This window comes from Canis lupus, chromosome 11 (assembly GCF_003254725.2).
Source record: "Canis lupus dingo isolate Sandy chromosome 11, ASM325472v2, whole genome shotgun sequence".
In the NCBI taxonomy this organism is placed as follows: domain Eukaryota; kingdom Metazoa; phylum Chordata; class Mammalia; order Carnivora; family Canidae; genus Canis; species Canis lupus.
In genome coordinates, this window is record NC_064253.1 from 62,870,670 (window position 1) to 63,123,628 (window position 252,959).

Sequence of the window (252,959 nt, forward strand, 5' to 3'; positions counted from 1 at the left end):
ACACCCGATGGATGTCCTGTAGTTCAACTCAATTCTGACACCGTCTACCAGGAGATAGCATCACCCCAGGTGAGGGGCTCGGTCCTACAAGAATGCTCCTCGCCACTCAAACACCAACTGGAAGTCCAGATTGTTACTTGTACTTCTGACTGATGGTTCCAAGATCCCCCTCCTTGAATTCAAATTATTTGCTAAAGCGGCTGGACGAACTCAGAGAAACATCTTACTTACTAGATTACGTTTTATTACAAAAGGAAATAACTCAGGAACAGTCAGATGAAGAGATGTGTAGGATAAGGTGTGTGGGAAGGGGCACGGAACTTCCACGGCCTCTCAGAGCACACCAGTCTCTCCCCACCTTCATGTGTTCACCAACCAGGATGCTCTCCGAACCCTCTCCTTTGGGGTTCTTCTGAAAGCTCGTGTGTAGGCATGATTCATTAAATCACCATCAACAGGTGACAGGTGATTGGACCCAATCTCCAGTCCCTCACTCCCCAGAGGTCCAGGGAAAGTGGGACTCAAAGTTCCAACCCTCTAATCACACAGTGGGTTCCTCTGGTGATCAGCTCCCATCCTTAGGGCAGGTCCAGAAGTCACTTCATTAGCATAATAAAAGACACCTTGATTGCTTTCAACAATTAGGAAATTGCCACGGTTTTAGGAGTTCTATGCCAGAGGGGGCAAATGAAGACTAAGTATATATTTATTATAAATCACAATGTTATAGATGCACTCAGGAGTTTGTCCTTCACGGCGTCACTGTCCCTGGACAGTGCTCCTATCCTATTGGAGGAGAAAAAGCAAAACCACTACCTCTTTTCCATTGACTCACAAATGCCACATTGGTCCTGAGAGCTCGATTCCCAGGCTAATGTGCCCTTAACGCGTACAACACTTTACAGTTTACAGACACCTTCACTGTCTTAATTTTCTTTAATCTTCCCTCAACTGCTATTGGGATAACAGGAAAAAAATTGTTAGCACATCCCCATTTCACCATGGAAAACTGAGGTTCAGAATTGGACTTCAAAGCTATCTCCTCTCACCAAACCAAGCACAAAATCAGACAAAGATGCTTTATATGCTTCAAGCCAGGAGTTGTGCGTTTCATTTACATACAGGCCTGCTGGTAGACTTGAACTCTCAAATAACACAGTTGAGACAGGAACCGTAGCTCAGTGGGCGTGTGTCATTATTCCTCTTGAAAGATGAAAAGCACCAAAATCTGGATTGACACAACCAGGAGGCCAGTGAGGAATGACTGTCCGTTTCTATTCTACCCAAATCCATAGTTAGCAACCAAGCTGTTCCAGATCTATTTGTTGACAAAAGTTCCAGAAAACTGATAGACCCTGCCACTCTTTATTTGCATGACAGGAAGAGTTTCTCCTGTGCAGTAACTCCTGCCCTGGCTGGAATCTGGGACTAAAATCCCCTCCCATTTGGAGCTACCCAGTGGCTTTCCTGGGATATATCTCTGGCGTGGTGGAGTGGATGGGGGCTCCTTCGCTAAGCCCCAGCTTTTCATGCCTGAAACCACAGACTTCTTTGCAGTAAGACCAATGAGCAGGAATTCCTGGGGCCCTGGAAAATACGTCTTTTTCCAGTTCTAACTACTGGAGGATTTGGGCTGCCTCTCTGGGTGATGCATAAGCCAAAAGAGAGAGAGACAGAGACAGAGAAAATCCATCCCTGTGGGGAGTCCCGAATAGCTGCCTGATGAGTTGTTTGCTGACAGTCAGCAGATCCTTCAGAGGCACCATTTGGATCTGAGAGACCCTCAGCTGTCCTGTGTCCTGATGTCACGGCCCACCTAGAAAGCCAGGTCTGGGGGCGGGGTGGTGGTGGTGGTAATCAACAACACTCCAGTGCCTCCGAGGAGATCCTCAAGGAGAGATTTGCTGGGTGGACACCGATAAGGAAGACAGATGTCCTAGCGCCCCGACTCCACAGTCACCAATAAACGGTGACAGCTAGTGCAGAAGAGCTAGGCGTGGGAGAAGGAGTAGCTCTGGCGGGGGGCGGAGGGCGCGTCTGGCTCTCACTGGGCAGGTGCAGGTGGCTTCTCAGGCCTTGGCCTGGCCTCAGCGACGTCACCGTGCTCTCCGAAGGCTGCACAAGATCCCCACTTCTCAAATACCACCAACAGGGAAGTCAAAACTAAGCAGAACAAAACTCGCCTCATACTTCGAGCTCCAAAGCCCACTGAAGGCTGGAACTTGGAATTGCCTCCAGCTTAGCCACCTTGGTGAAAAGTGTGCTAGCACATTTAGAAATCTCTTCTCGCTTGTCGGAATTGTGAAAGAAGGCCCAGCTTATGGCTATATCTAAGTGGGCCCCGACGCCGCAGCTAGAGGCATCCTCCAGAGACACCTGGAAGCTGCCCCTTGCCAATTAGGAACGGACCCGAAACATGTTTTTTCATTTCAGGAAGAAGCCAGAGCAGATACAAAAGTTCCAATCGAACCCTCGATGGTTTTACCATCAGTCGGTGAAGCATCCACCATGCGAAGCAAGTTCTTGTTTTCTCTTCTCTCACTCCAGGTTGTGGGGTGCCCGGCCTCCAGCCTGTGGGGACAAGGACGGCAGAGGGACAGTGAGAGAGTCCTCCCTGCATGTGCTTCCCCGGGCTGCTGTGTGCATCCAGGAGGTGACCGACTGGCTCCCTCCGGGGTAAAGGGCTCCACCACGCTCTACGCATGCTGTTCATTCGCAGTAGGGGTGCTCTTCCTTCCCTGCCCAAACTGGAATGTCTTCAGTGATCTCCCCAGCAGGGTGAATCTATTCTGGAGTGCTGTGTTCCCCCGACTTGAGGGAAAGCATGGTAACCTACAGGCTCCTCTAGCCACAATGCCAGCGAAGGGTGGGTGCTCAACGTGCTTGGTAAAGACAGATGGAAGCAATGAGCCAAGGACACGTGCAAACATGGAGTGATCCTCCTGCTTCCTGGTCCAGGGGGTCAAGTGGGTCAGCTTGAGCTTGGGCCTGGGAGCCTTGTTCTCATGGGCCTTGGTCCCTGGAGACCCAGCAGTCCTTCACCCAGGAAGGCCCTTGGGTGTCAACACCACTGTGGGAAAGGGGCTTGTTCCTGCCTCCCTCACACCCCAGGAGGGAGGAGGATTACTCCCCGGGGGTATCCTGTTGTGCTTTAGTCAATCTGGGGGCCCTGTTGGAAATGCAGCAGGTGAGCAGGGCTAGAGATAGGAAAGGCTGCTGGGTTGGCCGACAACGTTGGTATTGACTTAAGATAGTGGTATGCTGGAGCCAGCCCAAAGTAGGGGTGGGGGTGGGGGGGAGAGACAAAGACAAAAAGAGACAGAGACAGAGAGAATTGCCAAATTCCCATGTTGGTATCTTGACTTTGGCTGTGGCCAGTGGTACTGACCCCGTGAAAATTGGTCACTGCTCCAACCGAGACCTTTCCTTTGCTTCCAGAGAGAGCTGGTCGTTCAATATTTACCAACACGCCCCTCACCTGAGGTTGCATTCAAGTGTGGAACTCACACTTTGTGGAACTCACAGGTGCTTTCGGAATTATATTCTTTTCTCCTCCTCCCAAGGTGGCTTTTGAATTCCACCCCCCCCACCCCCCACTCTTTGTGTGTACTTCTGGAGAAATCCTAGTGTTAGGTTTACAGAAGTCAAAGCCATCGGTTGTTGATTTGTACAAAGCGTTTACCTTGTTTGAAGTGATTGCACACACCGTTGTTCATTTTGATCTCTCCCACAACCCCGAGAAAGGCAGGGTTCATTCTCTTATTTCCAGTCTGCGGGTGGGAAACCGATGGTTCCCAGTAGATCCACGGGAAGGATGGGGCAAGGTAAGGGAGAGGACCCAGGGATTTTCCCACCACTTTGCTGCCTCCTGAAGCCACCAGACAAAGCAGCCACTATTCCTAGGACAGACTGTGGCCAGGGACAGCCAAACGGCAGTGAGAGCAGAAACAGCTTTTATGTGGTTTGGGGCTGCATTCTGTGATTCTTTATGTAGAAGCAAATCGTCCTTTTAATTATCGTGTGGGCTGTACTAAAATAGACGCGCATTCCTTGAGCCACTGGCAGCAGCCAGAATGGCCCAGGTGTGCTGCCTAAAGATCGGCCAAGTTTCAAACTGGATGCTTATAACTGGGAGTGGTATCTGGGTCTCTATGCAGAAAGTTTTGCTTTCTTCAACTAAGTCTTTGGAATATTGTAAATGGGAAGCACAATGGAATCGCCAGGCCATTCACCGCATATTCCATTATGAGAAAGAGCTGGGGACAAGTTAGTAGGGAGCCGGGAGCAGAGGGTGTTCACTGAGACTTTAAGGGACTCAATCCTGCCCATCCTGATCCATCTCAGCCCTGGGAACATTGTCACTGTTACCAAAGGGTAAGCTCACTTGGTTGAATGGCTGGGACCCACTTTTTAAAAAATACCCTCCTGTAGTTTATTTTTTAATTTTTTAAATTTTTATTGGAGTTCAATTTGCCAACAATTAGCATAAACACTCAGTGCTCATCCCACCAAGTGCCCCCCTCAGTGCCCATCACCCAGTCATGTAAGTTTGATGCAGGGAAGCATGTTGGTCTATATGGAATGAGGGTTTCCAGACAATCAAAGCAAAGAAAAAACCAGCCCCCCTATCACGTATTCTTCTTTGTCCTTCTGCCTTGAGGCCTGGGTGATCCTTGCCCACTTGCTGCTGCATAGGAATGACCTCCCAACGAGGTTTGATCTCACCCCCCAGGGGGATGGGGCAGGGTCACAGAACTCCCAGAGCAGGTGTCGCTGTCTCCCCAGGACCCCTTCCCTCCTTTTTCTCAACGTCATTCAAATTGCTCCTTAGGAAACTTCTGCTCCTTCTTGTCATGTTGTATTTGTGGGACTGAGAGTCAGCCTTGGTAGAAACTTTAATCAAGCGCTCCTCCCCTCTCTTGGCCAAGGAGAGACCCCCGGCCCATCTCCATCACTCAGACTCTCTGGCAGGATTTCTGAACACAGTTCCACAGTTCTGAACAAAATTCCACAGGATTTCTGAACACAGTTCCACAAGGGGAACCGATGAGTGCTAGCTCACCCTGGGGTCTGAGCTGTGAGGCGCCCATCCACAGGTTCCTGAAGCCTTGATCCACAGGGCTGCCCTGGATCCGGGTTTATCTGTACTGTCAATCCTTCCTGCGAACTTACACTTTTCCAATAAATTCTTTTTTGGTTTGGTTTTCTCAAGTCAGCCTGTTGATCTATTGTTCTAGTCTAATTGGTAAAGTCCCAGATAAATGAATATCTTATCTGCCGAGGTGGTGGTGGTGGTGGGGCTCTAGGCACAGACCTCTGGCATCTCTGGCAGGTCTGAATGCACCGAGCAATGACATATCCCCACTGAGCTACAACAAACCAGAGATATCTTGCCCCAATTTGTTTCTAAGCTCATTCAGCTGTGATCCAATGGAACTGGGCCAGATGCACAGATCCTGAAAATAATCTATGATGTCACCACTGATGTTTTCTTTTATTTATTAACTACAAACTGAGGACCTTCTCTGCGCTAGGAACTGGGCCGGAGGGATGGATAGCACGCACTCTTGCCCTCAGGTGACGTGGTCAGAATGGTGTCTGAGGAAAACAGCCCAGGCTGGAGCCACAGAGATTCCGGGGGAGTGATGTCCTGGCACAGTATAGTCAGGGCTGCAGCATGCCATGGAGGCAGGAGGGGCTCCAGTGACCTACTGAGTAACCTGGGGGGAGAAGCCTGCATGACCCCATTTCCTGACTTAGGTGACAACGTGGCCCTGAGATATGGACGGGCCACCTTTCCCCCTCTCTGGTGGGTGATTGGAAGAGAATTAGGCTATGAAGGCTCAGAAGTCAATCCTTTTTTATTGTTTTTCAGGACACTTGCATTTCTCCTGGCCCCCCAAGAAGAAAGGCCCCTCCGCTCCAGAGTACTCGGAGACCACACAGCAGAACCTCCCTGACACCTGCTTTTCTCATAGTCCCTGTGCTTCCTAAGGCCGCAAGCAGCACACACAGCAGGAAACCACTAAGCAACTGCAATAGGAAATCAGAATTCCCAAATATTCCTGGGGGTTTCTTCCTCCCTACTTTTTCGCCTGTGTTGTTTTCAGTTTTTCAGCACTCAGTCATCATTCCATCCCGCAGCACACGAACCTGTTCTGCGGGCACCCCCACCCCGACTGCCCCACAGAGCACAGAGCGGGCCAGGGGGCTGCAGGGGCTCCAATTCCGGGGCTCCTGGGGTTCTCTGGGGCTGAGCTGACCCTGTTGGAGTTCCCTTTACTTTCACCCCCTCACCTCTGTGCTCTGGCCACCTCCCAGAGCTTCCATGCTCTCTCTCTCTCAGTCTCTGCACAGGCCGAGCCCCCGTCCCTCACCGTCTCTGTCCCTGTGACTGTGTGTCCCCATCTGGCATCTCTCTTGTTCTGTGATCCTGGGAGTGTGAGCTACTGCCCACCCTATTTGCTCCCCACGCTCTGTGTCTCTACTTGGGTCTCCCTTGGCTCCTTTCTATTTCTGACTCTGTGTGTCTCTAACATTCTCTTTCCGTCTCTAAGTTTCTGTCTCCATCTCTCACCATCTCCCCGTACCTCTTGGTGTTTACTTTCTCTTTCTCTCTTCCTTTTCTTGTTCTTCCTCCCAGTCCCCCTCTGCCTCTGTCCTCTTTGTCTCTCTACCCGCCCCCCACCCCGTCCCCTGTCCTGCTGCTGACCCCCTCTCTTCCTGGAGCTCAGCAACTTGGCCTACGTCCTGCATGAAATGGGCTCAGTTTCTGGGAGAGCTAATAATGCACGTTGAGGGTTAATTTTTCTCCCTCCTCATCCACTCTCCTTCCACTTGGGGATCCCTGAGGCCAGCCAGGAGGGCTTCCTCGGAGAGTGCCCACGTGCCATGGAAGAAGCCACGCAGCCACCCGCGGCCCGGAGAGCGCCAGAGAGGGTGAGGTTGACAACTGTGGCCTGCGACGCGCCCGGATTTCTCTGGCGATGCTCCAGCCAGTCAGAGCCAATTAATATGAAATCAATAGGCCAAATCGACGTTTTCAGAAGTTAGCTCAAAAAAAAAAAAAAAATCCCTGAAGATTAACCAGCCTGTGGCCTTTGCTATGAAATTGTTACCACACCACTTTCTTTTCTTTTGAAAGTCCAGATGGGCAGATAAATCCAAAGTGGATCAACCACATCTGTCATTCCTCCACACAAATTACACCCCCCACCACTTCCCTCTTTCCTCCCCAACATGCAACAGCACTCAGAGTCTGGGCTGGATTGATATTTCATGCCGCACTGTATGTTTTGAATTCCCCATTGTATTAAGAGGAACCGCATCGTGACCCCTCTGAGGCAAAGAGCTGGCACATTCTGAAATCTGCTTTTTCCACAGGCCAGGACGGCAGGGTGGAGGGGGACTGCTTTCTTCCAGGTTCCCAATGGCCCAATGGTAGAATCCAGCCCCGCCGGCAACCTTCTGCACCGTGCTGAGCCAGTGCTCAAACCCAGAAAGCTTAGGTGGCTATTCTTCATTCACGAAGCCCCCTTGTGTACGTTTGCCAGGTAATGTAGTATCATGCCCGACTGACACCAGGTTACTACCAAAGTCCTTCCCCGAGAGGGAAGCAGGGAGGTGGGAAGGGGAGAGGGCGGGAGGGTTCCTTGGGTGAGTAGGTCTTCCGCAGAATGGCCGGTGCTGCTGGAATTAGGGTAGTTGGGGGGTGTGGTGGGGGCTGGGGGTTAAGCCAAGTCTGAAAAGTTAAGACTGGTACCCCAGGAGGCCTGTCCAAGAGGATCCTTGGAACAACGAGGACTTGAAGCAGGTGTCAGAAACCAGAAAGCTTGGGAAGACCCAAGTCAAGATTGCATTGGGAGCACGGTGTTAGGAAATGCTTAAGAGACTGATGTCCACACTGGCTCTTAAATGTTTCATGGCGGGGACACAAAGGGGTGTGAAAAGTTTGAAGACAGACGGAATCTTGAGCAGGGTCAGGAGACTTCCCAAGGCCAAGCCTCCAATTCCGGAACACATGTTCCTCAGGTAAAACAAGTGTTTGCCACTTCCCTTATGAACTAAGCGGCCAAGTGAATGTACAGGGTTTCAGGTCAAGGGCACCTCCCGAAAGCTTACTTTCCCTTTAGAATTATAGAGAAAACTATAGGAAAATGTTTTATTTTGTGTGAGCTGGGGCTCTTGGCATGAAAACTGAGGTTTCACGTGAAAAACTAAAATTGTAGAGTCCCAGAGCTGGAAGATGCTTAGCAATTGATTGATTCATCCTCCTGGTTTGACACGTGAGGACACAGAAAGCAGGAGTTGAAATGACCCACACTCTTCAACTCCAATGTTGCAAGTTGGTCGTGTGGTTGTGACACTTCTTCATGCCATGTTTGGGGGACCCAGGGAATGAAACGAGCAGTACCTGCATAGATTGGCCCTCATGGGGTTTGAGGCTATAAATGATGGTTGTTTGAAAGGTTGAGAGAGCCTAGACCTACAGAAAAGTGTTGGGTTTGTATGGCTGTCACAACAAGCAGCAGGCCTGGTATGGTTCTGAGCTTCTGACACTGGTGACCTTCATGGTTTGCCCTGAGTCCTCCTTTGCTCTTGACAAGAGCATGGCTTGGGTAGTGTCCCCACTCCCTGTCTCTTGCTGCCTTCCACAATGGATCCTGAGAAGCCCTGGCTGTGTCCATGGCTTTCTTGACTCTGCAGACCTGAGCGGATCTGCCCCTGCCTTACCTGGCTTGACTCCAGAGCCTGCGGCTTGGTCCTTGACTTAATGTTGCCTCGAAATGGACAGTCTCTGTTGTTGTCTCTGACACAGGTTCAAGGCTACGTATGGAGATGACACACTGGCAGCAGGAATCATCAGCTGAGTGGTCCAACCTCAGTATCTCCCCACCTCTCCTGTCACCCACCAGTTCACGCACGCACATCACATACCTGGGTGCGCATTTTACGGATTAGTAATCAGAATCTCACAAAAAAGAAGTGACTGGCCCAAAAGCACACAGCCTGCTGTGTCAGAGTTTTGGCTCAAGGTAAAGACTTCACTATACCAAGCCACCTGTCTGGTTTCCATTCTCACTTCTCATGCAGAGACTCCCCTCGGCTTCTTGTTTCCAACCTACAGTTTATAGAATCCCGTCCTTAGTTCCAGTCTAAATGTGAAGTGATATAAGCCGAAGAACAGAATGGCGAGGTCCGGGTCATTTCCTATAACCGCAAAGTAGTTGGAATACAAGAATATTTTTTTTTTGAAAAATGTTAAGTGTTAAAGAGCCAATATCCATTAAGTGTTCCCTAGTACCAGGTCCTGTAACAAGCACTTTATTTGTATTAACTCATTCATTCCTCACGATAGCCCCATGAAGTGTGTATAGATTGTTCCCGACTTAGGACGGTTTGATATATGGGTTTTTGACTATACAATGATGCAAAAATGATACACATTCGGTAGAAACCATACTTTGAATTTTTGATTTCCCCCACGCTAATGACATATAGTGTGATCCTCTCTCCTGAGGCTTGGCAGTGGTGGCCACAGCTCCCTGCCAGCCATGAGATCACAGGGGCAAACAACCGATAAACTCAACCACCATTCTGTGCCCACACAACCACTCTGTTTATTACTTTCAAGACAGTATTCAATAAATTACGTGAGATAGTCAATACTGTATTATAAAATAGGCTGAGTGTGAAATGATTTTGCCCAACTGCAGGCTGACATGTATTGAGCACATTTAAAGTAGGCTGGGATAAGCTCTGACGTTCAGCAGATTAGGTGTATTAAATGCATTTTTGACCTACAGTATTTTCAACTCGCAATGGGTCTATCGGGATGTAACCCCATCGTAAGTCAAGGAAGATCCACACTAGCACTTTCCAGCTTTATGGATGAGGAAACTAAGGAACGCGGAGATTAGGTTACTCGCCCAAGACCACACTGCTAGTAAATAGCAGAGCTGGAATTCACCCCAGGTGGTCTGGCTCCGGAGCCACACTTTTAAGTGCTATGCTGGGCTGTCAAAAATATTGTGGCAGCTGAAGAAATAGTCCAAATCAAATACAACTCGAATTGTTGAGAATAGCCACTAACCTCTGCACAGCTCCCTGCGTGTGGCTTTCATCTGCTCTGTCAATGAATGGTCTCTCCCTGGTGCTCGGACCCCATGCAGAGTGTGGGAGACTCGGAGATGGAAAGTGACTTATGTGGTAAGTGGCAGAAACAAAATTTGAGCCCGGTCCAAATCAAGGACTGTTATTTCTTCCCCATTTGACACAAGGGGAAATTGAGGCTCGGAGGGGCTAAGTGAGATCTAGGCCTGGCTCTGCAGGAAGCCTGGCTCGGCCATTTCCTTGCATGGGGCCGAACATGTGTGAAGCCCTAAGTCAAACCCCGTCTCTGGACTGAACGGTGCCAGGTTACTGGACTCCTCAGACTCTTGGGGGGAGCCTGGGGTCTCCACCGCACTCATGCTGCGGAGGGGAGGTTTGCCCATGACCCAGGCAACCACTATAGGAGAACGGGAAGAGATTCAGGGAGAGGAGTGAGGGGCAGCATGAGCAAGGCTGAGGCCCTCTGAGAAGCCGGGGTCTAGGCTTCTGTGTGCAGGGGTGGCTGTGGACCCTTGGCCCGGACACCCTTGGAGCCGAGTCAAAGTGCATCAACTCAGTCCCACAGGACATAGCGTTTGCTTTCGGCCCACGTGATTCCAGTCCTAGATCAGCTGCTCTGGAGTCTTGCTTGATTCATTTATAACACGGGGTTGAAATGCTACGGATCCTGCTCAACTGTTCAGTGGTTAAGCGCGATGACGTGGCGCTTTCTCCCGATGGCACCTGGGCCACCCGAACGTTCTTCACCCACCTTCTCTGTTAGACCTGTAGCCTCCTTGATGGTGGTCTGGAAAGGACACCCAGGGGATTTGATTTCCTTGCAAGAATGACATGGAATGAAAAGCAATTTTTAATAGCTTGCGGGTGTTAGGGGCTTTCGACGGCCACGCACGACTGGCAGCAGGGTCTAGTGCGCTAGTTTCGTAGGGCTGTCGGACGAAATCGCCACGAACTAGGTGTCCTAAAGCAGCGGACTCGTTCACAGTTCAGGAGGCCAGAAATCCAAAATCAAGATATTTCAGGGTTTGGTTCTTTCTGGAAGCTCTGAGAATGCTTTTTTGTGTCTGTCCTAATTTCTGGCGCCTACTTGGCACTCTTCAGTGTTTTTCCTTGGCTTGTCCACACTCCACTTCCAGGCTCTGCTTCCATCTTCACTGTGTGTCTTTGCCTTTTTTGTATCTTATAAAGACACTTGTCACTGGGTTGAAGGCCCACCCGCATCCAGGATCATCTCATTTTGAGATCCTTACCTTAATTGCATCTGTAAGATCCTTATGCCAAAAAAACCCAAAAAGTTACAATCCAGCATTCAGGGTGGAAGGAATTTCGGGAGGTGATCACTATTGCACCCATTTCAAACCAAGTCAACAAGAGGCCGTAGATACATACTGGTCTGGCCATGGATCCTATCTGTGCCTCTCACCGCTGATTTGCTGAGTAACTGGCCACACCGCTCCCCACATCTCCTTTTAACGGGCCCTCGTGTGGAAGAGAGTGTTGTAAAGTGTTGCCTGAAACCGAGTGGGTTTTATGGCCACACAGTGGAGGCACACGAACCCGAGGGAAAAAGGAACCCCTGCTGCTGAGATTATTTCCCCAGTGTCCTACCTGGTTGGACGGCCCTTTGCTAAGTTGGCCACCTCGACCTCTTCCTAAGTCAGCAGCTCCAGCTTTCTGGAACTCGCATGTCTGGGGCTCATGCCAAGAGAAGGTGACACACGAGCTCGCTGCCGGCTTGTCCACACTCCCGTGGACGGGTGTGCAGATCTCGTACAGCTGCAGTGACGGACAGCCCTGTGACCTGAAGCCCGTCCCCCGCGACTGTCGGTGGGCTCCCGGTATAGACGAGAACGGCTGCAATGCATGGGCTCCAGATGTTTATCTCCTAATTACAAGTCTCTGATGTGCCACTTACAGTAATATGCTTGTCCACGCTAAGATTTTCTCTGCTCCCGGAGGACCTGCCAGGGCAGATGCGATGAGAGAGACAGAGTGTCTCTAGCGTGTTTTCATTAGGCAGTGGCACCCCAGTCACAGCCAGCACCAGGTGGCTGGTGACGGATTGCAAAGCAGTTCAGATCAACCACCCTCCACTGATGCCTGAGATGAACGAGGCAGGCCTTCGCTTTGAGGGGGACGCTCCGCCTCCAGGGAGGGGACATGACAGGCGCAGACCACTAATGAGCACGGAAGGTGATCAGGGCTCCAAACCAATCCTGGGGAGCCGGCTGTGAGGACTCCATTTGAAGTGTGGGTGCGGATGGGACACGTTAGCTGGGCTTTTCAAATGGGACAAGAAGGACGTGGTTCGGTAGACGTGGAGCAGGACTGGCATTCCCGGCAGAGGACACAGCTTGGATGAAGACATGGAGGCATAAAAGGCAGGGATATTTGACATGTGGCTGACGCTATTTGGGGAGACCGGGAAAGGGAGGAGGCCCAAGAGGGAGGCCGGGGACAGATCACAGGGGGCCTTGGAAGTCAGGCCAAGGAGTCGTTGCTGTAAACACCAAAGGAGGCATGGCCAGCTTTCGCTGAGAAGGAGCACGGTCAGGACAGTCTGTAGGTGAGTCACTTGCTATAGGCCAGGAGGCTGATGAGGGGAGGCCAGGCGAAGGACAGAGGGGAGGGAGGCTGCGGCAATACTCCAAGTTCAAGATGATGGCAGCCTGAACGGAGCAGTGCCAGGGAACGGGCAAGGAGAGCCAAGAAGAGAGACCTGTCCATGGGAGGGTGAGGCAGGCCGGAGGGAAGAACGAGCCTGACCTTTCTGGCTCGGATGACGTAGAGGTGGTCCCTAAGTTGAGATGAGGGCTCCCGGAGCAGGTGCAAGTCTGGGGAAGCAGTGGAAAGGGTGCCGTGGAGATGAGGAGGGTCAAGTTTGGAGCCACAAGGTCATAAGTGTGTAAGCTCCCTCCAGGCCCGGTGGGCCATTTCTGGTGGCTACTGAGAATCTCAGTTTGCATGTTCCAGAAAGCCTGGACCACTGCCAGGACTACAGCAGGTGTTCCAACCAACCCACCACTCTGGCCTCACCTTCCCCAATCTTCTCCATGTTTTCATAAGTGTCCAGGGGGAGTTGCTCTCCAGCCCAGGACTCCAACCTCAGACCTCAGCTTCAACTCCTCCCCTTCAACCACAGGTCATTTGCCCAAACCCCTTAAGAGCCCACGCCCACCTCTGTTCCTTCAGAGTTCTCCCCTCACTCTGCCTCTCCCTCTTGTCCTACTGCCTTGTCCAGGGACACCCTGAGCCTCCCACTCTACTGGGCCCAGGGTTGGGGTTTGGTGGATGGTGGGGAAGCACTGGGCAGGAAGAGGGTAGCATCTCCACGGTCCTCCCTTTCACTTTCTCCCCCGACCTTGTTCTTCATGTTCTTCTTTTCCACCTTTCCAAGGAAGGAAGACTTTGTGGTCAGTTGGGGCTATGGGTTGAGGCTGTGGGGAGGGAGACAGTGAGGATGCTAGATGGGCCTGAGTGATTTGAGGTGTTAAAAGCTGACCTCACCGTAAGAGGCAACGCACAGTGAACCCCTGGCCTGCTAGACTCAGCGTGTAGCAGGTCTTCCCCAAATGCAATCACCAATCTCATTTTCTCTCCTTCTCCCATCTCCTTCGGTCCTTCTTTCATTAAGTGTGAACAGGGCACTTCCCCTATTGCAGCATGGGGCTAGTCCCTGGGGACACAGAGGTGGGGATGGCACGGAGGGTGTCCACCAGGAGCACTGGGTCTAGAGGCAGAAAAGGAAGCAGGTGCTCACCACTCCCCACACTGAGATCCCCGACAGAGGGAAGCCCAGAGGAAGGGGACAAGTGGTTTCAGAAGAGAGCTACTTCCCCCCAAGGAAATGGCACTGGAGCTGAGACCTGGAGGGCGAGCCTCCCCAGGGAGAAGGGGAGAAGAGTGTTCTGGCCTCTGCTGCATTCCCTTCCTGCCTTCCTCACCTTCCTCACACCCCTCTCCCATGGTGGCTTCCCAACGAAGCACTGATGACTCTACTCTGCTGGGGTGCTAAACCCTTCCTGGGCCTTGTGTTTATCCAATGCTGCCTAGGATGGCGAAGACACCCCCACTCTCTTATTCCCGCTCTAGGGATGAGGACAACGGGGCTCTGAGATATCCGGTGACCTCTTAGGAGGTGGCTCATGAGTAGTGGGCCCGGGCCGGATGACAGATGTCCTCCTTCCCCAACCGTGTCTGTCACCTCCCTTCAGACACTGGGAAAGGAATGTGTGTTTTCATCTAACCTGTGTCAGCAAATGCCTTCTTGCCTTTAAATGAGAAAGTGATGTAAATGGAGTAAGAAAGGCACTAAGGGGAAAGCCAGGAGACCCCATCCCATTAGCGATCCCCCGGGGGCATGAGGATAGGTCTATCTCTGCACCCCCTGCCCTGCACAGCTTGGGGTTCCCTGAGCAGAACAGACCAGACGGAACGGCCACACAGGCCAGGGGTTCGGTGTGGCTCTTGGGGTGGCCCAAGGCCCGCATGTGGTATAACGCCCTGCTGGCGCCATCCTAAAATTCTTAATAATTTTAACAAGCGGCTCACATTTTCCTTTTGCACCGGGCCCTGCAAATTATGTAGCCAGTCGTTCTTGGGAAACCCGCTTTCCTGCCCATTCCCTGTCACTCTCTGGCTGCCGCCCTTCAAGCGATTCCCCACCAGCTCCCCTGCGGCCCGGATCGCTCCTTTGATCTGAGACACGGGCTGGTTCCTGGGTCCACACAGAATAGCAGAATGATGGTGTCCAGCACCAGACGTGATTATCCAAATCATTTCCTCCTGTGACCAGGACCTGGTTTAATACTTCCCAGGTACCAGGTGTTCCCCAAATATCTGCATGTGGAAGGGTTTGGGTGGCTCCATTCTTTTCTCTTTCGATAAAACAATTAGGTCATTTAGAATATGAAAAGCTTTGAAATCATGAAAGTACTTTATTTGAAGTTAGGGAAAAAAGGACTTTGATGGTGAAAGGAAAGACAGCTATTTCCATTTTAAACAAGGAAACAGCAGGAGAGATTTCTCTAAGAAGGTAATAGCTCAGACTCCATTGTCCAGGATACTAGACTCACTCTTTTACTAACTGGGGAGGAGGCCTAATAGGTAGAAAGCATGGAAAGAAATCTCTGGATTCAGAGTGATGAAGGGCTTCTTTAGCATTCGGAAATTTCTGGAAGGGGATTTGACCAACAACACCTAAGGGCATGTCTCTGGAGGCATCAAGGACATTGCCTGTTCAAGGACATTCCGCACAGGGGTAGAGGAGCTTCAAGCATCCAATGGACACTTGGACCAGATGGGGCTTAAGGGTCCTAACAACCCAGGCAGTATGTGTTTAGTGGATTATAATGACTCTGGGACACTGAGTTTTTCTGACCCATGGTTCGAGGGTTCTTCACGTTTATACTTAAGCTAAGGTCACTAACCTTTTTTGTTTTCATTTCTACACAAGACAAAGGTAGAGTCCACATTCTCGTATCTACCATCTAATTCATAAACAGGAGAATATTGATTGCTTCAAATTCTGTCCAGATTCCCTGAAGCTGGGGACCTTCTCTGAAATGAATGAATGAATGAATGAATGAATGAATGGAGGGAATGGACAGGCAATGTGGATCATTTTAAGAAGAACAAAGTCAGAAAGACTATGACTCCAGATGGTAGTTCTCCCTGAATATGGCATCCCACAGTCTCAGCCAATCCTCCTGTCCCAGCTATTGCAGAGCCAACCGGATTCTGGGGGCGTCTAGCTCCCCCTCGAGTGAAGCTAAAAACATTAGCACACACACACACCAGGCCAAGGGCCTGGGGAGAAGATGCTCCTGAAACCTTAACAGAAATGTCATGGTGTTCCCAGCATTTCCTCAGGCACCAGCAACGTCCTGGAAACAGGCCGTGTACGGCGTGTACGGGTACATGAAGATGCAGCTGGAACATGCCTGTGTTTATTCAGTTGGAAGCATGGAAAACACAGGTGGTGAGTCAGGAGGCCTGGGTGCTCATCCTGGCTTGACTTTTGAAGGCCTAGGTGGCTTTGGCCAAATCCCTTCCCTTCCCTCCTTGGGGCCTTACTGTCCCAATTTGAAACCCTAGATAGTTAATAGTCCTACCCTACACTTGGGCTTATAAGGGTTGAATTAGTTAACATTTGTAAAATGGTTAGAAAAGGGTCTGCAGTTTTATAAACACATGTAAATAATGAAAACAAAAGAATCACTAGTCTTCACAGCAACCTGTTAAAACAGGCCCATTCCCATCGCCACTTTACCTGAGGAATTTGCCCCTCAGGTAGCAAGTGAGGTACTCAAGATCCTATACCTGGACCCGCCTTCCCATTGCCACCACCAGGGCTAGAAGAGTCTATGAGATGACTTCTGATTCTGATATCCAGTGATCCTGTCTGTCTAAACTGACAATGTTGCCTGGATTTCATTTCTCCCTTGGTTCTGATGGACACCAGTTAGACTCAGAAAAAGTTCCCCTTCAAGCTCGTCTCAAATCTCATGGATGGAGAAAGCCATTTTCAGCATCAACGTTTTGCTCAGTGTTAAATCTGGCCTTGGGAGCTCTGACGGGCCCTTGGCTCTGAAACCCAGAGCTGCTGGGCCCCCTCACTTCAGTGATACGGAGCCCAGTTCTTCAGCTCGGTGGTAGATCAGAATATCTTTTGGGGTTGCCAAAATAAATGTTGCATCTTGTTTCTCCCCATGGAGTCCCCATGTGGGTCAGTGGCATCAACACCCCAAGCCTTCCAAGCCACTAGATTGCCAGTGCCATTCTCTTCCCTCAGCTCTCATGGGCAATCAGTTGCCAATTCAGTCTGAAAGAGAAGTCCCAACATGCTTCTTGAAATCCCTGGAAGGATCTCCGTGACACATAAGGCATGGCCCAAACACGTCATTCCAGGCCCTTCAAGTGCGAGCCTCTCCCCAACTTCCCTCCTCTTTCATTCTCTTCCCTCATTTCTTCCCGTGAGCCTACGGGCCAGCCAGTCCACCAGCCGTGAGAACCTCTCACTATTACCTGAATATAACTCATCCTGCCCGGCCTTCTTGTGTTCTACACCAGATACTTCTGGAAGAAATGCCCATCCTTTCCTCCTCTGTTGTTACTATGGTAGAAGAGCTCCTCCTTCTCTCTGGCATTGGATCCCATCCCCCGTTGGCTTTCTTAGACACCCCTTCTGTCTCTGGTTTCTTCCTTTATCACTTGTTCCTTTCTGTAAGTCAAAAAACGCTCACACTCTCTCATTTTATTTTTTTAAAGATTTTATTTATTTATTCATGAGAGACACACACACAAAGAGAGGCAGAGACACAGGCAGAGGGAGAAGCAGGCTCCATGCAGGGAGCCCGACATGGGACTCCATCCCGGGACTCCAGGATCACACCCTGGGCTAAAGGCAGCTCTAAACCGCTGAGCCACCTGGGCTGCCCACACTTTCTCTCATTTTAACAGCACCTCCCAATACCCGTGCATCCCTCCAGCTGCCACTCTTCACAGCCATTACTTCCTGCCTATAATTCTCTACCTCCTATGTAGGCCTCCATCCCTTATATTCTGCTTCTGACCTTTCCAGTCTACTGAAATGACTCCTCATGATTTCCCCATACCGTCTTTCTCCTAAACCTAAAAACCCAATCACTACCATAATATGACCTCTCAAAGGTATTTTTCACTATGGATTACTCCTTACTTCTTGGAAGACTCTCTTCCTTAATCCTGAAGTTTGTTAGTCTTCCTTCTATCTTCCTGGCTACTTGGTTTCCATTGTAGGCTTCTCTGCCTTCCCTTTAAATGCCTTTCCCCTGCCTGATACCTTTATGAGTCAGGAAGGGCTAGGTTACACTGCACCAAAAAGCAACCCTTAAAATCCAGTGGCATACACTTATTTTTTGTTTTGGTTACATGCTCAATGTAAAGCAGTAGGGCAGATCCAAGAACCGTGGAAGAACCATTCCTTGGCATGAATAAGACTAATACTAATACTAACAAAGGAAATTCCAACATTTAACTGGTTAGAATTCGGAATTGCTCTGGTGACCTTTTTGAACAAGAATGTGTATAGCGGGTACCCTAAGCCCGTGCCACCACTGTGTGTGGGGGCAGATAATTTGTCTCTTTAGTTCACAGGGGTTCAGATCAAGAGGACCTGCACTCGCGGAACTATCCTTTAAGGAAATACACTGCAAAGTTTTTTCTGCATCTAAAACAGATTTGAATGATTAAATTCTGGACTTCAATCTGATGTTGTAATAGAATGAGATTTGGGGGAGCCTTAGAGAGGGGTATTTTTCATGTGTAAAGAATGTGAACTATTGGGGGCTGAGGTCAGTCTGTCATTGCCAGCCTCTAAGGTAGCCTTCAAGGCTCCTAGCCTTCTGGTATTTATTTTGTTGTAGAGTCTAATCTCCTCTCACATTGGATAGGACTATGTATATGACCAATAGGATATTTCAGAAAAGATGGAGTGTGGCTTTTGAGGCTAAGTTATAAAATATATAGCATCTTGTGTCTTGTTCTCTCCCCCCCCCCCTTTGGATCACTCACTCTGGAGGAAGCCAGACGCCATATTATGAGGGCATCAATAGCCTATGGAGAGCTCCACATGGCAGGAAACTGAGACCTCTGGCCAACAGCCTTGTGAGTGAGCCATGCTGGCAGAAGAACCTCCAGCCCCATTCAAGCTTTCAGATGACACCAGTCCTTGTCAACTTTCTATGACAGCCTCATGAGAAACCTTGAGCCAGAACCTTCAGATAGGCTGTTCCTGAATTCTTGACTCAGAAGAACTATGTGAGATGTGGATGTTCATTATCAAGCCTTCATTCTCTCTACTTTCACCCTGCCCATGTTAATTCTTACCCAAACTATATTAGCTGCTTCTCTAGGGTGCCTCTTTGCTTTCAAGTATATGTGTTTCCCCAATTTCACTTTCCTTACAGGGACATGAGTGAAATGTCAAAATGTGAATCTTGTGAAGTTCCTTTAAAGATTTCCCATTGCCCTCAGGGTAGGGTCCAAACTCCTCCTCAATACGGCCTAAGACTTACATAGTCTGACCCTTCTAGACTTACTTCTCAGTGCTCTTTGCATTCAACTCAAAACTCAAACAACCAGATTCCTTCCTTCTTCCTTCCTTCCTTCCTTCCTTCCTTCTTTCTTTCTTTCTTTCTTTCTTTCTTTCTTTCTTTCTTTCTTTCTTCTTTCTTTCTTTTTTCTTCTTTCTTTCTTCTTTCTTTTTTCTTTTTCTTTCTTCTTTTTCTTTCCTTCTTTCTCTTTCTTTCTTTCTTTCCTTCTTTCTCTTTCTTTCTTTCTTTTTTTATTCTTTCTTTCTTCTTTCTTTTTTCTTTTTCTTTCTTTCTTTTTCTTTCCTTCTTTCTTTTCCTTCCTTCCTTCCTTCCTTCCTTCCTTCCTTCCTTCCTTCCTTCCTTCCTTCCTTCTTTCCCTCCTTTTTTTCCTCTTTTTAAAATAGAATAACCCTTCCTTTTTCTTGACCTTTGGTTGTAACTCTCACACAAACTTCTTTCTGCCTGGATTACTTATCTGTTTTTTCCTCCCAAATCTTTATTCATCTCCCACTGATCCCACATTTCTGATAAGCCTGTCCCAACTTTTTTGTCCAAATGTGTCATAAGACAAACTATACCAAATCCTGGTTATAGTATTAATCATTCTGTAATATCATTAACTCATTATAAATAGTAATATTAATAATACCTACTTACAACAGCTGTCTAGGCCTACCTCTGAGTCATTTGCAGACATTTCCTTTATTTAAGAGCTCCTTTTGCCTCTATTTGAAAATGTTCTTTGGTTATAGAGCATGTCTGACCCATGCCTAGGGCAGGCTGAAAGTTCTGCAAGGCTGACCTCAATCAATGAGGCATAAGAGTTGGCAGATAAATCCTCATAGCTCTATTAGAAAAATCCTGAGGTGTGCTCTACACTGTGCTTCAGAGAGTCCCTGGTGCAAATGAACACCGGTATCACACAGAAAGTAACCTGCTCATTCATTAGCCTTATTAGTTTCTTCTTTTCACTATGTCACTTCCCTCCTCATAGCTTCTTGCATCCTTTCCCAAATAAACTACTTGTAATCTTGTCTCAGGGTCCGATTTTGGAGTAACTCACGCTAAGTCACAACCATTTAGTCAGCACTTACCATGAGCTGGATGCTGGGTCAAGCTCTTTATGTGGATTATATGTTTTAATTCTTTTAGCAACTCAAGAGTTAGGTGCTAATCTATAAAATTGGGGTAATACTACTTACTTAAAGGATTGTTCTGAGGATTAAACAAGATGATGCATATAAAGAGCTTAGCGCTGGAAGAGAAGATGAATTTTGAAGAGTTTTTAGCACAGTTTATTGCATAGGAAGCAATTGGTCATTTGCCTGAGATCACGCACATGCTAAGTAGATTTTTACCAAATTCAGTCAGATTCCAGAATCCTCCATTTTTATTCTAGACTGTCTAATGAGTTGTAATTTCTTTATTAAAAAATATTACATTTATTTATTTATTTGAGAGAGAGAGCACTAGAGAGAGAAAGAACAAGCACGATGTGAGGGGCAGAGGGAGAAGGAGAAGCAGGCTCCCCACTGGGTAGGAAGCCCAATGTGGAGCTTGATCCCAGGACCCTAGGATTATGACCTGAGCCAAAGGCATACACCTAACCAGCTGAGCCACCCAGGCACCCTTACTTGCAATCTCTTATTCAACTAGCTTCCACAGAAGATTGTGAACTCCATTGGCCCAAGAACCAGTTTTATCCAGGGAAACTTGTGTTCAGTAGATTACAAGATATTTGTGAACAAATTCCTCCCTTCTCCTCAACTAAATCTGTTTTATATTCAGTTTAGGGTACTCATTACTCAAAATAATTCTTTGAGGCATCAGTTAGAATAATCCTACAAATTATATACGAAAAAAAATGTGTCTTCCTTGGAAAGTCTGATTTTTATGTTTATCACTTCCTCTTGAAAAAAAAAATAGTACATTTCCATCATGGGAAGGTGATATATTTAGTGGGAGATCATGCTAGGTTTGAAGTCAAAAAGGCCTGGTTTGAATCCAGTATTTTCAACTGTCTGACCTTGGGTGGCAGGGGGTAGGGAGGGGTGGGAAATGTAGCTTCTCTGATTTGTAATTTCCTTCTATACTTGTTATCTACTGTTGCATAACAAATTATCTCAAGACTTAGTAGCTAAAGACAACCAACGTGTTATCTCACATAGTTTATGAGGGTCAGGACTCTAGTAGCTTAGCTGGGTAGTTCTAGTTCAAGGTCTCTCATGAGGTTGCAGTCAGGTTGTCTCCCGAGACTGTAGTCATCTCAAGGCTTAACTGGGGCTGGAAGATCCTTTCCAAGTTCACTCACATGTTTGTTGGAAGGAGTCTCAGTTCCTCTATGTGAGCCGCTCATAGCATGGCAGCTGGTTCCTCCCAAAGCACAAGATCTGAGAGGGAGAAAGAGAGAACACCCAAGAAGGGAACCACAGGGTCTTTTATAATCTAATTTGGAAGCAATGTACCATCACTTCTGCTGTATTCTGTTGGTCGCACAGATCAATGCTGGCACAATTTGGGGTGGGCTATGAAAGGATGGGAATAGCAAGAGACAGGATCCTTGCAGGCCATCTTGGAGGCTGAGTACAATACTTCTCATATATAGTTGTTGTGGAGGGTTTCATGTGCTGGTTGTCTCTCAAAAAGCATTAGTTCTATTAGTTCTATTTTGTGTATTCAAAGGAAGAGTGTATAAATTCTGGAACCTGAAGAATACATTCATCCACCCAGAGTTTAGCACCTTAACAACTACCCCAGAACAGTTAGCATCAAACAAACCTATTTACTAAAGCTCCTATTCTACTGAGGACTAAGCTCTGTGATACTGGGGACAGTCAACATCTACCTGCAAATCTCCTTATAGCCTCTAACATTTATTTACATTTATCATCCATTTTTCATTTTATGTCATCCTATATTTCATTTATCTCAATAACTCTATGGCATATTAGTTCTTATTGTCATGTGTTCCAAGTAAGGACATGATTTGTCTAAGAGAACGCAGCTACTCAGTGATAAAGTCAATATTCAAACCCAGGACTTCTGACCACAAAGTCTATTCTTTTTTAATTATCTTATGCTGCACCAGTAGCAAGTAACTCATACTATTAAAAAAAAAAGAAAAGAAAGAAGAATGAGACAATGTTGTTATTTTTACTCTTCAGAGTAACTTCTATATAAGCACAGAGCAGTTTCCTTAGGATTCTCTTGCATGTGATGGTTGTTGTTAAGTGGCCACGCATCTCCCAGAGCACGACCAGGTTAGCATATAGATCCCTGAGGTGTGTTGATGTGATTGCCTTAGGGAGTTGTTTTCATTTCACAATACCACAGGTGGAGGCTGGTGCATTTTGCTTGAACCAGCTCTCCACATTTCCCCTCACTGTCTATCACACATACAAACCCGGGGAGAAGAGGGCACATGGATAAAATCTCTCAGCCCGCAGATTCCCAGTAATTAATAATAGGGAAATGCTTTCTGTCAAGGGCCTGCTGAGACGTGGTGTGGTGGATGAGGTCTGTGTGTGTAAGCGGCACGGGCCTCCAGCCAGCAAAGAACCCAGACGGAGCCTCGGAGTCCTGAGAGCAGGTAAGGACAAGATGCAGATCTGTGGGTGTGGTACCTATTCCAGGGACTTGGACTTGCTGCATTCATAGGTCATGATGACAGCTTTGGTGCTGCTATAGGGGCAGACCCACCATTCAACCTGCCAAGTGAAGCATCAAGGAAGCAAGGGCAGGAAGACACAGGATCATACCAGGCCAAGGGACTGGAAGTGCTTCCTGTTTTGTGCTGGCCACTTCTGAACACCTTCTCACCCAGGTTCACTGCAGCCTCACCTGTTAACCTGTGTGGTAGCCTGGAAAGGGCTGTTCTTATCCCCGTCTGACAGATGAGGAGAATGTAGTTCAGAGACACAAACGACTTGGCCGAAGCCTAACAGCTAATAGTAACCACAGAGTAATGAATTCTAAGCTATTAATGAATTTTCTAACCATTTGCACATAAGAACCTGATCTCTTGGTTGGAACTCATTCCTGAGTCTCTGTACTTCCTTTGTCAAGGATTATTATGCAAAGCCCTTTCTCTGCACCCTGGGTTAGATGTTCTTAGCCTTTCCTTTCTTTCATAAGTTAGAGCATCATCTGAGGCTTATAACTCACTCACAGCAGCTGGAAGAGGCCTGCCATTTCTTAAAGGAATATGGCAAAGCCACTGTGATGACGTGGAGGAGGAGTCTTGGGGAGGTAGGAGGTTGAAATAGTCCCTTGCTAAGAAGCTGTCCTTGGGCAATCTTTCCTCCCCATCTCTTCTGTCCTCAGGGCCCATGTACTACAACTTAAAGAAGTAGTCTCCTCCTACTGCTCCTTTTTTTCAAAGAAGAGTCCTTGATTGAAGGAGGTGCTTTGAGCAAACAGGGACCATCTGCCCTGGAGATCAACCACTCCCTTCTTAAACTCACCAGGAGGTACACCCATTTGGATGTACGTTTCAACCATCCCCTCAAATCACCATGTCAGACTGAGTAATGATTATCTAGGGGAACATGAACTCATGGCCAACATAACTAGATGGGTATTGGCAGTACGAAAGAAAGACAACATTCATTATATATAAAGTAGAATTGCAGAAAGGACAAGAATTTAAATATGCATTAAAATATCCTAAAAGAAAAAAAAATATTGACAACACAAAATGTGAATAAGTTATAAAATTCCAAGTAATAATTTTAGGAATAAAAAGGACAATAGTTAAAATAAATGAAATAAGATATGGGACAAATCTTTTGGGGAAAAATACCAGAATGAATATAGGAGAAGAATGATTTAGAGGGTGTGAGGATTAGATTCCTTATAAAATAAGTCATTGCATATGTACAATGGAATATTACTCAGCCATCAGAAAGAATGAAATCTTGCCATTTGCAGTGATGTGGATGGACTGGATTGTATTATGCTCAGCAAAATAAGCCAGTCAGAGAAAGACAAATACCATATGATTTTACTCATGTGGAATTTAGGAAACAAAACAGATGAACATGTGGTGGTGGGGGGGGGGTGAGAAGAGAGACAGAGATAAGGGGAAGCAAACCATAAGAGACTCAACAGTAAAAAACAAACTGAAGGTTGATGGAGGGATGTGGGTGGGGGATCGGCTAGATGGGGGATCGGCATTACGGAGGGCACTTGTGATGATGAGCACTGGGAGTTATACATAAGTGATGAATCACTAAATTCTACTTTTTTTTTTTTAATTCTACTTTTGGAGCCAGTATCACACTGTATGTCGACCAACTGGAATTTAAATAAAAATTTGGAAAAAAATAAATACTATAAAATAAAAGAAGTCACCAAGGGAAGGTGGAGAACCATAAAAGAAAAGCTAAGGGGTCTAGAAATTGGAAATGGACTTGCTGGTGTTTGAATAATAGCAGTTTGAGAAATAGGGAAGTAGAAAAAAAACATGAAGGAAAAAAAAGAAAAACACTTTCTGAAAATCAGCAGACCATGTCCAAGAAGGCCCCACCTCTGTTCTGAAGTTCTGTTCCATCTGAAACAGCTACAGCGAAGAATAAACATTCTGGATTTTTAGTTCACTTTTGAGATAATGTATCTAAAATTTCTCCATCGAATGTGACATTTGCAGTAGTTTTTTAAGATTCCTTTTCCAGATTCCACTTGGTTTATATTCGCCTGATGTAGCTTTCTCCATCATGAGGTTTTTAAACTTTCTTGCATCTTGTTATCTAAGTGTATATGTTGAAAACACTGCTCGTATTCTTGAAAATCTAAAAATCTAAACCGGGACTCTTCCAGTTGGTGAGTTAAACCATTTATACCTACTATACGTTTATGTTAGTACTTCCTAGACATTTTATTGTGCTTTCTATTATGAAAATTGCTTTTAGGGTACTGTATAACTAAAACTCATAAATCAGTCTATAAAGTTTGATTTATCCAATAGACAAATAACTTGGTTCCTCTTTTCTTTTCTGTTTTCCAGTTTATACTAAGTTATTATCAGTGCTTTATTACACTGTATTTTCAATGAATTAATATTTATGTCTTTCATGAATGGGAAAGATTGTCTAGCATATTCTTACATTAATTTAGTCTCTGCCCCTTACTCTCACCCTCATCTCAGTTGTAATTGTCTAAAATTGTCATTCTAAATTCTTTTTCTTTTTCAACAACAACTTTATTAGGTAACTTGATTATTCTTCCATTCCATACCTCTTGATTTTTCCTCCTGATTTTATTTTCTGTCCATATGTGAGAACTTATACCGGAAGTGTTTCCAAAATGAGGTTTTGTGTCATAGAACTCCTGAGGCTGCTGCAGAATTGTGCTCCTTCATTTTTGCTCCCTACCCTAGACTTAAGAGGTAATGCTGGGATGATCATCATCTGCCCCAGCATGAAAAGCCCAGCAGGTCCTCAACGTTCACTTCCTTATAGGTCAGAGTGCAGTGAGTGCTTATTTTGAAATCACACTCTCAATTTCAAAATCCTAATGGGTCCATTTTCAGAAATGGGTCTCAGTGCTCAATTTCAGTGTCAAACCTTCTCCCTGCCCCATGTTGAGCTGTTTTGGGTCTGAAGCCTGCAGTAGAAAGAAGAGCATGTCAGCTTCTGGGTTTCTCTGCCTTATACTTCTCCAGCTGTCCCCCATCCCTACTCTTGCCATCCACTGCTCCCCTTACTGGTTTCTCCTAGGTTTCCACTAAGGTCCCAGGTTGAGGAGGGAGAGGAAGGAGAGATAAAGGGACAGGTAAGTTGTTATTTACAGATACCATTCTAAGCTGTCTCTGGGCTCTCTGAACCAGGCAAATGTCTAAATTTTCATAGACTTTTTGGGGGGTCCTTCTTGCACCCTTCTTTTTTGCCATTTCTAGATAAGAATGAATATTGTAACTCTTCTAACTGGTCCCTTTCAGTTCTTTCCTCAGCCATAGGATTCTAGTGATCCCTGTCTCCCAACCACCATCACCTGTTCTGTCTCCAACTCAAAATGACACCAATGAATAAATGGAAAGATAGATGCCACCCCCCTTCCCCTGCTCCTATACATATACACTCACAGAATTTTCTCTCCTATGTGGCTCACAACAATCCATGGAAAATACCCACAGATCCCTTGCTCCAACTGATGTCAAAGCAAACATGCTCTCCTGACTTTGGTCTGAAAGTTCTTAGTTGCTCTTCTCCCGAGATTTCCCAGGCAGCAGGGACATGGATTTCTGCACCAACCAATCACAGGTAACACATTTCAAGGCTCTCCTAGTGGTCCTACGGCAGTCCTATCACTTATCTTGAGTGAAAAGTCCCTTCTTTTGTCTAGCTCCAGGGTATCTGGCTTCTGCCTGGCTACGTGGTCTCCTTGGATTGAACCCTTTGCCCATATCTTAGCATTGGACAGTGCTCACCAAAGAATTCTCTTAACAAAATCCATCTACTCATTTTCAGAAGTGGTTGGGGAGATGGAGACAAACCACAGCTTGGGCTCTTAGTGTCAACTTGCCCAATTTCAAATGCTTATGTCAGATGACCTGGGATGAATTATGTATTTTCTCCATGCCTCAGTTTCATTATCTGTAAAATATGGGTAATAGTTGGATTTAGCTATAGACTTTCTAGGAGGATTTAATAAGGTAATGTAAGGGGAACACTTACCAAATATACTGAAAGTGCCAGCTCTTATTCTCATAACAAACTAAATCTCTGTATAAATAGTAGATGCTATCATTGTAACAGAATGATCCAGTAGGTTCCTCATGATTTTGGAATCAGAGTTTATAAATTTCCCTGAATCTGTGAGCTTAAGTATGCATGAGTATGAATCAGCTTGAAGAAAAGCCCTAGATAATATTATCATTATTTCCATATAATTTGCTGACAAATTGCAAAGTGCAGTGATAACATTTCTACAGAAAATGAACGAGGTGGCTCCTCCTTCACTCTCTGGTGTGATCATTTATCTCCCTGGCTGCTGGACAATGATGACAGGGGCTTGGGGATACCCTGCTTTCCTTTAGAGACTGACAAGTGCACATTCGTCAAAATTCAGTTCAAGTTTCATAACTTCAGTGAAAGTTGACCTTGACCAACTCCCACAAATAGAATTGTTTCCTTCTCACCTAGATTCCCATCTGGTTCCAGAGTATCTGGGGTTTCTACCTGTCTATGTGGCCCCCTTGGATTGAGCCTTTCACCCTTACCTGAAATAGGACTTTGAGTCTGGATACTGTCCTTCACATCTCCGATTCATCCATCTCAGGGGCTGGTGCAACCACACACTTGGGTGTGTCTCCTCTTCCTATCTTGATAATTTCAGCTTTTGGACCCCCTACTTGTATCTGATACTCCAGGGTCTCCTTGTCACTAATGGGAATTTAGAAACTAAATAGAGATGGAAACAGAAGCTAAGAGAGCATAGAAAAGTAATTTTTACATCTGGGAATGAAGAGGGTGGGGAAGAGAGGAAGGCAGAAGTATTTTCTGGGTGGAGATGTGTAAGTGTGGGTTTCCCTAGGGCAGATGGAACAGCATTGGCAAAACATGGAGGGGTGTAGAAAAGACAACTGATGTGTGGGAGTATAGGCTGGGAAGAGTGCTGGGGAGAATGACAGAAGGTGACACCGGGAACAAAGCACGAAGGTCAGTGGATGTTGGCTCCAAGAGTTTAGGTTTTGTTATGTATACGTTGTGGTGACATCTAAAGTTGTTAAAACAGGAGGGATGGGGGGCCAAAGTAGGAGCCGTATTTCAGAAAGATCACTCTGACTATCCTGAGGTTGGCTTAGAGGGAACATTCTATAGCATCAGCCTGGAAGGACCAGTCCCTTCAATCTGTTATAGCACCACGGATGTCTCCCATCCCTTGGCCAGCCACCTGTTATGGCTGAGGAGTGTGTCTAGAAATCGAACATAATGAGGAGGATTCTTTGCCTGGAGTGTGCACGCGGGGATTGGGGGAGACAATGGGGGTGCGGGAAGGAATGCCCAGGATGTTTGATCCTAGTGAATATTGGAGAATGTATACAGACAAGTCTGTGGGCCTTAATCAGGAAGAAGACAAGATGTCCAGGAGGAAACTGCTGGGAGGCAAAGGACAGGAGGGGCCCCAGGGCAGCAGATGGTCAGGAGAGATACGGGTGTTCTCCTGGGTCTTTGTGCCATGAAGAGGAGGTGCGCTTCATCGGTCCACTTATCTGTTCTGTTGGGCATTTCCCTGAGGCCTCTTCCTGCTGCTCTGCAGACAGCAGGGGAGTCACTGAGTAATGTGCCATCCTTCTGGCCAGAATCCTCCGTTCTTGGTGGAAGGCCACAGCTCCAGTCCAGCCTCTTCTGCTCCTTGCAGAACGGGGATGGTCAGTAAGAGTTTGCTCAGCAGCCTTTGTGAGAACTGGACCCTGGCTCCCTAAATTTTTCGCTTCTTCCTCTGGCTCAGGAACTTCAAGGGATTGTACAGGGAGGTGGACCCTCGGTGTAGAGTGTAAGGGCTGCTCGTTTTTTGGCTAATATTGCAGTTTGCTTTCAAGTTTGGAAGTATGTACAACTAAGACCCATCCTTAATAATTGTAAATTCATCCTCTGGCCTCCAGAGAAAAGGAGTTACCAGAAAGCATTTCATCAGTATGGAATCCTAATTGTGGCCCCAGGTCATTAGATTTTAATAAATCAGTGTGGCTGAATGATGGCTTAAGAGACTTTCTATTTCCAGGAGAACTGACAGGATTATGAGAAAAGCTACTAATGACTAATATCTCATGGAAGAATCTTAATTACTACAAAATTCATGGGAAGCACCTGATAGCTCCACAGATGATTTGATTAGAAACCACATTTTTAAGTCTGTCCTGGATGAGTCAGTGATAGCATCCTTTGGGAGCCAAGTCTGTGTGCAAGGTCCCATGAAGGCAATAAATCTCAACATTGAAGAAAAACAAGATTCCTTCAAAACCTCCATTTTTAATTTCTAGCCTAAAAAAAATATATTGTTACTTCTTTTTTTTTTTTTACCAGAACTTTCTAGGCTAAGGATAGGTTGGAGCTAAAATGCTGGTGTACTCAATATTTTGTCATTCATCAATCACTGTAGCTAGAGATCAGGTAAGTGGCGTGGCCTGATATGTGGGGCAGCACACCGCATGAAGCCACCCTACTCATTCATGCCTATATTTAGCAATCAATAGCCACTAGGCCCCTGGCACAGCTGCATGCTGGATATAGGAGCAGAGACAATGCAAAACCAAACACAGATTCTTGCTTTCTCGAGCTTACCATTTATTGGAGCAGTTACACCTAACAGAAAGGCATCCCTCCCAAAAAAACTAAATGGCAAGGAGCAGATACTGGTGTAATGAAACCAACGATGCACAGAATTGACCCATACAAATCAGAGAAGCCTGGCTTTCTGAGAAAATGATCATTGAGCTCAAATCTAGAAGAATAGTAGGGGGTGATTTAGTGAAGGGACATCAGGGGAAGGGTTGGGTGGCGGGGGTGGGGGTGAAGCTAGGAGTCACATTCTGAAAACAGGGAAAAGAAGGCACAAAGGCCCTGGGGCAGTACAGAACTAGAAGAGGGTCAGTATCCCACACTCCTATGTTTTCCCCTGTCGCCCCAGTCAAGGTGGGTCACCTGTCACCTCACTTCCATGTCTGGGTCACCCGTCATCTCACTTCCTCCACCTGGGATGTTTTACCGTAGGTCATGATCACCAATCCCTGGCTACCCCTATTCCTCCAAATATCACCTGAAACATTATTTCCAGGAAACTTCCAGATCCCCACGAGGAAGGATTCCCTTTCCCCTCTGTGCTCACAGGGTCCCTGCACTCCACTTTGTCTTGTATGCATGGAGAGGCAGAGGCTCCGATGTAGGGTAAGCAGGGTAAACATGCTCTCAAGGGAATGGACGGTAACAGTAGAGTTCATCTTTTCTCTGTACTTGGAATAAGATCTCAGCAAGTGGCCTACTCCTGTCTGTCGCCTTGATAGCATGTGGCAATTATAGGAGCACAGTAGGATTTAGGTGCTTTGTTTTTGTAAGGTTTACATGAATGAATCAATAATTGAGACTCAGTGAAAACTGAACTGGTTACATCCAATGGCTCTCAACTGGGGATGAAAATACTCCCCTGGAGGTGGGTGTTTTGAAAAGTGTCTGGCGTTCCTGGTCATTCTTAATGCCTGGTGGGGGCTCTACTCACCAGAGCGGCAGGGACCAAGATGGATAAATACGTTAAATCAAGGCAGAGTCCATTAGGACAAGAAAGTGGCTCCACCCCAGTGCCACCTGCGCCACTTAGGGAGGACGGCCGGCTCTAAATGTTGAGAGGCTAGAAAATGTTTTGAAGAAAGTTGTAGATCCTTTGGCTCTGAGGTAATTAAAAGAAAACAAGAGAATGTTGTCCCCATGGCCTTTCTCAACCCTGCCCAGTCCTGTGATACTCAACTCCCGGGGAATGTAAAATCCAAGCCAAATGGTCGGACACAGAAGACCCACCCCTCTGGCTCATGCAGGGGCAGCCTCAGAGATTCCTGCTCCTGTCGGAGAGGCTTGGGCCTGGGCTGCACTCCCTCCGGCCAGGGGAGAGGCTGCCCGCTGCATGTACTTTACTCCTGGAGAAGCGACTCAGGGGGGTGCACACGTTTATATCTGGCACCCAGATAATATCACAACACGGGCTTCCCAGCTCAGCCTCGCATTTTTGCTTCTTCCTTTCTCCTAACTAAGCAAAGAGCAGGAGTTAGCTGTTGGAAGCAAGGCACAGAATGTGGGGAGGAATTTGAGCTGATGGCAGGAATAAGGGTGGCACAATGTCTGAAAGGAGAAATGACGGGCTTTGCAGGACTTTGTGAAGCCCCCTTTCCCATTCACCATGATGGAACTGATCACTCCCTCCCTTACATCGTCTATATACATAAATACATATATATATTTTATACGAGTATTTTATAGAGATAAAAATATACTTATATAATAAATATATCAATATGAATAATATATAGTATAGTAATATTCTCAATCAATAATTGTATTGATTGATTCTCATCAATAATTGTATTATAAAATTTTATTTTGATGTTATAACATTTTATTTAATAATATATTATTAATATTATCATGATGAATATAGTAATAATAATATCATTATTATTTTATTGTGATGAATAATAATTTTATGTTCCCTTCGAGTCCTGGAGGTCCCCGAGAACAGTGATATTTTATTTATTCCTGTGTTTCCAGGACCTAGAATAACACCTGACCACGTCCTTTCTTATACTTCATATGCATTCCGTTTTTATTCGAGAGCACATATAATTCTTAAGAAATGACACCCTTGGGGATCCCTGGGTGGCGCAGCGGTTTGGCGCCTGCCTTTGGCCCAGGGCGCGATCCTGGAGACCCGGGATCGAATCCCACGTCGGGCTCCCGGTGCATGGAGCCTGCTTCTCCCTCTGCCTGTGTCTCTGCGCCTCTCTCTCTCTCTGTGACTATCATAAATAAATAAAAAATTAAAAAAAAAAAAAAAAAGAAATGACACCCTTGCCACAACCTATGACACAAAATCTCGAGAGCCTTGACTATATACTATACTCACTTCTGTGTCCCCAGAAGCCAGCTGCGTTCCACGTACTCAGGAGTTGCTCAGCAAATTTTGGTTGAATCAAATCAAACCAAATCAGAATGAAAGGCCTAGTCTGAATGATCTGAATGATGCATGAGAATACTACTGAAAAAAAGTGTATCTTTTTTTTTTTTGAGATTTTATTTATTTATTCATGAGAGACACAGAGAGAGAGGCAGAGACATAGGCAGAGGGAGAAGCAGGCTCCCTGTGGGGATCCTGATGAGGGACTCCATCCCCGAATCCTGGAATCACGACTGGAGCTGAAGGCAGACGCTCAACTGCTGAGCCATCCAGGTGTTCCAGAAAAGTGTATCTGTTGAGGACAGGGGACTGATTGGGCTAGGGAATGAAGGGGATCTGACAAATAGGAAATAAATTTAGCTGCCTTGTAAGGGCATGGGGTTTTCTGACAAAGCAAGTGTTCAGGCACAGGGGTGGGAACCTCGGGTGAAGAGACTGAGAGACTCAACCAGCAGTCAGGGCAGGTGGACTCGTTGTCTAGAGATGTGTGATTGAAAACATCCCAGGAGCTGATGGAAACATAAACCAACTTTATCTGCTTGCTCTACAAATACAGACTCATTCACAGAGTTTCAAGAATATCCTGCTCTATGAGCCCAGTTCAGCTCAACACACTATGGAAGACACTAGGGATGAATAGAAAAATAAAATCTATTCCATACTTTCAAGTCATTCTGAGCCATCTCTTCCTCACAATTATATAAGCCAAGATGTTCTTTCTTTTTTTAAAAAAAATATTTTATTTAAATTCAATTTGCCAACATATAGTATAATACCCAGGGCTCATACCATCAAGTGCCCTCTTTAGTGCCTGTCACCCAGTCACCTCATCTCCCCACCTACCTCCCCTTCTGCAACCCTTTGTTTGTTTCCTGAGTTAGGAATCTCTCAAGCTTTGTCTTCCTAATTTTTCTCCACTCAGTTTCTCTCTTTTCCCTTATGGTCCCTTTCACTATTTCTTATATTTCACTTAGGAGTGAAACCATATGATAATTGTCTTTCTCCAATTGATTTATTTCACTAAGCATAATACCCTCCAGTTTCATCCATGACAAGACCTCCTTTGACTTAAACTCTCTTGAGTTAGATCTCTGTGACTTTGAGTCAAGAGAATGTGGGCGAACAAGAGTACCAACCTTTGCTTCTCCCAACATACCATTTTTAAACAGCTTTTGATTTCTTGAATGAAATATAAAGATAATTCATTGTTTTGGAGAGGTCTGTTAAATATTGTTTCCCTTCCCCTTCCTTCTAGATTTATTTATTTATTTGAGAGAGAGAGAAAGTGAGCACACACTAGTCAGGGGAGGGGCAGAGGCAGACTCCCCACTGAGCATGGAGCCCAACGTGGGGCTTGACCCCAGGATCCTGAGATCATGACCTGAGCTAAATCAAGAGTCCAAAACTCAACCGACTGAGCCCCTCAGGAGCCCCCCTTCCCTTTAAGCAGCTACTTGGAGGGCTAACAACTCCTGAGTGTGTTTGAGAAAGGTCGATTGCTCTAGGTCAATGGGTTAGAAATCAGACTTTCTTGACAGAGACATTACTGATCGTCCTGGATGTTTGTTCTCAATCAACAAGAAGCAGGAAGAGCTACAGGCAGAAGGGGAGCCAGTGAGGAACTTCCGCTGTGTCCTGCCACCAGCTAGCCCGTCCTGCCTTTTTGACACATGTATCAACACCTGATTGGCCTCTCCTTGGGTTTTTATTCTGAGTGAAGGGAGCAATGAGTGAGTATATAAACCCACCAGTCCTTTCTTGACTCCACAGCAGAAAAGAGAACAGTATTGCTTAACTGGTCAGTATCTCTGCATTTTGTTGTCTGTCTCTCTGAAAATGCAGGTTCATTGTGGCAGCAGCATCTCTTCCCTGTTTTGACCAACACTCTATAAACATCAGTAACCACCTTCTTTAGTCAGGACAATACTAACTCCCTCCCGGCTTAGTGATGACACCAGTAATCATAACCGTGATCTGGGGAGACATGTGTTTTCCGTGGAGAGTATCAACATGCTATTTTCAAGACATTTCTTTGGCCCCTTTAGAATTGTGTGTCTCAGGGAACATGTTTACAATGAAAGCTTGTGAAAAATGACTCACTAGTTCCAGCCCCAAACAGTTACAGTTCTCTGACGACTCATGTATTTTTGTCTTACAGGAAAGGGAGAGACAGACTCATCTTGTTTGATCTCCCGGAAGCCAAATCTAGGAGACTGGCCTCTGGTCAATGGCTGCATCATCTAAAATATGTTATCAGAGACATTTGTGCACCTGCTGTGGCTGAGCCTTTTTGACATAGTTACATTCAGCCCTGACAAAGACGAGTCGGAGGCGGTCCTGATCATTCAGGCTGACAAATGAGAAGGCCTGAAAAATGCCATCCATGGAGCACTTACTCGATTCCAGACGTGACACCAACACTTTTCTAAATATTATCACTTTCTGCCCATCCTCCACCCCCACCCCTACCCCACCCCCCCAAAAAAACCCTCTGTCATCTTTAGGGATGAAGACATTGAGGCTCAGAGAGACAAATTGCTCAGGGCCCACCAGCTAGTGATTATGGAGCCCGGGGAACTCTGGAGACCATGCTCCTCCTGCACCAGAGCAAGTAAGTGTTCTCCCTAATGTCCCTCACCTGCTCTTGGCGCAGCCCTCCAGCAGAGTGGTTCCCACAATGGACTGTCATTTTCTACTTAAAGCCCTGACTGCCCCACCAGTTTCTAAACTCTCAATTTTGCTAATCTCTCTACATCTTCAACCTTGCTCGGCCATTGGTAGGGACTCAGTAAATGTGCAGTGATGGAATGAATGTGTGAGTAAATGCACACATAAAGAAATGAAAAGACAAAAACACCTAAAATAAATGGATACTTTCTTCCGTAGATTCTTACTTGAAGTCTCTCCCAGGCCTTTTAAGATCTGCTTTACCCCAGATACACTGGAGACTATGAATCACGATTCGTACAATTTATGAACCTTTACAGAATGGAACCCTGGGCAGGTCCTTCAGGTGCAAACCTAGACCGAGGCCAAATCCTGGTCAGAAATGTTCCTTATGTAGGGAGGTGGGTAGGAGCATAACCATCCAACTATCATTGGTGGGTGCCGAACAGGTTTGTGTGAAGAATCCATGTTAGCAGGATTAGGTATCTGAAGGTTTCACATAGTAGTTAGTGCTTGAGGTGGGCCTTGAAGAATGCAGAGGATCAGAAAATTGGCCTTTTACTGTCAGAGGGAATTTCTTTCTTTCTCTAAGAATTGCATTTTTCTTAATTGCTCTTCAGCATTTCTCATCGGAAAGGGAAAGGATCGACAGACATGGTCACCGCTAGAACTGTTTATGATGTTAGGAACAAATCCACGGCGACGTGGCTGGGAAGAGTCCATATTGAAGCCCTGAATTCTGGGCTGTGAGCAAACTTCCCATTGCACTACGACTCTCTTTGAGAGTAAGAATGCAAAGAAATAGTCTACATTCCTCACCGCAGTGTACTCAGCAACTCCCCCTGCAGAGTACAGCTCTTCCTCCTGTCAACTGTGAATGGAAGTAATTTGTTTATGGTTAGCAGAGATGCTATCAGGCAGGGAGGAGACAAGGAACCACATCTTATCATCCAATCTGCCACTGCCTTTCTGCGGTATCTATAACTGTGTTACAACCATGGAACCCAGACACTGGAGCAAAACAGATGCATGGGCTGGCCATATAATCCTCCTGTTCTATACTCCAGCCACCATGTGTGGGAAGGGGCCAAATGAGATACACATCTGGTTAAGACCTAATGGAACAACAGCACAGAGGCAAGTAGGGGCAGCGAGACTGCCCAGAGCTCACATGTACTTGAGGGTTTGCCCACACCCTCAGAGCCAGGAGAGAAGCTTGAGGGTTGAGGTTTTAAGCCAAATGGGACTCATAACTGGAGGTGAGATTGATTTCTCCCCCGATTCCCATCAGATCCCAACTGACAAACTGCATTGACGACCATGATCTTCGGTCTTTCAACACTCCATGAACTGCCAAGTATGACTTGGTTCCCTCTCGCATAGTGACTGTCCATGCTCCGATTCTGGTTCTCATCATCCCTTTCTAGAATATCATAGTCACCTCCTCACAGGTTTCCCTGCCTCTGTATTACCCACCTGAAATCTATTCTGCACACTACAGGCAAATCTACTCATGACCATCTCTTTGAAATCCATCACTCACTCTCTGTAGTACTATCCATAGTATATAATAGCACTATCCACAGAATTTCTATGATAATGGAATTGCTTTGTATCTAGCTGTCCAATGTGGCAGCCACCAGCCACATGAACTGATTAAACATAGAAATATAGTTAGTTGGATGGAATATTATGCATTCAGAAAAAGGATGAGATCATGCCATTTGAGACAACATGAATGGACCTAGAAGGTATGACACTAAGTGAAATAAGACTGTGAAAGACAACTGCCATATGATTTCACTCATAAGTGAAATCTAAAAAGAAAAAGAAGAAGAAGAAGAAAGAATAAAAAAAAAAGCAGAATCAGACCTACAAACACAGAACAAACTAATGGGTGCCAGAGGGGAGGGAAATGGGGAGTTGTACAAAATGGGTGAAGGGGAATGAGAGATACTGGCCTTCAGTTATGGAATGAGTAAGCCACAGGAATAAAAGGCACAGTATAAGGAATATAGTCAATGATATTCTAGTAGTGATGTAATGGGACAGGTGGCAGCTACACTCTGGTGAATGTAGCAGAATGTATAAATTTGTCGAATCACTATCTTGTGCACCTAAAACTAATATAACATTGTGCATCAATGATACTCAAATTTAATATATATATATATATATATATATAATTAGTATGCTTGAGAAACTGACTTTTTTATTTTGTTTAATTTTCACTAACTTTTTTTACAGAGACACGTATGTCTAGTGACTGCCATAATAGACATTGTCAATCTTCAGGATGGTGTTCAAGCTCCTTAGCCTGGCATCGAAAGTCTTCAGGGATCTAGCCCCGATCAACATTACCTGTCCCATTTCTTACCACAATTCCTATCTGATTTCCCCCCACGAATAAGCAAGATTCTTTATTTTATGCCTAGCTATTCCCTCTATTCCAGTATCCTTTCCCTCAACACCTACTTAATTCAGATTTCAAGACCTAAATTAAATGCCACATCCTCTGGGAAGCCTGTCTCCACTTCTCTTCCCAGACATAATGAGGCCCTCCCTCCCCGGTGCTCCCAAAGCTCACCACATCTGCTTCTATTACAGCACTTAGCACACTCTATTGTAATTATTTGTTTACTGGGGCCTCTCATCCACTAGTCTGGGAACTCCAGAGAGCAGAGACTAACTCTTCTTCATCTCAGTAAACCTATTGCCCAGGGAAGTCTATGGTGGTAAATGTGTGGTGAACAGATGCAAACCTACAGAATGAATTCATCATTTAATCAATCAGTGTTTAGCTCAAAGAGCTCCCTGAACTGACAGAGACATTAGTAAACCCTTGGTACATCAAAGCTACTGAGGCCAACCTGTGAGGTCAGGGACAGATTTGTATCCGTGAAATGGTGCCTCCACTTTAAATCTGAAAACACTTGAGCTTGGATGGATGGTGCTCAGGGCTAGGAGATTAAGCTCAGGGCTAGAAGATGCTGGAAACTGCAGATGCCTAGGATAAGAAACCAGAATCCTGAGGCCTCTTGGTATTCAGGATCTTTGAACAGTTACTTAGACTGCCTTTATTTAATAAGCCAGACACAGAAAGATAAATGTTACATGATCTCACTTTATATGTGGAATGTCACAAATAAACAAACAGAAAAAAGAACTCATTATCCTTTACTAAAGAATGAGAAGAGGACCTGCTGTATAGCACAGTACATATAGTTAACAAGATGGTATTGTGTACTTTAAAATATGTTAGAAGGATCGATCTTGTTAAATTCTCTAATTACAGACATAAGAAGAACACAAAGAAATTTGGGAGGTGATGGATGGATATATTTAGTACCTGGACTATGGTGGTGATGATGTCATGGGTATATCTACATTCAAACTCATTAAGATGTATACATGGAATATGTGCCATTTTTTGGTATTTCAATTATATCTCAAAAACTATAGCTATATGGATATGTATATATGTATATGTATATGATCATGTACTAAAAAAATAGGTAAGAAGAAGGGAAGCCATTACATTTTCCTCTATAAAGAGAACTACTGCTTATTGAGCTCCTACTTTGTGCCATGTTTAATAGACATTACCTCATTTGACCTTTTAAAAAAACCCTGTAACGTCAATATCTACCTTCCACAGAGGAGGAAACCGGAGCTCAGAAAGGAGAAATGATTTTGCATGATCTCCTGTACCGTAAATGGTAAAGATAGGATCAACACCCAAGTTAATCTTTAAAACATAATTTCCCATCTGCCTTTTATATACACCTGGAGTAACCACGTGGAAGCTTATCCAATTTAGATTCTGGGCCACCTATTGCCTGAAGAGGTTCCAAACTCTCCCAAAGTGTCAGGGAAAACTAGAGTTGGAAAAGCCTACACGATCATCTGTGCAGCCCCGACATTTCACACTTGAGAAATCTGAGACCCAGAAAGAGCCAAGCATTGCCCCAATGTCACATGGTGCCATTGGCCGAGCAGGGACCAGGTTTCTAATCTCAGTCCAGGGTCTTTCCGGCTTGTTTTCAGGTTCATTGAAAAGATGAGCTTCTGGTACTCTGCTTGCTGTGCATCACTGTATTAGCAAGGCTTTGAGGCAGCAGCAGGCACATGCCCTACAGTCCTGAAGGTACACTGGTGTCAACCTTCTAGAAAGCACTTTTGCCATCCATAGCAGGGACCTTAAAACTGCTCAAAAGAATTGACTAACTAGTCTGATTGCCTCAAGTCACCCTAAGGTCATTATCTGCAATGCGGGCAAAATTGATTATGTCAGCTTTACCTATGATGGCAACACCCAAACAGAACACTAAAAATTAAAAAAAAAAAAAAAAAAAGGCAGCAAACTTAAATGTTCTCAAATTAGAATAATAAGAGTTCCTGCCATATGGGAGAGCTAGGAGAAATACCAAATATAAAATACACGTAACCCAGTGCTTGGCCTACAGTTAGGGCTGGTTAAATTAGATTCTGCAGGCCTTCAAATTTGTCACTTCTCAGAGAATAATGAACCTGAGGACAAAGTATGTGAACTGAGCCAGCCTAAAGAGAGAAATTTCAGGTCTGAAGGGGGCCAAAAATGAAAATTCAGATTTGGCCAAGTGTACTTTTACCACAACCAGGTAACAAGGAACGCTCAGATCTCAAGTACACCAGGGAGTAAGTGTGCTTCTGGGAACCTCTTACAATATCTTTGTAAAGGTATTTCCAAGTTCTCAGTTCCCCTCAGATGGTGCAGAGTGAAAAACAGGCCAAGTCTGAGGAGCCCAGACCAAGGCCTTACTGCTTTTTATGCCATTTTCAAAGGAACAAGCATTCGAAGTTTCACCTGATTGCCATAAAAAGGAATTTCTTGCCATGCCCCTGTTGCTCTCTGTGTTTTCTTCCAGGATTGCTTTCTCCCACTGTCTTTAGGTCTATTTGAGGTTTGCTGGTAATGGGCCTATCCATGGCTTAACTCTTCATGGTACATTAGAGTAGCACTGGCTTTGAAGGGTTAAAAAGCATCCCTCTTCTCTAAGAACTGTGTTTAATCTCATTGACCCTCTTTCTCTTTTCTGCAAAAACAGGGATAATACTATCTGGAGGTTGTGTACGGATCGAATAGTATATGTATGAACGTGTTTGCACAGAGCCTGGCACCCAGTAGGGACTCTACCAAAGGGAATTCCAGCCACCTTGATCTTTAACAGCTTATGCAAAAGAAAGGAAAGATAGGAAATGTAGGGCTGGGGCACCTGGGTGGCTCAGTGGTTGAGTGCCTGCCTTTGGCTTAGGTTGTGGTCCTGAGGTCCTGGGATTGAGTCCTGCATCAGGCTCCTCCCAGGGAGCCTGCTTCTCCCTCTGCCTGTGTCTCTGCCTCTCTCTGTGTGTCTCTCATGAATAAATAAAATCTTAAAAAAAAAAAAAAAAAGAACTGTAGGGCTTGTGCATATGATGGGGAAGCAGAGACTAAGCATGAGTGGCCACAGATCCACCAGGTGCCTTAGGCATCCAGGTAAATGTGGTGGAAGAGTCAGACCAACTGGTTAATATTCACCTAGCTCATGAACCATTTGCACTTCTGTATTATTATTATTATTGAACCATTTGCACTTCTGCCCCTTCTTAGTCTGCCCTGCATGGTTCATCTTTTGCAAATAAGGAGCCTCAAGCTTTAAGAGACTATCAAGGTCACTGTGAGTACAAAGCAAAGCCAGGACTCATGCTGAATCTCCAGCTGTTCTCTTTCTTCCACACTGAGCTGCTTCTGCATTAAACATGTCCAGGAGGATGGTGCCTCAGGAGTAAGGTACATGTGAGGTTAATAATTAAAAAACAAAAGTCTATTTGAGGTGGCTTTGTATTTTCTCTGGCAGTATCTGCATAGGAAGCAGCCCAGCTAAACCCAGGGAGAAAAAAACCCCAAGCAATTGCATATTATATATTCACATGTAGACATATGTGTTCATCTATCCACAGACATGCACCAGAATATAAAAATGCCTGTCATGGTTGATCTGTCTTCATTTTTCAACTATGTGCTTTGCAACATGTAGTCACCGTGTATTATCCAGCAAGAGCCAGAACTGAAGATGAAATATGACTGTCAGAGTAGGAGCTGAGTTACCTGATTATTCATTTGTGCAATTATTCAGCCTCATTTTACTAAGTGCTTACTCAGCATCCTGAAATGAATAAAAGAAAGTAAAAACCTCCTCATTATTCTGAAGGCCCTCCCAGTTCTTATTTATTTCTGAAATGAAATAAACATTTGTCTCTTTGTATGGAAGGTCTAATAAACCATGACCATAAGCCCTATTTTTTTTATTTTTTGGTCCTAAAAACAGGCCAGGTGACCCTTCAAACAAATTAATAGTCTCCAGTCATCAAACTCATTGGCTCACAAAGCAATGTGGAAAGGGAAAAAGGAGGAGGTCAGAGAAGAAGGCAGAAATGAATCAGGAAAGATCCAGTTCTCAAAGATGTGAAAACTAGAATTTCTTTTTCTGGGGCCAAACGAAAGCCATGACAATAAACCATATATTATTATTTAAAAAGAATAAAGGTCATAGGGGGTAAGGGTGGAGAGATGAAGAGATGGAGTACAGAGGATTTTTAGGGCAGTGAAAATACTCTCCATGATCCCTTAATGCTGGATATGTGTCATTATACATTTTCTAAACTCACAGAATGTACAGCACCGAGGGTGAGCCCTAATGCAAACAATGGACTTTGGGTGCTTATGATATCAGTATAGGTTCATCGACTGGGACAAATGTACCACTCGGGCGGGGGAGGCTGACGATGGGGCGGCTAGCTTGTGTAGAGGCAGGGCACACACGGCACATCTCTGCATCTTCCTCTCAGTTTTGCTGTGAACCTAAAACTGCTCTAAAAAAAAAAATTAAGTCTTAAAAAATGCATCTATATAATTTAGGGCTCTAGACAATAAGGATTTAAGTCCGTTTACAATAAGGGCCAGACATACGGAAACTCTCTAAAAAGTAAACAGTAAAGCCGAACCGAAGACCTGAGGGAAAAGGAAAGTTTGGGAACGTTAAGGGATGACATAATTCACTGTGACCTGGTGAAGCATCGCAGTGGGGGTGCTCCGGGGTTCCCAGCAGTGGGGGATACAGAGATAGCAAAGCCTATAGCTCTTTTAATCTGGGCAGCAAAAAGTGTGAACGTTGCTTAAAGAATATAAAAGTTTGTTTTGGGGGTTGTGGCAGTTCTGTTTTTTGGGGGGGTCTTTCTTTTCCTTTTTCCCCCTGAAGTTGCATTTTCAAAGAAACATCTTGTTTAGGACCTCAGGTAAGGAACCACTGATGAGCAGAAAGACCGGCTTCTCGCCCTTGCAGTGTGAGCTTTTGGGAAAGGGGCCACATTCCCTCTCATCTTTAGATTCCTGGAGCCCAGAGGGGTTGGTGGCTCCGAGGAGAAGCTCAACAGGTGATTGCTAGGCCACACACTCCCCACTGTAGTGTTCCCGTTAATACAAAAGCAAATCTCAGGGGTACCTGGGGGGCTCAGTGGTTGAGCGCCTGCCTTTGGCTCAGGGCCTGATCCTGGGATGGAGTCCCGCATCTGGCTCCCTGCATGGAGCCTGCTTCTCCCTCTGCCTGTGCCTCTGCCTCTCTCTCTGTGTCTCTATGAAGAAATAAATAAAATCTTTAAAAAAATAAAGCTTTTTTAAAAAAAGCAAACCACAGACAAAGAAGGCTGGTACTAATATTTGCAAAATCTCAGTAGCAGATCTTAAAGAGCAAATTGAGGAAGGGAAGGGATGTGACCCAAGTCTACAGACTTCCATTCATCTAATTTTGAAGGAATAACATATAGAATATACAAGAGGCAGTACCAATATTCAGACCGAACCTGCCAGAACAGCAGAGCTTCTTGCTTTCAGCCAGAGGCCACTGGGAGCGATGGACGGTTGTTAAATATTCTGATTATTCTGCTGCAGAGGGGAAGGGGCACACTACTCCGGGCTTGAACAATGCTTCTCCAATTCATTTCCTACATTAAAAAAAAAAAATGCACGATAGAACCTTGAATGCCACACTATGAAGCCACTGTACTACTTTATAGTGTGAAATACAGTGTCGCGTGGGATGGATGCTTAGGTTTGTTCAAGAGCCCAATCTCTTTACAGATGGTTCTCCTACCTGGGTAGGTAGTCAAAATATCAGAAAATCACTTAATGACCCTGGAACCAAAGTAGGTGGAGTTTGCTGAATTTTCTACATTCTTGGCACAGCCCTTTGGGTTTGACTGCTGAGGTTCCTCTCCAACACTAGAAAACTTCCGGCCACAAGGCGCGGCTGGGGTGAGTGGGTCACAATACCCTCTCCCTTGGAGCCTCACTTCTTCGGCCAACATTTTTGGACAAAGTGCACGGAGATTACCCCGCATCACCAAATAAGCCAGACTGCCTGTCGTGTCGGACTTCCATACAAGTAAGAGAAAACCTGTCGGGCCCCAATCTTCTGGAGTTGGTAACAGCCATCCAGGACATCCGTGCTCCGCAAGAGCTCCTGTTCACTGTCATTTTGTTTCTAAGTTTCCATCTGAGCATTATCCAGGAGAACAGAAGGAGTAGAAGATTTGGCCCAAGAGCTCACCAATAAACTATTTCACAAGAAAGAGGAGAAACCATAAAATCTTTAAAAAGCTTTTACAGACAAAGGGTTTCTGAGCACGACCACAGTCCTGAAACACTCGATGGTCTTGAGATGCAGGGTGCTATTGGAGCGCTTCCAAGACTTTAGATTCTCTGAAGATTGGCCATTATCCTTGCCAGACAGGCTTGTCCATCTTCCCATCAGTGGCAAGATATTTAATAAAAACAGGCTGCATTCATTCATGCTTGTTTTATGGACTGCTCCACGGGGCCTCAACTGGGTAAGCCTGCAAGACCCAGCCGTGCATGGCAAATGGCTAAGCAGATGGTTTCAGTTTAGATAGTGGCTGTCAATGGTTTGGTGTGAACAGCTCTTGCAAACCAGCATGAAGTGAACAGATTGCATGGTGGCTGGGAGAAGCATATGTAATTGGAAACAGTAGCCACTTACAATGGGGGCACATTTTCAATCTTGATCAGAGTGGCTCCAGCTTCGGGAAAAAGGGGTGATTAACCAAACGTGTTTCTGGCTGTGATGAACCCAGTATTCAGAAAGTTTGGGTAGCATCTCAGGAGTGTGTTGGGCATGGCTGGTCTGCCGCACGAATCAAGGCTGTCAGGGTCCCAGAGCTAATCCTGTTCCCTGGAGTCCGGGAGGCACGGAGAGAATCAGGAAAGCAGGCTCAGATAAGCCCCAAGTGGCAAGCTTAAGGTCGCAAGCGCTGAACGGGTGGTGGCGGAGAAGGTGGCCTGGCTCAGGGAAACTGTCTGCACGGGCAGGAAAGACCAGGAGAGGTAGAGATCCACAAGGGTTTTCTGGGGACGGAGAGCAACGGGGGGGGCCGTGATTTTTTGGAGACCCCACAGGGAGAGGCCATGTGAAAGGCTGCAGCAGATGGTCTGGGTCTGGCCACAGGCTCCAGGCCAGGGTTAGATCAAAGACTGCGGATGGCGAGGGGAAGTAGTATGGGCAAGGCAGGGGTACTTCCCAGAATGACAGAGAAATAAAAATATTTGCTGAAACAGTTACTGGATGAATGGACCAAGGCGGGGGCTACCTCATGGCCTCCGAGTCGACTTTGCAGAAAATGCAGCCTCAGTATTTACAAACGTTTACTGAGTAACAGGGTGTAGGCCCTGAGATATCTCAGGGACACAAGGAACAACGAGACACGGGTGATCCTCCTCGACCCCTTCCCTGCACTGGCGGCTCCTCAGCAATGCCAGCACTCCTCCAGGGCGGCTTCCCCTGCCCTCCCGGACTGTATCAAATTCTCCCTCCATCCAGTGTGCCCAGAAATTGTGCAGTTGTCATTCCTAGCACCTGGAAGTCCTAGTTTCTCAAGGATCAGACCATGCATTTCTGGTACTGGACCCGTAACACGGGGGACCATGTCTGAGGTTGTTTTCTTCAATATTTTGCATCTCTTGGGGAATAAGCCCAAAGAATGTTTGCTTAATTGTCACATGGATGGGCGAAAGGGGCGAAGAAAAAGAATTTCTGTTCTCGAGGTTCTCAGAACCCAGGAGATAAACGGTGATAATGTCTAGGCAGAAGGAAGCACCAGGTCCGATGTCCAAGCCAGACCATGGGAAGTCAGGGAAGGCTTCCTGGAGGAGGTGATCCCTGAGCTAAAGTTTGAAGCTTAAGATGAAGCTGGGCCAGAAAGACCTGGGCAAATTTGATATAGCACCTGATGATGGGCTAAAGGTGCTTCCACGCCTTCTGTCCAATGCTCCCTGATTCTGGGAAATGGAAGATGGAATGGAATGCCCATTGGGTGTCCCCTGGCTCAGCAGTGGAGCATCCGGGAGCAAGAACTGGGGTCCAGGTAAGGTCTGCACAGGAGAGAGAACCAGACCAGACAACCAGACACGGGAGGTATAGCTGAGTTTTTCTTGGGGCGGGGGGGATATCGCCCTTCTCTGGCAGGGTAACTGAAAGCAGTAGCAGAGCTGGGGGCCTGGGTCACTGGCCATGGTGGGGGCCCACAGGAAGCCACCCACGCCTCTCTGAGCTCTCAGCATCACCAGGGCCTGAGCCAGTCTATACTCACCCACAGTGGCCTGGCCCTGCCTCTGCTGAAGGTCTGCTCAGCGGGTGGCACCCTTGGCAAGAGGCGCTGGGATCGTGGGGCTGCCCACCAACAGCCTGGCTTTCTCTGATACTGAGGCACTGTCTCCTTGAGCCAATTTCCTCCAGCAGTAACCTCAGCCCCGCACAAACACCCATGTGAAGGAGCCACTCTGCTCTCAGCCATATCCATAGTCTGGCTCTGCCCATTTGGCAAAGCTTGGCTTGTTGATGTGACAAGGCCACCCAGGCCTTGTGAGCCACCTCTACGCGCTGGACCGAATCAAAGAGAGCTGGATGCCACCTGGCCTAACACCTTCACTGACAGATGAGAAAACCGAGGTCCAGAGAGGAGAGAAGGGGACGGTCTCATGGACAGTCATTAGGAGCGTGGCAAGGACCTGGGCCTTTTGAAACTCTCCCCTCAAGTGCTGAGCCACCCGAGGAAACAGTTGGTGGAAGAAATAAGTCACCATCTGCAACCCCAGTTTCAGAAAAGCAAACAGTTAGGTTGGGTCTTGAGATAGTAATTGTGCCTCTGGACCCTTACCACACCTGGAGACGCAGCTGTGTGCCTTTGGGCAAATTGCTTCAGTCTCTGAATCTGTGAGAGTGGCGTAAAAATCAGCCTGCTTCTCGCGTGGCTCTGCCCTTTAGAGGTTCACAGTTTGTTGGAAGGACAGGTGCCCCAAATCAATCGCAATATGAGTAGGATTCCAGAAATGTGCACAAAGTACACAACGAGTCTAAGGGATGAGAGTTTCTAAGAGTCCCAGGGAGGGCTCCCCAGAGGAGGTGACACTTGAGCAGAGTGTTTCTGCAGTTCTTCGAGTGCACATGATGGATGGGCACTAAAGGCATAAGCAACAATTTATACCCAAAGGCACGTTGTGGGAACTGGCCACATGTGCGGTGATCGGAGTACCAAGTGCAAAGAAGTGGGCAGGGGCCCGGGCATAGGGCTGAAGCAGGAAGAGCATGGGCTGAAGCGGGAGTCCAGAGTCCAGATAAGGAGGAGGGTGGCCCCATCTGAGATGAAAGCAATCACTCTAGTTTGTCAGGTTCGACATCAAAATAGCCAACCCAACAGAGAGAGAAATCTACTTCTCTGAAATTTTCTGGGAAAAGTCAATTTAATTATTCAACACACTCCTTATATCTCCTTACCTTGTTGGTTTGAATTGTATTGTTTCCATAGTTTAAGCTTGGTAGTTTTATTTATTCATCTATATATATATATTTTTTTTTTTTTTTAAGCTTGGTAGTTTTAAACAAGCTACAAATGGAGGGAGTTTATAACTACTTTTATGCTTGCACATATTTAAAGAGCACGGAGTTAAGTTTTGTAAAAGCTCATCCGGAGATTGCTACGGAGGATGGAATATTTGGAACTGGACCCGAGTCAAGAAGGCCAGCCAGAAGGATGTTGCAATTGTCCGGGTGAGAAATAGTCCCTGAGACAGACTATAGTACATGGTTTTAAGATGTGGGGCCCTGTGTCACACTCTCTGGGGATGATTTTAGCTTCTAACTCATTTAAAATCACTTCTGTAAACGTCAGTTTCCTCTTCTCTGAAATGGAGATAATACAGTGGACCTACCTCACTGGGTGACTATGAAGGTTAGTGACCATCCAGACGAGGTCCTTAGCACAGAATCTGGCTAAAGAATGTGTTCAAGGGATCCCTGGGTGGCTCAGCAGTTTGGCACCTGCCTTGGGCCCAGGGTGTGATCCTGGAGTCCCGGGATCGAGTCCCACATCGGGCTCCCTGCATGGAGCCTGCTTCTCCCTCTGCCTGTGTCTCTCCCTCTCTCTTTCTCATGAATAAATAAATAAAATATTTAAAAAAAATAGAATGCATTCAATAGCAATTAAAAAGGAAAGTTCACAGCAAATAATGCCAATGAAAGGCCGAGGACAAGACCATCGCCCTGCTTGTTGACATAGAGTTTTGGTGCAGAGGGAGAGAAGGAGAAATGGGGGAGAGAAATCCTCTGGGAGCCCTGCCGCCGCGCAACCAGCCCACGGAGCCCTGTGGTCGTTTCCTTTCTGGGCGTTTCTCTGGTGCAAGGAGGGATCTTAGCACTTAAAACCACAGTGAGGTGAAAAATGGTGCCTTCACATCTGCAACTGCACCTCACTCCAGACCATCATTGGCTGTCTGCTGGGGGAGGGGGGGTTCAATGAGAACTCTCAGGGTGAAGGCTCCTTTGCCTTCCGTTGAAATATAAGGTTCTTTTAGAAGAGCTCCCTGCACATGGCACTGCCTTTGTCAAAGTAAGACATTTCTTTTTCTTTTTCAAGATTTTATTTATTTATTCATGAGAGACACAGAGAGAGAGAGAGGCAGAGACACAGGCAGAGGGGAAAGCAGGCTCCTCATGGGGAGCCCGATGCGGGACTCGATCCTGGGACCCCAGGATTGCAACCTGAGCCAAAGGCAGACTCTCAACCACCGAGCCACCCAAGTGCCCCCAAAGTAAGATGTTTCTAAATATTCCCACAAATCTTCGGGGCTCCTAGGCTGGGACTTGTCCATCCAGTATCCATCTTCAGTTCCTCTCTCTCTGCTCTGTAGCAGAAGTAAAGACTATTAAAACTGTAAATGATAAATGTGGACGTTCCTTTCAGATTCACATTTTAACATTTAGGGGAAAATAGTCAAGGGTTGCCTTGACTCTTTTATTAGACCCTCCACTTTTGTCACAAATTCTATGTCCTATAACTTCAGTGGGGGAAATGTTCCAATTTCTTAGCTTCAGTGATGCGGGAAGGTAAATTGCTTGAACATGAATATTCCTTTGCATCGGAGCAACACTGTGCCCCTGGTCAGCTTAAACCCAGTTTCCGAGGAATTAAAGAAGTCCAGTCTAGCGGAATTAGGAAACCACTCTGATCTAATTCAGAAATTAGAGAGAGAACTGGCGCTCATTCATTCACTCATTCGTTCATCTACTGAGCAAATGCTTATTGATCTTTAACTTTTTGTCACACCCCGTGACCTGTGCTGGGGATACAACAATCCGCTCAAATCAGTTTTGGACCTCAGGGAACTGTTCTTCCAGTAGGGAAGGCAGAGATTAGTCAAACTGAATTCATGACAGTGAGATGGCACTTAGCATCCCAAGTGGGGTAAGTGGAACTATGCACAGCTATAAGAGTATTCATTTATTAGGGAAATTTGATCTCTTCTGGCGGGGGGTGAGGTGGGGGTGGGAGGGGGTGGCGTGAATCACAGTCCCACCACTTTCTAATTACATGACCTTGTCAAGGATTTGAACTTCTGGGGCCTCTCTTTCGCCATCTGTGACCCAGGGCTCTGCCTTTCAGGGTGCTGTGAGGATTCCAGGAGGCCAAGTGTGGATGTGCTAGCACAAGATGGCTCAGTAAGTAATCTCCTCCATTGTCCCTGTGTCTTTGAGGTCATTAATATACCAAGTAAGAAAACAAGTTCTTCATGAGAGACTCCTAACTCTGGGAAACAAACAAGGGGAAGTGGAAGGGGAGGTGGGTGGGGGGACAGGGTGACTGGGTGACAGGCAATGAAGGGGACACTTGATAGGATAAGCACTGGGTGTTATGTTATATGTTATATGTTGGCAAATTGAACTCCAATAAAAAAAATACAAAAAAAAAAAAAAAAGAAAGAAAGAAAAGAAAACAAGTTCTTTCCAAAATGGTTTTGAAATTACAGAGGGAGGAATTAGTATATGTTTTCAGGTTGGTCACATCACTATCAAAATACTCTTTCTTTTCCTTCTTTCTCTCCCTCTTAAATCACTCTAGGCCTGAGCTCCAAGGCCAACAGAGGTGGGAGGCAGGGTAGTGGGTGGGCCCCTACTGCTGGAAGCAAACCCTTGACACTAGGGGGAAATGAAAGCACTTGCCAGCACTCGGGGTCTGGTTCATCTCTACGCACTGTCCATCGGTGTGCCATAAGCGTTCTCTGTCTGGCTAAGAGCATCTTGGGCAAAAAGTAGGAGTGGGGCACTGTTAATATTTCACCAAAACACCTCTTCCCAGTCACTGGTAACTCGGACACTGCACGAGGGGAGAAGTCGTTCTCTGATCACCAGCCCTGATCTGAAGTGGTGGCTAATGAAGCAGAACCTCCATAAAGTATGGACTCAACCAAACCCGAAAACAGCACGTGCGGGGGAAAGAATGGAAAAGAAATGCACTAAAAGCATAAGAATCAGAAACGTGATTTTGTTTTTCTCCCCCTTTTACTTCCAGATCTTTGCCTGAACATTAATATCACGTATTCCCTTTTAAATGTTGAGATAAAGAATTACTAAAGAAGTGCAAATACGAGTGTGAGCTCACAGAGAAACTAGATTAAGCACATCTCTAAACCATGATAGCAACAGCAGCACAGATGCCCTACTCATTTTAGCAAAGCAAGAATGCCAGCTCTGGGATATTATCTAGGTGGGGGCTCCTTTGAAGCTCCCCCCAACCCCCGTTTCCTCCCTCTTTTCCTGTAAGTCTGCTTTTCTGGAAATGTATCTCTTGTGCTTGTTATCCTCCTTGAAACTCTTCACAACTGGAGTGTGAGTTCTCCAAGGTCAATAATCTTGTCTTGTTCAGTTTTGTTTTGTTTTGTTTTTAACCCTTGTACCTAGGACAAGACATCTACAAAACAATATGATGATGATGATGATGATGACGATAACAGTAGGGAGAGGAAAAAGAGGGAAAAGAAATGAATACTTAACCACTGACGTGCTAGGTCCTTCCATGGATCATCTCATTCTGTGTTCAGAACTAACAAATTAGGTGCACACTGTTCATATTTCTAACTTTGATGACAAAGGCGAGCTCAGAGCTACTGTGTCCTAAAACCTCAGCAGGAATGTGTGAAGCTAAGCTCAAACCCAGAGCCCATGATGCTCTGCTATGCAGTGCGTGCTAGGCTGGGTTACATGTGGTGGACCAATTGACTCACTTTGACGTTAAACACATTTACTTTTAAAAGTTGTGCCATTATTGGATATCTTGAGGATCGCATGGAGATAAAAGGCAAATTACACACTGATAAGGGATAAGAAAGTGAAATGCTTTTGGGGGCTGAGTAGCAATGGGGGAGCAGTGGGATGAAGTTGAAACTGCATGTCTCATCCTTGGTGGGGGGGGGGGTCCTATGAGCCCTATTCAGTCTTTTGATGTTTTTCAAAGAGGCTCATCAGAGCCTGATGGTACAAAACAGAGAAATCCTGACAAAGCTTGAATAGACCTATTTTTCTTAAGCACACTTAATAGAGAACTTCAAAAATTCTTAGGAGGAATTGGAAGTTGGCATCAGAACCACACTGACTGATAATGATCACTTGTTCTAAACATTTATATTTAAATTAATAAGATGGTGGCATACATCAATTCTGAGTCCCACTTGTAATCAGTAATCTTCAATTGATCCTTCTGTTGTCGTCATAAAATATGGGGTACAAATATGGATACAAATGAGCCTCATTGCAAATCAACAATTCCTTTTATTTTAATTTTTTTAATTTTAAGGTTGAATTTATTTATTCATGAGAGACACAGAGAGAGATGCAGAGACACAGGCAGAGGGAGAAGCAGGCTCTCTGTGAGGAACCTGATGTGGGACTCGATCCCAGGACCCGGGATCACACCCTGAGCCAAAGGCAGATGCTCAACCACTGAGCCACTCAGGTGCCCCTCAACAATTCCCTTTACACATGAGTAACCTCAGCAGGCTACTTCTGCCTCTATGTCTCATGTTAACTGAGAAACAAGGGTTTCTGACTCAGGCTCTTTCTTAGTCACTCAAAAGAAACTCAGAGAATGGGGACTTCTAGAGTTATTTTTGTGCCTTCTCACCAAGGTCAATTCTGAGTCTTGGGTTCAAGTGCTACATTGTTCTTTGTGCCACTATAATTGAATTATTGTGGAGGAGGAGAAGTAGCTGAATATCTTACAAGGTTTTATCAAATACAGTATCTTCCAATCAAGTTAGTGAACACGTGCCAGGTAGTTTTGGAAAGTAAATACGGTTTTAAAATACATGTTGTTTCCTTAGAAAAGAATAAAGCAGTAAATAGCAAAAGCTAGTTAACTGAAATTGTTGTAGGAAAGTCAGGTTAGAGGTCGTATTTACTTATCTGTTTAGTTCAGGAGAATTTCTGAGAGCAATATAGATGTAGCTTAAATTTCTGCTCCCTCTATGTCTTTGCATCCTTCAGCATTCATGGAAATTCTACTATGTGCCCGGCACTGCTCTCAAGACTGGTCCTGCATTAATATGCTTACAACATAATGAGGAAGCAACTTACAACCAGATTACGTATTATAGAAAGCACCCAGGGGCGCCTGGGTGGCTCAGTTGATTAATCATTTGCCTTCAGGTCAGGTCATGGTTCCAGGATCATGGGATCCCAGGCCTGGGATTGAGCCCTGCATTGGGCTATCTGCTATCTGCTCTATAGCGAGTCTGCTTCTCGCTTTCTCTCTCTTTCCCTCTGTGATCTCTCTGGCTCTCACTCTCTCTCAAATAAATAAATAAAATCTTTGGGGAAAAAAAAAAAGAAAGCACCTGGTCAACCCCTAATCATCCTTCAAAATATCTCAGCTGCCATTATCTCCATAGAATTTTCCTTCTTTGGAAGAATGAGTAATTATTTCTAATTGCATTTGTTAGTGTACATGCTGGGCTATCTTGAAATTTTTGGTTATATATCCATCTCTCTACTAAAGCAAGTACTTCCATCATGTAAGGACTATCTCTTTTCAAAATCTCTGTTTACGTCAAAGGGACTACAGATAGAAAGATGAAAAGAATAGACTTCTCCTAAATGTATGCATTTCTTAAATGTTGTAAATAGATTTTTCTTAAAACACATGGTAGGTGTGTGTCATGTGCAAAAAAAGCAGCAAGAAGTTGCATTAAGTGTAGTGCATGGTAGGGATAAAGGAAAGACACATAAAACATGGCAGAGAGGCTGATAAATATTGGAAGTAAAATACAAAAATATATAGAATATAAAAGTAAAGGGACTTATCTTCATGTTGTTGACACTGAAAGACAGAGTAAAATTATAAACACTTTGGCAGTTTTAGATTAACCAAAAGGGAGATAGGGAAATTGGCAAGAAGCAGGATACATTTAAGTTCAGCAGAATGTATGCTTAAAAGTAACTTTATGACTTTCTTTTTTTTTTTAATTTTTATTTATTCATGAGAGACATAGAGAGAAAGGCAGAGACACAGGCAGAGGGAGAAGCAGGTTCTATGTGGGAGCCCGACATGGGACTCGATCCTGGGTCTCCAGGGTCATGTCCTGGGCCGAAGGCAGAGCTAAACCTCTGAGCCACCCCGGGCTGCCCACTTTATGACTTTCTTATTATTATCACCAAGATTCCTCAAGGGGAATTTTATTCTTGTATTTGTTCAGTATGGCACCTGACTCCTAGTAGCTCTTTCATATATCATATTGAATCAGATTTTAAGGCAAGATATAGTGGACAGAGATGATTAAAATAAGACAGTAAGAAATTCAGTGAATAAACCTGAAAAAAATTACTTTGAAAAGCAAGCACAGACTTTTAGTAAAGATTGTTAATTATACACATGCATTTCCCTCTACTTCGGTCTCAAAACTCCATTGGAACAATAGTTTGGGACTAAAAAATAAAGAAGAAAACCCAGAAGGATAAAGAATACAAAAGAAAACAAAAACAGTTTTTTTGAGGATGGAAAGCAGATGGAAACTGAATTAACAGACCCTGTAAAGCTGAATTATAAGCCAGCAATGGAGAAAGCTGCAAAATCCCCAGACTTGGTACCATAAAGTATCTCTATAAAGGGGGTTTGAAATAAGAAGACTAGTTGAAAGTATATCTAAAAATTAGTGAGACCCCTTGCCTTTCTTTCACCATGTAGCTAAATAACTGCTACTATCACCTCCTGGCAAGAATATTGGAGGCTTTTTTTCTTTTAAGAGGGTCAAACAGCACATCTCAAGATTGGAGAACATTGAACAGAGTCGAAAAGTGGGTGTCATACTGAAAATAAGTTATTGAATAAAAGTACATATTACATGTTATTCAGACTCTCCCCTCACACAGCTTCCAGGATCCAGTGATTTATACTTACACCTGCCAGACAGGATGCAGGAGGGGACTTTTTGGGGGGAATATGATCACTATGAAAGACAAGAACCTATAAACACTAACAATGGGGTGTGAAACGACCTGAGCAGATAACCCTATATTGAAGCCCACAGCACATCTCTCCAAGTACACAGAGCTTCTTAGTGTCCTACACTTAAATGTGGAACATTTGAAGAAAGCACTTAACATGAAACACAGAGACCAAAATAAATAAGCAAAAAAGAGATATGGCCTAAAAGACATGAAAATTTTAGAAAACTCTCATTAATATTCTCTAAGAGATGAAAGAAGAATTTGTATCAGTGGAACAAGAACAATATGTAAGAAATGAGAACATAAAACACACAGGGAACAAATTTTAAATGAGAGCATAAACAAAAATATTAAATGAAAGTGTTTCAAGGTAACCCAAGGAAATCATCCAGAAAAAAATATAAAGAAAAGAGATGGAAAATAGAAGAAAATAAATCATTCTAGAAGGGGTAACGTCTGAAAAAAAAGGACTCAGAAAAAAAAAGAAGATACAAAACAGAAGATTAGATATCATTACAGAAATAACTGAAGAAAAACATTGCAGAATTGAAGGGTGAAATTGTCAAGTTGAGTGGGTCCAGCACGATGGATGAAAATAAACCCACGGCAGAAAAATATCATCACAAAATTTTAGGTCATTGAGAACAAAGAGAATAAATTCTTCAGGAAGAGAAAGAAAATGTTTTCACACAAAAAGTGAAGAATCAGAAAGATAACAGACTTTTCCACACATATCCAAAACCTAGAAGAAAACTGAGGAATGTATTCAGAACTGATTTTTGATTCAGAATGTTATAGCTGGCCAAACTATCCATTAAGTGAGATAATAAAATAAAGATATTTCCAAACTTGGGGCACCTGGGTGGCTCAGCGGTTGAACGTCTGCCTTTGGCTCAGGTCATGATCCCAGAGTCCTGGGATCAAGTCCCGCATCAGGCTCCCCATAGGGAGCCTGCTTCTCTCTCTGCCTATGTCTCTGCCTCTCTGTGTTATTCTCTCATAAATAAATAAATAAATAAATAAATAAATAAATAAATATCTAAAAAAATCTATTTCCAAACTTGAAAGTCCTCAAAAAGCGACTGATGATATACCCTCACCGACGGAGCCATTTAAGAATGGACAGCAGCAAGAGACAAACAAGAAAGAAGCAGAATCAGTAAACAGCTGCTCCAACAGAAGAGACAGGCAAGGAAAAATGCCCGAGAGCCCAAGGCGTCAATCATGTAGGAGGGCGATGTGTCTACATAAGAGAAGTTCAGAGGACTCTGAAGAATTTCTTCAATATGAAATCAGTATTACCTACTATATTTGAATGTCCTAAGAGATATGTCATAACCTGGAAAGGATTTGGGAATACATTAGTGATGTGTATGTGAGAAACTAAGCAAAAAGAAAAATCTGTAGGAAACTAAAAGATTGTGCAGGAAAAGAAATGTACAACATGGATCGACTGTGAATGGCATTTCTGTAAATCATGTGACATAAATACTGAAGATTGATCAAACCACAATTAAAGTGTGGTTGTGTTGGGCTAAATGGGGAATCAAAATGTGCCTGGATTAAGTGGAACAAAAGGTGAAAGAGAGCTAAATCCTCATTTCCCAAAATGAGCAGTTAATTTACAATTCCTAAACTAAAATAGAAATTAAGAAGTATCACTATAAGCACGTTACCCGGAGAATATGGGGGCAGATATATGACAAAAATTAGCTAAAAGAATGAGTGAGCGTAATTGCAAGTGGAATTGTTTGATACTCTATGTGTGAATCACATTGATGAAAATACCAACTCCCTTTCTTTTGAATGAATATATCAAATTATGGAAAAAGGTAAGACTTTAACCTCTACCCTTGGTTCTCAGGGACATTTTAATTTCTAAATATTTGCATTCTCCAACACTCTTGCTCTTTCTTTAAGGATTTAAGATAACCTTTGGGACAATTTAACGTTTTAATTGCATCTTAGAGACTTATAAATCATTGCTTTTGTGATTAAAGTTGCTGTGGAAGGCGAAGCCTGGTGGCCACATTGTCTGTTTGCCTTAGTGAATTAGGTTACAAATGCTGAGCAAAGGCTTTGCCTCTCCTTTCTGTATTCGTGTTTACTCAGGCAGGTACCATTTTGTGGCAAAGCAGATAAGATCTGTTCCCAGGCCTGTAAGGGGTGACAAGTATATTATTTGAACATGTGGGAAAATTATTTAAATAGAAAACGCACGGGATTATCAACACCCCTATCACTCAGTTCAAACAGGAACCAAATAAATGTCACTCTGCCATCATGTACTTTGCAGCATATTCCCCAAATGTCTACAGAGGACGGGAGGAAAGGTGTGATAGCATTGAGAATTCACTGAGGTGTGTAGAGGGAAAATAAAAGCTGCAACACTATTTATTGGTTGTTCACAAGTTTTAAACCACGAGTATCTTATTTAATCCTTCGACCAACCCTATCAGGTACGGGATAGTATTCCTGATTTACAAATAAGGAAACCAACACTTCAGAGTCTAGGCATTCCCTAGGTCTCAGGGAAAGGGTCGGGAATCAAATTTATGTCTCTTTCACTACAAAGCCCAATCTTTTAACATTTACACTCTTTAGATGGGGACTTACAAATGCTGTTCATACAGCGGGGAGTTTTTATATTTTTATATGCGTGTGCATACGCATGTGTGTTCTTTGAGAGAGAGAGAGAGAGAGAGAGAGAGAAATAGAAGAGTACTAGAGGCTTCTGACATCCTAGTTTGATCTATCACTCCTGGGTCCCCTAGTAGTTTCTAAGGGGGAAAAAAGGTACCAAGGATAAAGCCCAGTCCACGTGCTGTCTTTGTAACTGTGTGGCTTTGTTCTACATATCTACAGGGTCCCTTGGTGAGCTAGGCTGAGGGGTGTGGAACATACCTACTGCCCATTGCTCTACTAGAGACAAAGCTCATCGTCTGTTCTCCTCTGGCCATTTTTCTAACCAGTTTTGTTGTGCTGGAGAAGCTTATACGGGCTTGTGAGAGCTGATAGCTAAATTTTCAGGAATTGTGCAAGCCAGTTGATGTCAAGTTGGTTGCTTAACACGGGCCAGGGTGGGATTATGTACACCACAGAATATGGCAAATGCTACAACTAAGGACTTCTTTTTCTTTTCTTTTCTCTCTCTTTTTTTTTTTTTCCTTTTGTGGTTAAACTTTCACCAGCAGATCACTGCCTAAACCAGCACCCTAGTTCCCTGCACCTTACCACCCTTATGCAGAGGAAAAGCCAGTCTGGGAAAGGAAATCTGCCAGGTGTGAATGCAGAGAGCTTTTCTGGAAAGGCTAAAGCCGAGCTGATCTTGGTCTAGTGGCCCAGATCTTCTTAAAGGGGGACAATGACAACGAGAACTTCCAAGTTTTTGTTGAAGATTGGAGCGGGCAGTAAGAGAAAGAATGAGAAAGTCAAAGTGAGCCAAGACAGATGGCAGGATCCCTTCCAGAACAGCAACCACTCTCTGCCTGCCTCCCCACCTCTGGCCTCAAACTTAAATCTCTTTACTCCTTCCCAGAGACAGTCCTCTCAAGAGCTGTGACCAAATACTACCTTGGAACTTTACCTATCATAAAGGATCCCCTTTTAAGTGGAGGGGATTTCAGCTTTCCCAGGGCTACAGCAACTTACTAGCTCTACAACTGAAAACAAATCATACCACCTGTTTGACCCACAGTTTCATTCGCTGTAAAACAGAGCTCTGAACACCCACCCTGCCAGGGATGCTGTGAGGAGCAGTGTCAAGGTCCCTCATACACTGCCCAGCAAGACAAATGTGAATGATTGCTATTGTCATTGTTATTATCCGTATTAGGATCATGAATTTTGGTATTTCCATCAGGGAAGATATTCGGAGATCAGAGGGACTCTAACTGATATCAGGCCATCCATTTCAGAGACTACAAGTTATTTAATGAGCCTTGTAATGAACAGGAGGCTCAAGAGCTGTCAAAGCTCCAGAGCCATCACACCGAAGATCAGATTAGCGCTTCCTTCCATCCCCAGCAGAATGAAAAGACTGCATTATACTCAACAGTGGGTTTTATGATGATGCGCCACCACGTAAGATGTCTCTGAGAGGCACGTGTGAGCCACGAAGACCTTCTTTGCCAGTCTATCCATTTCTTTTGCCTAATCAATCTTTAAGAGCTGGTTTAAGACCTGGGGCCCTTGAATCCTTGAGCGATTTTTCTTGGGATACAATATGAATTTACAGGGGTGTTGTCCTCACAGAGGGCATCAGGCAGAGGTGTCTTTCTAGGTATTCCCTTCAGGTGGCTGAGTGATGGGGAGTTGAGACTAGAGTTATCCTAATTTGGTTGCTTACAGACCAATGGGCCTATAGACCAGTGGGCACGGCCTGTATATTTCTAAGCCCTCTTGATAAACAGTGATAGCATCACAGAATGGCTGGGGTTGGGAATGGCTGAGGATCAGTTACACAATCTCTCTAACACCTCTTCCTCTGAATCAACACAAATAAATGCCAAAAAGATGTCAGGACAGCATGCTCGATACAGAGAGGTAGCATTAAAACCAGCCCTCCAGCCCCTGAAGCAGCCAGAATGCTACCTCTCAGCTCCTACACAGGAAGTCTGGAGCTGCTTCTTACAACAGCCCTCATCAAACAGCCGAAGGGCTATGGTTTGAAGGAAGAAATGGAATCAACTGATTGACAATGAGTGGGATCTGCAAGGAAGCAGCTATGGCTCTGCAAAAACAGACCTTCTCCATCACGAAGAGTTCAGCAAATCAGGATGCTAGTGGCTGGGGAGGCGTGATATACACAGCCAGAGTGTTGAATAATACGGTTGGAAGGACACTTTGCATTTGATCGGCCATACCCAGATAGACTTGGAAACTTGCTCATAAGGAGGCCATCTTCACAGAGGGAAATTCATTTAGGAAGTTTGATCTCTTTTAATCTGGAGATTTCTCCATTGACAAGGCCCAGGAATGAACTACAAATGACCTCCATTTCCCGATAGCCAGTCCCTACCCTTGAAAGCTCTGTGAATAGCACATGAAAGGAACTTCATTGCTCTTCTCATTTGTATCACAGGTGGTTTTGATGGTTCTGTTAACAACAATGACTGTTATATAAGTGTCATGAATGTGTGTGCGTATGTGTGTGTGTGTGTGTGTGTGTGTACACAGAAAACAGTGGATGAATTTCTCTTTTAGTTTACTGCTTGGGAAAATTTTGTCTCTACCTATGAAACTCATACACTTCCTCTTAGTCTGATCATGACAATAAAGCTACATTCTGTTTCCTTTTTTTTTTTTTTTTTAATGCCTTGGCTAATGAAAGATTCAGTTCAATTTGATCCTTGCCTGTAGAAATTGCCTATGAATATAATTTTGTTAAAAGTATTCATTCCCCACCTCTTTTCCAAAGGCTACAAAAGGCAGCAAACTCCTATTGTAAATCTGGTAGAAACTGAATGAATAAATAAATCAAATAAATATTGAAAGGGTAAATTTACATATAAAAGGTACGAGTGAGCTGGTCTCTCAGAACTCTACTATTGGATGGCTTTTACCCGAGTGTTGTCTATTACAGTTGCCTAAAGGAATAGAAAAGTTTGATAATTGCTTCAGATGTATCATGTCTTAGTTTTTCCTCTTAGTAAAATAAGACAACAATATCTGTACTTTTCTTAGTGTATAAAAATACTGTCAGATTCAACAGGTGCATATTTGAGCACCCAGGTTATACATAAAATTTGTGTTACCTGTTTTGCTTCTGGGGGGGTTAAAAATAAACATCCCTGTTCCCTGAGAAAAGAAACACCTTTTGAAAAAAATGAATAATAAGCGTGTCAAATGTTCAATAAATTTGTACCCCGTACTCTTTGCTGTCAACATAACATTTTGCAAGGCCGGATATGAATTTTGCAGTAGCTTTGTGAAAGAATATGGGTGTCACTTTTGTCAAACAAACCAACCTGTAATAAAACATTCTATGTTTGATAAGCCTTCTGTCACCAACATATCATGATTGAATTATCGTCATGCAAAACATGGACTTGGCAGTGCAAATGCCAATATTGATATTGACCTCACCTTGGCCACCTAGCACAAAAGAATTTTTTCCTTTTATTTGACTTGCTACTTTTTTTTCATAAACATGGTCTTGTACATATTTACCCTCTCGCTCTCCAGCACCTCATACCCACAGATACTGGGAATAATCAGGCTATCCCATTTCCTCAATATTCATCCAGCTTTGCCTAGATTTATTATTTATAAGATAGGGCATTCATGTGAACAAATCCACCCAATGATAAACAATAACCAAGCAAAAAATTAATTCTCAAAATCACTTCCTGTGGTATACATGATGGCTTCCAAGACTAAGAGTTCAATTTGTTGGATGATATTGATCAAACTGTACACACGTATACACACACACACACACAATGTAAATTTGTACATGATTTTTTCATTAGGTGGATCAGTGAAGTAATAATTGGTCAAAATTGCATGTATTGTAAGTCATAAAGGGAATAATTGAAAACTTCAATTCAAACAATTTAACTTAATTTCAAATAATTAAGACCAATAGACATGGATAATACTTCCATATATTTAAATCTAGAGGAATTATATATTAAGAGTACTATCTACCCAAGAAGAGATTGAGTTGCATTTTTCCCAATGTAAATTCAGGGCTCTATCAGCCAGAGGACTAAATACCCACTGCTATGACTGACCCCCCTGCACAATCTGTACACCATGGAGAGACAAAGGTTACTTCATGAGATGCCATGAAGAAATGTCAGTGAGATGTGGATTGTCCCATTATCCCCTATTTACTGCTCAAGGAACAACTAGGAGACACTGAGTCAAGGGAAAAACCTGGAATGAGTAGATCCTAAGTGACCCTGAAGATAGAGGGCCTTACTGTCCACAAGTCTCAAGTACCTCATTTGTAAACTGGGTAAAAATTCTGTTTACTATGACGCCGTGATGACCAGTGAGGATACGTGCCCAATGTTTTGTACGGTGCTGGCCTATTTCTCTTCCCTAATTAAAGATGAAATTAGCCTCAACACATCTTCTCAGCTTTGAATCAGACAAAACACCTCTTTTCACACATGCTCTGAGTACAAAAGGCCCTGAGCAAGGAGTCTGAGAGTCTGGGCCCAGGTCCCAGACATTAACCTCTGTGAGAATTTAGTCACCTCATTTCCTCAGTTTGAGTTTGTTTCCCCACCCATAAAATGTGGCCTTGACAATTTCACGTATCTATCTGGTTTGGTCATTCTGGTCTATTCTGGGTTCCTGAGAGTGTTTCCTAGTAAAGGGTGTTATTAAAGTGGATATTCTAGTATTGTCCTGACCCTGGTAGAGTGCTTTAATTATTTACTATAAGGAAGGACTAATATCCAAACCTCTTTATCCTTGCAGAATATTTTTCAGGAGATCTGTGATGGGAATCCGTAAGGTCTAGGAGCAGGATAGCAGAAGCAAGAGAAGCCCATGTCTGTTATCTAGTTAAATTTGTTGCCCATCACTCATCATTCCTCTTCTTGGCACATTCTTGCCACAGTCTGCCTGTCTGGTAAATTCCTTTGGGATTAAACTGCAAATTGCATCATAAGAAAAGGAAATGTCTTGTCTTATTTCTCTTAGGTTGTGTTTGATATCCTTTCTTCTCTCCACCCTCAGTGCTTGACCCTTAATAACTTAATACCGAGTAGCAATGGGCAAGTCGGATGTTCAGGTTTACACATCAAAATGATCATTTGAGCGGCATTAGAGAGCGGGACCTGAGTAGCAACTATCTGCCTCGTATTCCATGAAGTGTTCAGGGTAAAATGATGACTGGCCTACGCTCCCACTCTCAAGAAGCCCATGGTCTCTTGGGAGAACACGCATCTTCACATAATGTGGAGGAAGGCATAAAAGAAGGATATTTTAGATCACAATATACTTTGTCTTCAGCAGTGAAACTCATTTTCCAAGAGATTTCTTCCCATGCAATACAATAAATACATAATATACTGCAAAGTCTTTCTCCTGGAACCCTTCTCTCAACCTAAAGGTTAGATGGAAGCAGTAACAAAATAGCTGAGGAGAATCAGAAGTAGGAGGTACTTCTGACAGAAGGAGAAGAAGGAAGCAGAAGTCTATCCTTCTATGTTCCAGTCCAATCCTGGCTTCCAGGGAATCCCTGACTGATGGGGCCTATCTGGTTCTTGGCTCCTATTAACTGCAGTTGTGTTGAGTAGGACCGAGTTGAATTCAGACTATCACAAGCTGCCTTCTTTCACAAGACTTAACATTGTCCACTCTTGTTCCATGGACTGCTGGACCATTCACCTCTCAGGGCAAACCACTCTGGTCATATTTCAAAGGGTCACTATCTCTAAGTTCTGGGAACATTTTATGCCTTCTATACTCTGATATCACCCCTTAGATAAATGCTCCTTCTTCTGGAGGAACTTTTGTAGTTTCATAAACTGGTGTAGTAAGTATCCTACATGGTTGTACCCCTCACTTCCTGAACCTTCCACCCACTACCTTAAGAACCTGCACATTTTGTCATTTAATGTTTTTAATCTCTGAGACAGACGAGGGATGTCATCAAGTCTTGAACACGTATTTCTTCGTTCCTAGCACCTGGTATATTACCTCAAATATTAGAGTCACTAAAATGTTTTGGGGTGTTTAAAAAATTTTTTTTATTATTATTAAATGCAGACTGAATGAATGATGAATCAATGAAGAAGATAAAAAGAGTCTTTTGTGATTGTCCAGACTGCTTTAAGATTTCCAGACTAGATTTGGAATTTGGAAGAAAGAAGCTGAACATTCTGCATGTTCTCACTGATTCTCCATCACACATTTGGGGGTGAGTCTTCTCATTGCCATTTTGCAGGTGAGAAGACCGAGGTCAGGATCCCACTGTGAGACCATACGAGAGCTGATGCTCCCACCTGGAGCCCGTGGGCCTGAGCCTGTGTTCTTTCCACTCCTAACATCACCCTGCCTTCCTCCTGGTGAGTGAAGTGGCAACAATAGCCCAATTGCCCGTGGAGTTCTCCGGAGTGGCCAGGCGCTTTCACAGCCAGGGCCTCTTTTGTGCCCGCGTGGCAGCTGTCACTTGGGAGACACACACCGAGCCCTCTGCTCTGTGAAAGAGCCAGCTGCAGAAGGCACAGCCAACAGCTCCCAATCAAAGGAAATCCTGAAAAAACAGCTTCGGGGATCCTCTGTGCATTCTCCCCGTCATAGTCCTTGGCAATAAATAATACATGAAAAGACATCAGCTCATGCCAAGGTAGACTTCAAAGAGGGTGGGGTAACAACGTTGGAACCCTCCATTTGGCGTGTGGGTCGCCTGCCCATTCCAGAAGTTAATTCATAGAGAGTGGGATGAAGGGAAGGCCTGCCTCCCCTGCAGCTGATTCGTGGGAACTCTGTGTCTGCGTTAACAGGAGGCAAGAGCAGCTTGCTAGGCTTTAAAGAAAGTTCTCGCAGCTCCAAGCCTTAGAGCTAGGCCTTGAACTGCTGCTGTGACATGTGTTCTGAACGAGTCCCAAACAAGCGCAAACACAACAGCCTCCCCTGATCAATGCGGCAGGACGGAAGGATGGAATCCAAACCATGAGCCCAGAGAACAGAAAGTCCCAGCGCTCGCTCTGTGCAAGTTGCCATGAGCTCCAAGCCGTGCATCCTGCGGCCAAGGATGGGTGGCCCCCGAGCAGGAAACTCTTTGGCAGCCTCTGCTGCGTGCTTTGCCTGCTGACAAGAGCACACCCTGGCCTCGGTTCCTGCCCTTATAAAACAGCTCGAGAAGGATGGGAGCCAAATGTTTTAAATGTGCCTGGAAGAAAAATGTTAACTATGAATCCATGCGGTAGAACAGTACAGTACAACTGCAACAACACGCAGCAGCCAGGGGCCCGGAGGAAGGCGCAGCTGGGCGCCCAGGCTCCCAGGGCCTGCTCCTCTTCCCTGCGCAGCCTGGCCTGCGGGGCCCACGGCTGCCTGGACACCCACTCTGCAACAGAGTCTGAGAAATGGGTGCTCGTGCGGCTGTGGATTAGAGACATTGAATTTTCAGGATGCTCCCGATTAGGAGAGATGGCACTAACCATTTAGTAAATGCATCTAAACAGAGGAAGAGATTGAAGCCCACAGGGGTTAGCAGTAAGGTCTAGCATTTTTTATTAAAATTAATTTGCAGTGTTTTCTTTCTTTTAAAATTTTATTTATTTATTCATGAGAGATACAGAGAGAGAGGCAGAGAGATAAGGCAGAGGGAGAGGCAGGCTCCATGGGGGAGCCCAATGTAGGACTTGATCCCAGGACCCCGGGATCACCCCCTGAGCCGAAGGCAGACGCTCAACCACTGAGCCACCCAGGTGTCCCTCTGCAGGGTTTTCAATCCATACTTCGCAGAACAAAACTAGTGGGGATAGCATGCCTTTCACGACTGGTGTCTACGAACCCCCTAGGTATTTTCCCCCATATCTTATTGAATCTATAATACAGTTCTATAAAGGAATATTAATGCCTACATGTTAGAGAGAAAGAAATGAAAACTGGAGGTTTATGTGCAAATTGTTTACCCAGGAAGTGCTGGAATAAGCATTCAAACCTGAGCACCCCTGACTCCAGAAAGTAAGTGTTCTTTTCGTTGTGCCACGTGAATGGCATTGGAGGTGTCTGTTCTATTTCTGAGTTATTTGGTATGCATTTTTTCTAATAATTCTAATGAAGATATTCAGAGGAGGTGATGAGAACAATTTACCCATGAGGAGAAAATCTACTTTGCCCTACTTTTTGGTGAGAAACCAGAAGCATCACAATTAATAGAAAGAAAAAGATACTGGGAGCCACTGGTGACATTAATACTTATTGTCTTTCTGGACAGCTTACCAATATGATAAAGCAAGAATCAGAAAAATGAAGCAAAAAATTCCAGTGAAAGAATGTAAAATTGTTAATTTTTTTTTAGAATTGATTATATGTGCAAAACTAAACAAAAAAAACTGACAAGACTATCAACACTAATAATAGAACTTGGTAACTTAGCCAAATAGGATTGAGAGTAAGATCAATAACTTTTCTTTATAGAAACAACCTCCATTTAAAAAACAGAGTAGATAAAGATTGATTATAGTCACATTAAAATATACTCATAGAGAGATTTACTAAAATTATGTGCTTTGTTGAAATAAAACCTCAAAATTTTATAGGAACTCAGAAGAAATTTTACAAAATCAAGAGAGATTTCAAGTCCCCAGATGAAATAAATGAATGAGGATGCCAGATGTTCCAAAATTAATAAACAAGCTAATCATGGCAATAATGGGGTTCTTACATTAAGAAAATGGTTGCAGGGATCCCTGGGTGGCGCAGTGGTTTGGCGCCTGCCTTTGGCCCACGGTGCGATCCTGGAGACCCAGGATCGAATCCCATGTCAGGCTCCCGGTGCATGGAGCCTGCTTCTCCCTCTGCCTATGTCTCCGCCTCTCTCTCTCTCTCTCTGTATGACTATCATAAATAAAATTTAAAAAAAATTAAAAAAAAAAAAGAAAATGGTTGCAAAGTTACTCAGAAGAGGATGAAGGGATGAGAGCACCTGCTAAGAACAAGCTTGAAATAAGAAAAATGAGAGGGAGTTTGTCCACCAAAACATTATAAATACTACTATTATTAAAACAGAATTATGTTGTCAAGAGACTAGACAGCTATATCAGTAGAACACAACAGAAAGTTCTAGAACAATTTAAAACACTATGGAACTTAATATATGATAGCAGTGGAAGCAACAAAACTCAGTGAAGAAAAGGTATAATATTCACCAAATGATATTGGGGAGTGTGGCTAAAAAATGGGGGGGAAATAAACTTTTACCTTAACCTCACCTCACATAGCCAACAATTCAAATTCCATCTGTTTTATAGATCTAAATGAAAACGAAGAAAACCATTGTTAAAAAATGAAAATAACAGTAAATATTTCAGTTGTCTTGAAAATGGGTCGTAACTTCTAAATATAAATGAAAGAAATCACAAATGACAATGTACTGATCACAGGATAGTAGACATTTTTCCTACAATATAAATACAAAAATAGATGAGAAATAAGAAAGTGGGAGAGCAATTTCAACAATTATGAACAAGAGTTTTGTCTCCTTTATGCCCTCTTTAAAAAGTGGAAGTATAGTTGACACAGTGTTGCATTAGTGTAATTTCAGGTGTACAACACAGTGATTTGACAAGTCTGTACCAAATGCTGTGCTCACAAGTGTAGCTACCATCTCTCACCACACAGTGCTACTACATTGACTATATTCCCTGTGCTGTGCCTTTATTTTTATTTTTTTAAAGATTTATGGATTTATTTTTAGTTATAGAGTATGTGAACACACAGTGGGAGGGGCAGAGGGAGAAAGAGAGAGAGAGAGAAGCAGAGTGCAGAGCCCCGACCCAGGCTCCATCTCACCACCCATGAGATCATGACCTGATCTGAAACCAAGAGTCAGAGACACTCAGCTATCTGAGCCACCCAGGTGTCCCAAGGTCCATTGTCACCAAATACAAACATTCATCTAGGTGCTCTCTATCCATCATCCAAACCTCACATAAAACATAGTAGATAAAGATTGATTATACTCACATTAAAATATACTCATAGAGAGATTTACTAAAATTGTGTGCTTTGTGGAAATAAAACCTCAACATTTTTTTTTCCTAAAAAAAACCCCAGGGTTTTTATTTGGGTGTACAAAGTGAGAGTATTGAGACAAAGGGTGGTTACGTTATGTGCACAAAGTCACACAGCTAAGTTGGGGGGAAAAATCAAAACCAGATCCATTTGTCTGTAAAGATCTCAATTCTCTACTGGACTGCATAAAAGTGGCCAAAGTCAATGAACACCTATTTCAGAGAGGAAGAAATACATTTGACCAATAAATGTACGATAAATATTCAGTCTGCTAGTAATCAAAAACATGTAGGGGATACCATTTTTTAGCTATTAAATTGACCCCCAAATGAGAAATAATATGCAGAATTACTCATTGTTGGTAAAGATAGACTCCTTAGTGCTTGTGGAGTCAAAATTTTATGAAACCTTTCTGGAATGGAATTTGGCAAGATAAATAAAAAATCCTCAACATGTTCTTACCCAATAACTCCACTTCTAGGAATTCATACTGAGAAACCCATCACAGAAACTCATAAAAATGTTTTCATTTGTAAGGAAACTCATTACACCACTGTTTACAATATTTAAAATAAAGAATTGAAAGTAAAATTAAATTGTGAAACATCCAAAAAAATGGGTGCAGTAGGCTACATAATGCCCTTGCTACCCACCCACCCCCACCCAAAAATAACCCCTCATCCAGGTCCTAATCCTCTGAACTGGTGAATAGGTACCTAACCTGGCAAATGGAATTTGTGGAAGTGGTTAAATTGAGGATGTCGAGATGGAGAGATTATCCTGGATTACGAAGTTGGGTACAATGTAATCACAAGGGTCCTTATAAGAGGGAGGCCAAAGGGTCAGAATCGGAGCAGGCACTGTGAGGATGGAAGCAGAGGGAGGGGAAACAATATTATGATGCAAATAGAGGTCAGAGTCATGTAGGGCCATAAGCCAAAGAATGCAGGCAGCTGGAAAAGGCAAAGAAACAGATTGTCCCCAAAGCTCTCAGGAGAACCACAGCCCTGCCAATGCTTTGATTTCAGCCCACTAAGACTGATGTAGCACCTCTGACATCCAGAACTACAAGACAATAAATGTGTGTTGTTTTAAGCCACGAAGTTTGTGGTCACTTGTAATAGTGGCAATAGGAAACTACTTTTAGTACTGAAATATCATTAAAATCAAATTTTCAAAAGTCAGTGATGATATAGGGATAATTATCAGGATGAATATTATTTGAAAACAAAGATTAGAAAAGATTGTATAAATGTTAACTCAAAAGTTTCAACTATCACCAAGATTCAACAAATACAACATTTCAGAGGGAGGTGCAAGATGCAACTTTCTAAAGGAAATGGATATAAAAAGGCTACATGACTCTTTAATTTCTCATCCACATCCAGGGTATGAAAAAGATCCCATTTTGGAACTAAAGAAAGAGGAATCAGGGGGAAAGTTTTGAAGAGATCTGTCATGGTGGGGTAAGTACCCACCACGTGTCTACACAAAGTGTGTAAGCATGTGTATATGGGGGTGCCTGGGTAGCTCAGTCAGTTAAGTGTCTGCCTTCAGCTCAGGTCATGACCTCAGGGTCTTGGGCACTCTCTCTCTCTATGAAATAAATAAAATCAAAAGAAGAAGAAGAAGAAGAAGAAGAAGAAGAAGAAGAAGAAGAAGAAGAAGAAGAAGAAGAAGAAGAAGAGGAAGATGAGGAAGAAGAAGAGGAGGAGGAGGAGAAGAGAAGGAGGAGGAGAAGGAAGAAGAAAAAGAAGAAAATGTGTGTGTATATATTTTGGGGGTGGAGGAGAGTCCCTGAAATTCATCTAGAACCAACTGAGAAGAGATTCAACAAGACTGCCCAGAAACTTAATCAATGCTTCTGTATTTGGGAGTCGTAGAGTGGAACATCTCAATGAAGAGAGCCAGCTTGGCTAGCCCTATGGTGGGGGCGGTGAGGGGGAGTGGTTGGGGTGGATGGCAGGCACTCCCACGGGAGCAAACATCAAGAGGGAATGAGAGAGGACCCCCACGGGGCTTTGTCCTGAGGAGGAAAACCTAACTCTTTCTTTCTTCTGTGTCTTTCCTGCACTCTCACACCACTGCCACACTCACAACACTTCTCACACCGGGTGTGTGTGAGTTTTGCCCACACCAAGCAATCCTGCAATGCCAGCTGGGTGTCCTGCAACTTAACTCAATTCTGACGTCATCTACCTGGAGATAATGTCACATCCCACAGTGTAAGGGCTCAGTCCCATCAGACAGCCTCTCCACCCACCCCAGATGCCAGTCCAAAGGCCAGGTTGCCCCCTGTGCTTCTGAGCAATCTGTTATAAATCAGAGGTTCCCACGACTCCTCCCCAGGTTTGATTAATTTGCTAGAGCAACTCAGAGAAATGCTTACTTCCATTTACCAGTTTATTAAAGGACATGATAAAAGACATAGATGAACAGTTAAAGTGGGTCTCGAACGAAGTAGCTTCTGTCCCTGTGGATTTGGGGTATATTACCCTCCCCATAGGTGAGTAGCATGTGCTGCTGACCAGACAGGTCTCTGAACCCCACCCGATTAGGATTTTATGGAGGTTTCCTCATGTAGACGTGATCAATTATTGATTTCTTTCCCAGCTCTTCTCCCCTCTCTAGACGATGAGGGGTAAGCTGAAAATTCCAAGCTTCTAATCACGGCTTGGTCTCTCTAGCGACCAGCTGCCATCCAGGAGCCATCTGGTAGCTCACCCAGAGTTGCCTCCTTATAACAAAAGATGCTTCTAGTTCTCTTATCACTTAGGAATTTACAAGCATTTCAGGAGCCCTATGTCGGGGTTGGACTCGAAGACCAATTATTAGAATAAGGGACGTTCCTGGTGCTCTTCTCACTTAGAAATTACAAAGGTTTGCGGATCCCTGGGTGTTGCAGTGGTTTGGCACCTGCCTTTGGCCCAGGGCGCGATCCTGGAGACCCGGGATCGAATCCCACATCGGGCTCCCGGTGCATGGAGCCTGCTTCTCCTTCTGCCTATGTCTCTGCCTCTCTCTCTCTCTCTCTGTGACAATAAATAAATAAATAAATAAATAAATAAATAAATAGAAATTACAAAGGTTTTAGGAGCTCTAAGCCAGGAACTGGGGTAGAGAGCGATACATGTCTTATCCTCACAAGTCTATCCACCAGGACCCCTGGAGGGTAGAGAGGCCCCACTGCAGAAGAGCTGAAGTCGTGCTGAATTAAGTCAGGGCTGAGAAAGGAGTGGACGTGAGCTGTACATGAAGAGTGTATCACCAACATCAAGAGAACCGCAGGTAAAAGCTCTCGGGAGGGGTGCTGTGGAGGCAAGAGTGTCCTGAAGAATACATTACAGGCCAACGGGAGCTCTGACTTTAGACACCTGCCTGCTCCAGGGAGTGGGAAGCCTGCTATGGACCGTGCCAGTCACATAAGAAACTTCTAGCTCCTCCCCTGACTCCAGACCTGGAGGGGTCAGAAATGGACCAAAGTTAGGGTGGAGGGCAAAAACTGAGCGTGGAAACTGACCGCACCCTTTGGGCCTTCTTCCGGTTTTGGCAGCCAGCCTGGCTGGGGAAGGGCAGAGGACCATCTCAAACCAAAGTTTCGATTTCTGTCAAGGCCAAGGAATCGCAATTTCTGAATTGTGACCGTGGTGAAAAAAAGGCCATCCGTTCTCCGTTCTCTTGCCACTTGGCCATGATCAGAAGAGTCATGAGGCTGCCCAGGGTTTTCACTGTAGGGCAAGGGAAGAAGGATTGTTTCTAATTAATTTTAAAGAGATAGAGGAAGAGGAGAGGAAACAAAATAATTTTGTTTCGTGATTGTTGTCTCAAGATGTATTCTGTCCAAGATATTGGTTACAGTCCATTTTTTTTTAAAACACACAGAAAGAAAAGAGAAGGAAGGAAAGGAAAGGAAAGGAAAGGAAAGGAAAGGAAAGGAAAGGAAAGGAAAGGAAGAAAGGAAGGAAAGGAAAGGAAAGGAAAGGAAAAAGACTCCTACCAAAATATTAGCAGTGTCCTTTTGCCTTGATTAGGTGATGCTTGAGTTTTATTTTTTCATTGTCCCCTCCTCCTAATATCTTGCCACCTTTATAATTAGACAAAAAATTCTTACGCGCATCCACCCTCCCGGGCCAAACATCCGACTCTCGGTGCCTGCATAGCACCAGACTTTATTAAAGGAGACTTCCAAAAATGAAAAGGTCTTGGCCATCGAGGGACTGGGCAAGCTTCTTCATTCCCAAGTATCACAGGTTTAGGTCCGTGTGTCTACAGGAACTTTCGGTACCTGACTCTGTAGCACCCTTGCAACTGGACTGGCTCTTCCTTCCAGAAAGAACCCACACACGGTGGGCAGGAAGCAATTGAACAATACAACTCTGGCAGCCAAAAACATGAGCCGGCAGTTTTTAGCTTCAGTTCCTAAAAACCAGGGTGGCATTTTGTTAATGGGATGCAGAAAACACCAAGAGACACGAGGCCTTCTGGGTAACTGAGAGGGACAAAGAGGGAGATTCTCCTAAGTTAAGGCAGCATGTTCCAGTAACATGTTCTATTCCCACCGCCCCCCTACCCCTGTCACACAGCATCCACCTTACAGCACAAACGTCTAGGCAGGCAAGCAGGAGCTGAAAGAGAATTTGGGACATCCCTGCCTCCCAAAGGATTCTTGGGATGGCCAAGGGCAGAAGGTGTCTCAGGCCCAGTGCTTATCCCATTGTAGGTGCTCCAGGAAAGTGAGTGCTCTTTTCTCCCAGAGGCCTCTCCTCCTCCCCCTGCCCCCTTCATAAACACATGGGCACCTCACTGGGGTGGTTTGGCACCAGATGTCTCCTCCTCTTTGCTTTCTTTATTCCATTTCAGACTCTTGGGTGAATTGTCCATGCCTGATATGGTTGATTTCAAAGCCAAGTTTAGACGATGTGAATAATTAAAATCATGAAACTTAAACTCTCAAGTGAAACATTTCTGAGTCCTGCACACAGAGGAAACTTGAACGTTGAATTGGAAAGGAGATGCCAAACCGCAGCCAAACGAAAAAGGCTACAAATCCAGCATTTTAGGGACCACAGAAAATTAAGCACAGCAGGCAGAGAGGCAGCAAAGTTTATCTTGAGTCCGGGCCAAGAGTGAGCCAGGAGGAAAACAAACAGACAAACAAAAACTCTCGAGCAAAATGTATTATTCAACTAAGGTTCAGGAGATACCGGTTCAACCTTTGAGCTGATCCCCACTGGGCGATGGTCTGTCTTCCAAGGCCACTGAGCCACTGAGCATTTGCAGATCCAGCTCTGCAAGGCCATGCGTCGTCTTTAAATACAATAGTAAATTAAAGGTCTTTGGGGAGACCCAGAATAGTTCACAGAGGGTTCTGTGGTTATCCTGGTGCCTCCGCTCTTTAATTCTGCAAATGCATGTGCTGAAAAACGCAACAAAGATCCCTCCTGATAGACATGTGGCTCTTGTGGGATCTAAGAGCTCCTTCCGTCAGACCAGCGCACTCACAAGGAAAATACACCCACACTCGTCCGCACACATACGCACCCGCACACGGGCCCACAAGATTATCCCAGCTGGGTGAGGGTGCACAGACACACACACACATTCTGACAGACGAGCATGCATGTACGTGTGGGCACATGCTAGCAAGACATTCAAAAGGGAGTGTGGAAATTCAATGTTAAAAATAAAATCCAGCAATTTCCTCCTGAAGTAAAAATAATAAATAAATAAATAAATAAATAAATAAATAAATAAATAAATAAGATCTGAGGAAAAATCTGATCATAGTTTTAAGTGGCTACCCCCATCTTTGGTTCCACCCATTTTTCAATGTACTTCGCGGTATTTAGCATAATAGCCTCTGATGAAACTAGAAAAATTCAAACACTTAGGCTCTGACACTACATTTCGAGAAATACAACTCAGAATGTGTATTGGAGTAGGTTCGGGGGTACTAGCAGGGTTTCCCACCTAACAGGTAAATTCATCAAAAAATTTTTAAAAATCAAATTCTTATTTTTTCTCCTTTCCCCTTTATTCCCTTTCACTATTTTTTATATTCCCCAAATGAATGAGTGGGAACTATCAGAAAGGGCGACAGAACATGAAAGACTCCTAACTCTGGGAAACAAACTAGGGGTGGTGGAAGGGGAGGTGGGCAGGGGGTGAGGGTGACTGGGTGGCGGGCACTGAGGGGGGCCCTTGATGGGATGAGCACTGGGTGTTATTCTGTATGGTGGCAAATTGAACACCAATAAAAAATAAATTTATTAAAAAAAATCAAATTCATCCATGGAGTTCATTCTCTTCAGTGGCTGATGAGATAGGTAAAAGTGGGAAGATCTTGGCACAGTTGCCAATAATCTTGCTTAAGACAGCCGGTGTCTATTGTACGGGTTACTACTTTAGAAACTCTATACAACTACATTTGGAGTAAATTGACTTTTGAGGACCTACTTATTTGATACCCTGGGTGTCTACTCTTTGTTGGCCTCTACTATGGAGGCTACAGTTCTTCCCTCCAGGAGCTCACTACCCATAGGGTTGCACACTCCCCATCTCATTCAAAATACTTGTCCTTACCACATTTACCAAAGATGAGAAAGAGGAGTTGCTATTTCCCTACTTGGCAAAAGAGGAAATGGAAGTGAATCACTCTGGAAGTAAGTCGATTCAAAGGCATGCTGGAACTGGCCTAGAAACTCTGTTGGAACAGACCGTTCTTGCACTGGGCTGAGCTCTCTGTACCACGTGCAGGACAGAAATATTCACTTACCAGCTGGAAAATGGCCTGGAAAGTACATGAGTTGCCTTGTTAGGTTTAACCCTGATGGCCGCAGCAGAACTTCACAACTCCAGGACTGGCATCACTTTAGAACTATAACCAACATTTAGCTTTTCCTCCCCTACATCAACCAATATGAGATGTTCTGTGGTTGCACTGGCCAAACTGCCTAGTAAAGCTGAAAGGGGTGCTTTTGATTTCAGCTTGGGGCCTACTGTGAGGACTTGAGCAGCAGCATCAGTCACTCTGAAGCAAAGGGGAGACTGTGGCTGGAGGACCCTGGGCCTTTGTGCTCAGTGAGACCCCTGCCCCACATACTAGAAGATGAAGTTAATGCACCCTACAGACCCCTGTCCTTCTTCTTATGTTTCTATAAGATGAAATCAAACACTACTGACTTCCAAACACTATACATCCTGAGCTAGATCTCAGAGAGTACTGTACATCACAAATGGTATCTTCATTTTAGATTTTTAGCCACCATGTTGCTTAAACATGGCCGCCAAAGCCACAGCTTAACCACAACCTACTCAATCTATATGTTTAGTCATAATTTTGTGCCTGAGTTCCAGGCTTATAACTACAACTTCCTGTTGAATGTCTTCACTGGAATGTTCTACAATCACCACAAACTCAGTATATTAACAGACGGAAGCTATTTGCCCCAATATCCTCCCCCCAACAATAACAAATATGTATTTTCTATAGAGCAAGATTCAGCCAACATTTTTCTGTAAAGTGCCAGGTAGTTAACTTTTGTAGGCCATATAGTCTTTGCCACAACTCCCTGACTCAACCATTGTAGTGTGAAAGCATCCATGGACAATGTGTAAAGGAATGTGTTTGGCTGAATTCCAGTAAAACTTTATTGAAAAAAAAAACCAACAAGGAGTAGTCTGTTTTCAAACAGTCTATGAGCCACCCACTCGTAGTCATTCAAACTGGAAATTCCTAAGTTATTCTAGACTCCTCCTTTTCCCCTAATGTTTTGCACCTTCTAATCATTCACTAAATCTTGCTGGTCTGTACTTTTTAAGAAAAAAAAAAAATCAAATCTCTTTTCTTCCACTCTACCACTAATACCTTTAGATCAATTATGGTAATTTGTGCTATTTTGAGCATGACCAACTGCTTTGGGCAAAAGCAAAGCATCATATGTATGTCCATTGACCTATTTCCCCATTGTTTTTACTTTTTAACTCAATAGCAGCCACTTAGGGGTGCGTGAAGAATGAGACATGGTCCTTCCCCCCGCACAGAGCTTCCATAAAGTAAAAGGAATATAATTTTAAAGAGTATAAAATATCCCAGTCTCTGAAAGTGGTTTTTGTCTACATATCAAAAAAAAAAAAAGTTTCCCCAATTTAAAAGCCAATTTAAAAGATAATTTGTCAAACATTTACTAAAGAGAAATAAACTACAGTTGACCCTTGAACAATGTGGGGGATTAGGGGCACTGAACCCCACCCACAGGCAGTCAAAAATTTGCATACAACTTTTGACTCCTCCCAAAGAACTACTAAAATAGCCTATTGTTTACAGAAATCCTTATTGGTAACGAATAGTCGATTAACACATATTTTATGTTATATGCATTATATACTGTATATTTACAATAAACTAAGCTAGAGAAAATGTTACTAAGAAAATCATAAGGAAGAGAAAATATATTTGCAGTACTCTACTGTATTGATCAAAAAAAAATCCATGTATAAGTGGGCCCGTGCAGCTCAAACCTGTGTTGTTCAAGGATCAATTGTGTATATTTGTGTATATTTGATATATATATACACGCACATTTGTGTATATGTATATAGCATATATATATACAAATTGTATATATATAATTGTATATATATACATTTCATATATATATATTTACATTTCAATATAAACCAATTGTTTAAAGTAAATAAGTATGGAAGCAGAACTATCTTAGGTATTGAAAGAATAAGGTATTCCTTATCCTATAAAAATTTTTAAAGTATGTATTAAAGGATTTGGGGATATTCTTACCTCACCTCTCCACATTTCTGAGTATTCTAAATACCAAAGTTGGTGTGTATTGATAGAAATTGCTAAATAAATTAATTTACCATAGAAAAGATCATGCTGTTATGTTAAATCTAAAATATATTCCCATTTGGAGAGTTATAAGTTAAGTAGTATAAAACAAGGAGAGGGGTGAATAATATTATACAAACTCTATTTTTTATTGCAGATAGACTAGAGCACCTTCACAAATGGCAACTGAGATGTTTTGAGATGCAAAGAGCAAACATATTAAGAGTAAATTGAGTCATTTGAAGCTACAAAATATAAGAACTGGGGACCATAATCTCTGCATGAAAATAAAAATCTGGCATAGATGGATGGATAAATAGATATAGAGAGTTTGATATTTTATATGTTTTATATATAGTATTATATATGATATATAATATGTAACATAAAAATATCTAGAAATAGGGGCAGCCCGGGTGGCTCAGGTGGTTTAGCGCTGCCTTCGGCCCAGGGTGTGACCCTGGAGACCCGGATCGAGTCCCACATCGGGCTCCCGGCATGGAGCCTGCTTCTCTCTCTGCCTGTGTCTCTGCTTCTCTCTCTCTCTCTGTGTCTCTCATGAATAATAAGTAAAATATATTAAAAAAAATCTAGAAATATATAGTCATAAATAGTATATAAATGGAATATAACATTATAAAAGATACATTGTTTATATATTTCATATATAAAAATATATTTCATATATATATATAGGATTGTAATCCTAGGGGCACCTGGATGGCTTAGTGGTTGAGTGTCTGCCTTTGGCTCAGGCCATGATCCTGGAGTCTTGGGATTGAGTCCTGTATCTGGATCCCTGCAGGGAGCCTGCTTCTCCCTCTGCCTCTCTCTGTGTGTCTCTCATGAATAAATAAATAAAATCTTTTAAAAAAAGCATTTTAGTCCTATATATACATGTATACATACATTATAGGATTACATATTCATATATATATGATTACCTTTATCTTAAACTATAGCCCCAAGAATGAAAGCTCTGCAAGAGAGACCCAACTCAGTGTAGAGACACTTCCACAGTTTGAGCTGTGCATAAATGGCCTGGCCTTCCTTGGGTGGGAGGTGTTAGACAGAGTTGCATGTGAGAGGCTGCCTGGCTTCCTGGTAGGATTCTGTAACAAGGAGGCCATCCTTGGCTGGGAGCTGGCCTTGTGGCCCTAAGAGTCTATGGGATCTCTAAAGTAATCCTTGTGTGTAGAAGCACAGATCTCCTCCACCCAGAAAGAAATAGCATGCAAACTAGTAATGCGCCAGTGGAGGAAGCATTCAGTGAATATTGTGAAATGTTGTGTTGGCTGGAAAAGTATGAGTACATGCTTAATGCTCACAATGGCATTTTTCGTGGTGGCAAAAGAATAGATCGTAAGTTCCAATCTGGGTTCCAAGGACATTTCCTAGCATCTGATCATTGAGAGAGAGTAAAACAGATACGTTGGTTGCGGTCGCTTTGGAATCACATTGAGTTCAACTCCTGCTTCCAGAATTTACTTGATGTAGGAACTTGAGTAAGATACTATCAATGGTAGACTGTTATTTGTTCAATATATTATGCACTGGGCCTTCCCTGCTGGAGTAGCTTACTATCTGCCTCCTCAGTGGCAGGCTTGGCCATGTCATCCGTTTCATGAATAGAGTCGAGAAGACCTTCTCAGTCTGTAGCTTTAAGAGCCATTGTGTGTTGTACCTTTGCGATATTCCATCTGCTAGGACACAGCTAGGTTGCAGATAAGGGCTACTCTTTTCAACGTGGTTCCCTCTAAAAAAAAACTAACATTAAGTTACAGCACATGCACAACATGAGAGGGAAATAAAGCTTTCCTGTTGTGAGTCAGTGAGACTTGCGGTTGTTTGTCACTGCAGTACAATTTAGGTTATGCTGTTTAATATTTTTAAAAACCATTCTCAGTTTATCTCTCTGTAAAATAAGGATGATGAAAAATATATTTTAGGAAAAGTGTTGGAGTGAGTGAGTTCATGCATGAAAGTTACTTGGTCATTGTCATTGCAATTTAACTACATAAAAATTCCGAGACTAATGCCTACAACTTCTTAGTGCATGCTTTGCCATCAATGCCTGATACACAGGGAACAATCAGTAACAAGGAAGATCCCACCGAAAGTTAAATTTAGCAAGACCAGTCCTGAACGAGCTTTTATAAAAGATATTTTATGGAGGAGAAATAATATGTGGAGGCAGTGGGTGCCACCACCATGCTGGGAATGAAGAAACCAGGCTTTAGAACCTTCCACTCACTGGGCCTCAGCTTCCTCCACTTTGAATGAGGGGGTTGGACTAGATGGTTTCCAATGCCCTGGCAACTTGCACGTCCAATGACATTCTAGCAGAATACATTTCCACATCACAAACGACACATTCAGAGGATGAAATCGTAGAAGGCGGCCCTGGGGTACATTTGTTTATTCCGGTTCAGCAGTGGTGGAAATTTGAATTCCAGGTGTCCAAGCAAAGTTCTGGAACCCAGAAAGGCTCTGTAGCATACCCAGGAGATGCCCTGCCTTTCATGGGCTCCCAAGCCTTGCAGGGGATGGCAGGCAAAGAGCCAGGCCTTTGTATTCCAGCTTTGCCGACATTTTGTGGCCGAGTCTTATGGGAACTCTAGCTGACATGTTTGACAAACATATTCTACTCATTTGTGTCCCCAAAGCACTGGCATGTGGGTAACAATCCAACACCTGCCACAGAGGGACAGATCAAACTAAAAAGGCCTCTGACATCTCCAATGTTTATTGCCATGATTTCATAGTCAGTCTCTAAGAATTCACACAATAGCTGAGTGGCAAGTTTTTAGCCACACTTCAACTGGGAGAAACCTTCCCTTAACAAATTCAATTTAAAAGACATAAGACAACCTACAGTGCTAAGTTTGTAGTGGGAAATGGCTTATGAAAACACTGCTGGTGGTAGTGTAAATTGATAAAAACTTTTCTGGAAAGCAATTTTACAATATCTACCAAGAACAGCAAAGTAGTTCATTTCGTTAGACCACGTGACTCAACTCCAGGAAATTTATTTTAAGGAACTAGTTTCCTAAAAGGGTAGGGGTGGAAGAAACTAAATACAAAACGAAATGTATTGCGGTGACTTCCATAACAGTGAAAAATTAGAAACAACTTTAAAGCCCCCAAAGAAGACACTGGTTAAATAAATTGTGCTACATCCCCTCAACTGAATTTGATGTGGCAAGTAACATTATCCTTTAAAATAAGACATGTTCACAGGAAGTGTCTATGACATAGGGTTAGGGGAAGAAAGCCAGATATAACATGACTCCATATGAAAAAGGAACAATTAATGTGCTTGATTCACTAAAATGTTGAAATAATCTTTTTTTTTTTCATTTATCCATCTGTTGATTGCTGACATGGTTATAGGACTGAATATTCCAGAACTACATCTTCATAAGTTAGAAAACATCCAAGAAGAGTCATACCATTCTACTTTTACGTATCCCATTTGTTCTTTTTTCTACCTTATTCAAGACTTACGTTTTTTTTTTTCTTTCTCTAGGGAAGAAGAAAATTTTAGTACCATATGGAAAGTAGTACAGACCTATGATTTTTCTATGCATTTGGTGTTTTTGGAAAAGAATGCATGTTGACTTTCGTGAATTTATTTGTAAATACATTGCAGTCTAGCTGCAATGCAGTTTGAATACTTTAAAAATCCACAGCCAAGGTGAAAGGGTCATGGTTTACAAAATGTCTAACAACTTCTTTCTTTTTCACTGCTAAAGCCAATGCTTGTATAAAAAAGGCAGCCTGGGAAACATCACACAGGCAGAAGGAACCATCAAATGAAAGCAAATTGTGTCGCATTATCCCGGGCTGACCATTACTTTCCATCTGCTATGAAGAAGGCAACTCTGGCCAAAAGCGATTTCACTGGCCAAGCCATCCTCACAGGGCACTGCTTTTCCAGGCAGCCTTGTTCAGCCCTTGCAATTAAAGACCCTCTTTTTCCCTATCCTGCCAATCCCCACTTCCTGAAACAAATCTACGGTTTCATTTCAGAGCTGAGATTCCCATTCCCTCTGCCAAGAAACCTGTGGGAGCGATGCTTTTATCTTTGAAGGAATGTACCTGTGCAGGAAGCCAACACCCGTCCGAGTAACATTGACTCAGGTCTATTCCAACGTGCTAATACTCAGAGGTGTGGCACTGGTGGCAGAACTTTCTAGGTTACACAGACAGGGAGTGAAGATCTCGGTTCTGTCCGCTGCTTGGTTGTACAGCCTTCCCCAAAGTCGTTCTCCGGGCCTTAGTCTCTTCTTTTGTGAAATGGGGATCATTTCGACCACGTTGCCATGATGATTAAACAAGATAACGCATGCAAAGCATCTGACACACAGTAAACACTCAGTAAGTGCTATCTCTTATCATTATCTTAGGTATTTCATTTAGCAAGAATAACTGGTGCAATCTACCAGTTAGTATGTGAGCCAATCCATGTGATTAAAAAAAAAATGGACACTGTGTCATTGCTTCATTTTTTTTTGCTTCATTTTTTTTAAAGATTTTATTTATTTATTCATGATAGACATAGAAAGAGAGAGAGGGGGGCAGAGACAGACACAGGCAGAAGGAGAAGTAGGCTCCATGCGGGAAGCCCGACGTGGGACTCGATCCCGGGACTCCAGGATCACGCCTTGGGCCAAAGGCAGGCACCAAACCGCTGAGCTACCCAGGGATCCCCCATTGCTTCATTTTGATATTTCTTTTTTTTTCTTTTCTTTTTTTTTTTTTGTCCCCCTAGTGACTCTCACTTGGCAGTGCCTTGTGCTTCATACAACAGTACAAATGTTGGAAGTCACAAGGGCAAATAGGTAGAGGAGGAGGATAAGAAATAATAAGAGGGGGAGGTGTGGTCTAGGCAATTTGCAATTTATCAGCAAGAAGGCATGCAACTTGATCTTAATGTTTTTTTAAATGATCATAGGACCAAGTAAATACCCACTTTGTGATGACAAAACGTTTTTGTTGGTTTTGTGACACTTAATACTTTCAAAGGCCCATTTAATTTGGGCATTTGAATGTTACATCTCAAGAGGCATCCTGGATGCATCCATCACTTGTATGTGAATACATTTAGGCGGCCCATTATTCAGCTCTCCTTCCCCTGGAGGATAAGAGGAGGAGTTCCCATCACATGTTTCCTGGATGGTAAAATGAAAGACTATCTTCCCTCTCCCATTGGCAGCCAGGGCGCAGGCACATCCTACGCTGAGGCAGAGATACATTCCCACTAGGAGAATAGAATCAGAACTGAGAAATGCCAAAAAGCAGCAAAGTTGGAAGCGATGGCGGTGTCATGCAGCAGCCATGGTGCCCAAGGTCAGTGTCAGCAGTGGCAGTGATGACCTGTCGTGCAAAGCATTGTCTAACGGCAGTGCTGTGTGGCCCCGATCAGACTGCTATTGCTCCCCGGTCCCCAGACACTCTCTGAATCTCATCTGTTTGCCAAACCTACCTCATCAAGCTTCCGTGAATGACACAAATTCTCTTTTATCCCAAGGGAGTTGGGTGCTATTGTCTGTTACCAAGAAGTCTGACTGGTACACCATTTCTCCCCCTGGCCCCAAACCACCTCTAACATCTGTGTCTTCATTCTCTGCGGATCCTGTCCAACCCAGATTCTTTATATAACATCTCCAGCCATGGCTCAGATTTCAGTCTCCATTGACCCTTCCTCTTGAAAACTATGGGTGACAAGGACCTTGCCTGGGAGGTAGGGTGTGGGTGTTGAACAGGATCATTGATTTTAATGTTGATCTTTGATTGTGTTTGTGTTTTTCGTAGACCTAGTGGGCTGCTTGGCCCTATGTCTCTTCACTTGCGCTGTTGTGTCCTGTTTCGACTCATCTGCTTGTAGTCCTTAATTTCTACTATGCACATCATGTTTGGTGTATACGAGGGTTTAACTGTGTATACCAAGGCTAGAGTTGAATTCTTTTAGGGTACTTAATGTACAATTTTGTTATACATTTGTAAACACAGTTCTCATAATGTTGGGGTTGGTTTTGTTTCATTTGTGCAGAATACAGCCATGGAGTTTTCAGCCATCCACCAAATATGGTCACCCTGCCAGAAATGAACATAGGGCTTGCCCTAGTCAATAAACATAAAAACCACAGTTCAAAAAGTCTGATTGACATGATGATCCAAGTGGAGTCTTTCATGAATGCAACTGGTTTTAATGCAGTGAAAAATGACTCTTGAGGGCACTATCTAAATTGTCTACCCTGTTCTATAAACTGGGACCTACCATTCATTTGTAAATATTAGGCTCCTAATAATTCTACATTAGCTCCTCTTAATTCCATATCTTCCACTCCTACCCACTACCCTAGGAAATAGGAAAGATTTCTCTGGGTAGTCTCAGCTTTCTTCTCTCCTTTTTTGCTGTGTGTGTGTGTGTGTGTGTGTGTGTGTGTGTGTGTTGTGCTTTATATGTGCTTCAAAGTGGAAGTATATCTGATTCAGAGCCCAGAGGCATGTCTGGAGACTCAAATCTCTGTTCTTATTTTGAGGCCTTTCAGGTGTGCGGTGGTCATGTTCCTCGAGGCTAAGTTGGCTGTTTAAGTAAGCATACTGAATGCATTCCAAGGTCGAGATTTGAGGACAAGGAGGAGGAAGATTGCCCAAACCACATTCTCTCCTTCAGCATTACTAGCAAAAATAGTTATTTTTGTCTCCATCGTTCTGACTTCTCTCTCAGCTGGTTTCAAACACCCTATGTATGCGTGTGTGTGCATGCTTGTGTGTCCGTGCACATGCCCGGTGAAGTTGGAAGAGGTAAGTGAAAGTAGAACTTCATGGGCATCATTCCAAACTAAGAGAGAGAAAATAAATAAACTTTCATTTTTTCTCTCTTTCTCTGTGATGCCAAAAGTGTTATCCTATCTCCTTGCATCATTTGGGCTGCAAGATGACATCCCTCAAAGAACACTTATTACATTGTTTAATTGACATTTGTTTAGTGCTTGTCTATACCAGGCACTGAAGTGGACCATGCCTCAGAATACAAAGATGGATGCAAAGGATGGGACTGGGAAGGAGGACATTATGAAGGACCTTTAATAAAGGGCTAAGGAATGTTGACATGACCTGGAAGTTACTCACTACCTGTTATCTCGGCCACCTACTTATCAAAACAAGTGTGCAACCCGTAGCAAGACTCCAAACTGACCCTCAGAGCTCTAGGACTTTACAGAATCACTTGCGGGTCAGTCAGTGTGAGGAATAGGTCAAGTGTAAGGGCTTTTGGTCTCACCAACTCCAATCAGGACCTTCCAGATTCCCTGAATTGTATACTTAAATGTTACTAAGAGTTCTTCTGAAGAAAGGGCATTTCAGCTAAAACAAAATAAAACTCAACCTTTTATTTTTTAAGGATAAAACTACCAATTTACAACACTTTTTTTGGAGGATCCTGCTGCAAGTACTTAACATTAAAGACCCAACTTATTTTGTGTGGAAGTGTGGATCTCAATTTGCATCTCCAGGTGTACAAGAAATAGCACACTTCTGTTTTCTCTTTAAATCAAACTGAATATGACTCTGAGTGGTCATTTTACCAGGGCAGCAAGAAGTCAATCTCAGTAATGAAGGGTAGCCCCATTCCTCCCCCATGGCCATGTCAAAAATCTAAGAGTTGGGCAGCTCGGGTGGCTCAATGATTTAGTGCTGCCTTCAGCCCAGGGTGTAATCCTGGAGTCCCAAGATCAAGTCCCATGTCAGGCTTCTTCCATGGAGCCTGTTTCTCCCTCTGTCTGTGTCTCTACCTCTCTCTCTCTCTCTGTCTCTGTCTGTCTCTCATGAATAAATAAATAAAATCTTTAAAAAAAAAATCTAAGAGTCTTCTTTGGTGTTTCCAAAAGAGGAAGGCTCTCTAATTCCCAGTCTATCATGGTCATCATGAACATCTTCACTAAGCCTGAAGCAGCTCCTTGAAGTCTAGCTGCTTCTATGTCAGGTGTGTGGGACTCAGCCATTCCAGTGCCAGAATCCTGCCCTCTAGATACACCAAGAAGCCAAACATGGTCAGGTTTGATCAACTTCCTAGAGAACAAAACAGGGCAGGGCATGAGCCTGAGCTTATCATTGTACTCAGAGCCTTTCTTCATCTCTGAGATGCCCCCATTTTCCATCTCTTTCCTCAAGGACACTGAGCATAATGCTCTCAGTTAAGGCTTCAACGAAAGGCTACTTGCTATATTGCAAAATTCTATGAAATGTGAAATTGATTAAAACTTGCTACCTGCTTAAAGTAGAGGTCAGAGAAAACATAAGGAATATCTTCATAGGTTAGCACTTCAACAATATAAAATGCAGGGGTTTGTTTTTAAATCACTGCATAAATTGCCAATTTTGTCTTTCTAATTGCTGACTCCTCTTCCTGGAAAATAACGATTTTGAATAACTGAAGAAATTACTTTGCACAGCTTTTAGTCACCCTAGGGACTTATGACCTTTTATCTTCCTTTTCAAACAGAGACAGAAGTCATCTATCCAAGGGCAGTCTTCAGAGAAGCTCCCTGGAAGAGGACAGAACATAGCATTGACTTTGCAGTTTGGGAAGGGGTTTCTCTTTCCCTCTGAGCCAGGTCATTACACAGGCGCTGCATGAGGCCAGAGGACTCTGAAAGTCTCTATTGTTATTCCAGTTCTTCATAGTCTCAGTGAGAATTCAACCAGCGTCACCAGTCACTGATCTCTTCTTCACTGGCATGTGGGGCTGGAGTTCTTGACTCAGAAAAGGGGTGGACTGGGAATGGCTCATCTGCAAAAGTGTAAACCCAAGGATGATTCAAAAGCTCCATCAAGAGCCAAACCAAAGCACCAACACAGCTGAGCAGATAGAAGGGAACCAGGTACAAGAGAAAAACAGAAATAACATCAGAACAGAATAAGCAGCTTCAGAGTGCTCATTGCCTTTCTGTGCAAGGGTGTGGGTTGGCTGTGAAGGTTAAAGTAACAGGATCCTGACTGGGGCAGTGGGGGCTGGGGGTGAGGGGAAAGCCAACAATCCCAGGATAGCTACAGTGCTCATGTGCCACAGTTTGTATCATCTTGGATGTGAACCACATTCAAGAGTGGCCACATCCCCTCTTGGTCCTTGCTCCATCTTTCTTTCCCTCCATCTAATGGAAGTGGGGCAAATTACCTTGTTGGTAGGCCACAGCCATTATTTTCTTTTTTTTTTTTTTTTTTTTTTTTTTTTTTTTCACAGCCATTATTTTCAACTAGTGGAGCTGATTCTCTCAACTTATTTTAAAATTTTTAGATTGTCTCTATTTCCATCTCTATGTAGACCAGCGGGAAGGAGGTCTGTGGCCAGACAAATGCCTTCTGCTCCTTAAAGATGTAGGCTCTAAGAACGCCATGACAGAACAGGAGAGAATGAATTACCAGTGGTTTACAGCAAATCCCAGGGACTGATAGAAGTGCCAAGATCATCAATAAATGGTAGCTGCAATATTGTCACTTACATATGACTCTGTTAGTCATTTCCAGGGACAGACTCCAAAGGCAACATTAGAACATGATTTCCAAAGAAACATAAGAAATTCATATATGTTAACTATCTTCTATGTGCCAGGATCTGTACCTACCTTGCCTCATTTAAACCTTAAATATCCCTGCAAAATAAGCGTTATCTCCATTTTTTACAAAGGATGAGATGGGTGATTTGCTCAAAGTCACCATTTGGTAAATAGTATAGCTGAAAATTGATGTCCAGTACTTCTGGCTCTTTCTAGTACACTATGCTCCAGAAGAGACCATCTCAAGGGGGCTGGCTATCATTTTGATATCTACTTTCAGATTTGCAGGTTAGAGAAAAACCAATCCTATTGTCTATACTCTATAGTCACTGCTTTTTTTTTTTTTTTAAGATTTTATATATTTGTTCATGAGAGACACAGAGAGAGAGGCAGAGACACAGGCAGAGGGAGAAGCAGGCTCCATGCAGGGAGCCTGACTCGGGATTCGATCCCAGGTCTCCAGGATCATACCCTGGGCTGCAGGCAGCGCTAAACCGCTGTGCCACCAGGGCTGCCCCTATAGTCACTCTTAATAGAAATGTTCTAATGATAGCTAAGAGCCTAGAAATGCATGGGCCAACCAACTTGTCATCAAATCAAAATGGGAATTTACTGTATTTCTCCAAAAAGAGAGGGAGAGAGAGAGAATGTGGTTATATGGCTGCCTATTTATTCCTCATACCCCATTTTGAAAATTGTCTTTGAAATTGGTGCAGAAGCCTTTTAGAAAAACCCCAAATTGCTCCAGCCTTGGTTCATGGTTGACAACAGAACAGAAATAGGCAGCAAGGCAAGAGTTAGGGGGTCAGCATTCCCCCTGGTGGAGTATATACAGCCCAGCAGCTCATCCATGGTCTGCTAGAAAGATGGTGTCATGATGTCAATGCTTTATTTCAACCTCCAGAACCACAGAGATGTATGGATTCAGAATAGAAAAGACCACCAGAGAGAGTTTTCCAGAGCTTTTAAGAGAACTCTTTGGCCTGTATGAAATTACAGACAGCCAGAGCTGCCTGTGGTACTCAGAGAAGAGTGCCAGCATCTTCCCTGGGTTTTAGAATACTCGAATTTTCATACATATCAAGCAAGGTCTATAATGGAAGCTTGAAGAACCTAGGAGAAATGATTCATTTCATTCATCATTCACTCATTCATTCATTCATTCATTCATTTTTCCAATACTTCTGGAGCACCTCCTTGTGCTAGCTTCTTGAAATACTGAGATTGCAATAAACAATATAGATGAGCAATATATAGTCCCTGTGTCTTGAGTCCCCAGCACATAGTAGGTATTCAATAATTATTTTCTGAATGAAAGAATGTTCTTGAAAGACACATTTAAAAGAGAACATATTAGTATGTATTATTGTGCTGCTACCATAGGATTGTATTCAAAGTATTGTGATGTTTCAGAGAAAACTATTGAAAGGAAAAACCATTTGATCTGGGTTTTGAAGGACAAACAGGAGTTTGAAAAACGTATAGGGAGAAAAGAATTCCAGATAAGAGAAATAATATGCACACAGATGTGGAGATGGGAAAAAAGATGGTGTGTTCTAGTGCCCACCAGGATCCCTGTGACATGGGGTTATGAATGCATGGGGGTGGATGAGCTGTGCAGGGGTTGAAGCTGAAGAAATCACCAGGGCCATACCTTGCTAAGCTAAAGGACCTGGACTTATCTTGTAGGCAATAGGGCAAGGAGGCACCCAAACCGACCAATATTATTTTTAGGAATGTAGCTTCCTAGCAAACAGCGATGACTCAGCACAAGCTATTAGTGTTCCCAGAGCCATGCTCAGCCCTCTTCTCCTGCTAGTGGGTGGGCATGATGTCTCTGGGCAGGAAGACCACCCGCCTGGTGTCATTGCACAGACATCTGACTTCCATGGGGATTTTTCTAAGCCCCATGGCACGAAGAAAGCTTATTTAGAAATCTGGAAGGCAAAATTCTCCCATGCTTTCACTCATACTTTTGTTCTCCCTCCCCCCCATTTGGTTCACATTCTTTTATTATTAGAGTCATAGGATTACTTCTTTCTGCAGCTTCTTTTACTTTTGCAACAGAGAAACTATCACCTTGAACATCTCTTTCTCTGATTGGCAGATAATTCCACCCACACTTCAAAGCCTAGTCAAATACCACCATGCACTTTGTCCAGCAAATGTTTAATCGTCACTTACCTGACACTTCCTGACCCAAGTCCTGCAGCAGAAGTGAGGCATTTTCATCGGAGCTTCATATGGGACCCTTCCATCAGCTACTCTGCACTCTCCTCCCTCCAGACTCATACAGAGATTAGTCTCCTGACCACACCCCCTGGATACCACCCCCATCTGGCATTCACTCTGGCATATGCTGACTCAAACCTTGATTAGGGGTAGCAGAAACATGAGCAGCAAGAAACACAAAGAATAGAATAAATGCAAAAGGTAGCAAACATTTATTCAGTGCTAACTCTGAGCCAGCCACTGCTCTAGGGATTTTCATATGTATTAACTCATTAAGGGATAGACAGTAACAGAGACCCTCCAGCTGGAGGGGCTGACCAGGAAGAGGAGGATAGAAAGAGGAGGAAGGCTGCTGTCAAGAGAAGTGTCAGCTTTCACTGCTTGCCTTCACTACCACATAGCCTACTCATGTCTCTGCTCAGTAATGGTATTCCATTGTTTCCCATCCACCAAGGATTTTGTTTCCAGTGCTTCTGTTCTTAAGCTCATTCCTCTTCCCTAACAGAATCTGCAATGAAGGGGGAATCTCAGCCTTCCCACTCAAGGAGGTTTATTCTGTTGGAAGGGCCTCTTAAAATAAATCTTGAAGGTAAGAGGAAGCCATTGAAGGTGTTGGAATAGGGAACAACGTAATCCAGGTGGTGTTCTAGGATTTGTGGCAGAGGGTTTCCCCCTGAATTTCTGGCTTCACATGATGGTAGAACATTCTAGAAGAGAGCTATAAAGTATAAGAGCACAATCGCAGCTACTCAGGAGAATAGCACTGTCCATATAGAATGACAGTTGGCATCACACCTGTTCGCCAGTGAGCATTTAAAAGATTTTGAACATCTTGAACCAGCACTAGTCTGCTCTCTCCCCTCCCCACCCCACCACCTTTCACCAGGCTGGTAATCAATGAGAGAGAATCAGCAACTCGCCAGCTCACTAAACACTTGACATGGAATCGTAGGATTTCCTTTGAGTCCTCTCCCTCCCACCCTGAACATTCTTGTCTTCATATCCTACAGCCATGCTGCCATCTTCCTGAGTACCCAGTTGTAATGACCCAGTCAGGACCTACCAACTATCCCTTCTTTTGCAACCATTCTGACTGTTTCTCCTGTCCTGATCACTCCCTACTCCTTCTTTTAGGCATTCATTCAACAGAAAATTATTTAGCACTCACTATGGACTAAGTACTCTGCTAAGAAAGGAGGATACACCTCCTGGAGCTAAAGAAGAGGAAAGTAAACAGATAAACAGACCTGGGAAAGGGATCTTGATTAGGAAAAACTAGGAGATATGGAAGCAGAAAGCCTTTCTAATGTTACTGACTGCCGAGAACAGAAGAACCACAGAAATCACAAAATTTAGATGAAAACTCAGCAGACATCACAAATATGGGTGTAAATTTCATAGTAATTTCACTCGAAGAGGGACAAAGTGGTAACTTTGTCTGAATGAAATTTAATTAAAATTATAGCAAAATTAGTAGCTTCTTTATCTAAATGTGGCCAGTTCAAGATAAAAACTTGGTCATACTAAGGTTTTCTCCTCCTCCCCTTCCTTTCCCAGCATAGTCTAAGTTGGGGTAAAGATAGCAAAGTGGTGGGGAGCTGCCTAGCATGGGGGTGGAGCCATACCTGAGCCTCCACCATGCTTCTGCACTTCCCCTGCATCTCCCATCACCCACCAGCCACCATGTTGCCAGGCCCACCCTTATGACACCTGGGTCCCTCTGAGTCTCCTCTTCACTCTGTCCTTTAAAGCCCCAGGCTCTACATCTCTAGATTCTCTACCTCCAGAGGCTACAAAACATAGCTCACACTCAATCTCTCCTCTCAAAGAGATTACTTTACAGGCAGAGAAATTGGTCTTCCCTTTGTCTCTTAGCATCTCCCCTCCATTCTAGGTCCCCAGGCTTTATATTTGAATAACCTGTGGCCTTGTCAAAATATGTTTTATAACAAAACATCAATATTCCTCCAAAGATGATGAACTCTGCTAAAATATATAAATAGATACAGTTCTTTAAAAATGAACTTCTTTCCCTTTTGTTCTGCTTCCTGTAAAAAAGGTGAAGTCCAAATCTACTCTCTTCCCCCTGAACTGTGCAGCCCTCTAAGCATTCAGGCCACTTTTCAGTCTTCTTGAATTTATTGAGGCTTGTTTTGCAGTCTAACATGTGATCTATCCTGAAGAATGTTCTCTGTGCACTTGAAAAGAATGTGTATTCTGTGGTTTTGGATGAAATGCTCTGTATCTATCTATTAAGTCCATCTGGTCTACTGTCATTGAAGGCCAATGTTTTCTTACTGATTTTCTGTCCGGATGATCTATCCTTTGATGTAAGTAGGGTATTAAAGTCCTCTGCTATTACAGTATTACTGTCAATTTCTCTCATTTCTATTAATATTCACTTTATATATTTAGGTGCTTCTATGTTGGGTGTGTAGATATCTACAATTTTTTAAAAAAGATTTTATTTATTTATTTATGAGCCACACAGAGAGAAAGAGAGGCAGAGACACAGGAAGAGGGAGAAGTAGGCTCCATGCAAGGAGCCTGACGTGGGACTCGATCCTGGGTCTCCAGGATCAGGCCCTGGGCTGAAGGCGGTGCTAAAACAGCTGAGCCACCCAGACTGCCCAATATCTACAAATGTTACACCTACTTTTTGGGTCGACCCATTATCATTATGTAATGCCCTTCTTTGTCTTTTGTTACATTCTTTGTTTTAAGGTTTATTTTGTCTAATATGAGTATTGTTACACTGGTTTTCTTTTCACTTCTATTTGCATGGAGTATCTTTTTCCGTCCCTTTGCTTTCAGTCTGTCTTTATTTTTTTTTTTTTCAGTCTGTCTTTAGATCTGAAGCGAGTTTCATATAGGCAGCATATAGATGGGTCTTTTTTCATTATCCACTTGGTAACCCTATATCGTTTGATTGGAGCATATAGTCTATTTACATTTAAGATAATTATTGATAGAGGTGCCTGGGTGGCTTAGTCAGTTAAGCATCCAACTCTTGATTTCAGCTCAGGTCACGATCTCAAGATTGCGAGATGGAGCATTGGGCTCTGCGCTGGGCGTGAAGCCTGCTTAAGGTACTCTCTCTCCTCCCAGCCTTCTCCCTGCTTGTGCTCTCCTCTCTCTCTCTCTCTCTCTCTCTAAAAATAAAAATAAAAATTTAAAAATTCAAAAAATAAAGTAACTATTGATAAGTATCTAATTGTTGCCTTTTGTTCATTGTTTCCTAGTTGTCTTTGTAGCTCTCCCCTATTCCTTTCTTCTTCTCTTGGTCTCTTCCTCTGTGGTTTGATGGTTTTCTTTATTGTCATGTTTGGGTTCCTCTCTCTATTTTTTGTGTATCTATTGTAGGTTTTTGGTTTGTGGTTACCATGAGGTTCATATATATCAACCTACATATATAGCAGTCTATTTTAAGCTGATAGTCATTTAAGTTCAAACATATTCTAAAAGGACTACATCTTTACACCCTCTTACCATGTTTTTGACATCATATTTTATATCTTTTATTTTGTGTATCCCTTAACAACTTATTGTAGCTATATTTGATTTTACTGTTTTAATCTCCAAACTATCTTTTTTTTCTTTTTAAGATTTTTTTAAAGTCATCCCTATACCCAACACAGGACTTGAACTCACAACCCTGAGATCAAGAGTCACACGCTCTACCAGTTGAGCCAGCCAGGCGCCCCATAACCTTCATACTATCTTTTAAGTGGCTGATCCACTGCCTTTACTATATATTTGCATTTAGCAGCCAGATTTCTTCTTTCAGATATTTTCTTATTTCCAGGCATGGCCTTTTCTACTTCTGTCCCTTTACCATTTCTTGTAGGTCCAGTTTAATGGTGATGAACTCCTTTAGTTTTTCCTTGTCTGGCAAACTCCTTACCTCTTTTGATTCTGAACAATAACCTTGCCATATAGAGTATTCTTGATTGTAAGTTTTTCCCTTCCAGTGCTTTAAATATATCTGTCACTTCCTTTCAGCCTGTAGAGTTTCCGCTGAAAAATCAGTTGATAGTGTTATGAAACTTCCTTTACTTGTGACTATTTTCTCTCGGTGCCTTTCAGATTTCTCTTTAACTTTTGCCATTTTACTTTTTTAAAGATTTTGTTTATTCATTCATGAGACACAGAGAGAGAAAGGCAGAGACATAAGCAGAGGGAGAAGCAGGCTCCCTGCGGGGAACCCTACGGGGGACTTGATCCAGGGACTGAAGGATCACGACCTGAGCCACAGGCAGCCACTTAAACTCGGAGCCACCCAGGTGTCCCAACTTTTGCCATTTTAATTATATATATTGGTATGGATTTCTTTGGGTTCATTTTGTTTGGAACTCTCTAGGCTTCCTGGACCTGCATGTCTGTTTCCTTCCCCAGCTTAGGAAAAGTTTTCAGTCATTATTTATTCAAATAGGTTTTCTGCCCCTTTTTCTCTCTTATCCTTTTGGGACCCCTATTTTGTGAATGTTCATATGCTTGATGTGGTAGATCCCTTACACTACCCTCATTTTTTAAAAAATTATTTTTTTCTTTTTGCTCTTCTGATTGGGCAATTTTACTATTCTGTCTTCCAGATTACTCATCTGTTCTTCTGTATCCGCTACCTGCTGTTGATTCCCTCTAGTGTATTTTTCATTTCAGTCACTACATTCTTCAGCTCTGTGTTCTTTCTTGCAGTTTATAACTCCTTGTTGAAGTTCTCATTGAGTTCATCCATTCTTCTCTTGAGTTCAGTGAGCATCTTTATGACCATTACTTTGAACTCTTTCTCGGGTAAACTGCTTATGTCCATTTCACTAGGATTTTTTTTCTTCTGAAGTTTTATCTTGTTCTTTTGGGGAATTTTTGTTTGTTTTTTAAGATTTTATTTATTTATTTGAGAGAGAGAGAGACAGCAGGAGGAGAGTTAGATGGATAGGGAGAGACAGACATCTCCTGCTGAGCAGGGAGCCCAACGTGGGGCTCAATCCCAGGACTCTAGAATCATGACCTGAGCTGAAGGCAGATACTTAACCAACTGAGCCACCCAGGTGCCCCTTGCTCTTCTGTTTGAAACATATTCCTCTGTCCTCATTTTGTTGGATTATTTGTGTTTGTTTCTAGGAGTGAGGTGGAACAGCTACTTCTGCCAGTCTTGAAGGAGTGACCTTATGTAGGACCATCTCCTGCATAGACAGCATGTGCCTGGCAGCTGGCCAGCTGGAGCTGGAGTGGGTGTAGGCCGGGGGGGTGGGTCCCAGGACATACTGAACAGAGTTAACTTTGGCAGGTTGGCTAGAGCTAGAGTAAGTTCCCAACAGAGGGTTCTAGGGAATTCTGTACTGGGGCTGCCCTGGCAGGATGGCTGGAGTTTGATGGGGATCTTGGGGTGCTCTGTGCTGGGGCCACCGTGGTGGCACAGCTGGATCTGAAGTGAAAGCCTACTTTTGTATGGAAGGATTTTAATGTTGGTTGTTTGTTCAGTTTTCCCAGGTTCCAAGGTGATAAAAAATATTGCATGAATTATGGGAGTAAATTTGCCTACAGATCCTTAACAATGGTTATGAAAGCCCTTCATCCCACATAGACTATTTTGCATTTTCCAGAGGTACATGTTCTACTAGTTGTGCCATGAGTATAATAAATTCAAAATATAAATATCAAGGACTTGGGGTCTATATGGCCTCCTGGATTACCCATGTCTGTGTTCCTTCTTTAGCACAGGAAATGAAAGGTAAGCTCTCTCCTTATTATTTTAAGAGAATATATTTTCAGGGGCCCATTTCCTTAAAAAGCTAAAGATCAGTCAATAACACAAATAGAGAATCAAGACATGTCTACGGTTAGTCCTATGGTTAATTTAAAAACAGAAGGGACTGTTCCTTTCCATATATATCCTCTCACAACCACACTCAGGCTTCCAAATATATCCACTGATTGAATTCCAAGAGAAATGTTCTACCTCCAGTTCCATCAATTAAATTTATATTCCATCTGAACAGGTTAGGCTGCACATGGGTAATCTGAGTTGGAGAGCTGCTTATAAGGAAGACTCTAGAGTGGAGAGGATCCTACAGCCAAGGTCAAAGTAAGAAGGGCGTTACACAAGTCAGCCTGGAGCAGCTTGGCCAGGTTATCAGGTTTTTCCCCAGGAAACCAAAAGCTCTTTGGGCATCAGGACAGCAGAGCATGTAGTGAAATCATAGATGGGTGTGAGATAAGAGCTACTGATGAGGAAGGTGCCAGGGTAAATGCATATTGCTGAGCTTCACAGGGCACTGGTATAATGCTGGTACTAGTGAACGCATTCTTCGTGGGTGCCTACCCTCTAGGATCCAGGCTGACACATGGCCTTTCCTGAAGGCCTATGAGAAGGCCAGTCCCACTTTCCACTCAGAAAGTAGGGAAAACACACCTTACATGTGGTAAGCATGAAGTTAGCTGCATGCTTAGGGCCGTGTGGTCCCCATCACTTCTTGTCTCTCTTTTCCAGGCCTGTGCCGAGCTATAAATTTTTTAGAGAAAGATTTCAGATAAACACAGTCTCCTTGTTATTGGTTTAAGTTCAGAGATCCTTTAAAAAATGACGAACAAATTATTTCCTTGTTCAGCCACACAAAACTCAGCAGCTGTGCTCTCATTGCAAACTTATAAGGTGTGCAGGCAGTCAGAAGAGGCTTTGATGTATGCCCTCTAAACAGTAAAAGTTTATATTCCATGGGCCCAGAGGTACCCCTGGTATTCTAGATGGGAAGAAGAACATCCCTGATGGTCTGTTCTCTGGGCTGGGAGCCTCAAAACATTTGGTTGTACCTAATACTCAGTTGCCCTTTACCACTTAGGGAGAGGAAATGGAGAAGGGGAAGGAATTGTGGGTCAGTCTCACATTCACCATCCTACCCATCCCTTTCTAAAACGGAAATTGTAGCCTTTTAATGATCATTATAAACCCATTTTATACATGATTCTTCCAAGATCACACAGCTGGCATCATGGATTTAGAATTTAAACACAGATCCCCAAACCAAATATCTACCATGCCTTTTTTTTTTTTTTTTAAAGGACTGTTCCTGCCAAAAGGAAAGAGGGGTGGAGATGGAGAACATGACTTATTTGCCAAGGTCCCGGGATATCAAAATTCACAGATTTTCAAAGATGCTGCTAGAGTCTTCGATAGAATATGTGGTCCTTTTGAAGTAAAGCCAGGGTAATGGGAAACACTGAATTTGCTTTGTTAGAATCCCCTTGTTTGACTCTTCCAAGGTCCAGCTTTTTCAAATAAAATGGCACGCTAACAGCATTTTTGCTTTCCTGAGTCTGAATGGCCCCAATGTGGCAGCTTCCCAGAGCATGCTGGGAAAAGGCAGAGTTCCAAGGCATGTCCAGTGACCCAGCATCGCCTCTTTCCTGACCAGAACCTGCTGCTGCTGAGGCTACAGATGAGTCAGTCTCCTTCCAAACCAAACGGTAATTAAGAGAGGATGCATTTTTAGACTGCTGTGGTCTGGTACTTTGCTGGCAGCTTTTGAAAGCTGTCAGAGCTCTGCCAAGAAAAAAAGGATGGGACTACCATCTATTGGTTGAGGAGCTATGACAGACTAGGCGCTGTGCTAAGTGATTTACATACGTAGTGACATTTCATCATAAGAGCATTCTTGTAGGATAGGACGCTCCTGCCCCACTTTTTAGGAGGATGATAATAAGATTCAGAGAGGAAAACTGACTTGCTCAAGGTCACCCAGCTGTGGGACACAAAGCTGCTAGGATTTAACCCCAGATGTGCCTGACTCAAGAGTCTATTTTAATCTTACACACCAGTCCTTGGAGCCAACTTTTAATGTCCCTGGAATTTGCCATATGCTCTGGATTCTGGGCCTCAAGAAAAGAGATCAAAACAATGGAGACCCAGGAATTCCACATTCCATTGTTAAAGTTCACGTGTGTTCTTCTAAATTCGACGTGTCCCTTCTCTTGAGGACTGTGCTTCTTCCTCAATATGTCACTTGTGGACCATGCTGTCTGAGCACTCTCACTGATCCATGATGAGACAAACAACAGAAACCTAAAGTAAGTAAATATTTATAGCTACGTAACAGAGTCATTTTTTTGCAGCAAATCCAATTACAAGGTATTTAGGGATGTATTGTGTGTATCTTTCCCTCGTTTTATTTTTCGTAATTCGTTTTTCATATGCTTTCCCAAAATATCAGTATGTAATGGGTTGGAAATTAAAGAAATGAGATGGATTCTTTGTCTCAAGTTTGAAAAGCACTGTCCCAAAGTTTGAGAGATCTTCAAAAGGACCATCATTCAGTGTCTATCAAATGAGTGCTTTGATGTAGGTCTGGGTAACTCAGTAATCTACCACTTAAGGGACAGCTTCTGGCTGAAAACCATTTCTGACCTATACCACTGGCCACTTCAAGCATTTCTGATCTGAAGGGAGGCAAACCAGTGAGGCAATTAAAAGCATGCTAGAACAAAAAAAAAAAAACAAAAAACATGCTAGAGTCAGAGGAAATCGGACTTGGACTTGAATCCTATGTCTACTATTTAGCAGCAGTGTGATCTGGAGAAGTTACTTAGTTTTGCTACGGCTTAGTTTCCTCCTCTCAAGAGACAAACATTAGAAAAATGCAAATCAAAACCATAAGGAGATACCAATTTGCATCCATTAGGTTGCTACAATAAAGAAAAGGAAAATAATGTGTTGATTAGGGTGAGGAGAAATTGGAACCCTTGTGCATGGCTGGCTGGAGTGTAAAATGGTACCGCAGGCATGGAAAACATTTTGACAGTTCCTTAAACAGTTATACATAGAATTTTCATATGATCCAGCAATTCTACTCCTAGGTATATACCCCCAAAGAATTGAAAACAGGATCTCAAACAGGTACTTGCACACCCATATTCAAAGTAGCATTATTCACAATACCCCAAAGATGGAAAAAACCCTAATATCCATCAATGGTTGAATGGATAACCAAAATATGGTGTATACATACAATGGAATGTTGTTAAAAAATAAACTGAGACATTACAAACTTTGAGAGTTTGGGCAAAAAATCTATGTGAATCAGACAGACCAAACAGGAAATGGTTAGGAGTGTTCCACAAACCCAAGGTAGGGCAAAGATTTCTAGAGAAAGTGAGGAAGAAAAGCAAGTGAATCATTTGAATGGCTCTAGCTTAAGGGTTTGCTTTATTTGAGAAAGTCTAGCTGGCACTTTGTGATTGGTTGTGACTAGGTTTTGATTTCTTAACCTTGAGGCATTTACAGGCAGCTAAGGCATTAGGGCCACCTCAGTCTAATGAGTTCCTTATTTAATGAATTTAACACCTTTAGAAAGGAAGAACATTCTGACACACAGCCCAAAATGGCTAAATTTTGAAAACATTATGCTAAGTGAAACCAGCCAGACACAGAAGGACAAAGACTGTATGATTCCATTTCCATGAGGCATCTAGAGTAGGCAAATTCGTAGAGATAGAAAGTGGAATAGAGGTTCTCGGGGGTTGGGGGGAAGAGGGAACAGGTAGTTATTGTCTAATGGGTCCAGCGTTCCAGTTTGGGACGATGATGGAAACTGAAAACCGATATTGTCCATGGCTGACATGACGAATGTACTCAATGCCACTAAATTATATACTTGAAAAGAGTTCAAATGGTAAATTTTGTGTTCTGTATGTTTTGCCACAATAAAAAGAGAGAGATAAATGGTATTTTCCCTCTTATTCTATTTGTAACTGCTGTTGGCATACGAGTCGTGTCGAGCAGAGGCTGGCAGGAAACGTGCCAGAGCATTCCATGAGGGGCTTTGCCATGGTCTGTACTTCCCAAGGGTTCTGTAGTAAGCGGGCATTCTTCTCATGGCTGGCAAACAAAAAATAGGCCCTAAAATTTTGTTTGAAAAACAGGATTTAAAAACTGACGCTCTCCGCGGTCAGAGCTAAGACGGCTTTGCCTTTGCTATAGGATCAAGCCACGGAGTGGCTATTTTTATCCAGAGGCACCACCACAATCAGCTCAACCCAGCCACATTTTGTGTGTGTCCAATGTGTTGGGCTGGTTTTCAGACATCTCCATGATTGGGGAAACCCAGCGGCGCTTGTCTGGAAGATATTGGCTCTTATTTTCTAAGGTAAATTTGAGGCACATGTATTGCCATCTCTCTTCTGTCATCCGCCCTTGAAGTGGGCTTGCCACTGAGCTGAACTTCAAGGTTTACCCCAACGGCACTGCCTTGGTCTCCCCTAAATTACTTCCTGTGGTTGGCAGCAGAAAGGCAGGCAGCATTTGGAGGGTGCAACTCGATGTACTCATTCAGCAAATACTAGGGAAACAGCTCTTGGGGCCCAGGCACGAGAGACAGGGAGCACTGGGTGAGGTTTCTGCTGCTGATGGGCTCACAGTCCACAGGGAGAGACAGAGAAGGAAACAAATGAATATCTGGAGTATGACAGGGGTTAGTTACAAAGCTAGCCAAGGACAATGAGAACACCACCAGGGGTCAGACAACTCAGGAAATCTTCTTGTGGCCCTTCCATCTCAAGTGGAAAAGCCTGGTGGCCCTGCCTGAGCTTCCTCTCCCACCTCCATCTGTCCCTCTGCGTCATATCCCTGGTGTAACTGCCTTCGTAGTAGCTCATGCCACCTTGTGTATTTGCTTGTGATTTACATGGTGACGTGGGCTCTGGCGTTGGGGATGCCATGTCTCTCTCGGTCACCACTGCATGTCCAGCATCTAGAAGAGTGCTTAGCTCTGCACAGTGGCACCTACAGAGTTTCTTCCCAGAAGCAACCTACACGGAACGAGAGTCAGGCTAAAGCTCCACTTTTCAGCAAGCCCTTTTATTACTTGTTTGTGATCACAAGTATACTTGGCATGGCTTTAGTAGGGAGGCTGTTAGGGATTCCGGAAAAGTAACTGAAGACACCTCTCTCCTAGCTGCCCCCTTGTGATAACCACTGTCCCATAGCCTGTTAGAACTCCAAGGGGGTGTGGGGGGGGGGATGCTGCATATTCATTGGTTTTCGACTTCTAATGCAATTCAAACTGAAGCATTCCAGAAAGAAATTACAAAACTTATGCTGCTTTTAAAATGTTTGCATATAATGAAGGAATGTTTTAATAACAGAAAGAAATGTTTTGCTCTTGGTCACAGAATAATTCAAGTATTTTTAAAAATTTAATAATAATGTGCCTTGAATAATGTGTTCCTACAATGGGGCACACATTTTAAATTGCATGGTAAATGGCTTCCCTTCATCCTATAGATCACCTCATTTTGAGAAAATGCCTCAAGCCCCAACCTATTCTGATGAGGCCCATGCGAAGCAGTCCCTAGGTCCCAACCCCCCATTTCACCATGCTCAGTATAGGCCCTTCTGGACACATAAATACTGATCACCAAGTGGCTTATAATTAGATGGTAAATGAATACACAAATGAAGGAATGACGTCAAGAAAAGACAGTATATGGGTTGGAGTTTACAAAGATAAGCAGCATCCCTGGAGGCTTGGTGGTAGGACGATAAAGAGCCTTCTAGGATAAGGGGACAGGCAGGTGAAGGTTTGGAATTGACAAATAGAACCATGTGTTCTGGAAACTGCAAACAAGACAGAGCTACAAACAATGCAGAGGGTTCAATGCAATCTCCAACGTAATAGGTAGCAAGAAGCCAAATCCACTGGGCTTTGGGAAGGGCTTGGAGGCACGGAAGGTCTTTAAGCAAAACAGCAAATATGATTCTGCTTGCCTTTTGGAGTCATCCCACTGACCCTAGTATAGAGCAGGGGCAGCCAACTCTGGCCTGTGGGACAAATCTGGCCATCCACCTGTTTTTGTAAATAATCTTCTGTTGTAACACAGCCATGTTCATTCATTTGTGTATTGTCTAGGGCTGCTTTGCCCTGCAATGGCAGTGTTGACTAATTGCAATAGAGACCACTGAGCTCACAAAGCCAAAAATACGTACCCCCAATCCTCTTAGAGAAAAAAGAATTGCTAACCTCCGGTCTAGAGGAAGAGGGAAGATACAGTGAGATCAGAGGCAAGGAGACTAGTTGGGAGCCTGCCAGGAACCAGCAGAGTAGGGATGGAAAGGAGGGAACAGATCAGGAGATACTGAGGGAGTAGAATCATCAAGAGAAAGAAAGGGTGTTCAGATGACTGAACTCTCTCTTGGGTGACCAGCTAGAGGTTGCATCTTCATTGAGAAAGGAAAAGAGATACTGACTTTGGCTTTCAACTTGTTGAGCTTGAGGCTCCTCTGGAACATCTAGGTGGAGTGGTGCTCTAGGCAACAGGAAAACCAAGCCGGGGGCAGCGTGGAGACACAGATCTAGGGGTCTCAGCATACCCAAGGAGGTGGTGAAAGCAGTAGGGGAGAATGTACACCCAGAGAAGAGTCGTGGACTGAGGAGGGAGCTCTGGGAACATCTCAAAGCTCAGTTGGGGGCAGACAGAGGCGTGAAGAACCCAGAGCCTTGGGGAAGGCTACCTTCTACCCAGAAGCTGGTGCTCGGCTTCCTCTAGCCTTGCCCACCAAGACACAGTGGGGTTTGGGGCTTGAGGGAGCCCTGCCCCCCAACTCTAGGAACACCATCATTTCCACACTGAGAGGCCTGTGGGAGTCTAATCATTTTCTATTTATCACCTCACGCGTTGCTCCCAAGCCATGCCAAAGTGACGCCAAATGCCAGGATGAAAAGAGATCGCTCTGTGAGATGCTTGGAAGCCTGCAGTGATGAACTAGGTTTCTCTCTGTTCATCCAGGCAAAGGAATACCGGTGGCCATTCATTCTCTCAATGTTCACTTAAGGAACTGTCTAGATATTGTCTTCCAGAGCCATTTCAGTCAGGCCTCTCTCCCCAGGATCATTACCTTAGCTCTGGGCTTAGAGGAACCATATAGAAATACAACATATGCACATATAGATGTACGAATGTGTGTACGATATACAGTGTGTGTAAATATGTATATTCACAAGCAGGTATGTACTCGGTTTTGGTCCAACTGACAAACTGATACCCAAAAAGGCGAAGAAACTTGCAAGAAGGTCACCAAGTTAATGGCAAAGCCAAAAATAGCCCATGTCTTTTTATTTTTAAGATTGTATTTATTTATTCATGAGAGACACAGAGAGAGAGAGACAGAGACACAGGCAGAGGGAGGAGCAGGCTCCCTCTGGGAAGCCCGATGCAGGACTCAATTCCAGGACCCAGGGGTCACACCCTGAGCCGAAGGCAGGTGCTCAACCACTGAGCCACCCAGGCGTCCCTATCCCATGTCTTCTGACTCAGATCCCAGTGTTCCCTTCAGCCTGTTTTCTCCAGTGTTCCACAGGCCTTCACTGCCTGGAGTGGATTTGAAGGGTGTTCCGCTCTCCTTCCCACATCTTCCACTCAAGCCCTTCACCCCCAACCCCCAGCCCAGGAAGGTGTCACACAGACACGTGCAGGCATAATATTTAGGTTTCAAGGGGGGTGGAAACCTTATTCTCCACGCCTCTGAATTTTCTTGAGTACTTTGGCCTCCTGCCCCGGCCTGACTTTTTCTTCAGAGATGCAATGAGTCCCTCAGTTGGAGGGACAGGCTTGCTGTGTGGCTCCCTATGGGTACCTTCATCAAAAATCTTGAGCCTAGGGGATGCTCCCCTCCCACCCAGTGGTTCGGAGGCAGTGATTGTGACTTAGTGGGTCTGCTCTGCAGACTCCAACCTTCTCATGGCTTAACTATCCCAAAGTCAGGCATGCTTGGCTCTAACACAGAACCCCGTGCCACCACAAGGTTTTACCATATTGAAAGTCGTCTCCTGGTATCCGTCATGCTGACTCTTGCATCTGTCTTTCAATTTGTTCCAACTGTATTTGAAAATTAGAGACGTAGTCCACTTCTCAGAACTTCGGAAAAGCAGGAATTTTCAAAACAAAACCTACAGGGTATCTGTGTAAGGTGTGGAGAAGGGGGAGGGTGTCTCCAATATTTTGTCTTTGTGGTAATTTATGTGAAGCTCACATGCTTTACCCCTCTGAGAAAGAGGAAGTCCAAAGCTGAAAATATTGTATTTGGCTTGGGAACGAGGCCTGTCGCAATCTGGCCTCGGCCTGCCTATCGAGCCTCATTCACCATGGCTGGTTGCTCTGCAGCCAAATTCTTTTTTTCCCTCAGACATGATCCAAACCTTTCAGCCACTAGGCCTTTGCTCACTTGGGTCTTCCCACAGCTACACTTCCAGCCTGAGTCTGAGCGTCTGTGAACCAGGTCTCTGGGAGACATGAAGAAGAATGAGGTATCTCAAGGCATGAACCCTCTGGTCCTGTATTCGTTTCCTAGGACTGCCAGAACAAAGTACAGCAGTCTGGGTGACTTGGAATTTATCCTCTCACAGCTCTGGAAACCGAAGTTTGAAATCAAGGCATTAGCAGGGCCATGCTTTCTCTAAGAGGTAAATCCTCTCTTGCTTCTTCCTAGCTTGTGGTGGTGGCTGGCAATCCTCGGTGTCCTTGAGCTCACAGCTCTATCACTGAATCTCTGCCTCTGTTGTCACATGGCATCTTCCCTTTATGTCTGTGTGTCTCTGTGCTGTCATAGGGCATCCTTCTCTTTGTGTCATGCTGGATTATGGGCTCGCCCTAAAGACCTCATCTTAACTTGATTACAACTTCAAAGATCCTATTTCCAAATACGGTCACATTCCTAGGTACCTATGGTGAGCGTCTCTTTTTGGAAGACACAATTCAACCCACCACAGGTCCGATGCATTTTCTGAGACTCAGTCTAATATCTTTGGAGAAAATTCCCTGATGCCAGAACCAGATAGGGCCTTTCCTTTCTCTGGCCTCCCAGGAACCAGTCTCCGTCTTCTGGTACTTGTCTTATACTGCCTTATAGATGTGGAGGGAATGTGCCCTGTAATTTGGAGAAAGTGACCAAGAGAAGTGGGCTATGCAGGGAGAATAAAACATTAAGTTGAGCCCAAGATACTACTTCAAGCTTACATAGCCTCTCATTTACTGTAGAGTTTTTGCATTTATTCTTTGGCTTGACCCAAAATTCTGCATGGTGACCTGGCCCAAGGAAGCCTCTCACGGAATCCAGGGTTGAATGGATGCACTGGCCCAAACTCCCCACAGCTGGCCAGGAAATCCCTGGCTGACAGATGCCCCATGGGTCCCTCTGTGGTGTGTGCCTCAGCCTGCCTGCCAACCAGTGAGCATCCCCCTACTGCTTTCTCTGGATATTGCTGAATCCAGAAAGCGGGCTCTTCAAGAGCAGCATGTGGCTTGGCTGACTCAGGCCCACTTCCTATCCCCACCCTGGTATTCACAGCTCCCTGTAGCAGCCCAACTGGCAAGTCCAGGCTGCTTCTCCACCTACATTCCTTAGCCACCCCACGTGGCCAAGATGAATACCTGTAGTCTTGCCTCCAGTACTGGAGAGAGGCTTGCTATTCCTTAAGAGGCCAATTACTGAACTGGGTTGAATCCTAGATACCTACAAATGTCCAAGTTATAGCATTGTCTAGCCCGGGCTACAGGGCAGGAGGACTTTGTAATATAGAAATCATCAGAATGGGATATCTCTGTGTTCTGAATCCCAGTTCTGTCCTTTCGGTAAAGCTCTGGCTTCAGACAAGGTCGTGTAAGTCTGTGATTCATCTCATGTTGAGATGGGTTTAATGATAATTTCTTTGCAGCATTACTGGAAGGCAGCTTAGTGGCTATGAACATGGGTTCTAAAGTAAGCCAGCCTAAATGCCCATATTCAAAAGCAAACCGTCAACATGAAACACATCACTTACCCTATCAAGTTTTAATCTCTTCCACGGGGGCTGTTACTAGGACAACCGTACTAGTTTCCTATGGCTGCTCTAACAAATGATCACAAACTCACTGGCTTCAAGAACGTGTATCTCTTTGCTTATAGTTCTAGAGGCCAGAAATCTGAAGTCGGTCTCACTGCGCCAAAATCAAGGGGTCAGCAGGGCTGCACTCCCTCCAGGGCTCCAGGGAAGAACCCATTCCCTGTTCCTTTTCAGCCTCAAGAGTCCATTCCATGGGTTGTGGCTACTCTGTCCATCTTCAAAATCAGTGGCATGGCATCTCCAGATCTCCCTCAGCTTACATCATTACCTCATCTTCAGGCTTCTGTGTCAAATCCCCCTTTGCCTCCCACTCACAAGGACACTTCTGGTTGCACTCGGGGCCCACCAGGATGATCTCCCCTCTGAGATCCTTAATTTAATCACATCTGCAAAGTCTCCTTTGCTGTCTGTATAAGGTAACATTCATAGATTCTAAGGGTGAGGACTTAGATATCTTTAGGAGACATTACCCAGCCTACCCCACAACATTAAAAATATATATTAAGCAGTGTAATGTGGCACAAGCCTCTCAAAATGGGCCTCTGCTTTCCTGCCTCACGCAAGGGGCAGAGGCATCCAGAAGGGTGGAGAGCCACTCAGGGAGATCAGGGCAGCCGCTGTTTACTAACTGGCTTTGAACTACTTTAATATTTTAACACCCAGCCGTAACAGCTAAATATGAGCCCTGCTATTAGTAGATACCACAGAGAGGATTCATCATGATTAGTTCTTAGTATAATGCCTGGCATGCAGTAAGTGCTCAATAAATGTTAGCTCTGACTATTGCCACCAATAGTGACATGGTGCCTCCTAGAAGCCTGAACTCTAGTCTGAGTAAACTAATTCCACCAAAAGACAAGAGTGTCCCTCCCAACCTCTCAGCCCCTGCCAAGCTGCCTCTCCGCTGTCCCTTCAGGCAGCACAGACATCCCTGTGTCCCTGGGCACTTGCTCCTTGGGATGCCAGTTTTCCCCATCTTTCTCAACTTCTTCCACCCTTCTTGGACTTCCTGGACTCTCACTCTCAGCTCCTCTGGATTCAGGACTCAATCTATCTTCTGCAGTTGGCACTCCGATGAGAAAGTTGGGTCAACATACCCATTCATCAGCCCCTAGTTTGCCCAAAGAATAAATTATGCTTCCCACTTCCTCATCTACATATTATGCTCTGTGGCCAAGAATGCACTGGATGCTTCCAACCGCCTGGGAGCTGGCCAGACATCCTGAGCCTGGAGTTTGTGCATTAGAGCCAGCCTCTGACAGTTGCAAGAAATCGGCTGGAAGATCCATTAGCCTGAGCTAATTTGCCAAGCCTGAAAAAAGGCTCCAGGCTATACCCATCCTTACAAGCTGACTGTGAACTTGCCCTAGGAGCCTAAGAGCTAGGCCCTAAAGCAACTGCCCTCTCATGAAGCTGAGTAGATACAGGTCCCCTGGAATCCTCTGTACAAGGAGGAAGGTTCCAGGTTTCTCTTCCCTTGGTGCTAATGGCCAGCTAATCTTTGAAGTTTAGCTCTCCAAATAGATTATATGTGTGTGTGTGTGTGTGTGTGTATGGAATCTTTATCTATATATCTATATCTATATATGTGGAATCTTTATCTAATAATTATTAATATTAAGAATAATTCTATATATATGGAATCTTTATCTAATAATTAGAGTGCCAATCTTGAGTTATAACTCTTGCCTGGCTCTGGAAATCCAAACTCAGTGATAATAGCTACTTCTTATTAAGTGCTTGTTCTGTGCCAGAGAAGGTTCTAGGAGCTTCCCTCAGTCCTCCAATTGTAGTAAGATGCAGAAACTGAGGCCCACACAGGCTAAGTAACTTGTCAATGGTGTTGTCAAGTCTTCAGCTCAGGATGTCAAAGTCTAGTTACGTTTTGTTTTTTTTCCCTGTAGTACCATACTGCCTGTGAATAAAAAACAATCTTTGACATCAGAAAGTTCTAGAGGGAACATGCTTGGTAATTAAATAACATTCCCTCCTACCATCTGAACAAGGTGGTGGGAGCAGAGAAAATATAGAACTTCTCTCCTATGCCAGAGGATGAGAGCCAGTAACATCCCCAGAGACCACCTGATTTGACTCCCCCATTGTGAACGTGGGGAAACTGAGTCACTGAGCGGGACAAGGCCTCCACAGAGCTTCAATCATGAGTAGGGAGAAGAGCTTGGATTGGAGTGGCCTCCTGTGGCCCAAACCCACACAACCTCTCCTCCCTGCTTCTTCCTACTGCCAGGGCCCCGGGGAAAGGGAAGAGCTGGGATTAGGGCTGCCAGAGTTAGCAAAAACCAAAATAGGGTACCCAGTTCGATTTGGATTTCAAATAAACACAAATATGTCTTCATACATGTAATTTACAAGCAATATTTGGGACACACTTTTACATATATATATATATCATGTTTAGTTGGGTCTCCTGTGTTTTACTTGGCATCTGTGGTTGGGATGGATCCCTGAGCAGTCAGAGTTTTGGGAAGGGGCAGGTTGGGGGTGAGCAGCACCCACCCATTGATTGATTTCCAGTTGATTATGTGAAATTCAGAGAAGTGGTCCAAGGAGCCAGGGCAGGAGGAAAACAAGGGAGAGGTCTGGATGATACACAACTAGAATCCATAGGTTCCAACAAGCTAGAAGGTCCATACTCACAAAAGCCCTCCAGAGGGAGGAAGGGACATGGAAAGATTGGCCAATGTAGCAACAGGAGCATGAAGGAGGCAGCCAGAGGGACTTGGGTGAAGGGCTTCCAGAGAAGGGACAGAGCTCAGAAGAAGCAGAGCTCTTCCAAGAAGGGGTGGTCAACAGGTTAGGGTAGTGGTGGTGGAGGCATCCCAGTCAGAAAAAAAAATCAGTTCAACAACACCTGAACTTTTTGTGCCCTATGCTACCTTTCTCAGTGTCTGGTAGCTCACTCCCATGGAAAAAAAAAAAAAAAATTCAAGATTTGACTTAAGAATTTCCAGCCACAGGGCACCTGGGTGGCTCAGTGGTTGAGCGTCTGCCTTGGGCTCAGGTGGTGATCCTGGGGTCTGGGATTGAGTCCCGCATTGGACTCCCCACAGGGAGTCTGTGCTCCCTCTGCCTGTGTCTCTCTGCCTCGCTCTCTGTGTCTCTCATGAATAAATAAATAAAATCTTAAAAAAAAAAAGAATTTCTAGTCACAATACCACCACTTCCCAACTGTGTGACCTGGACGTGCTAACAGAGTGCTTCTGAGCTGTTTTCTTTATCAAGTGGGTTCCACAGAGCTGTTGTTCAAATCAGATGAGAAAAGGAGGCTACAACTTGATCGAGAGTGCTGGTCTGAATGCTAGCTCTTACTGGAGCGAATGCTCACTCAGTGTCTGCTGAATGAATCTTGGTTTTGTATTTCCTCGCTCTCCCCTTCTTAAACACGTCAGGATCTTAAAGCAAAACCCATATGTGAATTGAGTCCTCTGCTGCTTTATTACTCCTTGCTCTTCCAGTTCGAGAAGAGGATAATTGAATGATTTGCAGCTCTGAAGGGGCCCCTGGGTCCCTGGTTTCTGTCGTCATTTTAGGGAGTTGCTTTGGTTCTCAGCAGCACCCTGGGCACTATTAAATAATTTGCTGGGGCAGCAGTTTGTAGGAAATGGTCCCTTGGTGCATAAAAGTTTTGAGAAGGAGGTCAAATGAGGATTATTGGTGTTAAAAAGCAATTATGTTTCAAAACAGAGGTGGGGGCTGAGACAATGGGAGGGGTGGGGGGAAGGCAGGCAGGAAGGAAAGGTGTACAGTGGAGAAGAGATAGGCCGTGCTAGCATCTGGCTACTGTCTGCCTGGAGGCTGGTGTATGTGGGGACCGAAGCAAATGCTTTAAGCTCCCTGAACCATTTTCCTGACATGAAAAAGAGGAGCCTCTATTTACAGATGGGTTGAGCTGGATAATTACTAAAGAACATCGGCCATTTTACTAATATTTATGTAATGCCTATGGGATGCCTGGTACATTCTGACCTATCATCCTACTTGAATCTCAAATGACTCTAAAGTGGGCAAGATAGTGATTACAGTCCATGTTTCATACTGAGATGCCAGGAGATCCATGATTTTCCCATTATCCACAGGCCAGTAAAAGGCATGGCTGTTATGGGACTAATTCCTCTTCTCTGTGACCCTGGGATCCAGAGAGCACCTGCTGCAGGGTAGGTCTCGTGGTCTGGGCTGAGAGAGTGACATCAGACAAACAAATCTGGTCCCTGTCTTCATGGAACCAACTGTGTACTAGAGAAGAAAGACATTACATAAACAAGCATGCAACTAAGTATGTAATTACACAGCATGCTAAAGGAGACCATGAAATAAAATCATGAAGTCTCCTGGAGAGTAAAACAGAAGGGAGATAACTGAAAGGGAAAGAATGCAGGAGAAGGCCTTTCTGCTGAAGGAAAGTATGAGCTGAGATTTGAAGTATGAGCAGAATTGAGCCAAACCCAGAATGAGGCATTCCAGGCAGAGAGAAGAGCATATTTGAAAGCTCTAAGGCATAAAACTGTAAGGATCTTATTATGGTCCAAATGCTTTCTTTCTTTCTTTCTTTGAACATGTCTTTTTTCAATGAGGGAGGAACATGAAATTACTTGCAGAGTTAAATGAGGGTAGCTCAGTGGTCCTTAACCCAGGCTTCTTCTAAGAGTCACTGGGGGAGGTGTGAACAAGTACCAGTACCCACATCACAAAACAGAGATCATGATGGCTGGTCTGAAGTGAGCTCTGGACAAAAGAATTTTTAAATAGCTCCCCAGGTGATTCTAATGTACAACTAAGGCCAAGAACCCCTGGGCCTCTTAGAATAGGATGAACTTTCTAGAACAGGATGAGGTGTTTCACTTGCCTCCTAATGGATGGGCATTGAACATTGTTAAACAGGAAGCAGGGCAACATCAGAGGTGCATTTTTAGGTGACCACTTGGATGCTGTATGGAGCTCTGAAGTAGGGAGATGACTGAGCAGACTTTCAATAGGTCAGGTAAGATAGGTGGAAGCTGGGTCTGGGGTGTGAGCAGTGGAGGTGGAGAAGAACAGAAGGAGTCAGATATACGGGGGAAACAGAATCAGTGGGCAGCATATTTGTAGGGCTCTGCAAGCTGTGATTTCCAAGACTGGTATTTCCCGGATAATCATCTGGATGAATGGAGGTACCATATACTGAAGTCAAGAAAATGGGAACAGAAGCAGGGCTGGCATGGTTTTGGATCCGTTAGGGATGAGACATCCAAGCTGAGCTGCCAGAGAGGCAATTTAATGTACACTTCCAGAGCTCCAAAGAGGTCTGGGCTGGAGATGAAATTTCAGAGTTGTCAGTGGGTAAATGACCTTCAAAGAGACAAGTACCTGAACAAGATTGTGTAGGGATCCCAAGAAGAATGAGAACAGGGCAGAGGATCCTGAGTCCTGAGTATCTCCAGAAGTTAAGGGGTAGAAAGATTGAGAGATGCTGACTGAAGGACTAAGAAAGGAGGGAGGGGGAAAATCCTATAAGGATGCAGTGCAACTGCAGACAAAGGACAAAGTGTTTGGGGACAGGGCAACGATGAGAGTAGTCATGGAATGCCGCTGGGCTGGCAAATCGGATGGAAGGCTCACACAGTCCACTGGGCACAGCAGCATGGAGGCTTCCCACGACTTATAGAGGAGCAGCTTTGGTTAAGTGATGGGGACAGAAGCCAGCATGCAGTGGTCTAGAGAGTGAATGGGTACCCTGGGACCCAGTGGTGCCACTCGTTGTGTTAGAAGATAAACTGAGTCAAGCTAAAAATATATATTTGAGTGACAATCTGTTTGAGTCAGGCAACACCAAACCTTAAGGGGTGAGGAGCACTCTACAGACAGGAGCTGGATAAAGACTTCGACGGAGAAGATGCAGAGGCAAAGCCAGGCAATCCTCTGATTGGCTGGAGCTTAAGGGTTTGCCATATTTGGAAAAGTGGAGTTGGCTGATGGTGATTGGTTGTCCTTTGGTTTTGATTTCTTAAACTCGAGTCAATTTACAGGCTCGGCTGTGGTTTTCTTACGTAGGCTACCAACGCTTTGAAACAGCCTCAGTCTAACGACCTCCTTATTTAATTAATTCAACAATTGTCTGCGGAAGACACTTGTGTGTGAAAACAAGGAGTTCCATGGAAGCCTGTTTATTGAAGCAGTGTTTGCATTTGCAGAAACAAAACAAAAACAACTTAACTACCTATCTAGGGCCAAATGGAAAATTAAAGCAAGACAAGGAAGGCAGCTATAGGGTTCAGTGGTCGAGGGTAAAGACCCTGGAGCCAGACTGTCCGGTTCACATCTCCCATTTTCTACTTATTTGCAGTGTGATCACAGGCAAGTTACTGAAACTCTTTGTGTTTTAATTTTCTCATCTGGAAAAGAGGACTAATAGTAGACCATCTACCTCGTAGGAGTGTCTGAGGACTAAAGTAAGTTAAAATGTATAAAAATAAGTTCAAATGAACAACTCAAATAAATAAATCAATACCATTTTGTAACTTAAAGGGTCTCAAAATAATTTTCACCACCCCAGTTTACAGAGAAGGAAGAGGTGGCCCAGGGAGGGAAAAGTGGCTCATCTGCCTCAGCCATGAGCCTGACCCCTAGATGTTTCTGGTACCAAGCTCCTTCACCATGCCTCTCTGCCCCACACTGAAGACTCAGGTCTCATGATTCTTTTTTTTTATTATTTATTTATTTTTAATTTTGTAAATTTATTTTTTATTGGTGTTCAATTTGCCTACATATAGAATAACACACAGTGCTCATCCCGTCAAGTGCCCACCTCAGTGCCCATCACCCAGTCACCCCCACCCCCCGCCCACCTCCCCTTCCACCACCCCTAGTTCCTTTCCCAGAGTTAGGAGTCTTTCATGTTCTGTCTCCCTTTCTGAAATTTCCCACTCATTTTTTCTCCTTTCCCCTTTATTCCCTTTCACTATTTTTATATTCCCCAAATGAATGAGACCATATAATGTTTGTCCTTCTCTGATTGACTTATTTCACTCATGATTCTTGTTCAATGCCTTGATAAGGCAAAATGCTTGGGAGGCAACACAAATATCACTTTTTAAAAATATATTTAAAAACACAAGCTCGCATCAAACAACACAAATAAATATAAAATGACATTCATAAGTCCTAGAACTCATTGATGAAATAAAAGAGTTAAATTAGAAAAAAAAAATAATGTCTTGGCCTGGAGATGTGAAGTTGTTGCCCTTTGTGGCTATTTAAGGTTGAGAGCCTTTGCTTTGGTGACCTCTTTGCTTGCTTTTTTTTTTTTTTTTTTTGTTAAAATATAAAGTAATCTGCATTCAGCCTAAATTTAATCCAGCCTTGTTTCCTTCTTCAGCCTCCTTCCATATTCCTGAGGCTTACTCTGCTCCCTGGTTCTCTCTTCAACCCCAGAACCTGGGAGTGCCTGTCCAGGACCCAGAAGCTTCCCACCCATTCTCTCTGCCTCATATGCTGCCCTTCAGCCCACCCTCCACACTTATACCAGTCACACTGTTCCTTGTCCCTCAGAAGGAAGTCCTCAACATAGCGGGCGAGACTGCTCTGTGACTTGGGGGCTCCCACCTCACCTGTGGCTGTGACTCTCTTCACTTCCATCACAATTCCTCCCCTGAGCTCTCTCTCACCTCCCTACCTTTGCCCAGACTTCTCTCCCTTTCCCCTCTCTTCATCTGCATAGCTCCTGCTTATCCTACAGGATTCTAGTCCTGTCTCCCACCCCCAAGAAGCCCACCTTGGAATGCTTACCTACCCCTTCCCCACTCTGCCATGGGTTGGCCACCCTTATGGGCTCCCATAGCAGCATCCTGAGTTTGAGGCTACCTTTTGCACTCATCACAACCAGCTACTGGTGTTTGGTTGGTCTCTCTTTCTTTCCCTCTCTCTCTCCACTAACCTAGGAACTCCCCTAAGGCAGAGACCCATTCTCAATCCTGTCAAAGTCCCTAGCAGGTCTGGAAAGTGCTACATGAAGACATGATAGATGTGCAGGATGGAATTCTTCAGGGTCTTGAATTTGCTTTGTAGCTGGGAATAGACACAGAAGAACTCATGGCTTCCTGTTTTTCCAACATTTCTAATTGTACACAGTGAGGCACTGCGCATATACTTGCTAGATGTTTTTGAGGTACTAAGAAACTTGTTTTGTCTGTAACTTAGAGCTCTGATGAAAAAAAATCTGTGTTTATGTTTCTCAAGTAAGATAATTAGTTAGAAAGGCTTCACATTGTATAATGCCATAGATACTATGCTGCTCACTAGTTACAAAAATAATTGAGTATGCCTCATAAAAATGACTTAATTTCACAAATGAGTTGTGCTCAAGTAAATATTTACTTCTAAATGCAATTTTGTTGAAAAACCTCTCAGAGCACTTTCATTAAGCTCACATGATGCATAGGCTGTGCAGTTATTAAATCATTATTCAGAGGGATGATAATTTTCAAATAAAGAGAAACATGTTTTCAATGCATCAAACATTTATTTAGGGCTGCTTACGTGCCAAGTCTTGAGGTGACCACAATCCCCTTGATTTCTCCCACTGGACATTTTCTCTCTCTCTCTCTCTTTCTCTCTCTCTCTCTCTCTCTCACACACACACACACACACACACACACACACACACTTCATTGGCAAGTCCAAAACAGAACACAATCTCTTACTTTCTCTCCATCCCACCGCTCCAGCTCTGGCCAATGCCCAGTGGACTTCAACATCTCCTATTTCAGCTCATCATCTTTCTTTCTTTCTTCTTTTTTTTTTTCTTCCAAAACAATTGGAAAACATTTATTATACTGAAATGTATACATCTTACTATTAAAAAAAAAAGTAGCAAATCTGCTGGTGCCATAATTTAACCTGTCTTTCTTTCTTCTTTTAAAATATTATTCATTTATTCATGAGAGACACAGAGAGAGAGCCAGAGACATAGGCAGAGGGAGAAGCAGGCTCCCTGTGGGGAGCCTGATGTTGGGGCTCAATCCCAGGACTCTGGGATCACACTCTGAGCCAAAGGCAGACACTCAACCACTGAGCCACCCAGGCGTCCCTCAACTCATCATCTTTCAATCCATTTTCTGCACAGCGGCCGAGCAACCTTTGTAAAATTTAAGCCATACTATCATACTTGTCTAATGCCTTCCAAGGACTCCCCAAATTACTTAGAATAAACTCCAGACTCCTTATGTGGACAACAAAGCCCCATATGACCCAGTCACTGTCCCCTTCTGATATACCACTGTCCCCAAAATCTCTATGCCTCAACTGAGCTGGGCAGTTCTCTTTTCTCCACCTTGATCACCCAAGTGGGTTCAGTTCTCATCTGAGCAATTTTGCAATCACTGTTCCTTGTCCCTAGAATGTTCTCTCCCCAGACCTTTGCATAGCTGACACTTCATCATTCAGCCCTCAGCCAGAACCACTTCCTCTGAGAGAGCTTTCCTTCTTTCCTTCCTTCTACTATGTAACTCTGTTTTATTTTCTTCACGACACCTCCCTCTCACTGAACTTAGCTTGCTTCTTTGTCTATTTTTGATTGTTTGCCTCCTCTCCCCAGCCCCTCTGAATAAATATCTCCATGTGAATATGGATCCAGTTTGACTTGTTCACAGCAGTATCCCAGGGCTTAGGATGGTTTCTAATCCAGTGTACCTGTTCAATGACATTTGTCGAATAAAAAAAACTAAGACATGACCATTTGTAAGCCATTTTCTTTTCTCCCCCAGCTGTCATAGGAAATTCTGTATTATTATTATTATTATTATTATTATTATTATTATTTTAAAATATTTTATTTATTTATTCATAAGAGACAGAGAGAGGCAGAGATACAAGCAGAGGAAGAAGAAGGCTCCCTGTGAGGAGCCCGATGCAGGACTCAATCACGGACCCTGGGATCATGACCTGAGCCAAAGGCAGATGCTTAACCACTGAGCCACCCAGGTGCCCCATGGGTAGTCTGCATAATTATTGATAACCAGTGTATATTCCTGACACTTTTGATAATGATACATAAAAATAGAACATTTCTGGCAAATAAAAAAGAAAATGAAGATTTTCTGAGCTAAAAAAGGACCTCTGAGTGTGGAAAATGTTTCCCCAAGGGTAGGTCCACAAAGGTCTCTTTTTTTCTAAGACATTTCCTATAAGTATACAGCGACTACGTGGTGGTTGCATTTTAATAATGCATTAAAAGATCATTTCCATCATTTTTAGTCTTAATTTTCAGAGCATAAGAATTAATAATTTGATTTAAACATTATTACTTCCTTGCCTTCTGATGAAGGTCTTAGCATTTCCAATAGGCCAAAGGCAAACATAAAGCAGGAAGAAGAAAGGCCTTCCTTCCTAGATTACCAACCACCTGCCACTGGAAGAAGACCTAGAGGAGTCGAGTCCACTCATTACATTCCTAAGTATTCACATAGATTGTGATACAAATAAATTAACTTTGAGCTGACAGAAGAAGAAGAAGGAAAAAAAAAGGCATGACCTCTGCCTGAAAGATCATTGATTTGTAGAATTAAATAGAAAACAGGGCAATCTGAGACAAGTGCTATCATGGGAGTGAAGAGGTTCTAGACCCTTTCCCTCCTCACCCTTTGATTATAATGAGAGTGTCCCAAAGACTTCTGCTTCCCTTCCAGTTCCTTCTCTGCAAGGCAGTGAGTGCTCTGTCCTCTACTCACAGCCTCCAGAATAGTATGAATTCATTAGCATCCATACAAGGCAGCTCAAGTTTTGGTCAAGCTGAGCTCTGTCGCTTTACTTCTGGACCCCTCTCTCTCTCCACGTGTCTTTCAATCCTCTGAAACCAAAACCCTTGTAGATGCCAATCAAGCTAGCTTGGCATTTCCTACGTGTTAGGAATATCCTGTTCCCTCCACCTCCATTCGATTCCACTCTCCATTTCTTAGCCTGGCTGATACCTCCTCATTGCTAAAGGTTCACTCGAGACGATTTCTGATCTAGAAGAGCTATATGCTCCCCTTCACCTTTACTCTCTACCACAGGCTAGGTGGTGCCTCCTCTTTGTTCCTATCGTTTTTCATGCTCGGATCCATCCTGGGACTTAGCTCACCTGACCGACCGGAGATTTATGACCAAATGTCACTCCAGAGAAGGAGCAAGCACATTGTACTCAGATACAGCATGATGGGGAGAGCTCCTGGAGCTACTGTGTAGACTGCATTTAGCCAGCTTCTTCTGGAGAAGCAGTGATGGCTGAACAGGATGGCCAGAGAAAGATGGAGGAGTGGGCAATGAAAGGATGGCTCAGAAATGGAACTTCTGGCTTTAGTTTGCTCTTTGAATGTTTCTCTGTTAGGTGGCACACTTTCTATTTAATTAAAAAAATTATCTTTTTAAATTTTAATTCCAACTAACAAACCATCTTGTTAGTTTCAGGTGCACGATATAGTGATTCAGCAATTCTCTACATGACTCTGCTCATTGTGAAAAGTGTTCTCTTCATCTCCTTCATCTATTTCACCCATCCCTCCACCCGCCTCCCCTCAGGTGACCATCAGTTTGTTCTCTATAGCTAAGAGTCTGTTCTTGGTTTGTCTCTCTCTCTCTCTCTCTCTTTTTTCCTTTGCTCATTTGTTTTGTTTCTTAAATTCCATATATGAGTGAGGTCACATGGCATTTGTCTTTCCCTGACTGACTTATTTCGCTTACCATTATACTCTCCAGATACCTTCCTGTTGTTCCAAATGGTAAGACTTCATTTTTATGGCTGAGTAATATCCCATTGTGTGTGTGTGTGTGTATGATATATATGATATATATCATATATATCATATCATATATATGATATATATGAAATATATGTATACATGAAATCCTGTTTTATATATATAAAATCCTGTTTTTTATATCACTATATCACTCATATATATGATATATATGAAGTATATATATATATACACACACATGAAATCCTGTTTATATATATATATAGATAGATAGATAGATAGATATAATCCTGTTTTTTTTATATCACTTCTTTATCCATTCACCTATCCATGGATGCTTGGGTTGCTTCCATAGTTTGGCTATTGTAGATAAAGCTGCAATAAACATAGGGGTGCATATATCCTTTCAAATCAGTGTTTTTGTATTCTTTGGGTAAATACTCAGTAGTACAATTATGGATCGTGGGATAGTTCTATTTTTTTAAAGATTTATTTATTTGAGAGAGAGAGAGAGAGAGAGAGAGCACATGAGCAGGGGAAGGGGGCAGAGAGAAAGGGAGAGAAAGAATCCTCAAGCAGATTCCCAGCTGAGCACAGAACCCGATGCCTGACTGGATCTCAGGACCCTGAGATCATAACCTAAGCCGAAGTCAAGAGCTGGCTGGCCACTTAACTGACTGAGCCACCCAGATGTCCCAGATAGTCCTATTTTTAATCTTTTGAGGAACCTCCATCCTGTTTGCACAGTGGCTGCACCAGCTTGCATTCCCACCAACAGGATATAAGGGTTCCTCTTTCTCCATCCTCGCCAACATTTGTTGTTTCCTATGAACAGGACACTGTTCTTAATGCAGCAGACCTCACAGAAGAAAAGAAACAGAAACCATCTATGTGTCTCTTTTCTCTCACCCAATCTCCTTTTGAAGCAGTGGTAAAAGAAACTCTTCTGCAGGTGGCTAGGGTGCTTTGAGTATGTCCTCCAGGTTATACTTGGTTTCCAGTGCTGAAACCAAACTGGTATTAGCGCTCTGCCTCCAACAGCTGCACCAATTAGAGCCAGCCCTCTCTGAAGGTAGGTCTGTTTTTTACACAGCTCTACACATGCCACCTGCCTCCCCACACATTCTACATATGTATACATGCACTTTCAGGTTGTATAATAAATCATTCCTTCATTTATTCCCTCAATATGCATTTACTGAGACATACTGGGTTACTGAGGATACAAAGCTGAGTAAGTCATAGAGTAATATTAACTATGCAGTTTTTCCATTTTGAAGAATCTTGGAGGTTTTTCATTATTGTTTGGTTTTGTTTTGTTTCCATCACCTCGAATGGCTAATGGACTTGAGCTCCTAACTATCTACAGCTCTTAATTTCTTAACTAGGGGTGTTCTTTGGGGCATTTCATAATGAGGTCCCTCACTTATTCCCAGAGATGATTTAGTTTTACTTTTTCCAAATTGCTTTGTCAGGGCGATAACGAATCTTCCATCCTTCATGTAAATATCAGACTCTGGAAAAGCTTTCTCTGCCCTTGCCCTTCTCAGTATTAATTATTAGCAATTTCCTCTTCAGTGCCCCCATAAGCATGCTGACATTGCATTTCTCTCACTTGATTGAGATGCATTTGGTTCCATGACAGCTGTGAAATTTAATTTCCCTCTGAGCTCCAGAGCATTGCCCAGGGCCTGGTATGCAGTGGATGCTCAGCTAGTGTGGTCCTGAATAAATCTAACCAGGCACAGATATATCTGCTCTGCTCTATTGAAGTCATTGTCTCATTCAAAAGAGCACTTCTGTTAGTCTGGAGGACAGACGTGTCATGCCAGCCTGTTAATCACCCCAAATAGTGGAATGGCTCTGCCTTGCTGTAATGGCCTTGTGGAGATGTATGACCTAGCAGCTCTTGATGTGTTGAGCTCCACTCTTAGTCACCATGGGAAGGACCCAAAATGAGCCCCAGATCTGAGTGAATGGGAGGACGTTAATGAGTGGCCTGGATGAATTAGACAGGCCTGGTTTGCTTCATATTGTGCCTCATCCAGTTTCCATGCATCTTAGAAAAATAAGGACAAATATTTAGGCAACGTTGCAAGCCAAATAAAACAAAAATGTTTTGTGATGTATGTGTGGGTCACTAAAGGAGCATATAGAATGCATACCAAATGCCCGCCTAGGGAATTGTTGAAGGGAGAAGCTAGATGTCTTGGAGGATTTGGCAGGAAGGCTGCTGAGAACTGTGTGCAGCCCATCAGAGCATCACAATTCCGTTTCGGGGCTTATGTAACACAGTGGAAATGAGGCCCTTGGCTTCCTCGCAGAGGAGAACAGCAAGGCTGACAGGCATGAGTATGGATCACTTTGGCACTACTTATCATTCCTGCCACTACTTACTGCTTCTAATAAAATCCACAGCCTGGCAGTTTGTTCGCTACCTCACAAAGGAGGTCTCACCAGAGAAGAGCAGTACGTGTCCAATCTAATAATATTTCGTTATCTTTAACATGGTAAATGTTAGGGACCTGAAATGCATCAGAGAAGAAACAGCTTAATTAGACACATATTTCTCCATCAATTCATTGTTTATTCAATGTGGGTCACTCACAGACAGGGGGAGGGGAGTCTAAAAGGCAACCAAACAAAGAAGATCCTCATTCTCCTCCTCCTCACCCATTCTGTTGTGCTTTAATGGAAGCCGTAAGTGAAACAGATGGGAAGCTAGAAGTATATCTTCTTGTCTGCAAGGACGTACCCTGAGGTGTGTTCAGTAGTGTCTTTGAGCACTAAGCATGTGACAATTTATTCTCTCTCTTAACCACTATTCTTCCAAGGTATTTTTAACTGTGAAATATGATGTATGTACACAGAGGAGCTTAAACCTATAGACATAGAGTTTACAAAATGTTGTTGAAAACCCATTTACCACCACCCATGTGTGGAGATGGTCACCAGCACCCAAGAAGATGCCCTTCCTAATCCTGATGCCCAACTCCTCCCATCTGCCATGGTCCCCACCCTCCTAATCCTCAGGGTAATAATTTTGTTTATCTTCACTGTTTAACCATTTTTCTATCCCTCCTGAAACAATATACTCTTCATCTGCGTTAAAACTTCATATAAACAGACTTCTTATTGTGTGTATTTTGAGTACGATTTCTTTTATCCTACATTATTTTTCAGATTCATCCATGGTGTTGTATGTATCTGTAGATTCTTTTTTATTGCTATATAATACCCATCATGTAACTACTCTGTGACATTTTGATCCATTCTACTGGTTGACAACTATTTACATTGCTTCCAATTTTTGGCTGTTTGGATCAATGCTAATATAAATATCTGTGTTGGAATTTCCTAGTACATATGTGTACACATTTATGGTATCTGCTTAGGGTAGAGATTTCTGGCAAAATGGTTATTCGTATCTTCAACTTTGATAGAAATGGAAAAATGTTTTAATACAACAAATATCATAGTATCTTTACTAATAAAAAGCATTTGATTTTAATGTGGGTAAATACACTGAGAAGTTCTCATGGACAGATGATTCAAGCTTATTTTGGGGATTTATCAGACACACACACACACACACACACACAAACACGAACACAAAGACATCAGAATGTCACTATGCCTATTTTACCAAGAAAACAGTGGATTTCCTTTACTGTGAATATTCTCTTAGCCCCTTATTCCAGGGGTTCAAATTGGGAATGGGAAATCATAAAATGGTAGATGTACACATATTTCTTACTTAACTGAGAATATATATTTTTTAGAATTAGGATGGTTTTCTTTCATACAATAGAAGATAACATTGGCCTTCTAGTACTCGTTCTATCCAAGGTTCTAGAAGAATAAATGAATTTAAAAACTTAATAAAAGAATTAAAAAACTTAATAGGTAGAAAATGTTTGGGAAAAGTGAGATAAGGACATGCGTTCTGAAGGAGAGGTAACAGAAACATGATCTTAGCACCCTGGTTTCAGAAAGGCCCTGGTGGGGAACAGCAGATAGACCTCATAGCAAGATTTTAAAAGAAATACATGCATTTATTTAACAAACATTGTATTGTGCTAATTACAGGCCAGACACACTCCTAGACCCATGAGTGGACTCTCAGGAGGGAATACGTTAGATGAATTTTCCAACAGGATGCAAAGCCTCATCATAGGGAGACCTCTTGTCTCTGGAAGTATGGGGCCTCAGAGAATGTTCTATGAGCTGTGTGGGGTGATTGATATACAGGGCATGCGAGCTGTTCTGCCCTAACTTTGTGGCCATGGGCAAGTTATTGAACATTTCTGGACCTTAGTTTTATGATCTGTAAAAAGGGAAAGGATAGTTAATAATAATACCTTCCTTATCAGAGCTGTGGGTATGGGAGTGGCTGCATGTTTTGCATGATGCTTGGCACATAATACATACTCAGGATATCAGCTGTTTTGTTTGCTATTGTGGTTATGCCAGATGACCTCGAAGGTAACTTCAGATGCTTATATTCTATATTTCCACACAAGTAATAAGCACAGCATAGACTGATGACTGATTGATTGATTTGACAAAGACCATCATCTACATTTTGGCTGCTGTATTTGTGAAGTGCAAGAACTTTGGCAAGTTATAATTTGTAACTTGTCTCTCATTTGTAAAAGAACAGTAATCATAGTCACCAAGTGATTGTCAGAGTGATCAATGGGTATGTAGTGTAAAAAGTATAGCATGTGCCTGGGGATCCAGTTGACCCTGGTGATGTCCTTGTTTCTAGGCAAGCTACTTATTTCCCCCAGAATTCTATTTGTTTTTGGTAAAATAAGGAGAATAATACCTGCCACAGTTTAATACAGGTAAAGACCCTGGGATGGGCATAATCTGTAGTGAGGCCTGAGCCCTATCTTCCCTCTCTGGGTTTCTGTTCACTTTTCTATAAAATGGAGAAAATGATGCCAGTCTTTTCTAACTCACAGGATTCTTGTATCAAATAAGATAATGGAAGTGAAATCACTTTTTAAAGTAAGAGGAGCATGACAATAATAATTTAAATTAGCAAGAACCTAAAGCAGATGACCAGGATTAATACTGCCTAGCTTTATTTGAAAAAAAAGCAAATATGAAAAAAAAAATGCTTTTAACATTCAAGATCCTTCCAAGTATCGTATTCATTTATTTATTCGATGACTCAATGAACATATGCTAATCAGAGTATTTTCCTAGTAGAATCGTCTTTTTAAATTATTCTGATCTAGTTCAAAAGATAATCTCATAGCAATAATCAGAGAAAGAGGGATACAAAAGTAAATAAAGGAAGAAATTGTGATTAAGGGAATAATAAGAGCATATAACAATAAAATGAAGTCAGAGGCAAGATTAATCCATGAAAACTAAGATATAAATCTATACTCTGATAAAGATAGGCTACATGTTTTACTCATAGGGGACAATGCAAAGAGAAAAGCAATTGGTTATTGAATGTTTTTCAAAGAGTCACCCATTGACTTTGCATCAGAATAACCAGGGATGCTTTATTTCCTTTTTCCGTCACTTGACCACCTGAAATTCCACACATGTTCACGTTGCTGTGAATATTTAACAGAAGCCCTAATGCCTTAATGCAGAGTTATCAAATCACCATGTTGTACTCCTGAAACTACTGTTAGCATTGTGTGTCAACTATAATTCAATAATTTTTTTAATTAAAAAAAAAAAAGCCCTAATGCCTATGTAAAGCTGCTCTGTTATTTGGAATTCAGGATACAAGGAATAATACCCATGGCACCCTTGGTAAAACCTTTGGAAAATAATTTGGCAAAAGTGGTAAAAAATGTTAACAATCAATATTTGAAATTCTTAATTTTTTTCCTAAAAAGTGATTCAATGAAAAGAAAAATAAAGACTAAGAAAATAAAGAGGATATTTGCAACTCTATGACTGGCTAAATTGAAAACAACCTGGTTGCACAAAAATAGAGAAATTCCTAGTTAAAACATAGAATACCTTTTCCATTGATTACTCTGGAGACAAAAAATAATAATCATGACTTTACCAAATTGGCTCAGTTTCTTCACTGAAACTTGGAGAGTGAAATTTAAAATGACTGCATTGATGTAAAATATATAAAGTGAAGACTAGAAAATAAAACTCAAAATAGTATGATATTTTATTATGGATGTATCATAAATGATTTGGTTTCGCATTTTTTAAATTGTCTTTTATTTTGCTTGGGTTTTGGCTGTGTGTGTGCTTTTCATTCAAGCCTAGGCCAATTTGTTATCTCCATTAATGCGCATTATTAGAAAATGAAGAATCAAGCTTTAATTATTTCTACTCTTCCATTTCTGGGCAAGGTTAGGGTGGAAATAAGCAGTGAGGTGAATAGGCAAAGCTTATAACATCACTGAGAGAATCAAGAAAGACCATGGAAATATAAATTCTATGCACAACCCTCAACATCTCTTGGCTTTTTGGTGTGTGTGTGTGTATATGTGTGTGTGTGTTTAAGCATGCTTTTCTTGGCAGCTGCATTTATCAGCATATGTGAAAATATTATCCAGGGTGCATTCTGTATTTTCAGATATGTGACATGATAACATCCCTTAAAGAAAGGGATTTGGTGGTGAACATCCATCAGTTTTCACTCATGGGACTCCCTGAGGCAAGACCTTCTGTCCCATGTCAACATCCCCCCCCCCCCCCCCCGCCGCCTAGCGAAACTGGGAGATATAAGGAGAGATAGCATCTCAGCATCTTGTCATCATTGCCTTCCTCACCCCCGATCCACCAAACCTCCTTCCTCTTGTGCAGGCCAAAATGACAGGAGGAAAAATGTTGCGGCTATTGCCTTTTTTTTTTAAGAAATAATGTCAAAGATAAACAATATTTACAGATTTAACCCAAATGTTAGTCATAAAATGATCTTCCAATGCTTGGATGTGTAATAAGGCATCTAGCGCCAAGTTAATACTGTCAACAAAAAACCCATCCAACTTTCTAAACTGTCTTCATCTGAACTTGGGGCAGCTCTCAAGATACTATGAGGGATAATCCCATAAAACAAGTCAAAGGGTATATTTGCCTCGGTTTTGTACCATTAGATCCTAATTTTTCTCCCATTACAAGAGAGCATAGAGTTCTTTGAGGAATGATGAGGGGGGCAGGAAGGGAGGGGAGTCCCTTGTTCAGCTGTCCTTTCCAGAAAGAATAAAGCACTAGATCACTCTTTTCAGGACCAACCCTCTGCTTTTTAAAAGGCATGTGAAACTCTCTTTCTTTAGCCACTACAACATTGCACTTGATAGTCATGTTCCCTTCAATGACGGTGCAAAGAAAAGATACATAAACTGTGTTGTGAGACATAGTCACGAGAACCCTGGGTCTTATACTTCTGAATTTGGGGTAGACAGTGGGGTTTTTAGAAACTGAAAAGTTTTCTCAATGTTCTTGGGGGCGGTAGCCCAAGCTGAAGTGACAACCCTTTCCCTAAATAACTTACGCTTCTAACTTTCTTCTCCCCAAAGAAAATTGAATTGGCTCAATTTGCTGTCATTCAGCTTGGAATATCTCTATTGGTAAAAGTTTCCGCCTGGACATCTCTGAAGTAGCTGGCTTCCTCCAGCTGATCTGTCCAGTCAGCGGTGCCCAGGAGCAGAGTTGGTTTTTCTCCAAGCACACTGGGACAGTCATAGTGATTTATGTAAAAAAAAAAAAAAAAAAAAAAAAAAAAATTTCAATTTAATACTCTTTCATCCAAAACATATTGTGCATGTGGAATTTGGGGCTCTATAAACTCCTTAAATCCTCTTTATTATAGGGAGATGTTCTATAGGTCCAAAAGGGTGCTTGGAGGATGAGTTATATTGCATACCAATTCCAACCATACATGGGAGGCCTTCCTCTCCCCTTTGTTGCAGAGCTTGTAATACAAGAAGAGGACAAGGCTTGTTTTCCACTGGAATAGTGTGGGACAACTATAAAAGCTTCTTAAAGTAATTATAATAATTATGCTGACTCCTTTTTTTTTCAGTGCCCACTAGAATAAAACAATTTAGCTATGACAGTGCTGATATTTAAATGGGTTCCTCTACTTATTGTTGGTACTAAACTTAGGGATAGAGAGAATCTGAAAAGCCTTCCTGACCTTCCCGAAAGGTCTTCCTGACCTTCCCGAAATGTTTTTCACTGGTAGGTGGAAATGCACACTACTTTGCCTTTATTTCCTTATAGCACTTAGCACCCTCTTCAAAATGCAAATATTAGCCAAAGATATCCATAGAAGATGGTCAGTTGACAAAAGGATAGAACTTCTCTTTTCATACATCCTTACTGAAATTATCACAAGGTCATTTTTTAAAAACTAGGAAAAGGCTGTCTTTGTGCATCCTGGGGAACAATCCCTCTATTATAGGGACCTCTGCTAAACGGAACCAAAAAGTTAAGAGGAAGTCGAGGAGGCAGTTGTCAGTCCCATGTCTGAGAAAGTAAAGAAGCGGAAGAGATCCATGACAGCCCCCTGAAATTTCCAAGTGGAAAAAGGCAAGAAGAAGACACAGGATAAACAGGAAGCTCTGCATTCAGACACTTTTACGGTAATTATCATGGTTCTGACACAGAAACTTTGCCAGAAAGTTAGCAAAGGAACTGAGTTTTCCTCTACTCACCAGGCTCTGGTACTGGGCTACGGCACACTTTGTACCTGGACCAGAAATAAGATCGGATGCGAAACCAGATGCGGGAAGGTGACCCTTGGAACAATGATTTAAGCAAACATAGAGAACAGGCAAACAGGCTTATAGCTTCAGCTCTCCTCCTTCTCCCCTCCGACTACACTTTATCAGTCGACTGGAAATAAATATGGATATCCACTTACCTCCGGCCGATGATGCAGGGGACCAGGTGAACAGAGAAGGGAAGCTTATTTGCACGCCTGGTAATTTTTAATTGGAGGGATGGGGTGGGCAGGGGAGTTGGAGGAGAAGGAGAAAGCTAATTTTGCAAAAATGGTCTCAACCCTGGCAGAAGGCATAAATCAGCATAAAAGAAAGAAAGCTGCACAGAGACAGAAGGGAAGAGAAACTGTCAAGAGTGAATGACGCATGTTGCCTTCCCAACTCCATGTTCAGGTTGGTAGCTAGAAACCAGAGTGCAGAAGTTTTTACACCACAGAAATAGGCAAATTCAACAAATCAGGGCTTCCCCTCCTACCCTTTGGAGAACCTGCTATTAAATATTTCCCATGACTGGATTAAAAGCAAGCATTTAAAGGGAGGTCAGGCCTAAAACTTACTAAGCACCTTTGACACCCATGCAACCTTATGATATAGTTATTACCCAACTTTGCAGGATAAGTAGCTGGGAGTCAGAAGAAGTTAAATTATTTGCACAAGGTCCCACCCAGCTAGAAAGCGGCCGAACTTGGACTCAAACCCAGCTTTGTCTAGCTGACTCCAAAGCCCATGGTCTTTCCACCGTGTTATGCGGTTTTGCTAAAATCCAAAGTCCATGATTCTAGATGGCTCACTGACAGCACTTGCTTATCACATTAATTCTCCTTAGCATTTTTATTTCCCCCAGTGACATTCAGGCATCTGAGAGGCCACTGCAGCACTTCCAGCACATTCATCAGCCTTGCTCCCATGGCTCCAAAGTCAGCCTCCCCATTAAGATCCATCTTCAAAGAAACTGTCCCAGAGTCCAGCAAATTGGAGTTCAGTAACCACTCTGCATTTTCTGACATTGGGAAGATATATTACTACACTCGGGTGACTGTGATGTTTAGAACAGCTTTGGAAGAGTATTGTATCAATTATATTATCCCTTTGGGAGCCCTATTAACATTAAAATGTCTTATGAGACTAGCTAAAGACTTGAACAAAGAAAACCTCTCCTACAAAGGCTTCCTCATATTTTATAGTTGTTAAGGACCGGAAAAAAAAAAATCCACCTTGCCTCTCCCTTTGCATATGACACTAGGATAAATGGCTCTTCTTGGACTATTTTAATCAAATTATCTCAGAAAATGAGGGGTTATCTCAGATTACCTCAGACCAAAAGCAATGCTGTGTAGGAAGTGATGTGAGGCAGTATGGGTAGGAATTACGCATACCTGGGTTTGAATTCTGGCTCTCCTACTTACAATATCAACAAAGCAATAAAAAATGTAGTTATAATTTACGGAGCAACTATCATGGGCCAGGGGCCTTATATCAAAATAGTCTATTTTTTTTGAATTCCCACATCAACAGAGCAACGTAGCTATTCTTCTTCCTTTAAACATGGGGAAATGAAGACAACAAGAGGCTCATAAATGTAGGCATCTCAGACAGGTAGTGTGGCGGGCAGCTTCACATCCTTGTGTGATCGCCTCCTCTTTGGCGTGGGCTAGATCTAGTCACTTGCTACTAGTGGATAGAACACAGCAAGTGAGACGGGCTGCCAAGATTAGACTAGAAAAGACTGACTGCCATCTTGCTTATACTCTCTATTTTGCTTGCTCATTTTGCGGGAGCCAGCTGCCTTTGTTGTCAGCCACCCTCTGGAGAAACCCGTGTGGTGAGGAATAGAGGGCAGCCACTTGCCAACATCCCATAAGGAACTAAGTCCTGCCAACATCTTCTGATTGAACTTGGTCATGGATCTCACCTCAGTTGAACCCTGTGATGACTGGCCCTGGCCGACACCTCGATTGCAGTCTTATAGGACACTCCGAGCCAGGAGATCCAGCTTAGCCCTGCCAGGATTCCTGAGCCACAGAAACTGTGAGCTAATAAGTGTGTGTTATTTGAAGCTGCTAAGTTAGCGAGTAATTTGTTATGCAGCAATAGATAATTAATACAGGTGGTAAGATACCAAGATGAGGTCTGAAGCCAACTTTCCAACTTCAAAGCACAAGCTCCTTTCCCTGAGCTAAATGGTCCCTTTAAAAGCCGTGTGGACTTTGGGAAAATTACTAAAAGTCTCTGAAACTCATCATCTACATGAATAAAATAGGAATGATGCCTATACCACAGTGTTTGGGGGCAGCTTAAACGAGATAACATATGTAATGTCTTTGGCTTCATTGTCAGTTGAAATATAAAAGCAGAGAAAACAGTGAAAGGTTATCAGAAGACAATGTCTTAACAATGCCAGGCAGTAAATGATGGGGAGCCTGAGAAATAGTTCGAGGGCAGACTGCAGGCAGCAAGACCAGAAGTGCAGGCAGCGAGCAGTAGTCATGTGACTTAAGTCCAGCCAATTTACATCCTGGGCCCAGTTTCCCAGGGACATGATAATAACGATGTACACCTTACGGGAGACTCCTGAGGATTAAGTGAGATCATGTTTGTGGACTCACCCAGACAGGACCTGGCATATAATGGATAGCTAGATTGATACTAGCCAGTTTTACATTATTTTCCTAATTAGCATGATTTTTATGAATCATGATGGTGTTTCAGGGACCTGTGTGCAGCTGAGTACAACTTCTGGATCAAGGCCTTTTCAGAAATCCTCATTATTCTGTACTCCCTCTCTACTTCTTACAAACATCAGCTAAGTCTCAACATCCATACGTTGGTTCTCCACCTCAACCTCTTTTCCCGGATCTATTTATCAGATCTTGCAGCGGAGCTATAACCAACAGTTACACCCTACAACAGAGAAAGGCTCCATCTATGTTAACCTGTACAGGGATTCATCTGAGGAATTGGTCTTCAGGTATCTGGCTTCCTGATGACATGGGTGCCACTACTGATGTCTCCACAGAAAATGGCACACAGTAGGCACCCACCATGACCTACTTGATATCTTTGAGAGTAAGAGAAGAAACTATACAGATCCTGCTTCTTTTAAAAAAAATATTAATTTATTCATGAGAGGCACTGAGAGAGGCAGAGACATAGGCAGAGGGAGAAGCAGCCTCCCTGCAGGGAGCCTGATGCGGGACTCTATCCCTCCAGGATTCCTGGGATCACACCCTGAGCCAAAGGCAGATGCTCAACCACTGAGCTACTCAGATGTGCTCAGATCCTGTTTCTTTTCATGTCCCTAGGGTCTGGCAAAGGGCCTTGCTTGGAGTAGGTACTCAAACATATCCCAAATTAATGAAAGAACTGAAAAAACATGCTGGCTTTTTTACTCTTCCTAGACAATCATTGTTTGATTTTCTAGAAGGCAGTGTGTCCATCAAAAATTTTAGTTCATATGATTGGTTACTCTACTGGATATATGCAACACTTACACTTTTGTGTTTTCTTTTTCCCTATTGTCTTCTCTTATATCCTGGCAAATCCGGCTGAAAAATACAAGGGTTTGCCTCCCATACACAGATTCAGGATCTACTCAGTTTCCTATGAAAATGAAATGAAAGAAAACAAAAGAGGTGAACATCAGTGATGGCCATTATATATATTTTGCTTAGTGTGAGTTTACTCAGGTGCTGAAGCCACATAGGACTGCCGTTAGCCAGGATTCATTTCTACTGCCACACAAGACTCTCTCACTGGAGGCACTTGGGCCCAGTCACCTTTTTTTTTTTGTTTTTTTTTTTTTAATTTTTTTTTAATTTTTATTTATTTATGATAGTTACAGAGAGAGAGAGAGAGGCAGAGACACAGGCAGAGGGAGAAGCAGGCTCCATGCACCGGGAGCCCGATGTGGGATTAGATCCCGGGTCTCCAGGATCGTGCCCTGGGCCAAAGGCAGGCGCCAAACTGCTGCGCCACCCAGGGATCCCCCAGTCACCTTGTTTTAAACCTCAAAGATAATGTGGACATATTTAAGGATGTAGAAAGTCATATAGTTAATCCTCCACTAAACAGCCCTATAAGTTTATGTAAATCACCACAGCCCGCTAGCGTCAAGGAAGTCGATGAGGATAATCATTGGCATTGCATTTTGTACGCTACCCATTGATTTATTTCCCCTAGACCAAATCAAAACTACCAAATATGCAGACCCAAAGAATTTGCACAGACGATCTAGGGATGGTTATTTTATAAAGGTCACAACTTCACTTATCCCCCTGTTTTTTAATGCATTTGTTCAATGGGATTGGGATGCTGAGGAGTTAAGGAAAGAAAAGATTTATTCAGTTAGAAAAATCAGCAAGATGTGAACCACATTTTAGAATTAGAACCAGCAGTTGTATTAAAAGGGGGAAAAAAACCACCCCTGGACTTAGAATTTAACACGTGTGTGTGTGTGTGTGTGTGTGTGTGTGTGTGTGTGTGTATGGACATGCTTATCCTTGGCCTCCTTTAACTGGCGGAGTAAATTTAAGTCACTTCATCCCTGAGAGCCTCAGTATCCTTATCTGTAAAATGGACAAAATCATTCTGACTTCCCTCTGGCCCTGTGGTGACGTTTCAGGGAAACATTTAAAAGAAACACCAACGTGCCAGGCATTAGCTCTGGGCAATAGCAGGCGCGCAGTAAAAGTTTGTTAAATCTCAGTATGAATTGGAATGGCTAGCCACAAATGAAGTATAATTAGAAAATAAACCTTTGAATGGTTAGTGGTGAAAATAAAAATGTTTTTTTTCCCTCCCTATTCTATTTTCTATTTAACACTGGGCATACTGGCACAATTAAGGGCCCAGACTTTGTGACAGTTACTGCCACAGAAACAGCCGGATTTATTAATACCAATAATAATAATAAACAATAGTTATTGCATTCACCACGTTCATGTTGTTTAAATTAAAATCCAGATCTCTAGGTTTTGCTAAGAAAAACATGAAAAATGTCTACCTCTGCAGGAACAAGTTACACTTTTCAGAATACTTGAATGTCCTCCATGGTTGGACCACCGAGCCTTAGCACTCCCCAACAGATGATGGGTTCACAGTCTTTTTCTCAGGTCTTTCGGACTCCTGATTTTTATCCCCAGAGGGAAGTTAACCTCACTTTCCAGAAGACAGGGGAGCTGCAGGTGGCTAGATGACTGTGTCTGCTGGGCCCTGGCTCATTCAGAGTTCAAGTTTCTCTTGGGACTTACTCTAGCTCTCGCAGCCCTGGCACCATCACGGTGCCATATGGGTCTAAGGATTCTATTCTCTTCTCACACGCTTACCTTGAAGTGCTGGTTTTTGCAACCTCTCCTGTGCTTGCATATTCCCGATCATCAGCCCAGTTTTGTCACATCTCCAACACGTCCTGTGCAAGGACAAGTTGGACGCATGTGCCACCATGTCCCATCATGTACTAAACCAATGCAGCTTATCCTTCTCTTCACTAAACCTGGTTCCCTCTCTCCAAGAATAGCACCATCATCTGCCCAGGAACCATGAGCCAGAGACCTGGGAGGATACCTAAGCTCCCCTTTCAGCCTCCCCATCTCCCAAATCCAGAGTTTCCTGATCATCTCAATCTTCATCAATCAGACCCATCCTCTCCCTGCCTACCATCACTGTTCTGCTTCAGGCTCATAGCATCTTTTATCTGCCCTATTGCATGTGGTCCTAAAAGGTCTTCCATCCCCTTGGCTTGTGCTGCTCCAATCCATTCCCCACATGACAACTATAGCGGCATGTCTGACCATGGCAATCCGCTGCCTACCGTATCTCTATACTCCTTCCAAGGTTGGAGGCGATATAACTTGGCATCTTAGACCCTCTATGTATTCCTACTGGGTTCTCCGGCCTTGGCTTCCACCACTCTCTTCATAATAATATTCAAGCAATACTAATCTCCTTAGAGTAGCTTCCACTGTGATTCCTGCTATTTCACAATGCTGTGCCATTTTGCCTGACATTCCTTTACACAGAATATATTTTCCTCTTCCAAAATTTTTTCAACTCTTCCAACTCGATTGCTTTTTTTTTTTTTTTTTTTGGAACACTTCAGTGAACTCCCAGGCTCCTTCAAGATCACACGAGCACCTCCATTCTGGAATGAGTTAGCAATAATGAATTTTTTTTTTCTTTTAAGACTAGTCTGAGATCATTTTTAGAGCAGAGAACTAAGCAACACAATGTGATCTTCAAGGATACAAACTCTGAATCTAGAACCTTGGGGTTGGAATCCTATCTCTACGAGTTACTAGCCAGTGACAAACTACCTGGATTCTTTGAGCCCCAGCTTCTTTATCTTTTAAGAGGTGCTAATAACACTGAACTCAATGAATGATTATAGAATTCAAAAAGCTGAGTTTTAAAGGATGAGAAGGACCTGGCCATGCAAAGACTAGGAGAACGCACACTTCAGGGAGAGAGAACAGTAGATACAAAGGTCTGACTGATGAAACACTGGGCACTGAATAATTTACAGCCAATGACCCTGTCCTTCCTCCAGCATGCACTCAGTCTAGGATTATAGTTTCTAAGAGAAAACAGTCAAAATCTTAGAATTAACACATGGTGCTTTGTACAATCTGATTAGCTGTAATTTACTTCATTTCTTCTGTCCCATTGAGATTCTTCCCATATTCTACTATCACACTTAAACCTTGGGTGAAACTCTAAAGCCCTTAGAAGTGGTGAAAGGGCCACACTGGCAGGGCTCCAAGGGATGAACCTGGATGCTGAGTGCAGCCCTCTGGCTCAGTGAGGGCACCATCCAAAATGGCATGCCTCTGAATGAACACTGCAAATACATACATTCAGGGAACGCAGACTTCTTGTCAAACGTTGACAGCAGGTTTATTTCAGCATGAGATGCATTTGCCAAATGAGCAGAGACTCAAAGATCGCACTGGTTTTAAAGATGATTTTTGCTTTGTAGCAGAAAAATCAAATGATTTATGAGTTTGTCAGGGAACGGATGTTGCCTTTTGAAAAAAAAAAACTTCCCTGTTCCAAAGTGTCATGAATTGCAAATGAACCAACGGACGATGTGTATGTGTATGTGTGTACGTGTGTACGCACACATGTATCTTAGAGCTCGTCCTCTCTCTTCTTTGCCTCCGTGGTTTGGAAGCCAGCTCTACCGTGTGCCTTCACTGATGCTGCAAGCAAATTGTAATTATAATGCCGAACAGTCATTTCCAAGACAAACCAAATCTGTGTTCCATTAAAGTCATGGAATAGTTAAACATTATTTTTTTCCCCCAGCCATAATAAAAAACAGGCTCCCCATTCAATCTGATGCTCCAGAAGTCAGAGGATTCCACATGGTCCCCTCCATGATATTTGGAAATAGATTCTGATGGTGTCCCAGGCATATCAGCAGGAGGTCAGTTTAACTTATGGTTTATCTTGCTCACTGTGGTTTGGACAGCGACTGCATGGAAGTCCTGAAATGGTAATCGATTTCCTCTCTGAGATGCTAAGCCTGCCTGCCAACTAGTAAGCCTATTCCCTCAGTGTGTCCTTTCGAGATTTTCGATGGAATCACAGAAATGAGAGCTGTACCTTCTGTGGAACTAGAGATGAGAAAACGCTGCTCTTTGGGAGTTGTCTCAGGAGGGAAAAATTATGCTTGAATCTTTTTATTCACCAGTTTGCAAGAATCATTCCGATGATACACTATTGTAAAACGGTCTTTGAAATGAAAGCTTCCTCTATAACTCACCAGTTATTTTATCCCAATGCCCTAAACGTATGTGTATTCGGGGAGCATTTTAATCATAAAAGTAACTCTTCAAAGAATATTAGGATTAAAAGAAATGTTCCAACACCCACTAACAACCATTTACGTCCCACAGAAAGTCTAGTTTATGTGAGCTTTCTGTCTTCTCTTCTCTTCCCATGCTGAGAATTACCAATGATTTAAACTTTCACTTTCAAATATCATAAACTTTCAGCCAATTCTTCATGTTATGCCTCTCGATAGAGTGGGGGATCCTGCTCTGTTTTGGTTTCTAAAGATCTCCCTAGTTTTCTAGTCTAAGTTCAGCTATGCGCTTGAACAGTGGATTTCAAATTCTGGGAGGGACTCACATAAAGCTGTGCATTTATGTTGCAAACCAGTACACACAAGAACTTAACAATTCATGCAATGATACTTTTCCTTACCATCTACAGTCCACTCTGATATTTTCTTTTCTATTCTATTCCATTTCATTCTACTCCATTTTAAAGATGCTTGGCCACAACCTACTAAATTGATTTTCCTACACATCAGTGGACAAGGTCTGCAGCTTCAAAACTCTAATTCACCAATTTGAAAGAATATCTCTGATCCTCCTTCCCTTCCCTCTGTTCCTTCATCAGTATTCTACCCAGAAGTTTCATGGATTTTGTAATATAAGGATCTTCAGGATATTGAAGGGATCATGTTTACTCTTTACAACTATAAGTCTCTTTATCCTCATCCCTAAAATGAGAATAAAGATAGACAGTATTGATAACACAGGATTATTGTAGGAATTAAATGAGATCATTTATATAAAGCACTTAGCTCTGTCCCTGGCACATAAAATGTTCCCAATTAATGGTAATGAATCCCTATGGCAGAGTCCCACCTCTAATCTCTTCCTTTTTACCCCACAAGAAATATCTTTAGATATGATAAAAAGATGGAAAATTAGTAGAATGAGCCTTCTAGCTCTCTATTTGGTAGTTTCTGCCTATTAATAGTCATTACTTGTTTTGTACTCCATATGGGGTATGGGCTTGTGACTCTCAGAAACTACGGAATTCCCTTCGCCATTATAAATAATGTTGGTCACATCTTAACATGGAACACAGTGCATCCTGAGAGAAGTTTGACCAGTTATTTATTAAAGAGTCCCAACTGATAGCCAGAGGCTGTGCTTTTGAGTTATTTAAATTCACCTCAAATACCACAAAGGAACAAGTCCCTGCCAAGTGGGCCTTGGTGGGATGCTCCACAGAGATTCTCTACTTCTCGCTTTCTTTCTGATTTCCATCCTTCCCTTCATGACCTTCTCTATCAGCTGCTTATTTCTGCTCCCTTTTCTTAGAATGTGAAGAATTGGTCCTAATTCCTATTGTTCCTTTTTATGTCTTTCAAACCCTGCAATTCTTTGACCATTCAGTTCTTGATGGATAGCCAGATGGATAGAAGATGGTGGTTGGGTGTGAGGGATGTTTTCATTTTGGCCTGTGGCTCTTTTTCTCTGAATTCCTTGATGTTAAATATAATATGTAGCTGTGAGAATTGAATTCCTTCTGTAAACCACCTCGTCTATTTGACATGAGCCTTGGATGGTCCTCCTATTAACATGGTTTTGATTATATTCCTTAAGAAATTATAATCCTGGCCTTAGAATGCTAAAGGCCCATCTGCCTCTTTCCTTCTCTGAGCTGCACTGGAAAAATACCAACATTAATTAATGAACATGTCTCTGTCTCTACCATCCAGATAAATGATTTATCCAAAGAATCTCCCCATGGCTTCTTCGTGCCTCCTGGAAGGACTGAAAGTTTCTCACCATGACTTCTGATGCATTTTATGGCTTCGCTCTCACCTACCATTCCCTCCCTATCTTCTGCCATGGTTGGTCTGCTCATCTACCATTTATTCCTTCTGCCCTTCTATCTCTGCCATATGGAATGATTTACCATTCTCCCCATTTTCTAGACTTTCCCCCCAGGACTTTGTCCAGGCTAGGCTCTCTTCCTCCATGGAACACCTTCCACCCTATTCCACCGCTTCATCTGACCATCATTTATTCATTCCTCAAAATTCTTCCCATATTGTAACCCTTCCTTCCATGACTCCCCAGGCTGTGTTAGGCCCTGCATGTCATACCATGCACTTCTCAACACTGCAGTAGTGGCACACACTGTAATTAGCTGTCTCTTTAACTCTTTTTAATTCTTAAAATTTTCAGAAGTAAAGGCAGAATGGGTGTTCAGCAAATATTATTTGGGGACTTAGTTAACTTATTAATTAATCTTAAGTCTAACCTCTTGTACTGATTCAAAGCTGAATTACTTGGATTCTCTAGAACCACAAGATGAGAATGGATTTTACTGTCCTCAAACCCATGAAATTTGCTTGGTCTTCCTTTGCCTCCTGTCCCATCTGGAGAGACATCTTTTGGTGCTTCAGTGTGGTTTGAGTTTAGATGGATACGGTCATGTGTGTGTGTCCATGTATGTGTGAGAGAGATGTGACAGCTTATCTCATCTTCTGTGTGCTTTTAGATTCCTCACTTTGAGCTCATGTCCAAACAGTCAACTTATCAGCTCCTGAATTATTTATCGGCATTTGAGACAATGGAATGTGGTCCAGATGGGGATTTCTATCTAATGGAGAAAGTGCTTCCTCACAAACCTCCCCAGTGTTCCAAAACTGAAGCCTGTGGAAAGTGCAGAATTCTTCATCTGTCAAGAAGATTGGCTAACCACCAGTCAATAAGTGGGATCAGACTTACAGACTACACATTCATTCTTCAGTCACTGAGCCCAGCATCTTCTCCCTCTGCCATGTTTTGTGCCAGGCATTGTGCTGCACAGGTGTTCAGACTCCGTTCTTGGCATCAAAGAGCTCAAAGTCTGTTGAAGTGAAGAAGAAAAGTGAGCAGATCATTAGGATGGGCTGTGATAAAGGTACGTATAAAAGTAGGGAAGACGGGATAGAAACTAATGAGGAAGGTATAACAAGACTTGATGTAGGGAGAACAGAATTCACCAGGTCAATAAGGAAGCAAATATTTTTTCAGATGTGCCATATGAAAAGTGATTTGGGAACGTCCAAATTTGAGGAGGACCCTCAATTCTGTCCATATTGGTTTGAATGCCATTTGAAGCAAGATTCTTTAGAACATTCTGGGGAATCAGAGAAGACAGTTGAGTAGATAGATGATGAATGGTGAAGGATGAAGTCAGCATGAAGGCATGAATGTGTAGAGAAGAAACTGCCACTTGGGAGACTTCCTTTTTCACTCTATTGGCTGAATGTTGAAGCAGGATGAAAGTAGCGAAGCAGAATTCAATTTAATTATTTTAGAGCAGTAGCTAGAAACCATCCCCTATCATTCTGAATCCCCTGGTCTTCCTGCTTTCACCAGGAAAAAGTGGCAAATAGGATGGTGAAGATAAGCAAGTTGACTCTTCAAGTTGCTGCCATGCAATTACATTATAGTGAGACCCGTGGCTGACCTCAGGATAGATTTTGTGATGAGTAAAGAACGCTTCAAAATATGAAAGTCAGGAGATGATCTATGCTCTTGAGAGCCCTGATGCTGTCCCCAGGAGTCATCCTCAAGTTGTCATTGACTTTGCTATTATCTCCTAAAGAGTTTCTAAACCTGGCTAAAGAAGCTTGGCCCTCTCTGGTTCCTTTCTTCTTTGATATGTGACTCATCTTATGATCATTTATATAACAACTGCCATATTGACTTACAGGTACCTGAACTGGTACAAGCCTTCAGTCTGGGAGATCTACTCTACTATCTTCAAAATACCTATCTCAAAGATGGCAGAAGAGAGGACTGGAAAGGATTTAATACCTTGCCTATGATTATACAGTTAATAAATATTAAAGAGGGCATTTAAACCAGGAATGTTTGGTTCTATTTTTTTCTACTATATTGTTTTGGGAGAATAAATCAATGCTAAGAATCATTTGTGTCTCCTGAGGGAAACTCATCTCTCAAGTACCTTGAAGTATCCCTAAACATCTAAAGGGGTGTATCTTGATGTGTCCTTTAAATGATTTGTAGCAAACTTTATTCTTGAGAAAATAGGCAAAGATCCATGGGGGATCTTTGTCTTGTCCGTTTCTCAAAGGGTTTTATGTGACTAGATTGCATCTATATGGCTGGAGTGCCTTAGGCGAAGTACTTGAACTTCTGCAGTGACTTATGCTGTCTGAATTGCATCCAGTGCCCTGATTCTTCACATAGTTGGGAAGATTTGTCACATGTTTATGCTATTTTGACAGTAGCTAGACTGAAATAATCCAGAGGCAAGTAATATTGCTTCTCTAACTGGCATGCCTATAGAGCAGGGAGGTTCACCATTAGTCATTAAATGGCTGGGACAAATGGCTTGGATGCTTCTCTTGAATGAGGCATGCAGCAGGGCCACAAGAGAATCCTGTCTGAATGATGACAAGGTCATAAGAAAGCAGAGGCTGCTATCATTGATACATTCCAGGCACCAGTGAACTATTTTATACAGTATCTGAACAAGAAGGAACTTAGAAGTTCATCTAATCCTAAAAGCCACCAATTAAAGGAGACTAAGGGCTGAGGGGGTCTTCTCTCAGGTCATAAAGAACAGATAGAATTTAAAACTGCTCTTACCCAGAGTTTGAGCCTCTGGTTTAAGCATTTGTGAAGGTTAAGTAGGGTCAGGTGTAATTATTATATTTACAAAGTAACTGAGGCAACGATTTGATAAATTGTGCCCTCACACACCTGGGTGGCTCAGTGGTTGAGCGTCTGCCTCTGGCTCAGGTAATGGTCCAGGGGTCCTGGGATCGAGTCCCGCATCAAGCTCCCAGTAGGGAGCCTGCTTCTCTCTCTGCCTATGTCTCTGCCTCTCTCTCTCTGTGTCTCCCATGAGTGAATAAATAAAATCTTAAAAAAAAAAAAACTGTGCCCTCACAAGGTCCGCATACAGCTCACCTGACTCAGATATATAGATACTGTTGACTACCTAATTCAACTGTCAGACCCTACTTCTTCCTTGTTAATAAAACTCTGATTTGACTCACATGGTCATGTGCACAGGTCCAGATAATCAGTCATGATTGGCATGAACCAATCACAACAATGCCATGTCCTTTCATCAGTGATTTACTCAGAGTTGAGCAGACAACCCAGTTCCAGCCAATGGGATATAAAGAGAAGTCATAGGGACTTCATGATGCTACGAGCTGCAGCACACATCTCATGACCACAAGAGGAGACATTGCATACAAACTGAGGATGGTAGAGACAAAAGAGCAAAGGAATTAGAGTCCTTGATGGCATTGTTAAGCTGGCAACCACATCTGGATCCTCACATCTCTGGGTAGTAAGCTAATCCAACAGCAAATGGCCTTATAGGTTAAGCTATTAATATTGTTACTTGCAGCTGCTCTTATTTTAAAGATATATAAAGAAAATTTCCAAAGATGGCTAAAACTTTGAAAACTAATTTGTTCATCAGTGGACTAGCACATTCCTCAAAAGCAGAGACTGTTAGGTCTTTCAGTTTTATATTCCCAAGGACCAGGTCAGGGTCTGCCATTATGTGGATACTCACTAAATGTGTGAAGCATGAATACATATGCCCTTATAGACAAATAAATTGCAGAGTAAAGTTTGGGATGGGCATGACTAAACTTGAAAATTTAGTATTTGTTGAGAACCTAACACAAGCCAAACCAGTGGATTTCCCAAACCAGTATGGTACTGAGGATAAGATGATGTGAGCTGTCTACACTGGGTGCAGGCAGTAAGGGGTCCATTGTCTGTAAGGAATTTTAAAACAATGCCACAAACGGACTGAAAAGTTGGTCTGCTCTTTATTATCACCACGAGTCAGAAATTCTAAACAATGTCTGTGATAAAATATCCTTTCTTGAGAAAATTCTTTTGTTAGTCTAAATTCTAAACAATTGTTGTGGTTGACTATTGAGTTTTAATAATATATATGTAAGCTTTAAATTAACGGTTTTTTGTTATGTATCCTTTAATAAATATATTCTATACAGAAGTTAATTCCAAGAACTCTCAGCTATCCTGGCAGCACCCAACAGGCAGAGACCTAGCTATGGGTGTTCATGTGAGGATTATGTTTGTGACAATTTAGAACCATTCCAATTCACATCCTTAGCACTTGTGGTATTACCTATCCTTGTACTTAAATGGGTGATTTTGAATCAATATCAACAACATAGTGATTAAAATAGACGAGGGAATAAAACTGAAGTTATCGCAAACCTGACATTCTGGGTGACCAGCTGGAGAACTATTTTGCATTTAAAACTTAAAACAGGGATCCCTGGGTGGCACAGCGGTTTGGCGCCTGCCTTTGGCCCAGGGCACGATCCTGGAGACCTGGGATTGAATCCCGTCGGGCTCCCGGTGCATGGAGCCTGCTTCTGTCTCTGCCTCTCTCTCTCTCCCTCTCTCTCTCTCTCTCTCTGTGACTATCATAAATGAATAAAAGAGAATCCTTTAAAGAAAAATAATAAAACTTAAAACAGAGTCAAAGTACAAGATGTTATGTTATTGGCTAGTAAGTGCAAATTTTAGCTCATAAATGCAATCTTGTTCTGAGTGTGAAATTTTCTGAAGTGAATTTTTTGGTGCTAATTCGGCACCAAAAATACTACTTTCAAACAGCCAGAATCAGCCCCATCAATGTACCTTAGAAAATCATCCTTTAAAATTAGTCCTTGATGTTTAGGACAAAGCATTTATGGAAAAGGTCATTAACTATATAGCAAGATGTAAGGAAATAAATATTTTGCATAAGAAAAAGTCAAATTTCAAAGAAAAATGCAGAAGCAGCAATAAAAGATGTTAGTTTTACATTGCTAGGAGAAATCTAAAGGACAAAGGATGTTTGTCTCATTTTCTCAAGAAACTGGAGACTTGTGCTACAGCAACTGATTGGATAATGTCAATATTAGTTATCATGGAGCCATTATCTCTGATTTTTACAGATTTTATAAAACATAAGATGTGTTTGATAAACTTTCTGGTGAAGTTATTTTAGTGGGAATTTTTTTTTCTTTAGTCTCATAGAGATTTTGAAATTGGTAGTATTGATTCCAAAGACACATAATCTGTGTAACAATTTTCTGGAATGTGTTGTGAAATGAAGTTTTTAATGCATCTGCCAAACTTATTCTATGTATAATATTTCCTAAAAAAAAAATTTCCTTAACTATTTGTATAGCTATTGGTTCTTACGAAAGATAATTTTTTTAATTAAAATTAATAGGGTTGCCTTTTCTCTGCATCCTCTCCAACATTTGTGGTTTCCTGCCTTGTTAAGTTTCCCCATTCTCACTGGTGTGAGGTGGTATCTCATTGTGGTTTTGATTTGTATTTCCCTGATGGCAAGTGATACAGAGCATTTTCTCATGTGCATGTTGGCCATGTCTATGTCTTCCTCTGTGAGATTTCTCTTCATGTCTTTTGCCCATTTCATGATTGGATTGTTTGTTTCTTTGGTGTTGAGTTTAATAAGTTCTTTATAGATCTTGGAAACTAGCCCTTTATCTGATACAGTCATTTGCAAATATCTTCTCCCATTCTGTAGGTTGTCTTTTAGTTTTGTTGACTGTATCCTTTGCTGTGCAAAAGCTTCTTACCTTGATGAAGTCCCAATAGTTCATTTTTGCTTTTGTTTCTTTTGCCTTCGTGGATGTATCTTGCAAGAAGTTACTGTGGCCGAGTTCAAAAAGGGTGTTGCCTGTGTTCTCTAGGATTTTGATGGAATCTTGCCTCACATTTAGATCTTTCATCCATTTTGAGTTTATCTTTGGAGAGGATGCGGAGAAAAGGGAACCCTCCTGCACTGTTGGTGGGAATGTGAACTGGTGCAGCCACTCTGGAAAACTGTGTGGAGGTTCCTCAAAGAGTTAAAAATAGATCTGCCCTACGACCCAGCAATTGCACTGTTGGGGATTTACCCCAAAGATACAGATGCAATGAAACCCCGGGATACCTGCACCCTGATGTTTCTAGCAGCAATGTCCACAATAGCCAAACTGTGGAAGGAGCCTCGGTGTCCATCGAAAGATGAACGGATAAAGAAAATGTGGTTTATGTATACAATGGAATATTCCTCAGCCATTAGAAATGACAAATACCCACCATTTGCTTCGACGTGGATGGAACTGGAGGGTATTATGCTGAGTGAAATAAGTCAATCGGAGAAGGACAAACATTACATGGTCTCATTCATTTGGGGAATATAAATAATAGTGAAAGGGAATAGAGGGGAAGGGAGAAGAAATGGGTAGGAAATATCAGAAAGGGAGACAGAACATGGAAGACTCCTAACTCTGGGAAACGAACTAGGGGTGGTGGAAGGGGAGGAGGGCAGGGGGTGGGGTGACTGGGTGGCGGGCACTGAGGGAGGCACTTGACGGGATGAGCACTGTGTTTTATTCTGTATGTTGGCAAATTGAACACCAATAAAAAATAAATTTATTATAAAAAATAAATTAAAATTAATAAAAACAAAGACGCTTTGATCAACTATCAAAGAACATAGATTGATAAGTATGGCTATACTGTCTATCGAACATAAATAGACAAAGGAAACCAAATTTCACAAACTTATTGACATATGTGTACAAGGAACAAAAACAAACTGTATTGTTATTATGTAAATGTAAATGTAAATGTAGGGTTTTTTTCCCTTTTCAAAATTTTTAAAAGATTTTATTTATTCATTTGAGAGACAGAGAGCAAGAGAGAGAGAGAGATCAAGAATGAGTAGGGGGAGGGGCAGAAGGAGAGAGAGAAGCAGACTCTCCACTGAGCAGAGTCCAACACAGGGCTAGATCGCAGGATCCCCGGAGATCATGACCTGAGCCAAAGGAAGATTCTTAACCGACTGAGCATCATATATATATATATCACTGTATTTTTTTTCTTGCCACTATTATTATTCATGCATTTCATGATTATTACTGAAGATCATTTTGTTGCTCAGAGGAGGGGGGTGTTCAACATTATCTGTCTTTATGTGTCAGACGTGCTAGGCTCACCACTTTTTAGCAGCTGTGCTTTACAAATGAGAAAACCAAGACTAAGCAACATTAAGTGCACAAGGCCCTAAATTTAAGAACTCTCACGAAGATAGTCCTTCATGAGATTCAGGATTCACTGGTTCAGGATTCAGCAGATTCACTGCTATCCTTAGAGCCCACACAGCTCACCAACTCAGCCCATGCCTGAGTACAGTGTGGGGTAGAGTTAACTCTAAGCCAATAGAAGGAACGTTGTGGTCAACTCATACGTATTCATAAATTTTACTTGAATATAAGTCAACCCTCTTCTTCAGGCCTTTCACCCAGAGTCCTTTGCTTCACCCAAACAAATTTTTCCACTAAAAAATAAATATCAACTGTGAAACAGCCTATTTATGTAAGCAAAAACATTATCTAATCCTCATTTATTATGATTCATACATATACAATGTACTTGATTATACTTTTTGGTAATGTTACATTTCTAGTAAAGTTTATTAAAAACAGAACTCTTTAGGAGATGCAAAAGGAATCACTGTGAAAATCCACAATAAACCCCATACTCCCAGCCTCATTCCCCTAGTTAATGTCGTTCTTGAAGATATACACAGGAAAGGCGTATGGGGGCCCCTTCTCAGTTGTGTTATACTATATGCTGTTTCCATGGGAATACATACTCAGGAGATGAAATCATAAAGTATTCTAGAAGGTGCTAATATCTCAATGGAGCATAATAACCCGCTGAAAATATCTATATTCACATAAAATACAGCAAAGGAGAACAATGGAAATTTGGAGGAGGAGAGAAAATGAGCATCTGCTATGGCAGTACAAGTTGATACTAACACCATGCTAAGTTTAAAGCTGTGTTTAATAACTGTGAGTCACATGGAATATTAAAATGCCATTGGTTGCTATTTAATTTGGTCAGGGTCAAGTTTCTCGCTTTCGATCCCTCTCCCGCAATCCTGTAGAAGTTCAACCCAATGAATCCTTTACATAATTTTTTCTATCATTGTCATTATTCTCCATCTTCAAATTTATCTCTTAGTTTTCATCATGTAAGTACCAAGTGATTTACAAGGATCACCCCAGCTACAGTCTAGAAGGCTCTGATCACGTAGAAATTACTTTCTTTTCCATTTCGCTGTTGAGGATATTGAGAATCAGAGAGGCCAACATAGCTCGTAAGCAGGATGAAGACTCAAACCTAGGTCCCTCTGAGGCTACACCCCAATTTCTTATCAATGCCATGGTGCATGCGGCCCTGGATTCACCTATTTCAGATCTGGCAGCTTACAGACATCCTATGAAATGGAACAGTTTCTTGCAGGTATGACAAGGATCTTAGTTCAGCTTCAAGCTATCCCAGTCCAGTCAATAAGTCAGGACAAAGGTGTGTTCAGAGTTTTCTCTACAAGTCAGATGTCATGAATATATTGACTAAAAGATTGTAGGTTCAGGGTATACATATCTAAAGGGAAAGCACAAGAGCAAGGGAAATGCTACAGTGAAGGTATCTCAGAGTGTTTCCTGCTGGACCCCACGAACTCCTGTCAAAGCCCTACAGAGAGAGAGAGCTGAAGGAGCTCTTCTCCTGAGGGGCTCTGAAACAGAGGTGTCAGCTAGTACAAAATGTAAAGTAGAGGGGGAGAGAGCACACCAGCCTAGCCCCCCATGGAGAACCATATGGTTGGTGGAGGGGAGATAGGGTCGATTATCTGAAATAACAAAATAGACTCAAAAAAAGTGTAATGGCTCAAGCTTAGAAGTGTTTCTTATTTGCTTGCTTTTGGTTTTATGTTTTTGGGGTGTGTGCACATGGCGTGAGTACGTGCTGACTCAGAAATAGCCCACGGTTGGCAGCCCATACTGGCGGAATGATTCTGGTCCCAAGTCATTTGAAGATCTAGGCTCTTTCACCTTCAACACATAGTTTCCAACATCATCTCAGGCGTTAGTTAACATCTAGGAAGGGAAGTGCAGAGAGGATCCCCCATGAGAAGTTCAATGAATCAGGCCTGAAAGTGACACCCCTCACTTTTCACACCCACTAGTTTGAGAGGGGTCATATGATCAAATCTCACTGTAAGGGAGCCTGGGAAGTGTAGTCTTGCTGGGTGCTCAAAGAGGAAAGAATCTGGCATGGTGACCACCCAGCAGACTCCAGGGAATGCATCCCCACTGGCAAGGGCAGTTTTAGGAACTCCAGGTAACAATTCTCAAAGAAGATTCCAGTCCTTGCAGTGGGAAAGCAACCCCTTGCAGCTTCCCAGTCAGCAGGAAAGGCCAGAGTTTAATGGAAATCTACCGCTAAGAGCCAGAGGAAGATGGCTGTTGTCCTGAGGTAACAGATACCTTCTGAGGGCCCACAGGAAAGGGGCCAGGGTACTACTGCAAGAGTCAAAGACACCAAAATTAGCTTATCTGCTAGTTTTTTAATATCCAGACAGTAAAAGAAGGACTAAAAAAAGAAATGAATGTTATTAATAATCATTCAACTTGGAGTTTAAAATTATTAACATTTTGGCGTATAGCCTGCCAAATGCTCGCTCATTCTCTCACTCGCTCACTGTCTATCTACATTGTTTTTGTGTATGCATGTGTGGTATGACACATATAGATATGTATATGTGTATAGATATGTGTGTGCTCTTTTTAATGATACATATTTGTTTTCTGCTTTTTTCCCCTTAACCATTAAAGACTCTTGCTCTTACGTTAAGTAGATGATTGTATATGATCAAGTCAATTCTTCATAAACGAAATCTTAGTCTTTTTCTTCTTTAGAGTTATCTATATTCTTTTTGCTTATAAAAAATTTGCAGTGAAAATCCTTGTTCACATGTCTTGAATCGCTCCTCAAATCATGTACATGGGAAAAATTCCCAGACAAAACAACTGATGGATCACACATCATTCATACCTGCAAGCTCAGGTACATGACACTCAGAGCATACACATTTAAAAATTTGAAATGCATTTTCAAACTTCTCTCAAGAAAATTATACTCATTTACCTTAGCAGTATACGAATGCTTGATCCCTATAGTTACAAAAACTAGGTATTTTTATAATTTTTAACATTTGTCAAAAAACCAAAGATGAAACTCCCATTTTTATTTTAATTTGCATTTGTTTGATTATTAGTGTAGCATGACATCTATTCAAATGTTTATTGGCCATCTTGTATTTACTGTATTTGAACATCTGGCAGCTCAGTGTCCCCTTCAATGCTAGTTCCTTTCAGAAAATTTTTACTATGCTAATGTTTATTTTAGATGAATTTTAAGATAATTTAATAAAAAATTGTTTTTACCAAGATTCTGTTAAACATACAGGCTTGTTCAGTGAATAATGGCATTACTAGAGGATCCCCATAAGAACCAAGTGTAACTTTTAATTTATTCTCCCCTTTTCATGATATTTGATGGACCATATAAGCTCTGAATCCTTAATTTTTCAGCTTATTCTTAAATATTTTATGTCTTAAGCTGTATTTTATACCAGAATGTTCACCATTGTATTTCCTATCTGCCCCTTCTTGTTATATGAGTTTTGTAAGTTCATTTTTTAACCAGCTACATTACTGGTTTCTCTTTTTACATATAAGTTTCTAGGCTGACTTCTTGGGTTTTTTTATGAAATAAGAAATTTTACTTTTTTCTGAGTTTTTCTCTTACTTTATTTTCTAACTACTTGCATGGCTTATTTTTCCAAAACAGTGTGAAATAATAGTGCCGATAACAGACATGTTTGTCTTGTGTCTGACTTTAAAGGAAATGGCATTGTGTGTGAATGTATGTCCATATGTGTGTGTGAATATGTATGTATACGTATGTTTATATGAAGGAAATAGCACCTTAATTCTGTTCCTCCTAGACTTTTTTTTTCCCTCCTAGACTTTTAACAAGGAACAATGGATAAGTTATTAAATGCCTTTTTTTGTTAAGTAGGCTCCATGCCCAGCATGGAGCCCAATGTGGAACTTGAACTCACAACCCCAAAATCAAAACCAATCAAGAGTTGCATGCTTAACCAACTGAGCCACCCAGGAACCCCTACTAAATGCCTTTTTAAAAAAAGATTTAGTATTTATTTGACAGAGAGAGAGCATGTGTGTGCATGAGTGGGGGAACGGCAGAGGAAAAGGGGGACAAGCAGACTCCCTACTGAGCAGAGAGCCCAACAAAGGGCTGGATCCCAGGGCCTTGAGACCATGACCTGAGTCAAAATCAAGAGTCAGAGGCTTTAACCAACCAAGCTACCCAGGTGCCCCTTAAATGCTGTTTAAATATCCATCAAGAAAGTAATTCTTACAGCTAGATTTTACATTTGTCAGGGAGTTTCTGAGCAAAAATGGGGGAATAATTTTAGTTATACTGTATTCATTGCCTATAACATGGAAGGACAAATCTTTAATTCTGTAAAGCTGCATCTCCAATAATCTCAAATTTAGCCAGTTATCATAGAACAACCTCAGTGTACTCTTTAAAAAATAAATGATGATGCAAAGAGAGCAAAATAATTGTTATGAAACTGAACAAAGATCAAGTAATTATGCGGAAAATCTGGAACTTCATTGGTCTTGGGGATTACAACGTGAAACTAATGATTTCTATGGGCAGAACAGAAAGGGTATTTGGTTGCTTTTTGCTTGCAAGGAAAGCCAACGGTTGCTTTTTAAAATAGACTTTTTTTTTAATTAGGGTCCTTCAGGGCGATGAAGGAGTTGATCTTTAACGTCCCTTTCAGATCTGCTAAGCCAAAATGAGGGACCACTAAGTAAGGCCACTAACAGCAACATGGCAAAGCACGTCAGAGATTTAAGAGGAAGGGGTGGGGGCTAGTTTTGTTTTGAGCTCGTTGACCTGTAAAGACTCTCTTAGCCAGCAGGGAAGGAAGGCAGAGTGTATTTTCTCTAGGAATCCTTCCCGTATATCATCTTCCACTTCCATTCCTAATAAAACTGGACTCTTCTCTGCATCTAAGCCTACACTATTTAGTCTGCTTCTCTTTGGCACTTTCTCTTCTAATTATTTATGTACGTATCTTTTCCCAACTAGAAAATAAGACCATGGAAAGCAAAATTCATGTGCTTCTCTTACTCCCACCCACACCCTAGGGCACCCAACACTGGACCCTATGTACAGCAGATGCTGTGTAGTAAACACTCATTGAATGAATAAATAAGCTATAAGCACAAGCTTAACTTAGATCCCTTAACAGAATGACTACTGATAATAAGAAGAATGGTAACAATAGCTAATTTTTTATGAAGTGCCTAGTATGTGCCAAGATTTTAATATGAATTATCCCTTTAATCCTTATAATGGTCTTGGCAGGTAGATATCATTATCCCCACTCAAGAGATGAAGAAACAAGGCTCAGAGATGTCACCTAACTTGCCAAGGCTTACATGAAAGAGACTGGAAGGCCTTTGTGACATAACAACTATGTTCTTTCCAGCTTACAGAGTTGTCAGATGTCAATAGGAATTTCAACTTATGACATGAGCTGTTTGGTGTTCCTTTTCTGCAGAGATTCCTTTGAAGAATTCTAGAAGGAAAAAATATGTTCAAATGTGGGTGGGATTTCCAATGAATTTTGAAATTGGAGAAAATGTATTGCCAAGCACTAAACAAACATTGAATCTGTTTTATGAGTTAATGGATTAAGTTGGATTTCAGTGGCATTCCTGTATTGTACACAGCATACACATGCTCATGCCTTTCTTCAAAGCTTCAGAGCAGTTGGTGTTGATCACAGACACTGCCAACTAGCTAGGCTGTTTCAGAAGAATGCTACACACAGAGTTCGTATCTCAGACTGTCGCTTTTTCCAAAAAAGTTTGTAAAAGCATTTTGAAGCCCAAACGGCCCTCCTGAAAACAGAAGAAATGGGCTCCCTAAAATTTCTTTTCTCAGTTTAAAATATAAAGTATTTGGAGGCAGGAACTCTGTCTTCTTTCTATACAGAGAATCAGCTGCTGCGTAATAGTTGCTCAATAATCATTTATTAAAAGAATGGAGCAAAATTTAGCACTATGGAGTTTAAATCAGGTACCAGCAAATCTGGTTTTCTGTAAACAATTTGAAAAGTCCTGAAAGGGAAGCTTCAAAATGAGAGGTGTGAGCAAAAACAGAGGAAAATAAACAAAATCCTTGGACGCCAGCTGACAAAGGGCCTTATGTATCATGTACAGAGTAAAATAAAAAAAAAATTCACTAGAATAAGCACATTGAAATACTAGACAACCAGCTTTAAATTTTGATAAGAGGATAGAAAACTGTTTTCAATTGGCATAATATTGATAAGTTGTTAATTCAATTTCTGGAGCTTCATGCTGAAAAGAGTCAGGGACCGGACACAGGCTAGGAGAGGAAAGAGTGTCGTGATCCACACTCCTAATGCCTGGTAGTCCTCGTCTTACTGGGCACAGTGCTGGTGCTCAGGCGTGCATGGATTGAATACCCTTGGTTTCAAAAGAAAAAAGAAAGGTTATGCTTTTACGAGAGTTTGGTCTGCCGGTCATTTATTCAGCTATAGGACTTAGTAAAGAAGCCATTCATTTCTCTTATAAAATATATTTGAGTAGCTGAATTGGTAAGGATCACTTTTCCTTGATTGAAAACTATTATGGCCTTGGCCTACCATACATTCTGCTTCTTTTATTAGCCATGTAAGAAGGCAAAGAGGAGGACTGTAGAACCTTCCATCTGGCCCCTGCCCCGGCCAATACACATGCACAGCCCCGCCTGTGCACACGGGGGGAAGTGGGACAAGCGAACTCACCAGAGCTGAATGTGAGCATGAGGAAGCCAGACCATGGAGGACTCTGAGGCACGACTGCAAGGACTCCCAGTGCCAAACCACAAATAGTTGACGAAAAAGAACATTGGTCCTTTGGTCCTCTGGTTTTCACACGCTGAGGAGCACTGGGAGTTGGAAGTTTCCCTAGAGGAGAAAGGAAACCCAAACTGCTGGCTAATAGCAGTTGAACTCAGTGAAAGAAGATATTTGATTTTCACCGAGCTATTTGCATGTCTTGAAATTTTGCGCAGATTTTAAGTTTGAAAACAACGGTAGATGCTTAATGATGATTTTTCATTTAGAAACAGTATTGGCTACAATCTGTGTTAACCGTCTTTCTTGCAGTCCTGCAAAGCAACAAGGAACATCTCTTTTAAATCTGTTCAGCTGTTTTGGTAAGTCTTTTTTTTTTTTTTTTTTTCTTCTGGTGGCAAAATCTTTAAGTGGTATGCAAAATAGTAAAAAATGAATGAATTACGTCATGCCTATACCTATAAGATGACTGTTTTTATGATGAGTTTAAGAAAGTGTGCCCATTGTTCTAGGAAATGGAAGACTAGGAAAGTCCAGAATTGTAATTTTAAAAAATACACATTTGTGTTTCTTCATCTTAGCCAACAGCAGTGTCTCATTTCTTTTTTTTTTTAATGTTCAAACATAGTTTTATTGTTTCTGTATAAAAAAGAAAACAAAATATAGGCATTGTAAAAAAAATCAAACAACCCTGAAAAATATATCAAGAAATGTTCACTGAAGTCCCACCTTCCTCACTCTTAATTCTTTTTTTTTTAAAGATTTTACTTATTTATTCATGAAAGACAGAGAGAGAGGCAGAGCAGTGTCTCATTTCTTCACAATATCTGAGTCTGCATGATTTTCAGCATTACTATATCTGAGCTTTCAATTAGAAAGTGCTTGGAGTCTGTTCTGAAAATGGGATATGAAGTAAACAAACAAACAAACAAACAAATAAGCATTGCTTAGATCAAACTCCAAATCCAGAGCTCTTCCACCACATGATGGTTTATTCTGCTGGACTATTTTGAATAATCTTGAAAAGAAATATGAACATTTTATTAATGAAGGATCTCAAGGAATGAACAACTATTCCAGCTGTATAAGTCTTAAGATATTGATGATCTTCTTTAGAAGCCATTCCAGGGATATACTGATGCATGGTGCTGGATGTACTGGCCACCAGCAAGGACCCAACAGTGTGTGCTCCTTGGTTCTCTTCAGTCCAGGCTTGCCAGGAGTCCCCATCACACACATACCATCCCCACTCTTCCCCCAAGCATGATATCATGAATCATGATAGTAAATTTTCTACTTAAATCCATTCTACCAACTATTGTATAACTTTGGAGGCCTTGACCCTGATAACATATTATCCAACCGACTCGCTGCTCTTATTCAATTTCAATGGATATTTTAATGGAAGAGAGTGGCTGCGAACATTTTATGAGTAGCTCTACTTGCTGTCCTTCAAATATATCTTTGATCACCAATTCTGTCTCTTGGTTTATGTCTAACCTTCCACAGAGATGGTTTCCTCTTGTGTCCAACTTCTTTAAGGACCAGCTTACTTTCCCGTCATGTTTTCCATGCTCATCACTGCTAACAGTGATCTTTCATTTGAGTTTCTGTATCATTTATGTGTGCTTCCTCTCCCTTTTTTCTTATCAAATAAAATAGTTTTTATTTATTTTTATTTTTTTAAAGATTTTATCTATTTATTCCTGAGAGACACAGAGAAAGAGTCAGAGACACAGACAGGGAGAAGAAGGCCCTGCAAGGAGCCCAATGCGGGACTCAATCCCAGGACCCCCAGACCTGATCCAGGGATCAGCCCTGAGCTGAAGGCAGATGCCCAACCCTTGAGCCATTCAGGGGCCCCAAATAAAATAGTTCTTAGCTGAATATCTTAACTTCCCTAAAAGAAGGCTAGTTCTTCCAAAGTAGGATCTCTTCTCTAATTCGTTAGGTGCCAAGAACCTAAGAAAAGCTCAATAAATTATTTTTTAACTATGAATAAGTGAAAAGATAGAATTTTAAAATATACTGCTAATAGATGTTATCAGATTAATATATTATCAGATTATGTACTGCTCCTAGGACCAACAGTCAAGTTTTGAATTTTTACGACAATGAATCATGGTTACCAATCTTTGAAACACACAGTATCCTCCCACTGCTTGATTTTACAGCAACATACCTCCCTAATCTGGAAAATGATTCATGGCATGATTTTTGAAGAAAAAAAGTAAAATTAAGTTTCTATTAAAATATTTCTTTGGATAAGTGTTATGAAGGAGGTTTCATTTCAGGGTTATAAATCATGGTTAAGTAAAACAATGCTTACAGGCACGAACATACTCATCAGGGCTATATTAGTTTCCTAGGGCTGCCATAGCAAAGTACCACAACTGAGTGGCTGAAAACAACAAACATTTATCCTCTCACAGTTCTGGAGACTGGAAGTCTGAAATCAAAGTGTTGGTAGGGTGTACTTCTCACACCATCACACTGGGCATTGATCAAGTCTCATAACCAGACGGCAACACAGTTGATAAAATCTTAGCTTCCCAACTTTTGGACAATGCTTTCTACTGCCTCAATATGTATGAAATGTTGCCCTATTTCATATGGATGAGCCTCTTCCTCTTCAACAATCCCTACTCCAAATGTTCCTACTTCCTTCTCATGGAAGAGCCATTTTCTTCTCATTATATCATGTTCTCTTTGATCTTAGCAAGGCACAGAAGGCTGTGTGCCCACAGAGAAACTGAAAAAGAGTGTATTCTTTGGAGCTGGAATCCAGTGAATTATTGACAAAGCCATCATATTTTAAAAATCTCTTTCATTTCAACTTAATATTAGGATCAGCAAAAGGGACTGAAGCTTGGTTTTGACATTAAGAAATCCAATCCTTGTTTAGGAGGCAGATGCATGAATTTATCATTTATAATATATGGCAGGTTCTAATGAGCATTACAATTCGAAAACTGTCTTTGACCTAAGAAATGCAGCACTCAGCGAAGTTTACATGTAATTCTCTCTCATCATTTCTCTTTGAAGAAAATGAGTAAGTAATTCAAAATACTTTTTATAGAGATTAATACTCATCAGCTTTGTTACAGGGTTGGTATTTTCACTGGAAAGGACACATAACCTCCATACGGAAGCATGCACACAGGCACATAAGCAAATATTAAAAGACCAAGTCCTTGAGTTTTGTCCATAATAGCATGGTTGATTTGCCAAGGGAAGGAGGAAAAAAGACAGGGAAGGAGGAAGAAGGAGAGAAAGGAAAAGTGAAAGGAGAAAAAGGTGGGGTATAGAGGGAGGGAAATCTTTTCTGAAAACAAGAATGGAAAAAAGATGACTTATGAAGCAAAGAGCAGAATGCATCCAATGCATTCCAGTCTGTGTGATCTCTGAATGAAGCTCTTGAGTTTCAAAGTCCTTATTTGTAAAATGATGGCTTTGCTACCCCCTTGGCTCATGCAGATTTAAATGGCAGGTTGCTGGTACAATGCAAACTCTCAGCTACTGGTATAACGAGTTGTTACTCACATTAATTGAACACCTACTTGAAGGGAGCTGCCTGTCATGATTCAGTGTCTCTAGCATTAGCAGATTCAGTTATTTCAACAAAAATCCGGTCACAGTAACTCCCTGATGTTGCAGACACACACATAAAAAATGATCAGTGGTTGAAATTCTTATTTTTTGACTAACTCTCTCAGTGCCATTGATACATTTCCTTTTCGTCGCACCTCTAGACACTCACATTTTCTAAAATTAACTCATATGGCTCAAATCACAAATTAAATTCCAGTAAAAATGAAAGTTTCAATAAGTCAACCCACCAAATCTTGTACTTCAAGGGTGATTTCATACATCGAGAGAAAGTTAAAGATTTTGTCTTGAAGAAAGCTCTACGTATCAGAGAGATCTTCTGAAAAGTGAATACTCTGTGGCTAAAATAGGTCCCGAGTTGACTTTTAAAAAGATACCTAATTATCACAGTAATCTGGAGATGATTCAGGCTTATGCTTAGGGATGTCATTGAAAAGGTGCTACTTCTGAAAACTTCTATATTTACGATGCTGCACCAAAAATGCAAAGCTTTATCCTGACTATTAAGCGACAGTCCCTTTTTGTAGATGTTCCCTTGTCCTTGCTGCAGGAAGAAATTTTAATAGTTCTTCTCCTCAAACAGATTTTCCCCATGTGTTCTCCCTTGCTGCCATGCTAAGAATTTTATGAGAAAGCTGAATAAATATTCCAAAGCATGATAATATTTTCTTATATACCAGACTTTCGGGGTTTTTTAAATTATATTTGGTTATTTACTATAAGCAGAGCTCTGTACTAATAACTAGTTACTTGGATTCAGGTGAATTTAGCATATATTTTCTCATTTAATCATCCTAGCACCTCTGTGCATGGGAGATTCTTAAAATCACTGAATGAGAAAAGACACTACGACTTAGAAAACTCAAGTAACTCAAGTAAGTAATGGAATAAGTTCCACATTCTTATAATAATGGAACCAAGACTCAAGCCCAAGCAGTCAAAAGGCAGATGTCAAGCTCTTCATCACCCCTACTCTATGCGGTCACCTGGCTGGCCATGACATATTAAGTGGAAAATCCAAGTTTCAAGATATACAGCATATACAGAATAATCTTTGGCGTGATATAGTTCCTTGGTTTATGTGGATAGACATAAAATATGATATTTATATAATATATGTATATATAGGCATGTGTACTTTTATATAATATAAATATTAAAAATAATGAGAGTTATGTAGTACTTTTTATAGTACACACTTCCTATATGCCAGATGTTTCACATACATTATCTCATTTGCTTCTCAAAATAATCCATTAATATGGATACCATTATCTCCTCCATTTTATAGCTGAAGAGAAGCTCAGAAAAGTGAAGAAATTGAACCAAGGTCATAGAGCTAGCAAGTGGTTAGGAGTCAACCATATAATGATACTCACACATACATATACACACAGTTGTATATGCACATACATACACATATGCAGGTATATGCATATGTATACACATACATATACATTTTTTAAAAGATTTATTTGTTTGAGAGAGAGAGCACTTGCATGTGGTGGGGGGCAGAGGGAGAGGGAGAGAGATGGTCTGGAGCAGACTCCCTGCTGAGCAGGAAGCCTGATGCAGGGCTCTATCTCACAACCCTGAGGTCATGACTTGAGCCAAATTCAAGAGTTGAATGCTTAACTGACTGCGCCACCCAGGCACCCCACACACATGTACTTTTTTTTTTTTTTTTTTAATTAAAAAGGACCTTCAACTAACACGGCTTGAAATATCCTTTCCCATTACAAAATGAACTTTAAGAAATTGAGTCCTAGTATGTGATCTCTACTGGCCAAGGTCATCCTTTCCTGAGTCACTTAGGAATGGGCACTGTCCTGAAATGCCTCATGAGTCTCTTTTGTCTTTTCTTCCATGGTTTCACTGGTTAACCAGATTCCCTTCAGACTGGCACATTCATTTTTCAATGGCGGTGATATCTTCAATTAGATCACTATAAGGTCTTGTGGACCGAGAGACATTTTATTTCTTTCTGGTGAACACCCCTCTATTCCAGAGGTCAGCAAATTACAGCTTTGTTAGTTTGTTTTGTACGGTTCATGATGTAAGAATGGTTTTTGCTTTTTAAAAATGATTAAAAAGTTAAGAGAGCAATATTTCATGACATACGAAAATTATATGAAATTCAAATTTCAATGTTCATAAATAAATGATCACTGGAACACAGCCATGCCTATTCATTTGTGCATTGTCGAAGGCTGCTTTTGTACTGCAATGGCAGAGCTGAGTAGCAGCAACAGAGACCATATGGCTTGCAAAGTCTAAAATATTTACTATCTGGCCCCTTCACAGAAAATGCTTGCCAACCCCTACTCTACTCTAATGCATTGTGTGTTTATTTAAAGTTCAACTTTCTGGGAGCTTCTATTCTTTCCAAATTCATTCGGGGCACCTCACTATTGCCCCATGTCCTCCTTTGATCCCTCAAGGACAAGCCACTTTCCAACAATCCTTTTCTAAATATGGCCAGAGTCAATTGTTTCCTCATTACACAGGAATGTTGCTACAGTTCTTAATGGTCCTAGAAAACCTGGGTATAGTACAGTGGGTGATCGATGGAGAGTCTAGTTACAGTCCTTCTCTTCTCTGGGCCTCTATTTCCCCGTCCGTAAAATGAGTGCCTTGGATGAGATGGCTGAGCACTTAGGTACTTAGAGATAGATGTGGATCCAAGAGCAATACCCCATCTATTTAATTAACATGTATTGATTATCTACCGTGTGCAAGACTCTGCTGCTACCCAGTCTGTGATTCTCTCCCACCACTTCCATCAATGGTTCCTCATTCCCAAGTATTGGCTCCACTTGCATGATAGTGGATACATATCATAGTGTATGATAATGCTTTGAATGATTTCATCTACTAAGGAAATAAAACCTAATATGTAAAAATTTATCTTCCTCTTACCAACATCATACAGAAAACTCAGAGCCTCAAATTCCCCCTCCTAATTATGGGAAAACTCACAATTCTGAGCAGTCATTTTGAAGTTTGTAGAGGACCTGTAGGTCAGCCCTTAGGGGTTTAGAAACCACAGACCAAGGACCGCTGTTGTTCTGGCCTTGCATCACTAAATGCTGACCTCATAATGCCCCATCAGAACCAAAAAGCTAGCAAGATGTGTTGCTCAGCTAGGTCAGCAAAAATGAATACATTCTCTCCCTTTCTTCCTCTTTCTAATTTAGAGAGAATAATCACAGCCTTGAACCCTTGTCCCGTGTCCTGAGCAGAATTAAACAAGTTCCATGCTCATTAAGTTCTTTGTGTTCTGAAGGAAACAGGGGGAAACTGTTTGTGATGAGAGATAAACTGCCCTTTGGAATCTGAATTACTGTTTCCAGGCTGCAAGAATGGAGATGAAAAAGGCTCAGAACAGCAGGGCACACATGACCAAAATGAAGGAACCAAGAACTAGGCTCGATTGCTGAGAAGACATAAAGGACAGAGAGGTGGTATAAGATTACTCAGTCCCATGTCACTCATGCCAGGGCTGATGCATGCTACTTAGAAGTCTAGATTTTCTTTCTAGAAGACAAAGGTGGAATTCAATGAAAGTGGAGTCTGAGAAGTTGAATTGCTTTAGTGTGGCAAACTATGAGGAGAGAAGTGGCAATGACACAATGTGACAAAGCTGCAGTACATGACAGTGACCAAACATGAGCTTCCCTCTTCCCTGAGCCTCCTGACAGATCCCATGAGCCCTTCACCTCTACAAGTGTCACTTTCTTTGGTCTCAACTCTCTCCCAGAAAACTGCAGCCTCTTCCACTTATGGACACCATGGTCCCCAGAGATTCACAGTGAACTTTCATGAAAGAATAAACTACACTCATCATCTCTACTTATTGACGGACATCTCATTCACTCTTCAATTTGACTGAATTTTTTTATTCCCCTACTGCATCCAGCAATGCACTCACAGGGGCTTCCATGTGCAATGCCTGCCAAACACACAGGCACATTTCAGAATTGCTTTTCCTTGACACTGCTGTCAGTTCTTTCTAGAAACTACTTTAATCATGGGTTTTGGTGATACCATTTTCCCAGGTTTTTTTCCCTTTCCCCTTGAGTAATTCCTTGGGCTGTTTCCAAATTTTTCTTCCTCTGCTCATTCCTTAGGCTTGGTGGACACTAGAGTCCAAAGGAGAAGACTCTTCTCTATGCTTTCTTCACTGATGATATCTCATTTCCTCGATGGCTTCAGCTATTATCCAAACTACATGCCTAGGAGAGACTATTTCCTTGCCCCATCAGCCTCTGGAGATTGCTTGCATTCCTTGGCTCTTGGCCCCTTCCTCCAACTTCAAGGCCAGCAGTCCATCATCTTTAAATCTCTCTCTTCCCTCTCTGTGATCTCCACACTTGTCATCATATATCCTCTAACTCTGACACTCCTGTGTCCCTCTTACAAAGAAACTTGTGATTACACTGGGCATACCTAGAGAAACCAGGATAATCTCCCTGTCTTAAGGTTTTTAATTGAATCACATCTTCAAAGTCCCCTCTGCCATGTAAGGTAAAATTTACAGGTTTGGGGGATTAGGACATGAACATGCCCTAGGGAAGAGGGAAGTACATTATTCTATCTACCACACTATCTATGCTTGCTTTTTCAACAATGACACACTCTTTGCCAAGTTGTCCAAACTAGCAACCTACAGTCCTCTTTGAAGTTTTGTTCACCGCCCCCCCACATCTAAGCCACCACCAAATTCTACAAACTCCACCTGCTAAATCTCCCTCCATTATTCCTCAGCACACCTACTTCCTCTGCACCGTCTGAACCTTTTCTGCTTGAGTCTACATAATATCAATTCCAATACTAAGTCCTGAGATAAAAATATATAAATCTTGGGACATGTTTGGGAAATTTTTTCCTGATATTTTAATAGGAAGATAAAGCACTGTCAGAGAGATCTAGGTATGCGTTCCATTGAGAGGAAGCTGTAGCAGAGCAGCAAGTCCTGTGGAAGAGAGATCCAGGGCTGATTTTGAGCTATGTCTGGCTGTTCTGTAACCCCTGACATCTGGCAAGTTATCGAATGTTCTAATTCTTGGTTTCCTCGTCTGTAATACCTAACTTATAAGTTATTCAGAGACTCAAACTGCAATGACGTAGGTATTTATACTGTTCATATGTAAGTTGTTAGTAACACACTTTTGATTCAAAGGACAAGCCATTATATAATAATGTCAGCCAGAGCCTGGAAACATTTTAATATTCAAAAACTCAGCTGAGGCAGGCTCAAGCCAGTAAGCACCAGCTTGTCCGTCTCTCAAATATTTACAACGAGGCAAGGAGCAACTTTCTGCTCATTTTTATCTAGGGGTAGATTCCATTGTTATTTTTATACAATTGGAGAGGCACTCCTCAGGAAAAATAACACTGAATCATGAATACAACATTCATTATAAAAGGGGGGGATCAACTTAGAATGCGAAATGAAATCACATACACAAAAAAATAGAAAATCTTTCTTTGCAAATATTAGAGAATCACACGACCATGTGAAAGAGGTCTGAGCAAGTGAGTAGCCTCGAAGCTTAAATTTTCACAGCTTCAGAGTAAATCTCTTTCTGCTTTGTCTATTCCTGTATAAAAAGGATCCACAGTCTCTATGTTCTTGAACATCGCGGTTACCCCCAACCCTGACACATATAAAAAAAACTTCCCTATTTGCAAAATTGAGGTGCTAAATATACTACTAACAAATGTTACAAATAAATGTCACATGGATTCTGTGGCTTGCTAAGAATTAAACATTCCTGCTCCAAATTCGTTTCAGTACTGCATTAACACAAATCTGACTGGTATGGGGATTCATTCTAAATTCCAAACAGAGCTGTGAGGAACAACAGAGAAAATCTTTGCTCCTTAAAGGACTAGATACACCTACCAAGAGGCAGTCGAACTTGTGTAACTGCTACACATCCCAGCGTAACCAAAATAAGTAGTAAATAAACTGTTCTATTATTTTTTTCAAAAATGGAATTCATGGAGTGAATGTCACCTCTCCACGCCATCGGTTCGAATGGATAGGTACAGGGCATTGCTGTGGATGCCATAGTGCTCTCGCCCAGCTCTGCACTCTTCAGAGCCAAAACATCATTCCCTGGAAGATGGGGATGTCAGTCATACCCCTCACTGGGGATTGCCCTCAGCTTCGGGAAACTGCCTCTGGTATGGCTACATCCTCTCCTGCTGATCTGCTGCAATGCAAGGCTACAAATGCGCAGCCCTTTGCCTCGGTTTGGAATAACTCTGAAGAGCCATCCTAGCTCCAGAGCTTCCCTGGGACCTGCCAAGGTGCCACTGGCAACCACATTGGGAGGGCAGCTCCTCCTTCTTCCCAATCCTGCCTGCCTCACTGTGTGATTACATGTATACCACCTGAGAGCATGTCCTCATCAACTCTTATCTCAGAGTCTGTTTTTAAGAAACCAATCTAAGACAGTAGACACCAGAAGTGGTCCTAAAAGGCACACTCCAAAATGAGATCAGAAATGGATCACTCGATGGATGGCTGCAGAGAATGTTAAACTTTTAGCCCCAGATTTTCTACACGAAGTAAGGGCTGAAAAGGGAAGGAGTACAATAGAAGCAGAGGTGGAGGCTCTGACTGAGCCCAACAGCATGGCTTCCAAGGCATCAAGGATGATCTTGCTGTCACCATTACCAATACCTAGAAACAGAAGCCAATAATAAGCCCCCAATGTGGTACTGCCCTTCAAGAAAACCAGTCAGCCACTTGGAGGTAAAGTGACTACATTCCTTTGTATGTGATTACAATTCCACCCCTTTCACTATGGAAAGAGCAGTGATGCATATTGACTGAGGTCCATCTATTTTCTAGAAATGGGTTTGTCCTTCCTGCCTGCAGAGCCTTGGTCAGCACAGTTATCTAAGAAATCACAGAATACTTGATCCGCTAACATGGCATTCCACACAATACTGTCTCAAATCAAAGGCCCCTATTTTTCCAGGAACAGAGGTGCAACAGTGGGCATATATCCATGAGAATCCACTGTTCCTTTCACAATCCATACTCCTCAAAACCCACTGTCCTGACATGGTAGATGAGCCTCTTGAAGGTTCTGCTGAGGTGCCATCTTGGAAAAGATATCCTGCTAAGATGAGGCACTGTCCTCCAGGAGGTGGTTGTACCCTAGATCAGTGATCCTTTTATGGTGACATATCCTCAGTAGATAGAAGATGTGGATTTGGGAGCCAAGGGATGGAGTCTAAAGTGATAATTGAGCCAGGGCTCAATTACCAGGATCCCCTGTGATGCACTTGGAGGATTTATACTTCCCATCCCTGAAGTCTGAAGCTCTACGGGTCTAGAGATCCTGCTTCCCTTAGGGGAAATACTTCCACTTGGAAACACAATGGAAATCCCATTGAACTTTAAGCCCTGGCTACCACCTGGTCACTTTAGGATCCCCATACCAAGAGAAGAGCAAACAAGGAAAGAAACCACCACATTTACAGAAGTAATTGATAGTGATCAACAGCAGGAAGAAGTTGCTGAGAAATCAGCTATCAACCTGTCGATTCTTAGTCCATGATCTTATCTTTGTAACTACTTCTAAGATATTTTCTTTACCTTTGGTGCTCCGAAATTTCAGGGGCAGATATCTTTTTACTGATCTTGCTTGACATTATTAAATCTGAGCATTGGTTTTTCTACACCAGCCAATGTTGGAAAATTTCTCAGGTACTATCTCTTCAAATTTGGCTCTGTCTCTATTATCTCATTCCGGAACCCCAGTTTAACATATATTGGATACCACTAATCAGGGGCCATTAAGTTAAATTTATACTTTGTGGTTATTCTCAAAAGAAAGATACACTCTCATCCCTCCAACTCCTTGCCAGGCCACTCTACTCCAGTCAAGTCCAAAAAAGGTCAAGTATACTGCTCTCTGCTCCGTGGAGCTGGTCTTACTTCTATCATGCATTCAGCAGAACTTGGTGGATTTCTGTTTCTTTGCAATACTTTCTATAATCACTTCTCACAATGCTCAAGGCCTGGACCTTGTCTCCTATGGTCTGCTTCCCTGACCTATTAAAACTAAGGACCCAGCTAAGATCTGCAGAGTCCATCAGGCAACCAGCACTCATTTACACCTCTGGCATCACCCTCTCTTGTATTTTTCTCTAAGTGTTTTTCTCCCTTCACCACAAGCTCAGTCATGCTTTTACAAAATGACCCGATTTAAGTCTCTAGGTTACCTCTACTAGGAGTCCTTCTCTGCACATCTCTTCTGCCATATGGTTATAAAAAGATGTTTAAAATCTCTCATTTTTAATAATTTCCAAAATTCTCAACTAATCTTTTGATCCTCAGAAGACCTGATTTACTACCTTCTGACTCTACAAATGGGACAAGTTAATTCACTTGCCCTTTCCTCGGCTCTCTGTAAGCAAATAGAAGAGACGATGATCTTACTTCACAGGGCATTGTGAGGACTAAGTGACCCTAATCTCTATGCTAGTGCAAACAGGGGCACAATCTTATTTACTCTCAGTGTGAGCCATGCTGTTCAATTAGAAGGAACTTGTGTCCTTTCAGGGCTAACTGACCACATTCCTTCTCTAGCAATTACAGATCTGCTGGGCTGCTCTGTGTCCTCTGACACTTCCACTAGAACAACCAGTGGAGGAGTTACCATAGCAGATGGAGCCAGGACTCGAGCTGGCCACCCCTTGCAGAGGTCTCTTAGTTTTTCCTGAGGTGAAAGGCATTCAGGACATTTGTTAAATGTTCATCCACTTTGCCAGTTTTACCCAAGAGTTGATTCTATTTCATGTTTTCTTTCCTTTTTAAAATTTTTATGAAGCAACTGAAGTTGTACGCATTTCTCATATGTTCTCAGAACTGCTGAAGTTTCTTTCTCATGTTGTAGCTTGTTGCTGCTAAAATGACCATGCTGTTCTTTGCAAACCAGGCCAATCTATTCGCATATCAAGAACCATCCTGGAGTGATTAATGTCCCCGCTGCATCATCCTAGCTTAATTCAAATATAAATGAATGGTAGGTACACACAAGGGCTTTCCATTCCCTAAGACAAAGCTTAAAAGTCTAATCCTCTTCGCAACTTTCCCTAACCTTCCCCCACCACCCCCAGACAGATAGTCACTTTCTCCAGGGCCCTCCCTCAGGACTTCACGCAAACATTATCTTAAAAGAAAAAACAAACCTTATCCACTTTGGTTTGGTGTCTTGTCCCTATTTGTTTACATGACCCAGAAGATGTTCAGTCTCCTAAGAAAGGGCACCTAGCATAGTGCCTACCACATAGGAGGTGACCAATATTTACTGGGTCAAAACAAGAACCTTTTAAAGTTCAGTTATATTACAAGCCTACAATTACATAAGATTACTGCTTAAATTCAATGAAACTAATATAAAAAATGTCAAGGCATAACTACTATATCCTAGTTAAGAGATAGTACTCTCTGGGACACCTGGGTAGCTCAGTGGTTGAGCATCTATGTTCCGTTCAGGTCGTGATCCCAGGGTCCTGGGATCAAGTCCCGCATTGGGCTCCCCGTAGGAAGCTTGCTTCTCCCTCTGCCAATGTCTTTGCCTCTCTCTCTGTGTCTCTCATAAGTAAAATCTTTAAAAAGAGAGAAGGAGAGAGAGAGAGAGAGAGAGAGAGAGAGAGAGAGAGAGAGATAGTACTTTCTAAATGTACTTGAAACGCTTTGAGGCATAACATTTCCTGAATTCTATTTGGTGTTATTTGGATGGCTTGATTATGGGGTGCTTTTTCTGAAGGAGGAATTAACTGTATTGCATCCACAAATGCCAGAGCAAGAAGAGGACTTTGAAATTGTGCAACTTGACGATGTCTATTTCCTTTCCGTGCTTTATTTTCTTCAGAGTACTTATCATGGATTCAAAGTATATAACTTTAATGTTTCCAGACTCTTTTTTCTATCTCGGTTGTTAGATTATCAGTTCCATGAAAGCTGGACCCTTACTATCAGGGTAAGGCAGGCCCTTACTGCCATGGTCCTACCTCTTAAAATAATGCCAGAGGCATAGCAATGTCTTACAAAAATATTTGTTGGATGGATGCATGAGGAGATGTAAGGATGGATGGCTAGGAGGATGGATGATGGGATGGATGAGTGAGGAGATGGAAGGATGGGTGGTTGGGTAGATGAATAGGAGGGTGGGTGGGGGGATGGATGGATGGATGGTGTACAGATGTGAAAAGGGAATTGTAGGCTTAGACTCAGGTATTCTTATTCCCGGTCCAGCATCCTTTTACCTTAGAACAGTGCCCCATCTTTATGTGAAATAGTTCAAATCCCCAGAATTAAATCTCAAAAATCTCCATCTCATCCCTTTTTTGAAATTTCTGGTGGGTTGCCATAGTCCAAGTTCAAAAATTCTCACCTGTAAATACATTTCTCTGTCTTAGACATGCATCATACATACATACATACATACATTAGAATGACATCAGCCAGGTATTCAAAAAAAAAAAAAAAAAAGGAAACTCTTTCTGCAGATGTACTGATGAAAAAGCCCAGGAGCACCCAGCCATTCATTTACCCAGTGAACATTTAGGGAAAGCCTATTATGTGCCAAGCCATAGTTCTAAGTATTTGGTTACTTCAGTAAACAAAACAAACAAAAATCCCTTTCCCAGTGGAGCTTAAGTTCTGTTGGGAGAGAGGGATGGGGAGATGGACAAAAAATCACCATAATGAGTAAATTAGATAGTTTGGCTGGACAGTGATAGATGCTGTGGAAAATAATAGAGCAAGGGAAGGGGGTGAGAGCGCTGGGAAATACCATTCTCCCCGGGCCACTGGGTCAGCAATGATCTACAGAGGAACAAGGGCATAGACATGGAGATGTTCAGGGAAGCCAGAGAGAGTTCCACCGCACATCTCACACCCACACACACCCACACACACCATACACACCCCACACACCCACATACACCCACACCTCCCCCCCCACACACACCCAGACAGGCAGACACATACACAATCACAAATCATCCATCCATACGGGAAGCTGACTTATGCTGAGCCCAAAAGGAAGCCCTAGAGATGCACACACAGTACTTGCTCCCTAACCAACTGGCTGTGCATCTCCTCCTTTGCTTGGATCCTTTGTAACATTTCCACCACAGGCGTACCCGGCCTTCTCTCACATTTTCCGGAACAAGGCCTTTGCCCTTATTCAATGCAGCCAGCTTGATTTTCAGACATCTGGGGTGGTTCTTGCATTCTTGAGTTAATCTAAGTGAAATCTGCCTTCACAGTTTCCATCCACGGCCCTGGTTGAGCAGACATGGGAGGAAGAGGGAAGGCACGGAAGCTCTGGAGCAGTCAAGGCCTGTGTTTGGCCACAGCCCCACTGGTGCCGAACAAAGGGACTCCCTGCGAGGCGCAATGTTTTCAGACCCTCGGTTTCTCATTTATAAAATAGGGATAACAGTTGCATAATTGGGGCTCATGAAATACTAGTTCCTTCGTCTTGCCACTAATCTGAAGACCATATTTACCAAAATAAAAATAGCCCAGCCTGTGCCTTCAAGGGGCAGACCGATCTTCCAAGCATCACCTGTTCCTTCAGCCACTGCTCCTGTATAACAGACCAAAGTCCTCTCGCTTCCAGGCATGCCTCACTTTGCCTCTACTTGTCTCACTGTCTAGCCTTCCCCTATTTAGATTAATTGGGCTTAGGAGGCATCTTTTTGAAAAACTACCTCTAACCTCAGGTTGGATCAGAGCAGCCTGGGTAATGGAACCATCTAGACTTAGATTCAGGAGTCCACGGGGCCCTGGTCCAACTCCATATCCAGTTCCCTGTGCAACCTTGGTCAAGTCATTTTCCTTCTTGAGGACTTGACTGCTCTATTTACATGGTGAGGGACTTAAATGAAGTAAGTTTGTACACTTTGAGTTGTAGCTCAGATGCCCTAAAATTCTAGAACTCGGAGGTGGAGGGAGAGGCGGTGGCGAGGAGATCCATCCTGAACCCTTGGTGACATACCAATTCTTTGATAATTATGGCTTCAAGCCGAAAAGTGTTCTGGGCACTTTTATAAGCATTCTCACTTTATTATTTTGAAACGTCAGCAGTATTTCCACGTGGTAATGCAAATGGCCCCGGATTAATACCAGGGAATGTTCTTGGAGCTTCCTGCTCACTGCCACCTATAACTGCACCTGTCTCTTCCAAAAAAAAAAAAAAAACATTTACTTCTTAATTGCAAGGCCTGCACTGAAAAATAGAATTGAATCTAGCATGTGGAATGAGAGATGTGTGAGTGTCTGAGGGTGTGTGTGTGTGTGTGTGCGTGTACATGTCATGTGTATTTGTCAAATTTTAAGAAAATGAGTCAGAAGCCATTTAAAATCTTTACCAAGATTACACGGCCAGAATTATCCTAAAAATTGTAATGAAAATCCAGAATTAAGTGAACCTAGCAAGATCAATTCCCAAAAGCTGCCTTTATAGTTGGCACGTCTCAACACCTGTTTTTCGACCTCCAGAGGCTCATTTCCTCAGTGGTTGCTCTAGAGTTTCTTCCCCTGGGAAGGGAGGATGGGGGACTAAAGGGGTCCCTTGAGGAGGGTAACGTTGGGGCAAGGGAAGCCACCTTCCTTTGTTTGGGTGTTTCGTCTGTGAGTAAGAGAAGAACCTGGCTTATGGAAAACCTCTGGATCCCCAACTTGCCATCTTCCAAAATCAGGAAGAGACATTCACTCAAACCAGGTGGGGAAGGGCAGTTGGCAGCACAAGTCTGAGTTTGGGGACAGCAGCATTACCTGGAGCCCCTCAGTGGGAAGGCGGTAGGGACTGCCCTCCATTCCCCCTGGTTCCTCCTCGGTGCAGGTTGGCTTTAATAGGTCTCGACTGGCTGGCTCAGCCTCTCCCACTCCTCCCTCTTGGCTCCATGTCCCCAATAGCAGCAGAGAGTCGAGGATCACCTTGACATCCGGGGCTCCAGGATTGCCAGGGAGCAGAGCCAGGGTGGGGGAACAATGCATCATTCTCACGGTGGGTGGCAGGCTTAGAGGCCCACCCTCTTCATGGGACCTGTGGCTTGGGGCTCTCCAGATCTGCAGAGTGGCCCCCGAGCCACCTCCGTGGTCTGTGTTCACCAGGGGAAGCCCTGTTGTGATCGCTTGGGAACAAGAGAAGGTGGCCTCACCTAGAACTCAGGCCTCGGAGAACTTGGATAGGAGACTCCGATGCCTCTGGTCCTTGGCTCTCCCTTCACTCCTGGGCTCCTGCACCCAACCTCCAGGCCAGGATTGCTGCGAAAATGTCACGGGTGTTACTGAGTGGATCCAGAAAAGGAACCAAACTAAAATGACCAGATGGAAGTGCTTTCGGGTCTTGATCCATCTGGTAGCTTTCCCACTGGTTTGTCGGAAATTTTTGCTGCATGATCCCCTCACTCTAGATTTTTCTTTCGAAAGATACTTTTCCTGTGGTGCAGATGATAGACACCCTGCCTATGGGGCTCGACAGTCACTATCAACCAGAGCTTAGGAATATCAGTGTGGAGGAAATTGAGAACCGGGTGAGCCAGCCCAATAAAATATATGCTTGGAATGACTTTTATGTAAAACCAATTATATGTTAGGGGTCTGCTGAACAGCCTTGAACCCAGAGTTACGGGCGGGAATTGCCGTGTCCCCCCAAAAGGCATATGTTGAAATCCTAACCCCTATCATGACCAAATTAGGAGGTGAGGCCTTTGGGAGTAATTAGATCATGAGGACAGAATTTTCATGAATGGGACTCATGCTCTTATGAGAAGAGACCCCAGAGTGGTCTCATCCCCTCTCTGTTGTGGGGAGAATATAATTTAAAAAATAAGCCTATCTGCAATCAGCAAGAGAGCTCCCACCAGAACCTGACCATGTTGGCACCCAGATCTCAGCCTTGTAGCCTCCAGAGCTCTGAGAAATAAATTTCTGCCGGTTATAAGCTTCCCAGTCTATGGTGTCCTGTTATTCTGAATAGGACACCCAGTAATAGGCTCACATAAGAAGTGGTAAGTAAATGAATTAATCCAGTGGCTTCCCAAGCGTTCGCACAGCCTCCAAAGCCCTACTTGATCCTAGGCAGCCCCTGGGTGCCTGCCCAACCTCATCGACAATCAGTGTTGACTTCTCTTGCTCCACATGCCACACTAGCCTTCTCGCTATTCCCACAACATCAAGCAGCAGGACCTGACCTCCGAGCCCTGCTCCTTCCTCGGCCTGTGCCGTTTTTCACGAGATGCCCAGGGCTCCATCCTCCCATCCCAAAGGCCTCAGTACGACCTTCCCCGGCCAGACGACTTACCATAGCAGCTGTTCTCCCTCCATCTCCGTGTCTGGCCTTACTCTTTATTATCACATTAATCACTAGCTGGAGTTGGGTTACAGAGCTTTCCATTATTTTGCATCTGACTGTTCCACCAAAGACATAAGCTTCATGAGGCCAAGGGTTTCAGTTCTTGTTTGATCTTCAATGCCTGAAATAGTACCTGGCATACGGAGTCCTCTCAATAAATACCTGCTGGATTGGTTTTTAAAGGCTAACAAGTGGATTTTTTTACTGTCTTATATTTGTCAGATACCATGGTGAACATTTTCAGGTATACAGTTTCACGAGGGCCCTCTCTATTTGCTTTTTATCACCCCCCTCCATCTCCTTCCACCCGTCTTCCCACCGGCTAATGGAGTTTATTGCCTCGCGGCCTATGATTTCAAACAGTGTTGTCTGGTTTTTCACCCACAAAATTTAACACACTTATTTCTTCTTGTCCATACCTGTCTCGCCCTAGATCTTATGCTTCCAGAAGATAGCAGCATGTTCTTGTCCATCTCTTTTCCCAGAGCTGAGCCAATTCCCAGGCATACCTAAGAGTTCTCTACAAATGTTCACTGAATGAATGAATAAATGAAGGAATGACCTTGCATGTAAAGAGAAAAGAATAAGCAGAGGCAGAGAGAAGACAAGTATCTGACTCTTTTTGGACTTTCAGAGGCAGAGTGTTTGAAAATAGAATTTAGAATCAGTCAGATTTAGATTTGAACCCATCTTCACCACTTACAAATTCTTTAGTCTTGAGCAATTTACATATCCTCAGCTTTGGTGTTCCCTTCTGTAAGCCAGGAATAGATCCTCCTACTTAAGGATTAAGTAATATAATGTAGGTAAGTATCTGGCATGCCAGTTCCTTTCTCCCCCGTGTGACACGAAATGGCTACACATTCTCAGAGTGGGATAACCAATCTGGTTGAATTATAGCTCTGGGGAGGAGTGAGAGAATGGGAACGGAGAAGCTGATTACCCATCTGTCTCTATGATGGCTTTCTCTATAGGTGATTTTTGTCACTTGTACATTGGTGACAAGAGATGCAATTCTTGGGCCAGCGAGAGTTCCTCCCTATTGCTTTAGCACTGAGGGTCCCTTCAACCTGGAAGTGCATGGACGTTCAAGATCTTTCTATGATCACATGAGGAAGACACATATACAAATTTCTCCGAGGGCCCTTTCTTTGAGTTTAATTATTTGTCAAATAACAGAATCTTAAGGGGCCTTGGAAGGATCTAGCTTCAGTCCAGCATTTAAAAAGTCTTTCAACATTCATTTGTTTTGGCTCTTTAAATTTTTTCTCTCAAAAGAAGATCCTGCTGCTGCTGCATGATCTATGTGTACCTGTATCTCATAATCATGAGAGGAAAGATTTCTCGAAAATGAAACAACTATTCTGCTTATAAAGTTGCTTTACAACTTTAAAGGGGGGTTGCTTAGGGAACCAATGATCACACCTCTCCCTAAGAGTTCTGAACCTATTAAGAAAGAAACACTGGGGTCAAACAAGAGTCTAGATATTAGTGTTATTGCTGGGAAAGTGGTATTGGAGAATGTGACATGAGAGGTTCCTGTGAGCTTCTATTCTTTTTTCCTAAGTTCTAGATCTTGAGACCCGCACCTGAAGCAAGTCAGGCCTGACAGCTTCCAGCTACAAGGAGCATCATTACGTGTTTCAATGAATATAGAAAAGTCAAGAGACAAAGGCCACTCCTGAGTAGCATCATTTTATCCCATCCAAAAATGCTCTCCGGACCAAAGTAGACTTCTGAGGTCTCACCAATCAGAGATAGGAGGCAGGAAACCGAGCCATACTTTTAAGTAGGAAGTAGTTCCTATGTCACAGTCCAGAGGAAGATGCGGGTGGGGGTGGCTACTGGTTGTTCTGCTGCCTTTATCTTGCCTTAGTAGATCCCTGGCCCCTCATGAATTATTCCTTCAGAGTATGGCCGAGCATATGGCCTCCTTCTAAGCCAATCCTTATTTACACCATACCGGCTCTCTTTAGTTCTTCCCCACATTTTCTTTTTCAGAACCAGTGATTATTTTTGTCATCTTATCCCTGGATCTTCTCTAAATTCCATACTTTTTAAGTCAGGAGATCCTCAGAAATAACTGCTAATGCTAAGATCAACTATATGAGAATTAGATTTTCCAATAATAGGAAAATTTTCTCCACACTGTCTGATGCACAACTTATGGGGACTTATGGGGACTCCGAGTACTTCTTTCTGTTAAAAAAAAAAAAATTGATTGATTTAGAGGGAGAGAGAGAGAGAGAGCAGGGGGAGGGACAGAGGGAGAAGGAGAGAGAGACTCTTCAGCAGACTCCCTGCTGAGCACAGAGCCTGATGCAGAGGGTTGATCACATGACCCTGAGATCATGACCTGAGTGAAACCAAGACTCAGAAGCTTAACCAACTGAGCCACCCAGGAGCTCCTGAGCACTTTTTTCTTATTCAGTAAACAGTAAACAGCCCTCTTCTGAGCGGCTGCATTGTAGTTCCCCCAATGGCCTTCACCGATCCATTTGGCCAACCCCAAGGGTAAAGAACACCCCTAATTGTAATCCAGTTTTCCCAAGGGCTTGCTCTCATACCAATTTACATAAAAGTATAGCTGCCCTTCAAGTATCAAAGATGCTAAATAAATTGCTGAATAAACTGCCCTTCAAAGATGTTAATTAAGTTGCTGAATACTTCAACTTCCTCCAATTCACTCAGAGGAGAAAAGAGCCCCTGAATAGCCACTAAGCACCTGACCATGTTCAGACTCTAATTTCTTTTTTTTTAATAAATTTATTTTTATTGGTGTTCAATTTGCCAACATATAGAATAACACCCAGTGCTCATCCCATCAAGTGCCCCCCTCAGTGCCCATCACCCAGTCACCCCCACCCCCTGCCCACCTCCCTTTCTACCACCCCTGGTTCGTTTCCCAGAGTTAGGAGTCTTTCATGTTCTGTCTCCCTTTCTGATATTTCCCACTCATTTTTTTTCCTTTCCCCTTTATTCCCTTTCACTACTTTTTATATTCCCCAAATGAATGAGACCATATAAAGTTTGTCCTTCTCTGACTGACTGACTTACTCAGCATAATACCCTCCAGTTCCATCCACGTCGAAGCAAATGGTGGGTATTTGTCATTTCTAATGGCTGAATAATATTCCATTGTATACATCAGACTCTAATTTCTGAGAGCCATGGAAGCACATGAGCAATTCTGGAAATGAGGACTGTGGTCCCAAGGACCAGGAGATAAAAGTTTAACTAACAGGAGATCGGAGGCGATCTGCTGAGGGTAATGAGGACCAAACACATGACAATTGTCTTTTGGAAACTAATAACAATTATGGCAACCAAGATAATAGCCCCTACATGATATTATACCCTGAGTCCTTCCTTTTCTTGGGGAACCTTGGGTCTCCCTCAATTATCTTGCTAATCAAAGAGGCAGTTGATGTTAGGTAGACCAAGCACTAAGCTTGGTATCAATTTTCTGGTGCTAGCATTCTCAGAGCTGTGACTTTGGGCAAATCACCTTATTTCTCTGAGCCTCAGCTTCCTCATCTGGAAGTTGGGCATGATACCTATGTCACAGTTTGTTGTATTGTTCAAATGGGATGATGGATACAAAAGCGCGTCGGAAACTGAAGAACTATGCAAACTGAAGGTATTTTTATTGCTAATAGCAGTTATTATTCCCCCATCCCTGCAAGGCATATAAAGGGATGAATATTACATTACCCATTTTACAGATGAGAAAATAGAGGTGCAGAGGCCCAAGTGATGGTAATGTTGGAAAATACCATGTGCATCAGAATCAGGTGGATCTGAATCCCGTATTTTATTTTTTTTTATTATTTAGAAAAGATTTATTTTTATTTATTTATGATAGACATGGAGAGAGAGAGAGAGGCAGAGACACAGGCAGAGGGAGAAGCAGGCTCCACGCTGGGAGCCCAACGCGGGACTCGATACCCTCAATTCCCGGGACTCGAAACCGCTGAGCCACCCAGGGATCCCCTGAATCCCATATTTTAGCTATATGACCTGGGATTAGTTCCTTAACTTCTCTGAACTTCAATTTCTTTTATAAAATTGGTGTCTTGGGGCAGCCCGGGTGGCTCAGCTGTTTAGCGCCACCTTCGGCCCAGGGCCTAATCCTGGAGACCGGGGATCGAGACCCATGTCAGGCTCCCCACATGGAGCCTGCTTCTCCCTCTGCCTGTGTCTCTGCCTCTCTCTCTCTCCCTCTCTGTCTCTCATGAATAGATAAAATCTAAAAAAAAAAAAAAATAGTGTTTTTGTGGGACTGGCCCAAGATAACACAAGGAAAACACATGATACATTTATCTAACACCTAAGAAGTGTTTAAGAAACGGTAACTGTTGTAATCATTTAATGAAGTCTGCTCTAGGTAGCAGGCTTGTTTCAGCCCTCGTTATTCTCCTGGAACTTTTAGTACTTTAATCAATGTTTTTGTTATTTCTGAAAGACCACGATCTGCAAAGCCCTTAACTACTTTTACTCCTTGAATCACTTTGTGTTCGTGGAATACATTGCCAAAAGGGAGAGAGGCAGTCACACAGTAGGAAGCTTAGGAGACTGTGTTTTAGCTGGACAAGCATGAACAGTTTCGCCTTTGGAGAGCCACAGGCTCCTATTGGTAGCAATGTTTAAAGACCAAGCTAATTGGTATCAACTATGTATTACGTAAAGCAAAAGTGTTCCCCCCCACACATCACTTAAAAATACGTTTTTCAATAAAGGAAAAAGTGATGTAACATGAGCCTTCACAGCTGTAAACAGAGAGGCTTGGAGCCGAGTGGCAGGGCACCCCAACCCTTCCTCTGTCTTTCCTAAATAACAAAAGAAAAAGGTTGGCTGAGACAGGGTGTGGGTGAGTGTACCCCACGGTTCTGGGCACTGTGACTCTCAGCTCCCATCTGTTGGCTGTCTGGGCTCCCCACACCTCTCCCACACTGCTGGGATAGGGTGCCACCATTTGTCAGAAGACTCCAGACAGCCAGCAAGATAGTTCACTTAAAAACCTGTTCTGGGGGACGCCTGCGTGGCTCAGTGGTTGAACGTCTGCCTTTGGCTCAGGGCGTGACCCCAGTTTAAGGATGGAGTCCCACATCGGGCTCCCTGCAAGGAGCCTGCTTCTCCCTCTGCCTGTGTCTCTGCCTCTCTGTGTCTTTCATGAATAAATAAATAAAATCTTTAAGTAAGTAAATAAAAAATAAATGGATAAAAATAAAAACTTGTTCTGAGCCTCCTAGAGAAAGGGGCCCTTGGGTATTAACATCTAGGCACAGCCCAGGGCAGAGAGTCCCACTCTGATCTGGGCAGAAGAATAGTGTGTGTGTGTGTCCCTGTGTGTGTGATGTGTGTTTATGCAAATGTGTGCTAGTGTCTGTACATACGTGCTTGCGTGTGTGTATATACACACATACAACTTAGATTTCTCTGGAGTCCGCTTACTGCCTCAAGAGAGAAAGGCTGAGGTGAGGATTGGGGCCGACGTGTCTCCGGGAGGCCGGGGGTCTGGCTGCCTGCCAGAGTTCCCTCTGCCTCAGATGCATCTCTTGCCTTTTCCTCCTTGCTCAGTGAACATCTCGTCCTCCCGTTCTCCAGGCACCTGGCCTTTTCCAGCAAAACCATCCTTGATCTCTAGCACTTGGGCAACCCTCCCTAATTACAAACTCCAAAATCGTGTTCCTTTCCCTGAGTCAAGCATTCTCCTTTGTGGTATTTACCAGGAGCATGTTTTGACATTGCTCTGAGTGATCCTTTTGTCTCACTCACTGGGCTGCAGTCTTCAGTGGGAGAAGGGGCAATGCGTGTGGTTGCGGACCAGGGTGGCTGAGCACACAGCAGATCCTAGAAAAGATACCTGGTATTCCAGGGAGCCTTGAGTGGAGTCATCCCTACTCTCTGCCTACAGTACCTCCTTGTCTAGTGGGCAGGGGAAGCCTGCAAATAGATCCTTACAGTCGAGTGTGCCAAGGGCTAGGGTGCAAGTTTTTACTAGCAGCTGTAAGATTAAATAAAGATAAGGAGAACTTTCTCTGCTCGGGCAATTCAGAATTCACCAGGGCAAGGGAGGTCTTCTAGGCCAAAGAACTAACAGCACATCCACAGAGGAGGGCCGTGGGAGGGAAAGCAGACCGGGGACTCCCCCGTATCTAAGAGCCAAAGTGATGTAGGCCTCAAGATGATAATGGAAAACGATGCCAGCGAGGGCAACTTGACTTGCATTCTTGCTTGAGAAAGCCGATCCCCAAATTCTTTGATGGAAGCGAAGATCAGAACAATGGCCAACTGAAAGAATGTGGAAAATGGTTAAAAAAAAAAAAAAAAAACAAAAACCAGCTGCAGCTCCCTGGACTCCCTAGAGCGGATGGTTTAGACCAGAGGTTCCCCCAGTGTGGCCCCCCCAGCCAGCAGCATCAGCGTCACCTGGGAACTGGCTAGAAATGCAAATCTGCAGGTCCTCCTCTAGGACTACTGAATCAGAAAGTCTGGGGGTGCAGCCCAATCATCTGAGCTTTAACAGACCAGCAGGGGGATCTGATGCAGGCTGCGGTTGGTGAGCTACTGGCTTGGTGGGGGGGCAGAGGGCTACAGCTTTTTCACATATTATATGTAATATTGTATATTATATAATTCACAGAGGTTGATAAATGAAGAAGCTCTTGAAAATAGCATTTTATTTATTGGCCAGTAAACAGGGGTTTGACATATTCAAGGAGCCTTAAGTCTTAAGCCACTATCCCTTCAGGGCCACTGAGCTTTGCCAGCAAAATCAGTGCCTCCTGTTGCAAGACAGGTACTTTTGCCCAACAGCGGAGAGGAGGGAGCCTTGCTCAGGGCACCAGCGCAAACCTGGGACCTCGTCCGGCCACAGCCTGCCAAGCCTGCCTATGGGTCTGGAAATCAGGACAAGACAAGATTCCCACGTACAAAATTAGATCTTGGAAACAGGTTAGTTATCTTGGACAGACTTAGCAGGGAGGAATGTTATCGCCGTAGAGATCTACACACAGATCTGTACGAAACTGAACTGAAACTCCGCAGTCTTTTAAGAGAAAGCCACCAGCCAGAGAGAGCAGAGGAGGTACAGGATGCCCGTGCTCCTCCCCGCATGGAAAAATCAAGAACTGGGCTTCTGTGGCCTATGTGAGGTTGACCTCTCCCTCCCCATGGCCATGGCCTACTTTCCGCTCAGGTCTAGGCGCATGCAGCCTTCAGGGGACACTTCTAGATGTACGGGCCTCCCGCAATCACCTGTCAAAAGGAAGGGACACGAAGTCCAGGAGAGAGTGGCCACTCGAGGTGTTTAACTTGCTTAGAGGCAGACTGTAATTACCCCGCGGAGTGACTGAATCAGCAAGGCACCGTGTATGGTGTTGCTTGACAATTGTGAAAGCAGCTCTGGATGTCGTGTAAATACTCTGTTCCTTCACCCAGGTCATTAACTTTTAGCACCTCATTCGTTGTTTGGCTGCCTCCCTCTCCTCGGTGATCTGGCCACTTCTGTGGCATAGGGCAGGAGAAGCACTAGGGGTTTCAGAGGCAGCCGGACGTGGGCGACACGCACCAGCTGGGTGACCTTGGGTAGGTCTTTTCGCTTCTCTGAACCCCAGTTATCTGGGAAAGCAAGAAAAGAGGAACCTGCCGTTTCTATGAGGATGGAGGGAGATGCTCTTTACAAAAAAGCAGGGACAATGACTGGTCCCCTCTAGGAGATCACCGGACCTTTTTGGTGCCTTTTCCTTCTCCGGGGTCCTTGTGAGACGACCTGAGATCATCAACGTGAAGGGCACTGACATACAAGTGTTGGTCGGCTATTGCTATTCTTCTTCTTTTTCCTTTTAATTTTTACCTCCAAGCTTTTCTTTACCATAGTTTTACTTTTCATAGGAATTTCACAATAGTAGCTTTAGAAAAGACACCAAGTGTCATGCCCACAGGTACCGCATGTCCCTTTTTTTTTTTTTTACAGTTAAACTCCACTCCAAGGAGTTACCTGTGGTTTTGCAGTCAGGACCAGCTTTTGAGCCTACCTCGGTCTGTTGCTCCAATTTGTCCCCCTGGGAGAGGCCTTGGAGGTCCTTGTCACCCAATGCCCAAGCTGCAGCCACCAGGGACTTGTCCAAGGTCACATAACAAACCACAGGAAGCACCAGGATTGAACTCACAGCTCCCAGAGCTCAGCTCCAAGATCTCTGCTCCTCTCTGTGTGTTTGAGTCACGCTCTCTGGACCCAGGAGACAGGCAAGCTCTAAATCGTCCTTTCCCAATCACAGAGGAACCTCTGCTTTGGCAAAGAATTCTCAGAGGTTGCTGACTTTGTGCAGCGTCTAATCCCGGAGTGAGGTGGGGAAGCTGGGGGGTGCAGGGGGGTGGGGGGGGGGAGGGAGATCTTTGGGAGCTTAGTTCCTGTTTATCCGTATTTCATTCTTTTAGTCCCTGGGGCTATAATATCCATTTAGAAAGATTAAATCAAACAGGATTGGGGACAGAGAAAGGGGAGCTAAGGCAGAGGCAGGGAGAGAAGAACGTGGAATTCTCTAAGCATTAAAATAAAGAACCTAAGACATTCCTAATTCTCAAAGAGGTCTCACTTCTTAAAGACCAGCTGCTCCTTGGGCGATCACTGGCAGGTGAAAGCAGTTTGTGTGATTTTTTTTTTTTTTTTTTTGTCCATGAACCTGGCTTTTCTTTCCAGCATTCTCAGGTGCACTGGAGCCCCTGGGAAGAGAGAGGACTTTTTCAAAAGACACTTCCACCTCCTAATCCCTGTGCCTACAAACCAAATATTGATCTATTTAGTAAACCAGCCGGTGGGAGGAGAGATTGTAAAGCCCTGTTTACTCAGCAGTTGGGCCCCCCTGACAGCTGTTCAATGGGGGATTATGATGTCACAGTGGTAATTACACTATAAACAAGGGATGGGGGGAGAAGAAAGCATGAAAGGAAACTGTGGGGCTAGTTACCAGGCAACCCAAAATACGTAACCTGAGACCCGACAAGCACGTTAATTTTCTTGCAAGCCTCCCAGATGTCCTCACTTTATGGCTAACGCTCAGTTTCAGTTTCAATTTGTTTATTTGCCCTTCTTTGGTCACAAATGTGGAGTTGAAAATCCTGGAAGAGAGGAGAGAAAGCCGAGAAAGATGGGAAAGGAGGAGGGCTTGTGCTTGCCCCCTGGGAGGCCGGCAAGTCCTGAGAGAGCTAAGGGGCTTGCTGGTGTCTTTTCAGAAGGAGGCGGAGGTCACTGCCCAAGGAGGGAGCTGAACCAGGTGCATCAGTGAACGGGCACCTGAGAAAGTGACCCCGGGGGGGAGAGAGGAGAAAGGGGAAAAGGAAGAGAAAGTGAGATGAAGCCCGTGAAGTGAGAGGAGGAGAAGATTCCACTGTGGGTTCACCCCCGCCCTGCCCCGCAGGCTAGAAGGGGCCCCGGAGGCCCACAGCCCCACCTAGTGGTTGCCCCCACATCATCTTTCCTACCTGTCCTGACCAAAAGCTCTCTATAGGGCCGGGCAGCCTGGCCCCTTCTTCTTCTTCTTTTTTTTTTTTTTAATTTTATTTATTTATTCATGAGAGATACAGAAAGAGAGGCAGAGACAAGGCAGAGGGAGAAGCAGGCTCCATGCAGGGAGCCCGACATGGGACTCGATCCCAGGTCTCCAGGATCACACCCTGGGCTGAAGGCAGGTGCTAAAACCGCTGAGCCACCCAGCCAGGCCCCTTCTTTAGACAGCTTTATCCAGAAGGTACATTGTTGAGCTGAAATCAGGAAACGTAACTCACAGGCCCACAGGGACCCAGAAACAAGGACTAGGACACCCTGGGTTTTTCTGCTGGATTCTCATCCCATTCGCAGTTCTCCCTCCCAATGGGCTTTTGTTCTTGCTTTTGTTTTAATCGGGTTCTTTCCTCCCCCACTCCCTGAACAATTTTTCCATTTGTCCATGTTCCTCTTATAATCCGGGCTTTGAAACGAGACACCCGGTGGGGTGAGGTCTGACCTCAGGGAACTAAGCAGGATGGACCTCGGCACCACCTCGGGGCCCCTCTCTTTGCGGAGCAGTAGAGGTGTGATGACCCAGCCTGCGTGGCCTCCGCCGAGCTGACCGTGAGACTTGCAGCAACTCGGCCGCTGGTGTTGAAGTCATCCAAGTCATCCGTAGCTCAACACCTGCCGCGGTGACAGTATTTACACCACGGTTATTGGCAAACACAACAGATCAGGGCTTCGCTTCGCCATCCTCCAGACAGCGATTCAGCAGCTCGCTACTCCTGCTGGCCAGTCACCCCGGCTGGGATCCAATGATTCGCGGGGCACTGGCGGAGACTGTGGCCGGGGCGCCCTGCAAACCACAGGCCTCCACACAGAAGCTACAGTTGGAACCGGATTCTAATTCCCCTTGACTGTCTTCCACCCACATAGTGGCCACAAGATGCTGAAGGGCCAGGTTGGGGGTGGGAAAACAGGTCCCCCGACCTGGACGGTGGAGGCGGCTGCTGCTCTGGGCACCGGCGCCAATCCAGCAGCTGGTACAGTCAACTGCGTTTCTGCAACCTCGGGGATTCCATCACATTTCCTCTCCTCCTAAATTCTAGTAATAACGGTCTAGAATGACAGTTTGGTGACAAGGCTAAATTCCAGTCCTGGCTCGGCCACTCCTTCAGTATCTGATGGGAAGCCCCTGCCTGTCCTTCCCTGAGCCTCAGTTTCCCTCGCTGTCAGCACGGGGCTTGAGGCTGGGGACCTCTGACTGCAGATGACTTTTGCAGCTGGCTCCAGCGTGGGCCACGGCACCAGCAGCCTCACGGGCGCCCGGAGCAGAGCTCAGTCGTGGGGGAGGAACGATTTTCCACCCCATAATTCTCACTGTGTGGACTTGTTTCTCGCCCCCACTCCTGCTGTTGTCCTGGGGATGGTTTGTTTGTTGTGGCTCTCCTCAGATGCACTACGAGTCGGCCCCGATATTGCAGCCCTAGGCCACGTTCTCTCCCAGGGACGCTCACCCCAGTCCAAGCTGCTTCTCAGTCACTTCCTTAAACCCGGCCACCAAGCCTCAGACGTGGCACAGATCCGGGCAGCTTGGCAAAGCCTCCATCCCTCTGCGGAGATCTTCCCTTTGGCTCTCACCTGAGCCTTTCGCAAGAGAAGATGCGGAAGGGGGTGGGGGGGGTTCTTCTGCCAACATGATGACAACTTAGGAAGCGGCCCAGCGTTGCTGCTCTGCATCCTCAAGCTGCCTCCCTTTCAAGGGCCCAAGTTTGGAAGTTAGAGACTTGAACATCGTTTGCTAGCACATTTCTGATCTCCTCTCCCATCGCAGCTCCGCCTCCTGCAGCATCTGGACACTTCTTGCCCCCACTTCCCGGATCACTTGTCTTCCCACACGTGTCCCTGAGACTTGATTCCCCTGAGTGTCTGTTCCGATGGTACATCAGGCTTCCCTTTGACAACTCTGTGTGCATAGCAACGCTCCTTACTCCTCTCCCTTCCAGTTTAGCCTGTCAGCGTGTCGCTGTCTGAGTGATGTATTTACCTGCCTTTAACTCTTTCCCAAACCTTAGATCCATGAGCACAGGCGTTTTGTTTTGCTCACTTCTGAATCCCCAGTGCCTGGAACAGTGTCTGGCCCATGACAGATACACTGTAAATACTTGCCCAGTGAGCGGATATACAGTCAATCCTCCTTACTTGCATATTCCATGTTTCTGAATTTTCCCTAAAATTTATTTGTAACCCCCAAATCAATATTTATGACAGTTTCATGGTCATTCACAGACTTGCCCGGAGTGGTGGAAAATTTGCCCAGTGCACCTGTTCCCAGTGGAGGTTGAGCAAAGTGATGCTCTGCCTTCTTGTTTCAGCTCTCTTTTGTTTGCAGTCTACTTGGTGGCATGTTTTTCACATCTCTTGTTGGTGATTTCACTGTTTAAAATGGTCTCAGGCATAGTGCTGAAGGGCTGTCAGATGATCCCCAATGCTAAAAGGCTGTGACGTGCCTTATAGAGATAATACGTGTTTAGATAAGCGTCATCCAGGCATGAGTTATAATGCTATTGACCATGAGTTCAATGTTGATGAATCAACAATATGTATTAAATAAGGTGTCCTTAAACAGAAACACACATAAAACAAGGTTCTGTATTGATGGGTGATGAAAATGTTGCAACCAGAGGCTTGCAGGAACCTAACCCTGCATTTCCCCTAAGAACATTGGCTCCGTATTCTCCAATTCTGTGTTCACAGACACTTGATAGCTACCATGAATAATGAAAATCACGTGTACCTGGGTTTGAATTTTAAGTACTAACCCACTAAAAGCAGCAATTGAGTGATTATGATTCTCTGAATCTTAGATTCCTGTCAGTTGGTAATAATAGTGCCCATCCTCATAGCTGTTCAAAAGAGTAAGCTAGATGATTACTGTAACCAAATGCCTAGTACAGCATCTGGCCCATCAAGGATGGACCATAGTCATTCATTCCTCTTACCTTTCTTTTGTTCATAAACATATTTGCAATCCACAGGGAAAATACATTTTGCTTTCTTGTGTCATCAAAAGTATTTCTCCAGGTAGTTCTCAGGACTTTGAAACAGCCTATCAGCTGTCCTGATCCTTTCTCTTAGTGTTGGACATGAGCTTACACCAAATTTTGAATTATGCAATGAACAACTTTTTTTTTGTTAATGTCATTTTTTTTCTCTTTTTAAGGCATTTATGTCTTTACAATAAGCTCCCAGGAGTAGAATTACTAATTCAATGGGTACAAATGATTGGATAGCCCTGAAAGTAAGTTCTGATAGTGGTGATAAGAAGAGACTTCTTGGCAGACACTCTGCTGGGTGTGTGTGCACGGGACTTAGAGGTTCACCAAGTGATTCACCCATTTTCCTGCAGCTTTCAACTTCTCAGAGAATCTAGACCTGGGAAAAACCTTAGCAATTGCCTCATCATATCAAGAAGGAAACTGAGGTTGTAGGAAAGAAAGGTGGTATGACTAGTCAGTGCCAGATGAGGACTGAGCCCCAGGTCCACTGACTCTCAGATCAGTCTTCTTTCTACCACCCCTTGGCCATAATGAAAAGTAAAGTGTTTCTACTAGATGTACTAATGCTGCTTTCTCAAGCTTTTAGGACCTATTGCTTTGAGGAAAGGAAATGTGACAGAGACAGTATGTTTCCTACAGAGAAATTTAAATGTGCTATTCTGTTTATTTCTTCCTTTTTAAACTTCTGTGTCAATATAGTGTCAAATTGGATAAGACAGAGGTTTTGTGCTTAAAACAATGGTTCAATATCAGAGAGACCAACACAGAATCTAAAGCCAACCAGCACAGCTCTGTCTCTACACCTGTCATTGAAACTCTTCTCACTACATTCTTTCCATGGGAGGTAAAGACTACAACTCCCCCCGTAAGACTGTGTAACACACACTGAGCAGCACTTTTCTGATACAGTGATGGCATAAACCATCATGGTGGTAATTAATGGTTCCTAGAGAATGACAAGGCCTCGAGGAGTCGTCTGTTCTATTAATCCAATTTTCAAACCACGCTAAAACTTAGTTGTCTACATTGCCTCAAAAAGCTCCCTGTGATATCAGGATAGAACAAAGCAGAATTGGAACTACTCAAGAGTCCCAAGGAGCTTTTATGATTTTAGAAAATACAGCTGTTGTTCAGTCTCACCAAGAAAGAAAATTCCCCAGATATTCATGGAACCTGTCTCCATGCTGGGCCGATGGAGCCAATGATTCTTAGGTTGAAACTAAGTAAATAGTTTCACAGAGACTTATGCCTCAGTTACAGTCTTGAGTTGAGAATGATGAGATGGGCTTACCTGTCATCAGAAGAATTGCACTGATGTAAGAACAAACTTTCCATTTTCTCTCTATAGAAGCAAGAAGCCCCATGTGTTTGCCCAAGATTGCCTATCTTTAGGCAAGGGAAGGGAAGGGAAGGGTAAAGGAAGGGAGGGGAAGGAAAGGAAGAGAGAGGAGGAGAGAAAGGATAACCTTTTAGTTCCACAGAAATCTCTCATACAAAAGAAAAATATACATAGACCATATAAAAAGAAATGCATATCCCATTTCCTTACTTTTTAGTAAAAAATATTTTCTCTTAACCAAAACCTAAGAGTTCTTTTCTTTCCACTTGGATATGATTAAGTGTCTTTTATTCCAATCAGCAGCTATCTTGTATGTCTTGGATAAAGGGTCAACCTCTTCTCCCTGGAGCTAGCTCTTATTTTTCCATAAAGACACTTATCTACTCTAACATTGGTACCAAGGATAATAGCCAAGATTTTAGCTATGTTTAATAAGGATCCATCAGCAACTATGTGTCTAGTATCCAGCAAATACTCAGCTCGGTCCTAGGGAATTAGAGATGTACAAATCACTGAACAAAAATGTATTCAACTATTATTTAGCTCCTGCTCTATGATGACAGACATATTTCCATCCTAGATCCTGCCCTTAGGGATCTCAGAAGGGAAATGGTCAGATAAAGAAAAAAATTAATCTGAGTGACACAGGAATAGTAGAGAGGAGTGTAAGTTACAAAAATAATACAAAGGGAGAAAGAATTGTCAGGGGAGTAGGGGTGATCATAGAAGATTCCACTTAGAAGTTAACTGCTGGGCAGCCCAGGAGGCTCAGAGGTTTAGCTCTGCCTTTGGCCCAGGGTGTGATCCTGGAGATCCGGGATCGAGTCCCATATGAGGCTTCCTGCATGGAGCCTGCTTCTCCCTCTGCCTGTGTCTCTGCCTCTCTCTCTCTCTGTTTCTTTCATTAATAAATAAAATCTTTAAGAAAAAAGAAAAGTTAAAAAAAAAGAAAAAAGAAAAGTTAGGAAAAGAAAAAAGAAAAAAAAAAGAAAAAAGAAAAGTTGACTGCTGATTTGTAAGTTTTGTAGAATAATTAGGATGAATGACCTAGAAAGAGGAAGGACATGACAGTCAGTTGGAACCTTCAACATGGAGGCCTTGAGCTGTCATCCAACAGAGGGGACATTAGATTGGAGGTATAGGTAAAGGACCAATGATAAAGGCCATTGAATGTCATGGTGAACATTTTAGACTCTAAGAAGAGGCACCAAAAGGATTTTGAGAACTCCCTTGGGCAGCAATATGAAGGGTAAGCTGAAGGCATTAGAGATAAGATCTTACAGGGAAGAAGAGCTCTTTGGCATGGTCTTAGAGAGTAGAAGTGAGGCAGGGAGAGCAGTAAGGAAGGGAAAGCAGGGGAAACCATGTCAGGGTACTTGACCATAGATAAATTGCCCAAGAAGTGGAAATCCTATCCAACAGGTCAGCATTTCTTAGGAGGGATCAGAAAATGCCCAAGCCTGGTAACATACCATAGGATGGTCCTAGACAACTACCTCTAGTTTCTGAGCTTTCCTTTCTTAATCGATTCATAGTCCTTTAAATGAAAGAAAGCAGATATTGCTCATAAGTTTTCTCTGGATCCGTTGGATGCACAGCTCTCTGACTTGGAAGCGGTATTAGCAGAAATCATCCTAGGCTGAGTCTCACAGCAGAACGAATGCCAAGGTGAGACCCCATGGGCAACAAGGACTATAATATGGCCACTGTCAATTAGGAGGTAACTCCTCAAGGAAATATTGAGAAGCCAGGAACATAGCCTTCTTCCCTCTATGTCCCTAGTCAAAAAGCTAGAGGAAGCTGGACAGAGAATATTTGCTTGATGGGTTTCCTAGGAGGAAAGAGATAGTGAGACCACAGTAGCCTCCCAAGGCTCTGCTTTGGTGGGAAAGCTTTCACTTGAGTCTCTGCCGACTAATTTAGCAAATTATGTGTGTCTCCCTGAAAATGTAACCACTGGGAAAAGCTGAAAAAGGAAAAGTATACAAGGGTTTCAGACACCCAAAATGGGAGGAGGGATGTAGCTCCTGTGACATATATACATCCTATCCTCTTTAATCCTATTGGTTCTATTAGATGTCTCCTTAAAGAGTGACCAAGCGGACAATCCCATTCATAGTTCTGAATCAAAGCGATTGAGGCCTTATATGACTAAGGTAACCTCACTGACTGTACTGAATTCTATCCTAAAAGTTCAGAAGGGCATAAGGATAAAGTGGCTCAGTAAACAATGGGGCAAACAAATAAAGAGGGTTATAAACCATCATGCTAGGCGATGCACCATAGAATATACTGAGAGCATTGTTAAATTTTTTATTAGATCAGTCTTTGAAAGAGCATGCCTTGTTATTTTAATTTCAATTATTATAACTCACATCACTGGATTCTTGTTATACCAGCCCTACTACTTAAAAAAATTCACGACAATTGGCAATTCTTTTACCTGAAGGCCCACAAATTACACTAAAAAGAATCAATAATTTTCCCTAATCATTTATTTTGAACAAGCCTTGAATGGAGATGAACGTGGATGTGAAATATCTTATGAACCTACCAATTTTGATCGAAAGGACAGATTTGTCACCACATGAAAGCACAGTGGGTAATTACCAGGTGGTTGAAATGACAATTAACTCCATCGTTAATAATTATAATTTGACAGACAATAAATCAAGATGGCAGCCATCTGTAAATAAACACCCACGGAGCCAGCTGAATAGTATTGCACAATAGCTTAACCTCATAAAACCAGCAAACTAGTTCTGACTGGTGAGCAAGTAAATCTCCCAAAGACCAGAGAGAAGTAAATTTTTAGGTCACCATGTTCCTACATTTCTCAGCTGGATACAATTGAGGGCCTAATGTTGTTTTATTTTGTTTTGTTTTTATTTGATTTTTTTTCTAGGACAATTATTGTTATTTTCCACAAAACATTTGCTCATTTTAAAATATGGGATTATGACTTTTTGATGCAAATGGAACTATCTTCTCAAATAGCTCTCCCCAGGGGCCTTATATACTCCTTAGGAAAATTAGCCCTGACCAGAGAGCAACAATTACAGACTTACTGCTCCCCTTTCTTGAAGACCTCTCCCCACTTATCTTCCATGATACTCCCCTACTTTTTCTATTTTTTAGGATTCCTTCCTGATTTTTGATGATAACAGTGATGTTAGCATCAACAATAAATGTCACGTATATTCTTTGTTACTGGCTGATGACTGATTTCTGTGCATTTTATTGGTTAATTCTCTTAACAGTCCTCTAATGTGGAAATCTTTTTTCTAATTACCCTTGAGAATATGGAGGCCGAGAATCATCCAGTCACTTCTCCATGGTCATAAAGCCGGTAAATGGTGGAGCAAAGATTTTTTAACTCAGGTGGGTAACCCCAGAGCCTTTGCTCTCAAGTCTGCCACTTTATCTGCATAATCTTTTTTGTTGTTGTTCCCAAGTTTTATGCTTGTCTTTTGTTTTTTGTTTTTTTTTTTTTTTTTCAAATCTCATTAAATACCTTTTCATTGGTCTGTCTTAACTACTCCTACACATATGTGACCTCATTGCTAAGGATTCCCAAATCTATCTTTATCCCAGGTCTGCCTCCTGAGTATCAGATCTTTGTAGCAACATACTGCTATGGTCCCCACTTGGAGTCATTCTTTCATTCAGCAAATATCTATTGAACAACTTGTGGTCAGGCACTGTTCTAGGTATAGGGAACAGAAAGGGCAACGATACAGGAATCAGTGCCATCATTGTACAATGTATTTGAGATGCAAGAGAATGGGGGGAGACAAATAATAGATAAAGCCCAATGGTAAAATAAAGACAGGTAGTGATATGTGCTAAAGAAAAAAATGCAGAAAAGAGGGGGATGCACTGGGAAATCAGAGGTAAGAGGGAGCCATTAATTCTAGTAAGGCAATCAGAGGAGGCATCACTGAGTAGATGACATTAGAGTGAAGACTTGAGGAGGGGAGGGAGATGATTGGGTGGGCATCTGAGGAAAAGCCATTCCAGGCAGGGGAACAGTCACTGGAAATTCTAACAGGCAGAAGCGTGTCAGGCGTGTCTGAGGAAAACTGAGGAATCCAATGTGGCAGAGAGGTGCCAGAGAGGGCTGGAGTAGAAGGGGGAGTCTCAGCGGAAATAGGATCAGGGGCTGTGAGGCTTGAGACTTGCAAATCACCACTGTAAATCCTTTGAGATTTTGCTCTGAACAAGATGGGAAGAATATGGAAGCTATGAAGGGTGGAGTCATGACCCGACTTCCTCTTAAGAGGGCCACTCTGGCTGTGGTGTTCAGAATAGTCTAAGGGAGAGCAAGGTGGAAAGCAGGGAGGCACTTTAGGGGACCATTTCAATAATCCCCATAAAAGTCGATAGTGGCTTTGATAAGAGTGGTAGCAATGAAGATGGTAAGAAGTGATCGAATGCTGGACATATTTTGAAGAAAAAGTAAATTGAATTTGCTGAAGGATCAAAAAAGAGGATTTAAGAGAGAGGAATCACAGAGGACTCAGAAGAGTTGCCATTTGCTAAAAAGGGGGAATTTGCCTGGAAACAGGCCTGGAGGTGGGACTGGGGACAATTTCAGGAGCTTAATGTTAAATATTCCCAGGTGGCTTTTGTAACATGTATACAAAACAAACATCTATCATTTCCAATTGAAAACACACACACAAACCCCACACATTTCTCCTATATATTCCTCATTCCATCAACGATATCACCATCCCATCCTGACATTCATGCCAGATTTAAGGACTGTTTTTCATGCTCCCCTCCCCCTCAGTCCCATACTGAAATGTCCCCCAGTTCATTCCTCTCAGCATCAGACAAATTTTCATTCCATGAATACACCTGGTTTTCCTGTTTTAGCGTACAAATCCTTCCCTAGATCTAGAGGATCCGCCTAATTCCTTTCTGCCCTACTTTGCTTGGCCAATATCAACTTCTTCTTCAAGCTACAACTTCAATCTCTTTTCTTTGAGGCCTTCCATGAGCCCATCAGCAAAATTGTCTGCTCACTCCTCCTACTGAAGTATCACTTACCCATCAAGCGTATAACTTTTCCACTTTGGGGCATTTGTTGGCATTTATAGTATAGCATGCCTGTGGGAGTGACGAGAGATGAAGCCAGAAGAGGAGAAAGGAGTGGGTTTAGGAAGGACCTTGAATGTAATGCCAGGGGATTGTACTTAGTTCTGAGGTTATTAGGAATAATGGCATTGTTTGAAGAAGGCGAGGGGCCCGGTTTAATGTGAAGTCCTCAAGGTTTCACTCCATTGACCATGGGAAGGGTGAACTGGATAGCAAAGTAAGTCAGGCAAAACTCGGTGACCTCCTGAAAGAATGCAGGAATAATGAGGATGAAGATGAAAAAGATAGGACTTTTCTGCACCACACTCCATGGCGCTAGGGAAAATAACATTTATTGAGTTTTGCCATTTTATCAGGCACGGATTTAAGAACTCCCCCGGTGTTAACTCCCTTCATTCTCTCAACCATGTCATGAGGGGGACGGTTTTCTTACCCCCATTTTGCAAAGGGGTTAAACTAAGACACAGATTTCATAAGCTGCCCGAGTCACATAGCAATTAACTAGTGGAGTCTGGATTTAAACACAGTCCTTCGCTCCAGGACCCGGGCTGCCCTCCCCTACTCTATACCTCCGACCACATAGTGAATTAATATAAAACTATATTTAGCTGCACGAGAATGTTTTATAACCCTTATCAATCCAAATTGAACGTCTACTTCAATCTTTCTGTAAAATCACCCTCCCAAAACACACGATTCGTGAGCAGTATATTCCGTAACTTGTGTTTATATGGATGCTTAGCCACTATGTGATGTTTTTCTTAGCCTTTTTTCTCCCTCAGTCAAATGAGGGGAAACATCCAGCATATGGAAGCATTTCCACACTGCAAGTTATACTGAAGGGGAATATTATGCAATTTGCAAACACTGTCAAATGAAATATAAATATGCATTAGAAAAATGCTACACAGAGACAAAAATATCTTTGTATCAAAGATCCATTCCGTCAATCATTTTTTCATTCAACAAACATTAATCAGGCACCCAGTGGATGGTGGGGGCAGTGGTCAGCAGTGAGATGACAGAGGTGAATAAGACTTATGCCTTGTCATGAGGAAACTCACAGCCCTGTGATTTTTATTTTTAAATGGCCACAGCTGGATGAAACAATTGCCGTTGACTCTCTGTAACCCTCTGAAAGATAAACAGAGCTCTGTGCTTTGATTCGGATAGAGCTGTGGCCTCTAGCTCCACTTCTTAGAAGCTGGACACATCACTTCTTCTATCTGAGCCTCAGTTTCCTCAACTGAAAAGGAGACACTCCTTTCCATGGTGGTTATGAGAACTGGGGATTATGCACCGCACATAGATCCCAATTTGAACCAATGAATAGTAAATGAATGACTACCGTGGCTTTTCATTTTTCAGTCATCAGTAAGCTTCCCTAGGGTCCAGTCAAAAATTCGCAATGAACCAAATATCACCACCTGTTCCAAAACTAGCAAACAACAACAAACAGCAAACAAAAACCTCCCTAGTGACGTCAAGTAGGAAGGAAATGGCCCTGCTATCAGGAATTGAGTTAACCAAGTTCTTGCAAAAGCAGCCAATGCCTTGTCACCACTAATGCACACCAGGAGGAAGGACAAGCTCTTTGAGCATCAGCCTCTGGATGTGGATTGAAACTTGCTAAAGCAATGGCGAAGACTCATACGGCAAAGCTGAGCCCAGTGTCCCTGGAGAGAGAGAAAATTGGAGTTTTCCTGGACATGTCCTAACAGGTTTTCTTCAAAAAAGTGACACCAGGGAAACAGTTGGTTCTTTGCTGACAAGGGGACCCCAGTGAACAAGGTTTTAGGAACAACACAGTCCCACCCACCGTTCCAGCTATGAGTCAACCGGGGACTCCCAGTAAGAGAAAGTGGTCAGACTGGTTCCCCGACCTCCACAGGGCAGGCATCTTACCATATAAGGGATAACGAATGCAAGGCTAATTGGAGGAAACCAACAAATACTGAACACACTCCATGTGTCAAACATTGTGCCAGGCTCTCTTCCTTGGGCAACTTGTTGAATATTCACAATAACTCAATTAGGTAGGTAAGTAGGTAGCTATTATTTCCATTTTGCCGGGTATAGACACTAAAACTCAGAGAGGGTAAGTTAGAACTCTCCTGAAGCTGTCCAACAGATTTTCTCCAGAAAAGACCCCAAGATATAACCACTGGTACGCGAAATTTGAGTCTAGAGCTTTCTTACCTCAAAACCTCTGTTCATTCAGTTATGCCTCTCCGTCTCTAATCTGCAATGGGTTGATACAGGCTACTCCCAAATAAGTCTCTGTTCTCTGTCACTGATCCCCAGCAGACTCAGCTCAGTGATGGGTATTCTCGGTCTCCTTACCCTTTGGCATCTGGTTGGGTTTGGCCAATGGGGGGACTGGAGAGTACAAGGAGAAAGACGTTGGGACATGTGTTCTCCTGTTTCCACCCAGCCATCCTTTTCTGAGCCATGCTGCATTCCTCCAGCTGTGGGGTGTATTGGGCCACCTCTCTCCCAGAGATCCAGAGCCCAAGTCCTACCTCTTGCCCCCTCCATCTGGGGCAGTAAGAGCTTCCTGATGTTGACAGCTCCTGAGTGCCTCACCATTCCTAGTGGATTCCCTTCATGGTACCCATGCGTCGTAAATACTCTCTTCACAACACTATATTCAACTAAACCCTTTTGAGCGTGCCATGAGTTTCCTGCTAAGATTCTAATGATATATATTGAGTTAAAAACGATTGTATATTTAATCCCACCATAGTTTAGGTTCTTAAATTGGTCTTTGGGTATCTAGTAAATAGTATCAACTTGCATCTTATGGAAATGAATCAGCTGAAATTGAAGTGAACACATTTTGTTTGGATACGATGAGCTCGCTGAAGGGACAATAAACTCCCCACATGTTATTGGCAAGCTCTGTGGTGAATGAAGCTTCCCAGTCACACTTGGAATGTGATGTTTTTTTCATGAGGCCATGCTACAAAGATGAAATCCAAAGAATATGAAAACACACTTGACAGATCCTGCCAAGAAGTTCTCTAGAATGTATGCAAAATGGAGCTAAAAAGTATTTGTAACTCTGTCACAGAAAGTGGAGTTTCAGTCGGGAAAACTTCACTGAAACCACTTGAGCTCTCCTGTCACTGGCTTTTGGAAATGATGACTGAGTCATTTGAAAATGAAGTGAGAAACGTTTCAGCCTTAATGACCTTTCTGGAGTTTTCACAGGGCTCCCACACAACAGTAGTATGTCCAGGAAACACATAAACAGGCCAGATGGGGGGCTTGCAGTCATGCCTCAGTGGGTCTGCAGAGGAAGGCTCAGGCTCTGTTCACCTTATGAAAATGAAGTTGAGATTTTAGCTCAGAAGTATGCCCCTCTCCCTACCAAGAAGAAGTGCACCAAGGAAACAATTGCTAAATTGCTTTTCTTCTCCTAAAAATTCCTACACAATCGTCTCATTCTCTGCCCCAACCCACACCTAAACACTGAACTTATGGATAGCTACAGACATGACACACAGAAGCTGTTTGTCCTCAGCAAAGTCTGAGGGGACAGTTCTGTGTCTGGGGCGGGGGGGTCTTTGGTCTTATCGCTTTGGGCATGATTGCAAAGACGGTATTTCGACTTTTATGCATTCTCTCCTGAAGAACATTTTCTAGGAGAATATGTTTGCTCTTCTAAATCCACCTATGAATCATCCAGTATCTGTCTTCCCTCTCCTCCCCTCCCCCCAACCCCTACAAAGTTTTCCTGCATGGACTTTACACCCACAGTAGAGTACACGGTAGGTACTCACATATTTGCATGCATAAATGCAAGCACTTCATTAATCGATTTATATGTTTAGTTGGTGACAACTTTTGTGTGGGGTAAGGAATAGGGCTACAGTAAGCATGACCAAGTTTTAATTGCCCTGAACATTGGAGGTATTCTTTTTCACCCATCTGCTAGCTAGCTGTGTGGCTTCAGGCAAGTTAACACAACACCTCTGGCTTTCCCCCTCCATACACCAGGGACATGAACTCTTGTTTCACTGATTGTTGTGGTGATTAAATACTATAATCTTTGTGAGGGGCCTAGCACAGTGATGGCCTCGTGAAGGAGGTTTCCTAAAATCCAACCTATGCCATTCTTTCTGGACTGATACCAGGGACACATCATGTAAACAGAGCAAAGCATGGAGGGGATTAAGGGAGATCCCCACTTTGGAGGAAATGTGGATTTAGTGGACAATCAAATTGTACCCTACTCAAAGCTTTGCTGATGTTTTATCTTGTGCCGAGGCAACCTGCTTCAGGTTTCCCAAGAAGGCAGATAGTATTATCAGGCAGCGTGCCAATATCTGGTTACTAAGAATATTTCAAATGACAGATTTTATATTTAATCCGATCTTTCCATCTCTGAATCTTCTTCTAGCTCTCTAGCAGATGCCACTTGGTGGTCCCTGATAGTTTAAGTCACTAACCCCACGTGCACTTCCAACATTTGATTTATTCATCATTGTATTGCAATTATTATTTAGAAGTGCCTTCCGTGTGCCGGGCACAGTGCTAGGAGCTGAGGTTATAGTAATGAATAAGACATGGTCCCTCAGCGAAAGGAGTTCACATTCCAACCAGGAAGACAGATTCATGAATAAATTCTACAGTGTTCTCATGATGACGGGATATAGGCGATGTTGAAACCAGGGCCAGGATAGAGTGAGGCTACATGGAAGGAGGCACTCGCTGTCAGGGTAATGGGGCATGCAGAGTCAGTGCTTGTACCACCCCGAGGATGGAAGCTTGCTGAAAGTTTGCACCCAAGCCACCTCATTTGCACCTTCATCCTGGCCCTGGATAAAACACAGAGGAGAAAGATGGAACACTTCTCCATGGATTCCAGGAAGTTTCCTGGAGCAGATGACTTTGAACTCAAGCCTCTTAAAAGGGAATGAGCTAGCCAAGCAGAGAAAGGTGGGGAAGGATCGGAGAGCATCCTTGGCAAACGATCAGCAAATGCACACCTGTAGAGGTGAGAGAGAGAGCACAGCTTCTGGACGCACCTTCCATAGACTGATACAGCCTGATTACTGCAGGGGGGGGGGGCTACGGGGAGAGGGGTGGCAGGACAGGGGCTGACCAGGAATGCGTCCAGGACCAGTTCACAGAACTCAGGAGAGTCGCAGGCTGTATATTTAGGAAGACTGAATAACTTATCATTGAAGCAGGACACTTTTGATGGTGAACAAAGGTGCTGTCTATACTTGTGAGCGCAGCAAAATCAAAGTGGGATATGTCTGTGTGCAGCACATCTACATTCCCCGGCAAGCCGACACCTCCTGACTCTGTCCCCAAGGGGTGCTGTCCCGCTCCCCCACATGTTGGGCACACACCACTCCTCTTTTGTATCTAGGGCAGACCTGGGAGAAACAGAAGAAATCAGACAAATGGCTTGTGACTAGGAATCTAGTGAACCTCCTTCATAAATGCAAGTTCTAGAACTATGTTGAGGACAGTATCACACTTTGTATGTAAAGACCATGTGGCCAGCTTGGCAAAGATCTTTCTTTCTTTCTTTTTTTTTTAAACAAATCTGCACTTTCTTTTCTTTTGTTTTTTTTGTTTTGTTTTGTTTTTTGTTTTCATTTATTTATTTTATTTTAAATTTTTTTATTTATTTATGATAGTCACAGAGAGAAAGATAGAGAGAGAGAGGCAGAGACACAGGCAGAGGGAGAAGCAGGCTCCATGCACCGGGAGCCTGACGTGGGATTCAATCCCGGGTCTCCAGGATCGCGCCCTGGGCCAAAGGCAGGCGCTAAACCACTGCGCCACCCAGGGATCCCTGTTTTTTGTTTTTAAATCTGCACTTTCAAACATGATGGTGTTGAGTTTTGACTTTCTTTTTTTTTTTTAAGATTTTATTTATTTATTCATGAGAGACACAGAAAGAGAGAGAAGTAAAGACACAGGCAGAGAGAGAAGCAGGCCCCATGCAGGGAGCCCGATATGGGACTCGATCCTGGGACCCCAGGACCACACCCTGGGCCAAAGGCAGGCACCAAACTGCTGAGCCACCCAGGGATCCCAGAGTTTTGACTTTCAAGTGGGAAAAGGATTGTAGTATTTCTGTATATAGTTAGTGAATAGGCCAGAAATTTTAAAAGCTTATCCCACCAAGCATGATGCCAGCCTATCAGCTCACAACCCTATTACCCTCCAAGGGGTTCCAGAGATTTCTGAACAAGCTCTGCTGATTCATGGCTGCTGAATGCAATGAGATTCCAGATACAAGTGAGGTTTTGATGCACCGACTGGAAGAAAATTATTCTGAAAGAGAATAGAGAATACTCATTTTTTAAATGATATTTAATGCAAATTAGGTCTTTGGGGAACATTATCCCTCACCTTCATAGCATTGTGATATAGATATGATTTTTGTTTATTTCATTTTTTATTACCATATATAGAAAAGTGGAGAGAAAAGTATAATAAACACCTATATGTATATCACCCGGATTTTTAAGATTTTTTTAAAGCTTATATTTATTTATTTGAGAGAGAGAGAGAGAGAGAGAGAGAGAGAGAGAGAAGGAGAGAAAGCATGACTGGAAGGAAGGGAAGAGGGAAAAGCAGGCTCCTCACTGAATAGGGAACCCGAAGCTGGGATCACTGTCAGGACCCTGAGATCATGACCAGAGCCAAAGGCAGAGACTTAACCTACTGAGCCCCTATTACCTGGATTTAAATAGCAATAACATTTCACCACATTTTAGTTCATATGTGTATGCACATGGGCACATATGTGTACACACGCACACACACACAAACACACACAATTTCCAGAGTAAAGCATAGATACCAGGATATTTCTCCCTTACATACTTTGTTATGAAATTCTAAATGTAAGAGCAATTTCCTTCAAATAATAATACTTAATAAAACTAACAACTGAAAAAAATCAACAGTAACTCTCTAACATCATCTACTATAATTTTTTATGTACAAATTTTCCCCATTGCATTCCAACTTTTCCCAGACATACCTTCAAGCTTGTACCAATCCAGGACCACGCATCGCATTTAGTTATTATCCCCCTTCCTTTAGCTTTTTTTAAAAATCCAGAATGGTCCCCATTCCCTGGGCCCATTGAAGATGCCAGGCCAGTTGTTATATAGAATGCCCACTTTTTTTTTTTTGAATGCCCACTTTCTGGGCTTATTCTCTTACTGTGTTGTTTCCTCATAAAGTCTATTCTTTGTGTTTCTAGTAAGCTGAAGTTGCATCTACAGGTTTACTTATATTCTAGCTAAAAGTTTGTGGCAGGAAAACATCATAGGTGAGTCCCTTTACTTTATATTAGATCATTAAGGAGCACATTTTACCTGATTTATCATAAGGGATATTAATGATAATGATATCAATTAAATTGACCCATTTAGAGAGGAGAATTCTAAAGTTAGGGAGACTGGTAATGTGCCTAACATCATGATCATGCGATTAGTTTTTTTTTTAATAATAAAATTATTTTTTATTGGTGTTCAATTTGCCAACATACAGAATAACACCCAGTGCTCATCCCGTCAAGTGTCCCCCTCAGTGCCCATCACCCATTCACCCCCACCCCCCGCCCTCCTCCCCTTCCACCACCCCTAGTTCTTTTCCCAGAGTTAGGAGTCTTTATGTTCTGTCTCCCTTTCTGATATTAGTAAGAGACTGAGGTGGAATTCGAGGTGTTGCCTGACAATGCAAGTTGGGGGAGGGAGCAGGGGAGGCTGGTAGGCGGATTCTCAAAATATCCTAAGTGGATCACTGGAAGTATACAATGGGACATAGAGGCTAAACTGTAAGAAACGCTTATGGAAAGAGAACTGTCCTCAAGGGCAGTGGGTGGGAATAAGGCTATGAGTTGTGACCAACTCAACATAGCAGCTGACAAAAGGTTAGTGGGAGACTTTCTTTTAAAAGCTTGTATTACAGTCAATTAGGCATGAGAAATAGAGTAAACTTTTTAATGCTCTCTTACAAACAGATTTGTGTTACAATATTTGAGAGAAGGCAGTCAGAGACTTGTGTAAGGCATCATCCTCAATGAGCTTATCTGGCACATAATAGGCAGTTAATAGCCATTTGTCCAGTGAATGAACCTATTTGTGTCAGGTGCTGATAATTCGTTCTGCTTCAGTCCTGACAGCTAATCAATCCCAAGGGCCACGGGCGCTAGCTCCTCAGTATCTCTTGATTCCATGTGCTCTTCTGCATCATGACTCCCAACAGCGTTAGGACAAGGCACCATCTCTGTTGCAGATACTGCAACAACCTCCCGATTGGTCTATTCTCTTCCACCCTCACCCCTTTCCAACCCGTCCACCACGTTGCTGCCAGAATAATTTTGACACTGCAAGTTGGGTTTAAAATAAGGCTTAAACCCCCTCGGTTGTTTACACTTAGGAGAAGGTTCCAGAGTCTTGTCTTACCTGACAAGGCTCTGCATGGTCTGTATCCCATCGTCTTCTTCTGTGCCTTTTTGTTACATTGCTCTGACTCCTACTTGTCTTTGCTTCTTCCCTGAATGCGTCCATCTCTCTCCTGCTTCTGAGCTTTCCGTGTGCTGTTCCTTTCGTCTGCTATCCTCTGCTTGATAGCACAGATGTCCTATTTCACCTTGGATAGCACTTTCTTAAGGGAGCTTTCTTGGGTTCTCAGATTGGGTTAGATCCTCCTATTAGAGTCCTCATTTAATGCCTTGCTTTTAATTGGTAGGTCTAATCAAGTTTGTGATTAAATTACGGCTCATATAATCGTATATGTTTGTACATATCGCTTTCTAACAGGCTGTTAAGTTCCAAGCTATAAGAAACCACCTAGAACCCCCAGCACTCCACGTAGATCTAGCACTAAGTAAGTGCTTAATAAAAAATAACTGAATGAATGAATGAATGAATGAACTTATTTCGTAGTTCTAGTCACACATCATTTTCTACGACTGGTTAGTGGTTTTGGTCCTCAGTCCTCCATAGGGTTTCAGCTTTCCAAACCCTCCTTGATCAATCAGGATTCTGCAACATTAAGGTCTTGGGTGCCCTGAGATTTGGGCTCTACACTTAGCTTTGGAGCAGTGCATTCCTCCTTCATGCATGTCATCTACAAGGTGGTTGTGCCTCAGTAAAGGATAGAGCAAGGGCCAGGAAAGCCCAAAGGTGATAACTCTCCCAATTTGGTGTAGGGGAAGTAGGCACAGTAGAAGAGACTTCCTAAATAAGCAGCCTCCTGACCTAGTTTGTAGAATTGTTCATGAGTTGGCCAGAGGAATAAGGATAAGGGGGATGGGCATTCTAGGCAGATGGAACAGCATATGCAAGGGCATTGAGAAAGCAGATAATATGGCACTTTCAGAGCATTGCAAGTAGCTTAGTGTGACTGAAGTATGAGCGATGGGACCAGAAGCTAGGGAGGTAAGCGAGGTGTGAATCACAAAAGATCTTCTAGCCATATAGAGGAGCTTAAACTTGATGCAAAATATAATGGAAAGCCAGTGAAAGACATACAGCAAGGAGTGAAATGAATAGATATAAATTTTTAAGCGATTGCACAAACTATGTCTCAAGCAAAGAAGAAAGGCACACACTCCAGATTCAATTTGGTAAGTGTATTGAATTGGATTTGATAATTCTTGACTTTGTCAGGACATGTGTTTTTGTGCTTCTTTTTCTACTTGCCAAATCAAACATGCCTATAGCACTGTGTAGAAGTAGCATAATCTGCTACTTAACCCTTTCCTTCTCTAGAGCAGGGAAGTCTGAATTAATGCATTGCCTGATTGCTTACATATGGGGCAGGGCCCCCCTTAAGCTGTCCCAGATAGTTGGGTTCTGCTGCTGGTTTTATAGTTTTTATTTATTTAACCAGAGCTAGAAACATGGAAAACAACAGACTCTGAGCACGTGGATGGGTTTCCTTGCAGGAGTCTGAGCTGGCAGTTATTTTAATTAGCAACACATTTTATAAGGGCAGAATCAGAAATGGAAACATGTCAAGGCCTCTTTAGCTATTAAGTTTGGCAGACTCACATGAGTGTGCCTGGGCATGGTAATCAGCTCCTGACTACCCTCCATCTCTCCCAAGGGAGCCACAGGAACATACGGAGCTCTCCCTGTGCGTAGAGCACCCCCTTGGGTGTCGGAGGACTTAACAGTGTCACACACCAAATGCTGAGGACACAGGAGTCCTCTTGGAGCTAGTCCTGGGAAATAAAGTCTTCTCAATGTAGGCCTAAGGTCATTCCTCTTTTATCTACCTCCAGGCCAATTTCTCTGTTCTATTCCCTTTCAAGCATCAGTCCTCCTAGACATGCATCCCGATTTAGTAAGTTTATCTCTCTAAAATCTACTTTGCATTTGAAAAATGATTTCTTCCTTTTATTTGCCACAGTGGTTTCCCAGAATCCTGGGGCTTATATATATTATATATAATATATATAATTTATAATAATTTATAAATATTTATAAATTCATACATATTTTAAAAATCTAAAATATTATACATTATTAATTAAATATTATTAATTAGTATAATAATATATAATATAATGTTAATATTATTAATAAAAATATATTATACATTATATTTATACATTATTATAAATAATGTATAAAATATATTAATAATTATATATTTTAAATTATTATATTTATATATTTAAAATAATATAACATATATAAAATATATATTTATATTATATATATATTTAGAAAGGGGATTATATACATAATCCTCCTTCTAATAATTACTGGCACCTAGGTATACTGTTCTAATATGAAGCTCTCCTCAGCGAATGAAGCCGACGGGGTACCATCTCTATTCCCTCATCCATTCACTGAAGAGTCACTAAATTTCTTCCTGCTCAGGCATTTGCTAAATGTGGGAGATAAGAAGAAACAGGTCTGTGATTTTGGAAAATCTCAACTTAATTGGGGAAACAGACCCATGGACTAGTTTAAAACAAAATGGTAAGGGTGGTGCTAGGCACATACACAAGGTTCTTTGGTTTGCAAGTGATGGACACCAATCTGAAGCAGCTTAATAAAGATAGAGAATTTGTAGACAGGGGGAACATATTGTGTTAAATTCGGAGTCACATTTTGGGAGCAACCAGCCCCCTGGGATGGGCTGGAAGACTTTGGAGCCTCTCTCATGCTCTCATTCCTTGTGTCTCCTTTATTCTTCTCTTCCTGCTGACTGCCTTTCACCACCTCATTCAAGCTCCTAATATTTCATTATCCGAATGCAAACAAATATCCCCGACTGAAATTAATCTCTTAGTCACAATTCAAAAATTTCAGGGCAGAGAATCTGACTGGATTAGGCAGCTATCCCTGGTCTGATCAGATGAGGCCAAGTGGTGACCTGTCTGCCACAACCGATAAGTGGCAGTTATTTCACACAACTACAAATCGATACTCTGAAACTCAACACGTGCAATCTCTAATTTGCTCTCAAGAGGAACAAAAATCATTTCCCTACTCGGTGTTGCTTTTCTTTCCAATAAGTCATTAAAGTCAATAGATATCTTTAATGTGATTGGCTGGCTTAGTCACATGTCTTTGAGGGACACAAAGACTCAATAGGAGTCAGTTTTAAAGTTTTCAAACAGAAATTGATGAGGGAGGGGAAAGAGGAAAGAAACACTTTTATCCTAAATACACAATGCACTGAAATTTCTAAAATATATTTGATAAAACACTGTTTTGCACTATGTTCAGTTTTACGCCAAAGATGCCAAGATTGTGGCTCATCCAATGAGGACAGCTAAGCACCAACTGACAGAAGCTCATAAAAAGAATTGTTTGGGTTAGAATATACTGGAATCTTACTCATAATTTCTAGATTCAAACAAGCTCTTGTTCTGCCCCTCAAACACCCCCTGAAAGCTATAGGAGCTTTTCAAGGCCATCGACCTGAACCCCTAAATTATTTTTTTTAAGATTTTATTTATTTATTTATTTATTTATTTATTTATTTATTTATTTATTTATTTATTTATAGAGACACAGAGAGAGAGAGAGAGAGAGGCAGAGACACAGGCAGAGGGAGAAGCAGGCTCCATGCAGGGAGCCCGACATGGGACTTGATCCCAGGTCTCCAGGATCACACCCCGGGCTGCATGCGGCGCTAAACCACTGCGCCACTGGGGCTGCCCCCCTAAATTATTATTATAAAAAACAAAATCTCTTCCGTCCATGGTCCAACAACACCGAAATTATGAAGACCTGTCTCAATGCCTCTAGAATTTAAGAATTAAAAGCACTTGCTAATTTAATTTGGAGCAAATTGGGTCAAGACAAAAGAGAACAATCTTGACTTTTGGGCACGTGGTCTCCAGTTTAGGATCTGCTGCTTTGGTATTTAAAAAAAAAATACTTTGTAAAATACACAACTACTTTTGCCTTGAGAAGCTGGCACCTGCAGTCAAGGGCTGCAGACAGAAAACCCAAGTCTTCCCAGGAGGTGGCTGCAATAAACAGCAGAGTTGGTATTGGCCACATAGTTCACTGAAGCATTAGGTGGAGTCTATCTTCACTCCCTGTCAAACATTCATCCTACCAGCAGTTGTTCCTAAGGAGTCCTACCTCTGAGCCTCTGTGGAGAATCCAAGGATGGGCAAAGCATGGTTTGCTAACCACACATCATTTCCATCTTAAAAGGAGGGACAGATAAGAACCCACATAGCTAAACAGCAGGGTAGAGTGTACTAAATGAGGTACAAGTCACTAAGAACTTTGGAAGAGAATGTAGTACGTAAGGTCCCTGGCTCTGAAAAATGGAAAAACTGAAGTTTTGAAGGTTTGTCATCTTCTGACTATGTGACCCTGCTCAAGTGTTTACTATCATTTAACTTCAGTATTCTCACCCACAAATTGAGGATTATAAGAATATTCACCTCATAGAGTTGTGGCACATATCATAAAGTTGGCAAAGATTGGAAAATAGTGTATTATTGTCATATAGCAGAAATGTCATTTATTCTAGGCCTGAAGGATGCTTTCTATATTGGAAAAATAATGGAAATGATGTACTATCCTGTATCATACATGTCAGTAACACACAACTTAGAAAATATTGTAAGTGTTAAGAAAGAAAAACAAATTCCAGAGTTCCCATTTCTGGAGATGAATACCATGGCAGTTTTGGTGAACTGCTACCTGGTCTTTTTTCTTCTCATAGATTGTCACATGTAACAAACAAATCATACAGTCAAATTTCCTACATTTTATTTTATTTTTTATTTATTAATTTTTTAATTTCCTACATTTTAGAGGCAACTAAACTAGTTATTTCCTTTATAATTTTCCAATATTTTTTATTTTGGAAGGCCTCCTCCAATCTAAAACTTAGATACTTTGTTTTAATTTATACTGCATTATAATACCCTCAGCTAGGGCTTCTTCAACTCCCTTTTACAACTCAGTGATAACAGGACAAGATAAAGTAATAAATTACAAATGAAGTAAGCTTTTCTAAAAAAAAAAAAAAAAGGAAAAGATCTATATTCAAAAGCATGAAAAGAAGTTGCTCGCTCATTAAGCCCATTTCTGTGTACACACTATGTACTGTTGTGCTTGGCTCTGAGGATCCCGAGGCTGCATTAAACCTTGCTTTGTCCCAAGGAGAAATGCTCTTTCAAAGAACTTAATCTGACCAAAGGCAGCTAGAAATTCTTATTAAACTGTATGCCAATGGGAAAAGAAAGGAAACCAGTGTATATGGGGCTTCTACCCTGCACGACATTGTACCCTTTCCCTCTCCTGGCAGCCCTGAGAGGCGGGGACGGTTAGCCCACTGCACACGTGAAGAGATGAGGGCAGAGAGGAGACGTGACTTGCTCTTAGTACCAGAGTAGGTGAACTAGACCTGGACCCAGCTGGCTTCAGGGGTGCAGTCACACAGGCCCTGCTGCTCAGAAAGGCTCCAGCTGGCACCATCTTGAAATGATCATTTAAAATCTTCTTTTATTATGATTTTTATGCATAACTCATCTTGTAATAATTTGATGTCTGAATTTGAGTTCATAAGTCAAGCTTGATAGGATGGTGATGCACATTCTGGGAACTTCAAGCCCCAACTCAATGTATGCTCTCCTCTCCCACCATCCCTCTGCCTGCCAGCATGGGTTCTAGGCTTCTCGCTCCCTGACACTGGCTCTCAGCTGCCCAGCCTTTCCCTCTCACTGGGCCTTCCACCCAAGACAGCGGCTGGGCCTTGTTGGCAGAAAAAGGCCTGCCTTCTGTTCTTGCCCTCTACCCCAGGTAGGCCTGTGGGCATGAGGATGGTTACTGTCAGGCACCCAGCCTATAGCATCTCCTCATGGGCCAATGCAGTGGCGGTTCTTGCCGTGGGCTGGCAACACCATATCACGTCCAGCAGGCAACTCAGTGGGGACCCCTTACTCGCTGCTGTTGGGTTCCTGATAGTGTCTCTGCACAGGGGTTGTAGTGCCTGCAGGGTTGCCCACCAGCCATCAGGTCTATGGTCCTATGAGGAGAGGAGACTGACTTTCCCAGCTGGCGTCACATTTTCTCTTTCCATGGGCTCTGCCAATTATGTAATGGGCCTGCCAGGAATCCAGACCAGAATGACCTCAGAGCCTTTGTTTCCTATGGTGTCCCACAAGGTTGGGGATCCTGCGAAGCAGAGGGTGAGTGTGAGGTCAGAGGGCTCCAGCCAGCTGCATGCCAGAGGTCCAGATAGGAACTTGGCAGCCTTGCTGCAGTGCCTCTGGGAGTCTGCACCAGCTGCTGGGGACAACATCCACCATTCTTCCTGGCCAAGTGGCAGCTTTGATCATGCCTGTGTTGTCTCCCTCCTTCCCTCTCTCCCCGTGGGGCAACCCCTTTCATTTCACTGCACAGAAGCAACTCTCTGTATCTACACAGTGCCTCGGAGAAATCATGCCAGTGGTGACGGGTGGGTGGGGTTGGGTGGGGACAGACCTGACTGGTCTTGGAAAGGCACACATGCACAGGAGGAAGGAACTGAACCAGGAAAGAGGTGACGGAAATGGAGATAAGGGGGAGAATGTTCTGGGTTGCACAGAGCGGAGTGTTTTCCCAGAATGTGGAACATTCAGTGCTAAAGGATGACAGTCCAGGAGAGATGTGGATGGCTGGTCCCCCGAGGGTCAGATCATAAAAGCAGTGACAGCCTAACAGTGGCGGTCGTTTACGGTGGTGGAAAGAGCCAGAGCTCTTTCCCCTCCGTGATCAGCTCTCATTCTGACAAGAACCATGGGAAGAAGGCAGACGTGGGCACCCTCCCATTTCAGTTATGAAGAAACTCAGAGATGACGAATGACTTCCCCCCAATCAAATACTTAATAAGTACTGGAACAAGACTGCAAATCCCTTATCAGTTCACAAAACAGAAATAATGGAGCCTGGTAACCGATTTCATGTGCAATAGAAGAAAGAGAGAAGAGAGAAGAGACAGGCTTTTGAGTTGACTGAAAGCCAGCTGCTTCATTGAAAAGAAATTGGGAAACTAAGAGGAAAGGATCACATGGGTTGGAGTCTATCATGCTCTGAATCCGCCGAGTGACGCAGAGGTCCTTAGTAGGCCAACGTCTTGAACATGCTTAGCCAAAATCATGTTTGCCTAATCAGCCGATCTGTCTCGGATACCGCAGAGCTCTGAGACACACCTTGGCCATGGCTTTCTGCTTCTACTCAGGAAATATTCTGGGTCACCTTCTTGACAAGATAAGCACAAGAACTGGCAGTAAATGACTGTGACTGTACAGGTGACAGGAAGTCAGAAGCACTCAGCTAATTCTCTGCCGGGACCTGAGTGTGAGAAGCGCAGAAGTCCAGAAGCGAGGGGAGAAGAGATGTTGGGATGCTATCTTCAGGATTTTTTTTTTCATTTGCATCCCCCCCACCCCGCTTTATCATTACCCATTTCATTTTCAGTTAATTTTGTTTCTCTGACAATCGATTTCCAGGAACCACCCTACATTCAGAGACTGCAAAGCCCCAGTCCTGCCACTGAGAAGCTCATGTGTCCATCACTGGGGTGCACAGCCTATATAGCCAGTGCAGTAATACAGGTCTGTCCCTGTTTAGGGGGTGGGGGGAGAGTCTCCAGTAGAAGTCATGCAAGTGGAGCCTTGAAGAATGAGGATAAAGAAATTCCAGGTAGAAAGGGATAGAAAAGTGCAACTCACTTCCTTCTTCATTTATTCAGCTAAGAGTTATTTGGCATCCATGGTGTGCCTGGCCCTCTCTTAAGTGACTTGTCTCCAGATACATGGCTCAGAGGCTGTGCTCAAGCCTTTCTGACTCCAAATTACCTATATTGAGACTCCTCCAGAGAGTACATGACCTTCGGGCAAAAGGCAGGGCCTTTAGGTTGGGTCCAAAGATCAATTCCCCTATAGTCCTCTGCTGCAGGCTTATCTCCAGGTAGGCCCTAGGTATGCAGGTAGAGAATTTAGGAAAAGAGTACAATATGCACAGGAGCTCCCACTCCCGAAGTACTTTTCACAATTCCCAACCCTGGGCTACATCAGTCACATTTTAAACTCATTCTAACATTCCTCCTGATGCCAAAATGGAAACTCAGAAAGGTTATTAAACACTTTACCCAAGGCCACACAGCCAATAAGTCAGAGTCCAGTGTCTTTCTGACTCACATTCTATGTCCTTTTTTTTTTTTTCTAAGATTGTATTTATTTATTCATGAGAGACACACAGAGAGAGGCAGAAACACAGGCAGAGGGAGAAGCAGGCTCCCTGAGGGGAGTCTCATGCAGGACTCGATCCCAGGACTCCAAGATCACTCCCAAGCCAAAGGCAGACAGACGCTCAACCACTCAGCCACCCAGGCGCCCCACATTCTATGTCCTTACCCCAGCACTGAACTGCCCCTAAAGCATGTAACTGGTATGTGCCCATTTAACTGTGAAATTCTCAATCCATCATATCTTACATTCCACCAATTGCTCTACTTTTACCATTATCGTTACTCCTTCTTCTACTATAAGAATTAATAATTAGCAAGTGGGAATTTGCATGACAATATTTCACCACAAAACTACAATGGGGCTTTTCTAGGTTTTTCCAACATGGAACTGCTAGATGCAGTTAACAGGGAGAGCTTTAAGACCTCTCCGCCTCCTGAAGTGTTGAGTCCCTGAAAACTCCGGAGTAAGGCTCAGAATTAATCTTGTTGAGTTTCACTGGTGACCAACATTTTTTGCAATCTCCCCCCCACCCCCCATCTCCGCTACTCTCCCAGCTTGTTTGTTTGTGTTTTGTTTTTACTTGTTTGTTTGTTTTACTGTGCATTGCTTTAATTCCCCCAAAATGCCAGTAGAGGTTAGCAAAGTTGCGCAAGACCTCACATTATCAATCTAGGCTATTCAAAGCATATGCTAGTACTGACTGTTTTGTGGATATTATTCCTCTTGGTTACAATTTATGACAACCAAACAGAGCCTTTGCTACAAACAAACTTGCAATTACAAATTAAAAAAAGAAAAGTATCTGGGCAACACAGAGAGAAAGGCTATATCTCTGAAGTTGACTCTTGGTTTTTGGAAGGAGAAGTGGGGCGGGGGGTGGGGGGGCGGGGAGGAGAGACGATTATGCCTCCTAAATCCAGAGATTCCATCCAGAGAGCAGCCCAGCCTCACTTCTGTGGCCGAGAACTTCGACTCCAGCTTCCATCTGGTTTCCATAAGGCAAGGCGACTTGGCGAATGGCTGGCCACGTAACCGGAGCACGTGCACATCCTGACCACGAACGAGCACCAGTAAAAGGAGCCAAAGAGAATGAAGAAATTTCCCCCAGTCCCTCTGTACGGGCTAGGGCAGGAAAAGTTGCTTTCGAGAGAAATCGAGTGCTCTTCCACCCTGCTGGGTAGGTTCACAAAGAACTAACCACTTCAACTGAATCAAAAATGCCCAAACCTAATGGTGAGGTGGGACCAAGTATTCTAGAAATGTCAAGTAAATGTTTTAACGCCACGGATGCAATTAATTCTAGGCAGCGTGCGCACGCACAGGAAGCAGGATCTAAGAGAAAGAGCCTGCACTTGGATCCAAAAGGATATGACTATTCTGTTACTAACACTGTGGAGCCTTGAACAGATTACTTAGACAGCCGGAAAAGTATGCAGGGTATCCTTCATTTATGAGATTTCTTATTGACGATGTATATAAAACATCTTGTACCCAGTGCGTGCTTAATAAATGGTTAATTCATTGAGGCTGAGGTGATGCTTTCCTCCAACACTTGTAAGTGTCAAAACATGCTTACACGCTTTATGAAAAGGGTATGTCTAGCCTGAGGATACTGCACATATGTTGCCACCATCGATCTTTTTATTAACACACCTTTGTTGTTTTTAATTCATACAATTCGCAGGGCTTTTGTTCGAAGAATTGTGGAAAATGCAGCTTGAAAGGCATCTGCAGTTCCCCCACTGCACAGATGAAGGCACCGAGGATGTCACAGCAGAAAAAAAGGCCAGATGGTCTCCGATCCAGATAGCAGGTCGGTAGTAGGTCCCAGCATCCTGACCCTCTCTATTCCCCTTGATCTCCTAGATCTTTCCAAGGCCACAGTAATTTCAGTTGTCCCTCTAAAAGACTCACCAGGGATCCCTGGATGGCGCAGCGGTTTGGCGCCCTGCCTTTGGCCCAGGGCGCGATCCTGGAGACCCGGGATCGAATCCCACATCGGGCTCCCGGTGCATGGAGCCTGCTTCTCCCTCTGCCTATGTCTCTGCCTCTCTCTCTCTCTCTCTGTGTGTGACTATCATAAATAAATTTTTAAAAAAATTAAAAAAAAAAAAAGACTCACCATAAAATTACATAGGTGGGAGAGGTCTGAAAAGTTCCTAAAGCACTATTTCTAGCGGTGAGGTAGTCTGGACAATGGCCCCCAAAGAGGTCTTGTCTCTGGAACCAGTGAATGTTAACCTGGATTTAAAAAAAAAAAAAAAAAAGCAGGGGAGGAGAGGTCTTTGCACATGTGGGTAAATTAAAAGGATCTTAAGTCAGGGAGATTATTCTGAGTCATCCAAGTGGACCTGATATAATCACAACAGACCTTACCATAGGGAAGCAAGAGGAGTCAGGGTTGGAGAGAGGGCCATGTGGTGGTGGAAGCAGTAAGTGGGGGGATGCATCCAGAAGATGGAGGAAGAGGCCCCAAGCCAAGGAATGCACACGGCATCTCGAACCTGGAAAGGCCAAGCAAACAGACACTTCTCTAGATCCTCTGAAAGGAACCAGTCCGATCGACGCCTTGGCTTTAGCCCCATGAAACTGATTTTGAACTCATTGTCTCCAGAACTGTCAGAGAATAAATGTGTGTTGTTAGGAGTCACTCTATTGATGGTAATTTGTTACAGCAGCAATACGGAAACTAATACAACATGCAACATATCAAAACCATTGACGATCAAAGTATCCAACAACTACTACAACCAAATTATAGTAGAATACAATGTAGCCTTTTTAAAAAGTGTTGACTCATCTTTATTGAAATAGGAAAATGTGTAAATTATAACTTTAAATTTAAAAAAGCAGTTTATCATGCCACATACAGAATATGACACCATTTGAAAAGGAAAAGAAAATAAGACTGGAAGTATGTGTTCCAAGTTGTTTACAGTGATGATCACTGACGGTAGAATTTTTCTATGTTCTCAATGTACTTTTCTGTATTCTCCAAATACGATGAGTAAATGTGTTAATTTTATAATTAGAAAAAGAGATTCTGGGCAGCCTGGGTGGCTCAGTGGTTTGGTGCCGCCTTCAGCCCAGGGTGTGATCCTGGAGTCCCAGGATCAAGTCCCACATCAGGCTTCCCTGCATGGAGCCTGCTTCTCCCTCTGCCTGTGTCTCTGCCTCTCTCTCTCTCTCTCTGTGTGTCTCTCATGAATAAATAAATAAAATCTTTAAAAAAAAAAAAGAGAGAGAGAGAGAGAATTGGTTTAAAAATAAAAAAAGAAAAAGAGATTCTTTAAAAAAAAAAACAAATCTATTTTTCCCTGATTCTTTCATTTCATAAAATAAGAAACATATGTAAAGCAGAAGGGTTGCTGACACCCACCCACCCTCTTTTTTTTTAAATCTAGGATAACATTCCCTGGTTCCAGGGACAGCTAGACCAAAGTTCTCAATTCAGAATTTGGAAGCTTACCCCTAATGTATAAAAGGCATAAGAAGCCCACCTTGAATCATCCCTATGAAAGCTCATAGAAATGACACATGATGGCTTCTCTGCTTTCGATTCTCCTCTACAGATTGTCCTTTCATAATTAGGAAGAGTTAATAAGCGCTTTCTCCCTTCAACAAGTCATGAAGAGAGCTGGAGAGCATAATTACACACGGCATTTTGCAGACTTGCACAGAATCCCCCAGTGTAGATGCTACACCAAAGGATTTCACTGAAATGTAAAGAGACAGATATTCTAGGCCACTCTGATATTCTCACAAGCCAAGAGATTTCAGGGGTTGCCAGTTCTCTAACTACTCATTTCTACTCCGCTCTTAGGAGTTCTCTGACTCTTCTTGCTTCTTCTCATCTCTCTTTCCTCAGAGCACAGGATATTCCTTAAGGAATTATCCCTGGGTCTTTCTTGCTATTAATATGCTTTCTGTCCTGTCTAATTCAATCTGGAATATTCCCGAGTTTCTACCAACTGCCAAAGACTGTATAGAGTTATCTATCTGGGGTTGCAAAGATTAATCAGAGTCCCTGCCTTCAACTCACTTCCAATCTGGTGGCAGAGATAAACACATGCAAAAGAAGTAAATCCTATATAGGGAAGGTTAATTAAAGACTGCCAGGGGTTTAAGCAGCACCAAGGAAAGATCGAGACTGAATGTGATTCCAATAGGAAAGGAATGATTTCGCCAAGGGGGCACCTGGTGTTTATTTGCCTCTTGGCTCTGGGTTCTATTCTTCGCCCTTGTTCCTGCTCTGTACTCTATCACAGGAGGGCTGATTCCTGAAAAATACATTTCCCAGGCTCCTTTGCCAACTAGCTAGCTTCACTCAGTGGGAGGTTCAGGCAGGAGGCCAAGTATTTGTGTGTCTCTCTATGCTTTAGTTGACATCTCTGGCTATAGCTGAATCTCAGTGATGCCTCAACTCCCACGGGATGCCCCAGCTCCTGGTCTCCGGGACCACCCCCTCCTTCTGCTGTCCCTCCAGCCCTGGCCATAGCAGTGCTAGCAGCTTCTCCTAATGCCTCGCCATCCTCTGTTGGCCTTTTCAGCTCTTCCAACAGGTCTTCAACTAGTTCCCCAGGTTAAATACTTTGCCTTTAACTACCAGCTGTGGTCTCTGTCTTATAGATTGGACACTCAGAAGGAGTTGAAGAGCTAGGAGTTTCTCAATAGGCAAAGTCAAAATAAATAAATAAATAAATAAAATAAAATAACAAAAACCCTTCTAGGTAGAGATGACAGCATGGCCATGGTTCCAAGTGGAGAAAAGTGACCAGGACAATGGAGCTGTGTCTTGGAAGTCACTGGGGAATATCTTGGAGAATATGATTGGCAGTCTAGGGAGAATGAGAGCACAAAGGCCTCTTGAGTTCACAAATTGAGGAATATGAATTTTACTCCATGTACTGGAGAGTTGTAGAGGTGTTGAGCACAGTAAGGTAACCAGACTCATTCTTTAGGAAGTTCAACCTGTAAATGCACAACCTGTTTGTGCAAACAGCAAAGAGAAGGTACATTTGAGCAGAGCCAATTTAATTTGGCAAAAAGAGGGGCACCTGGGTGGTTCAGTCTGTTAAGCACCCAACACTTGGTTTCAGGTCAGGTCATGATCTCATGGGTTGTGAGACTGAGCCCCTTGTCAGGCTCTGCACTCAGCAGGGAATCTTCTCAGGAGTTCTCTCCTGCCTCTCAGCCTGACTCACACGAGGTTGCTCTCTCTCTCTCTCTAAAATAAATAAACCTTTTAAAAAATAAAACAATTTGGCAAAAAGAAAGGGAAATCTTAGGGGTATCTGGGAAATGATGAGCCCAAGTGATTGAGTGGCCATCCCAGTGACCAGGAGAAAACTGCCGAGGTGAGCTTGATCTGCACTGACACGACAGGAAAAGCACTTATTTGAAAAATGTGGGCTTGAAATTCATAGTAGAGATACCTCCGGGAGAAATTTTTTTCGAAAAGATTTATTCCCTTTGGGTGGAGGCACTGTGGGGGTAGTACAGAGTACAGAGATTTGGAATGAGGCTTTGCTTTTTTTTTTTTTTTTTTTTTAAGTAAACTCTACCCTGAGAGTGGGGCTTGAACTCATGACCCCAAGATCAAGAGTCACCCACTCTACTGACTGAGCCAGCTGGGCACCCCCAGGGGGAAATTATTTTAAAAGGCATTCTCACCCATTGATGAATCAGTTTGTTGGACTGAAGGAAACACTTAGAACATTTGTGTTAACAAGAAGCAATCACCTTGATTAAATTAATGTACAGTAATTTTTCATGTTGCTATTTTATTAATGACAAATTCATAAGAAAATGGTGTTTCTAAGACACAGCAACTATATTATTAACTTGTTTTTATTAGTGTTACAGGTAGAATTTTTTTTTTACAGATAGAATTTTTAAAAATGTTTTCATGACTTATATTTTAAATACTTGAATGAAATCATCAGCATTTAGCGATGATAAAAAGAAGGAAGCCTGGGCTGCTGGGCAGATTAGTCAGTCAAGCATCTGAATCTACATTTCAGCTCAGGTCATGGTCACACAGTTGTAAGTTCAAGCCCCGGTTTGGGTTCCACACTGGGTATGGAGCCTACTTTAAAAAAGAGAGTGAGAGAGACAGAGAGAGAGAGAGAAGGAAGCTTAGTTGATCTTTTCCTTAAAGGTGGCAGGAGTTTTATGCTCTTCATGTGTCCCAGACCAGCACAAAGGGTGCAGAAATTATTAGCTGCTGTGTACGTGTGTGTATTCTTCTAACTTTTTCATTTGTCTTTCTAGACTCTGGGAATGTCTAGAAAATGCATAACAATGCATTTTGGAAATGCATAAACAATTTCCAAATGTCATGTCATTATATGAGTAAGCACTCTAATTAGAAATTAAGTGACAATAATTTGCTTTATTAAAAAGTTAGCTTTTTAAAAAAGGAATGATTTATTTCCCTATAATACCACTTGAATATGATGCAAAAACCAAAGAACTAATTTTTTTATAGTTGTCAAAATCAGTGTACTTGAAACCCAAACTCCCATCTAGTAATGTGACTTTGTTCATATGATTTTGGGGTCCTGAGTAACTCCCGGGTGAATCCATTTGTTCCAAAATTTGTCGGTGCTTTAGGAGAACTACTGCCTGAACAATGTACATTTTGCAGCTACAAGGTGCCACTGAGATCTTTAATTCTATTTTATGGAGGAGTAAACTGAGACCTACAGGAAGCTAAATAAATTGCTTGAAATGTCACGACTAGTCACAAGAGCCCAGCCATATCCCTATCCAACATTCTTGCCATCATCATGACACAGGCTTCTGGTCTTCTAGCACTGGGGACACCTCTGGTCCCACTCTGCATGAAACCAGGGCTTGCTGCTTGATCTGGGGCAGGGAGCCTCCCAGAGCCATCAGATGTCCTGCCTCTGGTGATGGGTAGGCATCAGAGCAGAACAAAGTCACTCAAGCTTCACCTGCGGGGGATGCAGGTTTTATTAACCTTGTCACACACTCACACCTCTGGCTGCACGGCTGCAGCTTTCTGCATACAGCCCATCCCACTCCAGTGGGTCCTCCTCCCAGGGCCATGTCTAATAGCAGCAGACTTTGGATGGTTCTGACCGCCTTTCTGGTGCAAATATAATGGCTTTATGTTTAAGCACACATACATGCCACAGGACAGTGAACAGAGATTCCGACTTGTGACAAAGTCAGGCATGTGCTGTCAAACATAGCAGGATGGGTGTGAATTATTAATAGCACCCCTCCCTATGGACCCAGGACCACTTCCTTTCATAGAAGTTCTTTCCTACAGGTTGTTGTACAGCTTCAAAATTCCAGAACTGTCTCTAAACACAGTAACCAGTCTGCTTTCTTTTCCCAAACCACTCTTTCAGGAGGATCTCTGTGTTTCACCTCTATGACATGTGAGGGTCTAAAGGCAGCAGAATGGCCTTTTTTTTCTGTGTTTCTGCTTACAAGAGATGTGAATCAGGGCAGCCAGGTGGCTCAGCGGTTTAGCGCCGCCTTCAGCCCAGGACGAGATCCTGGGGACCCATGATCAAGTCTCAGGTCAGGTTCCAGCATGGAGCCTGCTTCTCCCTCTGCTTGTGTCTCTGCCTCTCTCTCTCTCTGTGTCTCTCATGAATAAATAAATACAATCTTAAAAAAAAAGAGATGTGAATCTCTCCCCTATTCTCAGGGGTCTGGCTGTAACATAAACCACATATAACCTGCCTGAAACTTTCTTCTGCTACGGGAGACAGAAGAGAATCGATGTGTTATTGGATCAGCTTAGATGCTCAAGATGCTGAATTGTCCCCTGAAACCCCAAATTCATATGTTGAAGTCCTAACCCCCAGGACCTAAGAATGTAACTATATTTGGAGATAGGGTCTTTAAAGAGATAATTAAGGTTAAATGAGGTCATGAGGGTAGGGTCTTAATCCAATATGACCAGTGTCCCTATAGGAAGAGGGGGAGACACCAGGGATGCATACACATAGAGAACAAGTCATACAAGGAAGAGAGAGAATGCAGCCACCTGCAAGCCAAGGAGAGAGGCCTCAGGAGAAACCAAACTTGTCAAACTTTGATCTTAGACTTCTAGCCTCCAGAGCTGTGAGAAAATCAATTTCCGTTGTTTAAGCCACCCAGTCTGTAGTGTTTGGGTATGGTAATCCTAGAAAACTCATGCATAGGGTGATCCAGAAAGTAGTATGGATCATGACCTTGATTATAAAACTCAGCACCCAAAGGGTGCAAGAAGCTTTGTGCTTTATGTCACTTGACATGAACAAATCTGACCAATTTCCCTGTGGAAGAAGCACAAGCCAAGGTAATCAATCTCACAAGCAACAGGAAGGAAGAATGGTGGCCTCACAGCAAGGTGGATTTCATTTTGGCAGCTGTGGAACAGAGTCATATTTCATGGAGCTCAGTCATATTTCATGGAGAAACCCATATCCAAGATTATCTTGCCCAAGAAAATGTCTGTCCTATCAAATATCCTTAGTCTATACCTTATAGTCCTGGCATATGTAAGAAGAGCTCATTAATTCAAACTTCCTACTTACTTGAATTTTGTGACAAAAATTAGACTAAAGTTTCTCTTTATGCAAAGTATAAGTGATTTAATGAAGAAATCAATCCATCAACTTCAAGGAAATGGTATATTTACTTAGATTGGCTGGCTTCAAGAACCTTAGAAATATGCATCTGCATGTAAATAATGATTGTACTGAAGTCTGGGGTGTTCATCTCTCTTCCCAGAGCAGCTCCCTGCCTTTCTCTCCTACCCTAGAGAGTGATTCTTAACCCGTGTACTCACTTTGTACGTTGATCTAGAAAAATTAGAAAGATGAATGAAAATCTAATGAACCTACAGGCACAAGAGGACAGGATCAGTATGATTTATTACACTTAAACATCTCCAAATTCAGCAGAAGTACCTAATACATAGCAACTACTCCCTACATGTCATTTCCATTCCCTTTTCCCAATTAATCTAAACAGTAAGTTTTACTACAGTGATTGATATTGGTGCTGAAGGATCATAAAAGTTCATGAATTATAAAGCTGAAGTGAAATTAGAGACCATCCACTCTGGCTCCTTTAGGCTAAGATGGAGAAACTCCAAGACAGATGAAGTGACTTCTTCATGTTCATTCACCCACCAGTGAACACCTGCTGTGTGGCAAGCTTTGGGCTGATCAAGGAGTTGGTTGTTGACAAAGTCAGGAGTGGGTCACAGGGTGTTGGACCTTGAGCTTCTTCCACCCCAAACCCCAGAGCTGCCCCTGAACCAGTTTTGTTTCAGAAACCATGTGATCTCAGGCATATCTTGCCACCTCTGCCCACAAGTATTTAGGGCTGATTCTCCTTTCTTAAATGTGGTAAAAGAAGATACAGAAAACAAATCCCTAAATGCTGACAGGATTATACACAGAGAAAGGAAGTAAAACGTCTTCAAATGCTCCTCTGGGTGTTTGGGAATGCCTGACTGGCTCTCAATGACACTCGACTTGGAGCAGCATGAGGCAGGGTGGAGCTGTAGGTGACAGGGCCATTGGGAGGCTGTTCACAGAAGGGATTCTGTGATGGGGGTTGTACTGAGCAAGCATGGAGGTGGAGGTGGGGAGGTTGGGAGCAAACTAAGAATGACTCCAAGTTCAGAGACAGAAGGGAGTGCTGCTCTAGGTAGAGGGAATAGGACCAGTGCATATGCCCGGGAGCATCTGTTCAATGTGGAATCTGAAAAGGCTTTAAAAAGTAGAAAGTAGGATGCAAAAATGTGTCATTATTAATAACTTGTAATCCTCCTGTCTAAGAATTTATGTAAATAGGCTATTTTCAGCCTGATTCATTTTTCTTGTAACCTGGCTTCCTCAAGCCTCTCAGAGTGCCTTGAATGCAAACGCAACAACTTTGTTGAACAAGTCAATATTTACCCTTTTATGTGCTTTCTAATTTCAGCTTCGTCATTCAGCTAATATTTTAGCAGGGCCTCGAAACTGGCCATAGGGAAGCCTGAGATGCTTCCTGGGCCTGGCCTGTGAACGGACCAAACATAATATTATATCTGCTAGGCTCACAAATAGTGAGCTCAGTTTACTAGTCCAATTTTTTTTTAAAGTGATAGTGATAAATTTATTTAGAAGAACATTTATGAAATCCAAGTAGCAGCAGCGCATGCATGCACATGTAAACACAAATACAAGCATGCACACGTACACACACATATACACACACTTACACAGAGTCTTCCCATCTGTTTCATACTTTGGAATATGAGACCTAAAAATTGTCTATCTTGTATAGAGTCCCAGGAACATTTTAAAAGGAAGAAAAATATCAGCTGATAAGGAGATACTTCAACTTTCTCATGGTTATTATTAAAAACTAAATCATGTTTCTTGGCCTATGATAGAATATCTGGTACCAGACTTGTTCTCCTCATATACACCTAAAACTAAGAACAAATTGTCAGAAAATTCAATTAAAAATAGTATTTACAATAATATTACAAACACAAAAGTCTTAGAAATAAATTGATGGAAGATGTACAAGACCTCTACATTAAAAACTAAATAAATGTATGTTTATGGATCAGATAACTCAATATTGTTAATGTGCCCACCTCATACAAATTAATCCATAGATTTAGTGCAATCCTAACCAAATTTCTAGAAGACAAGATGATTCTAATACTTATATGTAAATGCAAAGGGCCAGGAATAGCAAAAACAGTATTAAAAAAAAAGAACAAAGATTAGGTGAGGTACACCATTTAATGCAAAGATTTACCGCAAACTTCATTAAGCAAGACACAATTCTTTTGGCTAAAAATATAGTTATAGATCAATAAAGATGAAAGATATAAACCCACACATATCTGGCCAACTGATATTTGAAAAATGCAGCAACATAGTTTAATGGGAAAGGGGAATCCTTTCGAAATAGGCTTCTGAAACAGCTGAACCTTCAGGTGCCAAAACACACACACACACACACACACACACCACCAGAATCTCAGCTCCTGTTTCATGCCACACACAAATCTAATCTAAAATGAGCCACAGACGTAAACATAAAAAGTTAAATTATAAAAATTCTACAAAAACACATAGTACATAATCTTTATAGCCTTTGGGTGGGCAAAGATTTCTTAAATAAGATACAATAAGCATGGACTGTAAAGGAAAAAGGAAGTGATAAATCTAGCTTCATCAAAACTAAAATATTCTGCTCTTCAAAAGACAGTTAAGAAACTGAAAATGTAAGCCACTGACCAGAAGAAACTATTCACAATACAGACATATGACAAGGGACTAGAATATAAATGCTCTCTCAACTCAATAAGAAGAAGAGAAAAAAAAATAAACCAAAAAAAAAATGCGCAACAAGTTTAAATAGATACTTGATAAAAGAAGATATTTCAACTGGCCCAGGAGTACATGAAAAGATAGTAAACATCTTTGCTCATCATGCAAATACAAGAATAACTAGAATTAAAAGACCGACAATACCAAGTGTTGACAAGGATGAGGAGTGGGAGACTCATACATTGTTATGGATGGCAAAATGGTGCAACCACTTGGGTAAACCACTTTGTGGTTTCTTCTAAAGTTAATCATACACTTAGCACAGTACTCAATTACTTCAATCATAGATATTTGCTCAAAAGTAATGAAAATGTATATTCACGAAAAGATTTTGTGTGAATATTCAAAGCAACTTTATCCACAGGAGCTCAAAAGTGGAAATAATCCAAATGTCCACCAACTGGTGAGTAGATAATTGAAATGTTGCATAGTCAAATGATGGAATACTACTCAACAATAATAAGGAATTAACTGCAGATACACACAACAACATGAATGAATCTAAAACGTTACACTGAGTGAAAGAAGCCAAATATGAAAAAGTAGATCCAATATGATTCCAAGTATATGAAGTCCTTGATCATGCAAAACTAGCTAATAGCGCTAGAAATGAGATAAGTGTTTGAGGCAAAAGTTATGGGGGGTTGCAGGGAAGAGAATCAAGCACAAAGGGCCATGAGAGAAGTTTCTGGAGTGATGGAAATGTTCTCTATCATACTGAAGTGGTAGTTACTCTTGTGTATACATTTGTCAAAACTCATCAAAGTATCCACTTAAAATGTAAGAACTGTATTGTATGTCAATTACTCTAGAAGAAATTTGAAAATATAAAAATCATAAACAGAAACATGCACAGCACTGTTTAGAAAGGCATTTCACTAAAAAAAAAAAAAAAAAAAAAAAAAAAAGAAAGGCATTTCACTGTTTGGTTGATCGTCTTAATCCTTACCACCACCTTGTGAAGTAAGCATGCTACAGGCTTCTCTTGTGAAAAAGTTACTAAATTATATAGTCTGTTCATGAGCTAGTATCTCTCTGAGCATAGGATTTATCCCAAAACATCTTGGAGGAATGAGAGGAACACCACACTCCCCCACTTACACCAATTATGAAAGCTGCTTAGGATGGAACACCACCTAGATTTTCGGGGGGGGGGAGTGTGCTCATAATAACAATGGCCATATTGATTTATTATTTAATTATAAGGTCCCGATATGTGCCAGACATTGTGGCAAGCTCTGAGCAAGCAATTCTCAAAACAGTCCCGGGAAGCAGGTATTATGATCTCCATTCACACATGAGGACTTCTTCTTATTCCCTTCCATCTCTCTCTTCCTGGGTCTTGCATTCCTCCTGCAGCCCTGGACTTGACACTATCCATTCCTTGCTTCTGCTTGGATCTGCTGGGTCTACCCAGGCTTTGCCTCAACTCTCTGTCATCAACCTGCCCACATTCCCTGCAGCTGGCTCAGATGAGAAGGACAAGAACAAGTTTCTGTTCTGATTAAAAACAACAACAACAATAATAAAACAAACAAAAAACCTCAGTGACATAGGCCCCAGGCCTGTCCACTGAATCCCCTCCTGACTGGACCTTAAAGAAGGCAAATCTGACCATATCATGTTCTTTTTTTTTTTTTTTTTTCATGTATTCACTAGAGACACACACACACAGAGGCAGAGACACAGGCAGAGGGAGAAGCAAGCTCCATGCAGGGAGCCCAATACAGGACTCAATCCTAGGACCCCGAGATCATGCCCTGAACCTAAGGCAGACGTTCAACCACTGAGCCACCCAGGCGTCCCCTATGTCATGCTCTTGATTAAAATCTCCTTCATTTTTCCTCAAGATAAGATCCCTAGCATGACCTGCAAAGTCCCACAGGACACAGTTTATAGCAACCTGTCTAATTTCTTCTCTCTCCATTCTGTACCTCCACCTGCCACAACCAGCCCCTACATGTGTCCTCTACTTTCCGGCCAGTACCCACCAGCACTTCCCAAATGTGATGCACTCCCTCTTGCCCCAGGGACTTTGTATATCCTCTTTCTATTTCCTGGAATTCTGGTCTCCCACATCTTCTAATGCCTTTAATGTTCATCTCTTTTATTCTTCATGAGTCAGTTTAGCCATCACTTGGAAAATGATCTCTGATTCCCTGGGGCTATTCAGGATCCATCTTGCCTGCATCCCTGGATCTGTAAGTTTCTATTATAGGCCTGATTACCATCAGTTGGCCTTATTTTTTTCTTTTCCACTAGACTGTGAGCACTAGGAGAGTGCATTTGCACTCTAGGTAGAGGGAGTAGGACCAGTGCATTTGCACTCCTGAATGCCCAGCACCTACCAGGGAGCCTAGCGTATAAGGGGCACTCAGTGAGCACTTGCAGAATGGTTACATGAAAAGAAATCAGGAATGATGAGTGATAACTACATACCTTTAAAGGAGGTTGTAGGCCCTGGAGTAGATATCCCTTAAAGGAAAGGAAATGAAAGGGAGAATTTCAGCAATACATTTTCTGTGAGATTTCCCAAAGGATCCCAGCAAATGGGGCCAACAGCAAGCCAAGACCACCAGACCACCCTGGAAAAGCAAAACCTTCTACTCAGAACTGTGTGGGAACCCCTTCCACCCACATTGTGCCTTCAGCCCACTCAGTCTGGAAATGGAGTGTCACATATTTTGGTCTGTGCTATGCACTGGCCTACTCCAAAGTTGAAGAGAATGGCATTCTCTACGCACAAAGAATGCACCCAGACCCGCTGATTAGGAATGCATTTTGAAACCAAAAAGTTTGGGAAGAGTTAAGCAGCCTGGAAGCTTTTAGAAATCTTTAGCAAATGGGATTCAGCACAAAGACCTCCCAGGACGTAGAACTTGTCCCAGACAGGAATCAAAGCTGTCCCAGATCTGGTAAAGATTTCTAGGGGCTTAAGTAATTACCAAAGATCTATTTGCGGCAGGTCCCCAAGGTGGATACTAAGACTCCTAGGGTCTGCTCTCATACGAGGCCTACAAATGCAGGCTTCTTTGCGCCAGCAGATGGGCAAGTTTTGACAAATATAGGTTGGGTTGAAAGAGTACCACTGGATCCTTGAGATACAGTTGAATAGAAAGACTGCAAAACCCATTTCTGGTCCGGTCATTATATGGATAGATCACTCGTAACTGTCTCCTACAAGCTCTATTTCTTCATCTCAAAAATGCAGACCCACTGACACAATTTCCAGGGGGCCAGCAGTCAGGACATGGATCTGACAATGAGCTGATATGACACAGCACTTGACAGGGGGACAGGGTGGTCTCTGGGATTCAACCTGGACCCTATCACTCAGGTGACTGTGAGCCTCACTTTCCGCAACTGTAAAATGGGAATAATGAGAAGACACGTAAGGGTAAATATACAGTAGAATTAGAATTTAATATAGAATCCTTGTAAGTCTTGGGACACAGTAGAATCAGTGAGTTTCAACTACCATTAATGACATGGGGCTCTCCTTGACAATCTGAGGTGCAGAGTAGCCAGGGGATGGATCAGAACACAATCTTTTCTCAAGTGGCTCCCTTCCCAACATTGTAAAAGAACTCTGTAGCTCAACTATCCGATGCCCACTAATTTGGATTTGTTCTCTGTGTCAATCGACATATATTTACCAAGATTCCTTGCCCACCCAGTGCTCAGCTCCGAGGCTACAAAGATGAAGGAGGAATGGTCCCTCCTTCATTCCGTTTTCTTAAACTCATGGATGAGTGGGAGAGCCAGATCCAAACGGATGTCCTGGCAGAACAAGATCCATCTCAGTACAGTGTGATAAGTGAAAGAAGGAGGTAGGGTTTCTGTGGGTGCACAGAACTGGGGCCACAAGTGTGTGGGAGGCTTCCTAAATGGCCGAGATTCAGGGGGAGTCACAAAAGAATGAGAGAGCTGAGTTCACCAGCTGAAGAAGGGAAGAGAAGCATGTTCAAAGCAGGAAGGCCAGCCCTGACAAAGGCCCAGCGATGCCACATTCTTTGGGAACTATTGGAATGACCCAGAGATATGAGAGTAATTCATCTCAGCTAGAGGCCAGGGTATGAGGACTCTGATGAAACTGGAGCTTGATGTAAGTAGAAAAGATCTCAGGGAAATCCCAGGGGCTGAATTCAGGTATCTCCACCTCATCCTGCCCTTTTGAGTAGGATTCTTGTTCACTGTGGGTCCTGTCCTGTGCACTGTAGGATATTTACCAGTATCCAGGGGCCTGTACCCTCTGAGTCCCAGTAGCATAGACACCTCTCCTTCCACATTGTGATGACCAACAATGTCCCTTGACCTTGTCAAATGTCCCTCAAGCGTCAAAATCTCTTGATTGAGAACCAGCGGATTAAACTAAGGATTTTGGACTTAATGCTGGCTTAGAGGTTCCTAAAGTAAGACCAAATGTAAAATTTAATTTCAATTGTTTCAATTAGAAAGAGTACAAGACAGCCAACTTGGCTTTTGTGACCATCTAGGAAAGAGATTATAAATGACACAGAAATGCTAAAGAGGGGGTGTTCTCTAGATATAGATATAAACATAGATATATAGAGTTTATACATCTCTCTCTATATATATACTCTGTGTATAGATATATGCATATATGCTAATCATATACTAATATATACTAATGCTAGTATGTATATACATAGTATAGAGTATGTGCGATACTAATCATACACTAAGATATATAACTCCCACACACTAATTGACCCCATGGGAAAATAGAGGGAGGCTAAGAGAGAATGGGGTGATGAGTCTTTACCTCTCCAAGGACAAATATGAAAACTTTTTTTTGAATTGTTCATAATCCTCCAGAAAAATTATGAACGCCACCACCTCACTTTAAAATTAATAACACAATTTCACAATCACATTAGCTCATGAAATTCACACAACAGGTGCGCAGATTTGGGCTTTATAATCCTCACCTTACTAATGGAGAACCTGAGGTTTAGAGAGTCAGTTTACCCAGAGTCACACGACCCGTAGACTGTGGAGTGTGGACTCACTTCTTGAATCCAAATCCTGTTCTCTTCCCCCCCCACCCCCCCGTATCACAAAAGATGTTTCACAACATCAGGCTTATGGTATTCCGACTTGTTGCAATCAGATTTGGGGCATTTTAATACGAATTCCCGTCTAGCTTTTCAAACAATACATCTCCAAACAGATGATCTCATAAAAATACATAGAGAAGAGAACCACAAAACGTTCTGGAAAGTTTTGTATGCCTTTTTTTTTCTTTTTCTTTTTAATTTTTGGTATGTGCTTTCTTTCTTTTCTCCCCTCTTTCTTATGGTGTTAATTAAGGATGCGCTGTCCCTTTTGTACTCAGCTCAGGCTCTTATAACTTGAGCTTGTCAGCCTTAACCGAAGTACTCATCCCAGACCCACGCTATCCCCCGGGAACTCCTCAGGTTTCTGTGAGTGTGACGCCTGGAGTCCATGTGCCACAACCAGGCCACTGAGGGGCAGAGAGAATCAAGCCCTTTGCTTAATTTGTTTGATTTGCTCTGTTGCTGACAAATTTTTCTGCTTCAGGATTAGAAACAGAAAAGAAAAAAAAAAAAGTGTTCCTTTTTTTTTTTTTTTTCCTGCATGGTGCAAAGCTTACAGCTGATAAATCTGTCTAAATGTTGTTAACAGGTCAAGTGCACCTGGGGGCCAAACATGATTTCGCCAGACCCATGAAGAATGTGTGCATTTTCCCCAGTTGTGCCCACACATCATTTGTTACACTGTTTGAAAGGCTTGGCCAGTGGCTGTACTCAGCTTCACTCCCACCTCAAGTTACAGAGCTTGTTCCACTTACAGAGTTTTCCAACTATTGCAGGGGAGAAAAAAAAAAAAAAAAAAAAAAAAACTTTGCAAGAGGAACATCGGCATTGTTCTGTACCCTGGGAAAGACACAGAAGAGCTCCAGAATGTTAAGTGTGCAGTGGCTCTATTCTTTCCATTTAGATTTGTTTGAGGATTGCATTAAAAGTCAGAGGGAAAAAAAGAGAAAAAAAAAAAGTCAGAGGGAGAATTTGGCCACTGGAGGTGAAAAGAAATCAGTATTTATCCAGAGGTTTCCATAAGCTAAGCCTTACACTAATCTTTGCCTGCTCATCTCATTAATTGTCACCACCATCCTGTGAGACATTATCCCTTTTTCCTCAAGTTCTAAAAGGAAACTCAGAGGCCCAGAGACTATAACAGACTTGCCCAAGACCACTCTGCCAAGGAAGATAGAAATAACAATATTTCTCACTCTTTCAGGTGCTTGATGAATGCTTTTGGCAAGCCCTGTACTGGGCACTGAAGACACATCTGTGAACACTGAAGACACAACTGTGAACAAAACAGATAAAGACCTCTGTCCTCGTAGAGCAACCATTCTTGATGGGGAACAGATCATGAACATGGTAAAGGTTTAAAGTATCTCGTGTGTTCAAGATAGCAAAGACCCCAGGAGTCACCGAGGCTGTTCACCAAATAGTTCCTGTGCTCTGCTTTCCGTGTGTCTGGCTCTCCCAAATGAGTGACGAGAGGCTCCACTTCTGGCTGGAGCAGCTCACTGCTAGTGTGAGACTCTCCAGGACACGCTCTGTCCCCTCGCATTGTGAGAGGCAAGGTTTCAGGGGATGATCATTCCACCAGCCTGCATCCCAGGTAAGAACTCAAGGGTCCAGTGCAGGAAAGAGGGGGACGGCTGTTTGGAGGTGAGAGGTTTAACTGCAGGTGCAAGTGGTGGACGTTTAATTAGGAATAACGCAGTAAGGGGAACTCTGAGGCCCTGCCCTGGAGTTCAAACCCAACATGCAATCAGCCTAGAGCCTAGAGCCTACGAGTCGCGTCCCATTGTGCAAGGAGCGTGGTGGAGCACATGAACTGTGGAAGGTGACTCAGGCAGACATGGGTTCAAATCTCAGCTGTACCAGGAACCAGTTAAACAAAAAAATCTTGGCTTGGAAATACTTAATATTTGAACAGCAGTTTACTTGCCAATGCAAATAACAGTCTTGCTTGATAGCGTTGTTGTAGGAAGGGCCAAATAACGTGGAGGATGTGAAGTCCAAGTGTTTGGTCCCGTGTTCATTGACTATCAGTGTCCCCACAGTCCCTCCGTCTCCCCAGCCCCAGTGGCCTTCTTTGGGCCTCCACTCCTGAGAATTAGAAGTTGTGTGTCGTCCGCCACAGGCTACAGACATGACTTTTTCTCCGTTGGCTGTAATTAGACTGGCTTTCCTTTTAAGAGCCTGGTTCTTGTATTCCTCACTTGGGTTTCTTTGTTTTGTTTTGTTTGTGTGCTTTTTTTTTTTTTTTTTTTTGCCTCTTTTCATTTGTCTTCAAAAAATCATTTATGTATCCGCTGTTTAACATTCCAAAGACTAAACACTGATTCTCACTTCCTATGGCAGCTGCTATAGCTCCTTCTCCTCTTCTCTTGGCTTCTCTTTCAAAAAAAAAAAAAAAAGTGAAGAGCACAACTTCCTAGCTCCCCTGCAGTGGTCTCCATACTGTGCATCATCCTCTCCTCTCTTAGGACTCTGTCTGTTGATTGAAACATATAATTGGATTAAGCAGGTTTATGTCTCTGTTTCCTGTATAATTTGTGTCCTTCACCACACATCAGTAAGGGGGGGGGGGGGGGGCGAAGGGAAGCGTCTTCCTTGTTCACAGAGAAAAATCAATTATCCTTCTTCTAAAATGAAATCATATGTATTTATTTGGTGGGAAGTCTTCAAAGAAACCAAAAGGATCCTTCTAAAATATTCAGGCCATCTTCACAAAGCCCCCCACTCCTGACCCGAGTCTGGCTTAATGTTTTATTATCTAAAAGTTTATTGGTTACCTGCTGGGCACTAGATATCAAAATATAAACAAGAAGTGGTCTCTCTCCCTAAGAAGTTCACCGTCTGAGAGAGAAGTAGACATGACTCATTACAGTACACGGTGATTCATACAGTATAAGAGTGCGGCGGTCAGAGGTGGCCCAGGGGAAGGTGTGATTAATGCAGTGGTGTTTGGGGCAGGAGTGGCGGGTCAGAGGGGACAGTGAGGTGGGGCATAAGGTTGGAGAGATCGGCCAGACTAGGTCATAAAGAGCTCCCATTTATGGGGGGAAAAGTTTAGACTTTTCTTGTTTCTCCAAGGGAAGAATGGATGAGAAGATTGTGGATATAGAGGTGGATACTGTAGTGAATCTAGATTGGTTCTAATCCCAAAAGGGAAAGAGGAGAAGATGGAATTAATTAGACTCTGTGCCGGGAAGTTAAATTACTTCAATTACTTCGTTTGAATCTCAGAATGCCCCAGCATGCACCTGCTTGGCCACAAGTTATTTGTATTCCCGTTGTATGCATGAGAAGATGAAGGTTCAGAAGCATTTGCCCTGCACCTGCCCGATGGACTGAGAGACTTGGCAAAGCTCTTCTGAGTGCTGGTTGGGAATCCAAAACGAGATGTCCTCACCGCATGGGTTTTCTTCCACTAATTTGTCCACTCCAGGGGCTTTCATGATTATGGTTTCTTAAATCTGATGGAAGCTAGATGAACCAGTGATAGCGGGAAAGATAAATACCCAGGCAACTGCACAATCGCCAAGGAAGGCAGATTTCCCAATGAAGATGTCAAGGCCTCTGAAACAGCTTTGCTGTTTGGAACTTTGAAACAATGGAACCCATTGTTTGGAACTTCAACACGGACCCACAAAAGGAGCTTAGACCCCAAAACATCACAACTGGATGAACAGCGCTTGCATAGAAAACATGTGGCCTTCACAAAGCTTTGCCTCAGGATGTGGAGAAGCACTTCTTGGGGGCCCAACGGGAGCCATCTCATCATCACCAACCAGCCCGGGCATGTTTGTCACATCTCCCTCTGACAAGAGGAGATGGATGGTGGCCCTAGGCACTCCACACAGCTCCCACTAGCAGGCTTCCTCCCTGGGGTAGGCTACCTGGAAAAGGAAATCTCCACCCTTGCTACTGTGGGGTCAATCAAGAGGAGTTGACCACTAAATTTAAGGAGTCCTTGTCTCAAGCCCACATCCTCCAAAAGGATGAGGATTTTTATTTTGCAGCAGTGTGGTGGTTTGCAGGCTTATGAAGACCTACCACCAGGTGACATTGGTCAACAGAGGGCCAATAACTGACCGGCACCTGGGTGGCTCAATGGTTGAGCATCTGCCTTCAGCTCAGGTCGTGATCCTGGGGTCCTGGGATCGAGTCCTCCATCAGGCTCCCTACAGGGAGCCTGCTTCTCCCTCTGCCTGTGTCTCTTCCTTTCTCTCTCTGTCTCTCACGAATGGATTAAAAAACAAAAAGGCCAATAACAACAGACCTTTGGGCTGTTGGGCAGGACAATGGCCACTGGAGCAAGCACCTGGTTCCCCAGAAACAAGTCCAAGCCATCGGCTCCGGATTACATGTGGGATAAGGAGCTGCCAGGCTGGCTGACAACGTGAAGAAACTCAGATATGTGGCCAAACACTTCATCTGTTTGGAGGGTAGGCTTCCAAGAAGGGAGGACGTAGCTCGAGGTAGGATGTGAGGGGTTGGGGGGTGGGGAGGGTGGCCTGTCGATCCTCCTCAGGTCAGCCTCAATCAGGCCCAGTTTTATCAGATGGGATGCAGCTCCACCTCTTTGTCTTGTTTCCTTGAAATGTACTGCCCAAGATTAGCAATTCTTGCTTCCATCATGTTGCGACACAACTGATTCTTTGGCTCAAGTTTTGAAAAGCAGGCGTTCCGTGGGTTGCCTGGCACACTCGGGGCCCCTGCAGACCCCTAAAAACCCTTCAGGACAGATGAAGCAGATAATACCAATGACCTCTCATCTGACAAGTGAGGCCTCTGACAAGGGGACAGCTTTTCCCAGCCCATGGGGGAGACCACCTGCCCAATCTGCTCAATTTTCTCCCAGAATGTCCTGCGGGATTGAACAGCGTGGCCCTGGTTCTCGCTGCCACACGCTTGCTCGCCGCAGTGTTAAATCCAAATGACTCTCTCCTCTCTCAAAGTGCTGTAGGGCAATAGTTTCATCATGCAGAGGAACTCCATCAAATTTAGATTTTATTTATAAGATGAAAGGTCCCCTTTGTGTGCAGGCAAAATGGGAATAGGCTACAAGTCAAGACCATCTTCCTGAACCCTTATTATTTTATTTATTTTTCTTTTTTTGGTCTATCTCAGCACAATGCTGTGTGTCTAAAAAGATCCAAAGAGTCATCACTATTATTGCTATATTTGTTGTTATAATTCTTCTGATTGCTTGCTTGCTTGATTGGTGGTAGTGCTGATTGTCTCGGGCTCACTCTCAAGCTCTCCATTCCTCACTGAAGCGTTCGTTTTTTCTGACTTCTTTACCCAGACCTTATAATGACAAGAGATTGACCATCTACTTGGCCCTGCTCTGCCTCCCTCCCCTCCCTGATCGTTTTTCCTCACTATGGAAGTCAGAAAGTCACACACACGCAGGCTTTATCCATTTCCTATGGTTGTAAAACTTCATGGCTCTAGAATTTCTATCTAACTATAAAATGCTCTGATTCAAAATTCTCTGTGCCTCTCTGTCAGTGCCAAGCAGCATTTCTGCTATCAGATAATTTAGGACAAAAATAATATCTGCACACATTATTCCTTTTCCCTCTACATTCAAAATGAAGACAGCTGTATTGGGTCCCTAAGAGGCCCTCATTGCTGGAGGGACCATAAAGTGGGGCTGCTCACAGCCAACTCTTCTGCCCTTCATCACAATGGCCTTGGGAGTTGAGGGTTGCCCCAGGGCAGGCTCCTCCATCTTTACAGATCCCCCGACTGTCAGAAACCTAAGGAAACTTCCCTAGCACCACCCTCAGTGGTGGTACCAATGAGTTCTAGTGATGTCTGTGCTGTTGTGTCTCAATTTGTTTAATACGATACTTCTGAGCTGGTTTTGCTTGTAAAATACAGCACATTCGTCAGTAAGTCTGACTTTAAAATCTCATTAAGAATTCTATGGTGAATGATGTATATACAACTGATGGTCTGTCCTTGGGGCCTATTTGACTTAACGTGGTTTCTCCTGTGGCTATTTCATAATATTTTTGATTTGTGAAGAGAGTTTGGGGAATTCTTCTGTGTACATATTGCCATTGTTCTCTTTTGACAATAAAATCAATATGATGTCAAAGAGTCAGAAAATAGGATTTATAATCCTATTTGCCTCTTGGCAAAGTAAATGAAAGAATATTTGTTGTGATTTCTTCATCAGTATAATTTCGGTGGGAAATGGATTGGTTTGAAATAGATTGTTAAAAAAAAAAAAAAGAAATAGATTGTTAAATTATTTACTCAAGAAATACAGCCGGTGATAACAATGAAGACTCTAGTCTAATTTCAATCTGATAAGGAAGCCTGAGCAGATACCCAGTTTGTTTGCAGGGCTATCTTTCTCCTTTTCATTCTACAAGTTAAAAAGAACAGAGGGCGTAGTAGGGTCAGGACTTCACCCAGGACGCACGGGAGGTTGACGGCTGGGCTGCAGTGAGAAGTGAGACCTGCGGACTCCCCGGGCAGAACGTGTCCACCCTTTCTGGGGCTCCTTCCTAGCTCAGGACCATTCTCTTTTCCTATTCCATGCCGGGCACCACTAAACCCTTTCTCTTGCATTGTACTAAATGGCTGATGAGGGAGGCTCAAAGTAACATAGAGAACCATAGTTTCACATCCCTGTGTACACATATTTTTGCCATGTCCTCGTGGGAACTGGATCTTTTAAAGTACGGTATGAGAGAGCAAATCTGCTCAGTTGAAGAGCAACGTGGTACACTAAGAAGAGTTTGGGCTTTGAAATCAGACCACTTTGGGTTTTTAACCTGATTCTATCTATCTCTAACCAGTCGAACGGTCTTGACCACATCACAGAGCCTCTCCGAGTGTGGTATCTGGACCATGGAGATGTCCCATGTACATGTTGCGACAGCCTGTGCCAGGCAAGATAGCAGACAGATCATATCTGAACATTCAGAATACAGAAGTGGCTACAAAAGTTCCCAAATGTGGGGGTGTTTTAAGGTAAAAAATATTCACATGCTACTCCAATATCCCATGGGTACATGCAATCTGTAATATTGGTTCAATCTACAGATAGTTCTTGGGACATGTATACATTTCTCAAATCTTGTCCTAACTCTGCAGGTAAACCTTCCCTGCCTTCCACGACAATAATCCCCCTTTTGGCTCTCAGGATAATGCCCATCTGGCAAATACCTGATTAGTCAAGACCCATATCACATATTTGCACTTTCTGTAAAGACATGCCAAATACAGGATATGTAGTATCAGAAAATATAATTTTCTATACAAAAAAATAAATTATCTTCTATTATAATAGAAGAATAAAAGGACACTTTTAATAGATGAGGAAATCCATTTTCTTAGAAATTATAAATTTAGAAAAGGTATTTATCTTTTAGTTGTTAAGAAAGTAAAGTTAACAAAATAAGCTTTTTATCAGTCTATTACTTAAATGTATCTTTTGAAATGTAAAAACTGTACTGTTTTTGTATATTCTTTTTCTAAGACTTTCAGATTAACTTCCACTAATTTTTTTTAATAATTTTTTTAAGATTTATTTATTTATTTATTTATTTATTTATTTATTTATTTATGATAGACACAGAGAGAGAGAGAGAGAGGCAGAGACACAGGCAGAGGGAGAAGCAGGCTCCATACACCAGGAGCCCGATGTGGGATTCGATCCCGGGTCTCCAGGATCATGCCCTGGGCCAAAGGCAGGCGCCAAACCACTGAGCCACCCAGGGATCCCAACTTCCACTAATTTTTGTAACATTCTCATCAGGAAACACAAAGACAATTGTAACTGGATCTACTCAGATGAGGCATAAAAAAACAAGTTATGTTTGTTTGACTGGCCTAGAGAGTCAACAATAGCTAGAACACTCTGAAGCAGGCAATACGCAGGCACATCATGATTCCTCTGCCCTTTGGCCCTTCACCATCCACAATCATGAAGAGGACTGGAGGTCACAGTGGTATCATCCTTCAGTCCAGGATCTGACCCAAAACAAGGGTCCTATGAAATAAGTCTGATGAAAGTCTCCAGTAACCTAACTGGGTTCCTCTCTGCCACCACTTTTTGTGTGGACCCAACCCTTCCCCCCAAATCTTCATAGACATCAGGGTTTAATTTCAAGGTTTCTAGTCACTACTTCATTGTTTTTCTAGAGTCAACCATATGAAGCTCCATCCAATTTCCTTGTCACTTCTAAGTTATACCAAGTGAGTCTTTACTGCTGAATGACAATTATATTAAATGGAAACAGTCTGTACATACAATGATTTGATATGAATAAATAGGCCACTTTCCCTGATGTTGTGGGTCTCTGGGTATGCTAATGTCTTTGGGACAGGAAAGGTGTATTGAATGAATGTGCTTGCCCATGTGAATTCCCATGTCAAGACCCATACTGCCTAACGCCAGTTCTCAGAGAGAATTCTCCACTGCCAATCTCAAATTGCATATTGTTAATGCATGCCATTAAGATTAATCTTTGCTTTAGCTGTCAGTTCTTATTTACAGACCCTAATTTTCTTTGCTGCAGTTAACTCTAGCTATGAAATCTTCCCTGATTCTGAGGCCCTTGTGCCACCTTAAATTCACTAGCCTTAATTTGAGGATGGAATGTGTATGGAGGGGATTAAGACCCATCTGAATTCACATTCAGTTAATACAGATGAAACCTCCCTATCTTGTAGATTCTTCAAAAGAGTAGTAATATGGTGCTCCCCAAGTTTTATCACACAAAAAAATTACCATGTTCTCGGTCAAACTTGGATGACCCAAGGGAAGGAAACTACCACTTATAGAATACCTACCATAGATGAACATCGTGTGTGCCCACAACTTTATATACATTAACTCATTAACAACAACCCTATGAAGAAGTTTTCTCCAAATTACAAATAAGGAACATAAATCTTAGAGAGATAAAGTAACTTCCCCAAGTCAAAAAGCTTTTTAAGCATAGTGGTTAATATTTTCTTAAAAAGTAGGGTTGGCATATCAGTTCTACCAGTGCTTTTGTCACTAGAACACACAGAACTAGAAATTAAGAGCCTCCAATTTCACTTTCCCAATTAATTAATGCTAATAAGAATTATGTTCTATGAGTTAACATTATTTAGCACATAATGCAAAATAGTTGTATCTCAGATTTAGATCATATCTAATTCCAAAGGATGTAAAAAGAATTAGGGAACTGATTTATAGGGATCCACATACTTTTTCTTGTCTCAGGACTGAGACAGGACTTCATGCACCGCATAGGTCACTCCCACCAAAAAGCTTATTGTGGGTAAGAACTTTCAATAGGATACCCCAGGATCTATTATACTAATTCTATTTTCTAAAGAACCTGTGGCTCCATACACTTAGTGCAAAGAGACATTCCTAAGGTTGAGTCCTAAGGAAATCCACAGGTGACCACTTAACTGTCAGTCACAAATATGACTCCTCCTCCTTCTCCTCCTCATGGGGAACAGCAGTTTGTTTGTTCTTCGCACAGTTTGCACGGGACTGGAGTGACTGATAGCAGAGCTGTCTCTTTTGAAGCCACGGATAGGTAGAGTTAAAGACACCAAAACAAACTCAAACTCTGTTCTTGCAGGGTATAGTGATATGGTTAGTGCTTGTGGGAAAGAATCAAAGAAACACATTAAAAAGGGAAGAAGACATAGCAGCCTCACCAGATAAACTTCTTGAAGAAACCAAATCCAACCTCTGCTTAAAAAGGTGAGGCTGAGCACACATGTTTACCCACATCCCCTCCTTCCCAAAAGTCTACTTCAATGCCATGAGGCACTATAACGTGTTATTATTGTTTGTTCATCTGACTGCCTGTTTGTTTGCTTTAAAACATAAATACACAGGGCCAAAGATGACAGAGGAGCTAGAGCAAGAACCTGTGGGAAGGTGGAAAGTAACTGGATGACTAGTCATAGATGAGCAGAACCCTAACTTGAAGAAAGATGTAACTTCAAAACAATGAGAATAAAGAGGATCCTACAGATTTGCAGAGAAGAAATACAGCTTTCATTCAAAAGTTTAAAGGTGAGACTGGCATCATAGTTCCTAACACAAATCTCAGAACCGAAACAAAATTGAGCAATGCCTTCAGAATTCCAAGGAGTATTATTTCCCACCCAGAAGACTGTGCCCAACTAAGCTATTAATTAAATGTGATGGGAATAAAGCCATTTTCAGACACACAGGTTTTAAAAAATATTTTCTCCTTGTATCTCTTCTTGGGAAACTGCTAGTGGATGTACTCCATGAAAACAAGGGAGCACAGCAAAGAGAAGAAGCCAGGAGATCTGGAAAATAGAGAATCTACCATAAATAACGATGTATCCACACGATTCTCCAGGATGGTAGTGAGGAGACGCTGCTAGAAAACTCCTGTGCAGTAGCCTCAGAGAGTAACTAGTTTCAGGCTGGTTCTCCAGAAGTAGACTCTGAGGAGTTTGGCAGGGAGAATTATTTATTAGAGCTTGGTGTTTCTCAGAATATGGGAAGAAAGGAGAGGGAAGAGGCAGGATTGAGTAGATGGAGAAATTACATTGTGATGCAGCTAAAATGACACCTCAGCCAGTCCCTCCAGGAGCTCTGCAACATTACAGCGCATTGGAGTTGTCTCCCAGTGGGCTGAAGTGACTTTTACACCCCCTCCGTTATCAATCATTGGATACAGGCCACTCTTGGGAAGGGCAGCTCTCTGCAGGTCAGGTAGGAGAAGAGGGGGCCGACAGCAACTTACACAGAAAAGATCCCCCCTTGAAGGGGCTTCTGGGCAACATACCTCCATGTCCACCATACTGTTCCAGGCTGGAGCCCATTAAAAGAATTAAAAAAAAAAAAAAAGAATACAGAAGAAAGTTCTTCAAGGAGATGAAATTAATAAGATACCTAATATGTTTCAAAGTTACGCAACTGGCAATAAACATAGGGATGAACTGATGAGTGCACAGAAATCTAAGCAAGGAACAAAAGCAACATTAACTCCAAAGGCAATGAAATATTGTGTGAGAAAAGGAATCATACAGTACTGCACACCCAGCTACACAAGTCATCTACACACGGTCACACCGTGAGATTGAGAGAATGGGGAGATGAGCAATGCGGATAGGGGTAAATCCTCAGCTACTCTAGTGGGAAATCAATATTAGTACTTAAAATTGTTTTTGCAGAGCAAGAAATGGCAATGGTCTAATATTTAGTTTGCTTTCTGAACTACAAGTGTATAATACAATAATAGTGGTATTATTGTCATTATTATTTGTAAGAACAAACAAAAGGATGGGATAGCTTTTATTTAGTGATCTGTAAACTTACCCTACTAGAAATGATGCCTGCCTATATATAATCTTCTGGACTATCTTATTCCAGAATATTTTAATACATGGTTAACAAGGGTCTCAAATTATCACATGTCCCACTTCATCAATTCTTGTTCAGTGAGTGGAATGATGGAAGAAAAAATTGCCGTGGCCCTGAAGACAACTTGGATATTTATCAGACGTTCCACGTTTCCAGGCTTAGGGCTTTGCACATGCTTTTCTGGCTTCCTGGGCCAATCTGGTCCCCCCTTTCTGCAGAAGTTGCTGCTTCTCATTGAAGCTTAAATGTCAGCCCTAGCCTGAGGCCTTCCAGGAGTAGGACCCCTCTATCTCAATGCATCTTCTGTTACTACACAACTGAGTCCCCAACATTTCCAACAAGCTCCAGTTATTTTAATTTATTCACTTCTCTGCTTTGTTTTTTTTTTTTTTTTTTTCTTAACTCTCTCCCCACTCAAAAGTCATTTCCTTGCAATGAGGGGACTTGCCTGTCCTTTTTACTCTGTATCCAGGTACTTGGTACGTGCTCAACAAAGTTAACTAACTAACTAACTAACTAACTAACTAAAAACAATGAGTCTCACAGTTAACCTGATTAGGTAACCATCTGATTAGGGGTTGTATTTCAAAGCAGTTCCAATGTCACTGATGGCAGCTGTCTGACTTCATCACTGCAAATGCGGGACTGAGCACTCTCAATTGAATTTTCAAAGCTACTCTACAGATAAGAGCTCCTATGTTACAAACCATGCCTTTCTAAATTCCAAAACTCAGAGCCACAGCTGGTAATTCATCAGCATGTGCCAGCCATTCCACCAACATAGAAATTGACCGAGCAGAAAGCAAAGACATGGACACATTATCATGTATTGAGCATTTACTGCATATAAGGTCCTCTATGTTTCTTCTTAACAGTCCTGGAAGGATAACTTTTGCTTTTGCTGTTGCTGTTGCTGTTTTCATCTCACTTTAAGATGAGAAAATGGAGCCTCAGAGAAGAGAAGTAACTTGTCTAAGAAGGCACAGCAAGTAATTATCCGAGTGCTGAATGAGAACTCAGGTCTGTTGTTTCTGACACTAGTGTTCTTTTTGCTATAAAATGTCACCTCTTAAAAAAATAAAATAAAATAAAATAAAATAAAATATCACCTCTAGAATGTAAATTTGTACCTTTTCACACCCAGAAGATCAAGCCACAGTAGCTAAAACTGTGCCATTATAATAACACAGCCCTCTTATGAAAGGAAAAGCTAGGAAGCCAACTCCTTCTTCAGTTTGTTGTCAAGAAATGTAAAGAAATTTTTTTTCGTTCATGGATCACTTATGCAATTTTATATAATGACCCTGAGAATTGTGGCTCCATCACTAAGGTCTCAGCATAAATCAAGAGGGAAAATGATAATAAATATCTTTGAGCTAAAAATGGAGAAGTACCAAAGTCTTCCAGGGGTTACAGGTTAGCAGGAAAAGATATAAAATGTAAATGACACTTCATTTACTGTAAGAACAAGGTACAAATGTTCAGAGTAATTTCTTTCTACCATGAATTCCTAATGAAATGTTGAGATCAATGTCAAGCAGATTACGGAAACAGGACATGGAATATATGTCAAAATAAGTCAAACTGAATGAAGTAAGTTAGAGGAAACAGAGCCATATGATCCTTTGTCTTTGGTTTCAAGAACAAAGAACCACTTTTTTTTTCTTCTTGCAAAGCAATAGTATTTAGAAATTATTAGTTATGATGAAAATGCCAATTTTTTTAAAAAATATTTTATTTATTCATGAGAGATACAGAGACAGAGAGAGAGGCAGAGACATAGAGGGAGAAGCAGGCTCCTTGCAGGGAACCCGATGCGGGACTCAATCCCCGGACCTGGGATCAAAACCTGAGCTGAAGGCAGGTGCTCAATCACTGAGCCACCCAGGTGTCCCGAAAATGCCAAATTTTTAAGGCAGAGTTATAATTTCAAAAGATGTTGGACAAACCGAAACAATCTCCCCCTTAAAACATCAAAATAATTTTTAAAGCAATCTCAATTTCAGGTATTCATATTCATTGTTATTTTGATGGATAAACCAAGATAATTTAGAGAGAAAAAATGTATAGAAAAATCTTTGTTCATCAGAACACATCCTTATTTTCCTATATCTGAAAGAATCATAATCACATTTTTCTAATTATCAGATAGACGTTCATTATTTGCAACTTGAAAAATGAGAAGGAAAACCCTCCCATAATCCCACAAACCATGATATTTTTCCTATAAGGATAAATATGTTTATATATTGCATATGCAATAGATATTTCATGCTTGATTTTAGGATGTTCATAATCCTTTCCCTACTCTGTGCTTGGGGCTTAGGGTTTTCCAGGATGATCATGATTTTATGTAATTATTTTCTTAATTAACGTGGTTTTCATTGAATATGTGGTTGTACATGATATGTTTCATATTCCCTCAAAAGACGTCTCATTTAGATACATTTGGGAGTTTTACTGGATGGTGTTCTGAACCCTGGGCCCAAGAGTCACGTGAGGGCAGCTTTCCACTGGCCTCTCCAGGAGGGCTTGAGAAGTCAGCAGCCTTAGGAAGTCTGGAGGGGCCTTGGAAAGCCCTGTCCACCTCTAGGGGACATAGGCCTTCCTAGAGCGCACCGTGCCACCTGCTTCTCTCCTCAGGGAGATGGAACATGTGTCTCTGCAGTGGTGGTGGCCCCGAAGCAGGCTACGTTCCTCTGAGGACAAAACTCTCCCTGACTAAGCTCATCACTAGGCCTCTCTGTGAGACACAGCCTCCCCCGCAGCTGTGAGGGTGCAGTGTCTTCACCCTGAGCCCCAAATCTATGCCACTAAAGCCCCACAAGCACCTTCAGCCTACCTGTGTTATCAGATGCCCTGTGGCTGGCCTTACCCAGAAAGAAATGGGTTTCGGGTGTCAAACTGCTTCATGCAGCTTGACCCTGCTGGCCCCTCCAACACCATCTCCTTTTCTCTTTGCTCAGCAGCCACCTACCTCAAGATCTGCTTCAGAATCGCACACTGTAGTTACCTGTGACCAGGGAGTGGGTTTTACCCTTGCCCATTATTGCCTTAAAGCCAATCCAGAGGCTTCCTCTTCCTTATCATTAGCTACTTTTGGGGATACCATGGCCCTGACTATCTATTTTTTCTCTTTTCTCTTTTCTTTTTCTTTTTTTTTTTTTGAGGAAGATTAATGATTGTCCCATGCCATGAAAAAGAGGGCACAGAGCACTTCTTACAGTTCAGCAAAGCCGTGGGCTGAAGCTGTAGAGGACCACCGTGTGGACACTGCCACCCCGCCACCAGAACACCCAGGTTTGTCCCTCCACCTCACACTCCCCACAAGGTCAGTTGTCATCCTCCTTCCAAACCCTGCCGCAGCCACAAGCCAGACAGAGGACCTTTCTCGGATTTCCTGCATTGGCGTGAAAGTTCATACCCTGCTTCCCTCAAGCCTGCCCTTTAGGCCTCAAAAGCTCATGCTGAAGGTTGAAAAAAAGCAAAAGGAAAGTCCTGCTTCCCCCCCCCCCCCCGAGTCAGTGTGAAAGCCACTGAGGAATGGTCACGTGCAAGGGAGGGTAGAGGAGAAAGAAAATGTGATGGTTCATATTCCAAAACTTCATCCCACTGGTTCAATTACCATCTGCTCCTCAACGGCTGTGAGCAAGCAGCGTGAGGTCAGGAGCACCACTCTCGATGCTTGTGCCCCAGTGCTTCCTGCCACTCCTGACACCACTGCACAGCCACAGGAACTACCCACAAAATGGATACACATTGGGCTATTGCGATTTTTGATGATCAGATATGGAGAAATCTTACTGCAACGACAAATGGTTTCCCTAACAACTTCCAAGAGTGCAAAGTTCCAATTGAGCAGCAAAATGCTTTCCTTCTAAGTGGAGTACTGGAGTACTTAGTGTAAACTGTTGAATTAAGCAGATTTATGATAGTTCTGCAAAAGTAAAAGTTTACAAGGTGTTTTAAAGAAACTGATATCACAGGCCATATAATTTCCACCAGCCTTTCAGCGTAAGACTGTGTAATCCCTCTGCATCTGATGGTGATGTAAGTGCAGGCAGCCAACCCTCCGCCCTCCACCCTCAGTCAAATGGGATGACCAATGGATATAAAATTAGGGAAAAACCAGCATCAGCGTTGGAAAATAGGAAGGATGCCATACATATGCCCAACACGTTAGGGGATGTATATTTCATATAGGCTAGTGGTGATGAACCCAAGGCACCATTTAGGCTCTATTCATGATCGTCCTTGTGACAGAGAAGGGATAGTGAGGAAGTAGAGGGACCACAACAATTCCTATGAGAGCAACTCATCTGCAAGGGTGAAAAGAGATCTTGGGATGGGAAAACCCAACAATCAAAATGCTAGTCTTGCTGTGAGGCTTTCTCCTTAAGCCAGGATCCATGTCAAGAAGAAAGTGTTCGTGACAGAAGTAGAAGGCCACCCTGAGTAGGAGGCCGTACCCAAGAGGGGGTCGGTCCTCAGTCCCAAAAAGAAGCTGCAAATCCAAGAAAGAAAGTCACCTTGACATGAAATACTACTTTTAAAACATTGATGCTAAGAAATAAGAACTCCGATATGCTAATTTCTGTCTCAGAAAGATTCCGGAGGGCTTCTGAATGAGTCTCTGATAATAGAGTCAGCAGGGGAGGTTAAAAAAAAAAAATAGTTACTGAATGTGGTATATAGATGACTGTTCACCAAGATTCATGGTCCCCCTTCCATTATCATTCTAGGAAAATGTCTTCCATGTCACATTAACGTAAAGCCCTAGGAGCAGTGCTCACCACAGAAACAGGAGGAAAAGTGAATAGTCTGTCCCTCTTGGACTGAGGCCTCTGAGAAGCCAGTGTGCCTTCTCTATGAAGCCTGTCTACTTGGCAGAAAGGTCATCAGGAGTGGAAGGAACCTGGGACTCTGAATCGTCAAGGGGGAGAATGAACTTCTGTTGCTAAGAAGAATCCTGGAGTCTGTTGGTGCAGATTGTTTGATGACTGCAAATTCCTTCCCTCTTAGGGTCCATGCACTGTTAGGTGTGACTTAGGAGTGCCTTGAGGACATAGGGAAACTAAAGAGACCCCATGAAGGATGGCTTTTTTTTTTTATCCTTTTCCTGCTTCTATTCTTGCTAGGACCTGCACCCCCACCTTACATACTTCTTAGGGCACAGATAATGTATATCTTCCTTGCAATGGTCAAGGAGTTAAATGGTTTGCTTGGAGTCTTCCAGCACAATAGATAACATCTAATGAGTGACCAGGTGGGGTTGTTATGTACATTTTCCAGATCACTGATTCCAGGGCATAAATGGCTCTAGGGCACAAGTGGCTTACAGAGGACATCTAAACACTCAGGACACCTAGACACTCAGCTTTGTTCCTGGATGCCTGCGGAGATGTGAACACCAGACCACAATTCTCAATAAAAACCCCAGACCCCAAACTTCTTTTCTTTCCGAGTCTCCCAGACCTTCCATCTCAATCCGTACTCTCTCGGTGTCTTCAGTAAACTCTGCTCTCACTTCCTTTCAGCTTGTGTTTGATTTCTATCCTGCACAAAGGCAAGGACCCTCTTGGAGGAGCCTGCGGGAAAGCCTCTGAGTCCTCGGACCCAGCCAGCCTACATCATTGGGAAAGGAGAAACTCTATTTCCTCTCTATGTTTTCTTTACCGACTAAAGGAAAACTCGGTTTTTCCACACTGCACTGCACTCACACCTATAGTTGACTGCTGATACCAGATGTGTGGGTTTTTTCCTCCTGCACCAAGCAATTCTTCAGTTCCCTGGGGACAACTGGGCAATGCATCCCCCTGAAGCCAGCATCAGATCCCACAGGTGAAGGGCTTAGTCCCACAGGACCGCCTCCACCTCAGATGCCAATCACAAGTTCTGGTTGTCACCTGTACTTCTGACTGACCGGCAATAAATTGAGGGTCCATGACCCCCTCCTTTGGTTCAGCAATGTGTTAGAATGGCTTATAGAACTCAGGAAAACAATTCACTAACTAGATTACCAGTTTTTTATAACAGGATACAGCTCAGGAACAGCCAGGTGTAAGAGGTACCCAGGGAAAGATATGGGGAGAGACATGAGCTTTTCTACCCATGCTCTCTCTGGCACGTCACCTTCTCAGTACCTCTAAGCGTTTAGCAACCTGAAGTTGTCCAGACCCCTTCTGTTAGGATTTTTATGGAGGCTTCACTATGTAGGCTTGATGGATTAAGTCAACCACCAGCCCCGCTCCCCTCCCTAGGGATTGGAGGTTGGACCTGAAAGTTCCAACCCCCTAATCATGTGGTCGGTTTCCCTGGTAACCGGCCCAGACCCTGAGGCTATTCAGGAGCCCACCCCCTCCCCCCTCCCCCCCCCCCAGCCACCACCTTCTCATTAGCATCCAAAAAGACAAGTCACTTTGGAGATTCCAGAGGTTTTAGCTTTGGAACATAGATGAGGATCGAATATACATTTCTTATTAGAAATCACAATGTCACACCTTCTATCCAGAGGTGGATGGAATCTGGTTGGTCTTGTGACTTGTTTAGACCAACAGAAAGTGACAGAAGTAACATGGGCTAAGTTCTAGAGCCTAAGCCTAGTTCTAGAGCTCTTGTCTCACCTACTGGAACATCCTCATCACCGCATAATATGGCCTGGATCAGCAGAAAGAGAGGATGGACAAAGACCCTGTAACAGCCAGTCCCAAGGTCCCAGGCTGCATGAAGTCATCTGAGGCTTAGACTCTCTAGCACCAGATGAGCAGATAAAGACGATAGCCATGGGAGTGAGTCCAGGAGAAATCAGTAGAAGAACTACAGAATACAGAATGTGGAAAAAAAATAACATTAAAAAAATACAATACAGATAAAACAGGGATCTTTGTATTGTAAATTTTCAGAAACAATATTGGGATCCCTGGGTGGCGCAGCAGTTTGGCACCTGCCTTTGGCCCAGGGCGCGATCCTGGAGACCCGGGATCGAATCCCACATCGGGCTCCCGGTGCATGGAGCCTGCTTCTCCCTCTGCCTGTGTCTCTGCCTCTCTCTCTCTCTCTATGTGACTATCATAAATAAATAAAAATAAAAAAAAAAAAGGAGTGGAGAGGAATAGAAAGAGATGGAATTTGGATTTAAAAAAAAATAGGGTGGTACTGAGAGCATATTGAGGGGAAAAGATTGTGACAAAGAATTCTATAATTAAATAATTATGTATATGAAGCTAAAATAATTATACTGAGGGATATAAGACATACCATTCATTTATGCTTCCAGAAAATCATACATGGATAAAAATCACTTAAAGATTTAATCAAGATACAAACCAAATTTTTAAAATTCAAGAATGTGGAAGTTGTGGTAGAAAAGCTTCAGTGATACAAATAAAATCAGAGTTAAATGTTTAAATAATTATAAATATGGTTTTAAAATCTATTTATAGACATGAAAGTTATTTCTTAAAAGAGAAGCTACATGATGAAAATGATAATAATCTGGGTCAAAGTCAAAAATTATCAATAAAAATTAGGATATGAGGGAAAAGATATACATAAGTATGTTAAATTTCTTATGCAATGGAAATAAATACAGCTTAATTCTCAACATCAATAATTAGAAAAAACATAATCACTTTTTTTAATTAAAGGGAAAAATATAGGCTAAATTTAAAAAGTTGCATTTTTAAATTTTCACCAGTGAGACTTTGAGCAAAATATATCTCCACTCCAGTGATTTCTTAATAAGTTATATATAAACACATGTACCATTGTATGTACATGTATATCTACAGTAACAGAATCATGGAGAGGAAAAGACAAACCTGAAATTAACACTAATTTAAAATAAATTTTATTACATTTCTTAATAATATATTTTCTTTCCCTAAAAATAATAACTTTTATTGAGAGCAGAATGATTAAATTTGCCTTCAATGTGTTTGAAAATCTTGGTTCCACATCTTGCAATAAAGCAATTCAAAGGTGTCATTCCGGATCCATTTTTATTTCAAGCTTGGTTTGCATGACTAATAACTGAATAAGTTCCTCCACAGAATTTAGGCAAAGAGAAGGCAGAGAAGTATGTCATTGGCTACACTGAATAATCACAGCACTTGTGTTCTAGCCCCTCCACCAATTATGTAATTGTTATTGTTGAAATGTGGTAGTAAATTTCCACTTTCAATTGTTCTTGAAAAGGTATCAGTATGTGTTACATTTTTATGCTTCAACAAATGGGTTTAAAATTCTCTAAAAACTTTTAAACAGGCTAAAAATTCTATTTCAAGTTTTTAAAGTGTGTTGATATGAGAGATTATCTTTTATACATGTAACATTTATATCGATTTCAGCAATGTATCAGATAGCAATGGAAACACCAGGAAACATTTCCAAACATCCGTTTTAAAATGCTCTCTATTACCTCATAATGTGGCTGATGGTGAATTCCTGCCAGGAAAAGGGAAAGTATTACCTAGCCTATTGGGGGGGTGAGATGTGGAGGGAGTATTGAGGGGAGAGAGTAATTGTTATTGTTCTCTTGTGTTTGTGTTTGTATAATGGACATTACTTTTAACTTGCCTTTTTTTTTTTTCAGGAATCATTTAAAGTTCTTGCCAATTTTGTGAATTACCTTAGATAAAAGTAAGAGAAATAACCTTTAAATCCACTTAACTGAGTACACTTAAACTCCAGTGAGTCAAGATAAGTGAGTAAAATGTAAAGGTGTCAACATCATTTACTCTTTTTTTTTAATTAAATTAAATTAAATTATTTTTTTTTTAATTTTTATTTATTTATTTTTTACTCTGACTTCTCGAAATCACTCTCTTCTACCTCTCTCACTATGAATACAGAGCAGGTCTGCCTTACATGTGGACCTGAGCAAAATACTGGTATCAATGCATATTAAATATTTGTAAAGCTTAATATCTTTCTTGTTTATAAAACAATCATATATTCTTTTGAGTTTCTTATACACCAGCTGGGGTATATGTGTTCCTCTTTGGAGAATAAAACTCTAATGAAATAAATCAGTATGGAAGCATGATAGAAAGAAGATCATAGAAATGAAACCAAACATATTAATTAGGACAATAAATAGAAATGGTTAGAAATCAAAACCTAACAGGAAGAGACACCTCTAACCCCAAAGTATTAAATTATTTTAAAAGATTAAACACACAAAGACAGGGAAAAGCATATTTATGTTTTAGCAAGTCCAAACAAAAAAGAATTAGGACTCACAATACAAATTTCAGACAAAAGAGAATATTCAGCAAGTGGCCTTAAATAGGACAGGGAATATGCCTGCATATTGACAAAAAGCACAGTACACAGAGATTTCAAGAATAAAAATGCATATATATTAGAAATACTAGGCAAAATGTCCAGAAACACAACTATCGGAGACTAAAATACCACCCCAGCCTCAGCCATTCAAGTAGATAAAAACCAACCAGGGATATAGGCAATAAATATGAGTAATAAAGTTAATAAGTGAATACATACATAGTGAATTCAGGAGAAGAAACAGAATATTCCTTCATTCCAAGACCCTATGGAACGTTTGCATATACAGATCATATATTCAGCTGCAAAAATAAAGCCAAGAAAAATTCCCAAAAGTAGAAATTATATGGGTCATGTTGTCAGAGGACACTGCAATTTAAATGTAGAAATTAGTAACTTACACGGTCTCACTGGCTTTCTACTATAAGCTAGTTTCTCTAAACCATATGCTTTCCACCAAAACATCATAGAAATCACTGTGATCTAGGAATACGTAAATTTATTATGTTCTTGGAATATTCCCTTTCTAATTTTATGGAAAAGGGTAATTCAAATTGTAGTTCGCTTCAGAATTGAAGAAATACATGTATATTGTAAGGGATTCTGACAATCAATAAAAGTTTAAAACAAAAAAGAAAAGAGAAGGTAAAATAATCTATAAGCACACCACCCAGAGATATTTTTTATTTAACCACTTCATGCTTTTTCCTATATACACATACACTAACACACACGCAAGCAACCACATACTTTTTTCTCCCCACAAAATAGTCACAGTGTAAGTTTATAATTTTCTATTCATTAACTAATGTATCACAGACATATTTCCACTCCAATAAATGACAGTCTACACTGTTGTCTTTAAAAACAGTGATTTTCCCTAGTGCATGGATGTGCCAGGAGTTAGTTCATCAATCTTCCATTGAACTCTTTCTGTATTCATGGATCTATTAATACTTGACCGCATTGCTTACATATGTTCCAGTTTGTCATATGATGGTGTTAATTTTCTGTGGATTTTTTCTGTTGTCTGGTTGATTTAGTTAATTTTTAATATTTTGTAGTTTTGCTGGTGTGGTTTGGTTTTGCTAAAATATTTTTAAGATTTATATAGTCAAACCTATCCTTGTTTTTTTTTTATAATTTATGATTTTAATGTCATTTAAAAAGGCCTTACACATCCCAAAATTATAGAAAGATTTTTTTCATATTTTGGTTTTAAGTGTACTTTTTAAACTTCAAACCATTTGAAATGTATCTGGGTACAAGGCATGAGGCCACATGTGAGACAGTAAAACATAATAGTTCATAGCATGAACCCAGAGTCTAGACTGTCTGGGTTTGAATTCCAGCTCTACTCCAGACTCTTTGTATGATCTTAGATGAATTACTTAGCTTGTCTGTGTCTCAATCATCTCCTCTGTAAAATGGTGAGAATAATAGTATCTACTTGTGGAATTCCTGTGAAAATTTAAAATGTTAATTGATATAAAATATGAAGAGCTATCCCCAACACATAGTACTAGTTACCATTTGCCCAAATGACTAGCCAATTGTGCTAATCCATTTACTAAATAATCTGCTCTTATTCCTAATTTGAAATCTCATTTTTCTCTTACTAAAATCTCTTTTTTGGTCTGTCTGACCCTATCCTTGTACCAACACTTTTTAAATTATTCTACCTTCGTTTTTTATTTATTTATTTGTTTGTTTGTTTGTTTATTTATTATTGGAGTTCAATTTGTCAACATACAACATAACACCCAGTGCTCATCCCACCGAGTGGTAGAGATACCAAGGTAACATCCCCCCTTCAGTGCCCATCACCCAGTCACCCCAACCCCCCGCCCACCTCCCTTTCCACTACCCCTTGTTCATTTCCCAGAGTTAGGTGTCTCTCATGTTTTGTCACCCTCACTGATATTTTCACTCATTTTCTCTCCTTTCCCTTTATTCCCTTTCACTAATTTTTATATCCCCCAAATGAATGAGACCATATAATGTTTGTCCTTTTCCGATTGACTTATTTCAGTCAGCACAATACCCTCCAGGTCCCTCCACATCGAAGCAAATAGTGGGTATTTGTCATTTCTAATGGCTGAGGAATATTCCATTGTATACAAAAATTATTCTACCTTTGTAAACATGCTTTCATATATCTGCAGTAGGTATGCCATCATTTGTCTTTTCCAAAGTGTTCTTGACTCACTCTACCCTGATATTTTTCTAGATGAACTTGAAAATAATTCAATTGGAATTTCAACTGGAATTGAGTTGAATTTATGGATTGATTTAGTGGTAATTAGCCTCTTTACATCAAAACATTTTAATGACAAATAATTTACATTTTCCAAAAATATACATTGCCTCCATTTAACAAACAAGGCTCAAAAAAGCTTAGGAGCTCAGAGGAAACAGGTGTTAGAGTCAAGTTTTATATCTGGATCTAAGTTGTCATCTAGATGAATGTGTAACTTAGGTATGTGATTTATGATAGTTAATTTGAATAAAAATATATAAAAATATAATTTTAGAGGTTAAATATTTTTTTTTACCAACATGTTCACATTTTCACATTTTCCTAGCTATTCTTTTTCTACCTCATGGTGTGCATTCCAAAAGCAACATGTAATCTTGGATGTCAATAAATTCTACAAGCAGTGGCAATGTTCTCTTCCCACAGCATGACTGTAAGCAGAGAAACCTCACTAAATGCTGACATTTATTTCTTTTAGGAGATCTAGAGACAAGATGCAAACACGTATGAGTTTTTCCTGAGCTATATAAGGTATGCTTAATAAAAGAACTTTTCAGCTTTGTAAGTTTTTTTCACTGTTTGTTTGTTGCAAAAGCCTTTGACGGTCTACTCTGTGCTAGCATTTATATAGGTCCTGGGGTAAAGAAGTGAATAAGAAGACACAGTCTCCTGCCTCAAGAACTATAGAGTTAAGTGGTTGATACGTACAAATAGTTTAAATACACTTGGATATTATTGTACTTCAGTTCTTAGGAATATGGACAAGATAGAGGGAAGGCTTATAGAGCAGAAGAGCAGAGAACTCTCTGAGGCCCCCTGAGAGCTTCCCTGAGCATATGATCTTACCTTGGTCTTGATGGATGAGTAGGAGTTTATCACTGGTTAATAGCAGAAAAGGAATTCCTGGAAGAGAGAAAAAAACATGAAAAAAATGGTAAGGTCAGAAAAGCAGTTGTACTTGAGTAACTGCACATGATTTCATATGCTGACTATTAAGTATAATTTCCATCCCTCAAAAGATGCCTTAGAACTTCAGTATATGAAGACATAATCAGACTCCTATCACCCAATCAGCCATTCCTTTTCTCAAAGTCACTTTTCATATCACCAATTACTTCAAGTCTTATCTCTTCTGACTTGATACTTCCCTAATTTCTTCTTTGATAGTTTAGAAATAGTCAAAGCAGAAAAATTCATAAACACCTTCTAGCTTCTCTTTTGCTGGGGTGAAAATTTGACTAAATCTTACCCATTCGTAATAGTCAGTTGAAAAGTATGGTTTATGTTGTGTGATATCAACACATCCCACATTAGAGTAACAGTCCCCCTATTTTTTGGGGGGGACACTATACAATCCCCAACTCCCAGTGTTTTGTGAAGCTGGATGTAGGGCCTGGGTCTCTGCATCATCTCTGAAGCAACAGCAGGTTGAAGAAAATATCTAGGTTTGGAGAGTGGACTTAGGTTCCAGTCCCAGCACTGCTACTTGTTCTGTGTGTGATCCTGGGTAGTCATTTGTCTTTCTGAGCCTCAGGTTCCTCAGCTAGACAAATAAATATCATTGGATTTGCTTATTTGTGTCTCTATGAGGAACAAAAATGAATTACACGAAAAGTCCAGGTAAACTCTCAACTTCTTGAGGATGTCTTAAAGCCTGAGGAAAATAAAATCCTATGAGTGAAAAAACTGGCTGACATCCAGCTCAGTAAAAATTGCCAGTCTTTGAGTAGATTTGGTTCTATCACATTGGTAAATCAGTTTATGATTCTCAGCTGCAACACATACCACATGGTATAAATCACAATTCCTGGGCAGCAAATGTTCCTAAATTGTGGCCATGATGATTTTATAATTAGAAACAACACGTGTGGGAGGCAGAGACTAAGTACCTAACAACTGCTCAAAAAACCTTGCAGGAATCCACTTATCTAGGTCCTGCCTTGGTCTGGGGTAGATCCAAAAAGACAAGAGTAGGGACTTGAGGATACGTCTTTGCAAGTTTGTCTTCTGTCTATGCTGATGAGAGTCATCAGGAGGCATTTCTGACTCTGTTGCCCTCCACCTCACTCCTTTCCTGCTTCCTTTTGCTTCTCTTATGCCACTAGCATGATAAACACCTTAGTTTTCATTCCCAGACTTATTTTGGCAGACTGTCCATGCTCATACTTCCAGTCTCATGTGCTGATAGTCCTAGCCAGAGCAATATGGCATGAAAAAGAAGTAAAGTTCTATGGATTACAAAAAGAAGTCACCTTTCTTTCTTTCTTTCTTTCTTTCTTTCTTTCTTTCTTTCTTTCTTTTCTTTCTTTCTTGAGACACAGACTGAGAGAGAGAGGCAGAGACATAGGCTGAAGGAGAAGCAGGCTCCTTGCACGGAGCCCGATGCAGGACTCGATCCGGATCCTGGGATCACGACCTGAGACGAAGGCCGGCACCCAAATGCTGAGCCACCCAGGCATCCCACATTTTCTTTTATTTACAGAAGCCATGATTGTTTATCTAGAGAAGTTTTAGGACTTTCTCTCTCTCTCTCTCTCTCTCTCTCTCTCTATATATATATATATATATATATATATATATAAACTACTAGAACAAAGAAATAAATTTACTATGGTGGCAGGATACCAGGTTCATATTTAAGAATAATTATATTTCTATATAATGATGACAAGCAATTAGAAATTTACAATAGCATCAAAAATATAAAATACTTAAACTCATTTTAAAAAGAGAGATTTGGGGGTGAAAGAAATGTTCTACATTTTGATTACATAAGTACTTACATTTGTTAGAACTCTTTATACTTAGAATAAGTGCATTTATTATATGCGATTTTAAAAATTAAAAAGAAATAGATGGCTAGATTTTTTTTTTTGAAAGATATCTCTAAGATATGCTAAGTAAAAGAAGCCAGACACACAAAGTCCCATCATGAATAACTACATTTGCATGAAATGCCCAGAAGAGGTAACTCCTTTGCTACAATGCAGACTCACATTGCCAGGGGCTAGGGAAAGAAGAGAATGGGAGAGACTGCTTAATGGGTACAGGGTTTTACCTGGGAGTGATGGAAAGGTTTTGAAACGAGACAGAGGTAGTGGTTGCACAACATTGTGAATGTACTAAAAGCCACTGATTTGTTCTGTTAACATGGTAATTCTATGTTTCGTGAATTTCACCTCACTAAGTTATTTAAAAATAAGCATAAAAAATGATGTTGGAATAGGATTAGAACATAGACTGAGGAGTGTGTTCGAGACCTGGAGTTGGTGACCTGCCCCCTCTGAGCCTCAGCTCTCCAGAACTACAGCCTTGGGGCATCTGCAGGGTGCCTGGCCCTGTGCCCCACATGCTCTACATCTGTTTCCTCATTCGATCGCCATTTACAGATGAAGAAACCAGGCTTAGAGAAGTTGAATGACCTGCATGTCTATAATACCACAAAACTGGATTCTCTATCTCCCATCTCCTGAAGTTCTAGCTTTTCCAGGGTCAGATCAGCAGATTGCCTCCCTGCCCACCTCCACCTCATCCCCACATCCTTCCAGGGCCAGGGAGTGAAGTGGATCTTGGAGACCTAACCAGACATGGGAGCTCTAACAGGGCCTTGGAATAATCAACCAGGTCCAGACACTCAAACCTCTGGTCTAACATCAAGCACTTGCAATCATCCCTGGCTACAGGTTTTATCACTGTGGAGTTCCAAGTACCTATCCTTTCTGGAAATTAGAGCAACGAGGGGATTCTTCAAGTGCTTTCTCTGTGATTATATGCGGAAATGAGCACTCAATACTAACTAGCACGCTTTATTCCTTTGAGCGCCCTTTTATTTTCAGTTGAGTGGCTTGTGTGCAAATTGCAATTTGAGTTCTTTCTTCCTGGGCTTCTGCAGTTTTCCAGTGTGCAGCTTACTTATTAGTCCCTGCAATGTCATAATAACAGGTTAAACCCAAGCTCTTGCAGGGCTTGTGCCAAGATGAGATTTTTTTTTCTAATCGTATCTAAATTACTTCATGAAATAATGTTCCTATCTGCCTCCAAGCTGCTGTCAAGGCTGAGGCCAAAAGCTGTGCTAGGAACAGAGCAAACTGAGCCAGGGGTCCCCAGGGAAATAGTGGAGTGAAATCCAGCTCTGGGGAGAGCCCTCAGTAGACATCATCTTAGTGCATATTTTCCTCTAAATGGTATAGGTGTTACCCTTTGCAAAGTATATTTCATAATCAGATTGTGATTCCACATGGGTTAGAAGCCCCCAAACCATATATCCCTGGCTTTCATCTAAACTTCTATTATAATGAAGATGAAATAAGAAGAAAACAACTCAGTTTTCTTAGACTAAGAATCCTGATCCTTAATGCGAAATTTTGTCATTCATTTATTTAGCAAACATTCTCTGAATGCCTGCTAAGTTACAAGCCCTGGATATAAACATATGCATGGAAAACATTGTCCCTGCCCTTCAGAAAGTCACTGTCTAATGAGAGCAGTAACCATATAAATAGATCATTATAGTACAAAGTGATAGGAGGTATTATTGTTGAAAGGTGGATTAGTGACGCTTTGAGGGTCAGTGCTGTATTATCCTTTCTATTCTCATTTGTTTATTCATTCTTCATTCACTCAGCAAGCCTTTACCAAGTAATCAGAGTATGCAATGTGCTATTCATTATTCTCGGGGCCACAAAAGTGAATTGAACAGTCTCTTCAACAAATGATGTGAGGGAAACTGGACAGCAACATGTAAAACAATGAAACTGGACCACTTTCTTACACCATACACAAAAATAAACAAAATGGATTAAGAACTTCAATGTGAGACCTAAAACTATAAAAATTCTAGAGGAGAGAACAAGCAGTAGCTTCTCTGACATTGTTCATAGCAGCATCTTCCTATTATATATGTCTCCTGAGGCAAGGGAAACAAAAGCAAGCAAAAATAAATTATTAGGACTACATCAAAATAAAAACTTCTGCTCAGCAAAGGAAATAACCAACAAAATGAAAAGACAGCCTATTGAATGCAGTAGATATTTGTAAATGACATATCCAAGAGGGTTACTCTCCAAAATATATAAAGAACTTATACAACTCAACACCAAAAATGTCCCAAATAATCCAATTAAAAAAAACAAGCAGAAGACATGAACAAACATTTCCCCATTGAAGACATACAGATGGCCAACAGACACATAAAAAGATGTTCAACATCACTTATCCTCAGGGAAATGCAAAGCAAAACCACAATGAGATACCACCTCACACTTGTCAGAATGTCTACAATAAAAAACTCAAGAAACAACCAGTATTGGCGAGGATGTGGAGCAAAAGGAACCATTGTCCACTATTGATGGGGATGCAAGCTGGTGCAGCCACTGTGGAAGACAGTATAGAGGTTCCTCGAAAAATTAAAGGTAGAATTAAAAATAAAAATTAAATTTAAATTAAAAAATTAAAAATAGATTTACCACATGATCCAGTAATCATTCTACTGGGTATTTACCCTAAGAATACAAAAACACTTATTCAAAAGGATGCATGCACCCCTCTGTTTATTGGAGCATTATTTTCAATAGCCAAACTGTGGAAGCAACCCAAGTATCCATCGATAGATGAATGCATAAAGGAGATATGAGATATATATAATGGAATATTATTCAGCCATAAAAAGAACAAAATCTTGCCATTTACAACAATGCTGATGGATCTAGAGAGTATAATTCTAAGCAAAGTAAATCCGTCACCAAAAGACAAATACTATATGACTTCACTCATAAATGTGGAATTTAAGAAACAAAACAAATGAAGGAAAAAGAGAGACAAATCAAGAAACAGACTTAACTACAGAGAATAAACTGATGGTCACCAGAGGGGAGGTGGGTGTCGAGATGGGTGGGTGAAATAGGTGAAGGGTATTAAGAGGACACTTGCCATGATAAGCAAGCACTGAGTCATGTACAGAATTGTTGAATCCCTATATTATACACCGGAAACTAATGTAACACTGTATGGTAACTATACTGGAATTAAAATTAAAAAAAGAATTGGATAAAATTGTGTGCACAGTGCAGAGTTTTTATTGACCTATTAGAGAGATAGTGCATGTGCTAGGTACTTTCGGCTGCCCCTCCGGAACTGTTATTCACCTATTCCACTCTTCTCTGATCCACAAAGTTCACCTTTAGTAGACTTCGTCATTGATATATTGTCCTCCAAAATGTGTTTTCGAGAGACATACCACTCCACCTTTTGAATTACTTCATCAGTATTCTTCTAGCACAGCAACACTAGACACATTTTCCCCAGGGTCTTTTCCACATGCATCACAATAGAGATATTTCTTAATTTATCCAGTTTTTTTCCTCCTGTATTAAATTTTACAAATTATACCTTCTGCCATTGCAATCTGTTGTTGCTGTTGCTGTTGTTGCAGTTGCTGAGGTTATTTCACCATTTTTTTTTAACATTCAGAATATTCTGAAGATATGACCTCATTAAGGTAATTTAATCTTTTATCAATTTTTAATCAATAAGTTTAAATACATGTATCTTTGCTATTATCAATATTGCTTCATGTTGACCATCTCTATGTGTAATACTGAGCTGTGATTTCATTACTGTAAAAATAAAAGTAATATTTTTAAATTCTTTAACTGCAGAAGAACTTTTTGTTTTACCTCAGTAGGATTAAAATGGCAATGTCAAAACAATGAAATAAAAAATATTTTGCTCTAGGAACGCCTGGGTGGCTCAGTGGTTGCCTTTGGCCCAGGGTGTGATCCTGGGATCTGGGATCGAGTCCCACATCGGGCTCCTTGCAGGGAGCCTGCTTCTCCCTCAGCTTGTGTCTCTGCCTCTCTCTCTCTCTCTCTCTCTCTCTGTGTGTGTCTCTCATGAATAAATAAATAAAATCAAATAAATAAATAAATAAATAAAATCTTTAAAAAATATATTTTGCTCTACTTCGGACAGCTTCTTGTATTTATACATCTATAAAAGCATTGAGCACAGTACGCTGAGATTCATGGCTGCCTCCCTGAGGAAAACACAAACTCCTTAAGGGCAGAAATGAAATATTATTCATCTCTAGGAGGCCAACGCCTTACCTGGCCTGCCCCAGATGATGTTGAGTGAATGTTGGTTGATTATAGGGTCATAAGATTTATTATTATTATTGTTATTATAATTATTATTATTTGTATATTTGTATACTCTTCTGTGTGTATGACTTTCCAGGTGTTTCATCTAAAGAAGTAACCAGTTTAGTGTTGTCAACATTCTTAGATGCGGAGAATCCTGAAGCACAGAACTGGTATCCACCTACTTTGATGATCTCTGTTCCTACTCTTGTCACCATTCGTGTTCAGTTCTCCACGCCCCTTCCTAAACCCTAGCCATGGAGTAAAAATATTCAGTCTCACAATACCCATCCTCCAGCCTTTGAGCTATCATTCCTGGGGTTAGGTTCTAGTCATCCAGGAGTTGCAACGGGAGCTGAGGGGAAGTGAGGTGAAGAGGGGTGGGGAAGAGGGAGCCCAGGAGGAAGCAGGGGGAGAAATGCTATGCTGGTGGGCGTTCATTAGCCTGTTGATTGAAAGCTCCATGGAGGCAGTGAATTCAATTATGTTATTCACTATTACAAATCCAGCTTCTAGAACACTGCCTTACACATAGTAAATGGTCAATAGACATTTTTAATGGATGGGAGAGACTTGATTAAGGACACTTGGATTTACTGAGAATCTTCTATTTGTTAAGTTCAGTGACAATGACTTTAACTCCCAGTCTCATTTGAAACATCATCCTAAAACCATGTTTGTGATGTAGGTCATCTTATTCCTGTTTTACAGAGAAGGACACCGAGCCCTCACTTCTATACACAAGCTGTTGGTAAAGTTTTGCAGATTAGACACCATGGAGTAAAAGATTTGTGAGAGTGAAAGAGAACTCAGAGATGATCTAAGCCAACCATCTCCATCTCATCTGATGGAGAAAATAACACCCAGATGGCTGAAGTGACTTTGTCCAGGTCTCACAGGGGTTAGGTTGGGAGGCTGAACCTGAACTCACATTCCCCCCCCCCCCCAGTCTGTTCTGCTTTGATGCCTCTTGCTTTTCTTATCACTGCCACATACACAGGATTGGAAGCCAGCAGTCATACTGGGTTCAACTCCAAAGAGAGCTAATTCTAAGCCTTCTTTGAATCGTGTTCCACCCACGTGATTACCCACCGCATCCCCTTCTGACTGCCACCAACTCCATGAATTTTGTTTGTCTACCAGGGTGGCCCTGCACTCAGCTCTTGGCCCTTTAAGCCTCTAGCCTTAGATGTGGACTTGAAAACTGTGGAACTCCTATACTTGGCAGAGAAACATTTGCCAAAGAACAGAACATGATCTTTTTCTTGTTTTAACTTGACTCCATTGTTCACCAAATGTATTTTTCTTTCTGTGAAGTATAACCCAACAGTTTATGACAGGACTTAACATTTAAACCTGTAATATAAAGATCTCTCTTTGTCTCTGTACCCTGACGGTTTGTCAAATAAGGTTAATGTAGATGGCTAAAAGCATGACGATGTTATTAGATAATTCCTCAGGTGAGCTCTTTGGGTCTGTGCATGTTGCAGACCGCAGCATCAACAAGGGGAATGAGGATCGGGAAGCAAAGGAAGGGGAAATGCAAATATGAAGTTGAAATTCTGATGGGCATCAGTTCTGCTCTGGCGGGCCACGTTCTGGATTCCTGAGGCTGGCATCACACACTGTTTACCTCATTTCCTGGGCTCTCCCCTGCTTTGCATCTCAAGTAGACACTTCCCTATTGTCCTCACTTATATTTGTCATTCAGAACTATATAATTTGATGTATTTATGATGCATAACATGAGCTAGGTGTTTTACCAAGCAAACGAGACAGTAAGTAGGTGCAACCAATGCTGGTTAATGGTGAATTCACACCCACAGCATCTCTCGAGTGGACTGATGGAAGAATCTCTTGACCAGTGTCTCTGTTTCCTTTCTGCCTCCGAAGGATCATCTCAAAGTAATCTCTCTAAAATACAGATCTCATCATGTCACTCCCCCTCTTGCTTATAAACCTTGAATGTTACAGGATGAAGTACCTGACTCATCAACATGGTAAAACCTGGCCCCAACCTACCAGTCTGATGTTCTCCATCTGACACGATCCTTTCCACAATACTTGATGACTCATTTTCAACAAGACAGACTGTTACTTCACAAGGATTACTCCTGTGCCTTTTCTCAAGATCTCCTACTCACACTTCAAGACCCAGTATAGAGGTTCCATCCCCTGGAAACATCAGGATCTTTCCAGGTAAAGCTAGTCATGTCTTTCTTTCATTAGAACCCAGGTCCCACTGAAACCTAGTTATCTGATTACTTATCCATCTACCCCATTGGACTGTGAGCTCTTCAAAGCAGGAGACTATGTCTTATATTTACTTATCATGCCAGTAATTAGCACAGTATCTGCAAAAGAGTAGGCGTAAATGTCCATCAAATGGGCATTGACTATGTTCAAAGCACTGGGCTAACTGCCATAAGGAATACAAAGATGAAAAAAAAAAAAGAATGCAAAGATGGGTTATTCAAAGTCTATCCTTAAGAAACCTGCTCTTCAGGGGGCACCTAGGTTAGTTAAATATCTGACTCTTGGTTTCAGCTCAGGTCCTGATCTCAGGGTCATGAGATCCAAGCCCAGAGACCCAAGGTGGGCTCTCTGCTCAGCAGGGAGTCTGCTTCTTTCTTTCCCTTTCCCTCTGCCTTGCCCCTTGCTCAGCTCTCTCTCTCTCTCCTTCTCTATTTCTTTCTCTCTCTAAAATAAATAAATAAATCCTTAAAAACAAAAACAGCAACCATCAAACCACCCCCTCCCTGCTCTTCAATAGGATAGCTATTACCCACATTCATTTGTAGATTATATGTACAAATATATCTGGATGGCAAACTTTGGTGGCACCCTGCTGGAATTAAATTATACCTTTCCTTGATCGCTCTTCAGTATCCTTTGAGAATTTTTACCATTCTGATTGTCCTCTCATACACTCATGAGGCAAAGCACTATGTGTGTTCCAACCAACACAAAATCATGCTTTGATACTGCTTGGTTTTCCTCTGTTTTCTGAAACAGTATATACTTGTAGTTGAAATAAAATTAAATGTACATGCTGATCAAAGTTTGACAGAACATCTGAGATGGGCTTTGGTACTTCTGGGGGACAAGACATGTCAAATGAACTGTGCTAACCTATCCAGGTAGTTATCATATGCATATAGTCTTTAACCTAGCGTAGACCCTATACACACTATAAGAAAGAGGTTAAAGGTCTAAAATATAGAGAAGAAACAAACAGGAGGGCCAAGGAAAGCTGCACAGAAAAGGGAATTCCAGAATCTAATGGAAAAATGGAACTTACGTTTAAACCCTGTAAATAATTTAGCAAATTTATCTGAGTCACTTTGTGGAATTTCAATAAGAAAGGTAACCATCACAGAGGATTTCAGCCAGAGCAATCTGGTGATGAAATATATGCAAAACGAAAGGAAAGTCAACTCAAAGATGTAATTAAGTAGCATATGAGGGAATCCTCTAGGTAGTCCAGGACAGGCCACAGGCTCTTACCTTAGAGTTGCGTTCTGTGCTTGCTAAGATAAAAATCACAAGATTGATCCCAGTTGAGGGTGACAGGAACGAATAACAGAAATGTTTCTGGGGGCAGAAAACATTTCCTCCCCAAAATCCCAGTTTAACTATGAGGAAAACATCAGACAGATGAGGGACATACTACCTAACCAGGACTCCTCGAAACTGTCAAGGTCATGAAAAAACAGGGAGGTCTGAGAAATGATCACACACCAGAGGAAGCAGAAGAGTCATGACAATTCAACGTAATGTGGGATCCTGGATGGGATCTAGAAAAGAATGAGGACATTCGGGGAAAACCTAGCGAGAGCAAAATAAACATAGAGTTTAGTTTATAGTAACACAGAATTGGTTTCTCAGTTGCGATGAGTATTCATAGTGATGTCATCCATCAGGCCAACTGCATGAGGAGTATATAAAACTCTGCAATTTTCATGACTTTTCTGTAAATGTAAAATTATTCTAATTTTTTAAACTACATTTATGAAAAAACCAGCCTTTTGAAACCAGCTCAGTGGTATAAGCATCTTCCAACAGACAGATCTGCAAGGGAGAACAACATGAATGGACTAGTGAAAAATCACAAGTTCAAATCCCTCCTAGGACTTCACCAGTTGAATGACCTTAAAACTCTACGGGCCTCCATTTCTCCCATTACAAAACAGAAGTAGCAAGACTCGTCCTGCCTACCTACTTTAAAATAAAGGGGTGGGGGGGAGAAAGAAGTACATTTTAAGTGCCAATTCTGTGCCGGGCAGGCAACTTGCATTTGTATATCTTATTTAATCTTCACAGCAAGAGCAGACACTGTAAAGTCCATTTTGCAGACTAAGGGGGCTCAAAGAGACAACGTAAGTTGCCCAAGGTCATGTTAGTAAGAAGAATTAAAGTCAGGTTTTTTTTTTTTTTAAAGTCAGATTTTGAACAGAGGGTCTCCCCTCCCTAAGTGGCTCCCCGTTGCTTCCTTTTCTCCAGGGCTGCCTTCCGCTGGGAATGCTTTCTATCCTGCCACAGCTCGGTGTCCCTGCCTGAACATCGCTTCCAACACAGATGCCTGAGAGCCCAATTGAGTGCCCACGCACAAATGTTGGAAAGGGTCTTTTGCCATTCACTAGTATTAAATAAAGAGCTCCCCAATGGGGCAAGGAGTACTTGAGCAGCCTTCCAAGGCACCATGAGCCTGCGCCTCCTATGAGCTCTCATGTTCCTCTTCTTGGTCTTTGAGGCTGCCCTTGGGAATGCTCAGCCTGCCTTTTGGCAACTTCACAGACTCCTTCTTTCTGTTGCTGAGTGCTCCGTATCAGGGGTGTCCAGGGTTGGAGCCTGAAAGGCGTATTGGTAATGTGATGCGATAATAGTGTATCGAATTCAAATTGCCACTTCTGCCAAATGGAATTTAATTAAGCACAAAAGTGGGTTACTGCAATGAAATACACATGTGTTCTTTAAAGTCATGCGTGCCTTTGGGTATTTGGAAAATACCCTAAATGCATGTTATTACAGGAATCTTGTTATCAGCCAGAAGGAAGGCTTTAGATCCTAGGTATATGTTTTGAAATATGTGAGCATCTTGGAACCTCAGTGTTAATGTGTCAGTTTATCTGCATGAGATAAGCAGCATTTTGTGCCCAGGCCAAGACATAATCTTCCCCCTCACTAATCAAGATACAATGGACTTTTCTAGTTTAAAGTTTCAGCTTTGCTTGCAAATCCAGACCAAGCTCTCCAAAGTTCTAGGCAACTAAGCGAGTTTCTATTATTATTTTCACATTTAATAAAGGCATTAACTGCCTCTGAACACAACCGTCTGTTATCACGGGTTCATAAAAAAAAAATCATACATTGTCTAATCCAGAGGGCTATGATAGGTCATCTAAGTCCATCTCTTCCTTTTACAAATGGGGAAACTGAGGCCCAGAAGGATAAGTAGCCCAGGATGGCACAATGAGTCAACAGCAGAGCTGAGTCCATCCATAACTCAGGCTCCAGACTTGGGGCACATGGCTCGCAAAGACAACCAGTTTGGGACCAGGTGACCCATTAGATGACTACATATGTGACACAGTCTCTTTTAAAAGTCACTCATCCAGTGGAAGATGAATTACGTGAATCTAACTGGGAGGAAACATCAAATGTATCCCAAATGAAAAATTTTCTAATTTACAAATAGCAAACAAATTGAATTCTCCCCAAATCTCAGCATGGTAAAACACAAACAAAGGATGAGGAACTGTTTCTGATGAGAGGAAAACTAGAGACATGATAACAAAATGCATTACCAGCTGGACCTGTACCAGAGGAGATGCTGCTGGAAAGGACGTTCTGGTATCGACTGATGATCGAAATATAGACCATACACTGGATAAACATATTGTGTCATTGTTAAACTGATTGGGGCTGATAGCTGTACTATGCTCATAGAAGACAATATCTTTCTTCCTAAGAAATGAATAAGACATGCAACTTACTCTTAACTTGGTCATAAAAAATTTATAGTTTATATAGATAGACATATAAAACA

General features: G+C 42.5%; 5 long non-coding RNA genes across 14 annotated transcripts in view; 2 read left to right on the forward strand and 3 right to left on the reverse strand.

Annotated features, from left to right (window-relative positions):
• Nucleotides 1-21,255: 21,255 nt before the first annotated feature.
• Nucleotides 21,256-153,423, reverse strand: LOC112649986 (uncharacterized). Of its 10 annotated transcripts, none has more exons than XR_007414125.1 (6): nt 153,290-153,423; nt 133,585-133,705; nt 126,541-126,649; nt 27,406-28,534; nt 26,614-26,779; nt 24,136-25,790 (listed from the first exon to the last, which is right to left on the reverse strand). It is a non-coding gene; the product is annotated as an uncharacterized LOC112649986 (long non-coding RNA). The 10 variants fall into 10 exon arrangements; XR_003129855.3 differs by lacking the exon at nt 27,406-28,534 and adding an exon at nt 26,269-26,427 and having other exon boundaries at nt 24,177-25,790; XR_003129853.3 differs by lacking the exon at nt 27,406-28,534 and having other exon boundaries at nt 24,177-25,790.
• On the forward strand, nt 65,161-93,198 carry LOC112649988 (uncharacterized). Its single transcript, XR_003129856.3, has 4 exons — nt 65,161-65,207; nt 67,474-67,551; nt 87,234-87,317; nt 92,728-93,198. It is a non-coding gene; the product is annotated as an uncharacterized LOC112649988 (long non-coding RNA).
• LOC118350236 (uncharacterized) lies at nt 94,103-134,695 on the forward strand. Its single transcript, XR_004803607.2, has 3 exons — nt 94,103-94,792; nt 133,355-133,759; nt 134,558-134,695. It is a non-coding gene; the product is annotated as an uncharacterized LOC118350236 (long non-coding RNA).
• Nucleotides 153,424-171,158: 17,735 nt separating the features above from the next.
• Nucleotides 171,159-234,516, reverse strand: LOC125756078 (uncharacterized). Its single transcript, XR_007414130.1, has 4 exons — nt 234,373-234,516; nt 214,220-214,255; nt 178,553-178,643; nt 171,159-173,832 (listed from the first exon to the last, which is right to left on the reverse strand). It is a non-coding gene; the product is annotated as an uncharacterized LOC125756078 (long non-coding RNA).
• Nucleotides 234,517-237,736: 3,220 nt separating this feature from the next.
• Nucleotides 237,737-252,959, reverse strand: part of LOC118350237 (uncharacterized) — a 45,046-nt gene continuing 29,823 nt past the window's right edge. Inside the window, exons 2-3 of the long non-coding RNA XR_004803608.2 lie at nt 240,621-240,677; nt 237,737-237,819 (exon numbers count right to left, since the gene is read on the reverse strand). This is a non-coding gene — a long non-coding RNA (uncharacterized LOC118350237). The remainder of the gene's footprint in view (nt 237,820-240,620; nt 240,678-252,959) is intronic.